This window comes from Rhinolophus ferrumequinum, chromosome 14 (genome assembly GCF_004115265.2).
Source record: "Rhinolophus ferrumequinum isolate MPI-CBG mRhiFer1 chromosome 14, mRhiFer1_v1.p, whole genome shotgun sequence".
Lineage (NCBI taxonomy): Eukaryota > Metazoa > Chordata > Mammalia > Chiroptera > Rhinolophidae > Rhinolophus > Rhinolophus ferrumequinum.
In genome coordinates, this window is record NC_046297.1 from 25977530 (window position 1) to 26230000 (window position 252471).

A 252471-nucleotide genomic window follows, 5' to 3' on the forward strand; every position below is an offset into this window, starting at 1 on the left:
TAATAAACTGAAAAAAGAAATATGTTCTAGGCATATATTTGTGCATCAAAACCTAGGTCTGGAATATACAAAGACAAAATGGAAAAAAAGTGTCACTTGTATTCACAATCATAATAAAAAATAGCACACATTTCTCAGATAATAACAGAAATAGTAGACAAAAACCTATCAGAATTGAGAGGATTTAAGTGACATATATATGAAGTCTGATAAAAAAATATAGTGAATGTTTAAATTAAAAAAATTTATTACAGTAAAAGACACATTGCCATTAATCCCCCTCAAAATACTCCTCCTCACTTTGAATATACTTACCCCATTGTTCTTGCCACTTTCTGAAGCAGTTCTGGAAGTCTTCTTTCATGAGTGTCTTTAGTTGCACTGTCATAGCTGACTCAATGTCTTGAATGGATTCAAAACGTTTACCTTTCATGGTCATTTTGACTTTGAGGAAGAGCCAGAAGTCGCATAGTGCCAGATCCGGTGAATAAGGTGGATGACAACACACAGTTATGTTTATTTGACAGAAATTACTGTGTTACACAGAGCATTGTCATGACAGAGGATGTTTTATGGCACACTTTAAAACACACCTTCTCTCAACTGTAGCTCATACCCAACTGACTGCACTGAACAAGTTGAAATTTATTACACACTTACTAACGTACAATGTGTCACTTCAAGTATTGAAGATCCCTGCCTTTCCATTGGGTGGCACTCAGCAGCAGCAGTCACCATATTTTGTGATCAGAATAGAAAGGCCTTGTGTCATACATGCTAGCTTCTGGTATGGCAATTTCTGTCAAACATATTACGGTGTGTCTTCATTCACCTATTTACCTGATCTGGCACCGTGCGACTTCTGGCTCTTCCCCAAAGAGGTAAAGATTTTGAATCAATTCAGGACACTGAGGTAGCCACGACAGCACAATAAAAGACACTCATGAAAGAGGACTTACAGAACTACTTTAGAAAGTGGCAAGAACGGTGGGATAAGTGTGTTGGAAGTGACGGGGAGTATTCTGAGGGGGATTAATGACAATGTGTCTTTAACTGTAATAATTTTTTTAATTTAAACATTCACTGCATTGTTTAATCACACTCATACGTACACACACACAAACACACATATAATATATAGTTTTAGTACATGTATACACAAACATTCTTTGTATCAAATAAAAGTGAATATGTATTTTTAAAAAAACATGTCACATTGAACAAAAAATTTGACAATGATTGCATCCTGCTTAAAGTTTTTTACAAATAAAAAATAATTACATACAGCCTAATTTTACTGACAATTAACAGGAATTTAGAAATCTACAATAAATATGGGCTCATAATCTGCAAATACCTAAGATTTATAAATAATTTTTATCATGAGGCAAGTCAAATGGAGATGACAAACTGTAGAATTAGAAACAAGGAAAACTCTATGTATTCAATTCTATAAAATATTGCCAAATTAGAAAGCAAGAGGGGAAATTTATAGCCTTAAATGAAATTTTAGACAAAAAAATTGAAAAATAAGTTAACTGATATTTTAAGAAATTTTATTTTAGAAATTAAACAGATAATTGCAAAGGAAGTGGAAAAATGATGACATACAGAAAGAGTATCGTTGACCAATTACTGCAAATTTAGTGGCTTAAAATGACAGACATTTATCCTTTCACAGTTCTGGAAGCTGGAAGTCAGAAATCAAAGTGTCTCAAAGCTGTGTTTCCTTCAGAGTTTCTAGAGGAGGATCCTTCATTGTTTTTTCCAGATTCTGTTGGCTTCAAGAATCCCTTGATTTTGGCAGCATTGCTCCAAACTTTGCCGCTGTCTTCATATGGTTTCCTCCTCTGTGCCTGTGTCTTCTTCTCTTCTGTCTCTTATGAGGACATTTGTCATTGGATTTAGGGCCTACTGGATAATACAGGATGATCTCATCTGAAAGTCCTCAAATTAATTACATGTGCAAAAACCCTTTTTTCAAATAGGGTCACATTCACAGCTTCTTGGAGTTAGAATGTGAACATATATTTTTAGGGGCCACCATTACACCTCAATACAAGCAATAAAGTAAAAAGATGGGTTCTAAAATACTAACTAAATTCACTAAATTAAGAGAGTAATTGAAGTTCAAATTTAAAGACTTGCAAAAATTAAACACTCACTCAGAATAAACATTTTTTTGTGAGCTGTAAAAAGAAGAAATCTTTTTTAACTTGATAAGGGTCATCTTCATGAATCCCCAGTCAGGGTCACAATTTAGGAAAATCCCCATTCAAATCAAGAATGCACATTCTCACCACTACTTTTCCACATGATCCTGGAGATCCTTGTTAATACAGTAAGATGAGAAATTTTAAGATGTAAACATATTGGACAAGAGCAGTACTGTAAGGCGTATAAGATGGCTACTGAGCTAGAAAGCCAAATAGAACTGAGTGACAAACTCTGAAAGGAAGACATTAGCAATGGAAACATTATTGGCTTTTCTGTACATAAGTGATAGCAAGTTAAAAAGTGTAATAGGGAGAAAAGATATGTTCAAAATAGTAACAGTAGGTATAAAGTGTCTACAATAATACCTAACCAAAATAACCAGTCTTTTTGGAAAATCTATTTCAAAAAAATGAAATCCATAAAAAAATCATAAATGAATGCAGAGCTATTTCATGTTCATGGGAAGACTCGGTGTTATAAAACTGTCAATTCTACACAAATTATAAAAAGTTTTGCAAAAATTATAAAGTTTGCTAATGTCAAGGGTAGGTAAGGATATGGTCATGGAGCTGACATGTGCTGCTGAGGGAAGTCTCAGCCAGTATAAGCACCTGATTGGCATTTTGAAAGTAACTGGTAAAATTTAAAATCTGCATATTCTACCACCTGAAAATTCTACTACCTGGTATTTACTCTCAAGAAATACTTGCAAATGAACAAAAGGAGGCATATTTAATGAGGTTCACACAACCTAAATGCCCATGGTTAAGGGAATGACTAAAATATAAATGTTGGTTTATTCACACAATGAAATTCTAGTTACCAATTTATAGTTGACCTATGTGATCTAAAATGTATATGTCACTTGAAACATTTAAGTTATAGAATATATGCAGTCTGATGCCATTCACCAAAAACACACAAAACATTATGATCATTCTTAATGGTCCATCTATATATATATAAATAAGTGGAGAAGATTCTGGAAGGGTACACAATAGATATAGTGGTTTTGTTTCAGAATGATGTCAAACTTTAGTATTTTCTGTAATAATTTTTAAAAGGAGGATTTATTTTTTGACTTGAGTACGTGAATTATAAAAGAAACAACAAATAATGGGGATGCACATACCAAAAAGCATGAGAAGGATTTTTAAGTAAAAATATTCAAATTTAAATTTTCTTGACAGGAGTAGCACATTTGCTATTATTATTTTTTTGCAGTTATTTTAAAATATACTTTTAAAATCAAACATTTATTACCACTACTCTGTTTTGGATACCATTTTTGGTATTTGTATCAGAGATAAAATAAGTAAAATGTTAGAAGTTTTTGGAACTTAATCTTTTGGTGGAAGAAAGCTGACAATAAAATAATAGTAAATTAATTAAAGAGTGTGTTAGAAGATAATGAGTACTGTAGACAAACAAGCAAACAAACAAAACAGGTTAAGGAGGATAGGTGTAAGGTGCAATTTTCAGTAGTGTCGAGGTCGGCCTCATTGAAATGATGACATACCAGCAAAGATTTGATAAGGCGAAGGAGTCAGCCATGTGAATATCTCAGGGGTTAGTGATGTAACTCATTTCCCAAGGTTAATGAAAAATTGTTGTATGTGTTTAAAATGTATTGTCTTTACACTGAAGCCTCTTAACAGATTTTTTCCTCTAATACCACATCAGAACAACGAGTCACCATGGAACTGTGGCAATGTCTTATCAATTACCTTATTGAATAGAATCAGTTTTATTTCTATATAAGGATAAAATAGAATAATGAAATCAAACACTATTTTGATTAGGGTTTCCAAATTCCCGACATTTTGAAACCTTTAGGAACTGAGAACAGGAAATCATATTTCTCAAGAATTCTTGAGAATTCTTGAAATAATCTTTTAAATTTAACTTTCATTGATTATCTGTAATAAGGGCTGTCATAGTAAATGTTAATAAACAGAAAAGCCGTAGAGAAGTTGGGGCAACGAGGACTCGTAGCCCCAGGCACAGTCTTTCGAAGATTTGGAGACACTCCTACATGTAAAAGGTTGATGCAAAACTTGAGTAAATAAAATTTCCTAAATGGAGGTTGACCGGAATTTCATGACTAGTGCATCTCTTGCCCTGAGGGCTAAACAGGGGTCACTACGGTATCATTTTGGCTAGGTTTCTGTTATATTTTCCCCAAAATATAAACAATGTAATTAATACAAACTTTGTTTAACCAAACCTTATAGTATATAATGAGTTTTTACATATATCACACAATGTATTAACATTCCCAATCTCATTTAAATATTTTATTTATTAAATTAAACCTTAATAGAAAGCAAAAGCAAATATTATTTGTTTGAAAATTTAAAAAATACTTCAAATAGTTTTTATTTGTCATTTTTAAAATGGAACTTTAAGAAACATATGGAGCATTAATTGCCCAATCAGACAATCGTGATCTTCGCTTTCTAACAAATATACTTGATGTGGAAAAATTCTTTCATTTTCTGTAGATGTTGGTTGAATTGTTTTGAGTGTGTTTAAGGGCATCTTCAAGCTGGAAGTGAGAGAATGCGTTGCTTCATATAAACTCATTTTCTTCCTTAGAGAAGCAAATATTTTGTCTGCATGTATAGGGCTAGGCTTTGATGTCAAAATTGATATTGCTTTAGTCAATTCACACTTCAGATCAGATTCTGCTTTAATGTCAGAACTCTCTGTAAAGACACCTTTATTTCTTATCTTAGAACTTCTTCTGCTGTAAATGTTCCTTTAAAAAGTCTTTCCATTAATGACTTCGCCAATCATGCAATTTCATTCTTACTTGATAAGGCAAAAAATTCATCCTCTTCCATCTCACATAGACAACTAACGTTGCTCAATTACTTTGTCAGAGTCACAAGATATCTATTTCTATGTCTAACGAATTCCAATTTTATTTCCTCTAAAAGCATTGAGAAAAAATTAAGAAAGACCTATTTTGTGCAGTGAATATTTATAGCTAAAAGTGCTACATATCAAAACATTATGATATGAGATTGAAAATTATTGTAATATTGGAATAAAATATTAGCAGTGCAAGTTGTTTTTAAATAGATTTACCCGTAGTAGCTGAGAGAGCCAAGAACACTCACATACATCACAGTCGTCAGCAGCAAACAAACTGTTCGAACATGGTTGGTAGTATCAGCCATCACATTGTGGAAATGATTCATCATGGAGAACAGAAAACAGTTTGTATTTACACAGAGAAATATTTATTTTCACAACCCAGGATTTGACTACAATGTCATATTAAGGTAAACTACCTTATATTTCCTTAGTTCACTTGAAGATGACTTTGTAGTCAAATCCTGGGTTGTGAAAATAAATATTACTCTGTGTAAATACAAACAGTTTTCTGTTCTCCATGATCAAATGTGCTTGATTTACAAGAGCTAAAATTAGCTGGTCATGTGCTACCTGATTCTGGTGTCCCACGTGGATGTCTGGTAGTGTGTAACACTGTAACACAATGTAACTTTAGATAACAATAAATAGGAAAAAGGTCTAAGAAATACATTGTAAGTAGTACGTTTATTTCCCATTTTTTATTTCTGGGAAATTACTGGGTATTACTGGGTTAAGGAGCTGATTTTCCCAATTTCCTGACCAACTTGTCTCGTGATTCAGGAACGAGAAAGTGAAAAAAATTCCCGAGAACAGACAGGAAGGAATTCCCACCCGGAAACCCTAATTTTGATCATTTCAGCTTATTTTATTTCTAGATAAGCAATATAAAAATCAGAGCATTGGCCATATATGAAAGAGGAAATCAGATGTCTTTTCAAAATGGGGCATCCCTGTCAACATTTTGGTTTTATGAGAAGTGGTGTGAAGCTTGCCATCAGCACCTCACACCATCATCAGTGGAGGCTGGAATCTACACACCTCACATTCAGTTTGACACTTCTTCAGAAAACAAGGTCTGTACCACTTAGTAAGACCCCAACTATTTTAACATCAAGGCTGTTTGACTTTCTCGGGAGCCAGCTGAATGCAACACATGTGCTGATCCCTGAGTCTCTGAGTTCAGGAGGGATGACTTAGGCAGAGGAAAGACAGCCTTGCAATAACTGGGAGGGAAGGTGCAAATGGGTAAGAGTGGCAGGTGAATGCAGGGAAGACATAGTTGAAGATGGGCCAGACAATGATGGGGCAATGGTTGGCTTGAAGGTCTAAAGTCATAGGCATTTTAAGAACATTGGAAAAGGAGTCATAAGCAAAAGAGAGAGAAGAAGCTTGACTGCAATATTTGATTTACACAGAATCAAGATATGAAGCAGGATTAGCTGTTAATCTAATCTGCTCTGGAGTTAAGGCTAGTGGAACAGAGTTTGAGGCTACACCTTTGATAGATATAAAGGAAACTAGGTTTGGTGTTTCATTCAAGAACTGAGGCAGGGAGGCAACATCTCTGATGGTGCATGCCCAGTAGTGGGGGCAGGCAATCCCTTATAGATCTGAAGGCCTGAGCACATGGAGGATGTCATATTCTCTAGATCTGCATCCCTATCCACTCGCCCATATTTAGTACCTATATCCAATTTCTGGAAGCAGACACTGGTGGTCTTCTGGGAGCAGGCAGTTAGAGGTTAGGAATGCAAGAAGTTCACTGGGAGTTAAGGCCTGTGAAAGAAAAAGGGTGAGGAAGTGGGAGAGGGCAGAGAGAGCAGCACTCGGCCAGCCTAGTGGGGAGATGTGGAGCAAGGAATGCCTGCAGGCAAAGCCCAAAGTCCCAAGGCAGGCAGCTTGAAAGGTGCCATGTGGTGCTCTGTTGTGTGCTTTTTAGCTACCTCAAGCCTGGAAGAGGCTGGCCTTGGCTTGAGAGCTGAGGTAGATCATGAAGGTGGTCATGGTGGAGTTGTCAGCTCTGTCATCTCTGGATTTTACTGAAATGAAGCTCTTTCCTGAAGGGGGAGCTGAGCCAGGCATGCTCGAGATGCATGGCTGCCGTGCTCGTGTCCTGTGTCTCCAATTCTCAATCTGCGGTTGGGAGGAAGTACCTTTGGGCTTCCAGGGGCCTCCCAGTCTGGTCAGAAACTTTGAAGAGTAAGGTTAGTGGGAGGACCCACAGCTTGGGGTGGCAAAGATCCATTCCAAATTCTTCTGAGCCTCACCTGTCACCTCTGCCAGCCTGAGTTTGAGGTGTGACCCAAACTCTCCATCCTGAGGTTTCTGTGCATCTGATAACCACACACTTCTCAGGACAGGGCTGCCGTATGTGTCCCTTCACAGTATAATTGGGCAAGGGAGTGCCAAGAGGTACCTAGGCAGACAGAATCCACACATACTTCTCTTGCCCTAATTTATAAACAAGCTTGTGCTTTTTCTTTCATTGGTGGGTCATTCGGCTGAATTCTCCCCATTGTATTAGTGAACAAACACCAATACAACCATAGGTACAAGCAGTGGGACGGGGGGATATGGGGGAGTCGGCTAGATAACTTGTAGATAACATGGATTTGGGCTGTCTGCTCTTCCAGTTTACTTGTGCCCTTAAGTCTTACTCAGGGTCAATTCCAGACATTCCAATTTCATCTTTGGAAGGGCTGCTGCTGGACAGTTCAGTTTGATGACTTGGTGAGTCAAGGACCCACCTCATCAGGGGCAGTGCAGGACACGTAGGGACTTGGGGTCTTACAGCCAGTGGGCCTTCTACCAGGGCCTAGTGGTAGCACACCAGGAACTGTTTTTTAACATGCATAAAGTTCTCTGCTGCAGACAGCATGTTCATATTCCAGAAACCCAGGGGCTGGCCTTGTGTTTCTTCTTCCCCTGAGTCTTTATACAAGCTGCACACTGCATCTTTTCTTCACCACGGACACCTCAAGATTGCAGGGGTCTGTAGCTCATATGGCTGAAGAAGCAAGGCCAGCTGGTAGCAGCATGGAGATGCTGTAGATCTGTGTCCTACTCCAGGCCCCACTCAGAGCTGGCCACATTTCATGCCACGTATATGTATTGAGGTATCATTAAATGAATATTGTTGTTTGTTCCATGTAAATAGTGTTTCTGATTGGGATAGAGAAGAATAAACTTGCTAAACAATAGTCACATACCATGTATCTGAAGCTAGGTTGATCTGCTCTAGCAAGACACTCCAGGATCCATCTGGTTTCTGTAGGCTCCATCTTAGTGAATCAAATGAAGACAGGATAGAAAACACCATACTGCATCCTTGAAATTTTCAAAAGTGACACTAATCTCTGCACCCCATGCTCTCCTCCAGGGCATAGCATTGTTTTTGATTTACTGTCTTAACTGAGGGAGTTGGTCAATTACAGAGATTTCCTTTGAGAGAATGTGGTATTCTGAAGGCATTAACTGCTGAAGGCAGTCCCCAACTGCTCTCCTTGCAAAGGAATGGTATTTTTACCTAAAGATCACTGGTACCTCCCTATCCATGCCTGGGGGTCCTGACCTCAAGGAGCGTGTTGGCTACTTGAGAATTCTAGTAGGTGGAATATGGATAGAATACAGGATTGAGAGACAAAGCTGTTCAGGCCTATTGCAGCAACTGTCTAGCTGTTTGATTTGGGGAAGTCATTAAATATCTCTCTGCTAGTTTCCTGAATTATAAACATAGGATAATAACCTGTAATATATCTCAGGAGTTCCTATGAGGTAAATGCAAAGGAGCATGTGAACATGCTTGTGTTTAAATAGCAACATACACACACACACAGCATTATTTCTGTGAGCTTGTCTTATACTCAGGTGCTTAATGTTGACAGTGTACATTTTTTCATCTTTCTAGATATTGTGCTAAATACATTTAATCAGGCCTTAGAAGTGGGGTCACTTTTCCATTTTTTGATGAGACAATAGGACTGTAGAGTAGAGGAATCTCCTGGTCCAGGTGACACAGGTAAGAGGTGAGAGCCAGTATGGGAGTAACTTCTTGGTCATGGGTTTTGGGAGGTGACATGAGCTAGATAATATTAGGCTTAAGATCACATCAATCTGAAAGCAGTAAAGACTTTTAAATTTTAAGGTAGAAAAAAATAGCATGAGTAACCAGGGAAGATGCCCTCAAACACCTAACTCTACCTAGTCCTCTCTGCTGAGTCCCAACTGACTGCTTCCCTGAGGGTCTGGTAAGTATTTCAAACAGAACATTGTCAAAATAGAATTGTGGCTACCCACCCCCTTCTGAATTGCTTCTCCCCCAGCCTTCACCATTTACCCACTTGTTCTGGAAAGAATCTAGGAGTTTTCTTTCCATCATCCCCCTAGCTAATCCATTAAGAAGACCCTATACTAACTCCAAAATAAGTCTCAATTTGATCACTGGTCCCTGTGCTCATCCTATCACCCCATTCTGTGATATCCCTCATGACATCTGTGATAGATTTCTGTGTTTCTCCCAGCCTACATGGGTGATGCCATGCCATCACCACCCCCACAGAGCATCCAGGGACTTTTAAAGTCTGACTAGGTCACATCCCTCCCCTGCTTACAGCTCCCCAAGACTCCCTGCTTCACCTTGATTGAAAGCCAAGCACCTTACCATGGCCTTCAGGTCCACCTTTCTGTCTGTCCTTGCACTGGAGGATGCATAAAGCACAAGAAAGAAAGAGGAAGTGGACTGGAGTCACATTACAGAGGTCCTGGAATAAGAACACATTCATGAGAATTGGAGTACGGTAGGCAAAGAAAAAAAGGGTTGACTTCAAAATCCATTTATTTTCCCCTCAAAATTGATTTTCTTTCTTCAGCATTTTTTTCTATCAAAACAAAGCACAGCATATCACAATCTCACTCCTTGCTTGCTTATAATTTCTATATAATACCAATTAAAAATCAAAACTGTCACAGAAACAAGGGTTTATAGTGGAAATATTGAGCAACCTTCAATTAGAGACAACAAAGGACATACCAGTTGCACAGCATCAATTATGTTTATAGTACATGTGTGTAGGTGTGTGGATAACTTAGTTGTGGAACTGTTGTTGTTTATTATCACAAAAACAGACTCAGCACAGAATCCTTTAGTTATTTTATCTATCTTCTAGCTGTTCCTAACGCTGATAATTTATATATATATAGCAACCAAGGTACATAATTGCCATGCCATCACCACTCCATTAAACTGTATGAAAGAAAAATGAGGTCTTTCATTCTCTCTGTGGTCCATATTTTATACATTGTAGTGCCACGGGTATGGGACATGTCACAAATGTAGGACTGAAAATGTATATGGATTAAGCACTAAGTGAGGTTTTGAATGACTAAGCAATCAGACCAATGGTCTCTTTGAATCCAGGATGCAAATTAACCAATTCTCGATTTCTGTCTTTCTATCATCCTCATATATGTAAAATATAGCACTGGCAGAAAAAGAAAGGAATTAATGACATCTAGGTTTTTATATTAAGGGCTTCTATTTCTGAGTCCTAGATGGGGAAAGTAAAATAGTTTGATTTAAGGAGTAGAACTACTGACCATGTTATCCACACTGCCTTGAGTCTGACTAGGTAATGGTGGTCCCTAGTGAAGATATGTTCAGGCAAGAGAACAAGGCAGAAGGATGTCATAAAGACCTTCCCACCCCCAACCCAGACATCTGACATTGGGTACTACTTTCTTAATTATTTTATATTTATGTACCATTTTACTATTATCTATCAATATTTTTATTTAACTAAACTCTTTGTTTAAAGTAAATACATGTAAGCCTCATAGTAAACAATAGGACCCATGTATCATAGTTTAATACACTACTTGTATTTCTAACACTATTAAAAAGAACACGTGACTGACCATCTATATAGAGCAGCTACTTTCACCCACCACCCTTCACTCCGTGTGCCTTTACTCTGCCTGACTTTTCTTCATTAAGCTTGTCAGTACTGATTCTTATGTTAGGTTTTTATGCATGTCTTTATTCTTTACTACTCACCAGAAGGAAGAGAGGGGCTTTATATTGTCCCTATGACTTCTCCCTGTGTCTACTAGAGTGACTGTTGCACAGTGGCACTTAGCTAATACTTAATGAAGTAGTGTAAAATAACTGTGTACCAGGCTGAGTACTAGCAGATTTAGAACACTTAGTCAAAGTCTTGGCTTTCATATTGACTAGCCAACTACCCCAACCCCTTTGAACTACACAGGTGTCTGGACAGGAAATGTGGGGAGTGTGGTGGATAATGCTCACTGCCTCTCCAGCATCTACCTTCACTCACTTCCTGGGGGCCCAGAGGGAAGTCTAATTGGTCCCAGGTGGCTCTTACTCTTTGCAAGGGACAGGTTCAGAAATGTTACACAGAGCTACACTTTCCTCTGAACACAGAAATTCTTTCAGAAAAGGGCATATGACTCATGTACATCAGTGAAATTCAAGGAGAGTTTTCTGGGAAATATTTCTTGCTCTTTAGAACCTCCAGTAAATCAAGCATTTTCCCCCTGAAAAAGTATAATGGAAAGGACACTGGGAAGGAATCAGGAAACCTGTCTTCATACTGTAGCCCTACTTAGCTTTGGCTGTATGAGCCTTAAGAGATCCTGTAGCCTGTCTGAGCCCAAATTTGTCAAATGTAAAATAACATAATTATCCTCACTGTCAAATTCACAGTTATTTTGAAAATTAAGGAAGGAAATTTATAGTAAAATGTTCTACAAAAAAATAAAATGAAAATAATATTCCTTTTTTGAAATTTAATAGCTAGAAATATGTAGCTCAGTGTCAATATACCATTACTCACATCCTAAGTGGGTTTATCTACCGTGGTTCATGTGCTTTAGAGCCAATCTTGGTATTGAACAGACTAGAGTGAATTAATAGAAAAATAAGTCTAGAAATGGTAAAGGACTATTTGATGCATGCTCATTCATTCTATCTGGGTCTTCTTTGCAGAGCTCCTATGACCTTCAACAGTTTCAAAATATGTAACTGGTAGTAATCATTGAAAGGCCCCTAAGGTTACTTTAAAAATATTTCATGCTCTTGCTTCAAGATCTCTGTTTTCTTCACTCTTCACTTTCTTTCACACATGGAAACTTTATTGACCCTTTAGGTGTAAAACATCAAAAATAGTCAACATTAGAAAAAGGGGATTTCTGGTTAAGATGGCAGAATAGGTAAATGCTGTGCTTACCTCCTCTCACAACCATATCAGAATCACAACTAAACTACAGAACAACTATCATTGAGAATTGACTGAAGTCTAGCTGAACCAAAGCTCTACAATGAAGGACATACAGAAGAAGCCATGTCAAGATTGGTAGGAGGGGAAGAGACTGGAATGGGTTGGTCCCACACCTGCAAGTGACCATTAAAAACTGGGAGGGATATCTTGGCTTCAGAGATTCCCCCTGGAGGAATGAAGGGTCCCAGGCCTCCCCAGCCCAGGGTTTCAGTGCCAGGGAGAGAAGTCTTCATAACTTTTGGTGTGAAAATCAGTAGAGATTGTGGCTGAGTAAGATGGAGCATGGCTGGAGTCCCTGAACATCCTCTTAAAGGACCCACACATGGATTTACTTACTAATGAACTCACTCTGAGCTCCATCACTAGGGCAGCAGCTCAAAAAGTGTCAGGGACATATGGGGAGGAACTGAGTTGTCTGCCTGCAGGGCGAGGGCTGAAGGGGCAGCTTTCTCCTGGACAGAGGAACTGATGGAAGCCATTGTTTCTTTGTTGAGCCCTCCCCACTCCCAGTGTGCAGATACCATATTTGAGTCTCCATCAACCTGGCTAACACCGTTAATTGGCCCTGATTCCCTGAGATACTGTCTCACCCAACTTTCAAGCATACCCTAGCATCTTCCAGTGGCTTTTCCATACAAATCACCTGCCTTGGCTCATGCTTCAGGCTTTCCTAAAAACTCTCAAAGGTTTAAAAAACCTAAATAAGCAGCATCTGGCTTCAGTGTGCCCAATGCGTCTGGCTGAGCAGTCCTAAACTGGGCACTAGAGATAGCTGGCCTTGCTTTGCAACTTGAGCTCTTGAGGCTACCCCAAGTCCAGTGTGGATGGTGGTCATCTGTGGATTTCTTTGTGGCTCCTGTCAGGTGGCTCCAGGCAGGCCACAGGCTATGGTTAAATTTGTCCTACAATGGTCCCCTCCTACTAGTTCCTGGGACTGGCATGCCCAGTAGCCAGCTTTGGACCAAGCTGGGGCATCACCAGGCTGCCTCCAAGGATGACACACCCAAAAGGCAGGTGGAGCAAAGCCCTGCTAAAGAAAATACTGCTTGGTAGGGTCAGCCTCTGCACCACACTTCTCCACTGTATTCACAACCTGTTCTCACAACCAATGAGCCTGAGGGTCAATCCCTCCTACTGATGTGAAAAAAGCAACCAAGGCTCAACTACAACAGGAGGACACATAAAACCCACACAAAGGACACACCTGGAGCACCCAGCTCTGGTGATCAGGGAGATTTTGCCACTTGGCACCACAAGACACCTACTACATAAGGCCACTCTACTAAGACCAGGAGGCATTGCAGCCCTACCTAATACATAGAAACAAACACAGAGAGGCAGCCAAAATGGGGATACAAAGAAACATGTCACAAATAAAAGAACAGAACAGTGCTCCAGAAAAAGAAATAAACAAAATGGAGACAAGTAATCTACCAAACACAGAGTTCAAAACACTGGTTATAAGGATGTTCAGTGAACCCAGGGAGAACTTCAGCAAAGAAATATGAAACATAACAATGGAGACAAAACATAAAAAAGAGCCAGTCAGAAATTAAGAATACAATAACTGAAATAAGGAATATATTAGAGGGAATCAATAGATGAAGCAGATGATTGAATCAGTAATGTAGAAGATAAGGTAGCAGAAAACATCCAATCAAAATAGCAAAAAGAAAAAGGAATCCAAAAAAATTAGGACAATTTAAGGGGCCTCTGGGACAACATTGAGCATTCCAACATTCACCATCATAGGGGTACAAGAAGGAGAAGAGAGAAAACAAGGAATTGAAAACATATTTGAAGAAATAATGATGGAAAACTTCCCTCACCTGGCAAAGGAAATGGATATTCAAGCTCAGGAAGCACAGAGATTCCCAAACAAGATGAATGGAAGGAGGCCCACACCAAGACACATTATACTTAAAATGCCAAAGGTTAAAGACAGAGAGAGTCTTAAAAGCAGCAAGAGAAAAGTTGCTAATTACCTACAAGGGAGCTCCCATAAGACTGTCAGCTTATTTCTCAACAGAAACTTTGCAGGCCAGAGGGAATTGGCACAAAATATTCAAAGTGATATAAAACAAGGATCTACAACCAAAATCACTTTACCCAGCAAAGCTATAATTTAAAATTGAAGGACAGATAAAGAGCTTCCCAGGCAATAAAAAGTTGTGGCGTTCATCACCAACAAACCACTATTACAAGGAATCTTAGAAGGACTGCTTTAAGATGAGAAAAAAATATAAAAATATGAATAATAAAATGGCAATAACTGCTTTAAATGTAACCATTTACATTTAAATGTTCCAATCAAAAGACATAGGGTGGCTGAATGGAGAAGAAAACAAGACCCATACATTTGCTGCCTACAAGAGACTCACTTCAGATTGAAAGACACACACAGACTGAAAGTAAAGGGATGGAAAAAGATATTTCATGAAAATAGAAATTAAAAAAAAAAAACAAAAAAACAAAAAACAAAAAACAAAACTAGGGTAGCAATATTTATACCAGACAAAATAGACTTTAAAACAAAGACTGTAAGAAGAGACAACGAAGGCCCTAGTAATCCCGCTTCTGGGTATTTATCTGAAGAAAACCAAAACGCTTCTGCTAGGGGATGTGTGCATTCATATGTTCATTGCAATATTATTTACAATAGCTAAGATATGGAGGCAACCCAGGTGTCCCTGAATGGATGAATGGATAAAAAAGAGGTGGTACATATATACAATGGAATATTACCCAGCCATAATAAAAGAATTAAATCTTGCCATCTGTGTAAAAACATGGGTGGACCTAGAGGGCATTGTGTTGAGTGTATTAAGTCAGACAGAGAAAGACAAATGTCATATGATTTCACTTATAAGTGGAATTTAAAGAACAACATAAAAAAACAAATGAAACAGAAACAGACTCATAGATACAGAGAACATTTTGATAGTTGCCAGATGGGAGGGGACTTGAAGATAGGTTGAAAAAAGGGAAGGGATGAAAAAGTACAAATTTGTTGTTACACTGTAGTCATGAGGATATAAGGAATATATTCATACGGAATATAGGCATAAGGAATGTTGTCAATAATGTTGTAATAACTATGTATGATGTCAGAAGGGTATTAGATTTATCAGGGTAATAAATAGAAGGGAGTTGGAGGCAGGGTGTGAAAAATGAAGGGATTAAGATATATAAATTTGTAGTTATACAAATTTAGTCATGGGGATGTAAGGTAAAGCATGGGGAATATAATCAATAGTATGGTAATAACTATGTATAGTTCCAGGTGGGTACTAGACTAGTCAGGGGGATCACTTCTTAAATTATATAAATGTCTAACCACTATGCTGTACACCTGAAGTTAATATAAAATAATATTGAATTCAACTGTAGTTGAAAAATATTAAAAAGGGAGAAAAGGTAAATGGGAGTAAGAGGTTCAAATTTTCAGGTATAAAATTAGTCTTGGGGAATGCAATATAGAGTATAGGGAATATAGTCAATAATATTGTGACAGTTGTGGTATCGTGTCAGATGGTTGCTGGACTTATCATGGTGATCACTTCTTTAGGTATAAATGTTGGATAACTATGGCTTACACCTAAAACTAATATAACATTTTATATTAGCTACATTTTTGTAAAAATCTTAAAAAATTTTTTAAAAGTTCTTGAAGTTATTAATATTTAAAAGATATTGATATATGCAACATCAAAGTGTTGTAACAAAAGGCAAATGCTTATATTGTTATAATAAGAGAAAAAATGCAGAAGCATCTATACAGTATGTAAAAGTGATGTATCTGACATACACATATAGCACACATACACGTGTGCATGCACATTCATACATAGAAAATACGATGGAAGAGCTATAGCAAAATCTTAACAGTGATTATTCTAGATGACAAGATCAGATGTGATTTTTCTTATCTTTTCAAAATTTTCACAAATGCCCATTTTATTGCTTTTATAATTCAGAAAAAATAGTTATGAAAGATAAAGTTATACGGTTGATGAAGGAAAATTCAACAATGAATAATGTTATATCTAATCTGCCTATGACTGACTGGGTTACCTAAATACTAAGGATTACTTTATTTTGTTGTATTTTGCATTTTTATTGGGGTATAATTTGACATATGACATTATATTAGGTTCAGGTGTACAACATAATCATTCAGTTATTTGTATATATTATGAAATGCTCACCACAATAAGCCCAGTTAACATCCATCACCACATTTAGTTATAAAACTTTTATTTCTTGTGATAAGAAATTTTAAGATCTATTCTCCTAACTTTCAAATGCACTTTACAGTATTAATAACTATAGTTGAAATGCTAGACATTACATCTCCAGGACTTATTTATTTTATAACTGGACTATTTTTTGACCACCTTCATCCATTTCACCTACACCCCTCCCCCTGCCTTTGGCAACCACCAGTCTGTTCTCTGTATCTATGAGTTGTTTTTTATTTGTTTGCTTTGTTTTTTGGATTCCACATATAAGTGAGATCATATGGTACTTGTCTCTCTCTCTCTCTTGACTTACTTCACTTAGCATAACGTCTTCAAGGTCCAGACATGTTGTCGCAAATTGTAAGATTTTGAGGATTACTTTTTGACATAGAATTCAACAGAATAATGCAAGGTATGATGATGACAGAACTTCTCAAGTCATTAAGAAGACTGAGTAGTGTTCACTGTTTGCCTTACCCTCAGGATATCCACATTTTGGATTTTGGAATTTGGAAAAATTCAAAGAACTTTACTTAGGGAGTTACTTAATGCACAATGGCAATGTCACATAATTTATGGTCTAAAATCACCCCAGTATCTTTTCTTCTTAGGTCAGAACTCTAGCAGGACACATTTTGAATTTTTCTATTGTACATCCCAAACCTCAGTTTGAAAGCTGTGCCTGGGAAACATCGAGACCCTAGTTTATATTTTTAAAAATTCTTGGACTACAAAACATACTAAATCTAATATCTAAATATAGCTAACCACATTACAAATTCATATATGTAATATGATTATATATATCTCGTAGTATGTCTAAATCTATTAACTAAGTCTAGTCAATATAGAATCTAAAAAAGCCTACAATATTGATCTTTCCAATACTAAAACTCTCTGTTACATATTTGGCAAGTAGAAGAAAATTCAAGAACTCAGCTCTAATCATTTCCTAAGGTTTTTGTTTATTGTTTTGTGTTTTACTTGTTAATTCCAGGATCAAGAACTCTATATACATTTGTCTTCCATAAAAAAAAAAATCTATCTACTTCTAAACCTTCAATTATTTCTCTATGATTCCCACATTACTAGTTCCGACATGACCTAAATTTTGAGCTCCAGGATCACTTTTTTAACAGCCTTCTACAGATCTTGATTTGGATTTCCCACCTGTACCTTAGTGCTTTTAATCCAGAATAAAACTTTGAATTTTCTGTCCCAAGAGCTTTCTTACCAAATTTCTATGCATTCTTGTTATCATCATCTAGGTCACTCACCATCAAAGTCTGGGAAATATATTTGATTTATACCTATCTTGTCACTGTATTACAAACAATGATTAAATATGGTAAATCTAAAGTCCTCAAGGCCTCTGGCTTCCACTGCCACCATCCTAGTCCTATTTCAGGCCTTCACCATTTCTTCTGTCCTAGGTATTGTAGTCCAGCAAGTGTCCTCTTCTTCTTTCATTGTACTTTATTTTTCAAGTTGTTCACCATGTTACTAATTTACCTACTGTACAACCCAATTTCATCATATTAAAAACCCTTCTTACTTGGATTTTTCCCACCCTCCTCACATCAAATTTAGTATACACTCCTCACCTTGGTACACAATGCCCTTCACATTAGTTTTTTATGTATTCATTTTTTCATGTATTCATTGATTCAACAAACTTCCCGAACATCTCCTCAATGCCAGCTCTGTTCTGCACATCAGTGAACAGAGTAAATAAAACACCCCTGCCTTTAGGATTTTGCATTCCAGCAGAGGAGCCAAAAAATAAATAGAATAAATAAGTGAATTATGAACTATGCTAGAATGTGATTGTTGTAAGGAGGATCCATAGTTCAGAATGAAGAGGCACCAAATTAGCATCTCAGTTCAGACAACCAGAGTGGGATTCACTGAAAAGGTGACATTTGAGCAACGATTTGAAGGAAATGAGGGAAGGAGAAATATGGAGATTATGGGGGAAGAATATTCTGGACTGAGAGGATGGTCAGTCATACTGCTCTGATGGAGAGTGTAGACACGTCACTGTGTCCAGATCAATGTGTGTGGACAGCTGGAAAGTCATAGAGAGCCAATAGGTCTCAGTCTCAAGGCCACTGTACAGATGAGTACTTTTACTCAGAGGCTTGGAGAGCCTCTAAAGAATTTGAGAAGTGATTTATCTGATGAACGCTTATAAAAGAACACTCTGGCCACAATATTGACAAAACACAGTTATGAGGCAATGCTGGAAGTGAGGAGTCCTGTTACGGCACAGTTACAATAATCCAGGCAAGAGGTCATGGAACTTGCACCAAAGTGGTGCGTAGGCATCATGGAAGTGGTGAGAAATGATCTTTCTTGGATGGATAATAGATTTCAAAGAAAGAGCCCAAAGATATGCTGATAGATTGGATGTGGAGAGGGAGAAAAAGAAAGAGGTCAAGAATAGCTTTTAGGATTTTGTATTGAGCAGCTGGGTCATCATTAACTGAGATGGGGAAGACTGAGGTTAGAGCAGGTATGGAAATGGAAGAGGATAATTTTATGTTTGGTTGTGTTACATTTGAGATATCTATTTTACATCCAAGAGGAAATGCAAGTAGGCCATTGAGTATAGGAGTCTGGAGTTCAGAGGACAGATCCAACTGGAGCTACAATTTTGAGAGTCATTAGCAGAGAGATTAGATTTATAATCATGAGACTTGAGGATGTACATACAGGAATGAGTATAAATAAAGAAATAAAGAGTCCAAGGAGTCTCATGTACTCCCACAGATAAAAGTGAGACTGATGAGGAAAAACCAACAAAAGAGGAGAAACCATAGTGCCCACTGAGTTAAGAGGAAAACTAAGCAAGTTTTCCAGAAAGCTCAAGTGAAGAGAAAAAAAAATTTCCAAGAGAAGAACATGATCTGCTGTGTTAAAGGCATCAATCTACTTTGGTATAAATTATTTTCTCGTTATATTACTTAGACATTAACTAATATTTATTTTATTCTTGAACTAGGTGGGACTAGTTCATGAACCATGCTCTAAAATTTCCTATTAGTGTTCAACTTTATTTATAAAAGAAATAATCACTCAGCATTTCAGTTACATGGAGTAATTCTTAAATTTTTGATTACTTGTATTCCCTAAACATTGTAGATTTGGTGAGAAAACAAGAGTAAATGTAAATAAATCAGGTTATTGGCTGAATGTTTGTTTCCCCACAATAAATTTGCATGTGGAAATCTTAACCTCTTGATGTGATGGTTTTCGAAAGTGGAACATTTGGAAGGTGATTATGTTATGAGGGTGGAGTCCTCATGAATGGGATTAGTGTTCTTATCAGAGACCTCAGAGAATTGCCTAACCCCTTCCACCACGTGAGGACACAGTGAGAAGACTGCTATCTATGAACCAGGAAATGGATCCTCACCAGACACAGAATCTGATGGTTCCCTGATTTTAGACTTCCCAGTCGCTGGAATTGTGAGAAAAAAATTTTTGTTGTTTAAACCACTCAGTTCATGATATTTTGTTAGAACAGACTAAGACAAAGCATAACAAAAATATCATCATATCATCCTAAATCCAACTATCTATAACTGCTCATTTAGCTTGTTTACAGGTTTTGATATGGTAAACATCATTTTGATATGGTAAACATCATTATATATATAAAAAACTACATCTTCGTGAATAATATAAAATAATTTCTACCAGGTGAGCTTCTAGAATTAATATTTCTGGATGTATATGATTTGAAAACCTCAATTTAACTGCTTAAATTAATATAATTTATAATTTTCAGATGTTAAGTTTATTCCATTATTTATCCTTTATAAGTATAGGTATGTGTACGTGCGTGTGTATATGTACTTGCACACTGATTATTTCAGATTTACTTGGTTTGAAAAAATCTTGTTGGTATTTTAATTAGAATTGCTTAAAACTTATATGATAATTTCTTTTTTTTATTAATTTATTTTTAATTTATTGGGGTGACAATTGTTAGTAAAATTACATAGATTTCAGGTGTGCAATTCTGTATCACATCATCCATAAATCACACTGTGTGTTCACCACCCAGAGTCAGCTCCCCTTCCGTCACCATACATTTGATCCCCCTCATCCTCATCCCCCACCCCCCAACCCCTTTACCTTCTGGTAACCACCAAATTACGTTCCCCAGATTAATTTTCAAGCCCGTGGCCATCCTATGGTCACTGATTGCCCTCCAATCCCCTCACCCTCCCCCCCACCCCCCACCCCTCCCGCCCATCTAGCAACCCTCAGTTTTTCCTCATTGTCTCCCAAACTGTTTCTGATTAGTTCATTCACTTATTCTTTTCTTTAGAATCCGCTGATAATTTCATTTAAAATATGAATATTGTTTCCATTTAGGAACATAGTACATTTAACTAAGTTTATTGTATATGCCTCAATTATTTTGTATCTTTATTTCTTTTTTATGCTAAAGTGATTATTATTTTAAAATAGTTTCAGACTTACAGAAAAGAGGCAAAGGACATTTTTTTCCAGACCTATTTTAGAGTAAGTTACTTACGTAATGCTTTTCACCTCAAATACTTTAATAATTCCTACAAGTAAGGACATAATCACAATATAATAAATTGCCACCAAAATCAGAAAATTAACTTGTTAGATTTCTACCTACCATGCAATGGGGCAGACCCATTCAAGCACTACCAATTGTCCCAATAATATCTTTTATATAGGAAAGAGATTAAATTTAGGATGAAATATTATATTTAGTGTTATGTCCTTTTAGACTCCTTCAATCTGGAATTATTCCTGTCTTTTTTTTTTTTTTAACTTCCATGACCTTGACACTTTTGAATATTATAAACTATTTTATAGAATATCTGTGAATTTAAATTTCAGCTTCTTCATGATTACATTCAGTTTATGAATCTTTGCCAAGAACCTCACAGAAGTGATGCTATATTATTTTCATTGCATTCTATGAGGTGGTGTATGATTTCTGTTTGTCCCATTACTGATGTCCACTTTGATCCATCTCTCAATTAAGGTACATTGCAGTTGAATTGTATTCCTCAAGAAGATATGTTGAAGTCTTAACTCCTGGTATTTGTGAGTGTGACCTTATTTGAAAATAAGGTCTTTACAGATGTAATCAAGTTAAGATGAGGTCATGCTAGATTAGTGTGGGCTCAAAATCCAATTAATGGTGTTCTTATAAGAGGAGAGAGATTTGAAGACAGAAACACAAAAGGAAGAAGGCTATATGATGACAAAAACAGAGATTGGAGTGATGTGTCTACAAGTCAAGGAACTCCAAGGATTTCTAGAAACCACCAGAATCTAGAAGTGGCAATGAAGGACTCACCTCTAGAGCATTCACAGGGAGCTTGGCCCTGCCATCACCTTGACCTTGGACTTCAGAGCTGTGAGAGAATACATTTGTGTCATCTTAAGCCACTCAGTTTGTGGCAATCGGATACTAGAGCTCTAAGAAACTAATATGAGATAGTATCTGCCAGATTTCTTTACAATAAGTTACTATTTTCTCCGTTATAATAAATAAATTTTTTGAGGGGATACTTTGAGATTAAGTAAGAGAGTCCCTTATAAAACTTTCGCCTAGTAGGTTTTAGCATCCGTTAATGCTTCTTGGCTCAGTTAATTATTATGATTGCCAAATGGTTATTTTTCTAATGGCATCATTCCTTCTATGTACATTTGCTGGCATTCTACGCTAAGGAAGAGTCTGTTTTCTCCATTTATTTCTTTATATTTTTATACCTGTGTAGATTCATTAGTCAAGGTGTTATAAGTTACTATCATTCTTATATTGATGCTCAAATTATTCCAGACATGGTCAGCAGAACTCCTTCCAGCTGGCTCTTGTGTCCTTTTGATATATTGCATGATTTTTGACACAATGAAATGTTTTAAGTTCACCTTCTATTTTTCTGTCCTTGGAATAAGTCATTTCTGTAAAGAGTCTTAGTTCCTTTTAGTGTGGAATGATACTTAGAAACTAAGATCTATGTGCTAGGTATGCCCATTGCTAAGAGGTGTCAGTGCACGTGGGTCCTCTCAGGAAACAGTATTAGGGACACACTGTCCCTAACATACATACATATATATATATATATATATATATATATATATATATATATATATATAACATACATATATATAAATGTAGACATGCATACCATTGAAATCTATATTTATTTATACGTCTATTTATATACACATCGGAAACCGTGTTCTACACCCTATATCTCCAATTCCAGTCCAACACCATAGAATTTATTTTAATTTTCTCCCTTTCCTCATTTATAACTCCCTTCTCTGATAGTACCATATATGGTTCCCAATATATTCAACATATTTTCTTGTTCATTTAACACCCCTGTATTTAACAAATCTCTTTCACTGCTTTCACCCCCAACCTCTTCTGCATGCCATGTGGATAACCTCCTCAAAAACCTAGGCAGACTGCTGCTTTTCCTTTGGGTAGATGCCCTCCACAGGTTTGGAGACCCTTGCTGGGCCACAGCAATACTGCTGAGGGAAACCTTATTCATTCCATGCCAGCCCTCCATGATCCCGGCACTATGTTGACACCACCTTCACCTTTCCTGGACTCCAGTAGACTTACCAGGTTGTGACCACACAACCTCTTTACTGGGACACCTTCTTCAACCCACTTAGGCTCTGACATCTAGTGTTGGGTTGGAAGGAAGGGAAGAAAAGAAGGGAGAGAAGGAAGGAAGGAGGGAGGGAGGAAGGAAGGAAGGAAGAAAGAAAGAGAGGGAGGAAGGAAGGAAGGAAGGAAGGAAGGAAGGAAGGAAGGAAGGAAGGAAGGAAGGAAGGAAGGGAGGAAGGAAGGCATTCATACTATGTCTCATCATTTTCAGTTGATTCTCTTGAGATTTTCCAAATAAATCATAAAAACATCTTCAAATAATAGTGGATTTTCTACTGACTCCCTAATATTTCATTAAATTTCACTTATAGGAAAATATTGAATAATGTGAAGTTAATACAGAGGGTGCCAAAAACACGCATATTTTAAGAAAGGAAAACTGTATTAAAATTGTAATACTCAATATATACCAATAACAAAAGATGAATACAAGTCATGTTTGACTTCTGCAATTACAAGAGGTACTCAAAGTGGTTATCATTGGTGTCTAGATTCTTCTGATTATGGCAAACTACTGCTTGAGCAACGTGGACCAAAGTGTCCAATCATATACATTTTTTTGACACCCCCAGTATATTTTTTCTTATTTAATAAATGTTTCTAGTGTTTTAACTTTGTGTGAATATTGGCAGTTGGTTTGAAATTGATTTTCTTATATCACATTAGGAATAAATATCCATTCTTGTTTAGCTTAGGTTTTGTCAACAATGAATTTTGAATTTTATCAAGTGCATTTTTGGCATATGTTAAGATGAGAGTTTGACGTTTTCCCCATGACTTAGTAATATAACCAAACACGTTAATAAATATCTTAATATTAAAACATTCTCACATTTTTAGAAAAAAACACTGATTGTTTTAAAATCTTATCTTTCTTTAACTATATGATTATATTAATTTGATTATTTTTCAGGAATTTTCTGTTATTTATCATGCTGTCTTCTTCATATTTTGGTATCAGTGTTATAGCACATTGAAAGATTTTCTTTCTAATCTATGCCTCAAAAGAGTTAAATAAATTAGAAATTATTTGATTTGCGGTAATCTGCTTGTAAAACATCAACAAATATGGCCATTTTGAAGGGAAGAGAGTATTATATCTCTATGACAACTTTAAACATTTATTCCACTGTATTCAGACATTCTACCTCTCCCTGATAACACTTTAGTAATGTAAGTCTGAAATTATTTAAAAATAATGAAAGAAATAACATTTTAATAATGTGCGCTTTCCTAGAAAATAATTTGTTTAATTGATATTTTCAAATTGACTTTCAAAGAAAGCTACAGTATTTAAATATCTTCGGTATTTGTGTCTGTTTTTTTTTTTAATGTGTGCTGTTGCGTATTTCTTTTTCTTTCTCTTTCTCTCTCATATCTCTTTTTCTGGCAATTATACCAGAGGTGTGTTTATTTCAGAGATCAGCACATTTCTTTATAAAGGGCAGGGAGTAAATATATTGGTTTTTGTGGGCCATAAGGCCTCTATCGCAGCAACTATTCAACTCTGCTCTTGTAGCACGAAAGTAGCCAGAGAAAGGACACAAATGAATGAGTGTGGCTGGGTGCCAATAGACTTTTATTATGGACAATGAAATTTGCATTTTATATGATTTTTGTGTGTCATGAGATATTATTCTTTATTTATCACCTAACTATTTAAAAATATAAAAAACATTTAAACTTGAGTGTCATACAAAAACAGGTGGCAGGCAGGATTTGGCCTGCAAGCCCTAGTTTTCCAACCCCTAGTCTATTTCACAGATTTGAGCAAAAAAACAAACCAAAAAAAACCCACTTAAATTTGTTAATCATATTTATGCTTAATTCTTTGTTCTCTAAATGACTTAACATTTTAAGAATTGAGTCATCTCTTCTATCTACTTTTATTAATATTATTTTTTTTCTGTCTTCTTGAGTTTAATGCTTGGTTTTTCTCTTATTATTTTTCATGAATGTTCAAGAATACAACAATCTGTATAAGAATGTATTAATAACAAACAACCATAACCGCATTACAATGCCTGATACTTAAGAGATTACAAATAGAGAAAAGCACTTCTCCGTTTGGCAGCCTCATGGAAAACTAACTTTCATACCCACTCAATGGAAACCATTTTAAAAACCAAAAAAGCTGGACTATGTTTTGAAATATAACACTGAGCTAGATAAACAGAAGGAATCAACAGGAGGCTGAAAACAATTTAAAATCAGGGACCTCGAAGGATTGATCAAAAAGTGTCAAAGCAACTTTATCCCTAAGAGAGTTATCTGCCAACAAATTGTGATGCAGAGCTTCTGTTGTCACTCCTAACAGGCACGAGAGAAGGACTCTATCCTGGCTCTCCAGAGCTAGGGACTATATACTCAGGAAGGGTGAACACAGATTAGAACAGCATGACTTGAACAAGGCCCTGTGGGAGAAAAATAAACTTCCATTTGTAAACCAGAGTTGGCTTTCACATCCACTTGTAGCCTAGTGGAAAAGCTGAAATTGAGAACTTAATATAAAGTTGTCATAGGTTGATAATGGTTTCAGGTGATTGGCAGAAAAACAAATAAAAACCTTCTTGGAAGCGATGCTATTTCAGGTAGGTCTGCAAAATTTCCACAAGACACATGGACTCACATTTTTAAATCTCCAAAAGAAATCACAGGAATAATAAAGCAAAGCTTGGACTGAATATGTGTCAGATAATATAATTATCAGATTTAGAATATAAAATAACTAGGTTTAATATATTTTAATATAGAAAAGAGAGGCTTGAAAATATGAGATATATATAATTAGATATTTTGGATATTAGCCCCTTATAGGAGGCGTTGTTTGCAAAAATTTTCTCCCATTTGGTTGATTGCCTCTTTATTTTGTCCATGGTTTCTTTGGCTGTGCAGAGCTTCTTAGTTTGATATAGTCCCATTCATTTATTTAAGCTTTCACTTCCCTTGCTTTTGAGGTTAAATTTATGAAATGCTCTTTGAACCTAAGGTTCGTAAGTTTAGTACCTATGTTTTCTTCCATGCAGTTTATTGTTTCAGGTCTTATGTTTAGGTCTTTGATCTATTTTGAGTTAATTTTTGGTACACAGTGACAGATAGCAGTCTACTTTCATTCTTTTGCATGTGGCTTTCCAATTCTCCCAGCTCCATTTATTGAAGAAGCTGTCTTTTCTTGATTGTATGCTTTTTGCTTCTTTGTCAAGAATTATCTGTCCATATTTATGTGGATTTATTTCTGGGTTCTCAGTTCTATTCCATTGGTCTGTGTTCCTGTTCTTCTGCCAAGGCCATACTGTTTTGTTTATTGTTGCTCTATAGTAAAGGCTGAAGTCAGGGAGTGTGATGCCTCCAGCATTGTTCTTTTTTTATTAGGATGGCTTTGGCTATTCAGGATCTTTTGTGGTTCCATACAAATCTGATGATTTATTTGTTCAATTTCTGTAAAAATCTTTTGGGATTTGATGGGGATTGCATTAAATCTGTATATTGCTTTGTGTAAATGGCCATTTTAACTATGTTGATTCTTCCAATCCATGAACAATTGATATCTTTCCATTTCTTTGTGTCTTCTTCAATTTCTTTTAAAAACCTCCTATAGTTTTTAATGTATAGGTGTTTCACATCCTCGGTTAAGTTTATTCCTAGGTATTTTATTTATGTTTGTTGTTGCAATTCCAAAAGGATTTTTTTTTTCTTTTTCTGTGATTTCATTGTTAGCATATAGGAATGCAATGGACTTTTCTATGTTGATTTTGCAGCTGGCACATTTACTGTATTCGTTTATTGTTTCTGATAGCTTTTTGGTGGAGTCTTTAGCGTTTTCTGTATACAACATAATGGCATCTGCAAAGAGTGACAATTTAATGTCTTCATTCCCAATTCGGATGCCTTTCTTTCTATTGCCTGATTGCTCTGGCTAAGACTTCCAATACTATGTTTAATAGCAGTGGTGACAGAGATAGCCCTGTTAGGTTGCTGAACGTAGAACAAAGGGCTTCAGCTTTTCACCACTAATTATGACATTAGCTGAGTGTTTGTCATATATGGCTTTTAGTATGTTAAGTTATTTTCCTTCTACACCCATTTTATTAATTGTTTCAACCATAAGCAGATTTTTCTCCATCTATTGATATAATCTTGTGATTTTTCCTTTTATTTTGCTTATGTGGTGTACCACATTGTCAATTTGCATATATTGAACCATCCTTGTGCCCCTGGGATGAACCCCACTTGGTCATGTTGGTCATGATGTATAATCTTTTTAATGCATTGTTGCATTTGACTTGCTCTAGAATTTTGTTTAAGATTTTTGCATCCGTATTCATCAGAGATATTGGTCTGTAATTTTCTTTTTTTGTGTGATCCTTACGAGGTTTTGTTATCAGGGTAATGTTGGCTTCATAAAATGAGTTAGGGAGTATTGTCTCTTCTTCAATTTTTTTTGGCAGAGTTTGAGTGGGACAGGTATTAGATCCTCTTTCAATGTTTGGCAGAATTCACTAGTGAAGCCATCTAGTCCCAGACTTTTGCTTTTGGGAAGGTTTTGGATGACTGATTCAATTTCGTTACTGGTGATTGGTCTATTTAGATTTTGCAATTCATCGTGATTCAGCCTAGAAAGGCTATATATTTCTAAGAACTTGTCCATTTCTTCTAAGTTATTGAATTTGGTGGTATATAGTCCTTCATAATATTCTTGGATGGTCCTGTGTATTTCGTTGTTATAGGTAGTAACTTTCCCTCTTTCATTTCTGATTTTGTTTATTTGTGTCTTTTCTCATTTTATCTCAGTGAGTCTAGCCAAGGGTTTGTCAATTTTATTAATCATTTCAAAGAACCAGTCTTTGTCGCATTAATTTTTTCTATTGTCTTCTTGTTCTCTATTTCATCTAGTTCTGTTCTGATTTTTATTATTTCCTTTTTTCTGCTGACTTTGGGTTTCATTTGTTATTTTTCAAGTTCTTTAAGGCGTAACATGAGGTTATTTATCTAGGATTTTTCTTCTTTTTTGAGATAGGCCTGTAATGATATAAATTTGCCTCTTAAAACTGTTCTCGCTACATCCCCAAAATTTTGATGGGGTGCATTTTTATTCTCATTTGTTTCTATGTATCTTTTGATCTCTCATCTTATTTCTTCTTTGGCTCAGTCATTCTTTAAAAGTGTGTTGTTTAATCTCCACATATTTGTGGTTTTCCCTGCTTTCTTTTGCAGTTGATATCCAATTTCAAAGCCTTGTGATCAGAGAATATACTTGGGATGATTTCAGTCTTTTTAAATTTGCTGAGGCTAGGTTTATGTTCCAATATATGGTCTATCCTTGAGAATGTTCCACATACACTAGAAAAGAACGTATAGTCTGACATTATAGGAGGAAGTGCTCTATAAATGTCAATTACGTCCATTTCATCTAATGTGTGACTTAGGGCTGATATTTCTTTATTTATTTTCTGTTTGGATGATCTATCCATAGCTGTGAATGGTGCATAATACTTAGGCCCCTAATATAACTGTGTTTTGGTCAATTTCCCCATTTAGTTCTGTTAGTAGTTGCTTGGTATATTTTGGTGCTCCCTGATTGGGGGCATACGTATTGATGACTCTTATGTCTTTTTGTTGAATAGTCCCCTTTATCATTATAAAATGCCCATCTTTGTCTGTTGTTACCTTTTTTATCCTGAACTCTGTTTCATCTGAATCAATATGACAACACCTGCTTTTCTCCTAATGCTATTTGATTGGAATGTCAATTTCCACCCTTTCACTTTGATTGTTCTTGTAGCTGAGATGTGTCTCTAGGAGGCCGCAGATGGTTGGGTTTAGTTTCTTTGATCCAATCTCTGCTACTCTGTAACTATTTATTGGTGAGTTAAGTCCATTTATATTTAGAGTGATTATTGATATATTAGGATTTCCTATCATTCTATTTTTGGTTTTCTGGTTGGACGGTGTATCCATTGTTTCTTTGCCTTTTTGTTGCTGTCTATTATGTCAGTGTGGTGGTATTCTATGATTTTTCTTTCTGTTTCTTCTTTTATTACATTAAATATTTCAGTTCTGAATTTTTTTTGAGTGGTTACCATTAAGTTTATGTAAAAAAAGTTTCATATTTAGAATATTCCATTTTCCTCACAATGCTTCCTTTCTCCATTCCCTTATGCTGGTTCAGACCTTACTCTCTCCCCTTTTATGTTTTTGTTGTCACAAATTATCCCTCTTTATGCTATGTGTTGATTTCTGCACCACAGTAGATGTTGTCTTTTTCCTCTTTTTTTGTTTTCTTAAGTGTTGTTTTTCTTCTTCTTTACCCTGTATGTTATGTTTAAGTGTATTGTGTCCTATTTGGGGTTGCCATTTCCTGCTTCTGTCTGTCTGTAATACTGCTCATGGTTTTCTATTCTTTGCTTTTTTGTTTCAGGTCAAATATCCTCCATCAGTATTTCTTGTAGTGCAGGTCCTGTGTTAGAAAATTCCTTCAGCTTCTGTATGTCTGGTAACATCTTTATTCCTTTTTCATATGTAAAGGATATCTTTGCTGGATATATTATTCTTGGCTTATAATCTCTCTTTCAATTGTTTGGCTATTTGATTCCATTCCCGCTTGGCTTGCAGAGTATCTGCTGAAAAATCTGATGATAATCTAATGGGCTTTCATTTGTAGATTACCATTTTCTTTCCCCTCGTTACCTTGAGGATTCTTTCTTTGTCGTTAATTTTCAACAGCTTCAATACAATGTGCCTTGGGCGCCTTTTGGGATTTAGGTAGTTAGGTGTTCTATTTGCCTCTTGGATTCGGGGATCCAGTTCTTTCCACAAGTTTGGAAAGTTCTCATGGACTATTTGTTTGAATATACTCTCTGTTCCCTTCTCTCTCTGTTTCCTTCTGCTATGCCCATTGTTTTTATGTTGCTCTTCTGATGGAGTCAGAAAGTTCTTATAGAGTTCTTTCATTTTTTTTAATTCTCAAGTCTCTCTTTCTTCCATTTGTGTCATTTCCAGATTTCTATCTTCGATGTCACTGATTCTTTCCTCCATATGGTCAGCTCTATCACCCAAGCTGGCTATTTCATTCTTCATTTCTTTTATTGAGTTCTTAATCTCCAGACATTCTATTTGATTCTTTTTAAAAATTTCAGTCTCTTTGGTAAAATGTTCATTTTGTTCTTTGATTGTGTTTCTGAGTTCATTAAACTGCCTGTCTGTGTTTTCTTGAATTTTGTTGAGTTTTTTCAGAGCTGCAATCTTGACTTGTCTGTCATTTATGTCACATATTTCCAAGTCTTAAGTTCATTTTATGGAGGCTTTTCATTTTCTTTCTGAGCTGTCTTGTTACCTTGGTTATTCATGGCAATTAATGAATTCTTATTTCTCTTCCTAGGCATCTACAGGAGGGCATCTGCAACAGGTTGATAGGAAGAGGTCTTTCTTTTGCTTTCCAGTAGGTATTGGTGGAATGTTTTATTTTCTCTCCCTCTGCAGCCTTTTATTCTCTCTCACACTATGGTGTTATATTTTCTCTGCACTGTTCTGGCTTCTCATACAATGGGTTCAGTTTCCTGGAAGGTGGCCTTCTACTCTGTTATGTCGCCTGGGTCTCAGAGCACTGCCTCCATGGGGAAATATAGAGACCTTCTGAAGTTCCAAAGCTCTTCCTGCACCAGATTCAGGACCTGTGTGTTTTAGCAGCTCTGTTTACCCCTACAGGGATCTGCCCACATAGGTGGGGGCAGGCTCTGGGTAGTTTGCCAGAGGTGGCTCTGATCAATGGCAGCATCCACTAGCACAGCCAGTCATCTACCTCCCCTTCTCCGGAACTAGTTGTGCCTTGGGTCCATAGCTGCGGGGACACAGTTCTCAGAACTACAAATATTCTGTTCTTTTGATCTGACACTGCTACCAATCTGCTTTTAGCTCTGGGTAGGTGGTTGTGGGTCGAGCTCTGGGAGGGTGGGGAAAAGGGTGGCTAGGCCCTGTGCCTATGTTTTGTCCTCTGCTTGGCAGAGAGGGTTGAAGACACCATTTTCATCCTTCTTCCCTCAGTCTTTGCTCTGAGGTCTCCTCAGTGAGCATTGGGTTCAGCTCTATTATATGCTAATCTCTCAGACAGGACTGTGGGTCATAAGGGGAGCACTAGCAGTCTGAACTTTTCCCTCTCTCACCACTGCTGTAGCTCTGGAAAGCAGGGAGCTCAGATCTCCAAGCTAGGTCTGCTCCTGTGCCCCTGTGGCCTGCGTCTCCACACTTTCCCCTTCCCTTCTCTCCCTCTAGCCCAATTTGCCCACCTTTACATGATTTCAACTGCAAGTCTGTTAGTCTTGCCTGTCTGCTGCACAGGGAGTCCTTTGTGGAATTATAGCTGTGCAATTTGTTGTAAGTTCCAGAAGAGATTTCAAGAGGCTCACCTCATGCCGCCATTTCTGTGATATACATATATATCTATACATATATATCTTGATTCACGTATATTTACATATACGTACATACACATATATGTGATTTCACATTTTTTCTATATTCTTGAGATTAATGCTTAGTGTTTCTTTTGGTACTTTTCATGAATGTTCAAGTATACTGTAGTGTTTATAACAATATAACAAAGAATCATGTCCTCATTATTGCACTTAACATACATACATGTATTTCAGAGTCCCAGAGGGAAAAAATAGTGTGAGGGTGAGGCAAAATTCCACACTATACTGGCTAGGAATTCTACTCAGTTATTGAAAGGTGCCAAATTCTTAATCCAGAAAACCCAACAATTCCAAAGCCAAGTAAAATACAAAGAATTCTACACACAGTAATAAAACTTCAGAACACCAAAAAGAATGACCAGTTAGAAAACAGAGAGTACTTACCCAAAAAAATGCACATTAAACTGATAGCTGAATTTCTAGCAGTAACAATGGAATCCTGAAGAGAGTCATATCTTGCATGCTGAGAAAAAACAAAACAAACAAACAAAAAAAAAAAACAAGCAAACAGAAAACAGCAAACCAATATTTCAATCTTGAGAAGAAATAAGACAATTATCAATTATCAATTTCAGGTAGAAACAATATCTGTAATGGGAAGTATGAGATGCAAAAAAGGAATATGTGTAAAGGTATTGGTAAATTTGTAGGTATAATTTCATATCATTTGGTGGCTCCATGCAGTTCTGCTTTCCAGAAATGAATAGGAGGATTTGAATGCTAGTCTCATATTTCCATCTTAAAAGGAAATTTTCTCACTCTTTTAAAAATATTTTAAATAAGTGTATTGCATGTTGTTGCACACAGGAAAAGAGAGAACATTAGAAAAATTAATGTAAAGTAATCATAATTTATCAATCATTATTTCACTATATGACTTTTAGTCTTATCTATTTGTACTTATTACTTAGATATATGCTGATTATATGATCCACTGTTTTTGTATCACTATTATAAAATAAGGCTTTTTCCATGTCATTGAATATTCTTCAGAAATATCACTTCATAATTCTACTTAATATTCCATCATTTGAATGTCCCATAATGTACCTGAGACCAGCTAGACGCTTACCAATTCCATTTCCTATTCTTGGGCACACAGATAATTTTTTTCCAGCCTTTCTGGTGTTAATTTTGGTCTAGTGACTGTTCTAGATAGTGAAATTTATGCAAAAATGAAGTGTAGCATTTTCATGCCCTACAATGCCTCAGAGGATCCTCTTATAAATGAAGGCAGGGTGAGTGGATGGCTCTGATGATGCCCTAGTGGTGGACCATGAATCAGGGTCTCAATTTACTCCTATTGGTGACTTGTCATTTTCTATTCTTTGCCTCTGAGTACAGAGGACATAAGAATAAGATTATAGAAGATAACACAATCATCATTTTGGGAAAACGGCTAATTTTTTTTTATATTGTTGTAAATTAATTTCCGAAGGGAAACCCCAATCTTAGGTAACTTCCATGTACAGCTTTCATTATCTCAGGGAGAAATCATTTATTCATGGTTTGTAATGATCAGATCTTTGCCTGGGCACGTATAGCAGGCATTTTAGAAAAGTACCCATTTACCTTTCTCTGTATGTGACTTGTCATTTTCTATTCTTTGCCATTTTACTGTTGAGTTTAGAACATACATATATACACATAAATGTGTGTGTGTGTGTGTGTGTGTGTATACACACACACACACACACACCGTATTTTTCCATGTACAATGCGCACTATTTTGCCCAAATTTGTGAGGGAAAAATAACGATGCATATTATACATGGGTAGTACTAATTCTGTATCTATATAAATGTTTTTAATTCTTTTATTTATGCTTATGAGTTAAAATATAACTCTAGAAATCAATAACGATATCCATATGCAAAATAATACACTGGAATATCATAATTGGTTTTGTTGAACTTATGACAAACTTGCAACAATGAAGAGTTCTTGGCCTTCTAGGTATGATGTGTAAATACCATAAATTTGTTACCGGTACATAAAATTTCTTATACCTTGTATCTGTTCTTGTGTTTTGTAATTATTTGTTACATAAAATTTCTTGTACCATAATATGTTAAATTCATTTATATGCTAAAATTCCTTTATAATAAAAAAGTACTTAAATGTAAACAAATAAAAATTTGAATTAAAAAATTAAAATGAAGGATTTTTTTCCCCCTGAATGTTTGGGCCAAAAACGTGGGTGCACATTATATATGGCAACATATGGTATGTATATACATGGTGTGATCAAAGATATGCTGAGCATTTAAATAAAAAAAAAAAAATTTATTACAGTAAAAGACACATTGCCATTGACCCCCCTCAAAATATTCCCTCTCACTTTGAACACAATTATCTCATTATTCTTGCCAGTTTCTGAAGAAGTTCTGGAAGTCCTCTTTCATGACTGTCTTTACTTCATCCTCCATCATGACAATGCTCCAGATCACACATTGCTTCTGGTATGGCACTTTCTGTCAAATAAAAACATTACAGTGTGTCCTCATCCACCTTATTCACCAGATCTGCACTGTGTGACTTCTGGCTTTTCCCCAAAGTCAAAATGACCGGTAAAGGTAAACATTTTGAATTGATTCAGGACATCAAGGCAGTTCTGACAGCGCAACTAGACACTCATGAAAGAGGACTTCCAGAACTGCTTCAGAAAGTGGTAAGAATGATGAGATAAGTGTGTTAGAAGCAAGGGGGCGTATTTTGAGGGGGATAGATGGCAATGTGTCTTTTACTGTAATACATTTTTTATTTAAATATTCACCCTATCTTTTGATCATAACTCATATGTATATTTAAACTATGAGTTGTTTATATATTACAAGTATGTTATAAGTAATTCTCACTTTATTAGTAGCTTTTACAATTTATGATATTATATTTTGATCCAAATACCTTTAACATTTTTAAATATTAGGAAATCAGACCTATTTTTTTGTTATTGCTTATAATTCCTTCCATTGATTTTATGCTTAGAACCCTAGACATCCTAGAGCAAACTTTTTTTTTTCTAGACAAGCTTTCAGTTCTAAATTAAATTTTTACCCTGTGTGGAATTGTTTTTGTTATGATTATAGGAAATACCATTTATTAGTAATATATTTTAATTGTAAAAAAACAAAAATATAATTGTGCCATTTATGTGTGCTTGTTGAGCAAGAGCTAATTGTTTTGTTTACACTGCTTAATTCAATGCTTGCATCAACCACTGAGACAATACCGTTGTTAGCATCGTATCATACAGACAAGGAACAGGAGCTGAGAAGCTTTAAGTATCTAGTCTACAATGATAGAGCTAGGAAGTGGGATAGCCATGATCTGAACCCAGGCCAATGGACTCCACACCCAAAGTTTGCAGTCTTGGTTCCTATGCTGTCTGGCACCATTCTCAATTGGGGGTGAGGGTGATACTTACAGAGTCAAGGTGAGGCTTTCTTTATTGTACACAAACTACTTGAATTGAGGTCTGTTCATGGGTAACCCCGTTCAGTTCCATTTATCTCTCTGACTCATATATCATTATCTCATTAAAATTTTAGTAATGGTAAAAGAAATCATATTAAATGCCATTTCGTGTTAAGCTTTTAGCGTTTCCTTAGTTAATTGCAACTTCATCTTTCTTTAAATTTTAGTTTTACATTATTGATATTTTCTTTTAGAATTTATCACTGGAAAAATTCTAATATTCATTCTATTTTATGTAATACTTATTTGCACACTTGTCTTGGATCCTATACTAGACTGCAATTTTTCTTCAGACATGGGATATTTATCTGTACCATCTAGTGATTTCTCGTGGTTAGGCAATAAATACTTGTCTGACTTAATTCTTTTAAATTGGATCATATGGATTGAATTTAACTTATTTAACACATATTATTATAGTGCTTATTATGTGATAGACTTTATTCTAATGCACACAACAACTTGGAAAGGCAGACCTATTATTGCTGAATTCTAGAGATGGGGGAAACTGAGGTGTGGAGAGGCCACACAGCTAATACTTGCAGAGTCAGTATTCAAATACAGGCTGGCTGGCTCTGGTCAGCATGTTCTGTATTCATTGTGCTTTTGGCCCCTCCAACAAGTAGTGTTGGTGGTGAGAGACGGGTGGTATTTGAAGTTCTTGCAGAGGCCTTAGGACTGCACTTGGAAGGATGGTAATATACCTCGCTGGAGGTATATTACTGAGAGAAGGGGTAAAAGCATTTTTGGCAGAAGAAACAGTGTACATAATGAGGGAAAAGCAGAAGCATGCCATTAGTGGAAATCAACCAGACTTCAATGGCAGATATCTGTTGGGAAATCAAATAACTTTTTGGGGGAAATATGTTACCAACAACCTATTGTCATTTTTAAAATAACTTTGATCACTAATTCTTTATTGATGCTAAGCAATTTGAATTTCTACTTTCCCCTAGCATTGCACTATTTTTTTTTCCTATACATAAAATGTTAAAACAAAATTATGCCAAGCAGCAAAGAATTTGCATGTTAAGTTTGGCTTATATTTTCCAGGCAGAGGTTATGTCAAGTTGGGGAAATTACGTTGTCCCAGTTTTTTTCCAACAAGACATCATAGTAGATTATCTAACTGCTACCACTCATCACCATGCAGCTTCTCCCTTCTTCTGTTTGTCCCAACCTCTCTCAAACTCTGCATAAGTCAGGTGGGATGCAAAACATACTGGGAAGCAGGTTGAGCATTCAGTGAGGAGGCAGGCAGAAACTGGAAGTACAAGCTCAGCTTCCACAAACTATTTTCTCTTTGATATGCTAAAACATTGTTGTCTTCCTTAATTGAAAAGAAAAAAAAAATAAAAGCTTTTTCACTTGAGCCTCAAAATTGTCCCCAAACCCCTTTACTTTTCAGAGTTTGACCTTACTAAAGAGGTGTCATAACTATTCTATTTTTAAAAAGTGTAAGTCAGAGAGTTGTCAAGGAGAGAGCAAATGAAATTTTGTATCAGGCAAAATTTCTGCAGATATTTCAGAAGGATTCATAATTCTGTGGCTGTATACAAATGATCCATTTTATTAATCTGAATTTCTAGGGTCATTAAAATTTTTCTCTGTTCTGGAGTAGTTTATTATTTAGAGAGAGAGGTGGGAAAAGTCAGTTTAAAACCAGGTAAGGGAAGAAAGCTGACAAAAACATAAATTAGAGGAAGAACTTAATTTAAAAAGTGTCAAAAAGGATAGATAGTCTTAGTTCAATAATAAAGACTGGTTCAAGAGCCTTTTCTAATCTTTAAATAAAGCATTCAAATACTCTATTACCTGCATACAACCAATCTTTGATTCCCAATCTAAGTCTATTTTTGCTTCTCGTAATTAGCATACAAATGTGAAAAAAAGAAAAAAGTGGTTACATGTGTGATGATTAGCACATGCCTTTGATTTTAGTGTCAGTGGTTTGTCAGGCTAGAGGTGATGAAATGAATTGCTGCTTTGTGAGCTCCTTCGAGGTAAATCTTGTCTGAAAATGACTCCTATCCATCTCCTTTTATTTACGTTCTAAGTTCATCATACAAACTGCAAGCATAAAAGCAAATATTTGTTTTAAAAGAAATAAAGTGCAATCGCATATAGCAACTTGTTAATATATGTGAGCAGACAGTGAGCTGTGTATGGTAACTCTGAGCAATACGTTTTCTCTACACAGGAGATTTGAGTCCAGAGATTTAGTCTATAGGTGGGGGCTCTGCTCTGTCAAGAATCATGTACTGGATAAAAGAAATGAGAAGGTAAAGTGTTAAGACAGATCTTATGTTGGCTGCTGACTCAATGCGCAGAAAGATCTGAGGCTGAAGGCATTTTCTTTCAGTTTTACTTTTGAGGGCGGTGTTTAAACACACTAGCCATTCACAGGTTCCGTAAAAAGAGCACCCCTTTTACTTTTGTGTGAGCAGAGTTAGGTAAGCCCATGAAAGGTAAAATTCAAAACTCCTTAATAATATTGATAGGAAGGAATGTATGCCAGATCCCTGCCTAGCAGAACTTCCTTCCAATCTTTGGAATCTTCTCTGAAGACAGGGTCCCTTGTTTCAACAAGCTCTAGCTTGTTTCCCGGTACCTGGGGCTGGCGGAAGCAGCAAGTTCCTTGGTGGACTTTGGGCCCTGCATGAGAGGCCTTGTAGAAATAGAGAGATTTGACTGCGTAGGTGGCTGTTGATGGATGGCCCCATTTACATCAAAGGCAGTTATTATGCATGAAACCACTCAAGCATCATTTGTTTCAGGGAGTTTAACCAGTCCATTTTTCAGTTCTTTTCTGATTCAGGGTCAGACGCAAATGAAGGATCTCAGGGGGGCCAATGTTACTTCCCATTTTATTTACAGCAAATTTGTTTAAAGAGTATCACACTTATAGTTTGAAAATGTCCTCCTCCAGTGCCTCTTTGAGGAACAAGGGAAGCCCTAATAGGGCTGGAGCCCCTATCCACATTGCATACAAATTAATTGAAATAGATCAGCTATGACCAAGACTCACCGGACACTCAGTTATAAACCTGTGAGCAGTCACAGTGAGGATAGCCACCATGGGCAAATGCACATGGAAAACCAGTCTATGGCCACTGTTCAAAATCCCAGGTCAGCTTTTAGTGTCATTTGAATTTGAACTTAAAGGAAATAATCTTTCTTCACTTTAAGGTAAGGCTTCAGATTCCATTCAATGACAAGAAATGATTGACTCTTACTCAAAATATTATTAACATTTGTGTGGTGCATTATAGTTTAAAAATAATATGTTATTTATAAGTAATATATTATTTAATCCATGCAATAACCATACAAGAAACGCATTATTCCCACTTATCAATGAACAAACTAAGTCTCCAACCAGTTTAATAAAATTTCAAAGACAAAATAGATAAAATAAAGGAAGCAAACATAGCAAAAAAATTTAAATAAAGAATTCAACAAGAATCACATTCTGGATGCAAGAAATGAGAAGGCAAAGTGTTGTGACAGATGTTACATTGGCTACTAACCCAATGTATGGAAACACTGAGCCAAAAGCACTCGTCTTTTACTTTTGTCTTTGAGCATGGTGTAAAAGAAGGATGTGTTAACACTAAGAAAATGGGAAAGAACATACCGTAGCTAACACTAAATATGTCCTACAAGTTATTTATCACAGTGGCACTATTATGTGTATTACATCGCCCTTGCTTTTCAGATGGTCATCACGGTCAGCTCTTGTCCATGCAGCTGGGTCAGGGAGTCTTTCTGTACTACACAGTCAGGATCTGCAGAATGTAGGAGCAGAAAAGTTTTCCCTTCTCCCCCTCTATGTTCTTTGGCTCGTCTAATAATTCAATTGATATGACAGATTAACAGGAAAAAAAACAAATTTAATTATGTATGTATGTATGTGACAGTTTACAATTGGTTCGAGTGATTTCGGAATGGTTGTGAATTGATTGAAGACGAGGAGAGATCGGGATGTCCTTCAACATCAAAAACCCAAGAGAATTTTGAAAAAGTAAGGGAAATGATTTTATCAAACAGGAGATTGACTATCAGGGAAATTTCTGATGCTCTGGACATCTCTTATGCCTCCGTTCAGAGCATTTTAACAACAGATTTGAACATGAGGCGAGTGAGTGCGAAATTTGTTCCATGAATTTTGACTGTGGAACAAAAGCAACAGTGTTTGTCAATTTCATTGGAGTTGTGTGATCCTGTTGCTTCAGATTCCAGCTTCCTAAGACATGTCATCATGTAGAAACTTGGGTCTATGGTTATGATCCTGAGATCATGGTTCGGAGTTCTCAATGGAAATCACCCAGTTCTCCTCATGTGAAAACAGCGTGTCAATCAAGATCTAACATAAAGGTGATGTTAATTGTGTTGTTTGACCTTGATGGAATTGTGCAAGCTGAGTTTGTACCCAGGGACACTACAGTGAACTATGAATATTATAAGGGCTTATTAGACTGTTTAAGAAATGATGCACATAGAAAACAGCCTGAGAAATGGGCAAATGGTTTCATCCTCCATCATGGCAATGCTCCCTGTCACACATCACTTCTGGTATAGCAATTTCTGTCAAATAGAAACATTAAGGTGTGTCCTCATTCACCTTACTCACTGGATCTGGCACTGTGTGACTTGTGGCTTTTCCCAAAAGTCAAAATGACCATGAAAGGTAAACATTTTGAATCAATTCAGGACATCAAGGCAGCCATGACAGCACAACTAAAGACACTCATGAAAGAGGACGTCCAGAACTGCTTCAGAAAGTGGCAAGAATAATGGGTTAAGTGTCTTTAAAGAGAGGAGGAATAGTTTGAGGGGAATTAATGGCAATGTGTCTTTTACTGTAATAATTCTTTTATTTAAACATTCTCTATAGTTTTTTATCATACCTTGTACACACATAGAATTCAAGGTCCAAAGGGAACACACATAATTCTTATGATTTATTAACTTCCAACCTCCTACAAATATTGTTGAAGCTATCAGAGTACAATATTTAATATGACAAGTTCTGTGTGCCAAACGATTCATAGGAAAGAGGCCAGAATAATTTCATTATACACAGATCCTATATCTGAGATTTTCTTCCTTTATTTGAAGGGAGGAGACAGAGTTGATTGACAACCTAATTTCTAAGTGTTTGTATCTTGATATTACAAAACCAAGGCTTTCTGTTTGTTTGTTATGGAAAAGGGTTTTGTAGATGAGCCCTGTCATTTAAAAACACTCAATTGTAAGTCTGAATAAAAAAAAAAAAAACAATTAAACTCAATAGACACACATTGGAGTTAAATGCCTTTCTCAGTATTCCCAGTGATCACTGAAGGGAATGTTGAGCCAAGACTTTTCCCTAAAGAACAGTATGTTGGTAGCTTATTCATTTTATGTTACTATCATGTTATAGTCCAGAGTGAGAAGATTCTGTTTGAGAGACACACACCTGAGGCTGTTTAAGGCATTAGGTGGATAATTTCTTCTAGGGTCATCACATCTACTTGAAGATATTTTATGAACTTCTTCCATTGATACACATACATTCACAAAATGTAACCAGTCCTATTTGTCTTAGCACTGTCATATGATGTAGTTAGTACCATCTGGCTTCCAAACACCGGCACATCTTACATCAGTGCATTTCTATTTGTAACACTGCTCTATTAAAGTATACAAATAGGTACTTCTTAAGCAATTGCAAAAATAAACATTTTTTTTCAGATTAATGCGTGGAGTGCTAAAAGTGGTACCAGTGAGCATAATTCTAAATTTTGCAAGTTAAATATTTTTTCTGAGAGAAGAGATAATATCTATTTTAGATATTTTCAGTAAATGATAGTCAGGTTTATGTATATTTTCAGCCATTGTGTGAATACTGTGTGAAAGAATGGAGAACATGCCTATTAATGAAACTGAAAAGTGAGAAATAAAAAGGAGATGCAATACAATAAAGATCATGTGCAAATAAAAAGATGAAAACGTAAGAATATATTTGGAACAAAAATGAGCAGTTGCAGATCTTTAAAAGTCGATGAATCTATCTGGACTATAATTAACATAAAGTATCCATAACTATACTATTAAAACAACACTTCAAAACAGAAAGACTTAAAATCACTTTAATATTCAACTTAATTTTCAATAGTCTTAAATTTTTTGATAAATGGTTAAGCTGAAGATAGTAGTAGATTAGTTTTGCTTTTCCATAGGAAACAACAAGAGTAATAAGCCATAACAATCATTCAGTATTTCAACAAACTAATTGAGCTTGTATGATGTACCAGGTGTTGCCCGGCACTGTGGGAATACACTACTGAGACAGCTCAGAGGCAGGGCATGTATAATCTGCCTACTGAGGAAAAAGTCATCAGCCAAAAAATTTGCAGTTTATTTAGCAAATCTTTTGTGACACCTACGGGTGCCCAGCACTGGGGACGGGGCAGTGGGCAAGGCTGATGGTATTTCTGTTCTTCTAAAGCTTATATTGTGGCAGGAAAGGAGACTCTAAATAGGCAGTGATTGATACTATGATGAAACCATCAGGGGTGAGTTAGGGGTGACACTCTTAAAGCTTCAGGGCAGAGATGCTGTCCAAACTGGTGCTGGTCAGATACCAATATTCAGCCACAATACAGTGTGTCCTCGAGGGAATATTCAGCACAAAGTCCTAGAATCAGAACAACATAGTAGAGAGTACAAATAGGGTGGTTATAAAGAAGTGTTAGGGAGAAAAAGTCCAGGATGCCATGAAATCCTGTATTAGGAAAACTTGAATTAGCCTGGTTGGTCAGGATTCGATAGGGGTAGTGGTGGTCGGGGGCAGGTGAGAAAACACTTCCTTGAGCTGGAGTCTGTGGATCGCAGGTAGATAACTAGATACAGAGGATACGGAAGAGTCTTCCACACCTCATGGTTTGTCCTGGGACACACTGAGGAATAAGACTAACTATCCCCGCCTTTTACACAAATTCTGTATTAGCAAATTAACATATTTAAGAAGCTTAGCAGATTAACCTTCTTTCCAATATCAAGTGGGTCAAGTAGTTATCAACTTTTTGTTGCTTTTCTATTCTTGATATTTTAAAGATAATTTAAGATTATTATTTATTTATAACAAATAATCATTCCATAATCTCAAGTTTTTATTCGTTAAGCATTTTTTACATCAGAGAAGATATCAAGTGTTGTGTTTCCTTTTGAGGGAATAATTAGTGTGTGCACAAAAAATGAGAGGTCTCCAAATTCTGTCAAAAGCCCAATCAACTGAGGAGTTCAGGATGCTTATCCTGGAGAAAAGAATTCTCAGGTGGGAGACTCTAATTAGCTCTTTGTCCATAATACAAAGGTGGTTATCTGGAAGAGGGAGTAGATTTGTGGTTGTTAGTGCTGAGCCAGGCAAAAGGTAGAGTGGGATCAGAGTTGCAGGGAAATAGATGGTCCCACTTAAGGAGGAACTTGAAACCACCAGCGCTGTTCTAGGTGTAACATCAGCAGTGACACACCTTAAGACGCTGCCTTAAAACCTGTGTTTCAATCCTGGTTCCATCTTTTACTAACTCCATGATCTTAGGCCTTTATACCCCATTCTGTAAAAAAGGAGATAAACACACCCATCTCTAACAAGGGTTAAAAGGCAAAATTTGTGGAAAGAATCTAATACAGAGTAGCTACCATGTAAATGCCAACATTTCACATTACTATAAGACTGAAAAAGAAGCTGGTGAATGGCTACAATAGCAGAGGGTGGGAGAGTGGATTTTAGAGAGGATAGATAATAACCTATTATTTCACCCTTGTGAACACCCCACCCTGAACACTGATTATTCCTTGAGAAAGACGTAATAACACTTAGGTGGCTGAGTGGCAGGCCTTCTGAGTCCTGTGACATCCTAATTAAATTTGACTATATATAGACAAAATTTACCACTTCCAATAAACTATTGTCTGCGTCTATGAGGTTTTGTTTCTCATTTGTTTGCCTTGTTCTGTTGTTGTTTTTAGTTTATATACCACATATCAGTGAAATCATATGGTTCTCTGCTTTTTCTGTCTGACTTATTCGCTTAGCATTATACTCTCAAGAGCCATCCATGTTGTCACAAATGTTCCTATATCATCTTTTCTCACTGCCAAATAGTATTCCATTGTGTATATATACAACTTCTTTATCCATTCATCTATCGAAGGACATTTTGGTTGTTTCCATGTCTTGGCCACCGTAAACAAAGCTGCACTGAACATTGGAGCACACGTGTCTTTATGGATAAATGTTTTCAGATTTTTGGGGTAGATACCCAGGAGAGGAATTGCTGGGTCATATGGTAATTCTATTCGTAATTTTTTGAGGAACCTCCACACTGCCTTCCATAGTGGCTGCACCAGTCTGCATTCCCAGCAACAGTGTATGAGGGTTCCTTTTTCTCCACAGCCTTTTCAACACTTGTTATTATTTGTCTTGTTGATGATAGTCATTCTGACTGGGGTGAGGTGATATCTCATTGTGGTTTTTGTTTGCATTTCTCTGATGATTAGTGATGTTGAGCATTTTTTCATATGTCTATTTGCCATTTGTATGTCCTCTTTGGAGAAATGTCTCTTCAGGTCCTCTGCCCATTTTTCAATTGGGTTGTTTGTTTTTTTGTTGTTGAGTTTCATGAGTTCCTTGTATATTTTGGATATCAGCCCCTTATCGGAGGCACTGTTTGCAAAAATCTTCTCCCATTCAGTTGGTTGCCTCTTTATTTTGTCGATGGTGTCTTTTGCTGTGCAGAAGCTTTTAAGTTTAATATAGTCCCATTCGTTTATTTTAGCTTTTACTTCCATTGCCTTTGGAGACAAATTCATAAAATACTCTTTGAACCCAAGGTCCATAAGTATAGTACCTATGTTTTCTTCTATGCAGTTTATTGTGTCAGGTCTTATGCATAAGTCTTTGATCCATTTTGAATTAATTTTGGTACATGGTGACAGATAGCAGTCAGTTTCATTCTTTTGCACGTGACTTTCCAATTCTGCCAGTTTCACCATTTATTGAAGAGGCTGTCTTTTCTACATTTTATGTTTTTTGCTTCTTTGTCAAAAAATATGTGTCCATATATGTGGTTTTATTTCTGGGTTCTCAATTCTATTCCATTGGTCTATGTGTCTGTTTTTCTGCCAATACCTTGCTGTTTTGATTATTGTTGCCCTGTAGTACAAGCTAAAGTCAGGGAGTGTGATACCTCCAGCATTGTTCTTTTTCTTAAGATTGCTTTGGCTATTTAGGGTCTTTTGTGGTTCCAAACAAATCTGATGATTTTTTGTTCTATTTCTTTAAAAGATGCCATTAGGATTTTGATGGGGATTCCATTAAATCTGTATATTGCTTTGGGTAATATGCCATTTTAACTATGTTGATTTTTCCAATCCATGAGCAAGGAATCTCTTTCCATTTCTTTGTGTCTTCTTCAACTTCTTTTAAAAATGTCTTATAGTTTTCAGCATATAGGTCTTTCACATCCTTGGTTAAGTTTATTCCTAGGTATTTTATTCTTTTTGTTGCAATTGCAAAAGGAATTGTGTTTTTTTTTTTATTTCTTTTTCTGAGATTTCATTGTTAGTATATACGAATGCAATGGACGTTTGTACGTTGATTTTGTAGCCTGCAACTTTACTGTATTCGTTGATTGTTTCTAATTGCTTTTTGGTGGAGTCTTTAGGGTTTTTTATATATAGCATTATGTAACCTGCAAAGAGTGACAATTTAACTTCTTCATTCCCAATTTGGATACCTTTTCTTTCTCTTGCCTGATTGCTCTGGGAAGGACTTACAACACTATGTTGAAAAGTAGAGGTGATAGAGGACAGCCCTGTTGTGTTCCTGAATGTAGAGCAAAGTGCTTCAGTTTTTCACCGTTAATTATGAGATTAGCTGAGGGTTTGTTATATATGGCCTTTATTATGTTAAGGTATTTTCCTTCTATACCTATTTTATTAAGTGTTTTAATCATAGATGGATGTTGTATCTTGTCAAATGCTTTTTCTGCATCAATTGATATAATCATATGATTTTTGTCCTTTATTTTGTTTATGTGATGTATCACATTGATGGATTTCCGTATGTTGAACCATCCTTGTGCCCCAAGGATGAACCCCACTTGGTCGTGATGAATAATCTTTTTAATGCATTGTTACAGTTGATATGCTAGAATTTTGCTTAGGATTTTTGCATCTGTATTCATCAGAGATATTGGTCTGTAGTTTTCTTTTTTTGTGTTGTCCTTACCAGGTTTTGGTATCAGGGTAATGTTGTCCTCATAAAATGAGTTGGGGAGTACTGTCTCTTCTTCAATTTTTTGGAAGAGTTTGAGCAGGATTGGTATTAAATCCTCTTTGAAGGTTTGGTAGAATTCAATAATGAAACCATCTGGTCCCGGACCTTTGCTTTCGGGAAGCTTTTGGATGACTGATTCAATTTTGTTACTGGTGATGGGTCTGCTTAGATTTTCCAATTCTCATGGTTCAGCCTAGGAAGCATATATGTTTCTAAGAACTTGTCCATTTCTTCTTGGTTATTGAATTTGGTGGCATATAGTCCTTCATAGTATTCTTGAATGATCCTTTGTATTTCTGTGACATCTGTGATAACTTCCCCTTTTTCATTTCTGATTTTGTTAATTAGTGCCTTCTCTCTTTTTATCTTAGTGAGTCTAGCCAAGAGTTTGTCAATGTTGTTAATCTGTTCAAAGAACCAGCTCTTCGTCACATTAATTTTTTCTATTGTCTTTTTGTTCTCTATTTCATTTAGTTCTGCTCTGATTTTTATTATTTCCTTTCTTCTGCTGACCTTGGGTTTCATTTGTTCTTCTTTTTCTAGTTCTTTAAATTATAACATGAGGTTATTTTTTTGGGATTATTCTTGTTTCTTGAGATAGGTCTGTAGTGATATAAATTTCCCTCTTAAAACTGCTTTCGCTGCATCCCAAAAATTTTGGTAGGATGTATTTTCATTCTCATTTTTTTATGTATCTTTTTATCTCTCCTCTGATATATTCTTTGACCCAGTCGTTCTTTAAAAGTATGTTTTTTAATCTCCATGTATTTGTTGTTTTTTTCTGCTTTCTTTTTGCAGTTGATATCCAATTTCAAAGCCTTGTGATCAGAGAACATGCTTGGTATGATTTCAATCTTCTAAAATTTGCTTAGGCTGATTTTATGTCCCAATCCATGGTCTATCCTTTAGAATGTTCCATGTACACTAGAAAAGAGTGTATAGTCTGATGTTTTAGGATGAAGTGCTATATAAATGTCAATTATGTCCATTTCATCTAATGTGTCACTTAGGCCTGCTATTTCATTATTTATTTTCTGTTTGGATGATCTATCCATAGCTGTCAATGATGTACTTAGGTCCCCTAGTATAACTGTGTTTTGGTCGATTTCCCCCTTTAGTTCTGTTAGTAGTTGGTTGGTATATTTCGGTGCTCCCTGATTGGGGACATAAATATTGATGACTGTTATGTCTTTCTGTTTAATAGTCCCCTTTACCATTATGACATGTCCATCTTTGTCTCTTGTTACCTTTTTCACCCTGAAGTCTGTTTCATCTGATATCATTATGGATACACCTGATTGTCTCTGGATACCATCTGCTTGGTGTGTCAATTTCCACCCTTTCACTTTGAGTCTATGCTTGTCCTTGTAGCTGAGATATGTCTCTTGGAGACAACATATGGTTGGGTTTACTTTTTTTGTTCCAATCGGCTACTCTTTGCCTTTTTATTGGTGAGTTCAGTCCATTTACATTTAGGGTGATTATTGATATGTGAGGATATCCTGTCATTCTATCATTAGTTTTCTGGTAAGACTGTGTCTCCATTGTTTCTTTGCCTTTCTATTGTTGTCTATTATTTCTGTGTGGTGGTATTCTATGATGTTTCCCTTTGTTTCTTCTTTTATTACTGTATATATTTCAGTTCTGGATTTTTTTTGAGTGGTTACCCTTAAGTTTATGTAAAAGACAATTTGATATTTAGAGTATTCAGTTTTCTTCAGCAGATTTACTTTCTCCATTCCCATATTCCAGTTCAAGCTTTTACTCTCCCCCTTTTTATGTTTTGGATGCCACAAATTGTCCCTGTTGATGGTCGTCGAGTAGCCTCCTTTAGTATTTCTTGTAGTTCAGGTCATGTATTAGAAAATTCCCTCAGCTTCTGTACGTCTGGAAAGGTCTGTATTCCTCTTCCATATCTAAAGGCTATCTTTGCTGGATATATTATTCTTGGCTCATAATTTCTCTCTTTCAATAGTTTGAATATTTGGTTCCACTCCCTCCTGGCTTGTAGAATATCTGCTGAGAAATCTGATGATAATCTAATGGGCTTTCCTTTGTAGGTTACCGTCTTCTTTTCCCTGGCTGCCTTGAGGATTCTTTCTTTGTTGTTGATTTTTGACAACTTCAATACAATGTGCCTTGGAGAAAGCTTGTTGTGATTGAGGTAATTAGGTGTTCTATTTGCTTCTTGGATTCGAGGATCCAGTTCTTTCCACAAGTTTGAGAAGTTCTCATCAACTATTTGTTTGAATATAATTTCTGTTCCCTTCTCTCTTTCTTCTCCTTCTGATATGCCCATTATTCTTATATTGCTCTTTCTGATGGAGTCAGAAAGTTCTTATAGAGTTCTTTCATTTCTTTTAAGTTCTTTTAAGTCTGAAAGTTCTCTTTATTCTTCCATCCTTGTCGTTTCCAGGTTTCTATCTTCGATGTCACTGATTTTTTCCTCCATCTGGTCAACTCTACTACCTTAACTGCCTATTTCATTCTTAATTTCTTCTATTGAGTTCTTAATCTCCAGAAATTCTATTTGGTTCTTTTTAAAATTTCAATCTCTTTGGTAAAATGTTCATGTTGTTCTTTGATTGTGTTTCTGAGTTCATTAAACTGTCTTTCTGTGTTTTCTTGCATCTCATTGAGTTTTTTCAGAAGTGCAATCTTGAATTCTCTGTCATTTAAGTCACATATTTCCATATCTTTAAGTTCATTTTCTGGAGACTTTTCACTTTCTTTCTGACCTGTCTTGTTGCCTTGGTTATTCATGGCAATTAATGACTTGTTATTTCTCTTCCTAGACATCTACAGGAGTGGGTTTTGCAACAGGTTGATAGGAAGAGGTCTTTCTTTCGTTTTACAGTACTTGTTGGTAGAATGTTTTATTTTCTCTCTGACTACAGCCTTTTTTTTTCTCTCGCACTGTAATGCTATGTTTTCTCTGCATTATTCCAGCTTCTTAGACAATGGGGGTATTCTCTGGGAGATAGGATTGTCCTCTGTTAACAGTTTGCGATGGTCACCGGACACAGTGTCAGTGTGGGGATGCGGAGAGCTTTTGAAGTTCGAAAGCTCTTCCTGCCCCAGATGCAGAGCCCCTGTGTTTCAGCAGTTCTGTTTACTCCTGCAAGGATCTGCCCAGATAGGGGGAACAGAGGCGCCGTGGGTTGTGAGAGCTGGCCCAGAGCAATGGCAGCGACCACCACCATAGCCAGACCTGCTACCACAGCTCCCTCCCCTTTGCCGGAACTAGTTGGGCTGCGAATCTGTGTTACAGACCACGGTTCTCAGAACTGCAAATATTCTGTTCTTTGGATGTGACACTGCTACTGTTCCGCTTCTAGCACTGGGCAGGTGGGGTCTGGGCGAGCTCTGGGAGGGTCGGGGGGGTGGCAGCTAGTCTCATTGCCTAAGGCTTCCATTCTCTGCTGAGCAGTGAGGGCTTAAACCACGGTTTACAGCCTTCTTCCCTCAGTCTTTGTTTTGAGGTCTCTGCTATGAGCGGTGGTTCAGCCATGTTATATGCTGTCCCCTCAGCCCTGTGGGCATATACAGAGCCCTAGCTATCGGAGTTCTTCCCTTTCCCGCAGCTGCGGTAGTTCCGGGATGCAGGGAGCTTGGAGCGCTGAGCTAGGTCTGTGTCCTCTGGCAGCGCGTCTCCATCGCCACACAATTCCATTCCCTCTTCCCCTGCTCGTGCAATTTGCCCTCCTTTAGGTGAATTCAGTAGTGGGCCTGTTCGTCTTGACTGTCTGCTGTGCAGGGAGTCCTTTGTGGAGTTATAGTTATTGAATTTGTTGTAAATTCCAGGGGAGATTTACAGAGGCTCACCTCACTCTGCCATTTTGATGACGTCTCCATAATCTCTTATTAAGAGCAGATTAATAGTCCAATAATACTTTGTCATTTTTAGCAGATGAAAGAAAATTAAGGTCTAATTTTATGTAAGAACACTATTGATATTAAAGCTTACTTTTAAAATCCTTATGACAACTTCATTTAATCTTATTCAGCTTGATGACACATTAAGATTTCCTTTTTTTTTTAAATTAAAATTTATTGGGGTGACAATTGTTAGCAAAGTCACATAGATTTCAGGTGTGCAATTCTGTAATACGTTATCTCTATCTCACATTGTGTGTTCACCACCCAGAGTCAGTTCTCTTTCCATCACCATAAATTTGACACCATTTACCCTCATCTACCACCCTCCTCGCCCCTTACCCTCTGGTAACCACTAAACTATTGTCTATGCCAATGAGTTATTGTTCCTTCATTCATTTGTCTTGTTCATTTGTTGTTTTCAGGTTTATGTACCACATATCAGTGAAATCATATGGTTCTCTGCTTTTTCTGTCTGACTGATTTCGCTTACTATTACAATCTCAAGATCCATCCATGTTGTCACAAATGGTACTATTTCATCTTTTCTTACCACTAAATAATATTCCATTGTGTATATATACCACAACTTCTTTATCCATTCATCTGTCGAAGACATTTTGGTTGTTTCCATGTCTTGACCACCGTAAATAAAGCTGCAACGAACTTTGGAGCACACATATCTTTATGGATAAATGTTTTCGGATTTTTTGGGTAGATACCTAGGATAGGGATTGCTGGGTCATATGGTAATTCTATTCTTAATTCATACATATTAGTTTCAGGTGTGCAAAACAATGTAATAGTTAGACAATTATCATTTATATCCCTCACAAAGTGATAAACCCCCTCCCCCATCTACTACCCCTCTGACATTGCATACAGCCATTACATTACCACTGTCTCTATTCCTAATGCTGTACTCCACTTCTTATTAAAAAAAACCCAAAACTATATATATATATATATATATATATATATATATATCATAGTTGATACTCATTATTGTTCAGCTTCAGCTTCAGGTATACAGTGCAGTGATTAGGCATTTACATCATACCTGAAGTGGTCTCCCTAATAAGACAAGTGTCCATAGGATACCTGTGGGGACAGAGCCCCAGAAAGCAGTTTTCAGGCTCTCGGCCTTATGTGGAGGGGTGTTGGCTTAGGTAGTAAATGGCCATCAGCTGTGGCTGGTTGGCCGTCAGCTGTAGCCATTGAGCCATTGGCCACTAATATAACTGTTGCGGCTATGGAGGGAAGTTGAGGAGAGAGGAGGAGAGAGGAGGAGACTGAAGGAGAGTGGAGGAGAGAGGAGGAGAGAGGAGGAGACTGAAGGAGAGTGGAGGAGAGTGGAGGAGAGTCGGTCGGTTGGCAGCAAAGCGGACAGCAGGTCGCACGTTGTGTAAACCCAGCGAGACCATAGTGGTATGACTTTCCTACCTATGGCTCCGTGGGTGTTTCTTTTTGGCCTAGCCATGTCCTGTGTTCTTGTGTGGGGAGCGGGACCAGAGACCCCGCCTGACACTCCTGCGTGACACATGGCGTAGTCGGCAGGATCCCCTGCATGACAAATGGCGCAGCGAGCAGGGTATGGTGTCGGCCGAAACTCTCCGGAATGTACTGGAGCAGTTTACACGTATAAAAGCTCAGTTTCGTAAGCAGCGTGTGGTACAGGCCAAAACCTACCAAAGCATGGTGGAGCGGTTTGTGCGTCTGAGAGCCCAGCTTCAGGAGTCCCGTGAGGAGCGACACCGGAAACGAGAGGTGTGGTCCACCTGGGAGACTCAAACCTCCAGCTGGCACACCACCTTCTTGGCCATGGAAGGCGTTGCCTTAATTTTGATGATCTGCTGCGGCCTTAGGATCCAATGGTTGTGGACATCTTATAAGGAGGCCTCCACCCACTCAGACACATGTCACGGTGAGCAAGATTCCGACCAGGTAGGAATGGAGTCTGACTCTGGGCAGGAGGACAGGTGGCCCCCACACAGTGTGTGGTGTCCGGTGGCCACGGTTCTCAGGAGTTGGACCCCCAAGGAGGGGTGGGAGGACGTGGATGGCTCTCCGGCCAGCGTGGAGAGGGCCCTGAATGCTCTGGCTGAGCGGTTGCCAGAGGAGGAGAAGGCTACAGCTGGCCGTGTGGGCTGGCTGTTCCTCACGGCCTTGAGTCTCAATACGGAAAATGCGCTTAATGAAATGGCCCAGGTGCCGGACCAGGTGTCCCGGTTGGAAGCGCTGGAAGCTCGGGTCCGCTTGTTGAAAGCGGGGCCCCACAGTGGAGACTCTGAGGCAGAGGCAGAGGAAGCCAGTGGAGACAATGTAGCTCCCAACCCCCAAGCCCGGCCAATCTTGAAGCAAAGAGTAAAACGTGAGCAACCTTTGGGGCCCGGGGGTGTTGCTGCAGGCAACCCAGCTGTGACTGAGTTCACAACCTGCAACCCTTACACTCCCACTGAGTTACAGGAGCTGGGGAGGCGGTACAGACAGAGCCCTGGAGAGCCAGTCTCGGCTTGGCTATTACGTTTATGGGATGAGGGAGCAGACAGCATTCTCTGCTCCCCGGGCGAGATGGAAAAGCTAGCCTTTGTGACACTGCATCCGTCCCTGCGACAAAGGTTACAGAACTGCCATAGGTTGGCCCACGACCAGGGCAACCATTCTCTAATAGAGTGGCTCACTGCTGCGGTACGCACAGTATGGGGACAGGCTGGCGAGCTGCCAGACACTGTGAGTCAATGACAGTCATATACGAAACTTACGCAAATCATCCGTGAAATGGGTATGAGACATGCTATTTTTAACATTAACATGCAGGGGCCGGATGACGAGCTTTTTACAGCCAGCATGAGAGATCTGGTTTTAGATACTGCACCTGCGAGTGCTTTTGGGTCCTTGGTTGCTATTTTTACACCTTATGTAGGGCGACGGATCCATGAAGTTACAACTGCCATGGCCACCCTAGGGGATGTTGAAAGCCGGAGGCGAAGGAGATTAAGACAGGAGGTTCGCACAGTTGAGACCTGGAAGCCCAAACCAAACATAAAGGGGCGAGGTCGTGGACCTCAGAGAGTAACACGCGCACAGATGTGGCAAGATCTTGTGGCAGCAGGGGTCGATCGGGAGAAAATAGATGGAAAACCCAATACATTCCTGCTGGAACTTTGGAAACAGTTGCGTCCGGAACAACAATTCCGGAGAAACATAAAGGAGACGTCTGGGCAAGCGCGACCCGTGTCCCTCCAGGACTTCATGCAGCCGCTTGAGGACAACTCCTTTCAGCTTGATTAGAGGTGGGGCCAAGGTACCCGGTCAGAGGGGACGAGCAGGGACCGGAGGCCCCATGTGGAACTATCCATACATTGGTCCCCTTCTAATGTACAGAGGGTTTTGGCCCTAGTTGACACTGGTACAGACTACAGTCTTGTTTATGGGAACCCAGAACTGTTCCCTGGACCAACAATCTGCATTGATGGCTATGGGAAAAAGACTGTGACTGTAAAAGCTGTTTCCTTACCACTGGGTATAGAAAGGCTTCCCCCTCGTACCTACAAGGTTTATGTCTCCCCCGTTCCGGAGTATATTCTAGGGGTGGACGTGCTACATGGCCTCAGCTTACAGACGACGGTAGGAGAGTTCTGTCTCCGGATCCGGGTGGTGAAAGCGGTGACACGCGTGCATGCTCACCACCCTCCTCAAGTGTTGCCACAGCCCCGGCGCGTGATTACAGTGCGACAGTACTGCCTGCCAGGAGGGCAGGAGGAGATTGGTCGTACAATATTGAAACTGGAGAAGGCACATATTGTGAGGCCAACGCACAGTCCCTTTAACTCCCCAGTATGGCCTGTCAAGAAGCTAGATGGGACCTGGCGAATGACTGTGGACTATAGGGAGTTAAATAAGGTGACACCACCCTTGCACGCTGCAGTGCCTTCGATACATGATTTAATGGATCGTCTGACTGTCCGCCTGGGGACATATCACTATGTAGTGGACTTGGCCAATGCTTTTTTCTCCATTGACATTGCACCCGAGTGTCAAGAGCAGTTTGCTTTTACTTGGGATGGGCGGCAGTGGACTTTTCAAGTCCTTCCGCAAGGATACTTGCACAGCCCCACTATCTGCCACGGGCTCGTGGCCCAGGATTTGGCACAGTGAAATCGCCCATCCTCTGTGGCCTTGTTTCATTATGTCGATGATATTCTGTTAACATCAGATTCTCTTTCTGATTTAGAGCAAGCAGCTCCCTCTCTTCTCTGCCACCTGAAGTCACGCGGCTGGGTGGTAAATGAGAAAAAGGTCCAAGGCCCTGGCTTATCCGTCAAGTTTTTGGGTGTTGTGTGGTCGGGTAAGACAAAGGTTATACCTGAGACAATCATTGATAAGATACAAGCCTTTCCCCGGCCGACCAAGGTCTCCCAATTACAGACATATTTGGGTCTGCTAGGATATTGGCGGGCATTTGTACCCCATTTAACACAAATGGCAAGGCCCTTGTACAATATGATAAAAAAGGGGGCCTCATGGGATTGGACAGAGGCTGTAGAGCAAGCCTTCGTTGCCACAAAACGGGCAGTGCAACAGACACAGGCTCTGCAAGTAGTGGACCCCGGCCGCCCATTTGAACTTGATGTTCACGTAACCCAAGAGGGGTACGGATGGGGCCTCTGACAACGGCAGGAGCGTCTCCGGTTGCCAGTGGAATTTTGGTCCCAATTATGGAAAGGAGCAGAGGTCCGCTACTCACTAATAGAGAAACAGCTGGCTGCTGTGTACGCAGCCCTAGTGGCCACAGAAGCCATCACAGGAACGGCACGGGTGTTGGTTCGAACAACCTATCCTGTCCAGGGGTGGGTCCGTACGTGGACCCAGGGACCCAAAACAGGGGTGGCACAGACCACCACCCTCGCCAAGTGGGGTGCCTACTTGGAGCAACGTAGCACCCTTAGTTCAAGCCCTTTGAGGACAGAGCTACAACAGGTCCTGGGGCCTGTGGAGCTTGTAGCCCAGGCTGAGTCAAGCGCTCTGCCTAGAGGGGAGGACTTGGAGCCCTCGCCCTATAAAGAAGGACAGTCCCCAGTACCTGAGGATGCCTGGTTTACTGATGGTTCTAGCCGAGGGGCTGCAGCTGTTTGGACGGCTATTGGTGTGCAGCCCAAAACAGACACCATTTGGTTTGATACTGGGGTGGGCCAGAGTAGCCAGTGGGCTGAGCTACGGGCTGTGTGGATGGTAATCAGCCACGAGCCCGGGCACCTAGTTATTTGTACTGACAGCTGGACAGTGTTCCGGGGCCTAACGCTGTGGCTCCCTACGTGGAAACACCAAAACTGGTTGGTAGGACACCGTCCACTGTGGGGTCAAGCCATGTGACAGGACCTTTGGGACCTAGGGCAGAGAAAAGAGGTGACCCTAATACATGTCACAGGTCACTCCCCCGTAGTGTCCCCAGGTAATGATGAAGCAGATGCCCTAGCACGGGTCCGATGGTTAGAACGGGCTCCTGCCACTGATGTGGCTCATTGGCTGCATAGGAAATTGCAGCACGCTGGAAGCCGAACCATGTGACAGGTGAGCAGACGCTGGGTCTGCCTTTAAAATGGCAGGAGATAGCAGATGCCTGTTATGACTGTGCCGTCTGTGCCCAGGACAACCCCCAAAGGCGGAGGCTCCCCTGGGAGACACAACAGATTACGCGAGGGAGGGTGCCCCTCACTCGCTGGCAAGTGGATTACATTGGACCCCTGCCTAAGGCCCGCAATGCAATATATGCATTTACAGCAGTGGACACTACTACGGGATTGATGTTTGCTTGGCCGTGTCCAGCTGCGGATCAGCGGCATACAGTGGTCGCTCTTACACGGCTGTGCGCCCTCTATGGGCGCCCCCAAGTCATTGAAAGTGACAGGGGTACCCATTTTACGGGACAAAAAGTACAGCGCTGGGCTGCCAGGATGGACGTGCAATGGTTGTTTCATGCTCCGTATAACCCACAAACAGCTGACATGATTGAACGCTATAACGGCCTTTTGAAGCAAGGTCTCCGGGTGTCAAAACATCCTCCCACAATGCGTGACTGGGCCTCGCGTTTATGGGATGTCCTGAGAGTCCTGAATGAGAGACCACGGAAGGGAGGGCCCACACCAGTAAAAGCTCTGCTACATCAAACGGCCGCTCCCATTCAATTACAAGTTACCACCAGTGAGACTCTGTTAAAGCCAGGCTACGACAGGAATAGAAACATTTTGCCAGCACCCACATGCTTGAAAGCAGAAAAACGGCAGCAATGGACTTGGCCCTGGCAGGTCAAAAGCCCCCACTGTCGATGGTTGGGCCTGATAGCCCCATGGGGGGCCGGTTTGACTCATGATTTACAAGTGACGCCAGGGGTGGTGGCTGAGTGGCCACCACAAGTGACTGTAGTATACGAAGGTCCCGATACTGGGATGATTTTGCGGGGAGACTATGTGCTCTCACTATGGCCTATTATGGGGTCCCCTGTTCTGTTACATGTTGAAACTATACAAGGGACCCCAAGCACTGCCATAAAGGTTTGGTACCACAAACCGGGAAAGGTGCCAGTGGCAGCAACCCTCCTTTCCCAGGACAAAAAGCTGGCGTGAATCCTCCCAGATGAAAGGGATTTGCCACTGTTGGTTCCTAAAACTACCGTTTCTTTTCGTCCGTAGGTGTCAATAGACTAATATGGCACAGGGACCCTCGTGGAAGACTCTTGTCGCGTAGATTATGAGGCGAGAACCTGTAGGGGTGGAGTGTGGGGACAGAGCCCCAGAAAGCAGTTTCCAGGCTCTCGGCCTCATGTGGAGGGGTGCTGGCTCAGGTAGTAAATGGCCATCAGCTGTGGCTGGTTGGCCGTCAGCTGTAGCCATTGAGCCATTCATTGGCCACTAATATAACTGCTGCGGCTATGGAGGGAAGTTGAGGAGAGAGGAGGAGAGAGGAGGAGACTGAAGGAGAGTGGAGGAGAGTGGAGGAGAGTCGGTCGGTTGGCAGCAAAGCGGACAGCAGGTCGCACGTTGTGTAAACCAAGCGAGACCATAGTGGTATGACTTCCCTACTTATGGCTCCGTGGGTGTTCCTTTTTGGCCTAGCCATGTCCTGCGTTCTTGTGTGGGGAGCGGGACCAGAGACCCCGCCTGACACTCCGCACGACACTACCCTACAAAATCTTTGCAGCATTCTTGATTTCCTTCCCCAAATTGAGTTTCATTTCCCCGTGGCAATCTTGTGGTTACTGATTGTGCTTTCTAATCCCCTCACTTTCCCTCTTATCTCCCCGCTCCAATCTAGCAACCCTCAGTTTTTCCTCTGTCTCTGAGACTGTTTCTGATTAGTTCATTCATTTATTCTTTTCTCTAGATTCCACATATAAGTGAGATCATATGGTATTTGTCTTTCTCTATCTGACTTATTTCACTTAACATAATGTTCTCTAGGTCCATCCATATTGTTACAAATGGTAGAATTCCTTTCTTCTTTATGGCTATGTAATACTCCATTGTATAAATGTACCCCAGTTTCTTAATCCAGTCGTCTACTGATGGGCATTTTGGTTGTTTCCATGCCTTGGCTATTGTGTATTGTGTATTGAGCTGCAATAAACATAAGGGTGCATAAATTTAGAGATTTAGAGTTTTGGATTTCTCCCATAGATACCTAGGAGTGGAATTGCTGGGTCATAAGTTGTTTCCACTTTCAATTTTTTGAGATACCTTCATACTGTTTTTCATAGTGGCTGCACCAATCTGCAATCCCACCAGCAGTGCACATGGGTTCCCTTTTCTCCACATCCTCGCCAGCACTTGTTTGTTGGTTTATTGATGATAGCCATTTTGACTGGGTTAGGTGGTATCTCATTGTGGTTTTTATTTGCATTTATCTAATGATTAATGAGATTGAGCATTTTTCCATATGTCTGTTTGCCATCTGTATGTCCTTTTTAGAAAAAAAAATGTCTCTTCATGTCCTCTGTTCGTTTTTTAATTGGGTTGTTTGTTTTTTTTGGAGTTGAGTTGAGTGAGTTTTTTTTATAAATTTTGGATAATAATCCTTTATGAGATATATCATTGGCAAATATCTTCTCCCATTCAGTGAGTTGCCAGGTAATGCTGGTCCAGAGGCCATACTTTTAGAAGCACAGACTTGGTGATTATCTGTCCTCTTATTTCTTCTTTGACCCGGTCTTTCTTTAAAAGCGTGTTGTTTGATCTCCACATATTTGTGTTTTTTCCCTTTCTTCTGCAATTGATATCCAATTTCAAAGCCTTATGGTCAGAGATATGCTAGGGATGATTTCAATCTTGTCAAACTTGCTGAGGCTAAGTTTATGTCTCAGTATATGGTCTATCCTTGAGAATGTTCCATGTACACTAGAAAAGAATGTATAGTCATATGTTCTAGGATGAAGTGCTCTATAAATGTCAATTATGTCCATTTCATCTAATGTGTCATTTAGGGCTGATATTTCTTTAGTTGTTTTTTTTTTTTTTTTTTTTTTTTTTTTTTTTTTTTTTTTTTCTGTTTGGATGATAGCTATGATACCCATAGCTATCAATGATGTATTTAGGTCCTCTAATATAATTGTGTTTTGGTCAATTTCTCCCTTTAGTTCTGTTAGTGGTTGCTTGGCATATTTCGGTGCTCCCTGATTAGGAGCATAAATATTAACCACTCTTATGTCTTCTTGTTGTATAGTCCCCTTTATCATTATGAAATGTCCATCTTTCTCTTGTTACCTTTTTTATCCTGAAGTCTGTTTCATCTGATATCAGCATGGCGACACCTGATTTTCTCTGTATACCCTTAGCTTGGAGTGTCAATTTCCATCCTTTCACTTTAAGTCTATGTTTGATTTTGTAGCTGAGCTGTGTCTCTTGGAGGCAGCATATAGTTGGGTTTAGTTTTTTGATGCATCGTATCTACATCATATCTTTTTATTGGTGAGTTCAGTTCATTTACATTTAGAATGATTATTGATATGTGAGGATTTCCTATCACTCTATCTTTGGTTTTCCAGTTAGACTGTGTCTCCATTGTTTCTTTGTTGTTTTGTTGTTGTCTATTATTTCAGTGTGGTGGTATTCTATGATTTTCCCTTCTGTTTCTTCTTTTATTGCATTATATATTTCAGTTCTTAATTTGTTTTTGAGTGGTTACCCTTAAGTTTATGGAAAAGAAAGTTTCATATTCAGAGCATTCCATTTTCTTCAGCATGCTTACTTTCTCCATTCCCATTTTCTGGTTCAGGCCTTTACTCTCCCCTATGTTACGTTTTGGTTGTCACAAATTATCCCTATTCATGCTGGTCTAATACCCTCCTTCAGTATTTCTTGTAGTACAGGTTGTGTGTTATAAAATTGCCTCAGCTTCTGTATGTCTGGAAAGGTCTTTATTCCTCCTTCATATCTAAAGGATATCTTCGCTGGATATATTATTGTTGGCTCATAATTTCTCTCTGTCACTAGTTTGAATATTTGATTCCACTCCCTCCTGGCTTGTAGAGTTTCTGCTGAAATCTGATGATAATCCAATGGGCTTTCCTTGTAGGTTGCCGTCTTCATTTCCCTGGCTGCCTTGAGGATTCTTTCTTTGTTGTTAATGTTTGACAGCTTCAATACAACGTGCCTTGGAGAAGGCCTGTTGCCGTTGAGGTAATTAGGTATTGTAGATAAAACATGTTTGCCCAGTCTTTTCTCTAGACTCTAATTCTCAAACTTGAGCATATGTCACACATAACCAGAATCACCTGAATGGCTTATTAAACACTGATTTTCAGGCCTCACTCCCAGAGTTTCTGATCCAGTAGGTCTGGGATGGGGCTCAAGAATTTTCATTTCTAACAAGTTCCCAGGTAATGCTGGTCCAGAGGCCAAACTTTTAGAAGCACAGACTTCATGATTATCTAGTAGCCAGATAATGTTTTTGTGAGGCAGTGTGTTGTAGTGGAATGAGTATGAATTTTGGAGTCAGACATACCTAGGTTCAAATGTGAGGAAAATACTGATGCCCACCCATGCTTAGTCAGTGGAAAACCGAGGCTAGGCCTTTTCCTGTCCTAATCAGCATGCCAACTACTGGCCAGCTGTCACAAATTTTTGTAATCTTCATAGCCTGTTAAATTAAAAGAACTTGCAATAAAGGAGAAATGATAATGATACTACAAATACTTTATATTTGTGTGGTGTTTATAGATTTAACAAAAAATATCATATATAGAGAGGCAGCATGACACAGGAAAATTATGGAATTTGGGTCCAACACCTGGGTTTTGCTATCTGCTATTTTCTACACAATGATATGAATGTAGGCAAGGCATTTCATCTCTTGAATACTATTATTTCTCACATATAAAATGGGGAAAAATAGACAATGCCAGCTTCATGCTGTGCCTAATACTAAATGTAACGTAAACTTTCTTTTAAAGCTCACACTTTTCTGTTTTTAAGTGTGGATATTAGGAAATTGACTAAAAATAAGCTTAACATGAAAGGATATTCATTTATACATGTTTTTTTTCTATTTTGGAAGAGTAACTAACAAAAAAAAAAGAATTAACTTCAAAGGAGGCATTTTGATTTGTCAATGAAAAATACAGAGAAGAAATGATCCTTAAAAAAAGTCAATGAAGACCAGTAGTAAAATGTGGCAGATATTTTGGAATTTGATATTTTCCAAAGACTCTACAGGCCTTGACAGCATTTTCTGGCATCAGAATGAAGCTCATCATTTCAGGTTATGCCCCTGAATCACCCAGGGGTTCTGTGTTTCCCTGTCCCTTTCTCTGTGTGTCCCCTCTCTGTGAGGCAGAGTCTCCCCTAGTCTCTCAAATTGAAAGCTTTGTGTGTATCTTGACATTGACAGCCACCTTTTTGAGGATTCAGAAATACATCTTCTTTGCCATACAATCCTAATCCTAGCCAGTCTGGTTTAGAGCCTGGCATCTGACTTCTCACTCTTAGAAGGAGAGGTAAATACAAACTGAGAAAACCAAGGAAAACACAAGGTAATTCTGTTGTTGAGGTATGGAAATCTCTCAGCAACAGAAAGTTAAACTAAGGAAATGTGTTGGATATATGGACTGACAAGTTCTATCTCTATTACATTTAAGGAATCTTATTCTAGCTTTTATTTCTAAGAGTGAGAACCAGACTGCAAAGGGGGAGACTACCAAGATCATAGCTTTCAGCTTGGACCAGATTCTAGCATTGTGGTAATGATGAATACAATGATAAGTATTTATTTTTCTTGTTAATGGAAACCAAATCCTGAAAAACTTGGAATTGAAAGAGACTTTAGAAGTCATCCTATCCAGCTTTCTTTCTTGTGGGAAATACACTCAGAGATATCATCACAGACAACCACTTGGGCTCTCCCCACACATTTGTAATGATAAGTTAGCATGTTTCATTTTTGAATATCTCATTGTTAGGACATACTTCCCTATGGTTGGCCAACATTTTCTTCTTTATTACCTATATTTATTGTCTTAATTGTCCCTTCTGATGTGAAACAGAATATAAAAGAAAAAGAAATACCTTACAATTCTGATAACCAAGTTTCCTAAAGATGTTTCCAAATGAGAATGGGCCAACTCATAATTAAAGCTACATTTGATTTTTTTTTGGGGGGGGGCAGGGGTGTATATTTTCTCTTTTACTCTAATCCCCATGAGGGTTCTCAAATTCCCTATTCTATCTTCACTTTGCATTTCTTAACTCCTGGAGCGTTGATGCTGTGTCCTCTGGGACTCATGATCCATCATCAGCAACATTCTCTATCACTTGAACGTGTTTAAGCTCCTGTCCTCACCCAGACCTGGTTTTCACCTGAAGATACTACATTCCCTGTAACTCTTCAGAAGTGATGGCCTTTTTTTCATCAATGTTCATCAAGATAATGGGCTTAGAGGTGGGGTATGTGACCTCACCCCCACTCTCCACCATTGCTGCTTCTAGACCATTCTCCTCTCTCCCTAAAGAGCCACAGGTCTGCATCCTCTCCTAGGGGCAGTCAGTTGGAAATCCCTTGGTCACTCCCCCTCATTTTCAAGATTTAATTTCTGGCCCAGAGCCACTCTTTTAAACACTACAGGTGATTTTTTTTTTTTCTGGGTGGTTTCAACATCCCCCACATCATCGATGTCATAGATGATTACTTTTAAAAATGTAGCATTTTAATTTGTATTCCTCCCAGCCACTCACTCTCAGAGTTATGTCCCTGGCCAGTAACTACAAATGCTTCCTTGTCTGACCTTCAAGAATCTCTTCTGAGCTTTCCTCTTCAAGCAAGTCCTTCTAACTTTCCAATTACAATATCCTTTGACTATAGTAGGGGCTAAAAACCTTCTAACACCAGTTACCAAACTTTCTATAATCAAACTTTCAAATCACTTCCATATATACCACCCCAGCTCTGCCTCTCTCTTGCTTCACCTTACTCTTTTAGAAAAAAATCTTTGGTTAAAACTTTGGTAATAAACTTGCTTAAATCCCTTTTTTGCCTATTTGCATCTGTCTGAATGTGCCTGGGTTATTTTCAACCAGGCTGACTGATCTCATTTTATATTCATGACGAGAAATCTCAGACCTGATTCCACATGGACATTATACTACATTTCCCTAATTTGTTCATGTTATAGTCTTTTATATTTGTCTCTTCAAACCCACACCTCCTCCTCCATCCTCACTCTTAGTTGATGACATTTCACTAAGAAGTTTGCAGCCCTCAGAAGAGAACTTCTGCAAGTTACCATCTACCCACCGACTAGTGACTGTAGCATACTCTTAGTTTTCCTGCCAGAACTGTCATTGGTTCTATCAAAGGCAAACACTCCACTTTCACACTAGATCCCATTCCTTTTCACCAGTGCTAGGGCATCACAGCACTCCAGCAATTCTCCTTCTCTTTCTCCTACATCTATTTTTCCCTTTCTCCCCATTAGCATAAAAACCTATCATCTCTCTCTCCTTTATAATATTTTCAGAAACCTTTTTGACTACTCTTCTTTCATCTTCTGCCATATTGCTCTGCTTTTCTTTTCAACAGCGCTCCTCAAAAGACTTGTTGGTCCTTCCTAGACCCAATTCCTCTCTTCTTCTTTCAGGATTTTGCCCTAGAGTTAACAGTGACTTTAATATTGATACACCCAATAGTCAAGTCTCAGTTTTCCCTTTACTTAAATTATCAGCAGTATTTATATAGTTAATCTCACCTTTCTTCATGCATTATTTTCATTATCACTGACTTCTAGATTTTTTTTTTTTTTTTAACTAGGTTTCCACTTCACAGCCATCTCCTGGTTTTCTTCCTGTCCCACTGACTCCTACTTCTCAGTTTCTTTTGCTCATTCTTTGTTAATCCCCTGATCAGTGAATTTTTGGGTGTTGTAGGCCGCACCCTGAGTCATCTCAAAATCAGTCTTTTGACTTTGAATGTAATCATTGCATTGACAATTCTCATATCTCCAACTTTCCATAATCTCTAGACATGTGCAAGGTCAAACTTCCTTCTCAACATCTTCATTTCAATGTCCAAAAGATACCTCAATCAAGACATGCCAAACATAAGCTGCTTATCTTCCCCCTCAACATGCTTCTCTCCATTTTCCTTCAGTTCATGGCAGCTGTATCCATCCTGTTGTCAAATAAAAAAATTTTGGAATCATCCTTGACTTCTTTCTCTTATGTTCCACATCAGCAAATCATTGATTCTAACTTCAGAATATATACAGAACGTGACCACTTCTCATTGCGTCTATCACTAATGCCTTGATCCAAGCTACAATCACCTCTTGCCTAGATAAGAACTTCTTACTTGGTCTTCCTGCTTCTACCCTTGTTTTCTTATGCACTCTCCACAATCCAGTAGTCAGAATACTTACTTAAAAATCAAATATGTTACTTTCCTACTCAAACCCCTCCATTTCTTTGGGAGTGAAGACCAATTCCTTGCAATCCAAGGTCTTAGATAATCCACCCTATCAGATATACTGTGTTCTCAGGGTCTCTACATTTGCTGTTTCCTGCCTACATATCAGATGCTGTAGGAAATCCACCCTTACCCCATGACCCACCTGAGGTCACCTACAACTTTGGAATACACAGACAAGAGATTTGTTCCTCAAGCACTTGAGTTTCTCTGGCCATGGGGTTGTGCTCAGCCTACACACAGCAGGGCAGAAGGGACCCTCCTTTAACGAGGGAAGGCAGTATCTCAGCTTTCTTACCCCCAGGTAGGGCTATTCTCAGGTGTGTTTCTCTTAATCTCTAGAGGTCTCCAGTGGGGTTGAACCTCAGTTGCTCACAGGGGTAAGCCAGTCATCAGCACACACTTTATTTTTCTATTGTAAGCTATTATATGATTAGAATTTTTAATGTTGAATCAACCTTTTATGACTGAAATTAATTAACCCAATTTTGACATGACAGATTGCCTTTTACAGTACATTATTAGATGAGTTTACTAATATTTTATTTAGGATTTTGTGTCTAAGTTCACAAATAAGATTATCCTGAAACTTTCTGTCTCCCACTGTTCTTTCCCCCCTGGTTTTAGTATCATTATTGTACTTAATCTCATAAAATGAATCGAAGAGCATCCCTTCTTTGTCTAGTCTCTGCATGAGTTTGCGTATGATTGTAATCATCTGTTAATGCTCTGGTAAAATTCATTTGTTAAACCTTCTGGAACTGTTTGTTTGTTTTTCAGGGGAGAATTTAACGTGTCATTTCAATTTAATTAAAGCTATGAGACCATATGAAATCCAGATAATCCTGAGTCAGGCTAATCATTTATATTTTTAGAGGAATTTGTTTATCCAGTCTTAAATTATATTGGCATAAAGTTGTTCATAGTATTTACTTTCCTAATGCTTCTAAGAGTATTTCCCCTTTCACATTTCTAATATTTTTATTTGTACTACTCTTCTTGATCTTTCTCACTTGAATTTTCCCTTTTATAATTAGGTGTTTTGGTTTTTTTTAAAGAAATTTGACTCTATTTAGCCCCTGAATTTTATTTCATTTTCATTTGCATTAATACCTATTTATTATTTTCTTATTTTTACAATTATGCTCTTTATTTTTCTAATTTCTTAAATTGGCTATTTAGCTCATTACTTTTTAGATTTTCTTCTTTCTTAGGTAAAGTATACATACATTTAAAGCCTAAGTAGATAACATTTTCCGTATCCCACACGCTTTGATATCTCACGTTTTTATCTTTCTGTGAGTGTTTTCTAATTGCCATGTGCTCAATGAGTTATATACACAGAAGTATTTTAAAATTTAAATTTCTAATGTTTGTTTTTCTTTCAAATTACTTTTTATTACTGATTTCTAACTTAATTACCTTATGCTTATGAATGTGGTCTATATGATATTAATTCTTTGAAATTTATTTTTTATTATATCATCGTTATCATAATTTTCTATGTATGTTTTTATTTATTTTTTCTTTTTATTAAATTTATTGGAATGACATTATTTAGTAGATTATATAGATTTAAAGTGTACAATTCTATAATACATCATCTATATATTGCATTATGTGTTCACCACCCAGACTCAGTTCTCCTTCTATCACTATATATTTGACCCCCTTTACGCTTTTCTACCACCTCTCTAACCTTTCTTACTCTCTGGTAACCACTAAACTGTTGTCCATGTATGTTTTTAAAGAATGGGTTCTATATATGTCCCTTGGCTCAAATTTGGGTATTGTTTAAATCATCTACAGCATTACTGATCTTTGTCGGCTTTATCAATCAGCTACTGAAGGAGTTAGTTTAAACTCCACACTGTGATAATAGATTTGTCGATTTTTATTAAAATTCTTTAAATTTTTGCTTTACATATTTTGAAGCTATGTTAATTGGATGCTTACAAGTCCAGATTGTTATATGTTCCTGATAAACTAAATTTTTGTTATTATACGACAAATGATAAAGATAAATCTGATGATTTCTCTTTGCTCTGCTTTTTCTTTTTCTTCTTTCTTGCCTTATTTTGAATAAATATTTTTTCTTCAATAAATACTTCATTCTTTTAGTGGTTATCCTAGAATCTTTCACATATATGTTCTACATAATAAGTTTAAAATTAATCAATACTTTCACCCTCCTCTCAGGCAATACAGCCATAGGCTTCTTTAAATCAAACCAACCCTTCTTGACCCCTATTTTTTCGAACCATGGTTTAATGGTTTTTCTCCCAATTAGATATTATTATTATTGCTTTATGGAGTCAGTGTTTGTTTAGTTTGCCCACATGTTAACCGTCTTCTTTATTAGTGCTTTTGCATGTCAGACTTTCATTTGGATGGTTTCTTTCTTCCTGTAGTACATTCTTTAAAGACTCCTTATGGGAGAGACTATTTGTAGTAAAGTCTTTCAATTTGTATTTGAAAATGATTTTCTATTCCTTCATTTTTGAAGATAGAATTGCTCATGCTACATAGTTAGCTTGGTGGTAATTTTCTCTTACTTTCTCTTAGCCTTTGGAAATACTGACTCCTGGCTTCCTTTTTTGTTGTGGAGAAGGTTTCTAGCAGTTTACTGCACTTCCTTTCAAGTAGTCTCCAATTGTTTTCCAAATCTTCTTGTTTATTTATTAAATCGTCTACATTTTCACAATCATGTATGAAGGTGTACAGTTTGTTTTATTTATTCTGACTGGAATTCAGAAATATGAGGAATTTTTCATCCAATTTCTCTTTGAATATTGCAGCACCCTGATTCTAATATTTCTTTTGAGATTGCTGTTTGATGTATGTTAGGCCTTCTCATTCTATCTTCAATGTCTGTTAATTGTTTCAATGTTTTATCTTTTTTGTTACAGTCTGAGTAATTTCTTCAGATTCATTCAATTATGTCTAATCTATTGCTTAGTCTATCCATTAAAGTTTTTATTTTGCTGTATTTTTTTTCATTGTTAGATGCTATAGTTAGTTCTTTACCAATTATGTCTTGTCATTTTTTATAGTTTCTTGTTCTTTAATCATAGATTAGGTGTGTTCATTTTTTACTTTAATTATTCTAAATATATTATGTTTTATAGCCATTGTTTTCAGAAATGTCAATCTTTTTGGGTCTGATACTGCCGTCTTTTTTTTTTTTTCTATTTATTATCTCTGACTCATTTGATTTATACTTTTAAGTTAATTTCTTAATTGTTTTATTATTGTCTTTGAAAAACTGTGCATTCAGTTGCTTTGGAGCCATATCGGTGGGGAGTCTCTGAGGATTGTTTAAAGGTCTGTTCCTTTGGGAAAGTTTTTGTTTGCTCCCACCAGGAGGCAACCCAAACCACTTTAACCTGAATTCTTCACTTGGCTTTTTCGGGGGGGGGGGGGGGGTGTCACACAGTAGGTGGTTTCTAGTACAAAAGCCTTCATGAAGGACTAATTCTTTTTATAAGTCATTATTATTGTTTGAAATTAGAATTGCTTACCATGCATACCTAGGTTAGTGGTTATTTTCTACTTTCACCCAAAGCCAGGTCCAAGGCAGGCAAATTTCTTTCAGTTCCCCTTGATATGTATTTTTTTTCTAGTTAATCTTTTTATCGTGAGTATTTCTTTCCATGAGTTCAGGCTTTCCAAGCAGGTGGTGGTGGGGGCAGTTTTTGTCTCCAAATCTGCTTCCCAAATTGCAGTTATAGGCTTTACCCCCACTCTCTACATGGCTAACTAAAGCCAAAGCTCCAGGGAACCAGGGATTGGCAGATATCTCCAATATGCCTGTCAGCATCCTCTTTTGCTCACATATATGTTATTTATTTATTTAACCATTTTAAGTATGTTTAAGAATATTCTGTATTTTTAATTTTTCCCCCACAGGAAGATGTATTTGTTTTTTCATACTATTTTCTAAAATTTTATTAAAATATAGCTAACATACAGTATTATATTAGTTTTAGATGTACACAATAGTTATTAAACATTTATATATCTAGAGAAATGATCACCATGATAAAGCCCAACAGCCATCTGACACTGTACCATGCTATCACAATATTATTGACTATATTCCCTATGCTGTATATTATATCCCCATGACTTATTTGCTTATATCTAGAGATTTGAACCTCTTATTCGTCTTCACCTTTTCCACCCCTTTTAAAATTTTTCAAATACAGTTGATATTCAATAGTATTTTATATTAATTTCAGGTGTAGAGTACAGTGATTAGATATTTGTATAATTTAAGAAGTGATCCCACTGACTAGGGTCATACCCACCTGGCACTATATTCAGTTATTACCATATTATTGATGGTATTTTCTATGCTTTATTTTACATCCCCATCACTATTTTGTAACTATCAATTTGTACTTTTTAATCCCTTCCCCTTTTTCACCCACCCCCAAATTCATCCGATCTGGCAACTGTGAAAATGTTCTCTATGAGTTTGTTTCTCTTTTGTTTGTTTATTGTGTTCTTTAGATTCCACATATAAGTGAAATCACATCACAGCTGCCTTTCTCTGTCTGACAAATTCCACTCAGCACAATGCCCTTAGGGTTCATCTATGCCACCACAAATGATGACAAGAATCCATTTCCTTCCCTGGGTGAGCAATACTTCACTGTATATATGTACCATCTCCTCTTTATCCATTCATCCATCAATGGACTCCCAGGATGCCTCCACATCTTGGCCATTGTAAACAGTGCTGCAAAGAACATAGGGATGCACATGCCCCCTGTACGTATCATGTTGGCTTTCTCCTGATAAATACCCTGAAGTGGCATTACTGGGTCCTTCTTTGTCTCTTGTCATTTAAAGTCTTTGATTTAAAGTCATTTTGTATGGTATAAGTATTGCTATTCCAACTTCTGTTTGTTTATCTGTTTTTTTCTATTTTTATGAAATATCTTTTGCCCATGCCTTTACTGTCAGTCTATGTGTGTCTTTTGATCTGAAGTGAGTCTCTTGTAGGCAACACGGGTCATCTTTTTTTTTCATCTTAAAGAAGTACCTCTAAGATTCCTTATACTTCTGGTTTGTTGTTGCATAACTCCTTTAGCTTTACCTTGCCTGGGAAGCACTATACCTGTCCTTCCATTCTAAATGATAGCTTTGCTGGGTGGAATAATCTTGGTTATAGGTCCTTGGTTTTTGTCGTTTTGAATATTTCCTGTCAATCCTTTCTGGCTTGCAAAGTTTCTGTTGAGAACTCAGCTGACTGTCTTGTGGGAGCTCCCTTGTAGGTAACTACTTTTCTCTTGCTTTGTCTTTAACCTTTGGCATTTTAAGATTCTTTCTTTGTCTTTAACCTTTGGCATTTTAATTATGATGTGTCTTGGTGTGGGCCTTTTTGGGTTCATCTTGTTTGGAACTCTCGGCACTTCCTAGGTTTGCATATTTATTTTCTTCACCAGTTTAGGGAAGTTTTCTGTCCTCATTTCTTGAAATAAGTTTTCAGTTCCATGCTTTCTCTCTTCTCTTCTGGTACCCCTGTGATGTGGATGTTGGTACATTTCATGTTCTCCCAGAGGCCCCTTAAACTATTCTCATTTTTTTGGATTCTTTTTCTTTTTGCTGTTCTGTTTGGGTGTACTCTGTTACCGTATCTTCTAAATTGCTAATTTGATCCTCTGCTTCATCTATTCTACTGTTGATTCCTTCAGTTCTTCATTTCAGTTATTGCATTCTTTATTTCTGACTAGTGCATTTTTATGTTTTCTATCTCCATTTTGATATTTCCTATCTCTTTGTTGAAGTTCTCCTTGAGATCACTGAGCATCCTATAACCAGTGTTTTGAATTCTGTGTCTTGTAGATTGCTTGTCTTCATTTTATTTAGTTCTTTTTCTGGAGCTTTGTTTTATTTGGGATATGTTTTCTTTTATTTGGGATATGTTTCTCGATCTCCCCATTTTGGCTGCCTTTCTGTGTTTTTTTCTATGTAGGGGTACTCTACCTCCCAGTATTAGTAGAGTAGCCTTATGTATGAATACCTTATGTAATAGGTATAGAATACCTATTGTAATACCTTATGTAATAGGTATGTTGTGGGGCTCAGTGCACAGTCTCTCTGGTCACCTGAGCTGGGTACTTCAGATGTGTCTCTTGTGTGGGTTGTGTGCTATAGTTGAGCTTTGGTTGCTGTTTGACATCAGTGGGAGGAATTGATCCTCAGACCAATTGGTTGTGAGGATTGGCCAGACTACAGTAGAGGAGCTGTTGTGTATGGGCTGACCCTACTTATGAAGCAGGATTCACTTTAGCAGAGGTCTGGTACCTGCCCAGTCTGTCCTTTGTGTGTGTCCTCCTTGGAGGTGGCCAGGTGATGCTCTTGCCTAGTCCAAAGCTGGCTTCTGGGCATGCCTGCCCCAGGGCCTCCTGGGAGGGGTCCTAACACAGGGCAAGTTCAGCTGCAGCCTGTACACTTCCCAGCAGCCACCTGGCATGAGCCACAAAGCAATTCATAGATGGCTGCTGCCTGCACTAGGCTTGGAGATGCCTTAAGAGGCCAAGCCATGAACCGAGACTGACTGTTTCTAGTGCTGGGCTTAGTGCTGCTCATTTAGAGGTACAGGACACACTGAAACCAGATTCTGTGTGTTTGGGTTTTTTGAACCTTGAGATATTTTAGGAAAGTCTGTAGCATGAGCCAAGACAGGCTTTTTATACAGAAAAGCCTCTGGAAGCAGCTTAGGCGGGCCCAAAAGTTGGGTAGGGTTGAGTCTCAGGGCATCAGGTCGATTAAAGGTTGGGAGTGTGGAGGGCTCAACAGAGGAGCTTCTGCCAGCTCCTCTGTCCGGGAGAAAGCTGTCCCTCCAGCCCTCGCCCTGAAGGCAGACAACTAAGTTCTTCCCTGTAAGTCCCTGACACCTTTCAAGCTGCTTCCTCAAGCACTGGAGCTCAGAGCAAGTGATACTGTCACTGAGTAAATCTGTGCATGGTCTCTTTAAATGGAGTGCCTGGGAGTGCAGCTGCCCTTTGCCTCGCTCAGCCACAATCTCTGCTGGTTTCCACAGCCTGAAATTATGGGGACTTCTCTCCCCAGAAGGGAAACCCTGGGCTGGGGAGCCCGATGTGGGCCTGTGACCCCTTGATCCTTATGGGGGGGGAACCTCCGCCTCTGAGATATCCCTCCCAATTTTTAATGGTCACATATGGGTGTGGAACCAGCACTTTCTATGTCTCTGCCCCTCAAGGTGGCTTCTTCTCTATGACCTTAGATGTAGGACTTCAGTTCAGCTAGACTTCAGGTGATTCTCAATGAAGGCTGTTCTGTAGTTTAGTTGTAATTTTGATGTGGTCAGCATTTACCTACTCTACCATCTTGACCAGATCTCTATTTTTAAAATACTATTGACTCTAAATATTTCCAGCAAATAGAATCTATATAATGCCTTTTCATCTTCTATGGAAAGAAGAAAAAGGAAAAGAAAAACTCTTTCCCAGAACACTATGATACTAAGGGCAGTCATTATGCTCATTCCTGGGCAGAAATCACTTAGTTAATCTAAATGTTAACATTTAGATTAAAATCCATAGTCTCTAGCTCAAGATAAGCAATCCAAAGTTTGTGGCTACCGCAAGAATTAGTAGATGTGGTAGTGTTAATTGGCTAGGAAGTTTTGTCTACATAGTATCTTCACAAAATAATTAATATTATAATATTTTATGTATTTATATAATGTGCAAAACCTGATAGGGTGTCATGTTTACTTCAATAATGGCATTGTTATAAATTTTATGTGGTTGTCCTGGTAATAGAAAAAATTAAGGGTTACAAGATAAAAATGGTCTCAAAAGCAAATAGAATCTTGAAGTTCAAGTAAAATCCTTTTGTTATTTAATATTTCCTAAGCACTGCTAATGGCAAGGTTTTAATAACCTACTCGTTTTGTTTCTACTCTTAAAGTTTTAATTTGCTAGTATGAACCTTGATGAATAAATACACTATTTTATATGTTTATCATATTTTAAAAAGCATATTCATAATTGCTTCAAATTCTCTATGGGGTGAGGTACAGTATATATAATCAAACCACAAACATAGACTAAATGATATTTAATAAATTTCTTCTGAAGTCTAAGAATATAATGAGATGAGAAATCCTTTCCTTGGTTTGAAAGCTCAACACTGTGGAGATTTTAATGTTGAGGAAAAGTATTATATTCTGGAAAGCTGAGGAAAGTACTATATTCTGCTGTTCTGGATATTATTTTATTTTAGGACAAAAAAATCCATGATTTCCATGATTTGGGGGACTTAAAGCAGGAGAGGACCTGTGCTGGTTTGTGACATCGTCAAGAAATAGTGCTCAGGATGAGCGGGGACATAATCTAATGAGTGTTTTCTGCTGGTCTCCCTTTTTATGCCCAGACATTTTTAGGCCACTCTTTGAGGTAGTGCTCAGCCCAAGCTACCTTATACCCTCATCTATCCTCAGATATTCTCTGACTTAAAATGTATCAAATACAACTGAAACATGAGGGATTTTATAGCTTTGAGCATAATTTGGGCAAGTAATTATTTGTTTTCTACTCTCAAAATAGATTATTTAATTTCCTGAAGATTTAGAAAGTATGGAGTTGGTTTTATTAACCGTGAGTGAACTGATCACTTGTATGGAGTTGTTGGTGCAGATTTTAAGAGGGAACCTGCAGGAGGGACCAAGAGAAGAAATGGATTCCTTGCCTGAGGCAAGTGTTTGCTTCCTGCCACAAAGTATAGGATCCTGGAATGTCAATCATAATTTATCTAAATGAATTGGGAAAATAGCTTTCTTTTAGAGTTTCTTGGAGGGCATCATGTTCAGGTGTGTGAGTGTGTGTGTGTGTGTGTGTGTGTGTGTGTGTGTGTGTTTATTTTTTCCTGGAATTATGCATCCCTAGAGAAGTGCTTCTCACATTTGTTTCTTGCAACATTGGTGGGCTCTGACCTTCTAAATTTTAGAGACTTCCAGCTTTTTCTTTCATCTTACTTATGTGATCTGGGCATGAGAGGCACTGTGCTACGGTGCTATGAAAAAATCTGTTCACACTTGTAAATAATTTGCTGAGGAAGAGGGTCTACCACTGTTATCAGCTTCACAAAATTGTTTGTGATACATCCCCCTTAAAAATATTAAATGATTTATTATAACAGTCTATCTTACAGAGAAGTCTGCTTAGTTTCTATAAATTGTAGCATATTTTATATAATTCTGCCAACTTTTTGGTTAAAAGTATAATAATTTACCACAGATAAATATCGACTTGTACTGTACTTGCATTGCAGTGATGAAGAAATTATTATTGCTTGGATCTTCAATGATAATGGATTAAATTTGGCAAAGCTTGATGATATGACACACCAAATGCACTGAGACAAAATTGCTTCAAAGTTGATAAACTGAGACAAATGAATTTAAACTTGAAGTGAACTTTAACAAAAGTCATCCATCTCATTTTCATTATAATTTACTCTTTGAAAGGACATAAGAGAAAACACTATACTCTAGCTAGTAGAAGACAGTGCACAATTGCTTTTGTTTACTTAATATAGTTTCCAGGTTCAGTAGTCAGTGTTATTTTAAGTTTTTACTTGTATTTATGAAAAAGAAATAGAAGTATCCCTCATTAAATTATTTTTTAAGTATTTGAATTTAGATTTTTGTCTAAAAATAATATTTAGGGTTTTGACTATATATTGCATGAAACCAAATCTGCCTATATAAGCAACTTTTCAATCTGGAAGAATAAGTAACATTTTTTATTAAAAGACCATCAAAATTAAAATGTTTTAAAGCTCTGTACATGGATTGGCAGAAGATAAAAAATAAACAATTTTCTATGTATTTCATGTAGACAAATAAATGTGTAAATTTAAACAACATTTTATTCCTTCATAAACAGTTTTCTATGAATTCAAAAATTTGGAAAAATAGAAAATAATACACCAATTATTAAAGTATGAAATTAATTGGACCATTTTTTACAGAGTTCAAAACATGACTGTAGGTCTAGACAAGTTTTAAAAATTGGATTATTTGTTAATAGGACATTTTTTGAAAATGTATTTATTATATATCAAAACTATTTGCAACTACAATGTAATACACTGTTGCCATAAGACAGAGAATTACTGTTTTTGGTTTTTGTATTTATAATTAAGGTGTTTAGTGAGATGGAGCAAGCAGGATCTACCCCTCACTTTCTTCCCTCCATTTATTATATGTTATTGGAAATTATCTGTTTTTTGACAGAACAAAAAAGATTGTGTCACTGAAATACTATTCAACTCTTTTTTCATTCTATTTGTGTTATACTCATTAATGGAATTTTGCTTGAGAAATGCTGATTTCCAAAAACTAAGTTTGTAGGTAAAGGACATATTTATTTCACATATATATATATTTTTACATATTTAACATATATATGATTATGTGTGTGTGTGTGTTTTACCTACATGTGTATTTTACATTTACCTTTTTTTAAATGTATTTTCTTCTACAGGAAATCTGTATAGCCCATGAACATCAATCATGACATTTTAAGAGTGAATGTATATAAGTGGGATACTGCTTAGTGATTATGGCAGTTGATACATTTCCATCTTATAATTTCAATTATTTTCAATGTGTCTACTAGCAGTTTAATTGTTCTTCTTTAGCTGCTATAAGAAAAGATGTCAAGTTATCTGGTTAAAGGTGAGAAGCATTATTTCTGTAGAGGCCTTCAATGTAGAGAGGATACACAGATGCATCATGATTTAAAAGGAATTCACTTAAGAGAGTAGTGTCAATGGGTTATAGAACTGCTGAACTCATCTGAAGCATTGTGGAATAAAATATATGAGAAATATAATATTCATAATTAAGATTTTTAATGAATTGCCTTGTTAATCCATTCACTGTATGCATGTTGCAACATTTTCTAGGCTTAATTAGTGTACTTGATGATTATGTTTATTTTCTGACGTACACACTGATTAAGCATTGTCCACACACTGGAGCTTGAAACAAGATCAGTCTATAAAGTAGTACCTAGTCATCTAACTGGGGACTCAAAATGCAAATAGATCAACTTATGTAAAATTAAATTAGTTCTAATAGAACCCATTTTGCCTGAGCAGCTGGTGTCACATTATAAACAGTGTTCTCTTGTTGTAAGAAATAAAGGGCTTCTGTTGACAGATCCTTATATCCTTTTAAGCTTAAAAAACTGAATGCATACAATGTTCGAGTTGAAATGCAACTCTTAGACACAAGAAATCATGAAGCGTTTTCAGTTAACTCATTCTATTATGCTTAAGAAATACAAGTCATTATGACATTATGGCATTTGAGGAAATGAGTGCCAAGTTTCAAAATGCTTTTCATCAAAACCTCCTGTTTTTAGTCACTTACAACTTTTGTGAATTTTCTTCTATTATGTCATATATGCAAAATATTCTTATATTAAAAAATTCATTGAATACTTCTGTCTTAATTTGCAAATACTTTAGGCACATTCATTTTACTCCCCACCATTTGACGGCTAGATTTATAAAGTTAAATTTAGCACTGAAGAAGTTGATAGACTAAAAATTTATTTTAAAGTTACTTTCAACACATTTAAGAAAGCATTTGTTCAACATTTGTATAAAAGCACAGATTTGTATAAAAGATAGTGCCTGTTCTCAGGGAGATGATGACTTAATTGGGAATATGTCAGGAAGGAATATAAATGATAAAATAGTAGACTGAGTGTCATTTGGAACTATTAATAGTGCACTGGTGGAAAATAGAGAACCTAAAAGGGAAATACTGTTACAAACTACATGATTTTTTTTTAATTAAAGTTTATTGGGGTGACAATTGTTAGTGAAGTTACACAGATTTCAGGTGTACAATTCTGTAATACCTAACCTATATATCGCATTGTATAGTCACCACCCAGAGTCAGTTCTCTTTCCATCACTAAATATCGGATCCTCTTTACCCTCATCTACCACCTCCTTCCCCCTTTACAAACTATATGAGTTTTGTAAGATCTGTTTCCTGCAAAAATCTTAGATGTCATGAATCCACGAGCTTTAAGGAACAAGAGGTTGAGGAAAAGATATTCAGTGGTAGTATTGAGTATCCATTGATAAGCCACTAGATACCAAACATCATGGAGATTTGAGAAATATTCGACAGTACTATTGATTCACAATTGGAAGGGCACATTGACAATCACCTCTCTTACGATAGTCAATGGTGGTAGTATACACTGGTATTACTGTAGTGGAAAGCAATCTGGAAAAAGTTACCAAACACTTTATATATACTCAGATACTTTGTTGCAATATTTTTATTTCTGAGAATTTTTTCTGAATAAAAGCCCTAAATAGGGAAAAATACTTTCCAACAAGGGTGTTCACACACTTGATTATAATTGAGGAACTCTGAAAAGCCCCTGTTATATAGCAGGGGAAGATGATCATACCATGGAACAAACATTTGATGAAATTAAGTTTTTCGTCTCCATACACTACAATGATTTTTACAAAGACTTTAGAAGATTTAGAAAATGCTGATATTGTGATGGTAAGTGAAATTAGAATACAAAATTATGTATGCACTATATTCAAACATGTAAAACAAGAAATAAATATTTTTCCTCCATGGGAAAAATTCTGAAGGAAAATAAAACAAATTATGTCCTTTTGTAATTGCAAAAATATTCTATCTTTTCTCTAGGTACACATTATATTTTTTAGGGAGGGAAACATTAAAAATACAGATCAACTATGAGAGGTGAAAATGTGGTTTTACTATGATTAACAAAGTAAGTTTTTAAGAGCCTTCACAGACTCACCCAGCAGAGTCTCCATCCCTGAACTTGTCGGAGTGAGCATTTCTGAAGAGAGGGACAGTATGAAAGAACATTAGATTTGGAATGAGAGATTTAATAGATAATCCCGTAAACTTGGCCCAAACCAACTACTGTCAATTTTTTTTAATCTGTAAAATAAAGGGCTTGTGCTAAGTGATTTTAAAGGACCCTTAAACATCTCCCATTTTGATTCCATGATCACACCATGAAATTGGCAGTGCAGACAGAGAAAGAGTTACTCTCTTCTAACATGCAAAATAGTAATACTCAGTCTCCAGATGGAGAGTCACTTATAGGAGGATCCAAGTCATTTCACAACACTCTCTAACGTGTCCAAACACCCTTCTAAAATGTGATTTCCAATTGCATGGAACCACACATTTTCTCACTGAACTCATACCAGTGGAGCTGATCAGTGGCCCAAAGGGCAGCCAGTATTTTCTCAGAAATGTCTGTAGCAGTGACACAAACTGTGCCATTATGCACTTCTCACATCCTATTAAGTGACAGGTCTTTCAGAAGCTTTGTATCCCAGGCTATAGTCATCTTATACCTTAGTCGGGTTATAAGATTATCTAGGCGTAGATATCTGAGATCAGAGTGAAATTAAAGGGAAGCAGCGCATGAAAATAAGCATAAAAATCATAGCTCACCTCTAAATATAAACTTGGTGATTTATTGTTATTTTTCACCCTCATCAGCAACCATTAACTAATGTTATACCTTTCTTCACCATTTTCCTGGAGAATATCATCAGTCATCGTAAGTAAAAAGGCATTCACTCATTTATGTGTGCATTAGAGGTTACCTTAAAGGTTTCCTAGAAGTAACCCTCCAGTTTACATCTAAATAGAGGAAAATGGGTCATCTGTTCAGGTGCAGAGCCCTGGTTAGGGTTTTGGATTTCCTCCAAATTTAACTGACAGCATTACAGAGCTGTACTCCACAAGGGAATATCATCAAAGCCATCACCACAAGTTTTGGTCTAAATCTTCTCTGATAGAAAGAGTAGTATTGATGGTTGCTCGAAGGATATTCTATATATTCTAAAATTTATTCCTAAATTGAGTTATAGCAGCAAAACTCTATCCAATTTGGACTCCATGACTATAACTTGATGTCATTAGCCTCTACTGAGGGACAGCATAAAATGTCATTGTGTGTCCCAGGAAGATGTTGCTGAGTACACTGTCCATAGTGTTATGCATGGTCTTCTTTATGAAGCAAAAGTCCAGCTGGTCTCAGTGTCAGAAGTAGCCGTACTTCTCCCGAGTATTGGCTCTGTTGTTATCTCGTAGGTACTATGAGCTGTGTGACAGGTGTCCCTTAAGCACCGATGCTAAGAAGCTTATAGTAATGTTGCTGGCACACCCACAGGAAGGGAGTAAGGTTTTCTGCTCTACATTCTTCAGCCATATTGCTGTCCAATTTTATATCCCTCAACTTGGCTTTTCCTTCCTTTCCTCCTCCTTTACATTTATTATACATTTTTACATTTTATGAATTCTTATAAGCTGCTTTAATTTCTTCCTGGAACAAACAATACATTAGTAAATAAGTAAATAAATCAATAGTCTCCTCTGTTTCACCCAGTGATCCAGAGGCTTGGGAAGAGGTCAGGCCTGCTGAATGTTGGGCAATGTCTCTTCCCTCATGCCTGTCCTTGGTCTGCCTCCAGATTTTAAGACCAGCGAAGGAAGGAACTAATACTTAGTACAGTAAGTAAAACACTGTAAAAAGTTGAATATGAGGAGACTCAGGAAGGTTGTTTGTGGTTGCTGTCTAAATTACCACTCAATTTTTGTAATGATGAAGGATGGGGACTCATTTTCATATGTACAGACACATTCACATTAGCCAAAATGCTCTCTGCTATTTCTCAATATTTGAATTTTGTCATAATCAGCAAATATTGTACTGAGGGATTAAAAAAAAAATAATGGGGAATATTGGGGAAGAACAGTGTGCTTCTCCAAGGCCCATCAGCTCCAACTCGTTGTCCTTCAGTCTAGTTGTGGAGGGCACAGCTCAGCTCCAAGTCCAATTGCCGTTTTCAATCTTTAGTTGCAGGGGGCACAGCTCACCATCCCATGCAGGAATTGAACCAGCAACCTTGTTGAGAGCTTGCTCTCTAACAGACTAAGCCATCTGGCTGCCCCCTGTAGTGAGGGATCTTTAGTGCACTATTCTGTTCAAAGGGAGCTTGCTGATGAGGGTGAAAAATAACAATAAATCACCAAATTTATATTTAGGGGTGAGCTATGATTGTTATGCATATTTTCATGCCCTGCTTCCCTTTAATTTCACTCTGATCTCAGATATCTATGCCTAGATGAATTAGATGCAGAGATGAAATGTGGGAATGAGACAGCAGTTGAGGGGATCCCAAAGAGAATGCTTCCAAGATAAGATCAGAGTCTGACAGCCAAAGGATGTTTCTGCTCTTTGCCACTGAGCCTGACAACCCCGTGTTACTCCTGATTCCCAGGTGAAGTGTGTTGACATGAATACCCCTCTTAAAATTTGTATGCAGCAAAGAGAATGTATAACACTGATCTTAAATATGAGCTACATAGTAATTACTCTATTTTTGTTAATTAATCATTTTTCCAGTCAATTATAAAGCCCTTAAGGAATTGGAACTTCTAGTGTACCATCTTCTAAGGACATCGTTATCCCTGAATGTTTCCCAAAGGGAGGCTGGGATTTTGTGTTTTGGTTTGTTTGTTGTATTTTATTTTACTTTACTTTATTTTATTTTATTTTATTCTATTTTTTTTTTACTTACCTCTGAGTTTGGAGGGAAAGTTGTAGCCTTGCTCCCCCTTGTTACTTCCAATTTATTGTGAAATTACGAAAATTTTAATTTATGTGAAGATCGTGTTCTCTTCACCACCCCTTTCATGTTGCTGTTCCTGCACAAAGACCATTCCAGCACCAGCTCACTATCTTCCTCTTCACCACACTTCTAAGAGTGGTATTAGGGCAACATGGTCACCCTTCTCATATACCGGCCTCTCATTTTTGTGACCTCTCCACTTCCAATGATCTTTCCTTTAATTCCCCTCAGAACTCATTCTGATATCGTGAGCTTGTTGTCACCAATATCTGCAATGTCTCAGAAGTCATTCCTGATTACTCCTTCCTGATTACTCTCCCCTCTTCTGTAAGTGTAGCTGCCACAGTTCATCATCACACATCATTGAAACCATCCCCAGTCCTGTTACCCCACCTCCACTCTGTTGTATTCACCTCTTAAAAATTAGTCCTCCTTAGAGCCAACTTCTCTTTAGAGCCAACTTCTCTTTAGAGCCAACTTCTCTTAACTCTGCACAGCCAGCCAAGCAGATAGACAGGGCTACAACAAACAGACTGGTTTATGTGTCACTCTTCTCAAGACATCATCCCTCCCTTACTTGTCTAAATAATATTGGCAGATAGAAACTCCCTCATCCTTCTCCTGTGAATATGCTACCATTCTGAATCTATACATTCCATTCCCTTATGCAATGGATTTCACACCCTTCCACTTTCTTAAGTGTTCACTCCTGTTACAATACCCTCCCTCCATTTCATTGTTAGTTTGTCCTACTCTGGTATAGAATTCCTATGAAACAAAATAATATGTCATTTTTGAACAAACTTTTCCTTGACCTCCCTCTTTAACTACACTTATATCAGTCTGCTCATGGTCATAGTAACACATCTTGAAAGAGCCATCTATTGCCCAAGTCTCCACTTCTGTTTTCTCATCAGTACACTTCATTTTATTCTTACCATTCCTAAAACTGCTCTTGCCCTGTCACCATTGACTTCAAATTGCAATTCAATGGTCCTTTCCCTGTCCTCTACTTATTTGACTAATTGCCAGTATTTGATATAGTTGACCACATGCTCCTTCTTAATAAGCTGTCTCCCCTTGACATCTGTGATATCACATGCTCAGTCTCTTCTACTAACTTCTCCTCTTGTGCTTGTCTATAAGTGTTATCTTGTTCCATAATGTAGTCCCTGGATTTCTACTCTTTCCTATAGCTATACTTTTCCTATGTATCCTTATCTAGTCCCTTGGACTTTAAATACTATCTGCATGGCTATGACGCCCAAATTTATGTCTTCTAAACTGGAACTTTCACTGAAATCCAGAATTATTCCCAATAGGCATCTTAATTTAGACATGGCCAAAAGACAACTCTTTATTTCCCTCCCCTTACAAAAACATCTTCTTTCCAGTTTCTCTTTATGACTAAATGTACTGCCTTCTATACGGTTGCTAAGGCCACAAAATAAGAAGTAATTCTTATCTCACTTCCAACAAATTCTATGGATTCTATCTCCAAAATATTTTCTGAATCTGACCATATTTTTCCATCTTCACTGCTCCCCTTCCAGAACATAAGCTACCTGATAACTGCCTGGATTATTTGCATAGTATTTACTTTCTCTTTTTGCTTGCTTTCTGTGTCTCTTCAATTTATTGTCCATACAACATCTAGAGTAATATTCTAAAAATATAGGTCGATTTTTGTCTCCTAGTTGGAGACAACCAGTAACTTTCCATCGTACATACAATTAATCTAAACCCCTAGCCACAGCTTAAGCCCTGAATCATTTGACATTATTTCCTATTCTCTTCTTTGTTATCTCTGCTCCACCACAGGACCTCCCTATTTTCTTTCAGACATACCAGAGTCATTGTCTTCTTATGGATTTTGCACTTGCCTCTTTTTTCGCTTTGAGTTCTCTACCTTTCGATCTCCCACCAGCAGCTGACATTTTGTAGTCACTTACATCTAAACTAAAACATCATGGTTTCAGTGATGCCTTCCATTATAAATCTTACCCCGACACACACACATTCTTTATCCCATTGCCCTGTTTTACTTCATTCGCAGCTGTTACCTTGTACTCATTTTCTTTTTTTGTTTATGTTTTTATAATGCTTCTATTATCCTACTATTCTTTTTAAAGTCCCTTTCAATAATCAATGTGTGAAAAGAAGAAGAAAAAATTAGGCTGCATCTAGCTTTATTTTGGTCTGAAAACCTAGAAATTTCTTTAACAATCCTTGAGAACACCTTGTTTTCTTGGTCTCACCAACATTTTACACTTTCCATTTATTTGCATCTACACTTCTCAATTATAGAATCAAAAACAAAGGCACAAAACCTGGTTTAGTTTTATGTATTGATTTACTGACTGAGCTGGGCCCCAATTTTTTCAGACTCAACATGATAGTTAAGAGGTTAATCTCTTTGGCCAATGTTTCCTTATACAATACCTAAAACTGCTCCAAAATTTTTAAAAATTTAAAAATAATTTTTCTTTGGAAGTTCAACAAGTATTGTCATTTAATTTGTTCATTTTGGATCAGTGGCTTTTGAAATTTTGAACTTTTAACATTATTGACTTGATTGGAGCAATCATCTTAATGAACATTTCCTTCTCCATTTATGAGGACATTGTGGAGACTTACTCTTTATAAACTCCACATAACTCAAATTTTCTTAATATGTTGTTTCTTAATGTTTAAGAAATAGGACATCCCCACCCCAAAATAGTGGACATAAATTCAATTGGAAATTGTCACAATTTTAAAGAATGTAAAATAACTAAAGGAATTCTGGTAGACTTCACTTATAAAAATGTATATGCTGTTATCAGAAATCAGAAGGATTAAATATACATAGCAAAATGTTAACAGTAAGTTTACTCATAATGGTAGTCAAATATGAGGAACAACATTTGGCTCTGACAGCTCGGCAGAGATTGAACTGATTCCCTCAGTAGTCACTTAAGTGTATCCTTGTCAAAGATGTTTTGTGAAACTCAGGTCTGGGTAAGTACTTGTCTTAGGTAACTGCAAAGTCTTCTTCCAATGTTAGTGGTTTATGAATCTGTCTTAACATTCGGGGATTACTTAACTTTTTTTCTGCAAAACTCTAAGTATTTTGAGTCATCTATATATCTACCTGGGAGATGGTTTAGATAAGAAGAGGGAGTAACCTCATTTCCTCTTGGTATATGACAGACGAATCCAATCTGTTCAGACTGTAATGTGCCCATCACCTATCAATTCCCCAATCTAGATGTGTGTGGAAAATGGAAAAATAGCATGAAATTTAAGCTGTTAGTTGTGACACTCCAAATGGGGCAACTGAAGGCCAAGAAGGCAGAAGAAGCCCTTCACAGAAGCACTGAAGCTTCAATTTGGCTCCATAGACTTGGGTGACTGGGGAAAAGCTACAACCTATATAATAGCCAGAGTACAGCAGTAAGAAAAGTTTTGGCCCCTTTTGAGAGGGGTGTTCTGTGAGACAGTCATATTTGATGCCTCTTTTAAATAATGTCTAGAGATTAAAGTTATTCTTAGATAAGAATGAGTGTGACACCTTCAGTAAATGGTGAGAAGCTAACTATACAGTCTATGTGTAAAAAGTATCAGGTAAGATAGCTGAATAGGTAGGCTGAGGTAAAATTGAGAAAGTCCAAGTATCACTAAGAAGTTTGGACTTACTTCTATATATAAAAGAGACTTTTAGGCAGGAGGTGTATTTATTAGGCTAACACAAGTTGCATAAGAAATCCACATAAAAAGTACAATGACACAACACATGAATAGTTTAATTTTTGATCATGTAAATAATTTTAAAAGTTCTTGGTTTGTAAGAGAGGTTAGGGGCTTTGGTCTATTCAGTCATTCAAGACTCAAACTGACCAGGGCTCTGCCATCCTCAAATAACAGCTTTTACGGTCATGTGTGCAGTTGGAAGAAGAGATGATTTTGGGGGGTTTATATGGGTGGACTGTAAGTGACAAACACATCATGCTGCTTCACGGCCTTGGCACACAGCCCCACCTAACTTCAAAGGAGGGTGGGAGACATGGTCTGGTTGTTTGTCCAGGAAGAAAGAAAAGTCATAAGGATGCTTTATAGAAAAATAATGATGGAGACAGGGAAAGGATGTCTTGAGAAGAGGCACATTTCCCTGGGACTGTCAGAGATACTGGGTACTAGGATATGTTAGGAGATCAGATAATGGATGATGAGAGCTTGGAACAAGACATTGGAAATACAATTGAAGGAGTTCATAAAAGGCTCTGGGGAGCTTTGGGAATGGTAGAGAACTTGTTAGAGCCTGGGGATCCTGAAAGTGGCTGTGGGTGGACATATTATATAGAGAAAATTGGAATCATGGACACTAATCAGCAAGATGACTAGTCAGTGACTCAATAGGACTAGACCTTCAAAATCTGGACTTCCTGCTAAGATTGAGAAAGTTTATATTTGGGGAATTAACCCAACATGAGAATTAAAAAGGGCCTTGAATCCTAGACCAGTGAAATGGCTGAGTAAGCTCCTTAACCAAATTGCATTTCCACGTTGTTGAGAGGCTTTAGGCTCTGTGCTGTAGACCAGAGATGAATACTGAATGATAGGAGACCCACCAAATCTGAGACAGCCCCCACATCACATAATAGTTGTTATCCTTGCCTCATTTCCTAGGATTAGGTCCAGAATAGCCTCTGTTCATGATGTTTGTTCAGCAAAGTGTAAGAAAAATATTGTGTGATCTCTGAAAACATGTTCAACATTTTAAAGGTCTTTGCAAATGATTTATTTAGATGTTTTTTCTCACCTCTTTAAAAGTCAGTGGCAGCAGCTGAGCATTCAGAGCACCATGTCAGCCTCACCTCCAATCCCAGGGTATTCAATGTTAGCCAACAGGCTGTCTGCTTTGCTTGGGCCATTCTAAATCCATCCTTCCTCCTTTGCTCTGTATTTGCTTTTTTTGTTGTTTTAAATGCTAACTGTTCAGTCATGAAGACACTTCTTTCAAATACATTTACAAAACTAATTGTAGAAAACACAGAGAATCCTTTGTTTGAGACATTGTGGTCTACAGTGTTAAATCACAGTGAGAAGGAAACCTGGAAGTCAAATTACCAGTCTAGAAAATATGAGTTTTTCCTAAGAGTAAATCATAATAAGTCTGATTTGCCTTTCTGTGATGAGGGAAATAAACTAGTTGTTATGGACTGAATGTTTGTGTCCTTCCCCAAATATATTGAAAGCTTAACCCCTCATGTGATGGTTTTTGGAAGTGAGGCCTTTGGGAGGTAATTAAATTTAGATGAGGTCATGAAGGTGAGCCCTTCCCCCTCCCCCAAGATGGGATTAGTGCCCTTATAAGAAAAGAAAGAGACCAGAGCTTTCTTTCTCTCCACTATGTGAGAACACAGTGAAAAAACAGCCATCTGCAAGCCAGGAAGAGAGTTCTCACCAGGAACTGAATCACCTTGATCTTGGACTTCCCAGCCTCTAGACTGTAAGAAATAAATATCTGCTGTTCAAGCCAGCCAGTCTCTGATATTTTATTATAGCAGCTTGAATTAAGATTAAGTACAAATCTATCTAAATAGGATAACTGTTCTGCACTCGTGTGTGTGTGTGTGTGTGTGTGTGTAAAAGGAGTATACAGAGAAATGAGAAATTAAGGACCTATGCAGCTAGAATGACTTTACATATCCCCAGCACATACAGTGCTGGACTTTCAGCTATGGGAGTGTGATCCAGAACCAGCAAGAATGTTGAGGGATGAAGCAGATGAGCACATTACCATGGTGACATTTTAGATCACCTAAGTCCCCTATCCAAAGCCACCATTCCACCACACATGTAAATCATGTAAAGGGATCTTAAAACAGATTTTACACAGGTGAGTGGTGTTTCACATCACTTGGTGATTGTGAACAAGAAAGAATATGAGTGAGCTGGCCACCAAATGTATGGACCACAGGCAATTCAGTTGCCTGGTGATGAAGCAAAATTATTTATCTAATATCAAGGCCATATTGCAAATATAAAGTTATAGACATAATAGATATAGAGATAAATATAGATACAAGCATAGATATAGGCATAGGTATAGGTAAAGATATATATATATATATATATATATATATATATATATATATATATATATACATATATATATATATATATATACAAGTACAGAAATAGATATATAGATATATACCACGTTTCTCAGCAAATATTTTACCCTTCATTATATTTTAAACTATATTTTAGTGTTCCTCTGGTTCCTGATGAAAAGAATGACCTGATAAAAGAAAGAGCTTTAAAATTTCTTACTGATTCCATCAATCAATTTTACATGAAAATTTTTCACTTTCCTGAATGATAACAGTTCTATAAAAGTTTAGAAGATGCAACATTAGAAAATGTTTTTACTGGTGTCAATGTCTTGTAAAAATGCCAAAGAAAAAAGGAAAAAAAATTCTCTGGAGAATTTCTTTATCAGACCCATGATGGTTTTCACTGATCTGATATGATGCGGAGAGGTATGAGTGAAATTAGCAGTATTGCATTGTGGTTAAGAGTGTGAGCCTGGAGGCAGACGATCTGAGTATGAATCTTAGCCCAACAACCTTACTGGCAGTACTTGGAAAATTTATTGATATTTTAGTGCCTCAACTTCCAAATTAATCCACAAAAAAGTACGTAGAACAATGTTTGCCATAAGATAAGCAGTAAGACAAGTGTTAGCTACAATTACTGTTGATAATATCATCATTATAGAAATCATTTGAGCTAACATGTTGCTGCATTGGGGGGGGTCTCTTCTTTCGTTCATTATCAAACTGTCATATGATTCTATAATTTTCCTAAAATCTGATTTCATTTTATTGGCTATAAATATTCTACTTTTGTAAATAGTTATAGGAAATACTCAGAATCCATATGAAAAGATAAAAAATGGGCAGTGTGAACTACATGAACAATATACTTATGAATTGTCCTTTCGTTTAATCCCAGGCAGCTGGTAGAATTTAGGTGCGCTGTTTACATCTGACCTTGACAGAGCATGTTCAAAAATGTTGGCATGAAAGGTAGAAGACCTAGAAGTCAAACCTATAGTTTGGCCTCTACAGTGTTACTAAGTTTGGGATCCAGCTGACCTTTACTACCAGAACCTGCAACACTTCAAAGAAAACTTTGCTACTTAGCTCTAACAGGCTGTTGCTGACTTCCTTAAGGATGCTCTGAGCCACCCAGGCAAGCCAAACTGGAGAGAATGAATTCCCATGTCAAAGGATTCTAATCACACCTTAGCAGATTTTAGGGAAGCAGGCAGCTAGGGAGGAAATGTGACCAGCACTATGACAAATTCCACAACAGGTACTTATAAAATTTTAGAGAGTAGAGGATTTCTTTTTGGTCTCCCTAGGGGTTATACCAATGTAGAGCAGTTTACTATGCCAGGTAGCAATTAGCGTTTAAGTTTAAAATGCCTTTAAACTGAGTTTTCAAAATTCCCAAATTAGCTAACATAATGTTTAGTGTGGTGAAAGACTGACTTTTTTCCCTCTAAGATCGGGAACAAAACAATGATGTCTGCTCTCACCACTTCTAATCCATACTGCAGGTTCTGGCCAGGATAATTAGACAAGAAAATAAAATAAAAGTCATCCAGATTGAAAGGAACTAGTAGAACTATTTCCATTTGCAGATGATATGACATTGTATATAGATTTTTATGTAGAAAATATGAAGGAATCCACTAAAAAACAGAGCTAATAAGTTCAGTACGGTTTCAGTTTACAAAACAAATGTACAGAAATCAATTGTATTTCTATACAGTAGCAATGAACAAACAAAACATGAAAGTAAGAAAACCATTTTACTTACAATGGCATCAAAGGAATAAAATACTTAGAAATAAATGTAACAAGAGAAGCATAAAACTTTGAACACTATGAAATATCACTGAAAGAAAGTAAGGGCCTACATAAATGAAAAGATGTCCATGGATTAGAAATTTCAATATTGTTAAGATGGCAATACTAACCAAAATGATCTACAGATTCAAAACATTTCCTATCAAAATCCCAGCTGGATTCTTTGCAGAAATTGACAAGTTAATCCTAAATTTTATATGGAAATTCAAGGGACTCAGAATAGCCAAAACAATCTTGAAAAAGAACAAAGAGGATTCATATTTTTAAAACTTCAAAACTTAGTGGATTTTGGAATTTACAATTCCTAAGCTATAGTTATCAAGATAATGTGGCACTGGCATAAAGATAGACATAGCAATTAATGAAGGACTGAGAGTCCAGAAATAAATGCCTACTTCTGTGGTAAATTGTTTTTTTGCAAGAATGCTAAGGCAATTCACAGGGAAAGAATATTTTTTTCAACTAAGATGCTTGAACAACTGGATATCCACGTGCAAAAGAATTCAGCTGGACCCCTACTTTACACCATGTACAGAAGTTAACTCAAAATGGGTTGACCTAAATGTAAGGGCTAGAACTATAAAACTCTTAGAAGAAAACACAGGTGTAATCTTTGCGGCTTTGAATTTTGCAATAGTTTCTTAGATATGACAGCAAAGCACAAGCAGTCAAAGAACTGATATAGATAAATTGGACTTTTTCATAATTAAAAACGTGTGTTTTAAAGGAGAAAATCAAGAAAGTAGAAAGATAACACATACAATGGGAGAAAATTTTTATAAATTATGTAGCTGATAAGGGACTTGTATCTAAGGACACATATGTAAATAATTCTTACAACTTAATAATAAAAAGACAAATTATCCAATTTAAAATGGTTAAAAGATGTGAACAGACAGTTCTCCAAAAAAAAGATATACAAATAACCAATAAGCACATGAAAAAATGCTCGGTATCATTAGTCATTAGGAAAATGCAAATCAATACCACAAGATACAACTTCACATGCCCTACAATGGCCATAATGAAAAAAAAAAAATAGACAATCACAAGCGTTGGTGAAAATGTGGAGAAAATAGGACACATACATTACTAATGGGAATGTAAAATGGTGCAGCTACTTTGGAAAACTACTCTGGAAGTTCCTCAAACAGTTAAACATAGGGTTACCAAACGACCCAGCAATTCCTCTCCTAGGTATACACCCAAAAGAAATAAAAACATATTTCCACACAAAACTTGTATATTAGTATTTATAGCAGCATAATTCATGGATGTCCATCAGCTGGTGAGTGAATAAATAAACTGTGGTATATCCAAATAATGAAATATCATTCAGTGATAAAGAGAAAGTTACTGATACATGCTACAACATGGATGAAATTTGAAAATATTATGTTAAGTGAAAGAAACCAGTAACAAAGGATAAGATGTTGTATGGTTATTATGACATGTCCAAAATAGGCAAATTCATAGACACTGAAAGTAGATTAGTGGTTGCGTGGGCCTGAAGGAAGGATTTGGCCAGGGAGGAGAGGAATGGGGGTGGGTGAATAGGTTGTGACTGCCAATAGTTATGGTATTTTTTGAAGGGGGTGATGAAAATGTTCTAAAATCACAGCAATGGTTGCACAACTTTATAGTATAGTAAAAATCATTGAATTGTGTACTTTAAAAGGGTAAATAATTTGGTATGTCATTTATATTTCAATAAAGCTATTATTTTTAAAATGTCCAACATTAGGTTTGTTTCGGTGTTAATATCTATTAAAGTCACTGAAATTGATCAGGTGACTGGTCTGTCAGTTAGAAATCCATATTGTTAATACACTATTCTTGTGGCAACAATATTTGCTTCTTATATGGATTCATTTGCATCTTGTATTGGTACAGTTGATGGCTCTGTAAAGGGATTCATTCACAGAGTGGAGTTTAAGTACTATAACTCCCAGTGTGGGTATTTTCAGACTGGACATTCCCGGCTACTAATTTCTCTCACATTAGAATATTACCTTTAAATAGCACAATGAAGTTTTGCACTATGCAATTATATTATTTACAATACCAAATGATGAATTGATAGCCCACATGTTAGGAAGGAAAGTGAATGTACACATCCCCTCATGGTGGAAAATGGAACTATTTTTAAAGTTAGGTTGTAAAGCATATAATATTGTACTTGATTTTAGCAAGTAGTAGACTACTTTGTTTTGATTAATATAGACTTGGAGGACACTAGCATAACAGGCTAGAGGGATCCTATCTCCATGCATGTGCTGCCAGTTCTTTGGAGGAAAGGCTGAAGCCAGTCAGAAACGGTGAGCAGGGGTGCGGAATGGGGTTGGGGGGTGAGGTGCCTCTCAGAAAACCAAACACTGTAAAAGAACAGTAGGAGGAAAGGGTCTTCAATAATTTATTTAGGTCCTGCTAGAAGAGAATACAAAGATACCTCACATTCCTCATTCTGTGCAGAGCCTAGCACAGTGTCTATGGGCTTTGTTGAATGCTGAAAGGGTGTGGGAAGGTTTTAATTCTTTTTTATAAACAACTATCCTCTTCTAAAGCAGTAAGTTCTCTCTCTCTCTGTCTCTCTCTCTCTCTCTCTCTCTCTCTCTCTCTCTCTCTCTTTTTTTCTCCCTCTCTCTCTCTCTCTCCCTCCACAGAGTCTAGTTTGCTCTTATAAAACTGCCATGGTGGTTTTTCTTAAAAATAATGCAAAATAAGTAGACTCAAACTTTTAAAAATGTTAATATGCGATTCAACCCTATAAACAAGCAAAAATTAATTTTTTTATGTGTTAGCATGAAAATATTGCAAAGGGTGTTTAAAAATTATTTTCCAGGAAAATATTTGCAGACAAGATTTTTCACTCAGTTTTTCATCCATATGTGTATCATAAGCTCCCACTTGTTTGGGCAATTTGGTAGTCATGTCTTTAAATGTAGAAGGTCTTATTGCAAATTGTGAAGAATTGTTTTTCCATTATTTAATTTATTTAATACTATTAGGAGTGCATATTGAGTATCCACTAAAATAGCCACATGAAAAAAATTCCCTGGTGACAACGGCACAATTGGCAGAGAGGTGTGAGCTAGTGTCCAGTCGTGACAGCTAGTAATGGAAACGGAGCGCTTGGTACTCTGAACTAGCAGACCCTTCTGTGTGCAACTTGCATGGGGTCTAGTGCAAGAATAAAGCTTTCCTCAGCTCCACCCAGAAGTGTGGTTGCTTTTGTCATTTTAATTGGTGTGTGTTTGTGAAGTGGGGCCTCTATTTACTTATAGCTTGGGGCTTGTGTTTACCAAGCCTGGTGGAGGCCAAGTGACAGGGCTCCTGCAAGCTCTCCTGCTGTATCTTGAGGCACTTTTCTTTTCAGTATCTGTGCCTGTCTAATTCGTGAGCTTCTGTGAAGCAAGCACAGGAGGGTACAAGGCCTACAGGGAGGAATTACACCTAATTACTCAAATAATTGCTAGGCTGTTGCCTTCTTAGTCACTGAAAATAATTTCCAGGTCCCTGGCTTTTATAGATAGTCTTCTAGAGGCAGGAGGACACAGCCCCCTTTTTAACTCAGCCCATTCACTCACAAAATCAGAACACTTGAGCCTGCAAAATTAATAAGCACCACTTCCATTACATATATTTTAGGTTGTTGTTGCCGTGGCGATAAAGTCAGGGACATTGAATCTCCTCTGTTGAGCCATTGTTATCATCCCTGGCCATCTGCTGCAGAGGAGTGATATTCCATCTCATTTGCATGATGACTGATATATGGGAGGTTTGGAAGGACATATGCCACAGCAATCATGTGATGAAAATTAAAGTGAAAGTTTTGGGCCCAGAGCCGAAAAAAAATCTGTGTATGCGCATGAGGCTGTTGATGTGCAAATGTGAATCATATTGAGAAGGTCTGAATAGGAGGTGTGACGTAAAGAGGGGACACAAATGCAGGTGCTTATCTCTAAGCAGTCAAAGGCACGGGTTGTCATATCATGGGAACTACCTTTGAAAGAAACAGCTTTAGTGTTTCCGTTCAGCACACAAGGGAGGAGAGAAATATAAGTTTTGGAAACAAACAAAAAAGTAAGTTTAAAAGTTTTGAACCACATATGGTTTTCACTGATGTTTAAGTCATTCTGAATTTTAGTAAGTTTTCATGTCTTATGTCATAACATTTAGTTTTGTTTCTAGAAAAATATATATTACTAGAGATTGAAGTTTAGAAGTGTGTCGATGGTTTTTCTGATGTGTGTCTTGAACTTTGGTTTTTGGTTCTTGCTGTGATGTATACTAGGTCATTATTTTAAATGCTATTTCTGTCTCTCTTTTTTTGTAAAAAAAAAAAAAAAAGGTTACTGTGTTCTGCGAAGGATTTCAGAATAAAATGCCATGGTGCAATTGCATTTACACTGCATCAGTAACGCCTTTGTTCATATACATTTTGAAATGTGCAAATTTGCAGCAGAGAGTACTTGATATGAGATGAAACTCAGTATACTTTTTCCTTTGTAAAAAGTAAAGTGGAAATAATTTCTGGAATTGCAAAAATTACCATTGAGACCCCAAATCTGACATCTCACTAGAATAGAAATCTTTTGGGGTGGAGCGGTTGTCAACACAACAATATCAGTTATTTGTATAAATGAGTAACCAATATCAAAAAGATGTTTCATATATTCTTTTTGAAAAGCTGAAATTCTTGTCATGGTTTCACATAGGAAAAGAGTTTGTGGGAAGTTGCAAATAAATTTAAATTGATAAGTATTGTATTTATAATCTTGTCTTTAAATATTTAGAGAATTGAATGAGATCAGTCTCCTTAAAAATGATACAGTTCATTTTTGGTAAATGCAGATGTCAGAAGACTCTTCAGAAAGTAAAAGGGTAATATTAGAAAAGGTTGTAAAATGAGAAAGACTAACATTGAACAAAATTTTGCAAAAGGATGAGTTCAATGAAATATTACTAAAGGATAGAGAAAATGTTCAAATATCTTGGAAAAAAAGTACTTTGTCTCATATTCCTTTCATTCTAACAAGGTTTTATTAAATATGTTTGCTTTGATACATATGGAAATAATAGAAGTAGTCTCCTAAATGGGTGTAGTGAGCTTTTTCAGTTTCAAAGAACAAAGCAGCTAATAGGCAAAGTATGTAAAATAACTTCTCCAGTATTGATATTTTTTTAAGAAAGTGGCTTATTGTCGGAAAAAGTTATTACAACTCTCATCTTATGCCATAACTAGCACTGTAAAATCCAGTAAGGTAAAAAGAAAAAATGATGAAGGATCCTTGAACAAAACTGTGTACACTATCTCTATGTTAGGAAAAAAAATAAATTTCAGGGAATAATCAGATTCATAGTCTAAAATAAAACTGAAATTAGACTTTACCTAACTTCTTTTTCCTTGCAAATAACATCTGCATATTATCCTACTTTTATGCGTGTAATCTAAGATTACCAGTGATCTCTTTTTCTCCTTCTTCTAAATATTCATTTACTCAGTGGTGATTATTATGTGGCCTTCTTGGCTTACTCCAATATTAGATTAATATAGATTTCTTGTGCTAAATTAGCGGAAATCACTGTTGCACATAAGAGTGATTCACTCTTTTTTAGTTGTATTTATGTTATAGGAGCAGCATCATTTTAGCTTAAAAGCTTTCATATTTTAAATGTAAATATACTGTCCTTTGGAGAGAATAAGGTAGTCGTATTTAAAACGTTTCAAAGTACATTGGAACTTTCATGAGATTCTCAGTTATGTTTAAAGGAGGCCCCCCACTTTTTTTTGAAGAGTGGCCATTACTATTCTGCTATAACATCAAACCAGTAGAGTTAAAGTTTCCTGGTTCTTCTTAAATTAGACATTTATAAGTGCAAATTAAGTAGAAAAGAATAAATATGTTTGGAGCTGTCCATGGTAGTAGACTCTTAACTGTTAACTGTTATATAGTGCGTATCTACATAATCTGTGTAATTGGCTTTATTACCATTTTTAAAGGTCAGGATTAATTTCTTATTAGAGAAATTAACTTTGTATATACAATAGTTATTTGCAGATATGTGACAATCTTACTCTTGTAATTAAATTGCAAAACTTTAAACTTCCATAATGTTAACGAATGTTCCTGGTTGCATCTTTAAAGTATTTATGAGGAAATGAACAAAAGTCATAAGCAATTAAGTATGTAATCATTTAGGCTGACAATATAAAAGCACAATGCAAATAGTTTCCATGGTAGTATAGGCCAACGTGAACAAACATCAGAAAATGTAACTTGCTTGAAACAGAAAATTTATTGTTCTTGAAATTAGTTCTTGTCCTTATGTGACATGCCACGTCTGCTATAGAAATCCAAAAGATCATAATTGTTTGATATGAAATGCAAAAAGAATAGTTAAATTGAAAGTTTAGCATCATGAAATTCAAAATCCCAAGCGGTATATAAACATTAAAAGAAACTTTGGACTGCTAATCCTGGGAAATGAGTTTTATGGATTGAATTCAACAAGGCTTCAGAAATGGTTCCATCTGCTGCCTAGCAGCTGGTGAAAGGATAAATTTAATTCATTAATTCATTTGGAAAAAAAGGATCCAAGTAGTAAAAACTTCCTTGCTCATAATGCATATAGGTGAAAACACAAACTGAAATGTGGTCCACTTGATCATGCTAGATAATGAGCTACATTTTGTCCTCCCTTTTTGGTAAAGGTTTTAGCGATTGAGTCAATAACGGTGTTGATTTTTATGACAATCACCAATCATTTCCAATCATTTCAATAGTTAAAAAAAAACTCAGCAAAATTTAAAGTGAATCAGTTTTTAACGTAGGTGAAAGCAGACACTAGAAATTTTGCACTTTCTCATTTTGTATATGTATATATGGATAGCAGTGTGTGTATTTATGCTTATAATATATACATATATACTCTGATATATGTATATATTCTGAATCACATCAATGAACTTATATTAAGTAGCATCCTCCCATTTGTTGAAATATTCAAAATTATTTAGTATTCAAATTAATATAAGTAAAGAATATTTTAGATTCAAAATTTATATTTACTCAAAAGTTGCAAGATTCAAAAATAACACTTGTTTTGTTTTCTCCTCTTTCTACACTCTAAACTAGGTGCTCCAGTCTCTGTTTTCATTCACACCTTGAGAATACTTCAAAAGATAGAAAGTTGTACGCAGTCTTTTCCCAACACCTCTGCTATGTTAACTATGACAAAGCATGGAAAAAAGATTTAGTTGGCTGGTTGCACAGGACTTTTTAGTATCTTTATATAAAAATAATGGAGATTTGATGCCCAGTTTCTTGTATTGTTTAAATTTAATCAACGTGATAAGGTATGAGAAAAGTTAATGTTAAATTCCCTTTAACTTTGGGTCATATTGGTGAATTCTTTATCTCCTAACATTTTAATGAGAGTGAACTTTCCCTTCGAAATGCATAGGTCACCTTTTTGGGCAAATGTTTCCTGTTGCCAGTTAATTGATCCATGATAGAGATAAGAACATCTCTGAAACCAAGCCTGTTTCAGGAGCCAGGATATATTCTTTTTGGATGGTGATTTCATGAATGGTTTTTGACTTTTCTTTCTCTGTGGCCCATAGCTCACTGTGGTGGGTTTATTGGATTTACTATAAAGGTTGTGTTTGCACCCTTTGGGTTGGGTTAAGAATCAGGGTTTATGCATTTACTTGTACTGTTGCATTGTTTATACAGCTTTGGTTTAGTTTTGATCTTTTTTTTTTTTTTTTTTTTTTCCTTTGAGCCTCTTCCACAGTGTCAGCTGCTGACTGATAGTAGGAAAAACGGCCTCGTGGTGTGAATGAAAGGGACCTAGCGGTTGGTAAACAGAGATAAGGAATAAATAGAGCACAGGCAAAAGGAGATAGTTCTGTGGGGGCCCAGATTGCTGCCAGTCTGTTCAAGGGAGATGTAGAGCCTGTCCTTTTCCCAGATTAAATTAGTGTGTGAAATCTCCAGTGACCTCCTCCCCTTCTCCCCATACTCTTTAGCCAAGCTGAACAGCCTCTGCTGTAAAGTATTCATTTTATCCAGGGACAAGCTGGACAATAGAACTCTCCCTGATACTTATGGACAGCTGTCGTCATTCATAGTGCTCTCAGCATTTCATTTTTCATAGGAGTTAAAAGGGTTTTACCTTGTAACTGAAAGAAGGCATAAATGCAACTTTGCCAGTTCTGAGGCTGCTTGGGCAGGGGGTAGGACTGAAGTGGGGGTGACTTCGGAGTAAGGAGAAACTGCTAAAGAAATCAATTCTTTTTTGTTTTGCTAATATGATCAAACTAAGACAGAAATTAAATTTCAAATCTGGGTTCCTTGTGAAGAAAAAATATCTTTGATTCTGAAAGTTTCACAAAATTAAGGTCACCAGTGCAAACTAGATAATTCATCTCTGCCTGCGCTACCCTTGTTTTGGCTAAATATGCATGCATTTTATTACCTGTGAATAACCACCCATAAATAGTAAGCCTATAAGATACCTCAGTAGTCCTTTTTTTAAATTTTCTTTTCTTTCTTCTTCTTTTCTTTTCTTTTCTTTTTTTTTTCAGTGATTTACTGCAAATATATTCAGCATTTGACTGATTAAATAGACCTTCGGCAACCTTGAGGGTCACTGTGTAGAGTATGTACATAGAAAATGCATCAGCCCATTGTACCCTGGCAGCTAATGAGATTGGTCGTTAAGTAAATGACACAAAGCCTACAAAAAAAGCTTAGCAGCTCACTAGAGTATCACAGAGTGTCCCTGCACACCACACAACGACACAAACACTGGACTAACCTAGCCCACCCCTGCTTTATTCTACATCACTGCTTCCCTGATGTCAGCGTGAGAGGCAGAACAAAGGCTAGGAGGCACCGGTAAGTCAGTCTGGCAATTAAGCCCTAGGGAGAAAGTAGAACAAATCTTAGCCTAACCATGAAGCTGAAAGTCCGTTTCTCGACACGTAGGTCAGAATGAAAGGATTTTGCTATCACTTCTGGAGATATTGCTTCAGTGATCAATGTTCTTATGTTGTTATTGTTGTTTTGTTTTGTCTTTTCATAAAAGTTTTTACATTTCAAAAGTAAAGTATACTCCAAAATGCAAGTGAACTTGAATTTCAGAGGTAGACTATTTATTGGAGAAATGATGCTTTCACAAATGACTACCGTTCACATTTGTGTTCAGGTTTGAAAAACTTTCAAATGCATGTGGCAACTTTGATTTTAGTTAGTCCTACTGCTTTTAAAAGAAAGTGGAAACCTGAGGCATGAACTTCATTCTTCAATATAAAATTGTCCCATCTGCTAATATATATTAAATATCATATATGGGATAATCATTTCCTTGATCAGTATCTTAAAAGTCAACCAATCCAACACAACAAAACAAGAAAATAAAGCCTCCTCTTTTCTTCGTGTATTTCATTTCTCTTGAATCTGCAAATAAAATCATTGCTGCGAATCTGTAATATTGAATAGGATTAGTGGTTATTTGCTTGCTGTACTTGGGGAAAAAAATCAAAGCTATCTGACACTGAGCATTGGCTTACTGTGTCGCTGGAAAAATGCATTTGCAGTATTGAAGTATAAGGTTGCAGGATCCTTTTAGAGAAATATGGCAACAGGAAGTTGCCAGATAGTCTTATTTTCCTTGCTGAAATGTCTGCCTGCCTTAAACTTGTGTACTCAGAGGATGCTTAGTTCAAGAGGGGATGATATTGTTACAAGACATTCAGGTAAATTAGATATTTTATTCTGAGAACTGTCACCTAAGTGGATCGTCAACGGTTTAATAAACTCTGACAATCTCATTGAAAACATTTAAAAAGTATTATTAACATAAGTGTGGTATTTTAAAATAGATGGATTCATAATATCAGTGACAGGATACAATTTTTAAAAACACTGTCATTTGATATTAGAATGGCATGTCATAATCATCTGTTCACAAATTAAAATTCTCCATATTATGTAGAAATCAGCTGCTAACTCACATTACTTGCACTGAAACATTTTTATTTATGTAAGATATAGAAATATGATACAGAATAAATCTTACTATTAGTATTCATGAGAAATTCATAATAGAAGTTCATAATATGATCTGGGTGATCAGAGGTCACATATTCTTTTTTTAAGTCATAGTGCCTTCCAAGTGCCTTCCCAACATTCATTTTACTTATATAATTTGTTTAAGTCTGTATGTGTATAGTATATAACATATATTATGTATTACAAACGTATTATTTTATAGTAACCAGAATTTGAAGGAAATAGATTTTGTGAAGAATGTGGTATAATTGTGTCTTGTTAATCGCAAGTAAAACATATAAAAGGAAGATGTACTTTGATTTAACTAAATTCAGACTTTTCTAATATATAATCTCATCATCATGCCTTTAATATGGTAGAAATCATGGGGAAAGAAAGCTCCCTGAAATGGCTACACTTGCTACCTAACAGTTTTAGTTTAAGGCAATTACACAACTAGTCACTCTTTCGGGCATTACAGATATATTAGATTATCTTTTGATACTGAACATCTTAAATTTGAATATCATGTATTGTAATTTATTTTTCTATAGTTACTAATGTTCATCCTGTTAATATAGAAGTAAATTGTTCAGAAAACACACAATCCTTTTGGATGGCTGTAAATATTTTATCCCTGTCCTCACCACTACAGCAAAGGGTGAGCAAACTTGACTGAAATCTGTTAGACTGATAAAACTGAGTGAAATTATTTTCACAGAAATGGAATTGTGAGTGTTGAAAACAAAATAGGGCTCTGTTGTAATTAAGATTAGAGGGCACAGATCATTACTTTTTGGTTTATGTGAACTTGTTTCCACTAATATTGGTCTTGAATTTGAGAGATTTAAAAAATTTAACTATGGAAATACGCTAAGAAAATGGTTTTATCAGATGTATAACTTTTTTTAAAGAAATTTGAGAAACTTAATTTTTGTTGACAGAGGGAAACTTTGTATTACTGAACTTTTATTCAGATTCACTTATTTGACAAATAAGTATTATTAAAACAACTTGCTTCAAAGGATATCACTAGGTGCTGTGGATACTATAGGGTCCTCATTCCCACCCGTAAAGATTATGATCTAAGAACTATAAAACATTTTCTGGATAATAAGGCAGTCATTATAAGTGTCATATGAGTGACATACAGTGACAAGAGACTCTATGACCCTCCTTTCTCAAGTTCACGTTTGAAACCTTCCATTTACTAAATTTGTGGTCCTGGATAAGTTATTTAACTATTCTGGGCCTCGGTATCCTGGTTTGTTAGATGGGGACCAGGATAGATAAGTATTACCTCATGACTTATGTGAAAATTAAATAAGATAATGTGCCTAAAGCCCCTGGTGTATCGTAGGTGTTCAAAGAGTTTTTTAACTTTCACTTGGAGTTTGAGACAGTAAGTGGCCAATACCATGTTGTATACTCCCTACCAGTACAGAACTCTTTCTCGTGTTTTTACTTTCAGAGACCTAAATTGTGTGAGATTTCTTGAAGAACGGTGAAAATTCCATTTTACATGGCTGAGTGATAATTTCAAGTCTAAGGTAACAAGTTAAAATACTAGATGTATATTAAGTATATATGATCAAATTGACCATAATTTGTCATGAATGCATAATTTCATGCCATTTCAACTTAAATTCTCTATAAGCAAAAATACTTAATTTCATTTAATTTCAAAATGGTTTATCTATAATTTAAATATTTAATTATAGCAAAAGTATCTACTAAGATTATTTCATTTACTCCTCATTCCTTTTTTAAAAATTAATATTTTAATTTTGTCCCTTTGGGATTTATTTCATGGTTTGGCTAAGATTATTTCTTTTATTTGATACTTTAGATTTGGTAAAAAAAAAAATCCCTCTTCAAGGAAAGTATTTTCTTTTATCACTATTTAAAGAAACTTGAACCTAGTTTGTTGCTGAATATTTCAAAATTTCATTCCAGTGAACTCTAAGAGATACCCAAGTTTCTTTACAAGTATTTGAATATTGTTTTGTCAAGTGTTGCATCAAATTTATAAGCTTTTGGGCAAGAATTTATTACTTTCTTAACTCTTCAGTTTTTGATCGCAGGAATTTTGTTCTGATATCATTTGACCTATACATTTAAGTTGCAACTTTGCAAGAATTTTGTTGCTAAGAGTTTCTGATCTCATATTTCTTATATCCACAGATAAATTGCACTGGCCCACAAAAATGCCAATGCCTTCAAAGTCTTATTAGTAACTTATACTGTTAAGTAGCTACAACAGTATACTAGATTTTTAGATTAGAACATTTTAATTTATTTGATTTATTTGAAGATGCCAGAGATATCTGCACAAAATACATGTTCTCTAAATATTCCTAAATATTATATTAGTTGGTTTGTTGGAGTAAAATACATATTAATTGATATATTATTGTACCGAAGTTACATTTAGTAATTCCATGAAAAACATTTACATTATGATTTAATAAAAAAAAAGGCATGCAAATTTTTGTGGTATATTTTCTCCACCTTTTCTAAAATTTAAAAGTACCATCGTTAGTTTAATTTAATTTTCTAAATGTTGAGTTTTTCCTCATGAAAGAAACATGGCTAAAGGTCAATGTGTAGACCTTGTCTCATCTTTTTTTTTTTCAGATGTTTCATATATGTATGTTAGGCACGAGACAAAATTTAGTTATCTTTATTTGTCACAGTAGGCAGAACCAGATAAAAATGAAATGGTTAATTATTTAGAGAGAATAAACAGTACTTTCATTCTTGGGGTATAGATTAAAGAGAATAAGAAAACAAAAACTGAAAAATTTTGTTGAAAACCTAATTTGTAAAAGAATACCATCAACTAGAAAGATGCACCCATTATTTGCTCTTTTGTTTCTATAGTATATTTGGTATGAATTAGAATGAAGGTATTTACCTTTGTAAAATTTTCTTCTTTTAAATATCAAACAATGGATGGAATTAGTCTTAACGTTTCTATCCTAAAGGGTGAAAATGGTGTGAGGATGAAATATGCTCAAGAAGAAAATGAAATCAAGAAAAGTTTGAGGCTGACAATATGACTACTGTAGGAAGGGGGCAAAAATTAGAGTATACAACCTATTATGTACAGAGCTTGATCTTTTTTGTGTGTGTGAAAGATACCAGTGTCTACCAAAAGGGTTAAAGAAAATGCATTCTGTTGCATCTGCTTACTAAATCCCTTACTTTAGTAGAAATTCAAATTTTGTAAAGATTATTCGTTTTATTGATGCATATAATTATAATCACAAGCCATCTGCTGATTTGGCAGGCATGGTTAAAATTCTCTAACTCTCATAACCTTTCAAGTACAGTGCCCTTGGGACTCTATTTCACTTTTATATTTTGGAAAACATGTAGGGACAAATAAGGGCGGTCATCTGCAGAATGTCAGACCTGAGGAAAAGAAAGAATGGAGATTGGGGTTGCTGTTGTGGTTATTTTTAATGGTAGAGGAAGTTATTTTTTCCTTTTCTTTCTTTTTTTGCTTCTGACTTCATGAGGGATAATCCTAGTTTCTGTGATGAATTTGGGATTTTTTTTTCCTATGGATTAAAGCTCTATCATTTTACTCCTAAAAGTCGGTTCTAAGTCTAAACAAAACAAACAAATAAAAAAACCTTCCAAAGATTCCTTACATTGTTTTTCACATTAAATGAATTTCATCTAGACTTTTTGAACTAATAGAATATTCTACTGGTTTTATTTTTCTGAAATACTCACACTCAATTGAATAAGCTTTCCGCCATAGATTTCAGAGTGCGGAGAAGTTTGTATGTTTTGATACAGGCTTTTGGCATAAAGGTCAAATTTCCAAGTGTTTTTTGTATGAATTTATGTACTTACCAGATTTTCCTTTGGTATGTATCTTCTTGTGGCCCTTCTTTGCTACCATAAACATTTGAAGTTTGGTTACATTCTATGTGTGATTCACTTAATTCCTTAGAAATGTTTCTTTCATAATCAACCTTATCAGCCAGAGGATTTCAAGGGTCAGGTTTGGCATTTGGTATGTAGGCCATATCACAGCAGACTGTAAGTAAGTTGAGGGGTATTTAAAGAGATCTTAGGATTTCAGGACTTCTTAGATTTGTCAAATAATAAAAACATACACATACTCCTTCCCCCATATCTCTCTCTCTCTGTCTCTCTCTCTTTGTCTCTTTCTGTCTCTTTGTCTCTCTCTCTCTCTCTCTCTCTCTCTCTCTCTCTCTCTCTCTCTCTCTCTCTCTCTCTCTCTCTCTCACACACACACACACACACACACACACACAAACGTACCTCTGAAATCTTTGTCCCAAGGACTAGTTCTTAGGGTTTTCGGCAAATAAGAAAAAGAACTTCTGGAACAAACATTATGCATATGAATTTTTTTCATAACAGTTATAATATATATAACAATAATAATAATTTTTAACATTTACCAAGTGCTTATACTGTGCCAGGCACTGTGTTGTTGTCATGTATTATGTAATTTAGTACTCATAGTATTTCCATTGGCACCCTTCTTTTGCAGAGGAAGCAGAGACATTAAGATGCTTTTCTTTAGGTCACCAGCAAGGTAGAGGCTTGAGCTCAAATCTAACTGTTTCCCAAACCCATGCTCTTAATCTCTCCCTGTGCTCTATGATCTATGGGAACAAAATATAAGGGAAAACATAGTGTCAGCAACATAGTGTCAAATGACACTGGGTCTCAAGTACACCTGGGTTCTAGTCATAGTTAAATATCATTAAGTAATTAAATGGTCCTGATGAAGTAACTTGACAAATCACTTTATTTTCTTTATAGATAACATGTGTCATGATAAGGTTTACAGTAGGTGACCCCTGGGGTCCCTTTCATTTCCTAAATTCTAAATCTCTATGAACTTTTTATGACTAAAACATCCCATGAATTTGAAAAATAATTCAGAGACAGCATAAGTCTTCATTATTCCTCTGGAAGACACACATATTTAGCATGCCAATTAACCTTGATATTAGAAGTAGTCATTCTGAGAACTATGGAGCTTTAGCTCCATCAGATCAAAAGTTAAATATTTGGCTGTACAGCCAAAAATCTTAGCTCTGTGAACATAAACATAGATACTTAGAAACATCTGGTAATTGAATTCTTCCTCTGAGTATATTGGTGTGAAGCAGAAAATATTATTTTTTTTTTAATTATAATAATATAGCTTTGACATAGGTCCAACCACTCTTCTAAGTACTTTGCATCCATGAATACTTTTAATTCTCACAACTACCATAACCAGAGAAACAGCCTATAGGATAAAGTCTGCTATCATCCCCTTTTTATAAATGAGAAGACTGCACAATGAAGAGGTACTGCAACCTGTGGGAGACTGTGGCTGGAGTGTTGGAGCCTCGACTGCACCTCAGCACCGTAATCTTGGGCAGTGTGTGCGAACCACTGCACATTCGGCCTCTGTGGGCTTATTAAAGTTTCACTTTGCTTAAAATCATGTTTGGAAATACAGCTTACAGGTTACAAAATATTTAGACACATTGTAGTATTTATTTTTGTATTTTAGATCTTAATTAATCAGTTACTATTATAGTACTCACATAGTTTTTTAATTATTATAGGAGATTAACCTGAAGGCATTTTTAAATTTTTAAAAATCTTGTAAATACCATGTTGAAAATATAGTACTAAGTAAAAAGAGTCAAGTTAATGAGATTTGACAAAAATCCTTTAGAAGAGGAACTGTATTTAAAATCATTTTATTCTTCTCAATACCTCACAGAGAAACTTTGAATTTATTGAGAAGTGTACCAAGTATTTGTTGAAAGAAAGAATATAGGAATGGAGAGATTTAATCACTGTAAAACTCTTCCTAAGTAGATACCACATCAAGTGAAAAAAAAGTAAAATATTTTATTCCAGCTGGATATGATTTAAAATGTTGCTTCTATTTTATATGTCCTAAGTTGCCAAGAAAGTGAAGCAAAAAGTGTGAATATCAGCGCTAGAAAATTGTGAAGAGGTTATGTAGGTTCTGTGCAATCAATTGATTAAGAAATATTTATGTTCCTAGAAGGTACCAGAAGTACAGAGAATGAGTGTAAGACATAATATCTGCCCTTAAGGATTTTATGAACCAGAGTAGAGGACAGTGGTATAGGTGAAGCTCCCAACCTTGTTCAGGTAATTGTTCATGTGATAGGGGAGGCTTATGTACTACTGTAGCCTGTGCAAAGAAAAATACACTGTGGCCATATGCAATTCTACTCTGCCACTTGGCCTTAATGCATATGGGGCTGGAGCATCTCACCAGGCATTAGTCAATTCTATTTTCCCTCTAAAAGGTAGAGTTATGGCCTAAAGAATAGAATGACCACCTTTGCTTAGAGGTAGCATCTGGGAAGATTTCATAGAAGAGGCATTTAAAGACTCTTGAATCCTTTCATTCAATAAGCTTATTGAGGATCTATTATATTTGAACAACTATGTCAAGCAGTGAGGATACAGACATAAGTACTATAAGATCTCACACCATAGCAGGTGACAAGCAAACCGATATTTACAATAGAGTAGGACTGTTTTATACAAAAGGCAAGCCCAAGACCCAGATTTGAAAACTGGTCAAGAGTCATAAATGACAGCCATCTGGCTCGGACTACAGGGTGGGTGGGTAACAAAGAGAAGAGATTCAGAAAGAAGAAGTTATTTAGAAGAAAAATATGATGTACATATTGAATGCAAAACAACCAGGTGGTGATGTTGAGTATACAGTTAATCAATGGATCTGAAATTCAAGAGTAAGATCTGGAATGGAAAGATGGACATTGGATGTAGTTTCCAAGGAGAATATATAAAGTGAGAAAAGAACCAAAATGAGGAACCCCCAGGAATACCAATATTTAATGGAAAGGTATAAAAAGGGGTGGGGATAAAAGGTAAGCTTTTTGAGTAATCTAAAGAAAATAAAAAAGTAAAATGAGAGCCAACAAAGAAGGAATTTAGAGAAGGATGATGAAAGACAGGAGAGTCAGAGAAAATAGATATAAACTATTTCTCTACAGAAGACTGAGCAATAGTGTTAATTGCTCAGAAGATAGACTAAAAATGCACCATTAGATATACCAAATAGGACGTCACTGGTGATCTTAGGCAGAGAAAATTCAGTGGAATTAGGATGGTAGCCAGATGGCCATGAGTTGTGTAGGGAAGGTAGGGTGAAAAAAAAGTCTATGAGAATTTTAAGATGATTGACTCTGAAGAACAGAGATAGTAATATATGGAGGAGAAATATGTATATATACTAAAGAGAAGGAACCACAAGAGAGACAACATCTGAAAAGTTTGAAGATATGGAAGAAAAACAAACTAAATGAAGTAAGAAGCAAATGTAATAGAGTCCAATGGAGAATCTATCTTAGAAAGGAGGTACTGTCTTCTGCTAAAACCAGAGCAAGGATGCAGACAGAAGGAAATATGTTTGTAAAGATGCGATGTTAAGACCATTCAGAGTTGATAGCTTCAAAATTTTCTCTCAAATTAGGCAGCAAAATTCTGTATCAACTCTGTGTGCAATGGTTTTAAACTGCAAGTGTCTCTAACATGCTAGTTTTAGAAAAAGTATTACAGTTACATTATAGTATTAAAAACAAAAGGTTGTGCCTCACTCCTAAATATTATTTGTAATTTATAATGTCATAGTCTAATGAGACTAATGAGAAACAGAAGAGCTAGGTATTTTCTTGGATTGAGCTGTTGTAAAAGATGCACACAATTTGGAAGGGTAAAGGGGAAGTGGAGAGCATCCTTCCTTCTGGAGCCATATGGAGGAAGGAGTAGGAAGATATTGGCTTCTCTCCATACAGGACACGTGTCAGAGTGTTGAGAGTAATGAGTTTAGATCATAGCAGGCAGCAGATACATTTCTGCTCTTAATATCTCTTCTTTTGTATTTTTCCTTGTGTTACACTGTGGCTAGGACTTTAACCGTTAGCCTTCTCTTTACCTTTACCACCTCTACCCCAGACAAGGCCCACTTTCTTTTACTCGGATGACTGCCATGGCCTAGAAACTGATTTCTCTGCTTTCACTCCACTGCTCAAAGCTGTCCAAGGGTATTCCATCACACTTAAATTAAAATGGCTTCACCTGTTTTTCTAAACAGCTTTAATAATGTATAATTCACATAATGTACAATTTAGTCACTTAAAGTATATAGTTTAATAAATAGTCTTTAGTATATTCAGAGTTATGCATCTATCCCCACAGTGTTAGAACATTTTCATTTCCCACAAGAAAAGCTCTTGTGCCCCTTAACCATCACCTTCCAATCCCCCTTCCGCCCCAGGCTCTAGGCAACCACTAATCTACTTTATGTTTCTGTAGATATGCCTATTGTGGAAAGTTCATATGAATGGAATCACACTATATGTGATCTTTTGTGTTTGGCTTCTTTCACTTAGTATAGTGTTTTCAAGTCTCATCCATGTTTTATCATGTGTCAATACTTGATTCCTTTATATTGCTGAATAATATTCCACTGATTAGATATACCATATTTTATTTATCCATTTATTAGTTGATTAGTTTGGTTTGTTTCCACTTTTTAGCTATTTTGAATAATGCTGTTATGGACATTTATTTGTGTACAGTTTGTTTTTTTGTGTGTGTAGACGTATGTTTTCATTTCTGTTGGGAGTTGAATTTCTGGGTTATATAGTAACCCCATGTTTAATCATCTGAGGAACGATCAGTTTGTTTTCCAATGCAGCTGTACCATTTAATATTCCCATCAACAATGTATGAAGGTCCAATTTCTTCACTTTCTCATCAACACTTGTTATTGTCTGTCTTTTTTATTATAGTCATCTTCATCGGTGTAAATTGGTATTTCACTGTGATTTTGATTGGCATTTTCCTAATGACTAATAATGTTGAGCATCTTTTAATGTGCTTATTTGCCATTTGTGTATATTTGGAGAAATGTTTATTCAAGTACTTTGCCCATATTTAATTGGGTAATTTGTCTTTCTATTATTGAGTAGCAATTGTTCTTTATATATTTTAGATACAGCAGCTCTATTTTCACCCTAGCCATATGGTTCTTGTACTCTTTCTCAAATGAAAGAAGATTATTCCTACCTCAAGCTAAAACACATCCCCATCTTCTAGTCTACATTATTTTTCCATAGTACTTATTACTGCTTTAATTTGCATTGTATTGTATTGTTTCCTTGGCTTTTGGTTTGGTTCCCACATTGGAATATAATTTCTCTATTGTACATCCTTGCTTCTCTGTCACCTATCTCAAGATCATGAGAGGCTGTTGTGATTAAACATATGGACCTTGGAGCTGGAGTCCAGTTTCCAGTGCTACTCCTCACTAGTTGTGTGACCCTGGGCAAGTACTTCACTGTGTTTTAATCTCCTCATTTGAAAGGTGGGAATAATTAATTATCCCTAGTTCATATAGTTTTTGTAAAGATTGAATTAATGTATAGTATACATAAAGCATTTATGATAGTGTCTAACACAAAGAAATAATGGAATTTAAAAAGTCAACAGATATTTTTGAATTAGTACTTAATAAATTTTCCTATTAACTACATGTTCTCTTGAAGGAAAAAGAATGGTTTAATCTCCAAGGATTTTATCAGTCTCATCAACACACATCCTCACCATGACCACACAGGGGTATTAATTGGGTACTACCTACCTGTGGACTTTGCATAAAGACTGATCTCTTTTTGGATCATGAAATGTCACAGAATTTCTACTGTGTGCAATGTCTTTTATGTACGATATCTCACGTAATCCTCACAGCTCTAAAAGGAGGTTCTTGTTATTATATCTTCTTAACAGATGAAGAACCTGAATATTAGGGTTGTTAAACACAATTCTGAGATCACAGAACTAGTAAATGTCAGAATTAGGATTCAAACTCATGTTGGTGTTAGTTCAGAGACAAAGCATGTCACCATGCTAAATCTGCTGCCTTGAGCCAGGGCTCAAGCTCTCCAGTCATCAACAAAGCATTCCCAAGTTATTTATTACTGTCTTCCCCCACATACCAGTTTTATGATGTTTTACAATATTTCAGTGTCTATATTATCTTAGCACTCATTACTGATTTTCTAAAAATTCAATCCAGTCTATATACAGACTAAATGAAGCACAAAAGTTCACATCCCTTGAGCTCCCACTGTATCATTGTGCACCTTTCTATGGTTTGCTCAAGGAAAAACATGTGGCTATCAAGTTACACACTGACATTTTACCCAGTACTACAGAGCAGGAAAAACATTGGCATCAGATATGATTTTGAATACTAGCTCTTATCAATAGTGTGACCTAAGTTTGCTCAATTTAAATGGGGAATAATGTCAACCTCGTTAGGTTGTTGTGAGACTTAAATAAAAATAATATATCCATAAAGTGCCTAGTCCAGTGACTGAGTCAGCATCCACACACAGCTTAATGGTAGATACTGCTGAAAGCCTCATCTGATTTTGTTTTTACCTTTGGCCTCTTTTGGATACTTAAAGCATTGTCTACTGCTTTCTAGCCCCCTCCCCACTGCTATCTAATCAGAGACCAATATGTCTCTTAGCACATTCATTTATATTTTCCTGGCAAATAATATCGTTTCTTTTATTATATTTTAATTTTATTTCCTAGTCTTTTAAGAACTTGCCAATTTAGTTTCTTTTGGCATTTGTAATATGCCAGTCACTCCTCTAATTTTCACATATGATTGAACTGGCAGTGACAGTCCTTAAATTTTAATACCCTCTCCCCTTTGCATTAAAGTCAATAGTTAGTTGTGTTAAGTACATAACAGTATCACATATGCTTTTTGTCCATTGTTTTAATTTGTAAAATTAATATCAATTTACATGTAAACTGTTCGTAAGATTATTTTCTACTTCATTAGTTTTCATATATAAAATCAATAATGCAATAATCTACTTTAAGCATTACATTTATTTGTTTTACAAGCTAATCTAAACTGTATGTTTTTATAGGCATAACTTTTTGCTACATGCTATGGATATTTTTTGTATTTCAATAGTCTCTAAATATTTGATCAATTGTTTTCCTAAAATTTATACCACAGAGGCCGTGGCCTCATCATAGTTCTCTATTTTCTTAAAAGTTAATCAACAGATACTTCAATAGTCAAAACTCTCATTGAGGACCTCGGCTATGGAAGGGAAATCAAGGGGAGATTGTCCTTGCCCTGAAGGAGCTTTCAATCTAGAGCAGAGGATGAATGTGTCAACATTGATTCATTATTGTGGGCCAGGTGCTATTATAGGAATAGGCATAGCTTCCTGTGGGAACCCAGACATGGGGAAAAGAATTTAATAGAATGAAAGGAAACCCATCCATATTACTCTGAAGCAAAGTCTTCATTTCATGATCACTTGTTATTCACTTTGAAAACACATTGTGTAAATTAGGTCTCTGAAAGCGTGGACTCTATAGTTCTTCAAAAGTGTTTTCTTCTTGCACATGCTCTTTTGGAAAAATTTAATGTAGCCCAAAATATGTAGCCTGGTACTCTGACAGAAAACTAGGGTCAGATTCCCTCAGTCATCTGCTTACAGCTAATGAAACAGTTATAGAGAGAACCCAACTCGCCGATGAAAGCCAATGAAAATAATAGACTGGAACTGGATAAGCATAGGACAAAGGGCCTAATGTGAACTGTACTGACCTCTGATTAATCACATGAGACAACTATAAAACCAGATGTTCAAATTACCAAAGGCATTTATTTAGTCTGATTCATTGTAACTCTTAAAAATCATCCAAGGAGAGAGATCATTTTAGGATCTTCACATTCACGTGCAGGCTCAGCCCATGCGATTTCTGATCCGAATTTGTATGGTTATGAATTCTTCTTTACTCAAACTACATACTCTGATGTTTGTACTTTTGGAAGAGAATTCTTACCAACCCATCAGATTATTCTCCCATGTTACCAAAAAAATCAATTCAGTACCATATCTCATCAAATATTTTTATTTTATTGCCTTTGATTTATACAACAGAAATATCTGTACTATTAGAGCTGCACACACCACACACCTCTCCACTTATTGAGGACTCCACTTGTTTATATAAACAGTTTATGCTCTTCTCTGGAAGAATAAGTGCTTAATGAAGATTTGAGTAAATAAATTATGAATTCATTAAATAATACAGTTCTATCCTAGAAGGGGTGGTTTCACTGATATAATCAAATTCCCTATTTGTGACATTATAATTTTCTCATATTTAGATGAGACTGATGCTTTAGAAATAGCTTTGTAATAAATATCAGTGGGATAGCAAAGCCAAATAAGTGGCAGTGAGAATCATTAGTGTCATTGATTCCTTTAAAATCTTTCTCATGCGCTTACTAATGTTTCTTACATTGAGCCATATTCTTCCAGCTTTACTGCAGTACTATTTACTAAGATCAGGTTTCAGGACAATGAATAGTTTTTTCTGGCCTTAGCAGATAAATGCTAAAGTACCTAACTTCTCAGAGTGTAACTTGCTATTTGGAGAATCACCCTCCATCTCTTTGCTAATACACACTCAGTAATGTTTCGTTCTATAATTTATCTTATTAACAACTAGTTGCATTCTCCTCTTTCTAATATATGTATTCCTATGAGCAACATTGCAAAATGCCCTTGTAAAAGTTTTGTCACTGAGATATTTACATGAACAGCAATGCAATTACATTTTAAAGCATAAGGCTAAAAGACTTTTTCATCCTTCAAGAAGTTTTTAGGATGATGTATTCTTCAAAACAGCAAAAGTCAAAAAGAACACACAATGCATATGAGAAATTTGTACCATTTAGAAAATAAGTTCCAATTTACAAGGGCTGGTAAAACATTGAACATCATAAGGAAATTTGTCTTCTTTCTTGACATTGAAATTTGGTTTTATGACATGATTTTTAATTAATTCATTTTCATATTTTATTTGCTTTGGCAAGTTTAAATATTGTACAGTCTTAGATTTGTAATTTGTGAGCTTATATTTGATAATGGCACCTGTAATGAAGAAGTACATAATTACTGTTTCTTTCTTGACATGAATGGCTTCATCTGAAGGGAAGATCAAGTTCAATAAGCCATAAAGTGGTTCTCAGAATGTACTTAAATGATGGTCAAAAACATTCACTTTTTATCTGTTCCTTTCTATCATAAAGTAATAAAAAAAAAAGCAAATAAATAGCTCTAGAGTAAAATGGGAGTGCTTCTGTTCCACTGGATGTAAAGTATTTAGCCTTTGGGGACTGGGTTTCTTCAATGCATTTAATATCTAAGGCAATGGTTCTCAAACTTTGGTCCCTGAACCATCAACACCTGCATCATTTGAAAACTTGTTCGAAATGTACATTCTCAGGTCTTGTTTCAGACTGCTGATCAGTAACCTATGCATTAATAAGCCCTCCAGGTGATTCTGATGCCAGTGAAATTTTGAGAACCACTGCTCTGACACTCTGCAATTCAAAGTGTGGTCCACGATCAGCAGGAACACCTGGACCATTTTTAGCAATGCTGGACCTCAGGGTGCCGAATCACAACCTACAGTTTAACAAGATGCCCAGGTGACCCTGATGCATATTAAAATCTGAAAGCCACTGACCCAAGGTTTAGAGCAGCAAAGTTACCAACAGGAGAGTAGTCTCTATTTAGAGGCATTTTGGGAGCTGTCCAAGTGGAACTCAAAGGGTACCTTACTATTTGTATATCCCTCTCAGTTCCCTCTGGGATTAAAAAAAAAGAAGAAGAAGAAAGAAAGAAAAATGAAGAGATGTGTAAACCTCTTTTCTTCATTATTCAAAACACATAAAGACACACTGTGTCTACATTATGAGATGGAGAGCAGAACCATTATTGGGGAGCAGAGTTATTATCTGGGTAATAAATCATATGTCTGTATGTATATGATATATATCCATAATAGCACATATATGTGTATATATATGTGTATATATATATATATATATATATAATGTGAATTATATATGTATAATTCACATGAAAAGTGAATTAGAAAATTGAGTTTTCAAAAAAATTTAGAAAACTATGCTTTCACCTAATGTCTAAATATTGTGTGATTATATATATATACATATATTTAGACATTAGGTGAAAGCATAGTTTTCAAGTCTAAATTTTTTTGAAAACTCAATTTTCTAATTCACTTTTCATGTACAAACAAATCTATGTTTTGTGCCTTTTATATTAGATTATGTTTTACCTTTGAATTTAATTATCTGTAGTGAATCTATTTAGAAAGTCTTTTTAACCAGTGAAGCTAAGTCACAGACCTTCAAGGCTCCATCTCATCCCAATAGGATAATTGTTACAATGCTAAGGAATCAGTAAGAACGCTTTCTGTGGAGGTCGATAAAGTTTGCTTCTTTCCAAACATTTGGCATTTAACATTTACTAGTGGTGAATCCAGTGGCCTGGGAGGAAAAGAATAGTTGACCAAGCAAAGTCTGATTTGTAAAAATATTTTTAGCATGAAAACACATGAGAATTAAAGGAGTTTTAAAAATCCTTTTGAAATTTTTGCACAACAAACACCCCATATGTAAATAGGACTGTCACTCAGTGTTTGTCCATCTAGAGCTCCAGATGAACCAGTGTAGTGTGCGATGACAGGAACAGCTGACTCATTAGCAGAGAGCAGTGAAAGGTAATTAACCCTGGGAAAAGTACAGCTGCCGTGCGAGCTGTTCCTTTCTGTAGGATCTGATTAGAAATTAGTGTTAAACCACTGATTCTTTTTTTTTTTTTTTAAAGAACTGTCATTGATAATTTTCACTTTCACTCTCAGGTATGTCCCTAGAAAAGGTTCTCAAATGTTCTTATATACAAAAGGGCTCAAATCTAAAAAGCATTTCCTGATAACAGTAGACACCTGTTTTACTTATTGACAGAGAGTTCTTTCAAATAAATATTATGTTTGACTATTGAAGATTGGTCCTACCCCAACCTATACTTGAATGGTCAGTATGTAAATTACTTGAAAGGATTGTTTTATATAATCAGTAAACTGTAGATAATTACCCTTAATTAAATTTTCTCTCTTTTTTTCTTTTCATTTTTCCTCTGATGATGCTTCTCAGCAGTAGCAATGGAAATTCTCCAGTTGAAATCCAATGGATATTAGGGAAGGTAAGTGAACATTATTTAAAATTTCCCCCTAAAAAGAAGTAATCCCTAAATTTTAAATTTTAAATGCCCTTCAAAACCTTGAGACATTAAGGAAATTGATTTTAGTGGACAAAGATGACTGGCTTTGTTAGTGTTTGTATCATCATGATAATTTGGCTATATTCATATATTTTATGAGGAGTGTATACAACTGTTTATCTTGATTTATCACGTCACATGTCTCATATGAAGATCATTAATACTTTAACATAGTCAGAATTCACATATGTAACTAAAGAATGTGGTAGACAGAATAATGTTCCCCCCAAAAAAAAATTGTCTATGTCCTAATTTCTGAAACCTGTGAATATGCTACCTTACATGGCAAATAGAGTGTGATTAAACTAAGAACCTTGAGATGGAGAGATTATCCTCGATTATGCAGATAGGCCCGACTAATCACATTGTCCTTAAGAGAAAGGCAGACGAATGAGTCAAGGAGATGCAACATGAGAAGGACTAAATTCAACCCACCATTGCTGGCTTTGAAAATGGAGGCAGGTAGCCATGAGCCAAGGAATGCAGAGGCCTCTAGAATCTGAGAACAGCCCTCAACTTACAGCCAATAAGAAAACAGGGACCCCAGTCCTTTAATAGCAAGGGACTGGAGACTGCCAACAGCCCAGATGAGCAAAAAAATAAATTCTTCCCTGCAGCCTCCAGAAAAGATTGTGGCCTGACTTGAGGTTAGTCTGGTAAAAATGTACCAGACTTTGGACCTCCAGGGCTGAAAAATAGCATATTTGTGTTGTTTAAAGCCTCTAAGTTTGTAGAAATTTTTTATACCAGCAATAGAAAACTAATAATACAGAAGATAAATCAGCCAGTCAATTGATGGCATATATCTTGCAGCTGGCAATATAAATTCTATAGAGAATTTCCTGTGTTTAAATGAAGAGGAGAAAAATTTCTTGAGAGGCCAAGACTAATTAATCATTTTTAGAAATTGTAATATTAATTTGTAGATCCTAATGATAATTGTCACCAACTCTGAGATTTCTGTCTTCTGTTTTGCAAAACATTTCCCCATACAAAAAAAAAAAGGAAAAATCTCCACATGATATTTGGGTAAACACAATGACTATATCATCCAAAGTGCAAATGAATATGTGCTGTATTGGAACATCTAGCTACATGTGGAACACTGGGTAAGGTAGTGAGCTCATTTCGTTCCCTTTCTTCATATGTAAAATTGGTAATACTTCCCTATAGGCAGGCCATTATGACTAAGGAAAAGAGTGCATGTAAGTACTTATAAGATGCCTAGCACTTGTTAACAGTTCAGTAAAGGTGAGCTATATTCAGTTAGAAAGTACTGTGTCATTTACTATTTTGACAAAAAATAATTGATTACTTTTGTATTTTCTCATGGTTGTGCCATTTTATTTCTAATACAAAAGTCATCAGTTTGGAGTATATAGCTACACCTTATTTAAAATAAAGTGTAGGTGTATAATAGTTAGTACATTTTGACCCATTATGAGTAAGAAAAGCGAGGTATAAAATCTGGGAACTGGATATAGTTTAAATGAATTGGAGATCTTCCTAAATTGTTTTCTTGCCAAAATTTGGAAAAAAATAAGACTATATTTCTATTTTACCTTTGGCTTTTATTCCCACAAAAGGACCAATTTAAATCATAAACTAATTTTTCATATAAATTCAAGTAGACAGTGGGTAAAATCTGTTATACTTCATTCATGCTCTTTTTTGAATTTTGGGAGCTGACTTTTTTCCACATAAGAGGAGACAAAATTGTAATTCTCCTTAACTGGCATAGCAGTCAAACAGACTAAATCTATAGAGCCCCAGCTGCTGTGTGTCTGGGATGTTTTATATTGAAATACAATTAAAAAATAATAACTATCTGAAGAGGATTGTTTTTGGCTTATTTCAATTCAATTCAATAACAATGTATAATAAACCTACCCTGGCCACATTGAAAGACACAGCCTTTCACTTCCATGAGCTTATACTGACACAGGGAAAACTAAGTGAGCATGAGTGAATATAATATCAGGTAAAGCATAATAATCAAGATGAAAGTGTCATCAAAACACTGCTGGGATACAGAATCCTATGAGATACTGTCACTTGAACCACAACATGAATGATAAATCACATTTCAGCAGATAAATTTTGCAGTTCTGATCCTGAAGGAAAAGTTCCTCTGAAATTTAAAAAAATTAAATTGAAAATTCTAAACATTTAATTTTAGATATTTAATTTTGACCATCTAGTCTCCTTTGACCCTTTTGTAACTATATAAAATATGGCTTTAATATATTGTTTAACCAAGCCAAGTACAATTTGGACTATTTGTGTCTTTCTACTTGGTCATTGGGGACATTTATTTATTTTAGTCAAAGTTCTCTGAATCTCTCCAGGTATAAATTCTTCAGTAATCATCATTTTCTGGGAAATTTTCCAATGTGGTCAAAGCTTCAACTCCCATTGCTCTTTCTGCCTCCTTCTGTTATCAGACATTTGATATCGTATTGGAATCCTCAATTTGGTGGTTTATACTTATGAGGACAAGAGTTGTGATTTACATATCTTTTAATTCCCACTGTCTAGCATAGAGCAATCCATGCTAGGTAAATTTGTATTGAACCAATAATAAGTATATTTTTAGAAGAAATAGGCTTATATTTTAAAAATCCGTATTAAATTAAACACCTAAGTGAGATTATAATCCAAGGATAATTCTGCAAAAATCCAGTTCCCATTGTCCTCAACAATTGAGAATCATGTCATTTTCTTTGTAAATTTCAGTTGGTTCTCCCATATTTCCTAGTGAGATAATGAAGACAAATGACTTTATTCTTTTATCTTAACTCAAATTTACAGAACATGGTGAAGATTTTAATGGAAAACAAAGTTACTGCTGGGAAAAACAGCAGATTTGTTGAAAAAAATTTTAAAAGCCTCTTAAAAATGGATAAGGAAAACAGAAAATGTCTACGGATATGTAGCATACTGTATAACAACCTATATAATAAAATAGTTTAAAAGGATAAAATTCCTTCTACATAAAAAGCCTCATTTTTGAATCATCAAGTGCTCCTTGAACTTTATTTAAAATGTTTTGACATTATATGCTTGTTTAGTATAGATTTACTCAAAATAGAACATTTAGTTGTAACACAAGCCTTGAAGTTAAGTGGTTAGTTTAATAAAACAGAGTTTCCATAGTTACCACAAGAACAGATGAGAACAGAGATTTTACTTCTTTGGAAGTCAAGAAGTGTCTTTAGGAAAATAATTAAACAAACAGACCCAAGCAGGTTTATTATATAGGTCTCCACACCCGATTGGTTTTTTAAAAGAGGAAACTCTTGGTATTATAGGAAATTAAAGATTTTCCCACTAAAATCTCTAGCAGCACATTAAGAAAACTGAGTATCCCATTTCTCTGGGCATTTCAAGCTAGATTCTGAGTCAGAGAGAAAACTAGTTTAATAAAGTATCTCTGTGAGGTGCATTTTGTTCATAGTGTTTTGTTAGTAAACCACGACATACGCAAGTGGTGAAAAGTGCCATGCAAAAAACAGCAATACCTTGCTCTTTGTGACAGACCATGCAGTCTTAGGTCTAACTTATCAAGCTTGATCAACATTTTGTTGAAAGCCCTGATGGAAGGGAAATGAAAAACCATGCTAGTGAAGATGTTTCTTTGTGCCGGCTTTATTGTTTTCTCAGTTCAGTGTTGAGATATGCTCTCTTTGAGTGTTAATGGAGGTCACTTTCAGTATTGTCCTTTGCTGTGTCTAACCTAAGGAGTTCTTCACAGTTAGCTGTTGAGAAACAAAATGATGTGGTTTCTAGTATCTCACCTTCAGCTCCTGAGCCTTTAAAACAACATTGATTAACAGGACTTTTACAAAGTTTCTATGTAGTTACAAGGACAGTTTCAATCTTCTGTCATTTTTTTGCATTAGCTATGATTATGCTTTTACCACAAAAATGCATTTGTTTTAAAGGTAACAATACAGACTAGGAGAATAGCTTATGTTTCATCTATATTTATCAGCACTCACTGTACATTTGTGTCTTCATTACCAGGAAATATTAAGGGACATTGTGCCATCTATTCCTGTTTACAGTTTATTATGCAGAGATAGGAAACACTTAGCATGTAAAATGAATGTAGAAATTATTCCTGGATAGAAACACGGACATTTCCCACTCGTTGGCTCTTTCTCTTCCATCACCGGATCAGAGTGTAATTGTCAGTAATCAGGCCTGCTTGCTGCTGATAAAACCACTCTGAATGCTAGCAGCCTTCTTTGTGTGATGACTCAATTATTCCAGAAGTGCCTCATCAAATCTGCCCCATCAGCTGGGCTAATAAATAAGGAGAAGAAACTGGCCCCCCAAAGCAAATTATAAATCCATTTGCATTAACCATTTCGCTGGTCCATGATCTAGGCAGAAATAAGCATGGCAGATTGTGTTAAGCTTATTTGAATATGTTTATAATGTTTACAGCATGCAACTTTTTTTTTCCCCACAAGGTGTTGGAATTATCAGTCATGAATGGCATCTAAATGCAGTTATGTTAATTGCAGCAAAGCTTTAAGTGTCTTTGAGGGCTATTTTGTTTCTTAAATCAGATGAAAGTTAAATCCTCTTGTGGTGAGAAATACACGTTTTGTGCAAGTTATTGGCATTACTTCAGAGTTTAAGGAAAAGAGGACTGTGTTTTATTTTTACAGGTGCTGGAAGGACAAATACAAATAGTATAATGCCTCCTAGTACAGCTACTTTATATATAGTACAGTGGAAACCAGAAATTATTTGCATGCTCTGTATGACTTCAGCAATTTGCAAAGCAGAAATTGCATTTTCTGGGAGATCAGAGTTGCCATAGCACTCCTTGTACATAAAATTCCTTGAAAGATTTTATAGAGCAGAGATTTCAAAAGCTAGGCAAACCAAAAAAAAAAAAAAATCAATTAAGTCCATCAGGGGACGTTTTGTATATTGACAAATCTTATTTTTGTTTTTCTTTTAAAATGACAAACTATACTGACAACAAGAAGTTTTGTTTATCTTTGAACTTCAGTGACCACTAGGGGAAGCAAAAAATGTTCAAAATGGATCATGAAAAGCATTTTGGTTGCTAATATCAAAGAATTAATCTCGTTGAATATGTAATGATTTAAAATCCAAAACATCTTCCGTAAAGGTAAGTGTACCACTGACTTACTTTACAATGGGAGATTTTTTTTCCCTGCGGTTTTGATGAAGCTCTTTTTTTCTAATCCTACTGTGATCAGGAGCCTAATTACGGGCTAATGCTAAAAGTGAAGCTTGTGGCCAATATACAGTATTTAAAACAACTTAAATGAAACTCACTGCTTATCTGCTCCAGCCAATGACGTAATATCTGCTACTACTGGTATCAACCTGTAGAGCTAAGCAGAGAAAAGTCATCTTTGAAAGCATAAATATAAAGTGGCAATAGGCTTATACAATTTGTATGCATAAATTTCTAAATATATAATCTCTTGCTCTGATGGGAAAACAAATTCTATAACTCACTGATTAGAAACTCCAAAATAAGGGACTTAAATTTTCATTAGAAATTTAACAGAGCAACATGGCAAATGGAAAACCAAATAATTTGATTACCCAGGCAAAGATATCATTAAGGTTTATACAAAATTTGACTCTAACTTAAATTATCATACTCATTAATATAAAAATAAATCTGGAAACTTAGAACTGTAAAGGTCTTGCCTTACCATTCACAAACACACAAAGGCACAGAGTACCCCTCTCTTTTCATCATTCCAACTAATGAACAATTGGTGAAGATACTAAAGTTAGAAGAGTGATCAGGAGATTAAAACTGTTACAAGTTGTGAAGACAGGGACTCAAATGATAGCAACGCTAAGGCATATGTGCTGGCACTCTTCTGCTTTTATTTTACTCCTTGAGAAACTAAATCTGAGAGAGCTCTTTGGAGCTTGTATTAACTTTCCAAACTTCTGAGAGTTCTCTGCTGTGCATTTCCAATGTGTCTGAGGTAGAACAGTCTGGTTCCATAGTACGCAAATTCCAAAAAGGAACTGGTGGACATGGTGAGTTGATACAAGTTATATTACAGGGCTACAAGTGCTACATACGCTTCATATTAAATTTATTTGCCCTATCATCAAAATTTTCACTTCGAGTTTAGTTGGAGGATATTCTTAATATTACATTTTTTTTTTGAACCATAAGTAAGTCTATGACTCTCTACTTTAAGGATACAGTTGATAAATACATCATCTCACTTTAGGTCATTCACCACCCCCACAATAAAATATAATCTAATATACCTTTTTTAATAACACAGCAGATTCATTACATTGTATGATAGATATTGTATATATTTTGTCCACTTCAGTGTATATATTTTCAGAAGTAGATACTCACCCACAAAACAGTTGTGAAGATCTGAGTCCCTAATTATTGACATATAGTAAAGCAGACAAATGAAGTGCTTTGTGATGACTCCATTTAACAAGTAAAGCCATGTCTTAATTAGACAGCACACTTACGGGTTTTGTAGCTAATTAAGTTACTAATACCTTCTTTGTCATGTAGTTTTATCTTTTAAGGTTGCAGTTTTATAAAAAAAGAAAATGAGCTTCAATACAAAAGTGTTCATCCTGGTAGATGGGGGATAGAACTAACTCAAGTTGCCAGATGTGGCAGCTTGGTCAAGATTCCAAATCTTAGGTTAACTGTCTTCAAAATGTGTATATTTTATGAATATTTTAGTAAGTCATTAAGTTTTATAAAATAGTTTAAGATCTGCAAAGTACATTAAAGTATGGCGATTAATAAAAATGGGTTTTTAAACAGATCTCCTTGATATAACAGTAGGGCAGATGCTTGGGATGGAGGGAACCGATTTCAGTGGAAGACTCCTTTTGGTGTCAGCCAAGAATGTTTCCCAAAAGCGGGTGGGTGGAGTTAGTAATGATAGACTGATCGACACGTGGAATGGGGAGCCTCTGAAGGGCTCGTATTTTCCATTTGTATTTTGGTGTACCTGGACTTCTCGAGCCCTTTTGTGTCAAATCATATTTCTAAAGTTGTATTTTGTCTGAGCCCTCTGTGCACTGCTCCAAGGCGATCTCAGCTGTGCTGCCTTAACTCTCTTCCCCAGGGAGGGGAGAGACAGCAGATGGGGTTAGGGCAGAGGGCTGATGTGTCTGACAGCAAACGGCCTGGTTGTTGAGTGGAAGCTGCGAGCATCAGGAAGCTACTTTTCCCCTGAGAACCAACTAACCACTGAAGAAAGTTGAAAATGAGCCCTTTGAGAAACGCTATTAAAAGTAGTAAAAAATTGCAATTGTGCAGATGATGTGCTGCTGTGTGCTTATTCGGATGCTAATGAGTTTGACATTAGGGAACTCAGAGGGTTTACAGCTACTCCCTTATGTGATTCAGTTCTTTATTGGCAATCTTTGAGAAAATAAATGGAAAATGTATTGCTAATAAATACATAACACGATAGGGTATTAGACAAAAAGCCATTACTTTCAGGATCTAGAAAGAGCTTTGCTCACCAGTGTGACTGTTTTCCAGGATCTTTTGTTTTAGGTTAGAGTATGGTAAACAAAGGGCAATAGGCAGGTGGAAAGCTTCAGAACTCTTTCTGAACTGAGGGTGGAGTAGAATAAGCCGAACACACTTGTAGAGAAAGCCTTTTTTTTAGTTGCATTCAAACGCAAACTAAGAATTCCCAAGCTCCTGTGCGACTTTTCAATTCTTACTTAATGTGCAGTAATCTGCTCTATATCACTTGAGAGAGTTTTATCCCTATTTCCCCCCAGGAACTACAGTTGCTGACTTGAGTTGAAGAAGCATCTGCTTAATGTCTGGTCAAAGCTTACAAGTAACACAGAAATCTATGCTTAAAAAGCCAGGTACTTCAATCTACTGCAAAGGGTAAAATACAGAACGAGAGAAATCCGCAAGGAAGGTTGGTGGCTTATGTTTTAAAATACCAGAATTGCCAGATATAAACTTTCTAAATGTACATTGACATACATAGTGTTTGTACAAATAGCCCCTCTCTAGTATGCTGAATGTAATACACTGAATTTCGTCCTCTCAAAAATCTCAAATGGGCTGAAGACAGATTCTGTTCCCATCCCTGGGACCAAATAGAGGTGACGCAGCTCTGTGTATTATGTCTGAATGAAAAATAAACCAAAGGCAAATTGTTTCCATAAGAGACAGGTTAAAACATTGGCAAAAAAAAAAAAAAAAAAAAAAAAAAATTAGTAACATTTTATGACAGCCTCATTAAAGAGAGCCCTATATATATACTAACAGATGAATTTTGAATCTGTTTTTTGTGACTTCATGAGTGTAGTAAATTCCAAATCTTATCTGAACTTTCTCTTTTGGTGGTTAAAAGTAAAATAATAGTGATAATAGAAAGTCTTTCTTATCCAATTTCCATAGTAAATTGAAGACATAATATATATAGTTTGGTAATAAAGACAAAAATGAATTTGGCTAACCTTTAAAAATGTAAAAATCTTTTTACCATTGATATGTAGTATAAAATTTGTCACTCTGTTTATAGTATAGTCCAACTAAATTATAGGTAAAAGTGTCAACACATCCTTTATTGTTCACTTCACTGTTCATTACTGATCTATTTAATTTGTCCTAACTGATATGCTTTTCTTCTTTTTTTTTCAATCTTAATAGAATGAATTTCAAGATTTCTCACTGAAGTGGACAAAGATATTTAGTCACTTTGACGAAACAGGGCAAACCAAGTTGGCATACAAGTTACCTGGACAAAGAGAGGTAAGGCAACATTTTTATTAAAAAGTGTTACATATTGAGGCTCACCTGTATAACAGTGCTTTATCGTTGTGGATTTGCTTTGAAAAAAATTATTGTTAGTGCTGAATTAGAGTTGTGATTTTTGTCAGAAACATGGTCATTTTAATATATAAAAATATGAAATAGGTAAAGTCCTCTGAGCTACAAACCTTTGTATATTGACTGGTATGTGTTATTTGTTCACACATTTGCCCTTGTTATTTGTTCAGTGTTAAAGTAGTTTTAAAAATTCAATTTGAATTCATTTGTATTAGAAATTAATTTACTAAGGATGAAGAGTAAATAAGTGATAAATTTCAAAAGCATGTTTTAAAAAGCACTATAGATAACTTCTAAAGTTAATTCCTACAAATACTGAAAAGTAAAGGAATTGGGTTGCTTTTGGAGAAAAAAAATCTATTTAAAATAATTTACCCATATATGAAGGAGCTTGTTTGCTAACATTTATATATTTTACAACACATGCATCTCAAAGTATCAGCAAGAAAAAAAAAATTAAGGCCCTTAGGGTATTACTTACTCTGAGTTATCTTTCAACAGGGCATACTAAAAAACTACAAAGAAAAAAATGCCTCCTAAAACATCAAGCCGGCAATTGTCCCCTTATATCACAAAGCTGTGACTCAGAGGCCGTGGTACGAGGACTAATAGAAATCCTTGGCACACATTGGCTACCTAAGGGAATAATAGGACTATTTGCTGGAGTCGTTTGGCAAAAGGACACAAACATATGGCTTTGGTTTATATTCAGCATTGCCAGTTGTGCAAAGTTACAGCATGAAGTCTACAACAGCAGTGACAACTCAGAAATGAGAAGTGAGAATTAAAATAAATGAGCCGCCTTATAAAGATAACCGGCTGGTCTCAGGTCTAAGATTTCTTTTATTGCAGTGCATTTCCAAGTGACTCTGGAAAAAAACACCTGATCTGTGGGGAATGCACATGCACTTGACCCTCAGGAGGAGCTATTCCCAGAGAACTGTATTTAATCTGATAGTGGATTGAATCTGCCTCTTTCCTTAGTTATGGTGTTTGTTGGGGGTGGGAGGGATTAGGGGAGACGAGGAGAGAGATCATAAATTTGAAGGTACACATCATGCAATTCTTCAGCTTTCTATACAAAGTAAAAGACAATACAATAAGAGAAAGGAAGGAACAGAAAGTTGAAATCAGGGACAGTGTGCCCTAAATAAAAGATTCAGAAAATTTTTATTTTATTTAGGATAAATGATTCAAAAATTGTTCAGAAAATTATACATACGAGTATGTCATCACTGATGATTTAAAAATCCCTGTTTTTATTACTTTAGGTTTTTAAATGTTTATTTAATGGAATTCTTTTCCTGAGTAATTAATAAGTATATGAAAATAAAACCAGAAAAGTAAAATCAGAGAAAAACCATACTTGAACATTCTATCTTAGTATTCCTCTCAATAAGTCCCTTATTCTTTTGATGTCACAACTCATTTCCCCCATCTTTTCCCTGTGTAATAGGGAAACTTCTTTTGCTGCCATTTTGGACTGATATAAAGCTATGTTTAAACAAAAAGATACCAGGATTATCAAAGAAAAGACACTCAATGTAGGGTCTTTTGTTCTTCAATCTGGCTAAATTTTATTCCAAGGGCCTGGCATCATCTCGTTGTTTCATTTTCTGGGTTTAGTCTTTCCCAACTTTCTGAGTTTTTCTTTGTCATTTTTTTTTTTAATTGATCTTTGTAAAGTAAGCATCCACTGAGGATTAAGGACTCATCATAGAGGGAATGCTGAGACCTCTTCTCAGCAGCCATAGAACTTCCTCTCACCATTGCAATGGGTTCACCAGGATGGAAATGCCATTGCACAAGGCTAGTGTGACACAACATACAAAATTGTATTGCCAGTTCAAAAATCTTAGGAGATGAACACAATAAAATTTTATTAAAACTGGAAATTGTTGCAAGTTGAATGTATATGAAGGATTTCTCAAATTTAAAGTAGCTACCAATATGAGACTATATACACATAGACAATATTAAGATTAATTGTATATGTATTTTGAGAAAATGTCCTCAGAACATTATAAATCACCATAGCTTTTCCTAGGTATTAATCTTAAGCAACTCAAGTCTTCTTATAAAAAATAGTAAGGACGTCTGTGTCTAAAATTTTGTTGAAGGAGAAATAAAATTTAAACATTACCAAGAGATTTGTTTAATCCAGTTCTTAAGAAGTGATTAAATATTTACTTGATTTTTTTTTTTTTTAACCATTGGGTTAAAATAAGATTGGGAGTGAAAGATAAAATCAAAGGGAACTAAATCTCACATACCAGTAATTTATTTGTATGAATAAAACCTAAATTGAGTTTATGAATTCTGTGTCCTTCTCTTTGAATCTCTTGCTTCCACAAACTGGCAATTCCAGGACTGTCTTTTCAGCCCAAAGGAAAGCACAAAATCTGTGCATGGGGTTCATGTGGACAGGAGATCTGTTGATTTCCCCTTATTTAAGCATTAGTAAGAAAAGATGGTTAAGTACAAGTAACTAGGAAATTGTACACCTGTTACTAAGCATATAAAAATATTAAATGGAAGGCTTCCAAATTCAAATTAGTAGTTAAATTTTACATTTTATTTTATGGTTATTTTCTTCTTCACTGCCTATGTATTTATTTCCAGTGTTTGTTCTTGCATGTCCTTTCTCCAAGTTTTGCTTCCTTACCTTCTTTAGTTTAAATCTTTTTTATTTTTTATTTTTATTGGGGAATATTGGGGAACAGTGTGTTTCTCCAGGGCCCATCAGCTCCAAGTTGTTTTCATTCAATCTAGTTGTGGATGGCACAGCTCAGCTCCAAGTCCAGTTGCCTTTTTCAAACTTTAGATGCAGGGGGCACAGCCCACCATCCCATAAGGGAATTGAACCAGCAACCTTGTTGAGAGCTTGCACTCTAACTAACTGAGCCATCTGGCTGCCCCTCTGGAAGCTCAGCGGCAGATTGTTGCCTGCAATCTAGTTGTGGAGGGTGCAGCTCACTGGCCCATGTGGGAATCAAACTGGCAACCCTGTTGTTCAGAACTTGAGCTCTGACCAACTGAGGCATCCGGCCACTCCTTGCCTTCTTTAGTTTATAATTTTCTTTCCCTCTTGTCATTTTTCCTTGTATTGACTCTTCTCCCCAGGCCAGTAGGGAATAAAGTATGTTTAAAATTTTCCTCATAGCTTTATTGTGAATTACATGCCAAGAAAGGGCCATATTTTTATCCTTTCTATATAATATTATATATAATATATCCATATTTATAGGTTAAATAAACTTTTATTAAAGTAGTTTCAGATCAGGAAAAATAAGAGTACCAAAACCTACCTTTAATATTCTTATCTCTATTAAGAAGTAGATTGTCAAAGCCAAAAGGAAGCATTATAGGAATCTTAGAAAATGTCTTTTTCCCATTCATAAAAAATGGAATGAGGTAAATAAAGGCCCAAAGAAACCTGGATAAGGACATCTTTTTAAAAATCATATCTCTGTTTTGATAAAAGAAATGACTCATTAAATTTTACAAAATTAATTGCAGACTTGGCCAATAGTATTTGGGAATTAAGTAATAAAGATGATCAAATCTCCTTTTCCAATGGAAAAAGAAAACAGTGTTCCCAGTGATAAGTATAGTTTTTAACATTGCAGCCCCTGTTATTTAGGTCAATGTCCTGAATGATACCATAATTTTGTGCCTCTTTTAGGAATATTTTAGGAATATTTTAGGAATATTTGAAAGGATGGTGATCCCCACAAAAATTAAGTCTACCTATTGACAATTTATTAAAGTCCATGAGAATAATTCAAGTAGAAAACACTTAAAAATTTCTACTCCAATATTCAAGGTTTTAGAGAACAAAGACTTATTTTCAAATTGAGAACTATGAGGAGAGTAAGCCATCTCATAAATATTAAAACCTTCCACACCCAAAAAGAAAAGTACATGTGCTTTATGTTTCTGATGTTCTTATTCACTGACAAACTATAAGACATGACTAGACACTAAAGTTCATATCTTTTATTATTCTTCAGGTGTGAGGAAGAGAAAGAAGGTAAAATACATAGGTTGTATATTATGGCCTTGGTCCATTTCGCTCCTACTGCTTGGCCCAGAAGTTAAATCTGAAAACTTAGTTTTATAAATGAGTATCGGGTTTTACAATATTTATATAGTACATATATGCTACACCAACAAGAGGACAGTAGCTCCACAAAACACGATTGTGAGGCCAGCATTCCCAGCACAATCAAGCACAGGTCCATGAATATTTGTGCATCCTTTCCAATGATCTGAATGGGGAGGCGACTGCATGGGTTGATGACAGAATGGTCAGGTACTTGGGTAGCAGAATTGCAAAATAGAATTAGTCTTCAAGCTGTTATAAATAAAGTTACATTTACATAGGTTTTAGGAACTTTTATTTGTGTCTACTGGTACTATTTTCAGAGTGTGCTGCATGTTTGGTAAAGAAACTCATGGAGTTCAACATTCACTTACCTTTGGGGGGAATATTTCAGAGTGGTTGGCGAGAGCTAATAAATAGCACCTGTGTGGCAGGCTAACCTTAGACTTGAGTTGAGTTGATGTTCACCCACGGGAGTAGCTTCCTCCGAAACAGTTGATGATTTTCATCATTTTAACCCTCATGCTACTGATCTTTCTTAATCAAGTTATTCATTTAGCACATGGAGAGGAGTTTGCATGAGTTGAGCCATTTTGCATGCAACAGAGATATTCACAGAGAAGGGGGATTTTACAACGCAGTGCTCACCATCCTCAGTAAACCAAGCCATTTTACCCAAATAAGACCTACCCTGAAAATAAGCCCCAGTTAAGATCATCAGCCAGACGGACCCATTCAGTACGTTATGATGATGTTCCAGAAGAAGATGACATGACTGTGTTTTAATAAATGTAGATTGTTGTACATGAAAAAAATAAGACATCCCCTGAAAATATGTCTTAATGCGTCTTTTGGTGCAAAAATTAATATAAGACCCAGTCTTATTTTCGGGGAAACATGGTAGTCCTACGCAGTGTCACATCTGTCATAAATTCATGTTGTTTTAAAAGGAGGACAAAATACAGGAAAAACATCACATCTTTTTTGTTGTTTTCTCTTATTATGTAATTTTAAAATATTCATAACAATGAACCATTTTATTTAGACTAAAGCAACTGCTGTTTCTCAAAAGCAGTGAACACTTTTCTGTTTGCTAATTAAAAAAAAAACAGTTCAGTGATTGGTGTAGTGTTTGTTATGAAATGATGACAAAAGATTACTGGTGGTTTTAATAGTTTTAGCTTACAAGGGCTGTCGTTAATTTGTCTGTAGTGTTGCAGGTGAAAAAATGCACAATGGATAAATAGTCTATATTGGCTTAACTGAACATAATATATAGTGTGTTCTGGAGTTGTTTGTCTCAATAGACTATGGTAATCAAAAGTAATGAACCTATTATGTGCAGGACCTTGGAGAGCGTCAAATGGCAGTAAAAGTGTGGCACATAAAAGGTTTATTAAAGGAAATTAAAGTCCATCATTGCCACACCTGCTCCCCTATTATAAGTCTATGGCAGGTCAGTGCCTTCAATCACAACTCAGCCTCGGAGAGCAGAGATGCGTCTCCCATCACCATTGCTGCCACACGGCATCCATGCTAGTCTAGTTCAGGATTTAAGGATGGGAGACACAGAGAGTGCCTTCATCCTGTCTGATTTTCATCAAGCAAAACAACTTTTTTCTATTTAAGAATTTCTTCTGATAACGTGTAAAAGTGAATTAAACTAAGAGATTACTGGGAATTCTAGTGAAATGGATGAGTGTACTCTGGTCAGAATGTATCTCCATGTGGACAAAAACAACAGACTTAAAGTTTTTGCATCCTTTTGATAATTTATTTGATTACATTTAAAATAGTTAGTAATAGTATTTTAAGAAAGTTTGCTACTGACACACACAATACTCAAATTTCACCTTCCTTATAGATTTGGATGATTATAACCAATATTTATTCTGGAATTCTGGAAGTAAATATGTATTGTTGTTGATGATCAGCATTTCCAATGGTGTTTTGAAATGGGGACATGTTAGGGGTTTGACTTAACATTGCTTTTTTACACAGGGAATTATTTTTTCTGACTTAGCACGAGGTATGTATCAGAAAGGGTCTAGTAATGTAAAGGAATCAGGTTTTAGTAAATTAGTCTGAAACCTTTTGGTTTGGCATTTGAGGTTTTGTCTCAACCACTGTTTGTCACAACCACTGTTAAGCAGACAGTCCTTTACTCTATCTTTGTAATGCCCAAAGTGTTTGAATCACTTGCAAACTTATGGATAAGTTTATGCCGTGTTGTCACTGTTTCCTCTGGTTCTGGCATCTATAGACGTATTTCCAAAATTCATGGACTGTGAGGGCAGTCACAGTTGTATCCCTGCAGAGTCAGAATACCATCAGAGAGCATGAAAGGCTACTCTGTTTTTCAAAATGACCTTCAGAACTCCTAATGACATGTTTTCATGTTTTGGTCAATGTCAAAGGAATGACCTCACGACTTGTGTTCATGTTACAGATGGATGCAGAGGCTGCAGATAAAATGCTGTGTACCCGGTCTAAAGGAACCAAGGGTGAGTTAGCAAGCAGATTCCATGACACCGTGCCCACCACACCATGAAATATGGGAATTCCAGTGCTCAGTCCCTAATGTGCAGTCCGAATGATTACAACATTCTTTTTTTAAATCAAGCTAAAACATTGGATCATGGTTTTGAGGGGCAAAATATTATGAACCAGGAGTTAAAGGACTCGGAAAAGTCTAAATGATATATGATGCTAATTTTTACAAAATGCAATCATGATAGACTTGAACATCATGTGAAACAACATAAGAGTCAGTGAGTGAAGAATGCTTCATGGAGACCTTCAAATTATTGAAGTGACTTTAATGGCCAAGGGAAAAGACCAAATTATTAGTTTATTGCTAAAGCAGGTTTTGATTTTTATGTTATCCGGTTTAGTGGCTCCCACTCTTAGTTGAAGTAAAATGCTAATGTTTGTTTTTTGACTGTCCCTGCTGGGAATTTCCAGCAGCGCAAAGAAACGTTTGAAAGGTTTAACTTGCCGGTTATCTCTCTCTTTTGGTAACCAACAGATGGTAATATAATATTGAAATATAAACAGGCCCTTGATGATCTAAACATCTGGAAAACAGGATTGACTGGCAATAATAATACCCCTTAAGGAAAATAACTTTTATTATAAATAGCTATATTTTTGTGACCCTTAATTCTAAACAAGAAACTAGGTTCACCATGCCCTCTGAAAACACTCTGGGTAGCTGTTCCCCACCCCAGTCTTCTCAAAGTCAGCCTTGCTGAGAAGAACTGAGTTGGGTAGCAATAGTGCAATAATTTGGAAACAGTTTGAAATTTACATTTCAAAGTGGCTAATCACATGAAATCGTTTCGTTAGCCATGTTTATATATGTAGTAAAGGTAAATAATTTATTTTTGAGTAAAGTCCAGAATCCCAAAGTGTTTAATAAATTCCAGGATGATTTTTTTTTTCAGTTAAAATATAACCATGGTTAGCACTAGCCATAATAATCAAAGTGCAGAATAATGCTGTAGTAGATATGGGGCTTTACCTAAACAGAAATTTCACACTGTATTTTTTTCTACTTTTAGTTGAAGTAGTCTAATATTTGGTAGTCTAATATTTGGAACAGTATTTCCAAACATTAAGTTTGTATGCAGCAAACTTCTCAATAAAATACAAGTTTAAGAAAGACAGTTTGTATAATTATTTAGGATAAGCTCACATCTTCCATAAATATCAGCATTCTAAGGACTGTATTTGGATTATTTAAATTTCTTGTTTAGACTCCTAAAAGCACACCACTCTAGCATACTTTTAAAATGTGGCTCTTTTAATTTGCAATTCTTTTTTAGACTTCAAATTCTTTTGGCACATACATATATACTCTTAAATAGAGCCAAAATGTTCTCTGAGAAATTAAACAACTGTTTCTCATGTAGCATGAGTAATCTTTAAAACCACCTGTTATCTATCTCAATATGCTGCTTATCCTTGTGTAGGCAGGTATTTATAAACATGAACTTCTTTAGTTACCATGATTTCAGTCAGAAAAATCAAAGCTCTTTTTTCTGTAAATTTCTTATTTTTAAAATAATGTTGATATTAACAAGGCTGAAGCTTATCCTCCTCTTTCTCTATGTATGAAATTTACGGAACAATATCTTGGGACATATTCATTAGTAAAACTTTTGCCAGTTTTATTTATATATTTGTTTAAAGTCAATAAAAATGTAAACAGGATTCTTTTGAAAAAAAATTTCTATAAACAATAAAATTGGTTAAATTGATTTAAAAATAATTCAAGTCCTTTGTACTTCTGTAAATTTTTAATGAATCTCTAAAGACAGATACTTGGAAAGTCCAATCCATGACGTCTGTTCCCAAGGTCACCTAAGGCACTAAACCTAGACTCATCTGTTCTGGACCATATATATTTGTCCTCTTCTCTCCAAAGAAGCAAAACCAGAAAAGATCAACCCACCCAAAGGGAAATTAAGTGGGGTCAGTACTAACCATTACTGGTCATTATCTCTAGGTGGCTTAAAAGTCCCAGTCATACAGTTTTCAAAATTAAAAACTGATTTTTTTTTCAACAGTGCCAATGGATTCTCTAATCCAGGAGCTCAGGTAAGATTTGTCCTACATTACTTTTTCTAATATTGACTTACTTTAATTATTAAAATATTTTGTACTTTTCAAGCCTCAGAATTCCTGTTTTAGTAGGTATGAGAAATACACCAATGGTCTTATTTCACATAGCCTCTATCTATACACCAAAGAAACAGAGAAAGGGAAAAAACTATTGATAATTGATCCCAAACAATTGTGATAAAAACAGTAGCATTTTGCTGTAATGTGAGTAAATTTCCACTTTTCTCCATGGAGTGTTGTGCTGCCTCTATGTAAACACGTCACATGTGGTTTGGTTTTGCACTGATGGTAAGTAAAAAACTGATTTGTTATCTGTGGACTTGACAGATAACCCAAGTCCTAAATTCTCCATCAAAAAAAAAAAATAGATAATTCTATCAAGTAACCACATGATTTTTTAAATGTAGACATTTGAAGATAATGTGTTTGATAGGTTTTTATGTGTATTCAAGCATTTCCACCTTAGATACACCTCAGGTAATATTCTGGAAAGTCTACCTTAATAAGCTTTGCAGAATAAACTCCAATTAGGTTTTCTTTCACAATACCTTTGTGAGGTATAGTTTTTCTTTAAGTACATGTTTAAAAAGAAACACATTTTCTGTACCGGTGATATTTTTTAGTGAAATTGTGTCAGGAACAAGATAAATCCCTTGTCTCCTCTGAATTTGCTATTGCAAAACACAGAAAGTCCCAAACCCACTATCTATCCACCTTTGTGAAAATGACAGTGGTCTATATGTGTTCCTCAGGGAACTATTTGAAAACTGGAGTATGTGTAACAATGTCTGATACACATTGAAATTCACAATGTGTGCATTAACAATTTACATCGTTATTTTCCCAAGCAACTGTGCTGTGATTTCCTGAAGCAAGGGCTATCTTAGTTACTTAGTGTTCCATATGATTCATTCTGTCATATTTGGTCCACATATTTAGTGGAACACGTATCTATCAGAATTGAGTACAAGCTTTCATGCTGATGCTCTTCTCTGTGGAGATTTGTCAGTAGAGAATCCATGGTACTGCCTACATTATCAATTTTTTCATTGGGAATTTTACATTTTAAACTACTTTTATAGGAGCAAACATATAATACACACACATTCAATTAAATAACTGAATTGTCTGGTTCACTTAAATTTTGGATTTTTAAATCTGCTCTTATTTAAAATTCCTATTAGTTTGGAACTTTATGTCCCCTGTGGAATGACCAAGAGAAGTTTAAAATGACCAATGGCTCAAAGTGAGTGAGATGTTTGCCATCTCAGGAATTGGTTTCCTAGTGGTCTAGAGCAGACACGGTGCCCAGCGACTCATGCAGGGTCCTCTCACCTTTTGAAGTAACTGTTTCCAGTCAGTCTTTTTAGGGAATCAAACTATTTGGAGGGTGTGGGAAGAGGCCTTTTGAGTTATGTGTCTTGAAAAATAACTCGAAAAGGAGAATGCTTTAAAGGAGAAGGAATAACTGTGTATTTTGCCCTAAGGAGAAATATATAATTCATAGAGCAAAAGGAAGGAATTAGCAGAGAGAAGCGGCTTTTTGGAGAGAAGAAATGTTTAATTTAACCTTTCTAGAGAAATAGAAATTTCTATTTAAGCACTTTATTAGCATTAATAATTATAATAAAACTAATATCTACTGAGGTCTTATTGTGAGCCAGACACTCTTGAGCATTATTCATCACTCTGTCTCATTTAATCCTCACAATAACCTTAAAAGGTAGAAACTGTGAGATTTCCAGTTTTCAGGTGAAGAAATTGAAAATAGTTTATGGAACTAGCCCAAGATTTCACAACTAGTAAGTAACAGACTTCTGACTTAGAGACCAGTTTCTTAACCACCAGGCTATGCTTTCTCTCATACACAATTAATACTGTCTAAGATATAAATAAAAAAAGAAATGGTTCAGAATTCATACCTTCAGTAGCTAGATTTTAAAATTCTATACTTTAACCCTTATGGTATGCTTTTCAAAGCTTAGTTTTCTGAAATTCAAACAAAGAATAGATTTTAATTAAAATAATAATGTTTCTTATTCTTCTAATTATCTAAAAATTGTTTTTATTAGATATTTAATTTTACCTAATTTGTCATTAGACCGACTCAGAAAGCTGTTGATAATTGCTGAGAAAATTCATAAACAAAACTGATTCATCAATTTTTCTTTAATAAGAACTAGTTTATAAAAATTACTATTATTAATTTTATAATTGCTTATTTTCAACAGAATGACCATGCTCAGACTGAATAGTTCCCATTTCTTAAAGTTTTAAGTTGACCCAGATATAGACCGTAATTATCATTCTATGTATATCTTGGAAAGAAGTTTGATATATGTAAAGTTACATTTTTAGTGTCTTTTCAAATTTGTAGGACTTTATGCATTTGCAACAATTGCTCCTCCAATTTATTCCCTAGATTTGTTGTGATGTATAATCTAGAGTATGTTGTGTGCCTGAATTTTGACTATCTTAGGAAATGTGGCATATTTTCCCCAGTATAAAAGTTATGGCTATTTTGTAGAGAACATTGGCAACTTTATTTAGTTTTTCTTTTTAGAATATATTGGACATGTTATTGCTTCTTGAGCTACCACTTACAAAAATACTAATACAAATGAAGCTAATTTAAATATACTATATATTGTTCATGACACTAATAAAAATTGATACTGACATTCTCATCTTCTTATTATACTCTATGTCAGCTACTATCATCACCATTAAAAAAGCAATTTATAACCACAGGCCCACCTTTAATCACATTTCTTATAGCATTTCCAATCTTTCCTCCAACACAATTCAGGTTACAGGTGGTGCTGAGAAGGCTCTCTTTCATCTTTCTGAATCATGACCGTTGTATTATCTTTACTTTTTTCTTTTATTACTATTATCCTTACTCTGATCCTCCTGCTATTGTATCTACTAATATTGGTAATTGTCTCATGCATTGGCAAAGTGTTTTTTATACCAGTCCAGCCCCTTTCCTCTAATTAGGAAAATATAGCTTCTGAAATGGCTTTCTTTTGTGACAATTTAGAGACACAAATGAAATCAAGGTTCTTAAGTATATTAGAGACAAATCCCATGGTCTTATTGCTGCCTACCAATTTGTTGGCTTACGTTTTATAATAAAAATTTTGATTTAGTTGACTTGTTTTTTTACTTTATTTTATAAAATTTGTTCCTTCACTTATTATCTGGCATGTTCTTGTAAGTTTTAAAATGTTAAATATTTTGGGAGCTCTGTAATCCATAAGCTATAGATTTAATAGCAACATTTAATGGATGTGAAAAAAAAATATGACGTAGCTTTAGATGACTTTCTCTGTTTTCTTCTTATTTCAGTCTTTATGTCAGTCAAACATTTTAATTAATACTTACTGATTTGCTTTCTAGTTTATTTCTTTTTTTGAATAGAAATTTTCCTTAGTAGCCATGATTTTATTGGAACTACTTGCTGTACAAATTTCTGCAGATGACAAGTAAAAGAATGAAAGGAAAGTGACTTCTATTATTAAATGTTCCATAAATCCATCATCAAGGTTAAAGGAAATAAGTACTTCTAATCATGAGGTTTTATAAAAGAAAGGAAAAACCCTTTTCTTTCCTTTCATTACTATGATTTCCAGATGCAGGGCTCAGTACATGTTAGGGTATTTTGATAACATACCGACTATATATGTTAGCAATACGTCTACCTAAACATTATGGTCAAACCTATAAATTACAATCCAAGAAACTGACACCGTAAAGAAAACCCACTTTCCTATAAACCACTTTGAGGGGAAAGTGAGACTGATAACCAAAGAGGTGATGATAAGGATTTAATTTCGAAGAGGAGATGTATCCATTTAGTGGACGCCTGAAGTATCACTGTCCAGTTGCTCATTCTCCTCCATCTTTCTCATCCACACCTTGTGTAATGGGTGAGGCTGGTACTCACCATGCTACTTAGAGGCATGAGACAACTTAATTATTTTCAATGATGCTAATGCTTCCTATCCATCAACATAGTATACACTTCATTTATTTGTATCTTCAATTTCTTTAATGTCTTACAGTTTTCTGATGGGTCTTTCATTTCCTTAGTTAAATTTATTCCTAGGTAATCTATTCTTTTTTTATGCGATTGTAAATGGGATTGTTTTCTTAATTTTTCTTCCTGATAATTCATTATTGGTGTATAAAAATGCAACCAACTTATGAATATTAATTTTGCATCCTATCTTACTGAATTCATTTTGTAGTTATAATAGTTTTCGGTGGATTCTTTAGGTTTCCTTCCATTTAGTATCATTTCTTCTGCAAATAATGACTGTTTTAATTCTTCCTTTTGGATTGGATGCCTTTTATTTATTTTTCTTGTCTGATTGCTGTGGTTAGGACTTCCATTACTATGTTGAACAAAGTAGTGAAAGCAGATTACTTGTCTTGTTCCTGATCTTAAAGAAAAAGCTTTCATTTTTTTTCACTGTTTAGTATGGATTATCTATCCACTGATGTCAATGGGGTGTTAAAGTCCCTTATAATTACTGCAGTACTGTCTATCCCTCCCTTTATATCTGTCAATATTAGCTTTATATCTTTAGATTCTCCTATGTTGAGTGCACAGTTGTTTACAAGAGTTATATTCTTTTGTTGGATTGATCCCTTTCTCATTTTGAAATGCCCTTCTTTGTCTCTTGTTACAGCTATTGTTTTAAATTTTGTCTTATGTAAGTATTGCTACCCCAGATTTATTTTTTATTTTCATTTGCATGAACTATCTTTTTTCTTTATTGCTTTACTTTCAGTCTGTGTGCATCTTTCAATCTGAAGTAAGTCTCTTGTAGGCAGCATATGTACAGGTCTTGAGTTTTTTTAATCCATTCAGCCACCCTATGTCTTTTGATTGGAGCATTTGGTCTATTTACATTTAAAGTAATTATTGATAGGCATATAGTTATTGCCATTTTATTAATTGGTTTTTTTTTTTTGCTTGTTTTTATAGTTCTTTTCTCCCCCGCTTTTTTCTGTCTCCTCCCCCCCTCCAGTTCAAGTCGTTGTTTCTCAGCCTATTTGTGTAGGACACAGTTCCCTGGCCCATGCTGGTATTATGAGTCTTGTGCTCCTCCTGGTTGAGGCAGTCGGATGCCAGTTGGTGGTTCGCCACTCACAGCAGCTCACAACAACTCTCACCAACTGCCAGCCACTCACGCTGGCTGCCGGTCACTCACGCTGGCCACCGGCCACTCATGGAGGCACATAGCAGCCCACACCAGCACACAGCAGCTTACTCCAACCTCCCGGGGCTCATAGCATCCCCGCTCCAGGGAGAGGTGTTGTTCACAATCTTAACTGTAGAGGGCGCAGCTCACTGGCCCATGTGAGAATCAAACCCGCAGCCTTCGGCGTTAGGAGCACGGTGGTGCTCCAACCGACTGAGCAACTCGGCGGGCTCCTACAGTTCTTTTCTGTTCCTTTCTTATTGTCTTGCTCTCGTTCATGTTGATAACTTCCTATAGAGTCATTTTTTTATTCCTTTCTCTTTATTTCTTGTATATCTCTTAGATTTTTTGTTTGTGGTTACCATGCTTCATATATATCAAGCTGTGTTTACAGCGGTCTATTTTAAGTTGATGATCACTCAAGATTGAGCATATTCTAAAATCACTAAAATTTTCACTCACCCCCTCCACATTTATGTTTTTTAAATTATGTTTTATTTGTGTGTGTGTGTGTTTGCATATCCCTTTATTGTTGTAATTACACATGATCATCCTACTTTAGACTTTTAACTTTTGTACTAGCTTTATAGTTGGTTGATCCATTACTTTTACTAAGCATTTGCCTTTGTCAGTGGGAATTTTCTTTTTCTTTTCTATATTTTCTTATTTATATATTTTTTTCTTTTCTACTTAAATAAGTCCCTTTAACATTTCTTGAAATACTGGTTTAGTTGTGATGAACTCCTTTAGCTTTTTCTTGTCTGGGAAAATGTTTATCTTTTCTTCAATTCTGAATGAAAACCTTACTAGGTAGAGTAATCTTGGTTGTAGTTGTTTGATTTTCATCACTTTTAATGTATCATGCCACTCCCTTCTGGGTTGCAAAGGTTCTGTTGAAAAAAATCACCTGACAGTCTTATGGGAGCTACCTTATACGTAACTACCTGCTTTTCTGTTGCTGCTTTTAAGGTCCTCTCTTTGTCTTTAACATTTGGCATTTTAATTATAATGTGTCTTGGTGCGGGCCTATTTGGGTTCATCAACTCTCTGTGCTTCCTCGATTTGTACGTCTACTTCCTTCACCAGGTTAGGGAAGTTTTCAGTCATTATTTCTTCAAATAGGTTTTCATTCTTTTGCTCTTCTCTTCTTCTGGTACCCCTATGATGAGAATGTTGATATGCTTGATGTTGTCCCAGAGGTCCCTTAAACTATTCTCATTTTTTAATTCAATTTTTTTTTTCTTTTTGATGTTCTAATTGGGTGTTTTCAGCTACCTTGTTTTCCAGATCGCTGATTTGATCCTCTGCTTCATTTAATCTGTTGTTGATTCTCTCTAATTTATTCTTCATTTTAGTTATTGTATTTTTCACTTCTGACTGGTTCTTTTTATGTGTTCTATCTGTTTGTTAGGCTTCTTACTGAGTTCATCTATTCTCCTCTAAGTTCACTGAGCATACTTATAACTTGTGTTTTTGAATTCTGTATCTGGTAGATTACTTGTCTCCATTTTGTTTAGTTCTTTTTTTTTTTTGGAGTTTTGATCTGTTCTTTCATTTGGGACATGTTTCTTTGTCTCCTTATTTTGGCCACATCTCTGTGTTTGTTTCTATGTATTACGTAAATCTGCTATATCTTCCAGTCTTGGCAGAGTGGCCTTAAGTAGTTGGTGTCCTGTGAGGCCCAGTGGCACAGTCTCCCTTTTCTCCTGAGCCAGATGCTCCAGGAGTGTTCCTTCTGTGGGTTGTGTGTGCCCTTTTGTTGCAGTTGAGCCTTGATTGCTGTTGGCATGTCAATGGGTGAGATTGACCCTCATGCTGCTTGGCTGTGGGGATTGAACATGTCCATAGCATACAAGCTGCTGGGGTGCGGGAGGGGGGCGGCTGACCCCAGGGAGCAGAAGTCACTTTAGTGATGCCCTTTGGGTATGTCACTTGTGGAGTTGGTTGGATGGTTCTCTGGTATGGTCTGGAGCCAGCCATCAAGTGTTTTGGTTCTGGAGCCTCTTGGGAAGAGCTTCAGTTCAGACCAAGATCAGCTGCCATTTGCCAACTTGGGGCCACCTGGTGGGAGCTACACAGTGGTCTGTGGTTTATTGCTGCCTGTGCTGGCCTTGGGGGTGCTTGAGAGATGCTATGCTGTGAACCAAGATCAGCTGCCACTAGTGTTGTGCTTGGGGCCCTTTGCTGGACACCACAGTGTGAGCTGACACCAATTGCCACATGTGCCAGGTTTGTGGTCACTTAGTTGAAGCCAGGTGCCAAGCCAATACTGACTACAACTTATGCCAGATTTGGGCCACCTGGTGGAGTTACAGTGCAAATTGAAATTGGTCAACACTTGTGCCAGGCTTGGGACCTCTTAGCAAAATGTGCAGAGCACACTGACACCAGCTGGTGTTTGTTTGGGGTTTGTGGAACTTTAGGAGACTTTAGGAAAGTCTACAGTGCAAGCCAAGCAGGCCACTGGTGTGGAAAAACTGTTGGAAGAAGCTTAGGCTCAGTGGGTGAGTTGGGTGGGCTAGGTCTCAGGGAATCACCAGGGCAAGGTGAAAGATGTTAGCCAGGTTAGTGAAGAAATCAGATTTGGCACCCACCTGCATCTCCTGTCTCTGTGTGTCATGAAAGGGCTCAACAAGGGAGCAATGGCACCTGCCAGTGTTCCATCCCTGAAGAGGGCTTTCATGACCCCTACCTCTCTAGCCTTACACCTGAAGCTAGTCAGTTCAGTTCTTCTGCATATGTCCCTGGTACTTTTTGAGCTGCTGCCCCTACACTGGAGCTCAGAGCAAGTAAGTTTGTGAATGAGCTAATCCATGTGTAGGCCCCTCAAGAGGAACACCTGGGACTCCAGCAGCCCTCCACATCAGTAGCATCGAATAGTCACTGGTTTTCACAGCCAGATGTTATAGGGAGTCCTCTTCCCAAACTATGGAGCCCAATGTGGGGCTAGAACCCCTCACTCTTCAAGGGGAAACTCTGCAGCAGGGATATCCCTCCCGATTCTTAATTGCCACAGCATGGGTATGGGCCTACCCATTCCATGTCTCTGTCTTTCCTACTAGTCTAGTTGTGGATTCTTTATATCCTTAGTTATAGAACTTCTGTTCAGCTAGTCTCCAAGTGGTTCTCAATGATGGCTGTTTAATAATTTAGTTGTAATTTTGCTGTGGTCATGGAAGGAAACAAGTACACTGTTTATCTACTCTGCTATCTTGACTGGAAGTCCTCTTCTTTTGTTAGACTACTTTTACAATAGCTTTAGGTTCACAGCAAAACTGAGCAGAAGTTACAGAGATTTCCTATAACTCCCCTCCCTCAAACATACACAGCCACGCCCATTAACAGCATTCCCCACCAGAGTGGGACATTTGTACAACTGATGAACCTACATTGACATAACTGCATTACATTTTATCATCCACTTTTTTTGGAAAATTTTAATTTAAATTTTGTCAATTAATTAATAAATCAAGTAGAAATATCTCAGACCTACAAACTAACCCCACTGCATTTTCTTTATTCACTGCACTGCCAATTATAAAGAGGTCACTGTCCTTTCCTTCTAGATTACTTTCCATGAATTGATTTTAAATCTATGTTACAGTTTCTGAAGATAATACAAATATCTATTTATTCTATTTGTTTTCCTCTTCAAAATGCTACTTCCCAGGTGATGAGTTATCATGGGTCTTGTATTTCAGAGACCAATTTTACAGTGAGGAAAGGGGGTGCCACTTAAAATCTACCTGAGGCCAATGGCACCATTTAGAAATGGGCCAACAATGGGGTCCAGTAGTAGTCCAGTAGTTCATAGTATATTGAACTTAGAGAGAAAAATGGCCATGTGTTTCCAAGTTTGCATGTACACACACACACACACACACACACACACACACACACACACGAGGTCTGACAATTAAGTTCGTGAACTTGTTGCACTGATGTTGCTAACCTTTTTTGAATTTATACCAACTGGGCAAACAGTCACCAAGTTTACTATTTGGAAGTGCTGAAATGGCTGTGTGAAAAACTTAGGCAACCTGAACTTTTCACCGATAATTCATAGTTCTTGTATCACCATGATGCACCAGCTCACATGGCACCATCTGTGAGGGAGTTTTTAGCAAGTAAACAAATGACTCTATTGGAACACCCTCCCTACTCACCTCCCAATGACTTTTTTCTTTACCTGAAGATAAAAAAATATTGAAAGAAAGACATTTTAATGACATTCAGGACATCAAGGGTAATACGACAACAGCTCTGATGGCCATTCCAGAAAAAGAGTTCCAAAATTGTTTTGAAGGGTGGACTAGATGTTGGAGTTGGTGCATTGCTTCCCAAGGGGAGTACTTTGAAGGTGACAGTAGTGATATTCAGCACTGAGGTATGTAGCACTCTTTCAAGGATGAGTTCGTGAACTTAATTGTCTGAACTCGTACATATACATACATATATGTATGTATATATATAATAAATATATATATATGTGTATATATATATATATAATTAAATATTTATAGCATATATGGTTATGATTACATGGGACAATTTAATTTATATGCTCTGTATTAAATTGTAATGTCTCCATTTCTAAAAAATATTTAGAGTGAAGTTTGTCAGACAAAAATAAGAACAAAATATGCTTTATTTACTTTGCCTTTTGTTATATGTTCAAGTTTTATCCCAAGGATATTGGTGGTCAATGTGGACCAATGGGTTATAGGAATCTAAGGTATTAAAATCTCTAGAAATCAGACATTTTCTAAAAATGAAAAATGCCACCACTGTAGGTTCACATGAAGAGTTACTTCATTGTGGCTTGCGGGTTTGCAGAACTCACCCGCACAGAAATTTTTTCATCATTTAGCTTTTCTACTTATAATGTAAATCTTTTTACCCAGCAGAATTTGCCACTCTTGATTAAGGAATGAGTATTTCCTTCAATATTTGTTCATTCAACACTTCTGCACCAGCGTAGTACTCAATATTGCAGTGGAGACAAAATTAATGGTGTCAGCGTAATAAATCCAGGGAATTAGGTAATGACATCACTGTGGGTGATATAATAAGCAAAGTGCTGCAGGCATTTGGGAGAGATGACTTCCCTCTAGGGGATCAAATATAACCTTGGAGCCTGCCTATGCAGAGTATCAGCATGGTCGGTATCCCCTGGCGTCTGATTAGAACTATGCAGACTCTCAGGCCTACCCCAGACCTACTGAACCTGCATTTTAACAAAATCTCTAAGCTATTAATAGGTATATAAAAGTTTAAGAGACACTAGCTTCTTTACTGCTTACTTGGAAAAACTCTTCTCTTCATTGCTAATTTTCAGTGATGTCAATTGGAAGAAAAGTCTAGTGTCTGGGTTTCTTTGGAATTTTCTTGGTCTGTGAATTCTTGGATGAATGTTAATGAGTGTTTGCATTTCTATTTGATGAAGAGTAGCAGAATTCTGAATAAACAATTTTGACAGTAGTGTAGCAAAAAGCACAAGCTTTGGTCTTCTACAGTCTTTGATTTGACCTCTTGGAAGTGTTTGAAGTCAACTAAATCTTCCTTAAATATTTACCATAGCTCATTAGAAAGATAATTTATGTAAGGACACTTTTAAAAGATCATTTTATATGCATTCATAGATGACTCTCTAGAGTGTATTCTCAGAATATTTAATTATTATGTCTCAAACAAAATCCAAAATCTGTCAATTTCCATTTGTCACATAGTCATGTGACAAAGTCTTACCACTTTGATAAATTGGTAACAAATATGCTGAGGCTCCTTTCAACCTGCTCAGCACTTCACAGTTTATTTGTTGTTTTGGTTGGTATCTTCTCACCCTAATGTGCTCTTAAGCATTTTTAACACAACACAAAATTATTTAATACTATTTCTTGTTTCTCTTCAATGCTCCTTGAAAGAATGCATTAACTTTAATCCTTAGGCAGAGCATTTCATTTCTTACTGTTATCTTTTAAGTAAACTATATCCATTTCAAGTCCCATTTCAATTATATTATATGTTTGCAAATTTAATGTTTCTGAATCTTGCAATATTTTTCCTGCTTAAAGTGTGAACTGAAATAAATGTGTTCCACAATGGTGACAAATCAACTCCCTACAACTGAAGCATGGTGTGCTTTAGTTTTCAATGTTTCCTCACAATGGGTGACCTCTCATAACTCTAATGCAAACCCTCACTTAGAATTTGACTGGTTTATGTGTTGGACAGAACAATGGGATAATAGCAGCCCTGGGTTCTGGGTGCTCTATCAGTGATTAGCTGTGTGCCTTTGGAGAAATATTCAAATGTCAAGTCTTGCAGATTCTTGACTAATACCACGTTTTTCTATATAGTACTTTCAGTTCTGGCTTCTAAATTCACCTCCCTGTCCCCTACTCGCCTCCCCCATCCCAAATCATAGTTAAATTTAACCTCTTACTTTATTCAAACATAACTTCTGAGTTCATCTTTGCCTTTGAACCTCTCCTTTGCTACCTCTTCACTTTTTTTTTTTTTTTGCATGATCTCTCTCCTTGTTTATTTTCTCCTCCTTGAAGGATAAATGACTTTTTTCTAAGCACCCCCACCCCAAATTTTGTTCTTCTAATCTCATCATCGTACTGTTTTCTCCAGGAAATCCCGTGCCTAAAGATATTTCTTATTTTTCTTTTTATAAAATACTCGTTCCATCTCAACTCTATTAAGGCTATTCCTAGCAAAATTATTTCCTTCATCTTTTCCCATATGGGATTTGTACTCATCCTTTCAGGCTAATGACTGTCATCTCCTCCATGAATTGTCCCCATAACCTCCCAGGCTGACTGATACTTTTTCTCATTGAGTACCCAAAGCACTTGTTTTCTTGTCTGTCTTAAAGCATTTGTTACTTTGAATCATTGGTATTTTATTATTCATTCGTCCATCTGTCCACCCACTCAAAAGAAAGCAGATCTTCTGCCTTTAAGTTTATAGTTTGGTTAGGGAGGCAATAAAAAAAAGAGCACACTATTAAAAAAAAACACAAACTTTAATTAATCATATATAATTCTTCCTTTTTGATACACTGTCAACATTTTAAGGGCAGGAAATCTATTTTATTCACTGTTGTATCCCTAGTACATGATGTTACTGGAGAAATGTTTTATTTCATATTGTCAACCAGTGTTCATTTTGAGGATAAACAATATAATTAGTAATTCATTGTAAAGGAATTCTGTTTCATATATTGATTCTCTATAACTATCTTTAAAGGGACTGAATTTTTTGCTTCGAAATTCTTAGATTCTTTTGTTAGTTCTGTCCCTTTAAAGTCAAGACTGTTAAGCCAGCAAAGTTTCCATTGGTCCCTTAGTTACAAATCAGGGTCCTCTAACTATAATCATTTCTAATTCATTTTTCTACTGCCAATAAGTGTCTTCCTCTACAAATATAGTTTATGGAAGTATCAAATATAAAAGTGAGGTGCTCTTAATTTTCTTAACTTGTTTCTTAATCTCATTTGGTCATTTTCAGTCAGGAAGAGAAAACAAAACTAGAAAAGAAATGCACAATGTCCATTTCTAAGTTGCTTGCATGAAGTGATCAGCCAGGTCATTCTGTGCACAGGTGTGGCCTGATGCTACAAGGTGAGATAGTACAGCCACTGCTGGACATGTGAACACTTAGAAGAAAGAGAAGACTGGTGCCACCAAGTACAGAGCAGTATGGATTAGGAAGAACAGTTTGGGGTTTTCCTTAAAGATTCTCAGTGTTTCTCAGCCTGACGCATGGGAGCTCACACCGTCTGTGGGGAGGCACACATGGGGATGATTCTCCAAAGGGGGGTAGGGAATGTGTCTCTAGGGACTCATTCAAAATCAGGGCCAGGGGAGTGAAACTTGTGTAGGGAAATGATTGCAATATGCCCCTGGCAACTGCTTCTGTCTGTATCACCCTGTGTGGGAATCATAGAGTAGACCCTGTTCTTCCATGTTGCCCCTGTGAAAAATAGAGAGAATTTAAATTCCTAGACACCTCAGTGTTTATGGTAATTGCTTCAGATCCTCTAAGGATCCTTGTAGGTGAAAGCCAACACAAAGCCTGTGGTCTGTACTGTAGGACCACAGCACTGGGTTCCTGAAAGGCAGGTCTGGCAGGCTCACTCTCTGTGGTCATTTTCAAAGAAATGTCTCTTCCCAACATGACATGCTCCTTAATTTCCTCCTAGCTCACTGACTGTTCCTTCTTAGTTCTTATTTCTAGTTCCCCCTCAGCTCTCCAATCTCCCAACAGTGGACCCTGATGCCGGGATGCGTCCTCAATCTCTTTTGCTGGTAATTCCTTGGTGATCTCCTTCAGGCTTTCAGTACATTTGCATGTAAATGAATCCTGTCTTCCCTGAACTCCAAAGTCATATCTCCAATTGTGTAGTAAACATCTCCAAATGGATCCCTAATGTATACCTCAAAACTAAATATATCCAAAATTGAAATCACAATCCTCTATAAGTTGGACAAACCTACACTTTTCCACTTGTCAGTAAATTGGGAAGGACAAAAGCCTTGGAGCCATCCTTGATCCTCTCTTCATACCTATATGCAATTTCTGAACATCCTTATGGCTCACATTTCAAGATAAACCCAAATCTGATCATTTCTCACTATCTGTGTTGCTATTACTATGCTCCCAAACCATCACTGCTCACCTGAATTACCGCAGTAACCTCCTGACTGGTTTCCCTGCCTCTGTCCTTTGCCCTTTATAATTCATTCTACAAGGCAGCCAAAATGACTACCTTAAACACTTTTACTTTTTCAGTAAAAGTCAGATCAAGTCTCCCCTCTTCTCAACCTTTCAGTAGTTTCCACTTTTCTCAAAGGAAAATGCAAAATCCTTACTCTAGCCTGGTCTCTTTAATACCTCCATTGCACCCTGCACACCGAACCCCTTCCTAAATCAGACCTGCTTATGCCTCAGGCCTTTACATGCTCTTCCCTTTGCCTGGAATGCAATTCCCTGCACAATTGCCTGTCTTCCTCCCTCACTTGCCTCAAGTCTTTATTCAAATGACTAAGGCCTTCCCTGACCTTAGCCTTTAAAATGCCAAGTCCTCATTTCTCAGTTTTCTCTTTTCTTAGTGGAAAAAAACAATCATGCTTTTATATGCAATACTACTTATTACCTTGTTTCTAACCTTTCACGACAGTGTACGTTTTCTGAAAGCAGGAATTGTCATCTCTTATTTCATCGATAATATCCACAACATCTAGAATGGTACCTGATGCATATAGGTGCTAATGAAAAAATTTCCATAAATGTGTTCTGGGTATGATAAGAAGGCACTGGAATCAAACAGTCACTCACAATTTTTGAATGCAAACAGCCTAAAGGTTCATAAAAGCACAGTGTAATAAGTCCTATAAAAAGTGTATGTAAGGGAGCACAATGGAATGGGTAGTCATTTCTGGCTGGGGGGTTAACCTGAGCTGGAAGAATGAGAATGTATCCAAGCAGGAAACTCCCATGGGCAGAAAGCAGGCACTCTGTAAAGATGAGTTAAATTAGATTGAAAGGCAAACTCTTTCAGCGGCCTGATTCTTGGCCTGTTGTGGATTTCGGTGGCTGGGACAGGTCAGAGGAGGAAGGTTAAATAAGACCAGAGATTGTCTCTTAGTGTATATGAATGCCGATTCCCTCCATTACTTCAAATCCACTTCTGCTTACCCATCCTTAACAAGATTGCCCTATATTTTTTTGAAAGTGATAAAAAGTCATGTATCAAAATAAAGCATATACTCTAAGATCCAAATGTCTTCAATTTTTATAATTTTATGTTTTAATGAATTAAGCTTTGATGTTCAGTTTATTTCTATATCTAAAACAAATGTAGTACAATTTCTGGACAACACTGTAGACCAAGCCTGCAAACAGGTTTTTAACCTCATGATCCCTAATACCCATGGAAATATCTTTGTAAATAATGATTTACAGGATAGCTCCCAGAAGTACATCCAACCAACATGTGGGTCAAATTGTAAAGTGAGTCTACTAAGCCCTTCCATGCCCTGAATCATTGCCTGTGTCTCAGAAATTGTGCAAACACTTTCAATATCCTGTTTTATAGGATGTGGACAGGTGCTACTGTCTACTTTGTCTAGATGAGTTAACTCTGGCTCAGAAATGGGTCTCCAGTTGCTTTGGCAGTCTCAGGAAAGCACAGTTGTATAATTTCCTGAATGACAATATGAATTTTTTAAAAAAGGTTGTATGATGTAATATTAAACTAGGCTAAATAGTCACTCACTTCTATCCCCAATGGTGAATGGAAATATAGCAGCATCCCATGAATGCCCCGGGAAGGTGACCAGCCTGCTTCATTAGGAGACAGCAGAACCATGTTTGGACCAAGCCTGTCTGACTTAGTTGGGGCTGGGATAGATGGGCAGGAGGGGTAATTTCTCAGAAGCTCTGGTAGTGAATAGGAAGGAAAGAACAGGTGTGCACAGAAGGGGTTGAGTTACAGGAAGAGATATGCGGCACTTGTAGGCTTCATTTTTTTAAAAATTAAATTTATTGGGGTGACAATTGTTAGTAAAATTACATAGATTTCAGGTGTGCAATTCTGTATCACATCATCTATAAATTACATTATGTGTTCACCATCCAGAGTCAGTTCTCCTTCCATCACCACATATTTGATCCCCCTTACCCTCATCTCCCACCCCCCAACCCCCTTACCCTCTGGTAACCACTAAATTACGTTCCCCAGATTAATTTTCAAACCCAGTGGCCATCTTGTGGTTACTGATTGTTTTCTAATCCCCTCACCTTCCCCCTTACCCCCACCCCGCCCGCCCATCTAGCAACCCTCAGTTTTTCCTCTTTGTCTCCAAAACTGTTTCTGATTAGTTCATTCACTTATTCTTTTCTTTAGATTCCGCATATAAGTGAGATCATATGGTACTTATCTTTCTCTGTCTGATTTATTTCACTTAACATAATGTTCTCTAGGTCCATCCATGTTGTTGCAAATGGTAAGATTTCTTTCTTCTTTATGGCTGCGTAATACTCCATTGTATAAATGTACCACATTTTCTTAATCCAGTCATCTACCGATGGGCATTTCAGTTGTTTCCATGTTTTAGCTATTGTGTATAGTGCTGCAATAAACATAGGAGTGCATAAAGATTTTTGAATTGGAGTTTTGGATTTCTCCGGATAGATACCTAGGAGTGGAATTACTGGATCATAGGGTAGTTCCATTTTCAGATTTTTGAGATACCTCCATACTGTTTTCCATAGTGGCTGCACCAATCTGCAATCCCACCAACAGTGCACAAGCGTTCCCTTTTCTCCACATCCACGCCAGCACTTGTTGTTTCTTGATTTATTGATGATAGCCATTTTGACTGGAGTGAGATGGTATCTCATTGTGGTTTTTATTTACATTTCTCTGATGGTTAGTGAGGTTGAGCATTTCTTCATATGTCTGTTTGCCATCTGTATATCCTTTTTAGAAAAATGTCTCTTCAAGTCCTCTGCCCATTTCTTAATTGGGTCGTTTGTTTTTTTGGAATTGAGTTGAGTGAGTTTTTCATAGATTTGTGATATTAATCCCTTATCAGATATATCATTGGCAAATATCTTTTCCCATTCAGTAGGATCCCTTCTTGTTTTATTGATGGTTTCCTTTGCTGTGAAAAAACTTTTTAGTTTGATATAATCCCACATGTTTATTTTTTCTCTCACTTCTCTCGAGCGAGGGTATATATCAGTAAAAATCTTACTCCGGGTAATGTCTGAGCAGTTTCTTCCTATATTTTCTTCTAGGTATTTTATGGTTTCAGATCTTACATTTAAATCTTTAAGCCATTTTGAATTTATTTTTGTAGATGGTGTAAGGAGGTGGTCCAGCTTCATTTTTTTGCATGTGTCTGTCCAGGTTTCCCAGCACCATTTATTGAATAGACTGTCATTACTCCATCGTACATTCTTGCTTCCATTGTTGTAGATTAAATGGCCATATAGGCGTGGATTTATTTCTGGACTCTCTATTCTGTTCCATTGATCTATGTGTCTGTTTTTATGCCAGTACCATGCTGTTTTGTTTACTGTAGCCTTGTAGTATAAGTTGAAGTCAGGTATTGTTATACCTCCCACTTTGTTCTTATTTTTCAAGATTGCTGAGGCTATTCGGGGTCTTTTATGGTCCCATATAAATTTTAGGATTATATGTTCTATTTCTGTGAAAAACTACGTTGGCAGTTTGATAGGAATTGCATTGAATATGTATATTGCCTTAGGCATTATGGACATTTTAACTATATTAATTCTTCCTATCCATGAACATGATATGTGTTTCCATCTATTTATATCTTCCTTCATTCCTTTCTTCAGTTTCTTATAATTTTCTGAGTACAGATCTTTTACTTCTTTGGTTAACTTTATTCCCAGGTATTTTATAGTCTTTGGAGTGATTGTAAATGGGATTGTTTTTTTAATTTCTCCTTCTGATGTTTTATTATTGGTATATACAAATGCCACTGATTTCTGAATATTAATTTTGTATCCTGCTACTTTACTAAATTCATCTATCAGCTCCAACAGCTTCTTGGTGGAGCCTTTAGGGTTCTCTATATATAGAATCATATCATCTGCATACAATGATAACTTTACTTCCTCCTTACCAATCTGGATGCCTTTTATTTCTTTTTCTTGTCTGATTGCTGTGGCAAGAACTTCCAGCACTATGTTGAATAGAAGCGGAGATAGTGGGCAACCGTGCCTTGTTCCTGATCTTAGGGAAAATGGTTTGAGCTTTTCCCCATTGAGAATGATGTTAGCTGTGGGTTTGTCATATATGGCCTTTATTATGTTGAGATATGATCCCTCTATTCCCACTTTCTTAAGGGTTTTTATCATAAATGGCTGTTGGATTTTATCAAATGCTTTTTCTGCATCTATTGATATGATCATGTGATTTTTATTTTTCATTTTGTTTATGTGGTGTATCACATTCATTGATTTGCGGATGTTGAACCACCCTTGCATACCAGGGATGAATCCCACTTGATCACGGTGAATGATCTTTTTAATGTATTGCTGAATTCTGTTCGCTAATATTTTGTTGAGGATTTTTGCATCCATGTTCATTAGAGATATCGGCCTGTAGTTTTCTTTTTTTGTGGTGTCCCTGTCTGATTTTGGGATCAGGGTGATAGTGGCTTCACAAAAAGTGTTTGGGAGTCTTCCTTCCTTCTGGATTTTTTGGAAGAGCTTGAGGAGAATAGGTGATAGTTCTTTTTGGAACGTTTTGTAAAATTCACCTGTAAAGCCATCTGGTCCAGGGCTTTTGTTTGTTGGGAAACTGTTGATTACTGATTCAATTTCCCTGGTGGTACTCAGTCTATTCAGGTTTTCTGTTTCTTCTTGAGTTAGCCTTGGAAGGTTGTACGCCTCTAGAAAATTGTCCATTTCTTCCAAATTGTCAAATTTGTTAGCATATAGTTGCTCATAGTAACTTCTTAAAACTTTTTGTATTTCTGCAGTGTCCGTTGTCACTTCTCCTCTTTCATTTCTGATTTTATTAATTTGGGTCCTCTCTCTCTTTTTTTTAATGAGTCTGTCTAAAAGTTTGTCGATTTTGTTTATCTTCTCTAAGAACCAACTCTTGGATTCATTGATCTTTTGTATTGTTTTTCTGGTTTCTATTTCATTTATTTCTGCTCTGATCTTTATTATCTCCTTCCTTGTGCTCCCTTTGGGCTTATTTTGCTGTTCTTTTTCCAAATCCCTTAAATGTGAAGATAAACTGTTGATTAGTGATGTTTCTTGTTTCTTTAGGTAGGCCTGCAAAGCTATGAATTTCCCTCTTGGGACTGCTTTCGCGGCATCCCATAGATTTTGGGTCGTCGTGTTTTCATTTTCGTTTGTCTCGAGATATCTTTTGATTTCTTCCTTGATCTTCTGCTTGACCCATTCATTATTTAGTAATAAGTTATTCAGCCTCCATGAATTGGTGTGTCTTCCAGTTTTTTTCCTGTAGTTCATTTCTAATTTCATAGCATTGTGATCAGAGAAGACAATTGGTATGATTTCAGTTTTCTTAAATTTATCAAGACTTGTTTCGTGGCCTAACATATGGTCTATCTTGGAAAATGTTCCATGTGCGCTTGAGAAAAACGTGTATTTTGCAGCATTGGGGTGAAATGTTCTGAAAATATCCATTAAATCCAAGTGGTCCAATGCATCATTTAAGGCTGTTGTTTCCATATTGATTTTCTGTCTGGAAGATCTGTCCCTTGTTGTCAGGGGTGTGTTGAAGTCCCCTACTATAATAGTGTTACTGTTGATCTCTGTCTTTATGTCAGTCAGTACCTGTTTTATATATTTAGGTGCTCCTATGTTGGGTGCATAGATGTTTACTAGGGTTATGTCCTCTTGTCGGATCGATCCCTTTATTATTACATAGTGCCCATCTTTATCTTTTAGTATGTTCTTCATTTTAAAGTCTATTTTGTCAGATATAAGTATTGCAACTCCAGCTTTTTTCTTGTTTCCATTTGCATGAAATATCTTACTCCAACCCTTCACTTTCAGCCTGTGTGTGTCTTTTGTTCTGAGGTGAGTCTCTTGTATACAGCATATACAAGGGTCTTGCTTTCTTATCCAGTCAGCCACCCTATATCTCTTGATTGGAGCATTATTCCGTTTACATTTAAAGTGATTATTGATAGGTACATAGTTATTGCCATTTTTAAATTTGTAGTTAGGTTGTTTTTATCTTTCTTCTATTTACAGAAGTCCTTTTAGTATTTCTTGCAATGCTGGCTTGGTGGTAATAAATTCCTTTAGCTTATTTTTTTCTGGAAAGCTCTTTATCTCTCCATCAACTTTAAATGATAGCCTTGCTGGATAAAGCAATCTAGGTTGTAGGCCTTTGTTTTCCATCACTTTGAGTATCTCCTGCCACTCCCTCCTGGCCTTCAATGTTTCTGTAGAAAAATCATTTGATAGTCTTATGGGAGTTCCCTGGTATGTAACCCTCTGTCTTTCTCTTGCTGCTTTTAGGATTCTCTCTTTGTCTTTAAGCTTTGCCATTTTAAGTATAATGTGTCTTGGTGTGGACCTGTTTGGGTTTATCCTGTTTGGAACTCTCTGCACTTCCTGGGCTTGTATGTTGGTTTCCTTCATCAGGTTGGGGAAGTTTTCGGACACTATTACTTCAAATATGTTCTCCATCCCTTGCTTCCTCTCTTCACCTTCTGGTATTCCTATGATGTGCATGTTGTTGCGCTTGATGTTATCCCAGAGGTCTCTTAGGCCATCCTCATTGTTTTTTATTCTTTTTTCTTTCTGTTTTTCCATTTGAGTGATCTCTGCTACCTTGTCTTCTAAGTCGCTGATTCGATCCTCTGCTTCATCTAACCTGCTGGTAATTCCTTCAAGTGAGTTCTTAATTTCGGTAATTGTGTTCTTTACTTCTAACTGGTTGTTCGTTATGATTTCTACATCCTTCTTTATGTCTTCTCTAAGCTCCTTAAACATTCTTATCACCAGTGTTCTGAACTCTGTCTCTGAAAGGTTGGTTACCTCTGCTTCATTTGGTTCCAGTTGTGGAGTTTTCTTCTGTTCTTTTATTTGGGATGTGTATCTTTGTTTCCCCATTCTGACTGACTCTCTGTGTTTGCTTTGATGTATTAGGTAGATTCCCTAGAGTTCTTAGTTCTTGCTAGGTTATCTTATGTAGTATGTGTCCTTTATATTTGACTTGAACTACGTCGTTCTTCTCCTCTGCGTGTGCTCCAAAGGTGACTCTTGTGTTGTGTATATTGTCCTGTTCAAGAATATCTTTAATTGCTTTTTGCTTGTGAGTAGGTGGGGTTAACTCCTAGGCTGACTCATTGTGAGACTTGGCTCTGCCCACCGCAGGGTGTTCTGCTGCGTGAGGGTTGACCAGTTACATGTGGTTTGGCCTCTGTGGGCTCTAGTGCCTGCAGAGAATTCTGTCTAGGTGTATGACTTGTAGGTCAAACCCAGTAGTACTCTGGTTTGGTCTGGAGTTGGCCTCTGGATATGTTGAATCTTGTGCCTCTTAAGCTGGGCCCTGGTAGGGCAGTTTCAGAACAAAGCAAATCACCAAGCACAATAACAACAACAACAAAGAAAAAAATCAAATACATTCACATGTAAAATCACCTGATAACCCCCACTCGACACAGGCAAAGATATCAAAGATATAAAGACAAAGCAAAACAAAACAAAACAAAGCAAAACAAAAAGCAGTGCCAGTCTTGGCTTAAGCCCACCAAGTAATGTCCAGGTTGTCCTCTGCTGTATCAAAGAGCCCCCTGCTTATTGCGCAGGCAGAGCCGGTCACCTGGTGCCCAGAATGACTTTGGGGCTGTAGATTTAAATGCGTGGGCCTGAGGGGTCTGGATGATAGTTTTTACAAAGTCCGTGCAGTTTCTGCCCTTGCCTGCACGTATGCCCACTGAGAGTAGCACCTCCAGCCCCCTGTCCAGTACTCCTGAGTCTTACGGCACTTCTTCAGTGTGTGTGTATGGAGGGGGGGGGGGTGCGGGCGGGAGATTTCTGAGCTGCTGAAAGCCCAGAGCTGCGTCTGCCTTACTGCTGATCCCTGGGAGTGTCTCTGTAGTTGCACTTGCCCCGCCCTAGGCAGGCCAGAAAGGGTGGGGGCTGGGGATGGAGAGGTCTTCTCTCTCCCAGCCCAGCTACGCCACACTCTTCCCGCAGGCCAGAAAAGATGGTGACTGGGGTGGAGGAGTCTCTTCTCTCCTATCCCAGCCCAAATCGCCTCTTCCCTGGGTTAGGGCTGCCTGTCAGGCTTCCCAGAGCCTGAGCATTAAGGCTCCTCTGTAATCTGACACTACTCCGCAGTTCAGGGGCCAGTTTAAGTCTCTGGAAGGGGCGGGGGTAGGATTGGAAGAGCGGAGGGGAGGGGCCCAGGTATGGAGTCTGTGTTCTTTGTCTGCCCTAGGGCCCACTAGCTGCCCTCCCGGCGGGAGAAATCAGCCGTGGGACGCAGGGAAAGAGCCCACCTCCTGGTCTCTGTGCTCTCCGTTCCGCCCTGGGATCCCGTGCGTGCCCGGAACTGCGGGTGCCACCGCGGTTTTCGCTGCCGCAGCTGCCGCCGCTGCCGGCAGAGACCCTGCGGGCCCAGGCATTTTCACTCCGCTCGTTTCCTTCCTTCCTTCCCCTGCTTGCCCCAAAACTTTTTAAATTCCCTTTTAATTCGGTGTACAAGGAGGCATCCAAAATTCCTTGAGGATCAAAATCATGCAGATGTCTCCTGATCAGACATAGCCCTAACTCCTTAATAAGTATAGCCGGAGCTGCACAGTACAAACCCCCAAAGAGAATAAACTCGTTTATTTGGTGTGCAAGCCACACAGATCCCGGAGGCTTCATTTTTAGTTGAGTACTTCTAAATCAGCCACAGCCTTTAAAAGCAAGTTATTTCTGATTAAATAGGATTCTCAGATGCTAAAAATTTTCACAGATTTGTGTGTGTGCATATATATACTTATGCATACACATATAGAGAGATATCATGCATACATTTATATACACATAATTATAATAGTATATCAAAGTAGGTGACTTCTAAGTCAATACTCACTTCATTTTTTTAACACTTGATCCTCCTTTTAAATATTACTCCAAGCATGGCAGCTAGTTCTGTGAAATGATTCATAGTATGTTTTGGGAAGTTGAGAAGGATAAATGGAAGCATTGCAAATATCAGACAATTCTTTTTCATAACACAGCCCTTGTGTATATCTGTAGGTTTCTAGTTTTCCAGTCTAGGGTACTAAGAAAGCAACCTAGATTTATGGACAAAATATCTGCATTCAGGTAAATGTGAAGAAATAAAATTGGCGTTTTTGGATAGTAGTCATAAAACAGCCACATACTCTTAAAAAGTCTTTTGTCAGTAATTTTAAAAGCCAACAAATTACCATAGTACTCATATTACTTGATGAAGTTGTGTTTGTATATATGCCTGTTTTGTTTTGTTTCCCCTCAGTGGGTATATCTTTACTTCATACTGTTGTGTCTGTGTCTCCTTTTTAAGTTGCTCTCAGTGTCTTTATTTCTGTTAATCTTTGACTATCTAATTGTGCTCTCCCCCCTACACACACACTCTTAATTTCCATTCTTTTCCCCAGCCTCCCTGTCTGCCTTCGTTCTGATCGCCTCCATCTCACACACTTTCTCCCTCTCTCTCACCTTTCCTTCTTTCGTGGTATCTTCTGCAAATTTCTATTCTAAATGTTCATACTAGGCCCACCTTACTCGAAATTGAGAAACACATTCTTTTGAACATTGAGAAATATCTGTAGTAGAAACTACAACAGAAATTGCCAGTAAAAGAAACCAGTGAATAATGAAAAGGTCAACATTAATAAAATTTGTTATATATGACAAAAATAATATGACTCTCCTTCTTACTAAAAAAATATGAAATAAATAATATCCGATAAAACTATTTATTTATAAATTTTACCTAGAAGTAATGAATTAGTTATATTTCAAAGAGAAATCACTATATTATTTTCTAATATGTAGGATATGGTTATAATTATCTATTACATGTAAAACATTTAATTCTTACATCAAATTTTTGAACTTATATTAAGCTCCATTTTCTGTCATTCTCAATAACCATTCAGAGCCTGCTCCTTAGAAAGAGTTATGTATGCGCACCTTGGGAAAAAGAGAAAAATGTTCATGTGAGAGAACAGAAGGACACCTATGCTTTATTCATTACAGTACTAATCAGATCTTTATGTTTCCTTATCTTCATGTCAAGCCCTACTAAATTAACTCAGTTTTACTTATGTGGCCCCAACCTGAGTGTTTTGTGAGTTATTGACCCACAGTAACAAAGAAGCTCCAACCCTATCATTAGTTAATGATTTTTACTTTGTGAAGAAATGAGATAATTTTCGTTAATAAGGGTGTATGCATCACAAACATAAATAGGAACTTGGTATTTGATGGTTTGGACATGGTGCTAAATAGAGATAATTTCTTTGTAAATTGTTCATGATAAACATTTTTTTCCCCTCTGAGTTGTCTGGCTAATTCACATGATCTTGAGTTTATTCACATGATCACAAATTAAATATTAATCACCTTTGTTACTTTTGTTTGAAACTAATTTAGAGCAGATGTTTTTCTATGTGTACTTTGCAATCACTGGTGCCTACTCCATTCTGATGTTCCCATTCAAAAATGAGAAGTGAAATAGGATTTTTGAAATGGAATTTTGCCAGTGCCTGGATAGTGGTTCTGCATTCTACTCACCAATCTCCATTAAGTCTTAAAGTTCTCATTCTGATTTTTTATTAAATTTATTGAGGCGACATTGGTTAATAGCATACAAGTTTCAAGTTCTATAATACATCTTCCCCATTATCTAGTCTCCCTTCATCACCATATATTTGACCTCTTTCACCCTCTTCATTCTCCATACTGTTGTCTGTGTCTGTAAGTTTGTTTGCTTGTTCATTTGTTTCTGTTTTTTATTCCTCATATGAGTGAAATCATACGGTTCTTGTCCTTTTCCATCTGACTTATTTAGCTTAGGATGATAATCTCAAGATCCATCCACGTTGTTGCAAATGGCAGTATTTCATCTTTTTTTATGACTGAGTAGTAGTATTCCACTATGTGTGTGTGTGTGTGTGTGTGTGTGTGTGTGTGTGTGTGTGTGTATGTGTGTATTACAGCTTCTTAATCCAAGCACCCATTGAAGAACACTTAGGTTGTTTCAATGGCCTGGCCACCGTGACTAATGCTGCAGTGTCGTTCTCATTATTAAATAACTGCAATTCATTTTGATCTCTAAGTTTTACGATGAAGTAAACTGTTTCTTCTTTCTTTAAAAGTGTGCCTGGAAGGGTTCTATTTCTCCTCAAACTGCAGAAAGTGCTTGTACAGTGCCTAGATAATCACAACAAATACTCCATGACCTCTAGGAAGCTCGAAGAACTGTGCTACATACATATGTAAACTATAAATTAATATAGATAAAGTATAAATAAGTTGCAAATTCAGGGAGAAGACTTACAAAAATGAGAGCTGAAGTAGAATTTTTGATGTCGTTACTCACCAAGCAACATAAAATAGGATATTGGTAAAATGGCAAGACAAATAAAACTTTTGTGCACCATTCATGGGGGTGATTTGAAAATAATATGAAGATACTGGTACTTGTATTTAATATTTCTTTTTATTTCAAATTTGAGATTTAGAGCTTAAACTCCTTACCCCTAGTGAGAAGCTGAGCCAGCGTTGTGGTTCCTCCACCAAAAGTTGGAGGTACCCAGGAAGACTGTGCAGTCTTAAGACCGAGCCTAGGGGTTGTAGGAGGGAGGAGGAAGGAGCAAGGGTACCTCTCAACCTATTATTACTGAAGCAGCATTTAAGTGTTTTGCTTTTTTAAATCTCACCATCTTTGCTAGTATGTGCTGCTAACAAAATTTCTGCCGGTGGCACAATTTCTATATAAAATTACATAAAATACTATGCTAGTGAAATTAAATGAGGGCAAACTTTATTTTCCTTCAAAATGAGGTATTTGTGAATACACAAACAATGAATGTATATTGTTTTATAATATACTCACATAATATGCAAAAATGCATTGTTTTTATCTCTATTATGAAATTTCACAACTCTCTCTCCCTCTCTCTCTCTATATATATATATATGTATATATATGTATATATATATATATATATATATATATATATATGTGTGTATATATATATGTATAATTTTTGGTTAGGAATACAGGCTTCAAGTTAAAAGAAGAATTCAGATTAGTGACTAATTAAAGTAAAAAGAGTCACTTTGAACTCGATTTTACAAATGCATTTAACTTGAATTGTCAAGATTCTATTATTATTCAACTATATTTAATTTTTCAGCAGATACAATCTATAATAAAATATCATAGATCAACTAAGATGATGCAATAATCTTAAAGTTTTTAAGTAAGGCATATTTTAAAAGTCTTCTAAAATATAATCATTTTTTTCACAAAGCACTTATGAAATGTGTGAATTTTGTTTTTGTATTATTTCATGATCAAAATAAGATCATTTATGTTTAATTTTTCTTAGTACTTTTAATTTTATACTATTTGACAAAATTAATATAAGATCACATATATTTTATTGGTTTTTTATACTTAAGAGAAAGTAAATTAAAATAACAGTCTGGCTTTAATGAAGCCAAATTTACAAGCAAACAACAACAGATATCCCTTCTTTAACTTCTTTCTAAATTCTTTCAGTATCCTGATTTTCAAATCCATAATGATCATCTCTTTGCTGTCTTTAATTTTATAATTTTATCTTAATATAGTCAACTTCTCTTTTTGGGGAGGAATCCCTATGATCCATCATATTATATTTCTGAAAAGGCCAATGAACTATTTATATATTGCATGACTGAGATGTGGCTATACATTAACTGAATTGTTTGATCAACCTATAGGCCATTAAAAGGAGATCAATGGTACCCTTATTATTTAACTGAGATACATTGTCTTTGGGTATAAAGCAGAGATAATTTAAAGTTTATATTAGAATGTACTCCTGATGCTGGTGTATTATTTTGTATTTTAATTAATTATTAAATAGTTGTTTCTTTAAAATTTTTGGTTCATGAGAGGATTGAATTATCTTTAAAACTATATGATTGTTCTGTATTCCTGGAGAGCAGAGTTTGGGATTGATTAGTTCCTAATATCCTGGTTATTTGGTCAGTCTTTTTATGGACCAACTGGGATTTCTTGACTTACTTGATACTGTTAACTTACTTCCTCTCTATCTTTTGGCTGTCTGGAAAAAGCACATCGTCAGTTGTGACGGGAACTAGCAACAAAAGCTTGCACAGATCAGTAAACTCTTGTTTCAAGGAGGGTGGAACAGGCACATCATCTGTACATTCAATGGATAGCTTTTTTTGAGACATCTCCTAGAGAAAGGCAATTCTCTAGGTTCATGTTTGCACCAAAGACATGTTTATATGCTCACATCTGGGTCGAGTTCAACTTCAGTGAACATGTACTAAACATGTGTAAAGACACAGGCCTTCTATTACACACAGGAGATATCAAATGGACAAGAAACAGTCTCTGCTTTCTTGCAGATGTTTCCAGGTTACTAGGAGAAAGAATTACCATTCAGAGGGTTATGCCCAACACTATGTGGCATAGAAGCCACATAGTGGCATAGAAGCAATGTGTCTTGACATTGTTGCTGGAAGGACATCCCAAAGGAGGATATGTTCACCTGGCACAGGAGGGCAGCAGGAGGTTTGTGGGAAGTGTTCTTAGTTCCATTTAACTATTACCTCATGATTTAGAGCAAATTTTTATTATTATTACTACTATTATTATTATCATCATTATTAATATGTGGCTCTTTTATGAAAAAACTGGTGTGGATATTATGCAATTAATTAATCATTCATAAAACTTAATCCCAATTAAATGAGGAGAAAACATCTATTAGCTCTGGCCTCATGGGAAAAGAATTCTCCCCTCTAATAAATCTGATGTTATCAAATAACCTTGCCAATGGAATCAGTGTTCCATAACAGCAAGCCAACCATCGATAAATAGCGACAACTTCGATGAATTTATGACAAGAGTAATAGGAGAAGCTTAAATTATAGGTTTATTGTTTGTCATGCTATAGCTTGACATAGCTCTGTAAATATGAGCATGGTCACAAGTTTCTAAAACATAGCTGAGAGAGCTGACTCATGAACTTCAGGGACTGTGCTTGAAGAATGAACAATATCTCTATAATCCTCACTGCATAAACATAAATTTGTCATTTATGATGGCCTTTACCTCTCTTAGAAATCATGAGGCTTCTTTCAAATGAACATATGACTTTAACTTTTACCCAGGCTGCTGTCTCCTGATTTCCTTAAAGTGGAGTCAAATAGTTGTTGTAGGTTGCCAATTGTTAGGGTATCCACAGCACAGAGTGCTGGGTCAGAGGGTTTTAGGAAGTGAAGTGACCACCTCCTAAATTAAAAAAAATTAAAAATGCAGAGAGAATATAGCATTGCATCTAATGTGACATCATGTATGGGGGGCAAATGACTATACATGGCCTAAATTCTTACCAGAAATGATTTAGGCATTTAGGATAATTTGTTCATTTTGTGAAATATGCAGTGAGGAAATATTGAAAGCTCAACTTTCTAAAGCATAATATTAAGATTACATTTTCTTTTTGTAATGAGGTTTTTAGATTTCAGTAGGTGGTATTTTAGATCATTAAAAGGAAGCTTATCTGTTAAAACACATGGAGAAGAGTATCCATCCTGTCTACTTTATTTCTGACCTAGCTCTCTTATATATTCCTTGTGTCTCTCATTTCAAATTTAATTGCATATTCTCTCTTATTAGTTATTGTTGTCTTGTGTTTACTTTCTTTCCATAAGTTAGATTATGAGTTCTTAGCAAAGAGAGGTCATGTCTGACACTTTTATATGTTTTGTTATACTGAGATAATAAACTCCTTGGAAAAGTCACTGAAATATGTCAATCTATTTCAGATTTTAAAATTGAAAATACAATGATAAAGATTCACCCCAGATAGAGATCCCAATAGAGCAATATGAAAATCATATGTCAAAATAATACACTGTTTTGTCAAATAACATATGTCTCCACCATTGGTCTTTTAAGTCAAATGCATCAATATCTCTTGGTTTCCTAAATGAATAATAATGAATTCTGTCTCCTTCTTTTTGCTTCAAATGGAGCAAAGAGCAAAAACCAAAAACTGCAGCCATGACCATGTACCTTCTAGACCATCAGAACAGACTATAAGAGGGACTGTGTCTAAGTCCTGTAGGTCAAGAGCGAGCTCCAAAGCTCCCAGCTCTTCTAGCCGACCCACCACTACCTGCCCTTGCCCCAGGTTAGGTTCCCTGAAAAACAGACTGAGATAGGAATTTTGACACAATGCTTTTGGAGGCATGCTCTTGACAAGAATACCTGTTAGCAGAAAAGGAAGCAGGACTGGGCAGTGTGAGAAGTTGAATTACAACACGATTGCAGCACAAGTCTCAGCCATTCTTACTGGGAGCTCTGGGGCTGAAATTGTTCTTCACAGTTTTTTCTGTCTTAAGGCAAGGTTGAATATGGGCTTTCCCCATGAGGCTGTGATTTGGAGGTAGAGCGTTCTCTGACTGAGGGCAATTCCCAGAAATGGATTCAGCTAAGATCCATTAGCTTCCAACACTCTCATCAGGTGGGGGAAATTAATACCTTAGTCCTGCAGTGGGGAGAGGTTAGTGGCATGCCACAGTATCCACTATCCACTACAGTGTACTTTTTCACAGTTCAAATTCACTTACTTTGCATATTAAGTTCACTCTTCTATTTACTCTTCTATTCAATCCCTTTACCCTTGCCAAGTACCTCTGCTAATCTAGATGGCTTACTTGGCAGCCTGACTCAGACCTTCATCCTTAAGGGATTTGAGACCCTGGTCACCATGACTTTCAGAGTCTCTGGCTGCAGGACATACTGATTTGCTGTCAAGTGTGTGCCAGAAAGAAGTAGGAGACACCTCAGTAGATCACTTCAGTGCCAAATGTATTCTTCCCTGTCACCAAAATGGAATGGCAACCTTCCTAGTCCCAATGATCAGGGTCAATTACTCCTGCCAGGATGTTGACTCTGTTCCTTGCCTTTTGATCTCTAAACACAAGAAGTCCAAGTGACTGAGAGGCAGTAAGAGTTTAAAGTTTATTCGAACACATACTGTGTACCCCAGTGGAAGTATTGTCCTTTTGGGGCCTATGATCATTAGACCCACAGAGCCAAGATTTGGAACAATGGATGTACAAATCCTTCCGGTGAGTGACTGAGAAGCTGGTAAACCAAGCCACTCCTAATTTCATCTTAGTTCTTGGACCCATCTATTCAAATTATCCAGGATGTAGCATTATATAATGATTATTTAGAGTGCATATATATAGTACACATGAATTGCAAATACTTTTCCCCACTCTGTGGCTTACTTTTTTCACTCTTATTGGTCTTTTAAAAACTGCTTTGAAGAGTATTATATATATACATATATATATATATATATATGTATATATATACACACATATATATACATATATGTATGTATATATATATATATATATATATGCACATATATATCATAAAGAAAAGAGCTCAATGAATCTTTGCAACCTTCAGGTTGTTCACATGCTTATGTAAACAGATCAAGAACAGAATATTGATAGGAAGCTCCACTTACTGGTTGTTATCTTTAGGTGAATAAAAACTTAATTTTAATGTGGTCTAATTTATCAGGATTTTTTTTCATTTAAATTGTGCATTTTGTAAACTGGTTAAGAAATCTTTGTTAAAGTTGTGAAAATATTGCCTCACATTTTTTCCTAGAAGCTTTATTGTTTTACAGTGCATGTTTTAAATCCAAAATCCTTCTGAAATTCTTTGTCGTAAGGTAGAAGGCAAGACTTTTTTTTTCCAGCTAGATATCCAATTAAGCTAGTGTCATTCATTGAAGAAATAATCCTTTCCCCAATGACACCTTCGTCATAAATTTACCATATACAAGAGCTGACAATTAAGTTCATGAACTCATCCTAGAAAAAATGCTATATACCTCATTGCTGAATATCACTACTGTCACCTTTGAAGTACTCCCCTTGGGAAGCTATGCACCGACACCAATTCCTAGTCCACCCTTCAAAGCAATTTTGGAACTCTTTCTGGAATGGCCATCAGAGCTGTCATCGTATTACCTTTGATGTCCTGAATGCCATCAAAATATCTTCCTTTCAATATTTCCTTTATCTTTGGGTAAAGAAAGAAGTCATTGGGGGCCAGATCAGGTGAGTAGAGAGGGTGTTCCAGTACAGTTATTTGTTTACTGGCTAAAAACTCCCTCACAGGCAATACTATGTGAGCTGGAGCACTGTAGTGACGCAAGAGCCATGAATTGTTGGTGAAAAGTTCAGGTCGTCTAAGTTTTTCACACAGCCTTTTCAGCACTTCCAAATAGTAAATTTGGTTAACTGTTGTTCAGTTAACTGTTGTTCAAATTTATAATGAATAATCCCTCTGATATCAAAAATGTTTAGCAACATTGTTGCAACAAGTTCTCAAACTTAATTGCCAGGTCTCATATGTGTGGGCTTATTTCTGGACCCAATAGATAGAATGTCTATTCTGTTCCATTGGTCTATTTGTTTATGCTTGCACCAATAACACCACATCTTAAGTACTACAGATTAATGATAAACTTTGACATCCAAGTCTGTAACTCTTCTAACTTTGTCGTCATTCTTCTTCAAGATGGTCTTTGCTGTTCTTGGTTCTTTTTATTTTCATACAAATTCAGAATTAACTTGTTAATTTCTAAAAAGAGAGAAAATTGTTCTAGAGGTTTTATTTGGGATTGCATTGAATGTAATAGATAAATTTGGGAGAATTGAAATCTTGCAATACTGAGTCTTTTATTCCATGAACATTTTATATTTCTCCATTTATTTAAATCTTTAATTTTCTCAAAATGTTATTTGTTTTATATGAGTTTTACACATCCTTTGTTATATTTATTCCTAAGTATTTCTTACTTCTATGTATTATAAGTGGTTTTATATTTTTTGTTATTTTCATAAAATTTTTATTGCTGGTTTATAGAAGTTCAAATAAGTTTTTTAATAGTGCCCTCACTAAATTTGCTTCCTTATTTTAATGTTTTATCTGTAGATTATTTTTGGTTTTCCCCAATCGTGTCTCTGAAAAAATAATAGTTTATTTTTTTTCTTATTTAATCGTCAGACCTTTGTTTTTTTCTTCTTCTTCTTCATTCAAATTCATAGTTCCTGGTCCCTTTCAATGAGTCCGTAGTATTCTGCCTAATTAGAAGAAACCAGTAGGAATACCCACTATGAATTTTCCATGGAAATACTAGAACATGCAAATAGTTTCCTTGGATTCAGGGATTAATAACTTTCATTTATTTTTCTGTTATATTCTTTGGGGGTGCGGGTATGCTCAGAATATATCTATTGCTGAAGATACATTTTTAAAAAATTGTTACATATCTTCTAGTAACTTGCACTGAGAATTTATTACTGTGGAAAATAAGCTGGAAAACTCTTTTGGAGCCCAGTTCTTATTGGACAGATTTTGGGGTTTCACAGTTTCCTAATTTGTTATATTCTTTGAGACCTGAAGGGTTAATGAATTTGACTTCTAAACATAAGTCCAGCATTAAGTATATTATTAATGTTATCTAATTGTTGTTTTCCTCGGTCATTTTTTAATAATATTTTAGCCACACGTTTTCATCAAATGGAGTATGATTTCAAATTAGAATTTGAGTTTCTAAATGGAAGCATTTCTCAAATATGTAACTAAAAATTTCCCTTGGGTAAAAATAGAGATCCTTTAAAGATATTTTAATAAAACAAAAACCACAGATATGAAATATAGTGTTGAAAGGTATTTGGTGCATTGATAAAGTTCCCTGGAGGACTCTGGATGTTTAAAGCAACAGTTTGATTGAATAGAACAATAAATGCAGTGGTGAGTGTATTTTCTCTCTTTCTTTCTCATCTACTAGAAAAATATAGATAATAGAGCTCATTTATTTCCTTAACATTTCAGAGCTCCACAGATGGGAAAGCACAACCCAGTGGAAATTATTTCTGGCAACCTTGAGAAGATATGTTAGCAATTTGTGGCATTTCTTTCAGTGACATGTAAAGCATGGCTTTCCCTCATTGCAGTGTCACAGTGAAGTGTCACAATAAAGCCAAAATAGTGTGCCCTCAGGGAAAACTAGAGAAAGGGACCATTTTCCATGCACACACAAAGGGTAATATTTATTATAAGTTCTTTCATTTTAGCTTCAAATGCTGCCTGGGCCATAGCTACTTTGCAATGGAGAAAAATGCACAGAGTGTGAGATTTAAAGAAAATGTTATGTATAAATCTAACATAATTTATGTAAATATAAATAATATGTAAAAAAAGAAAATGCATTCATGGACATACAAATATGCATAAGTCTGCGCAGTGTGCCAGGGAGAGATTTTGTGATGTTGCATAGTAGCAATATCAGCCTGATATTGATGGAGTCTAAAGAGCACTGAGCTGGGAGTCAGAATAACTCTAACTTGACCTATTTTTGTCCTTACCAGCACAGAAGTTATCTACTTTATCTACAACTTGTGATATAAAAAGAAATATCCGTGTCTGATGGATAAGGAATTTGGTGTTCCAAAAAACTCAATTATTTGTCACAGATTACACAGCTAATATATTATTTAAGGAAATTCATACACAGTTAATATCAAGCACAATAATTTATTTTAAGCTAAATTTGTAGGTTGGTGCAAAGGTAATTGTGGTTTAAAAGTTTAAAAATAATTGCAAAATCTGCAATTACTTTTGCACCAACCTAATCCTTAAGATAAAACCTTATATGCTTCCTCCTTGCACAATTATTATTTGGACCCAAGTACTGAACTTGATTTTTATTACCATTAAATGTCATCTCATTAGTTTCTTTCTACTGCTCCAGATATGGACATTTTGAGTGCCTTAATTACATTTTGCAACATGTTTTTCATTGCTGCAGCTCAATAGCATCTCCAGATCTAATGAATGTCATATATATATCTGCACGTGATAAAGCCCTGTAATAGGCAGCTTCCTTCCAGTTAGAGAAGTGACTGGTTTATCCAGGTACTACTTCACCCAGTTATCAAATGCAGATGGAAATTACCCAAATTAATTGTTCTAATCTGGCAACATGAAAGGGAGAGCATGAGCCTTGGAGCCCAGCAGATTGGGATTCAAATATCAGCACCACCAACTACCAGATATGGGATTTCGGGAATGTAATTTGTCTTTATAAGTAAATTTGGATAATAATGTTAGCATCACAAAGTTTGTAAGTATCTTACAGGTAGATATGCAGCCTCATTTATCACCCCAACCATTAAAGAAAGAAATGACTTTTTTCTGACTGACCAGTTCTTTTTAGAGACCCAGGTATCATTAATCAGTGTTTACTGACACTGAAAAGTCTTCATCTTTGTAAACTTTCTCAGCCTCTTTCCACTTTCTTTCCCTGTTTTAATATCTGAATAATATTTGCCAGAAGCCTCTCTCATTTTATGTAAATCCTTTTGGTTTGAGATAATGGTTTACTGGTCTTACTTGTATATTTTCTGAGTATCTTTGATGGAAACTCACTTGATTTAGGAGACTTTAACTGTAATAGTTTAGGGAACTTCTTGAACTCATTTCACATGACTAAGAAATTTATTCCCTTTTGATATGTTTCTTCTGTCCCTCCTCCTTCAAAGGTCAATCTCCTTGACAAAGGAGGCAAGTGTGAAGCAGTTCTGCTTCTCTGTGCTCACTTTCATTACTTTATAACTGCATGTTATAGACTACTGTTCCTTGACAAACTGGCAGGTTCAGGCCATGTAAGTCTTCATTTGCTGCAGTCTTCCTGTAAAGACATGTGTTTGCTGTCATTGTCATCTGGTTATATCCTCTTTTGCTCCATCTTTGTACATGGTCACTTTTAATTTGAGCTCATCAAAGAAATTTTGCAAAAGCATATTTGCTTATTTAGTAACTACACTGCTCCCTCAGAATAATTTTGAATTCTCCTATTTTTAATCTTATTTGAGAAATTTCTAACCCTCTTGAATTATCTCTCTTTCTGGAATAATTTTTTTCTCTTAGAAGGAATAGCACTTTTTTCTCTGAAGTTTTCATCTGTGACTATAATAAAATAATTTTCATGAATGGGCCACCATCTTTGCATTGATGTTTCTAAGAGAACAATTTAAGGCCTTTGTCTATTTAGCAATATTACTGAGTATTTCATCATTTTTAGTGATGGAGTAAGTAATATCTTACTGCTCTGAGTCTAGGATTCTCTCCTCTGAATCTTTTCATCGAAAGCTCTTGCAAATTTGTTCCTAGAGCATTTAATACATATCTCTCCTAGACTTACACGGTTGGCTAAACCCTCTGGTTTGCTGGATCTTGCCAAGAGAATGTTTGCGTTAACTTCAATACATAGAATGATCTACATTAATTCTGAGAGAGCTGTGTGTAAAAAAAATATCTATTTTGAAAGGGCCACCCTCAGGAACATATCCAAATAAAACCATATGAGAACAGGAGTAAGAATAAACTATTGTCCATTTTTGTGAATTCCAATTTTATTTATCTTCCTTTTATGTGTTTGTTCTTTGTACCAAATTGGTAAGAATCAAAAAGCAAAATGCCATGTAGCATCTTTTCACCTTGTGTGTGTGTGTGTGTGTGTGTGTGTGACTGGACATGGGTTGATTGAATGTTCATAACTTGTCCCCTCCCTTTATGCTTCTTTCTTTCAAGTCAAAACTCAGGAAGTGGCATCTAAAATTTGATATGCAACTGTGGCAGAGATAAATAGTTTGGGTAGCAAACAACTATTGAAGAACCTTGTGATTTATTCATACTGGACTCTTTTTGTTGTTGTTTTGTTTTGTTTTGCTTTGTTTTATCTGGTGGTATATTTTTCACATTAGTTGTTTCTTAGGATTAGCAAACTAGTCAAATCTTGTTTCATCCCTCCCAAGGTATTTAGTATAGTGCGAAGCAAAGCACAGATTAACATATGCTTACTCAGGATTAAGGATGATTTTTTTAAAAAAAAAACTATTTTGATAGGCAGTAAAATAGAATCCACAATTTATTCAATGGATGCGTTGTTAGTGCCAACAATGAACCCTAAACCTTTAGGCCCAAGTTTCCACAGACTTTAGATTATGCTTCAGTAAAGTCAAAGGGCAAATAACAGTAAACTATATTTTACCAAGTTCTTGATTTATAATACCACATTCTCAATCACGACAGTGCTGCATATGATTGTTCCACGGTGAAGAAGAGGAGAGTTGAAGAACAGGCTTCGGGTGTCCCGATTAACAAGAGAAAATCCCTGCTAATGAAGCCCCGACACTACAGCCCAAACATGGACTGCAAAGAGCATGACACCAGGATTGAAGCAGAGGAGGATGATGGTCTTCTGGAAACCAACAACCAACCTACCACAGGTAGTAAGGATGAGTGCCCCGAATTTTTCAAATGCCCTGGCACCAAAGACTCAGACTTAATTTATGTAGAACATACAGTCTGTGTGGTTCAAATCATATTCCAATTTGGAAACAAAACTAAACACTTAATTTCACTCAGCATCCATTTATTGAGGGCCAATTTTATTTTATCAGTAACTGTGGAATATCTAAAGATAAGCACCAGAGGGTCCTTGACCTTTCTAAAGAAAATAAAAGGTATTAAGCCTTAAATTTGCAGAGTATCTTGACTCCCTAATAGGATGGATAACTAATGCCTGAAAGAACCGTTCAAAATAAAAGACACATTTAAGCTTCAACATATGACATATTAATAAAACATTTGTATTTGTATTTTTGTTTTATAAACACGTAGTATAATTTACCCCCCCCCAATATAATTGATGATAACACCATGGACCAATGCCAGTGAACTGTGACCTTAATATGTTCAACATTTTTAAAATAAATATTTATAGCAATGGATGGCAGAAGGGACCTAAAGTTGGCAATTTAGAGTCTCCTTCATTCAGAAAATGCTAACTATAGAAAATTTATCATTCTGGCCATTATTTCCCAAATAAATCATTTTAATTTACCTGTAGGCACACATTATGTTTCATTAATTAAATTCTTCACTCATTCATCAAATGCTGTTTGCATGCTAAGTGATATATAGTTACTATTTCAAAAATTTAGGATGTGTTTCTACCCAGTTCACAGTTAGTTCTATTAGTCCCTGGTAGTTAGTGCTCCAGGCGTCAGAATATCACCAACTACTTTGCGCATGAGGCTGAAATTGAAGAACAAGCAAAAAATTATTTCCTAGCTAACCATGCTCCATAATCTAATTATCTCCAAGCTCTGACTACCTTTAGACAATAGACTGGGCTAAGTTTCTACAATATTAAATCACAAAGTCACATTTCCAGAAATTGCAGGTCACAGATGCTCCTATCTCTGGTCAAAAGAGAAAAACTCTAAGTTGTCTTCAGTCCTTTGAGCAAGTTATCCCTCACTCTCCAGAGGGAAAGAGAGTTAAGTTAGTGTCCAAGCCCAGTATAAGGGCTTTTCATCTCTTGGGGTACTCTGGGTACCCCAATGTCTTTACCTGGCCAGGTGTGTGCCCAATTGTGTCTTCAGCAGGCTGTTCAGATGATGAAGAGAAAATATAGTGCTCATGAAAGCTAAGATCATGAGCTTGTATCCATTTGATGGCAAAACTACAGACCATACTGTCAACTGTCTGTCTTTCAAAGAGCTGCAGGTGGTCATTAAGAATGATGAACAAAACTGAGCAGATATACCTGAACTGGGGCAAAGATAAGACAAGTTTGCAAAGTACTACCAGGAGGTAGGACAAAGGCACACTTTCCCAGTGCAGACAAGAAAAAGAACAGTCACCTTACAGTGACATTAACCCAGTGTGGAGTCCCCAGTTTATAACCACATGCTCATGATTAAGGGAAATGTGTCAGTTATAGGAGCGTGAGGGGCTGAGATGATACTTTTAACACATATTATCTCTCAATAAATAACAAATAAGAGACAAGCCATTCAAATTTTAGAACTTTGAAAGACAATTTATTTCTTTAAGGCTTTTCTTCCCAGTAAGATTTACATATTAAAGAGGCCTGGAGAACTAATTTATCTATAAAAGTAACTCAGATAATTATAGAAACAGAACAAATATCTAATTATAATGAAATCCAGTTATACTGAAGGAGTCAAAGTCGAAATGTGTTGTGATTTTCAGAGGATTTTCTTTTATTTAAGTTGTTTTAATGCAGAACAGCCGATATACATGCAAGAATCCATTAGTATAGGCCTTCTAGAATTACCAGACACCTCAGAGTAGAGACTTTGGTTTAAAGCAAATAAACAAATGTGAACTTTTACATATTAGGCAAAAATGGTGTTTATTTTTTCACTCTTCAAGGAAAGTGTTAGCTCCAGACCATTGAATCTCCCTTACACTTTGAAATTGCACTCAGGACTGAGAAAAGGCTGTCCTTGGTAACTGTCCAACTCTCTGACTGCCCCCAGAAATAGACACTAGGAATTTCTTGACCTATATTGTTGTGGTATTAAGAAAGTAGAGGTGGGTTTATTTGCTAGTTTTTGTTTTGTTGTTGTATTTGTTTTCATATATTTTTATTTATAATTTAGTGATCATTGTTTTTCATTGCGAGTTAGCTGTCAATTGTATTCTAATATCTTTCCATAATTTCACTATTGAAAATATTCAAACTTTTGAAAATAATAGTCTGTTTGTATTCTGAACAGTTTCTCCTAACAGTTGCTGTACTTTGTAAACATCACCCATGACACATAACATTTGTAGGTTGTGGGATCTGGGGGTTAGCTTGTTACAGAGGGACAAGCATAGAGCTGGGAGGCCCTGGCCCTGGTTCTGAATTTCACCTCCCTGTTGGCCAGCTTTGTGATCTTGAGCAAGCCTTTAGCTCTTTAGAACCATAGTTTCCTTTCTGTAAAATGGAGTAGAAAGTATCTTTTTTAGAGTTATTATGCAGGTTAAACAAAATAAAAAATTGAACAGCATGTCAGGAACGCATTAGTTTATTGTCCTAGGATGACTTTGGATAATCTAGTCATTGGATCATTGGATTATCCTCATATTGAAGATGAGGATCCAGGACTCAGAAGACATGGGTCTGTTCAAGTCACACAGGCAGGTGGTGCTGGGCCAGCCACATGACCCCAGTTTCTGAACCTCAAAGCCATAGAGGTTTCCCCTCCATATAGCTCATTGTGCATTGACACTCCAGTTTCCCCAGACAGTTGGTGAGCTTTGCCATAGCATGTGTGGCATGGGTGGTGACCTGGGCTGAGCCTTCCTTGCACTATGGACTGTGCCCTTTCACGGGGTTCAATTTCACTTATTCTAAATGACAAACAGGCCCCATCTCACTTATGTGGAGGGTCCTACATTTCCTCTGCCATTACTATCTTCTAAAATAGTAAGGGAGAAGAGAGTCATTGTTTACTGAAAACCTGTTGGGTGTTATTTGCTTTCCATGTGCTCCCATCTGACCAGTGTGCCTCACTGTGTGAGTGAGGACAGTAGCATCAGAAAGGTTACGGGACCTGTCAGAGTTTGCACAGAGATGAACACCAGGCCCAGAATTAAACCAAGGTCCCTCTAAGTCTAAAGGCAGGGATCTTTTAGTTATTTCGATGGCAAAAGCGGAAGATAAATCAGTAGGCCACTGGGGAAAATAAAAACACAATAACATAAAAAAAGTAGGCAGCTAATTACAAAGCTAGAAGAAACAAGTGCCTTGTCACAGATCTGTCAGTTTCAAAAGCTCACTCAACTTTTTTTTTTTTTTTTTCCTTAAAATTACAGTGAAAGCCAGGGAGAGGTGAGTACATAGAAAGTTGGTTTGTAGGCTAGCAGAGCATCCCTGGAAACCATCGTGTGAGATAGACACCTCTATCGGCAGGACTCCTTTTTTTCCTGAAGAACAATTAATAAATATTTTCTTTTAGTATATAACAAACAATTGAACCAAACAATTATGTAAAATGGAAATGACCCAAAATGCTAGCAGTTGGCAGCAGCACAGTGAAATGCATTGTCGTGCACATGTGCATTTTTGTCACTCCCGCCTCTCTGGTGATCTGCACTTAATAAGAATATTTTAAACTATGTAGCTAAGCAACAGAGGTAATTGTTGCTTTCTAGAGCTTTTGTTAGCACTCTAACACAGCCCAAATATGCATAATTAGGTATAATGTCTATAAATCATTATTGTACACATGTGGGTAGTTAAGTGGAGTGAGAGAATAGTTCAATGAATTGAGCATATTCACTGAAAATGCTTTTTATTTGTTTTCTGTAGTTCATAATACTTTAAAATTATCATAACCCTTTACACTTTCTCTTAATCGCCAACCGTGATATTGAGAAAAACTTCATTTGCATTTTAGACTATGTTTAATATATTATTTAAACCTGGAGTTTCTCTGATATGAATTCAGAAGAGGGTAGACCATCCTATCAAATATTATGTGCTTGTTTATCCAGGCTCTTTTCTAGGAAGTAAAATGTTAAATTTTTCATTTTGTGTTGAATAGATCCCAACAAAAGACTGCACCCTATAATCAGTATTATTTAAAGGGGCTAGTGTTGTACTAAATTCTTCCCTTCATCCAAAAATGCTTTTAGTTACTATGGCAATATTTACTTGATCCTGGCAGTCCAGTGTTGATTTAGGGAGATAATTACCAGAAAGGAAGATGATGGAGATGTGTTTTTGAGTGTCCTCATCAGAGACAATGTTTATAAAAAATTAAACGAGACGAAAAAAGACACATTGTCTTCCACACAGACACCCTCTCTCTCAATCCTCACACAGGATGGCTGTGCTTTTCTTCCCTCCAAAGATGTTTATTAACACAGAATGCACTTCACTTGGTATCTTTAGCAGTTTTTAAGGGGGCTTATTATTTTGTGTTTCCCTTCCCCTACCCTGCCTTTTAAGACACAGAAATGGCCGTGCTCCCTAGACTACACCTCCTGCTGGGCCAGGATTTGGTCACCAGAGAATCTGTACCCTTAATTAGTGTGTTTGCACTGGGACAGGCTTAGTAGGCTGACATATATATACGTACAATCTTGTCACCCAAACTGGGCCAGTGCAGAGAGTGAAAGAGGGTGACACTAACAACTGTACTTAGACCACAGAGATCCAATGCACCATCCTAGACAGATTGGCTGTTGGGCACTTGTCACAGGGCTCCTTAACTGTCAAGATGCCAGTTGGCCCTGTACCGAGAACTAGGTAACATTCAACATCCTCCAACCATCCCCATCTCTTGTCTCATTTCCTTTTTACACACATGTACACAAGTACCAGACCAGAAAATGTGTTACTTTTTAAGATATTATTTGATCATACTAATTTTCCCATTTGCTTCCATTTTCCTCAGCGTGGAATTTTCATATGACAATTATGAAAGTGGTCAGGAAGTCTTGAAAGGTTCAGAATTTTTTTAGTTATCATCTCTATGTAGATGTATTTTAGCTAACATTCCATAAAATCTGAAAGTATGAAGACAAAAAACATAAAACATAAACCAAATAAGCTTTGAAAATATATTGTCATGCTAACAGAGAAATCTTATGAATATTTCCTTTATAATGTATAGTATTATGTATATTTGATTTCATTCTAGGTGGCTAAGATTTGCAAATATAAGAGGTACTGTAACAATAATTTCACTGTTAGCAGTCTGTTATTGTTATGTATCTACTTCAGTACCCTAGAAGCACTTAGACCTTAATATACTGAAAATTCTAATAGCTCATTTTTTTTAAAGGTAATTCTCAGAATATTAAGGTGTAAGTTTTTTATTGTCTTAAGAGGATATATACTTTTCTCCCAATATTTTAAAAAATTGACAGATCCTACATACTCACATATTTCATATATATATAATATATATATATAATATAATTATATATTATATATATATAATTTCCTTGAATTTTTTTTGAAAATATTTCTTAAAATAATTTTAAATTATTAAATAAATTTCTTCTTGTTTTTCAAATATTGGTTTTATTTTTCCATAGAAGAAATCATGATAAAACTTATGGATGAGAATATTCATTCAACTGCACAAGAAAACTCCAATGGGAAGGAAGACAGATATGGCTGTTACCAAGAGCTCATAGCCAAATCTTTAAGGAACTTGGGGAAATTTGAAAAAAATGCATCTGTTCAGACCATAAATGAAAACTTAAATGACAGTGGCATCCAATCTCTAAAAGTGGAGAGTGAAGAAGTAAATCAGTGCTTTATGATTCATTCCAATGATGGAAAAGACAAAATGGATGACTCCCAGCTAAGGTTCTGCTCCTCTGATGATAACGAAAGTAACGCTGGAAGCTCAGAGAATGGTTGGGACAGTGGCTCCAACTTCTCAGAAGAAACCAAATCACGTAGAGGCCCAAAATATATTTTAGTGAATAATAGAAAAGACCTATTGGAAGTTCCTGAAATAAAAACTGAAGGTGACAAATTTATCTCTTGTGAAAACAGGTGTGATTCTGAAACAGGAAGGAGAGACCTACAGAGTGCTTGTATGGAACCACTGGATGGCAAAGCCCAGCCTTCATTCCTTGGGATTGAGGAAGATGATAACCAGTGCCTGGCAGCTATGACAGAAGAGTCTGTTGACCTGGAGAAAGCAAAGGGGAACTTAAATTTGCTGGAGCAGGCAATTGCTCTGCAGGCTGAGCGAGGTTGTGTTTTTCACAAGACCTACAAAGAGCTGGACAGATTTCTACTGGAGCACCTAACAGGGGAAAGGAGGCAAACCAAAGTTATTGACATGGGTGGAAGACAAATCTTTAGCAGTAAACGTAAGACATGTCTTTCCATTTATTTTAGAAATAAAATTGCTTTAAGTTTTGGGGGAAAATTAGTAAGATTTAATTACCTTTTCCAGGTAGTATTTTGACAACTTAAAATTTAAAAACTAATTTATATTGTAAAATAAACAATTTCTTTTTTTTCCTACTCTCTAGATTGTTCTCAGATTAAACTTACTAGTCAGCTTTATTACACACGATAAAAGGATCATTGCCTCTATTTCTTTTAATTTGACTGCTTCTTAAAAATACATAATATTTTTTTAAAAAGCACTTTATTGGACATGTTAGAAGTACATTAGTATTACTGGATTTGAAATCATTGTATTAGTCAAATCAATTTCAGAAATTTAGTTTTTCTTTCCCACCCTCTTTCTGGAACCATCTGACTGCCTTTGAGCTTCAAAATAATGTCAAACTACCAGCAAGTCAGGCAGGATGATCTGATCCTTCTTAGAATAAAACTGGATGTTAATGCTTTTATAAGCCTATGCTTTTTACAAGCTCTCTAACCCAGGGCCTACTTGAATGAGAGAGAAAATGTGCTTGGAGGAGACTACAATTATTCCTCAGACTTTAGGGAAATTGTGGTCCTTCTTTCATAAAGATAATCCCCTCCTTTGCCCTCCCAGCCTTGTACCAGCTGGGTTTGGTGATGTTTCCTGCAGTTAAGTGAATTTCCCAAATGGTGATATTTAAGTGCCTAGAAGGCTGTTGAAGATGGGTGTTTCCGAGATCCCATCAGGCTCACTCTTCCAGAACTTGATTATTTTTAAAGCAAGTTTCTAAGATGACTCTTGGACACCCTAAAGTCTGAGAACCACAGAATTAGGGCAGGAGTATTTTAGAGAAGATCAAGGTTGTGGCCCCAAAATGCTTATGAGAATAATGTGTTAGTATGGTTTAGATGTTCCAATAGCTGATATTTATGCAGAAATAAATGATATAATTTGTCCTTTTAAGACCAGTTTAGTATTCACCTCCAATCTTGTCAGATATTCTCTTGCAGTTTATAAAATAATGACATATGGTGAGGAGCAAGATAATGCTATGCACATATATTGCCAGTGTTGGGATGGAGACAGAATATTAACACTGTATTTAGCTCTGTGCACTCCACTAATATGCAACTGTTGAACTTGTCTGTGTGTGTGTGTGTGTGTGTGTGTGTGTTAATGAACTATGAAATCAGAAAAGGAGATGACATTTACTTCAAATTCCCCCAACCCATAATTTCCAATATACTTGATTTCATTCATTCTAAGATAGTTTCCCATTTCAACGTCTCTTAAATAAGAAGGGTGTGGCATGATTTAATTTTCAATAGTTTTTTCTTCTTACTAGCACACAAAATGATGTTTCATCTTACAATTCATAACTTCCAGCCAATAAAATCCAGTATTTGGAGAAACTTTAGCTACTTGTGCTTTAGCTTAAAATATTTGACAATCCTATGGTCATTTTTGTAGAAGTTTTAGATTTTTTGGTTTCAAAAATTAACAAAGAAATAGAATCTGGGCTTGTAGACACTTCATCTTGGAGACTTACTAAATTACCAGTGTGGCTGCATGAGTCAATAGTATGTCTTATTGGGAAGGGTACATTCCTGCCGTGGGGTGTTAAAAGCCTATGCAACATGGAGACCACACTGGTATAAAACAGACAAAAAAAAAAAGATGTGAAGCTCACAATACAGGGAAACTCTGCAGGCTTAGCCCAGAGGATGCCTGCAGAGTCCAAATTAAGTATTCACTTCCTGTTCCTTGTTCCAGATGTTGGAGCCAGCTGACTAAGAGGCACTATTTTCTCTGGCATGCATTCCATTTTTCTTGTCCTAAATGAGAGCCATGCTCTCCATAATACCATCCTAATTTTTCATACACCTTGGGCATGTGACTCTGCTGTTAAGAAGAGAACACTAGGATTTTAAAATATCATTTTACCCAAGTCTTCAGATGAGTCAGCAATTCTAAAATGAAAAAAAAAAAAAAGTTTGGCTCTCCTGTCGCTACTACTAAGCATTTAGTGAGACTTTAGGTTACAACATAAGTAGTCATCATACAATTGATTGTACAGCCAAGGACACTTTTAGAGTGAAGGGGAGTGATATGAACAGTCACATAAGTATATCAAGTGTGAATAGGACAGTCCCAGGCAAACCAGGATATAAGGTCACCTTCATTATGTAGCATTCCACAAAGAAAATCAAAGAAGAAAAGCCAGGTCTGATAGTCACAGGAGCTCTTTCTTCTTATCTTGCAAACAGGTTCTGCCATATAGAGCATTTCATCAGCATCTTTTTTTCACTCACAGAGAAGAGGCTTGCTGACAAAGGTGCATGATGGACTGTCAGTGGACCACACCTGGTCAGGTGCCAGCCCTGCCTTATCTCCCACACCCTCTCTGGCTTCCTGTAGATAAATAATGTGGCAAGGAGGAGAAATGCTTGATGCCAAACCTTTCAATGTGGTTTAGAAATGTGGTCTCACCTGGATGAGATCCAAGAGAGGAAGGGCACCAAAATACACATTACTTCTCCTTTTTTCTAATTCACTTTCATATTTCACTATCATCAAACTTCAAAGATTTTGACTAGTGGTCTACAGATATTACATGCCCAGATCAACTTGAAATTTTGCAACACTTTTGGATTAAATAAAATATATATCCAAAAAATCATAGACCATGTCAAAACTCTTAACATGTCCCTTTGTCACAGAAAACAGAGTACATTCTCGAAATCATGGTATTTAAATCCTGTCTCTCATTAAACAAAAATGCCTGATGCTCAAGGAACTCTTTCCACTGTTCCTTTCTGTCAACTTAGAGCTTTCTTCTCTCTCTGCACCCGACCCCCTCATGCATGATAAATTGAAGGATCCTTGGCTCCTCCCATTTGCTGAAACCATGCTGCCAAATAATTGCATTACATACAACCTGCTGTGCCCATCTGCCCAGGACCATTTATAATCCAACAACTGGATTGACGTGCTATCACAGAGGCATGCCTGCTCAACACAGTATTTGACCCTGGAGACAGCTGCTGCCTCCTGTGACATTGCCCTATTCTTGGTGCCTCGCTGGGAGCAGGAGCATACATGCCATCGACCCTGCTAGGGAGTCCATCATCCGCAGTTTGCTGGCAGCAGGATCATACAGATTATTTATTCTCACTCTCAGCATCAAGTGTATTCACTCTTCTTTATACCTCATGTTCTGAGAAGCCTCCAGCTGCTTCCATTCCACATTGGTCCTTTCCCTGAGGTTTTCATACCTGTTCAGCTTCTGGTTCCTCTAAATACCCAGAATGCTGAGTGACAGGCTTGCCCCAATGACTGGTATCATCCCATGCAAGAGTGAGGGGGCAGTTTGTCATACATAAATGCATTTCTGTTTTAAGTTCATCTACCATCTCGATCACCATTATGAAAATATCTAAAGAAGGCCTCTTCTGTGTTAGCTTTAATCTCCATGGTATTCATGTTAGTCCTGGTTTATTTTATATATTTATAGAACCCTTTAACCCTCAGCAATGTGTGTGCCAGAAAATTAAAACCCTAAGCTTGCTAAGCTTCAGCCCTCCCCTTCTAAGCTGCTGTCTGATGGCAGCCTCACAAAATGTGTTAGGAGGTGTCCCTATTCCCTGCCTGGCTGCACCTGTGATCCCCACCCCCACCCCATGTTCTTGGCAGCACTCTGTTCTCCAGGCCACTCAAGGCAGCCTCCACTCTTTGTATTACCATTCTCTCTAAGTCTCCCACAAGAATGATTCTTTGCCAAACCTTATTCCTATTGCCTCCGTTCTTTAGTTTCTGCATTCAGAGTAAAATCAACAGTTTCTTCTCTGTAGTCACTGCAAAATAATCCAAAATGACAAACCACTGGGGTTTTGAAATTTTGGGCCTCTGCAGCACAGACAATTAGTTGGGCATGGCACCAGATGGCATTCTTCACTCCCTGTACTAACTCATCGGAGCAGATTCCACACCTGTCTAGGAGCAGCCAGCCGCTGGGACCCGAAGCTTAGGGCCACATGCTTCCAGGGACCCACAGTGACAAGGCCAGAGAGGTATTTCTCAGATATGGTGGCTTCATTGTTTTGTAATTTTTTTTAAAATTAAAGTTTATTGGGGTGATCACTTTTTAGTAAAGTTATATAGATTTCAGGTGTACAATTCTGTAATACATTATCTATATCTCATATTGTGTGTTCACCACCCAGAATCAGATCTCTTTCCATCACCATATGTTAGACCCCATTTCCCCTCTTCTAGAGCCCCCCGCCCCCTTTAATCTCTGGTAATCCCTAAACTGTTGTCTATGAGTTTTTGTTTCTTCATTTGTTTGTCTTGTTCTGTTGTTGTTTTCAGTTTTATATATCACATATCATTGAAGTCATATGGTTGTTTACTTTTTCTGTCTGATTGATTTTGCTTAACATTATAATCTCAAAATCCATCCATGTTGTCACAAATGGTACTGTTTCATCTTATCACCAAACAGTATTTCATTGTGTATATATACCAAAAATTCCTTATTCATTCCCTTATCAAAGGACATTTTGGTTATTTCCAAGTCTTGTCCACCTTAAGTAAAGCTGCAATGAACACAGGAGCATATATATCTTTACAGATAAATGTTTTCAGATTTTATGGGTAGATAGCCAGGAGAGGGATTTCTGGGTCATATGGTAATTCTATTCGTAATTTTTTGAGGAACCTCCACACTGCCTTACATAGCAGCTGCACCAATCTGCATTCCCACCAACAGTGTGTGAGGGTTCCTTTTTCTCCACAGCCTCTCCAACACCTGTTATTATTTGTCTTGTTGATGACAGCGATTCTAACTGGGATGAGGTGATATCTCATTGTAGTTTTTATTTGCATTTCTCTGATGATTAGTGACGTTGAACATTTTTTCATATGTCTATTTGCCATTTGTATGTCCTCTTTGGAGAAATGTCTCTTCAGGTCCTCTGCCCATTTTCCAATGGGGTTGTTTGTTTTTTTGTTGTTGAGTTGTATGAGTTCTTGTATATTTTGGATACTAGCCCCTTATCGGAGGCACTGTTTGCAAAAATCTTTTCCCATTGGGTTGGTTGCCTCTTTATTTTGTCGATGGTTTCTTTTACTGTGCAGAAGCTTTAAAGTTTGATATAGTCCCATTCAGTAATTTTAGCTTTTACTTCCCTTACTTTTGTAGTCAAATTCATAAAATGCTCTTTGAACTCAAGGTCCATAAGTTTAGTACCTATGTTTTCTTCTATGCAGTTTACTGTTTCAGGTCTTATGCTTAGGTCTTTGATCCATTTTGAATTAATTTATGTATATGGTGACAGATAGCGCTCCAGTTTCATCCTTTTGCATGTGAAAAAGCAGAGGTGATAGGGGACAGCCCTGTCGTGTTCCTGAACGTAGAGGAAAGGGCTTCAGTTTTTCACTGTTAATTATATTAGCTGAGGATTTGTCATATATGGCCTTTATTATGTTAATAAACGTATGTTAAGGTATTTTTCCTTCTATACCTATTTTTAAGTGTTTTCATCATAAATGAATGTTGTGTTACCCAAAGCAATATACAGATTTAATGCAATCCCCATCAAAGTCCCAATGGCATTTTTTAAAGAAATAGAACAAAAAATCATCAGATTTGTATGGAACCACAAAAGACTCCAAGTAGCCAAAGCAATCCTAAGAAAAAAGACAATGCTAGAGGTATCATACTCACTGACTTTACCTTGTTCTACAAGACAACAATAATCAAAACAGCATGGTATTGGCAGAAAAACAGACACACAGACCAATGGAATATAATTGAGAACCCAGAAATAAACCCACATAACTATGGACATATAATTTTTGACAAAGAAGAAAAAACATACAATGTAATTTTGAACTTGGCTTTTTCCAGACTCCTTCAAACGGAGATAGCTTTGGTTTAAATAAATTCTTTCTCGCTTTTTCCTTTTTTTTCAGGAGCCTGTGCATCCTATGGTGTGGAATTGATTTTTCATAATGAGGCTCTAACTACAGGATGTGACATGACAACTTAAAACCATCTCTGTTTTAACACTCCCTTGCCCTGTGTCAGCCTTTGTTTAGGAAACTAAGAAAATTGAAAACATGTTTTATGTTTCCACAGGTCTTAGTTGAGGGTCTTATTCAAGGCAATGTGAGAAGAGTGTTCATGATGATAAACTGAATAAAATGAGAATGTCACGCTGCAAGGCCACTCTATTGAAAGAGAAGGGAAAGAAGTATAAGCAAATGAATCTCTCAATTTAATTTCTCTGTAGATTCACCGAGGCCTGAAAAGAGGGAGACCAAATGCCCTATCCCAGGGTGTGATGGCACAGGACATGTGACAGGGCTCTACCCCCATCACCGCAGCCTTTCGGGATGCCCCCACAAGGTGCGGGTTCCCCTGGAAAGTGAGTACTGTTTATCCCTTAAAGAAGTAGGTGCTTTGTTATATATGCCATGACATCACAAAGTTATCTTCTTTCTCGTCTAATTTGGAATTAGAATGGAAATATAAAGTTTTCTATGTGTAAAGATGATTTTCATCTAGCCTGGTATTTAAAATATAGTGTACTAATAGAAAATTTGGGGTATAGTCAGACCAATAGATCAAGAGATGACTGACAATGAGAAAATAATTTGTTACTCACAGTACCCGAGAGGAGGTGGCAGGCCACACCAGGCAGGGCTACCTGGGAAGCACCTGGGTTAGTCAGGGGCAGAGGGAGGGGGGAATTATGGGCAAGAGCCTTTATTGTGGTTTCCATGGGAAAGAGCAGAGTAAGCAGGTTTAGGATTGAAAAGTTTGAATTCTTTCAGTGGGCTCTGGGATTTAGGGGCATTCTATAATTGTCTGGTTTCTGGCTCTTGGAGATTAGAGCAGGTGGAGAGTGTCCTGAAATATAAGAGCCCCATGAAGGAGGCAGTTGGTTGAGGGCTCAGAATTTGTTTGTTGTATCTGTAAAGTATTTACTATCTCTAGGAATTAGGTATCCCTAGGAGGGACAATCTCTCCAGGGTTAGCAAGACCTCAGATGTCCAAGTATCAGGATACAGAAAATAAAAGACATGGTTAATACACTGTGGGACTGCAGAGCCCTTTCTCACTTGGAGGCATAGTTTCCTGAAGCCACAAACAGTGTTAACCTCCGTACATCATTTAAATATGGAAAGTGAATCACATCACCAATGTCCACCCTAACCACTCGGCACTTAGGGGTATGTGATGTCTGTGATGTTGCCTCAGGACATCCTACAGCAGCTGAGGGCCCTGATCAAGAGCAAACTTGAGTTAGTCTCCCCACCCACAGCCCTGCAATGAGCTAAGAAACTGAAGGGAAAGGAAAGGGCTGCCCCTTAAGTTCTGAAGTATCTGTGTCACATCTACTTTTTTTTATTAGTTTCAGGTATATAAAGCAATGTGATAGTTAGACATTTACACCCCCTACAAAGCGATAACCACCCCCAATCTACTACCACTTTAACATCATATATGGCTGTTACAATACGATTGACTATCTTCCCTATGCTGTACTCCACATCCCATGGAGATTATATATATATCCATGTATATATATATATATATATATGTATTTATACGTGTATATATATATATATATATATATACACACACGTATATATATATATATATAATCATATATATATATATATATATATATATATATATATATATATATATATAATCACCTCTTAGATCATACAAACCACAGTGATGGGAAGGCCTCAACATTACCCTTCTCAAAAGCATTTTTTTAAAGCACTGAATCTAATCATCTCAGCACTCTCCCACTAGATTAGCAGTTTCCCAAACTCTTTACCTGATTGTTCACCCAACCATCCTCTCACCAACAATTGAATGGCAGTGAGGGTGGAGAGTAGGGGGCGATGGACAAGTTTCAAAATAATATCTTAGAAAATAAATAAAACTATATTCAGAACTTCACAATGTGCAGAAAAGGAAAAGAACTACTATTTGACAAATAATGGTTTCCATTCATCCCAGGGAAAAACACATAAATGTGAAAGGAAGGTTATGAGCTTTTCAGTTTAAGTTAAATATAAGCAGAATAGTCTCGATTAAGTCTAGTGTTAACCATAACGTGAAGTTTAGATAAACTAAAACTTGAACAAGCTTGCTGAATTTAATTTTTGAAGTCTGCATGTGCTCACTTATTTCAACCCAAATGTCTATGGGGAGGGAGCATGGTGGATAATGTAACTAAATTTATTTAAGTTGAGAAATCAATTTGTTAGTGTGTTATATATTTATGGTATATTATTTTTTCCTTTTATGTGATATTTTGTTCTTAGTTCTTGCCATGCATGAAAATGTGCTCAAGTGTCCCACCCCAGGATGCACAGGAAGAGGACATGTGAACAGCAACCGCAATACCCACAGGAGGTAATTGTGATGAGTTTCTAATCTTTCTCATTACAAAAACAAGTGGGAGAAACTTTCCACCAATAAAATAAGGAACTAACAATGTGTTATCAAAATTACTGGATCAGTACCAAATACCTTACCACTTGAAATACATAAGTATTTGTCAGAGAGAAGAAAAAAATTACCTCATTATTTACTTTCCTAGAAATTTTCATTTCGCAGCCAATTATGCTAACAAAAAAAAGTTACATTTGAAGACTATGGTTATGTATTCAAATAATCATACAAGTAGAGTGTGTTCTCTTTTGCTTTGGACCATCATCATGGCTGTTTTGACATTGAAAAGAGTAGCTTATGGGATATCTTTAATCCCATCCAATAAGCATTTAAAAGGTATCAAAAGGGCTTCAATATACTGTGGTTTTAACTATAAACCTGGTTGAAAGTAAATATTTCATTTCTTTGAGAGTCATCTCATTGAGACCACAACTAAAAACACAAGTGTGCATTTATATACAAATATATTGTGTATATATAAATTGTTTTGGTAAAATGTTTATTGTTTTATGTGTATTTTATATCATGTATAGATCATATGGTCTTGAGATACTATTTGTTTTATAAGCATATTGCTGGAAACCTTCATATTCTATTCTTTCAATTTAAACTATGATATCAAACTAAGTCCTTACCATTTTGCTAAATATTCTTAGATAAATCATGGAACTATCATGCTAACATTTATAGTTGGCTACATTGCAATTGGAATAAGCACATTTCATCGAAAATATTATGAAGTTTTAGAATAATTTAGTTATTTCTCCCTTAAATAATATTTTGATTTAAAAAATGAGTTTGTTATTTATCATCTCTGAGATGGGGTTGAGGGTCAGATGTTGACACTATAGTTTGCAAAACTGTTTGGGATCTTTAGGTATGAGAATGGTATTAAGAGAACTACTAACATGGATTAACATTTAGTGTGTACCAAGAATGTTGTGAGGTACATGCCAAAGCAAATTACATCATCTTTTTAACTTAAATCCTCCCACTTTTTTTAAAACAGTCTTTCTGGTTGTCCAATTGCTGCAGCTGAAAAATTGGCAGTATCCCAAGACAAAAGTCAGCTTGATTCTCCCCAAACCAGGCAGTGTCCTGAACAGGTTCACAGGTATGACTCTCCCATGATGTCCTTGATACTCTATTCATGTCATGCCCCTACACAATGGCTCTGTCACTCCTCAGGCACCAGTTCACTATAGCCTGATCTTCATTCTCAGCTACCAATATCCACTCGAGAGGCTGGTCTGGTTGATCATACTGTCACTTAATGGAACTTCTAGACTCTCCCAAAGTTTCACTTGAAATTAATCTGTATGCAAAGGCAACATAATGTAGATTAATCTGAAAGAAATAAAGTATATGATAACATATATTAATCAAAATTCTGCATCAATAAACAAAACCCATCCCACTAGCCAGGTAATCTTTTCCTTATGATTGACTTATCCGTTCTGCCACAGAAAATGCCATCAAAAATCACCCATACCCACTCAAACTGTGTGATGTTATATATTCATCCTTCTGTTCCACATATATATATATATATAGTTTCTTTAAAACAAAAATTTATTCCAAGAGTTGATAACTACTGGTAAAATATTTCCTATTGGTCCTGGATGCTTCACAATATATAGTAGTTTGCATAGCCTTACTTATAGCAAAATAATAAATTATGTATGATGCCACTTAATGTGAAGTTGTACATTTATTAATATAAAAATCATATATGTGAAAAAGGTGATTTCAGGATTAAAACAGATGACTAGATCTTCATTGTTGTTACTGCATACTGAAATGCAAAATAATAGGAATATTTTTGTGATATGATTTTCCTTAATATTTGCATCTATAGATTTAATTAAGAGTCAAAATTGGCATTCAAATCATATGAGTGAAGACTATGTCAAGTGAAGAATATGAATCACTGAATAACTAGCAATTTTAAATCTTATAACAATATTCTTCGTTAGTATTCTCTAGTTTCTCCCTAAGTAGGTTATTTATCAAATACAGAAATAACATTAAGTTTCATTTTGTTCATTTCTTAAAAAATAAATATCATTTTAGACTAGAACATATATGCAGCATTAGGAGTATTGACCAAGTTACACATACAATTACAAGATAAACTAATCACTCAAATATTTTTGTTTCAGCTGAAAAAAAATTTACCAAATCCCAAAAAAAATAATCAGAAGTTTGACATTCTGATGAGTCAGGCTTGTTTTGGTAGAAAACAAAAGACTATATATATATATATTTTTTTGTTTGTTTTTTTGATATTGCTTAATTCTCAAAGATGTATTTTTTTATGCTGGTTTGCTATTAGACCACAGCACAACATTTGTGTTTTCCTTGGCTGTAATTGATACTGTATAAATATGATGTCTTTGTTTATGTTTTTTTAAGTTTTTTATATTAAATTTATTGGGGTGAAATTGATTAGTAAAATTATATAGGTTTCAGGTGTATGTTTCTATAATACATCATCTATATATCACGTTGTATGCTCACCACAGTCAGTTCTCCTTCCATCACCATATATTTGACGCCCTTTCCCTCTTCTGCCACACTCCTCTTACACTCTGGTAACCACTAAACTGTTGTATGTGTCTCTGAGATTTTGTTTCTTTGTTTGTCTTGTTCTTTTGTTGCTTTCAATTTTATATCCCACATGTGAGTGAAGTCATATGGTTCTTGAGGTTTTCTGCCTGACTTTTTATGTTTAGTATAATAACGTCAAGATCCAGCCATGTTGTTGCAAATGGTAGTATTTAATCTTTTCTTACTTATGCCGTTGTTTAATCCAAATATAATAATTTTAAAAGAATATTCAATTGACATTTAGCTTAGATTAGGCTAATTTTTCTGAAAAATATGATTATTACAATACAATAGTTTTGATTTATACTGAAATGATGGCAATTTAATATATAAAATATTGAAATACTATTTAAAATATTATTAGAATTAACAAAAACATTCAAACTGAAGTTAGCAAGGAAGGGGAGAAGCCTAAAGAGAAACTCATAGTTCAGGAATCAAGTTTCTGGTGCCTATACTGCCCCTTTCAGGTGTTAGGTTCCTGCCAGTTCTGATGAACAGAGCAGACAGAGCTCAGCATCTCTTCTTCTGAACAGAATATAATGACTTTTCCTCACTAGTTACAATCATGACTTTTCACTGTTAATTTGATTAACAGTCCTGATAAGCAGAACGTGCACACCTTGTCAGTGCCCTAATACTAGTTATATGGCGCTTTTCTCTAAAGAAAAGCTAACATATATCAAATACTTGTTCCTCATGGTATTTACATAAGGTGAATAGAAGACTGCACATCTCTTTTTCACCGAAGCCTCGCCTTAGCCACCAAGAGCCCAAAGTCCTTCCTCCCTATCTCTTACTCTTGGTGCAGACCTCTCTGATCTGTCATGCTATAATCACAGCTCTTTTCCAAAGTGCAGTGTCTCTATGAGTACCTACAGGCATGACACACCTGCTCTGCTTTAAATTCTGATGCTAATACACTGACCCATAGTTTCATTGCATTTCTTTTGAACTCTTCAGGACAAGCTTGGTGAAGCAAATTGAATTCAATTTCCGATCACAAGCCATCATCTCTCCCAGAGCCACGGTGTCAAAAGAACAAGAGAAATTTGGAAAAGTACCATTTGATTATGCCAGCTTCGATGCCCAGGTTTTTGGTAAACGCCCCTTCATACAAACAAGTCAAGGACAGAAAACGCCACCGTTTCCTGAATGTAAGCTTTGAATTCTAATACTTATTCAGAAAACATACATAATGTATATGTATGTGTTGAGAGGAAGTACATATACTCAAATATGCTACTTAATGCTGGGAGGAGAGAAAATACATTGTACAATGAAATAAAATAAACAATGATTAATTGATCAGCATTTCACATGAAATTACACTGAATATGGTGAATAGTTAATACATTAATTATTCTACAAGTATGGTGCCATTATTGAATCTAAATACAATAGTTCTAAAAAAATATTTAATTCACATTTGGCTGGGGTTGGGATTAATATATTGAAAACTATAATAACTATTATAATAAAGTAATTTTAATTCATATTGAAACTATGGAAATTTAATAGATAAAATATTGAAAAACTACTTAAAACATTACTTAAATCAGCAAACGCATTCAGACTGAACGTAGGGGGGAAAGTGAAAAGTCGAAGAAGAAATTCACCATTTAAGAATCAATTTTTGTCCTAGAAAAAATATGTGTGGCTGTAGAGATGTTTATCCAAAAATTTAAGAATTGGTATAAAAACATTTAAAATGTGTTAATACACTAATGCTCACACATTCACCTAGAAGATGTGTTCATAACTCAAACATGCTATAATCTATGAAACTTGGTATTTTTACTAACACATTTCTTCAAGTTGTTTAGAGTCGTTGAATACTGTAATGAAAAGGAGAGAAAGTGAATGTTGGAAATAAACCCAGGATTGATTTCTGCATTATGATAACTTAATCATTAAGGGAAGAAGAAAAATAATTCTCCACTTTGTGTCCTCCATAGACCATGAATTTTACACATTTTACAATTCCACGGAATCCCTTTGATCTCACACCTAGTTACCTAGACTGAGTGCTCTTAGGACACAGAGTATGTGCTTCCTTCTGTGATGCTGATCACCTTTTTCAAAGAACTAGAATGCCATGTGAAACCCAGCAGTGGATAAACAGACTTGAAACGAGTTTGCCCATCAATGAGAAATACATTATACTCCAAAAGATATTTTACCTATTCTTACCAAAAATAGGTCCCAGACAACATTAATAATCACTGAGACTCTATTAGAGTCGGGAAAAAAAATTACACACACACACACAGTATATTTCATATCTATTTATACATTTTATGTATAGTTTTATACAGTTTTATTATATATATACACAAAATATAACATATACATATATGTTTAATTCTAGTGAAGTTAGTTAATAAGGGTAATCTATTAGACTCATAATATGAATATTGGTTTAAAAATGCAAAACAGTGAAATTTGCATATTTTTATAATTATAGGCATAAATTTGGTAATGTTTTAAATTTTATTTGAAGAAAAATAATGATCAAATATTAAAAATAAACAATATTTACAGCAAAATAAATAACTAAATGCTTTATATGATCCCACAATACATGTTGGGTGTTTCTCCCGTAACCTTGAGTGATGTGTACTAACACCCAGAGTGAAGAGAAATATGTTTAATTCTATCTCTCAGCATTGCCTTGGTATCCATGACAGAAACATAAAACAGAAGCTCAGCCTTGATAAGAAAATTGCCTTTCTGTTCACTTTGAGAACATTTTCTACGTCCTTTACTCAACATGCTCTATCTGAATGTGCAAAGGCTCTGCAATCTATTTAGTTCCATCTAATTAGATGAAGAACAACTTCTACTGGTTTAAGTACAAAACAAACCTGCATATCAAATAATAAAAATGCAATTCCGTGTCTAAATATAACTTGTTAATTGTGAAAATAAATATTGAAAGGATACATTTTTTGTCTACTAGAATTACTGGTTTTCACACATACATAGTTTGTAGATGTACAAGCCTTAAGACTCTGTAGTCTCTGATGTGTTTTCTTTTTGTTAGTGTAGCTTTTAATATACAATTTTTGCCACAAATGCTGCCCCATAACATTAGTTATGGAGTTTTGTCATAAGAAGCATAAATACAAAAAATATTAAGAGAATAGGCATTCTTTCCCAGCAATCACATCATTTGATCTGTGAACTTCTGTGAAAAACAATCTGAATAAACTTCATTTAATGTACCAATGGATAATGGATAATGTTCTAATTTATTCTTCACATATTTTAATGCAAGAAGTTATATCTTTAAAACAAATCAATTTAATGACTAAAACCATGTACATGCAATTGCTAATCAAATCTCTTTTCAACAGCAAAGCATTTTTCAAATCCAGGGAAATTTCCTAATCGACTGCCTAGTGCAGGCGCCCACACACAGAGCCATTGCCGTGCCAGCTCTTACAGCTACGGTCAGTGTAGTGAAGACACCCACATAGCGGCAGCTGCTGCCATCCTGAACCTTTCCACCCACTGCAGGGAAGCTGCAGACATCCTCTCCAACAAACCACAGAGCCTGCATGCCAAGGTAGGCCAGTCCAAGAGCCTGGAGGGTGGGACAGAGACTGAACCGTAAGAATAAACTGCCTTTCATGTTCCTAACCACATTCACTACCACACTGCTCCCCACTGAAGCACAGCCCCTGCTTGTCGTAGGAAGAGGCTCAGACGAGCACTAATTGACAGAGTTGAGCTAGGAGGGTTCAAGGAGGAGTGACAGAGTGGCTGTTCTTGAAGGTAGTGAACCAAAGTTGGGTGAGAAGTGAGTTATGGAGATTCTTTGGCTCCCCAAAGAATTTTTAGGTTTCAAACATATTTTTGTGTTGAGGAGTTTGGCACACAATAAAAGAGGATTGCCATTAAAATCAGTCTGAACAATGGAAGCTTTTCGCTGTCTGCAATTCAAAGATAGTGGGAAATGTTGGATTAAACAGGGACTTGTAAAATATTTGCAAAATTGACTCATGAAACTTTATTGCACATGTTCCTAGCCTAAGTTGCCCTGGTAATCTCAAAGGACACAAGGTAAATCAACAAGAGATAGTTCAGGCGGACTTGAGAACTGAGGGCATTCAAATCCAAAATCAAATTCTGTGAAATTTATGAAGATGCCACATTTCTGAAGCCCCTGAAGTTAATCACATTTCTCTAATAACCTTGCCTCTCCAACTAACAACAAGAAATCAATATCTATGTTTATGATACCTTGATGAAAACAATAAACAGAAATCCTCCAAGTCTTGCCTTTTGAGAAGAAGGATTGATCACTACAGTCACATTAATCCTTCGAGGGAGGGTAGGAACTGCTCCTGCCATAAGCAGGAGTCAGTAACTCGTACCTACACAAAGGGCTCAGTTAAAATAAATCATTTCTCCACCTAGATGGCCGAAGCCAACTGAAATAAAGTGTGCAGGCTTATTTGGAAAAGGGATTTTACCCATGCTTTAAGTGAAAGACGCCCTGGGTTAAATTCTAACCCAAAGACTTAGGCGATTAAAGGATATAGCTCTCTTTTTCCCTTTAAGCACAGCCCCATCTCTGGCGTGGTCAGCTGCTCACCTGTGCCATGCCAGGCCTTCAGGAGAGCGGGAATACAGTGCCATGGAGCATTTGACAGAAGAATCAGAATTAGCTTCTGGACAAATACGAGCCAAGTAAGCCCCAGGAAGAGTTGGTGGCCAAAAAACACTCAAAAACAATTTTTAAACAAATGAGGTTCTTAAACAAAGAAAAACATATCCTCTAAAAAAACATAAAGAAAATACCAAGCTATCCAAATACAAAGGAATCTAAGTCAAAAATTATTTACATAAATAAATGACCTAGGGTACTTTAAAATGCAACTTTAGTCATTTTTAAATTTATTTGTAGAAACCTGAATAAATTTTTCCTTTTTAAAGGGATATTCTAATATGCAGGTCTTGGGAGAAATACTAAAATATCTTCCTTCTTAGGACTTCATTATTTGTTTGTGTAGATTGTTCTATGAAAATAAAAATATCAATATTATAATGATTAGTGCTACTTAAATCATTTGAGTAAATGGTTCTAGGCTGAATGCTTTCCATCTGCACATGTAGATTTTTTGTTCCTCAGAATTCTGCCTTTAACCTTTACATGCTCCCTGTTCTATTAATTGCTGAAGCCAAACAATGAATCAAACAAAGATGACTAAAATTTGAGGGCATTTTCCCTTATCAATAGATGTTCTTCTCTTGTAAAATACATTTCTCTTCAGAAAAGTAACTGTTAAATTGGCACATTTCAAAAATTCAAATAACCAATTTCCCGTGTATGTTTTTATGTTCCTATTGGGAGCACTCTGTGTGCCAGGGTTGTCCTATGGAGCAGATAACACCTGCGTAGTGTTACAGGAATCCCACTGCAGGTCTCAGCCTCCAAACTTCCAACCAAGTCTGAACTGCGGAAGCCAAACCATTGATGTGATGATGAGGATGGAAGACATAGAACATGCACAGATTGACTTTTAGAAGAAGTTTGTTGTTCTGGAAGTTTTAAAAACCATTTTCCCATGAAAATTGTCTCGTTTGACATAGTGGTTATTAAAATAACATAAATATGGTACCCTACAATGTCATTTTGTGCAGAATCCTTCTTCCAGGCATGCATTTGCACACAACTGTAACAATTTGCAGAATTCTGTCCTAGTTGGATCCTATTTCTGAATATAGAAGAGAAACTCATAAATTCCAAAACCACAAAAAAATAATTATTGTAGTAAAAAAAAAAAAAAAAAAAGAGAGAGAGTAAAGCCAAATTAATTAATCCTGAAAAATGGCCTCTGATCAAACAGTACCCAATGTGGGCCATTTCTGTTGTCAGCGTTGCACTTTGCTCTGTGTTTTCTACTTAACATTAGATTAAGTATAAACAGTCTTCCCCTCCACATTGGATATTAGCCTGATTCTCTTTCTACTATGATTTTTTTTCCTCCATGGCAAGTTGTTAGTATGTTTATTTCTGATGCAAAAAATCCATAGATCTCTTGATTTCCCTATTTAAACAAAGGATGTAGAGATGTACAGCTTTTCCCTACTCTTGATTTCTATAGCCGAGCATTTTTGATTTATTAGAGAGACATTCTGGCAGATGAACTCTTAGTTATACCAACCGAAAGGTCTTTAAGTTCTGGACTGCTCAAGACCAGGTTAGATTCCATCACAGACCCTGCCTTCAGGCTTATAGACAAAGCAGGACAAAAGAAATGGTCATTTTAGGTAGAAAGCTAAAGGTTTTCAGAGATAACACTCCTCATGTTCAGAGGAGGCGTGGGTGGCTTTGCCGGGAATTTGATCAGAATGTGAGCAAAGGCTGATTTCCTATTTTATTTCTATCTCCATCCAGTCCTTTCTTTTACATAATCAGCTTCTGTGAAGTAGCTTAAAGAGCCCAATAGAAGAGCAAATTACAGATCATGATGTCACACAGACATAACCTTTTTTTTTAATTAAGCCTCAGGACACTAACTTCGAAATTGCCTTCATACCCACTTGGGGCTAATACAGATTTTTTTTTCTCAACTGATTTCAAGTTTAGTAAGAGATCTGTATTCATGATTTTCAAAATTCCTACTCTTATGGAAGATAAAGGAAGCAGAGGCTGTTTTCAGAGGGGCAAGAGAGCTCTGAGTTCCTACACACTAAAAACAATGGACAGATGACGTGGATATTCTACAGTGTTCTCCTTCCAAAGCTTCTCAGCTTCCTCGAACAGCTGTCTACCTAACACTAAAATGCTTCCTTCATCAGCCCCTTCCCAACACTGTGCTAAGGATATCAGTGCTAACATGGCCCATTATTGCCCAGGCTCAACTCCATTATATTCTGAACATTAATTTTTAAAGGAATTATTTGTTAAAATACAATCCTACATTACATAACACATCTAAACTGCCAAAGATCACTTATATGTATATTAAGTATCTCTTTGAGGAGATACTTAAAAAAAATTAGGTGAAAAAATTAGTAATATCAATACTTAGTATATATCATAATAGTTAAAGTTAATTTTGTCTGAAGTATGAGCCCTCTTGATTCTAGTACTTTCGTTGCTTCTAAGATTTCTATAATGTCCTTTATTTTAATTTGGAATTAATATGAGTTTGTAAAACATGGATGGACCACAGCTTCCCCCTTTAGTCTGGTGACTGCTGGTACTGATAAGATCCCAGCATTCAATCAAAATGGGCAGTAGGCAAGGAGTGAGCATCCTGGGTTTGTTGAGTTTGCTGAGCGATTTCTTCCAGCCCCGTGAGAGCCTGTGCCAGCATGCATCAGAGACATTCCCCATTTTCCATCCTTCCTCCTACCCTCATCAACAGAGGTAGAAACACACTTCACAGTCTATCTTTATCCTAATCACTGCTGCTTGCCAAGCATTCTGTTGTTTGTTTTGGTGTTTTCCCCACCTGTTTAGACAAAGTGGCATATGCACAGTGTGCCTTAAAAGAAAACAAAAAATTGACAGTTGCTTGAAATGTTTAAAGTTCAAAGTCTGTTTTGTGCTTGAACAAGGCCTAGAAACAACATGATATCATATCGCCATTATTGCTGCCTAATATCAGAAATAGCCTGGTGGCTCTCAGGATGGTTAGAGTCCAAAAGCAGCCTTTTCGGTAACTTTAACATCAAGACAGATTATACTATATACTGTGAGTGAAATGTTATGAGGGACTCAGGACAAGGATTTCAAGGAACTGACTAATACATGCGTAGGGAAAATAGATATTTAGTAACTGATGCTTTACCTCTGTGTATATCAGTTTAGGGACATGTTTCTTTTAGTATTCAAAAACCCAATCAAATTATTATTATTAGTTGTCATTTATTGCATGCTTACTATGTACCAGGTACTGTAAATAAGCACTGTGCCCACATTAATCCTTTTTAGTCCTTCTGGAAACTCTGTGAAGCAGATATTATCTCATTTTGAGGATAAAGAAACAGTAATACAGAGATATGAAATAATATTCTCCTAGTGGCACACTATAATTTTTGCAGCTGAAATTTGAATTCATGCCTGTTCTTATCTTCTTAAATATTTTGTCCTTATGTGGTATACAGACTGCTGACCCACCCAAGAGTTTTCACTGACTATGATTCCAAGTCCCAGACAAAGATTTTTGGGAAATTTTATTTTAATTTTATACCTTATAACAGACACATTTCTCCTCTGAATTCCCTTCTATTTACATTGAGTACATTTCACAAGTTTATACTCTTAATTTAATAGCTTTAATACTCAATTACTGCTTAGTAACAATTAGATATTTTCATTTTATTTGTTTATTGTTAATATCTTGCCTGCTTTGAAAAGATAGCTTTCAATCCTGAAAAGATACTCTCCAAACAAATACCCTGAAGTAAGAATGAACAAACAAGTGGAGAGATGAAAGCCAGGGTTAATTACAGCAGAAACCTAGTCTGAGGTACACTTCATTTTGCACTTCCCTTTTGCCAAGTCAAAAAGAAAAAGATGGTGGGTGATCTATCCTGTTTTATTATACCCTTTTTCCCTGAAAATAAGACCTAGCTGGACAATCAGCTCTAATGTGTCTTTTGGAGCAAAAATTGATATCAGACCTGGTCTTACTTTCCTATAATATAAGACCGGGTCTTTAATATAATATAATATAATATAATATAATATAATATAATATAATATAATATAATATAATATAATATAATATAATATAATATAATATAATATAATATAATATAATATAATATAATACCTGGTCTTATATTAATTTTTGCTCCGAAAGACGCATTAGAGCTGATTGTCCGGCGAGGTCTTATTTTCAGGGAAACATGGTAGAAAACTTGCCAAAAAAAGGAAAACAGTGCTCTCCTATTCTACCAATATTTTGAAAATTAATAATTTTCATAATCAGAACATTTAAGATTATAATGATCAGTGCTACCTACTTAAATCACTTGAGTAAATGGTTCTAAGCTGAATGCTTTCCATCTGCACGTGTAGATTTTTTTTTTGTTGCTCAGAATTCTGTCTTTAACCTTTACATGGTCCATGTTCTAAAATTGCTGAAGCCAAACAATGAATCAAACAAAGATGACTAAAATTTGAGGTCATTTTCCCTTATTGATAGATGTTCTTCTCTTTTAAAATTATAAATTTGCTTTCATTAACTTCACCATCTTTGAGTGTATGATAACATTTTTAATAGTTGAAACAATGTAATATCATCATTTGCCTGGAAAATATCAGAGGAAAATAGCCACAAACCTATTCTCTAAATACTATAACTACAATAATTTATGTATTTTCCTCTTTGTTCTTCTTCTGGAAACAAATTTCTACCTATTTTTCCTACTTGTACACATAGTAGGGATGCCAGGTTGTTTTCTGTTTACAGTGCTATGTCTTTTCCATGTTACTATAAAGTCCTTATAATTATTTTAGTGGTCACATAATGTGCCATTAAATAGATGTAGCATAATTTCAATAATTGTTTCTCTGTTGATGGACAACTGAGACACTTCTTATTTATAGTACAAATAAGGATTATAATGAGTAATTATGTCAACTTTCAGTTTAATACTAATTTATAACATATTTATTAAATACTTTTCACTACAAATCTCTTATATGTATAAAATAAGCTCCTTGAAGGCAGGAACAACATAGTTTTTCCATTTTCTTTTCCTCAAAATATAGTAGCTCAAAAATATTAAGTGTTTTCTCAACAACTTAATGCGTAAATAAATCATAGGTATCATCTGAAGCTTGAAAGTGGATGAAATAAATGGTCTTTGATATGCTCATAAGTTGGAAAGTACGTGAATAGTAGTAGACGTATGCCTACCCTCGAAAAAACTGAAAAACTTAATTTAAATGAATAAAGTAAGGATCCCAAGTAGCACTCTGAGAAATTAGAATATTAAAAGTCTGGGGGGCAGGCCTCCGTGTCAGCTGTAGAACTACTGCCACCTCCTCCCGTGGCCTCCTGCATACCCTCTCCTGGTTGTCCTGCCATTTGGAGTTTTAAGCACAGAGACAAGTATTGATACTGCACTGAATAAAACTCCATGCAGTAAACATGTGATCCACCCATCTATGAGCAGAAAGGGACGCTTCTCTGGTACTGTGTGTAATTGTTGAATGCATCTGTGTGCTCACTTAAAGCCCATCTGTACTCTGCTACCCAAATGTGTGGCCCGGCTCTCTCCCGTCAGGTGCTCTGAGCAGCCGGCTTGAGCTCAGGCTGTAGAAAAGTGCCTCTTTTAAACATTAGGAATGATTTTCTTTCTTTTTCAACCAGCACATGATTACTCATGATGTATAATTACAACAACTACACTTTTTTTTTTTAATTTACTATTTGGAACTTTTTCTGTAAAAACTAAAATATATATTAGTGTTGCCTTGGAATAATTGATATCTTTTTCAGCGAGATCAAATTTGCACTATTTATGGGTTTTGTACTATAAAACTCTGCAGCCCAGTCACATGGCTTCTTTTTGCTAAGCCATCTGTCACAGAGGTCTGGAATTTTATGTGCATGTTGGTTGTGCAGTCTTAACCCAAGTTTTTTTTTTTTTTTTTATGAAAAATGTCTGCAACTACAGTATTTAGCAATTTACTTTACATTGGTTATTAAACTTGATTGCTATAGCTCTATTTCATTGCTTTAGTTATATGTCACAATGAAGCCAATAATTGTTTTGATATGCTGATGGCGGAATACATTATTATATCATGGAGAGAGCACATGGCATTGATATGGTTAATATCTTGGATTTTTGTAACTAAGGTTTATTAATGCTGGTATAAAAATGTATTTGATTTTATATAGATGGCATAAGATGTTGTGGTTACTAAGTTATTATCCTGGATAAACTGTACTGTTAAATTCAGGGCTTAAAACTATCACAGGAGATTAAACTATTTACTAAAAAGGACAGAAAGATATGGCCAAAGCATCTTAGTACAAACATATTAGAAGTGTATTTGCCTCCTAATACAAATATAAATATAATTTATAATAATAAAGCATATCTATCTTGTAGGCTGAGAGATTGAAAAATAGGAACTTTACAGGTAAAACAAGCAAACAGAAGAGGTGCTTTTATTTCCTAAATCAGGGGCAAACAGTGAGTAAGCACTAAGCCCAGCTATTGTGGGCCACACAATGGCAACTCTTGGGGCAGGGATGGGGGATGGTGGGGAGGTGTGGGCACAGTGTAAATGGGGAGTTAAAATAAATCCCCTGGGAAGTAACTGGCTCCACATGCATTAGGGATCTTGCTAACACATCCAAAGAAGACTCCTGCTTTGCCAGCCAAAAGGAAAAAGAGTAGAGAAGGTGTCCAGAAGTTAAATGTAAATTGATGTATGATGGTGAAAATGCCAGAAAGGTATTCATTTGACCCACTTGGGAAAATGACAAGCATGTTCTTCCCAAATTCTAAGAATTGTTGCCTGGCAATGTTCACAATCTATGATGCCATAGAAGCCATCCTATAGCATGTACCTTGCAAAATATCCAGAGCACATGGGCAGTTTGTTGGGACATAAACTTAAACAACGACAACAAAAAGTTTAGCCAAAAGTATCCGAAAAAGAAATGTGAGGAGAATTAGTTTTAAGTCTCATACTAAGTATCTAGAAAATAATCACCTTTGTTCTAAAGTTTTCACTGTAAAACTTGAACTCTGAGCAGTCATGCAGGCAGATATTACCTAAAGGCCCCCAGAGTGAATTATGGTTTGCATGCCTGCCTCCCTCAACCTGCCCCCCAAAATTCAACAAAGGTTTTCTGGTTCAAATAACCCAGAGTAAAATGCTACCATCATATTGATCTAATATTCCAATAAAATTTCTCTTCCAGCTAGTTATTTTTGCATGTTTCTCATGTTAGAGTAATATTGTGATTAGGGGGAAGGGGAAGTAGTGTTGTGCCTTTTTATAAGCTCAAGCATTAAATGGTTTAAATGATGAATCCTGCAAACTAGCAAAGAAGATTTAAAGCTAAACTTAAAAATATGTATAATAGGTTTAGCCAATACATTTAGTATTTGGAACATCTTATTTATGTTAGGCTTACTTTGTTTAAACCTAGAAACACGAAGCTCACTAATGGGGCTGCTCTTAAGAGTCTGCCTAAGAATTGAATGTTAGCCACAGCAAATCAGAAAGCTATATTTAAAATCAGATATACTTACATAAAAGCTTGCATTTAAAATTATCCCTTAAAAGCCCCACATGGCTAGTCTATGACTGTAAACTGTTTAAATGTTTTTCTGTTTCCTATTGTATACCAGGGAGCCGAGATAGAAGTGGATGAAAATGGCACATTGGACTTAAGCATGAAAAAAAATCGAACCTTGGACAAAGCTGCATCCCTAACTTCCTCTAACACTTCTATTCCAACTCCTTCCTCTTCCCCATTCAAAACAAGCAGCATTTTGGTCAATGCAGCATTCTATCAGGCTCTCTGTGATCAAGAGGGCTGGGATACTCCTATCAACTATAGCAAAACTCATGGGAAGACAGAGGAGGAGAAAGAGGTATTGTTTCAATATGTCAATAAGTTTAAGACAGAACGTGATTGGAGAGTATTATTAGCTTTTTCCTCCTAAATTATTTTTCACATTCCTGTTTAGATTATACAACATTCTGTACCTTGTTTTCGGTTTTGGTAAAGTGATCATTTTCTATATCGGAAGGATATTTATGAATGAATCCAACTTTTTCCTGTCATTTGCCCAAACTGACATGTTATTATAGTGAATTTTATCCCCATTATGGTTGCAGTTGTGTGCACTGCACGAGAAATTATATTATATATCCTTCCGGATACAGTCGCCTGTAAGGGGCAATGTATCACTCAACACTGAAATGCCAGCTTACGAATTCTTTCTGTACTAGAAGATAGAAAAATGAAATCAATTCAGAGACAAATAAGAATCATGTCAAATTCATTTCCTTGGTTTTGTGAAGGCACTGTGTTAGCATAACTGTGTACAGTTGGCCTTCCTTATCCACGAGTTCCGCATCTGCAGATTCAACCACCTGGGGATAGAAAATCTGAAAACAATTTATATTGTTGTTGACGTGTGCTATGTAGTTAAACTTACAATAGTTGTGTCTGTATTGAACATGTAGACTTTTTTTTTCTTGTCACTATTCTCTAAGCAATACAGTATAAAAAACTACATATTATTTATATTATATTAGGTATTATAAGTAATCTAGAGATGATTTAAAATATGCAGGAGGATGTGTGTAGATTATGTGCAAATACTATGCCATTTTATATAAGGGAGTTATGCATCCATGAATTTTGGTATCTGTGGAGGGTTCTGGAACCAATCCCCTGCAGATACTGAGGGACGACTGTATAGAATCATAATCTGAGATATTGGATCATGAATTTTGGATGTCTGAGTTATATCAATCCCATAGTCAAGGACATGCATTTGTGAGTTTGATTATCTTGGAGGTGGTTTCACCCTGAAAGCCAGATGTTGTGACTGTGCAGAAATTGATGTAGCCTTCATCTCCAAAGTTTGAGCTAACTGGTTTGGCCTGATTAGCATGACTTAGTGTCATTCAAAAGAATTCATGGCTAGAACCCTCTGTGGTTTAGACTCTATGTCATTGCAAATATGACCCTAATTATTATAGTAAGTGGTTCTGTTTTGCTATTTGTTAGGCAGGTTATTGATACTTGCCAATTTACATGTTTAAAGAACTGAAATAGCCATTCTCTTTGGAAGTATGCACCACTTTTTTCAGCTTTATGAGTTCAGAAACTTTTGAGAGAAGTCTAATTTGATTTTAGCATATGCTTTAACATCTCAGAGCATAAGTTGACATAACCAGTATTGATTGCACTATTGGGTTGCTTCCAATTTTCCCTCCCTCCCTCCTTTCCTTCTTTCCTTCCCTGAGCACACTTTCACTGGCAGTAAAACAGGTCCTGAGGATGCAGTACCAAATAGGACATGCTTCCACAACATGTGTGCTCAGAGTCTGGTAGGAGGACTGACGCACAACCAAATACACTGATAACTGGAGTAGCAAGAACAGGCACAGAATGTAGCAAGGAAAGAATGGCCAACTCAATGTGGCACTATTGGAGACGGGTTCCTGGAGAAGCACCCTTGCCCCAGGACTCAAGGCAGGCTCTGGGTAATAACCACACATACCATCACAGAAAAGAGAGAGGGAAATTTATACAACAGCAGCTTCTTATTAGATCCTGTCATACTGGCCTTAGGCATTTTATTCTGCTTGGCTTTTTAAAATTCACCTAAAGTATTGAGGGATGGTCTTACTTAATCTATCATAATACTATTTTAGAAGAACAGTTTTTAAAAATATGTTTGACTTTAATAAATAGAAAACTGACACTTGCAAAGTATAACAAGCTGGTTTAACATAAGTGATAACCACATAATGACAAATATATATTCTTTTCCTCCACTCCACCCCTCCACCATTTCAGACTTGTGCAAAAGAATAGAAGTTACACCTAGCTTCCATCTATATTTATAATTTAGAAATCTGTTGATATTCACATTAACTGATTAAGCACAATCATGATGAGATCAAAATTGTTGATTCAATCCTATTCCATACAAGTCAGCTTTAGAAAAGGTGAGGTTCTAACCTCCAATTCACAAGACTGCTTAGTCTTTAGCCAGTTGATTGCCAATAGACTTGTGGCATATCCCACCCTACACCACTAACAGGGAATCTAATCCTAGTTACAGGATCTGTTGATGAGGTTTTGTAAAAAGTCATATGTCATATGAAGGACAGTGCTTTACAAGGTAAGCACACTGCATCCTTATTCTTGGATGTATCCTACTAGAATAAAACCCACCATGATTGAGAGTATCTCAAGGTCATGTGCAGGGTGGAACTCAGATTTTCTGTCCTCATCCTTTTAACTGCTATAAATGGACCATGCTTTAGTGTTCATCAGAAATCTCCTTTCTATTCATACACTGTCAGACATACGGATCCAGTTCTGACATTATGAAGCAAATTTCATAATGAAGCAAATTTGCAACAAGTGAGCTCTCATTTCCATTTAGGATCTTGTGTTATTGACATTGGTTATAATTTTGTGCCCTCAGCAGCAATGTCAATATTGTACCTTGTATATTCTGAGAGACTTCTCCCATTTGGGGGTCTAGTTAGTACCTCACAAACCTCCTTGGCTACACTTTTTATCACTCAACCAGAAAATAAGATCTCATAACAAACTTTTATCTTTACTTCCAATCTCAATTTTTTGCATAATTCCAAAAAATCATCTGGATTCACCTTGGCAGCATTATGGATTCAACTGGAGTCTGTTTTTATTGAATGCTTATATATCTGTGATTGTGTTTTATTTCCAAGCAAATCATGGGGGGCGGGGGAATGGATTTGTTTAGATTAGATTTCGCTCTTTTCAGAATGGCTCACTTACCTCAGGTCTGATAGTACAGACTTTTACTGCTCCAATTTAAAACCTCAGTATTCTGAAATCTGGAATTTAGAAACTGGAAATACAATGTCATTAAAAATAAAAAAGAGAAGCCACGTCATCAAAATGGCGGCGTGAGCTGAGACTCTGTAAAGGCTCCCCTGGAATTTACAACTAATCGAACAACAATAACTCCACATTGGACTCCCTGCCCAGAAGACAGGCAAGACGAAGAGGCCCACTACTGAATTCACCGAAAGGTGGGCGAATCGCGCGAGCCAGGGAGGAGGGAAGGGAGAAGTGCAGAGACGGAGCTGCGCAGGCGGGCGCAGGACTCAGACCTAGCTTTGTGCTCCAATCTCCCTGCATCCTGGAACTACCGCAGCTGCGGGAGAGGGAAGAATTCAGACTGCTAGGGCTTATGGCCCACAGGGCTGAGGGGGCAGCATATAACACTGCTGAACCCAACGCTCACGGCAGAGACCTCAGAGAAAAGACTGAGGGAAGAAGGCTGAAAATGGTGGTTTAAGCCCTCACTGCCAAGCAGAGAACGGAAGCCTTAGGCACTGAGACTAGCCGCTCCCTCCCCACCCTCCCAGAGCTCACCCTGCCCCCACCTGCCCGGTGCTAGAAGCGGAACAGTAGCAGTGTCAGATCAAAAGAACACAATATTTGCTGTTCTGAGAACTGTGGGCCGCAGACACAGATTCACAGCCTAACTAGTTCTGGCAGAGCCGAGGGAGCTGTGGAAGGAGGACAGGCTGTGGTGGTGGTCACCGCCATTGCTCTGGGCCACCTCTCACAACTCACCCCACCCCTGGCCCCACATATCTGGGCAGATTCCTGCAGGAGTAAACAGAACTGTTGAAACACATGGGCTCTGAATCTGATACAGGAAGAGCTTTGGAACTTCAAAAGTTCTCCACATACCCACACGGACACTGCTCCCTGTAACCCAAGTGAACTATTAACAGAGGAGAAGCCCGTCTCCCAGTGATGCCCCCATTGTTTGAGAAGCTGGAATAGTGAAGAGAAAACATAGCACTACTGTGTGAGAGAAAAAAAAGACTGCAGTCAGAGAGAAAATAAAACATTCTACCAACAAGTACTAGAAAACAAAAGAAAGACCTCTTCCTATGAACCTGTTGCAGAAGCCACTCCTGTACATGTCTAGGAAGAGAAATAATAAATCAGTAATTGCCATGACTAACCAAGGCAACAAGACAGCTCAGAAAGAAAGTGAAAAGTCTCCAGAAAAAGAACTTAAAAATATGGAAATATGTGACTTAAATGACAGAGAATCCAAGATTGCAGTGCTGAAAAAACTCAATGAGATGCAAGAAAACACAGAAAGGCAGTTTAATGAATTCAGAAACACAATCAAAGAACAACGTGAGCATTTTACGAAATACATTGAAATTTTAAAAAAGAACCAAATAGAATTTCTGGAGATTAAGAACTCAATAGAAGAAATTAAGAATGAAATAACTAGCGTAGGTAGTAGAGTTGACCAGATGGAGAAAAGAATCAGTGACATTGAAGATAAAAACCTGGAAATTACACAGATGGAAGAAGAAAGAGACTTGAGACTTAAAAGAAATGAAAGAACTCTACAAGAACTGTCTGACTCCATCAGAAAGAGTAATATAAGAATAATGGGCATACCAGAAGGAGAAGAAAGAGAGAAGGGAACAGAGAATATATTCAAACAAATTGTTGATGAGAACTTCCCAAACTTGTGGACAGAACTGGATCCTTGAATGCAAGAAGCAAATAGAACACCTAACTACCTCAATCCCAACAGGCCTTCTCCAAGGCACATTGTATTGAAGCTGTCTAAAATCAATGACAAAGAAAGAATCCTCAAGGCAGCCAGGGAAAAGAAGACGGTAACCTACAAAGGAAAGCCCATAAGATTATCATCAGATTTTTCAGCAGAAACTCTACAAGCCAGGAGGGAGTGGAGCCAAATATTCAAACTATTGAAAGGGAGAAATATTGAGCCAAGAATAATGTATCCAGCAAAGATATCCTTTAGATATAAAGGAGGAATGAAGACATTTCCAGACATACAGAAGCTGAGGGAATTTTCTAATACATAACCTGCACTACAAGAAATACTAAAGGAGGCTATTCGACCATCATCAACAGGGACAATTTGTGGCAACCAAAACATAAAAAGGGAGAGAGTAAAGGCCTGAACCGGAATATGGGAATGGAGAAAGTAAGCGTGCTAAAGAAAATGGAATACTCTAAATATCAAACTTTCTTTTACTTAAACTTAAGGGTAACCACTCAAGAAAAATCCAGAACTGAAATATATACTGTAATAAAAGAAGAAACAGAGGGAAACATCATAGAATACCACAATACAGAAATAATAGACAACAACAAAAAGGCAAAGAAACAATGGAGACACAGCCTTACCAGAAAACTAAAGATAGAATGACAGGAAATCCTCACATATCAATAATCACCTTAAATGTAAATGGACTGAACTCACCAATAAAAAGGCACAGAGTAGCAGATTGGATCAAAAAACTAAACCCAACCACATGCTGTCTCCAAGAGACACATCTCAGCTACAAGGACAAGCATAGACTCAAAGTGAAAGGGTGGAAATTGAAACTCCAAGCAAATGGTACCCAGAGAAAATCAGGTGTAGCCATAATGATATCAGATGAAACAGACTTCAGGGTGAAAAAGATAACAAGAGACAAAGATGGACATTTCATAATGATAAAGGGAACTATGCAACGAGAAGACATAACAGTCATCAATATTTATGTCCCCAATCAGGGAGCACCGAAATATACCAAGCAACTACTAACAGAACTAAAGGGAGAAATTGACCAAAACACAATTATACTAGGGGACCTAAATACATCACTGACAGCTATGGATAGGTCATCCAAACAGAAAATAAATAACGAAATAGCAGCCCTAAATGACACATTAGATTAAATGGACATAATTGACATACATAGAGCACTTCATCCAAAAACATCAGATTATACATTCTTTTCTAGTGTACATGGAACATTCTCAAGGATAGACCATATATCGGGACATAAAATCAGCCTCAGCAAATTTAAGAAGATTGAAATCATACCAAGCATATTCTCTGATCACAAGGCTTTGAAATTGGATATCAACTGCAAAAAGAAAGCAGGAAAAAACACAAATATGTGGAGATTAAACAACATACTTGTAAAGAATGACTGGGTCAAAGAAGAAATTAGAGGAGAGATCAAAAGATACATAGAAACACATGACAATGAAAATACATCCTACCAAAAATTTTTGGATGCAGCGAAAGCAGTTTTATGAGGGAAATTTATATCATTACATGCCTATCTCAAGACGTAAGAAAAATCCCAAATAAATAACCTCATGTTACACCTTAAAAAACTAGGAAAAGAACAAGTGAAACCCAAGGTCAGCAGAAGGAAGGAAATAACAAAAATCAGAGCAGAACTAAATGAAATAGAGAACAAAAAGACAATAGAAAAAATTAATGTGACAAACAGCTGGTTCTTTGAAAAGATTAACAAAATTGACAAACCCTTGGCTAGACTCACTAAGATAAAAAGAGAGAAGACACTAATTAACAAAATCAGAAATGAAAAAGGGGAAGTTATCACGGACACCACAGAAATACAAAGGATCATCCAAGACTACTATGAAGGACTATATGCCACCAAATTCAATAACCTAGAAGAAATGGAGAAATTCTTAGAAACATATAGCCTTCCAAGGCTGAACCATGAAGAACTGGAAAATCTAAACAGACCGATCACCAGTAATGAAATTGAATCAGTCATCCAAAACCTTCCCAAAAGCAAAAGTCCGGGACCAGATGGCTTCACTAGTGAATTGTACCAAACCTTCAAAGAGGATCTAATACCAATCCTGCTCAAACTCTCTCAAAAAATTGAAGAAGAGACAGTACTCCCTAACTCATTTTATGAGGACAACATTACCCTGATACCAAAACCTGGTAAGGACAACACAAAAAAAGAAAACTACAGACCAATATCTCTGATGAATACAGATGCAAAAATCCTAAACAAAATTCTAGCAAATCGAATACAACAATGCATTAAAAAGATCTTTCATCACGACCAAGTGGAGTTCATCCCCGGGGCACAAGGTTGGTTGAACATCCACGAATCTATCAGGGTAATACATCACATAAACGAAATAAGGGGCAAAAATTTTATGATTATATCAAGTGATGCAGAAAAAAACATTTGACAAGATACAACATCCATTTATGATTAAAACACTTAATAAAATAGGTATAGAAGGAAAATACCTTAACATAATAAAGGCCATATATGACAAGCCCTAAGCTAATCTCATAATTAATGGTGAAAAACTGAAGCCCTTTGCTCTGTGTTCAGGAACACGACAGGGCTGTCCCCTTATCACCTCTGGTTTTCAACATAGTGTTGGAAGTCCTTGCCAGAGCAATCAGGCAAGAGAAAAAAATAAAAGGCATCCACATTGGGAATGAAGAAGTTAAATTGTCACTCTTTACAGATGACATGATGCTATATACAGAAAACCCTAAAGACTCCACCAAAAAGCTATTAGAAACAATCAACGAATACAGTAAAGTTGCTGGCTACAAAATCAACAACAAAAGTCCATTGCATTCCTATATACTAACAATGAAATCTCAGAAAAAGAAATACAAAAAACAATTCCTTTTGCAATTGCAGAAAAAAAGAATAAAATACTTAGGAATAAACTTAACCAAGGATGTGAAGGACCTTTATGCTGAAAACTATAAGACATTTTTGAAAGAAATTGAAGAAGACACAAAGAAATGGAAAGACATTCCGTGCTCATGGATTGGAAGAATCAACATAGTTAAAATAGCCATATTACCCAAAGCAATATACAGATTTAATGCAATCCCCATCAAAATTCCAATGGCATTTTTTTAAAGAAATAGAACAAAAAATCATCAGATTTGTTTGGAACCACAAAAGACCCCGGATAGCAAAAGCAATTTTAAGAAAAAAGAACAATACTGGAGGTATCACACTCCCTGACTTTAGCTTGTACTACATGGCTACAATAATCAAAACAGCATGGTATTGGCAGAAAAACAGACACATAGACCAATGGAATAGAATTGAGAACCCAGAAATAAAACCACATAAATATGGACACATAATTTTTGACAAAGTAGCTAAAAACATACAATGGAAGGAAGACAGCCTCTTCAATAAATGGTGCTGGTAGAATTGGGAAGCCACGTGTAAAAGAATGAAACTGGACTGCTATCTGTCACCATGTACCAAAATTAATTCAAAATGGATCAAAGACTTCAGCATAAGACCTGACACAATAAACTGCATGGAAGAAAACATAGGTACTGAACTTATGGACCTTGGGTGCAAAGAGCATTTTATGAATTTGACTCCAAAGCCAATGGAAGTAAAAGTTAAAATAAACGAATGGGACTATGTGAAAGTTAAAAGCTTCTGCACAGCAACAGAAACCATCGACAAAATAAAGAGGCAACCAACTGAATGGGAGATTTTTGCAAACAGTGCCTCCGATAAGGGGCTAATATCTAAAATATACAAGGAACTCATGAAACTCAACAACAAAAAAACAAGCAACCCAATTGAAAAATGGGCAGAGGTCCTGAAGAGACATTTCTCCAAAGAGGACATACAAATGGCAAATAGACATATGAAAAAATGCTCAACATCACTAATCATCAGAGAAATGCAAATAAAAACCACAATGAGACACCACCTCACCCCAGTCAGAATGGCTATCATCAACAAGACAAATAGTAAGAAGTGTTGGAGAGGCTGTGGCGAAAAAGGAACCCTCGTACACTGTTGGTGAGAATGCAGACTGGTGCAGCCGTTATGGAAGTCAGTGTGGAGGTTCCTCAAAAAATTACGAATAGAATTACCATATGACCCAGCAATCCCTCTCCTGGATATCTACCCGAAAAATCTGAAAACATCTACACATAAAGACACGTGTGCTCCAATGTTCATTGCAGTTTTGTTTATGGTGTCAAGACATGGAAAAAACCAAAATGTCCTTTGATAGATGAATGGATAAAGAAGTTGTAGTATATATACACAATGGAATACTATTCGGGAGTAAGAAAAGATGATATAGGAACATTTGTGACAACATGGATGGCTCTTGAGAGTATAATGCTAAGAGAAATAAGTCAGACAGAAAAAGCAGAGAACCATATGATTTCACTGATATGTGGTATATAAACCAAAAACAACAAAAGAACAAGACAAACAAATGAGAAACAAAAACTCATAGACACAGACAATAGTTTAGTGGTTACCAGAGGGTAAGGGGGGTTGGGGGGGAGATGAAGGTAAGGGGGATCAAATATATGGTGATGGAATGAGAACGGACTCTGGGTGGTGAACACACAATAGGATTTATAGGTGATGTAATACAGAATTGTATACCTGAAATCTATGTAATTTTACTAACAATTGTCACCCCAATAAATTAAAAAAAATAAAATAAGAAAAGAAAATAATAAAGAGGAATTTGGAGATGCTTAGTGAGTTCTTGGAGTCAAAGTGCTTGCCCTAGGTTTCAGTTGACAAAATATTTTTTAAGCTTAATGCTTGTTGTCACAGTTACCTGAACATGGGTGACTCATTGCTTGGGAAAGCTATAGCCAATGGGGGTACACACTAGAGTGCTTCTGGATCACTGTAACTCCTAAGTGCAGTTTCTCACCTTTTGTTCTTTGTTTCTTGTTCTGTGCCAAGGTAATCTGTTAATAGAGAATATTTTTCACATCCTGTTCTGTATCTTAAAAATTAAAAATGTGGTACTTGACAGGAATTATTTTGAAAAAGTAGATTGTATTCAATGTCCTTGTTGCAAAGGTAGCAGAAGGATACCACATTCAGGAAGAAAAAGATAAAGGATTTTTATATTCAGTGTCTCATTATTTTAACAATACTGAGAAGCAGGATTATTATCAAAGTTCTTAGAGGAGAAAATTGAGGCTCAAGGAAATAAAATTGTTGGTCCTTGGTTATGTGGTAATTAAAATAATGAGCCTGGGCTTCCCTAAAGCAAGAAAAAGGGAAAAGGGAGAAAAAAGAGAGAAAAAAAGTAGAAAAACAAAGCAAAACAAAAAACAAAACAAAACAAAAGAAAAACACCAGAAAATGGAAACGACTAGGGAATATTGAGACATGTTAGAAAGGAAATAAATAAAGAGAATAATGAAGACATAGTATATGGCAGGGTGTGGTGGAGGCAGAAGTGGTCTACGATGCTTACGAGGACAGCTTGACATAGATCCACAGGATGTGACCACACAACCAGTTACAGGGACTTGTCCATGCTTGTCATTTCCAATGAGATTTACTGGATGGCTGCACGTGGCCCAGATGATATATTGAACACTGGCTTGTGGTCTGTTCCTGCTCCCACATCCTCATCCTTCTATTGCCTCCTCTACTACCTCATCACATCCCACTCCACATGACACTCACACACACATATACACACACAACCAGAAATTGAGCGATTATTTCTAATTCGTTGTTATCTAGCTCATATGCACAACAGTTGCTTAATTTTGGTGGTAATTTTCAGAAAATATTGTCTGTCTCTCTCAGTGAAATAGCCTGTCCAGATGCCCCCTTAAAAAAAAAAAAAATCCTGAATCTGGAAAAAACTCAAAATATCTCGAAAGGAAAGTACTGAAAAATAGGGCTGTCAGTTTCATTCAACTGTCAGTTCTCCAAAGATTTCAGGGCTTAAAATGTTAAAAGTGCCAGATGCTATTATTTGTTATTCATGTTACCATTATGTTCTGGTCTTTACTGAAACCAACATAAACTTCCATCTGTACATTAAAGGAATTTCATTGTACCCATATACTCTCGAAACACACACATATATACCACATTCTCTTTTACATATCCATAGGATAAAATCATTAGTTTCAAAATAATACTTCAAATTTTGAAGAAAATTTTATAAATGATATTGGCTTATTTTTTTACTAGGTGCTATTTAGGAATTTATCCATTATAAAATGCATCCATTACAGAATGAAGAATTCTCTTAGTCATGGTCACCTGTATAAGACTACCTATGCTCTTTGCATAGGTTTTTTTAGGGGTAGTATGCTGATCAAATAAAAAGGGAAAAGACAATTATTTTATAATGCAATTGCATATATGAGTCCATAGTTTTTAAAAGAAGTTACAAAATACTTAAAAGGTCAAAACTAATATAATTATCTTATTAAAACATTACCACATATTACTATACCAAATTAAATGCCATATGTTCTGAAAGCATTATATTTATATGCACTCTAGTGAAATAATAACTTAAACTTTCATAATTCTTTCTTTGAAAATCTCCTATCTCCTTGCTTTCCATAATGTATAAATTCAGCAGTCAGATAGTAGCTGATAACCTTTATATGTTCATCTGTAAATCATGACTCCTTAGAGATACTTTGTTCTTAACTTTATAATAAACAAAATAGTAAAATGGCTCTTTGTGCCATTTTTGTGAAAAATTCAGCATCTAAACACAAAAACAAAGGCTGTTCCACACTGAGACTTAATATTGGATTTAGCCAAGACTTTTATAAATTATAATGGAAAAATAGTACCTAGGCTGAATCCATATAACACCAAATAAGATGGATGGTGGTATCATTAGGTTTAAAGTCTTATAATTAGGAATTGCTGCACTTTAGGCATGTACGCTGTGAAAGTTGCAAAGTATCATTCATCTGTTTTGCTACAGATGCCATGGAAGCAGCTACTAAAACACCACTTCTCTTTATATCTTAGTAGGCAACTATTACCAAGCACCCATTTCTCTTTATTGTTAAATGGTATATTATTATCTGCTACTATTTTCAAACATTTATCAATAAAATAAAATGGAATACTGAACGCTATAAATTATATGAAGAAAGAAATTTTGCAAAACCGGATGTATTCATTTGATCTAAAGATAATGTTACTTGAGATAATTTACCAATGTATTTACCACTGTATGGTCTTATGTAAAATAATTGATGGAATTGTTATCTAAGTAATTAATGAAAGAAATTGCATTTGCCTTTATGACTGAAATCATGGTTTAGAATTTTTCTTCAGTTGGGAAAATTTAGGGATTTTGTTTTTCTATTGTTTTTGAATGTAGTCTTGGGATTATTATCAGTATGTTTGCCATTGCATTTTTTCCCATTTTTATATTTATTTGATTTAAATAAGATTTACCTTGAGAAGTTCAAAATACTTTTATCACCTTAAATATATTAGTACTTTTGAGAATTAGAATACAGTTTTCCATACTGGTTAATCTTATTTTAATATTAAATCCAAAGACTATTATATTTACCAGGTATAAAGTTAATGATAAAGTAAATTAATTATGTGATTAGGACAACCATCATTAGTTTTCTGTAAGACAAATGATTTGAAAGGATTAATGTGTCTTCCTTATGAAATCAAGATCACTATTAGTCCTAAAACAAGACCACAGAAATTAGTGATGATCCAATATGAAATTCCATCCAATAAATAAAAGCTTTACAAGATACCGATTTAGTAAAAGAGGTAACTTAAGAAAAGCAGTAAGTGATATAAAAATAAAAACAATTATCCAGAAAAAAAATCAAACTAAATGTCTAAATACTGTGGACTCAGTTATTAAATACTTAAACAAAAATTTAAATCTTAATTATTTGTATATTAGAAAGGACACTCAATGTAAATGTACTTCTTCCTTTTCTGTTTAAAAAATTTGTGTGATTTATTTATTTTTGCAATATTTCTTTAGTTTTGCCAATGTGTACATAAAGAACTAGTCCTATATTCTCTAGAACACACTTTTTAAAATAAAGTTTATTGGGGTGACAATTGTTAGTAAAATTACATAGATTTCAGGTGTAAAATTCTGAATTATATTATCTATAAATCACATTGTGTGTTCACCACCCAGAGTCAGTTCTCCTTCCATCACCATATATTTGATCCCCTTTACACTAATTTACCACCACTCTAACCCCTTACCCTCTGATAACCACTAAACTATTGTCTGTGTCTATGAGTTTTTGTTTCTCATTTGTTTGTCTTGTTCTTTTGTTATTTTTGGTTTATATACCACATATCAGTAAAATCATATGGTTCTCTGCTTTTTCTGTCTGACTTATTTCGCTTAGCATTATAATCTCAAAATCCATCCATGTTGTCACAAATGTTCCTATATCATCTTTTCTTACCACCTAATAGTATTCCATTGTGTATATATACCCACATCTTTATCCATTCATCTATAAAAGGACATTTTGGTTGTTTCCATGTCTTGGCCATTGTAAACAAAGTTGCAATGAACATTGGAGCACACCTGTCTTTATGGATAAATGTTTTCAGATTTTTTGGGTAGATACCCAGGAGAGGGATTGCTGGGTCATATGGTAATTCTATTTATAATTTTTTGAGGAGCCACGACACTGCCTTCCACAGCAGCTACACCAATCTGCATTCCCACCAACAGTGTATGAGGGTTCCTTTTTCCCCACAGCCTCTCCAACACTTGTTACTATATGTTTTGTTGATGATAGCCATTCTGACTGGGGTGAGGTGATATCTCATTGTGGTTTTTGTTTGCATTTTCTGATGATTAGCGATGCTGAGCATTTTTTCATATGTCTATTTGCCATTTGTATGTCCTCTTTGGAGAAATGTCTCTTCAGGTCCTCAGACCATTTTTCAACTGGGTTGTTTGTTTTTTTGTTATTAAGTTGTATGAGTTCCTTGTATATTTTGGATATTAGCCCCTTATCGGAGGCACTATTTGCAAAAATCTTCTCCCATTCAGTTGGTTGCCTCTTCATTTTGTCGATGGTTTCTTTTTCTGTGCAGAAGCTTTTAACTTTCATATAGTCCCATTCATTTATTTTAGCTTTTACTTCCCTTGCCTTTAAAGTCAAATTCATGAAATGTTCTTTGAACCCAAGGTCCATAAGTTTAGTACCTATGTTTTCTTCTATGCAGTTTATTGTTTCAGATCTTATGCTTAAGTCTTTGATCCATTTTGAATTAATTTTGGTACATGGTGACAGATAGCAGTCCAGTTTCATTCTTTTGCACGTGGCTTTCCAATTCTGCTAGCACCATTTATGGAAGAGGCTGTCTTTTCTCCATTGTATGATTTTTGCTTCTTTGTCAAAAATTATGTGTCCATATTTATGTGGTTTTATTTCTGAGTTCTCAATTCTATTCCATTGGTCTATGTGTCTGTTTTTCTGCCAATACCATGCTGTTTTGAATATTGTAGCCCTGTAGTACAAGCTAAACTCAGGCAGTGTGATACCTCCAGCATTGTTCTTTTTCTTAAGATTGCTTTGGCTATTCAGGGGTTTTTTTGTGGTTCCAAACAAATCTGATGATTTTTTGTTCTATTTCTTTAAAAGATGTCATTTGGATTTTGATGGGGATTCCATTAAATCTGTATATTGCGTTGGGTAATATGCCATTTTAACTATGTTGATTCTTCCAATCCATGAGCACGGAATGTCTTTCCATTTCTTTGTGTCTTCTTCAATTTCTTTCAAAAATGTCTTATAGTTTTCAGCATATAGGCCCTTCACATCCTTGGTTAAGTTTATTCCTAGTATTTTATTCTTTTTGCTGCAATTGCAAAAGGATTTTTTTTTTATTTCTTTTTCTGAGATTTCATTGTTAGTATATAGGAATGCAATGGACTTTTGTACATTGATTTTGTTGCCGGCAACTTGAATGTATTCGTTGATTGTTTCTAATAGCTTTCTGGTGGAGTCTTTAGGGTTTTTTATACATAGCATCATGTCATCTGCAAAGAATGACAATTTAGCTTCTTCATTCCCAATTTGGATAACTTTTATTTCTTTCTCTTGCCTGATTGCTCTGGCAAGGACTTGCAACACTATGTTGAAAAGTAGAACATAGAGCAAAGGGCTTCAGTTTTTCACCATTAATTATGAGATTAGCTGAGGGTTTGTCATATATGGCCTTTATTATGTTAAGGTATTTTCCTTCTATACCTATTTTATTAAGTGTTTTAATCATAAATGGATGTTGTATCTTGTCAAATGCTATTTCTGCATCAATTGATATAATCATATGTTTTTTGTCCTTTATTTTGTTTATGTGATGTAGCACATTGATGGATTTCTGTATGTTGAACCATCCTTGTGCCCCAAGGATGAACCCCACTTGGTCGTGATGAATAATCTTTTTAATGCATTGTTGCATTCGATTTGCTTATTGGTCTGTAGTTTTCTTTTTTTGTGTTATCATTAACAGGTTTTGGTATCAAGGTAATGTTGGCTTCATAAAATGATTTGGGGAGTACTGTCTCTTCTTCAGTTTTTGGGGGAGTTTGAGTAGGATTGGTATTAGATCCTCTTTGAAGGTTGGTAGAATTCACTAAGGAAACCATCTGGTCCCGGACCTTTGCTTTTGGGAAGCTTTTGGATGACTGATTCAATTTTGTTACTGGTGATTGGTCTGTTTAGATTTTCCAATTCTCATGGTTCAGCCTAGGAAGGCTATATGTTTCTAAGAACTTGTCCATTTCTTCTAGATTATTGAATTTAGTGGGATATAGTCCTTCATAGTATTCTTGGATGATCCTTTGTATTTCTGTGGCATCCGTGATAACTTCCCCTTTTTCATTTCTGATTTTGTTAATTAGTGTCTTCTCTCTTTTTATCTTAGTGAGTCTAGCCAAGGGTTTGTCAATTTTGTTAATCTTTTCAAAGAACTAGCTCTTTGTCACGTTAATTTTTTCTATTGTCTTTTTGTTCTCTATTTCATTTACTTCTGCTCTGATTTTTATTATTTCCTTTCTTCTTCTGACCTTGAGTTTCATTTGTTCTTCTTTTTCTAGTTCTTTAAGGTATAACATAAAGTTATTTATTTGAGATTTTTCTTGTTTCTTCAGGTAGGCCTGTAACGATATAAATTTCCCTCATAAAACTGCTTTCGCTGCATCCCAAAAATTTTGGTAGGATGTATTTTCATTTCATTTGAAAACATTTATTATACAATAAACCTAAACTATATTAAAATATTAACTTCTGTAGCTCAAGAAATGCCCCGTAGTTATATTTACCAAAATGTGAAATTTTAAAGTTTTCCTCATGAATTATAATTTCTCATTCTTTCCTGAGGATGTCTGTAACAAGGAATTTCAGCCAAATATTTAAGCCAAAACTCAAATTTGACCCTGATTACTTCAAATGCAGATGTCTTTCCATTGTTCCCTAATGGTTTTTGTGCTTCTGGTTTTTGCTTTTTTTTTTTTCCAGAAAGACCCAGTGAGCTCTCTAGAAAATTTAGAGGAAAAAAAGTTTCCTGGAGAGGTCTCCATACCAAGCCCCAAATCCAAGCTCCATGTAAGAGATCTCAAAAAGGAACTAATCACGTAAGTGATCCATAATGGTATACTCTGTGAGATTCTGCAAATAAGAAACTCAAATTCATAATTTTAAGTAATAATATCTTGACTTATATGGGTAACTTTAGGAATGTTTTAGGGCCATTTGAACCAGTCAGTAGTTAAATATTCTATATGTACCTAATCCTATGCTCAGAAGTATAAGGATTATGGGGAAGGGGAAATGTATATATGACATGATCTCATGCTAAGAGAATTAAAAGTCTAATTGATTACAAAACAAAACAATATAAAACAATTAGAAATGTTTATGTTTTGATCAGAAGTTCTTAATCTGACCTCCACTGAAGCCAGATTATCCAAGTCAGGGTTCTGGGGCGTCTATGAACCTTTTCAAACTTAATGCACATTGTTATTTGGATAAGAGAGGTCATGGTTTTCATCACATTCTCAAAGGGTTCTGTGACTCAAAAGAGATTAAAGACCAGGACACCCAAAAGCAATAAACACTAGTTAAAACTATATCCAAGTTTTGAAATGGGAGGTCAGGACACGCAGAGCAGGGACCAGGCTTCTTGGAGCAGAAAATCCTGAGGTATAACATGAAGTACTGAGCTCTGAGGATCAGACAGACTTGAGAGAGAGAGTTCAGGCACAGAATCCAGTAGGACGGATGAGGGCCCTGAGAAGAGTGTCCTGGTGGCAGGTTTTGCATAAACAAGCTCCAGAGTGTTTGAGCAGAAAAGTAAACTAATTATGTAGCATTTTAGGAGGAGCAGTGTGAAGAATTATACTGAGGCTGTCTGGAGTCAGGAAAATCCATCTCAAATGTTGATATAGAGATTCAAATGATATGTAGAGAAAGGAAGTACAACAAGAAAAGAACAGAGTGGTCAACAAAGAATTGGAGGACACACATTCGTCTGGTACCTAAAAGAAGATGACGCAAAGAATACAGAAATGAGGCCACCTGGAGGAAGAAAACTAAGGAAAAGATTGTGATGGGAGCTAAAACCTGAGAAAATCCCAAAACTGAGCCTTTGATGGTATCAGATGCCTCCAGACGTTCAAAGAGGTTAAATCAGAAAAGGCTGGACAAATCTTTGAAAAATAGTCCTATAAAATAATGAAGGCCAGCCAGCAGGTGGAATGTAGAGGCTGGGAAGGAAATTCAGAGCAGTGTGTATGCAGGTACAGTGCAGGTGGTGACACCAATTACTGTAGTGATAACAACTAAGATTGCGGACTTCACCCAGCTCACACATCCTTATTTTTTTAACCCTGAAGATCTCTCGTGGGTTGTTAGAATTTAGAGGGTAAATCACACAACTTCCTTGCGCATATGAGTTCATCTGGGCCATTACCAGGACAGAAGGCAGTCCTGAGCTCCTTCTCTACCTCAGCATCCGGTTAACATGCAGGGTAGGTAAAGATAGATACTAGGGAGGACATTAAGTAGGGAAGGAGGAGGAGGAAGAGGAAAGCATTTCAGGCAAAGACAAGACAGGAACCTTGGCTATTTGCCTTTATATCCTCAGCAGGTAGTATAGTCTTGGCTAGGTTGTGTTTAACGTGAGTAAGTAAGTGAGTAAAAAGCAGAAAATATTTTCCCTGTGTAAATGATGAAATATTAAAGTATATACCCACGTATATTTAAAGCTGCCAATTAATGGAGGTTTCTGGCAAAGAGTAACGCTTCCACCTAGGCACCAGCGTCTGCATTCACTCTTTTGTATCCTTCTGCATAAAAATATGTTTAAATTTTTCCAATAAAAATTATTTTTAAATTCTCTCCTGGCCCAGCTTCCAACTGATCCCCTGTCTCTCCTTCCTTTTACAGCAAAATTCCTCAAGAAAATTGTCACTACTGTGTGACTGAATTTCTCTTCTGAATCTTTTCCACACAGGCTTTCACTCATTGCTCCCTCAAACTGTTCTTACGTTCTCCAGGGAACCCCTTTTGGATGTTCATTCTTCATACTCTTGTTCCTACTCAATGAGGCAGGATTTGACAGAGCTTATCACTCCCCACTCCTCAATCTATTTTCTACATTTGGCTCGTACGACACCACACCTAAAGACTTTTTTCCCACCTCACCTGTTATCCCTTCATAGACTCCTGTACAGCCTCCAAAGATAGTCTTTGGAGTCATTCCCAAAGATGGGAATGACTGAGAGCTCAGTCCTGGAACCTCTCCTCTCCTCTACTCTCCTTTATCTACACTCACTCCTCCCAACTCTCAGTGTTAGAACTATCTCTACACTGAGAACTCCCAGGCTGGCATCACCAGCTGGACCCATGGAACTCATTTCCAAAAGCTCACAAGGGCAATCATCTCTCCCCTTCCCCCAGAAGCCTCCCTTTTCAAGCTTCCCTCTCCCCAGCCACCCTCTTCTCTATGCTTTTCCCTTAAGGCCTTAGGGACTTACATTTGCTCTTCCCTCTACCCAGAATGCTTTTCCCACAGATCTCTGTCGGATGCTGTCTTCTCCTCCCTCAGTTCTTCTCTCAACTGTCATTTAGCTGAGAAATCATCATGGCTACTATAGTCCCTTCCCCCACCTAGGAAGGCAGGGGTGTTCTTTCGTCCATTTTGTTCTCTTCCATGTACACACCGTTGGTACATATTTACTGTGCTGCCTCTTATTTCCCCAACTACATGGACAGTAACTTAGGATCAGGAACACATTTCAATCACTGTTGCCAAATTCAGGGCTTTGCAATAATAGAGGTTCAATAAAATTATTCCTAGTCCAACGTCAGTTTTCTGTCTTGACATGTGAGTGATTTTTAAATAATCATAGACTTTGCATTCTTTAAGGATTGCATAGGCAAACCTTACTGGCTCAAATAACATGCTCCCTTATGAGTTTATTATTCACCTGAAACCTGGCACCTGAAGAAACATGATGAATGGTAACAAACATATTAGAACTTCAATTTCACTAAATACTGTTTCTTCTCAAAAGGTGACTTGGGTCAGCCATATATTTATTCCCTCATGGAGTTGCTATTCAAAATTTTAAGTCTTTTTATGGATTTCATTTCTTTCTGCATGTTATTTTGAATATCTTCCGAATGGCAAATTTTTATATTTTGGGCATAGATTTTTGGAAATTATCAGAGTCATTCCAAACTAAACATAGTGTAAAATGTTGATAATTAACCTGCATTACCATTTTGGATAGAAAAATGAAGTGTGATTATTTTGTAATGGGTACGCCTTAAGGGCTCTAAGGTAAACACAAAAGAGGAAGAGTTCTATAAAGATTTTGAGCAATTTTTGGAATATATTCATGAATTCCTAGAAAATTAACTCTCTAGAGACCTCCCGGTTCTCACCTCATTTTACAGTCAGGTGAGTGCTTCAGTGGATACCACATATATGTGTCTGTTTTGGTACACTGGTTTTGTGAAAGTCTCACTACTTTACAGTTTCACCCTGTCCTCATGATATTTTGTTTTATGTTTCTAACAGATAAATATACCTTAATTGCTTACCAAAAATTGTGTGGTTGGAATAGGATTTTCTGATGCTGTTGATTAGCATAAATTTGCTTAGACTTTGAATTGCCACTTAGTGAGGGAGGTAGCTAGTTTCCTTTCTCTGTGATACTTTCTCTTTGATACTTTCATTTGCAAACCTTCCCAGAATATATCATCCAACTGGCATTGGCACATGTTATTGTGTAAGATTTTTCATTGAAGATTTGTAATTAAAGCCAGCTTTCAGTATTTGAAACAGAAGCTTTTCCCACTACAACACTGCCCCCAATCTTTTCTTTATTGCTTGACCTCTTTATACCACCAAACTTAAATACACACACACACACACACACACACACACACACACATATGCAGATAATGAAGTGCACGCCTTATTATTATATTTTCTAAGTAATTTATAGCTGACTCGTTTAAAAATTATTAACTCTTCTTTGCCTCTGCTGGCAGTATTAATAGGAGTAGCAATTTAAAAATACAAATAAAATAAAGTAAATGCAATGTTATTTTTGAACACTAGGTGGCGATGTATTTCCAAAATGGGAATTGCAAAACAGGTCGTTGCAACACATCTCACGCTATGATATTTCAGTTGTGCAAAGTTCAAAAAAGACTGTTTCTCCATTTAGTGGGAGAATGGCACTTGCCAGATAATTCAAATGTTAGTCATTGTTCATTTTTTCTTTGCTTGTTTACATATATTTATAGCTTCCACACTTTCCTTTCTGATATCCCATCTAAGAAAGTGATGGGATAAGAGCTAGATGACTCCTCTTGTATCAAGCCCTAAAAATCAAACATCTCTCTGAGATATGGAAGTGTTCTAACTTTTATAATTTCTTTAGATTACCTGAAAAAACTTGGAAGGAGGCTCACAGGGAAAAATAAAATACTTAGAAGATAACATTTCAGAAAATCTTGGATGTTGTCAATCTCTCCCTAAATATCCCTTCAAAGGGTTAAATGCTGTATTCTACACATATGGATAAGCCTTAACTTTAGGCAGGATGTCAGAGAAAATCAGAAGCATGAATAATGTAGATTCTTCCTCTGACTATTAACACCACCACAAATAGCGCTGAGTAGGCTGGGGTCAATCTGCTAACTCCAAATTAGTCACTTTTGAACAGCATCAGAGGAAAATAAAGGTTTGAGAAACCAAGGAACCTATTAACTATGAACATAAAACTCCTCAGGATATCGATCCTGTTATATTATTTTTAAAACACACAAGAGATGCACAGAATATAACCAGCTTCTGAAATAAAATGAGGTGCGTAGGCACAGACTCTGATCTTCAGCAGATTCTCCAGAGAGCCTATTGCTTAGGTTAATTATTAATTAGCAATTGTCCTGTTGGGGTCAAGTTTTGAATGAAACTGATCACAAGCTTTTTAACTAAACCTCTCTATTTCTGAACCGTCAGCCACTTTCCCATCTAAAATGTCAGTTTACATTTCAGTCATATGTAATATTTTCAAAGTTTTGCTTCTTTTTCAGGCATTTTCTAAAATATTTATGAAGTTACTGTGTTGCCTGTCTCTTAAAGATGCACAAAAATTCTTTTCTGAAATGTTATACAATTGGTGATGATATTCTAAAGAGCCACTATCATTATAAAGCATGGGCTTATAATATTTATTTTTATAACACATTTTCAAAGAAATAAAACACTCACAACATCACTAGGACACATAGTTTAGCATCACTTTCCTACATTATTTGAATCAGAGAATTGGATGTGATGCTGAGAGCTAATAACTTAAGATCATGCCAGTTTTCTTTTAGCTAGTCTACTGGTTCTTATATAACAGAAATCCTTAGTTCAGTTGCTTCTGCATGTCCTTTATTGTGTTAACTGATCTTGAAAAGAGAAGTTACTTAGTGAATGAGTCAGAGCCAATGAATTCATGAAATGCCCGACTCTAATTATATATATTTTTATTGACCCAGCTGTCCAACGCCAGGATGTGATGGAAGTGGCCATGTCACAGGAAACTATGCATCCCATCGCAGGTACCTAATAATGTGATGTGCAGTAAGGTTTTCATCATCTTGTTCTAATTTAAATACTTATTATTGCCCATTCTAAAAAGATATTATTTGGATTGGGAATTGGGTTTTTGGTTTCTTTTGTTTTTCAAAAATAAAGCTAAGTTAAATCTTTAATCTTATCACTTATGTGATATAGAAACCATGATTTTTGATCAAAAATGGTTTTCTGATCCTGTTGTCCAGGTTACAAACCAAAAAATTAGAGTTTATGTCAGGGCTTTGGTTGTTCTAGCTTTTGGACTCAAGTGAAACAAAGGTAAGACAACAGAGTGACTAGGGTTGACCATTTACCCTGTGGATGTGGCCCTTGGCAAATAATAAGTCAACATGTGAGAGAGGTTAAACAATGATAAGAGGCTGTGTTTAATCTTTCCACTTACCTTCCTCATCACTATGATTTGCTTTCCTTTTGGGGGCTCATTTAAACCTTTAAGCCACTATCCCTTGGTGATGCAATGAGAATGAACTCCACATACGTAATGATTGTATCCCTTAATTTTAGAATTGGAGAGTCTCATTGGGTTAAAGGCTTTCCCTTAATAAATAGCAAATATGAGTCTATGAGAAATAATTGAGGTGTTCGCCAGCTCAGACTGGTTCAAGTAGCAAAGCCAGATTCAAGCGTTTATTTTTTTTTTCCCAACCCCCAGTCAATGGTAAATTTACCAGATGTTCACAGACTCAGGATGCCTTTGAGTTGGATTTGTATATGTCAGTATGTGTGTTTTGTTTTTTTGTTTTTCTCATCCCTCTTTAGTGTTTCTGGATGTCCTTTAGCAGATAAGACTCTTAAATCCCTCATGGCTGCTAACTCTCAGGAGCTTAAGTAAGTGTTGGAAGCATGACCTCCTTGCCCTTTGTCCACTATGTTGGCACTCTCCTCATTCAGGACCAATGCGGTCACTAACAAGTAGTAAATTGTGTCTCACTGAATTATAACCAACACACTCTTTCACCAAAAAGTTCAAATGGCTAAAACCAAATCTCTGTAAGTTAATTAATTCACTTACTTTGGGAGTTTGTTTTTACAGTAATTTTTAATACAATAAAGTAATAGTTAAACAAAATACTTTTTTATATTAATTTCAGAGTGTACTTAGTAAATAAGACCTGTAAAGGTGTGGCAAACCATTTTCGTCATTTGATTTTTAAGAAAACTGCATAATATTTTCCATTATGGGCATTTTGAATCATATGACTGCCTTTCACTTTTGGGTGCTAGGTATATTTTGGCTCATTTCTATCTACTTTACAGAATCTCAAAGTCACATATATATTAACTTTTGCTGATTGATTTTATTTATCGTACTCTTACCTTCTTTTATTCCAAATTTTTTACTTGTTTGTTTTCCTATCTTGTTATTTTACATATAGAATAAAAAGTTTTAATTTACCTTATACCCTTTAAAAATATAACAGAGCACAGATTTTAAAAAGATGAATAACATTAAACAAAATTAATGAAATTTACTTGCAAATAATAATATTTTAGGAAAAATGAGTGTTACTAAGTCTAGTGATAAAACAATATTTATATAAATAATAGAATCAACTTTGGTATCTAAATCAGGTAAAATTTCAGATATTATACTTTCTTAATAGTTTGTTAGTAGTTCCATTTTATAATTTGTTTAAATTTTTTTACCTAAATATTACCCCAAAAAAAGCATGAAAAAATATATAGAAATTCAGAACTTTAGTACTGGAAAGAGTAAAAGGAACTATGAAATACACTCATACAACTTTTCTCATTTTCAAGTGTAAAGTAAAATTGATTGTGTCAGTGCAGATTCTAAAAATTGTTTTATTGGCTGCTACTTTTCCAGATTGAAATATAAGAATGCCAAGTAAAGACTAATACTGAACAGATTGAAAAGAGAGAAGTGCCAGTCATACTTAATCTTACTTACTCAGTACTTACTTATTTAATCTTACTCAGTTGCTCTAAATTTCTACATTGCCATATCTTAATAATAATTATCAGTCCTCTTAAGTATTTTCTAAAAACATTATTTCTAGGAAAAAATGTTGATAATAAATTGAAAACATATAGGTTGATAGGTCCTATAGTAATCTCCAGTATTTATATGAGCATGTTTTATACAGCCATCTAACAAGTAACAGCTTTGGATCGTTTCCATACACAGAAGAAAAAGAGACATTTCATCGACCTTTTCTTCAGACACACAGGAGAATTCCAAAACAAGGTTACTTGACACAGATTTTTCCATAATTGCAATATGTAAATCACTATTTGACTAAAAATGTTAATAGACAAAGACTAGTTTTCAAGCCTTTTCTACAATATAGAATACATATTGTATCTGGAAATGGTTGATTTAAAGACTCAATGCAGGTTTCTCTGGTTAGCTTAAAGACATGTATGCTGATTTTATATTTCATTTGGAAAAAAGCATTTACTTCTATTTACTGCCTCAGGATTAAATATACAAACATTTCCATGAAAGTTCAATGGGTTAGAGTTTAAGAAAAGACATAGTGATCACATTTTTCTTGAGATTTAGTTTTTTTCAAACTCTAGTTTGGGTAAAAATCTGAACCAGGGTGAGCATACAACTGAAATAATAGCAAAGGTAATTTCTACTAGAACATGGATGAATTTTGATAGTATAATGCTAAACGAAATAAGTAAGACAGAAAAAGCAGAGAACCATATGACTTCACTGATATATGGTATATAAACCAAAAACAACAAAAGAACAAGACAAACAAATGAGAAACAAAAACTCATAGACACAGACAATAGTTTAGTGGTTACCAGAGAGTAAGGGGGGTGGGGGGTGGGAGATGAGGGTAAGGGGGATCAAATATATGGTGATGGAAAGAGAACTGACTTTGGGTGGTGAACACACAATGAAATTTATAGATGATGTAATACAGACTTGTACGCCTGAAATCTAAGTAATTTTACTAGCAATTGTCACCCCAATAAATTAAAAAAAAAAGAAAAGAAAAAGAAGAACCTTCAATTTATGATAGCCTCTAAGTTTCTCATTAGTATTTAAGATATTTTAAAAGGCAACAAAAGAGTGAGAAGCTGTATAAATTGTAGTCAAGTGTATTTTGAAACCTATTCCTAATCAGCATTTGAAGTAAAATTGGATTTTTCCTTCCTCTTTTCCCCTCCTCATTTCAAATTTAATGGTTGATTGTCAATAATAGTTATCAGTAGATTTTTCAAAACACCATTTAAGTTGGGCCTTGAGGCAGAACAGACCAGGTACAAATGACTTAGCTTCTTAGGCAACCATATAAATGTGCCAAGTCTCTGGAATTCACATACACCCCTGTTGTTCATCTGAATTTAATGGATTATCACGGTAGTGGAGCATATCAAAGAAACTAAATTACACACAAAACAATTTGGAAAACTTTTTTTCTTAAGCAAAAGATAGGAACTTTGCATGATGTAAATAGAATCCCAGCAGTGAGCTCTAGGCCAAAATTCTGGTTCATCCCAAAATAAGGTTTAAAAAAAAGAAAATAAGAATAGAATGCAGGATAACAACTAATACATTATCTATCAAGCATCATGCTGTAGTTAAATATCTTAATATTTTTTTTCTAAAAATGGATTCTCAGCCAAAAACTTAACACTGAAGCAAAAAGTTCCACAAAAAGCAGCTCATTCTGTTTAGTTCTACTTGAATGTATCTTGATGCCCCTTCCTCCACCACAACCATGTGGCCTGTGCTCTGTTCCTGTGTTTTCCAGGTGTCCAACCCCAGGGTGTGATGGTTCAGGGCACGTGACTGGAAACTATGCTTCCCACAGAAGGTAGGATTGATCCCATTTCTGAGAAATAAAATCAGAGTGTCAGCAGCAGTGGCCATGGATATCACATGGTTTTGTTTTGTTCTTTGTTGGGTACATATTTTAGTTTGTCCGGCTGCCCTCGTGCCAGGAAAAGTGGTGTCAAAATGACTCCTATGAAGGAAGAAAAAGAAGACCCTGAACTCAAGTAAGTGTGGCAATTGAGGTAGTGGTATCAGGGTCAGAAGTAGCTTGTTGGTCAAATGGGTGGGACCTTGGTTGGGATGCAACTGAGCATTGATTATGTTTCAGGGAAAGTGTACCCTATCAAACACAAGGACCCTTGAAGCAGTGGTCAGTGTTTGGATGTTTGAGAAAATTTTCCGATTCCTAGCTATGTTTCCAACAGTGCTTACATAATGTAAAAGAAAAAAGGGGGAGATCATATTTTTTCCAATTTTTTAAATTTAAAGTAGCATCTCAGAAGTACTACCACATAGAACAACAAATTGGCCGCAAAATTAATACTGAAATTTAATTTTACTTAAGGTGAAATTTTATCTAAATTAAATTCCCTCCTCTGAGATATATGCTATGAAGTCCTGGATGATATATACAGATATAGATGCAGAAATTTAAATTGCCTATTCTACAGCATTTCTAAGTACAATATTTAGACATCTGGAAACCAAAATTCCAGTTCTATGAGCAATGTGCTACGTAATAGGGCAAGACAGTTAACATTTTATACTCTTGGTCTTTGTTTGGAGGCAGTCTGACACAGTGCTTATCTTGTTGGCTATGGCTAAAAAGTGTCGGCATGAACTTGACTCCACTTCTTGTGAAATGGATGTCAAGTTACCTAAACTTAATAAGCCTTATTTTCCCCACCTATAAAATGGGATAATAACACTGTCTGCTCAATAGATTTGCAATGACGATTACAGGAGATAATGAATGAAAATTGCTTAGCTCAGAGTCAGGGGACCATTATTAAAACTCTATAATTTCACCATTTCCCTTCTGGATAGTATGAAATCACCACTGCCTTCTTATTCACTCAGTTACTGTACTTCATGTGAGTTATTCAGTCTCTCCCAGCTAGTAATGTCTCTGCTGTGTCTTTCTAGATGTCCTGTGACAGGGTGTGACGGCCAAGGTCACATATCAGGTAAATACACATCCCATCGCACAGCTTCTGGCTGTCCCCTGGCTGCCAAGAGACAGAAGGAGAATCCTCTCAATGGGGCCCCCCTCTCCTGGAAACTGAACAAACAAGAACTACCACACTGTCCCTTGCCAGGCTGCAATGGGCTGGGCCATGTAAATAATGTTTTTGTCACCCACAGAAGGTAACATTTGTTCTCTTTTTGTTGTGTTGTTATGATTATTTTTCACCTGGGTTGCTTTATGTATGTATGGGAGGGAACCACCTCAAGGTTATAAATTATAACACTTTATATGTTATAACAATAAGTCTTGCCAGGTAAATAATAGAACTGTTTGAAGAATAAAAGCTATCTTCTCTATTTCTGAAAATTCATTACTCAGTTTTCAAGTGTTCTAGATACTATGCATTTGTTTTCTGTATTCTAAAATATTGTTTATGCTGCTATTTTTTTAATGGTTTAGCCTTTTTACGGTTCACTTCAGTTTCAAGTGGTGATATCAACTCTATTATGTTGTGTAATTGTAAACTTTCACTTTACATATTTATGTCATTCCTTCCTTCTTGGGAATTAGCTCGATTTCAGGCCAAATTTTAGTTGTTTTGCTGCTGAGAAGATGTGACTCATCCCCAGCAGCCAGAAGAAAATGACGTAAGAAAACGACTACTAAGTGTAGGACACGATGAGACAGATTTAGATAACCCTTTATAGTTTCACAATGACTTAATTCCTTTATCACTGAGTGTCACCTATTTCAACAGAGCCCTTGGTGGGTACAGTAATCTTAGTCCAGCTTTTTGGTTCACATTCTACTTAAAGGAAAGGAGCTAGAAGATTGACTGCATACTTCTCCAATCAATGAGGGCTCTTCTAGCCTTGCGGTCCACTGCACATGACGTGGAGTTAAAATCCAATGAAGCTTTAGTGAGCCCTGATGTTTTGCTAATAAGCAGAATCAAATTGAGCAAAGCTGGGACATTTTGACATTTTGTTCACTTTTAAAGATACATATCAATGGTTTGAGAAAATGAAACCTTTCAGGAATTGCTGATTTAAGTGCATATGCAGCAACAACTGCTTATGGATAAAACCTGAACTTTGGTTTGTTTTTTGATTATTTTTCAAATACCTACTAACCTCCACAATAGTATACATTGTTTTACTCTGAGTTTGAATTATCATTTCATATTCAGAAATGACAGTCACAAATCAAGTGTGCCTAATGTCACATTTACTACACAGCAGCTTTGCTTTCTTATCACGCCTGAACAATATCCATGTTAACACTGATAATGAAATGTTACTGCAGTACTGTGGTGAGCACACCTGTCAGTTAGCGACTACACAGTTACTTTTAAAAATCCTAGAGACATTTTAAATGATGACACCAAGGTGAGGAGCAACTGTGATTCTCATAAACTGTAGGTGGAAGAGTAATTGGTAAAGCCATTTGAGGCTTAAACATTTGACACTTTAAGGAGTCAAGTTTCAAAAGAACAGATGAATAGGCTCTGCTGCCTAGCCACTGAGCTGTTGGGCTTATGCCCCAGGAAAATCTCCTGCACAGTGGAGTCCAGAGACACGTCTGACAATGTCTGGGGTAGCCTTGCTCTGTTAACTCCAAATTGGAAACAACCCACGTGCCCCCTAACAGTCAAGAGCATAAATGAGCAGTATCTGCATTTAGAAGCTGCCTCGCAGTGGTGAAAATGAAGGCACAGCACTGGTGAATTTTAGAACACAGTACTGAAGGGGAAATAGTGCTGAAGAATATGTGCAGTATAATTCTGTTTACAAAGAGTTCAAAACATGTAACAAAATTACATTTAAAAAAATTAGGTAATTATTAACCTATAATTCAAGTTAATGGTTTTCTTTGGGGGATAGGAGACAGCAATTGTTGAGGGGCCCAGGGAACTTCAAAGATAGAATAAGGCATGCTCTATGTATGAAGGAAATGGTGTGCATTTTAAGAGTATTCTTTAAACTGCCAATCTATATTATATGTATCTATGTACATATTACGTATTTCATAATACAAAAAACAAAATTCTGAGTTCAAAAAGTACAGGCTGTAAGATTAATGCCAAGATATTATTTTCTAGAACAAAAGCAATTAAGAATTTAAACAATTGAATAACTCAGATTTCACTCTTCTTCACTAGAGATTTCTTTTACTACTTAAAAGATTTAAGATGCTGAATTTGGGGGATTCTCTTTAAGGTGGAATGCTTTTCTAAACCACAGATGGGGCCAAAAATATGTATGCACATTTTAAGAAAGGAAAAACTGCATTAAAATTGTAATGTTCAATATATACCGATAACAAAAGATGAATACAACTCATGTGTACACATTTTTTTCACCTCCAGTATATATAGAATTCAATAAAATATAATAACAAAATGCCTAGCTTATTGCCTGGGCACACTATAAGTGTTCCATGCAGACTCTATTTCCTTTTTCTTTCATAAAATTATATTAATATACATATATACAATAATGTGCTAAAGTAAGCATGACATACTGGAATACCACATTCTAACCTACCATACACTTTCATGTGTTATATATTCTGTTCAGGACTCTTTCCAATACTGTCAATAGCTGACTAACATCTATTCAGGGCTCTTTTTGTCCCAGCAGAGAGCACTGTTCTAAGTAACTTACATGGTTTAGTCCCTAAAACCTTTACAAAACCCTGCGAGCTACAGAGGTATTGTAATTATCCTCTGTGGATAGAAAAGGACACGAGCTCAGGGCTGTTCAGGAATTGCCCCTGCAGAAAGTACTGGGACACCAGAACCCCTTTTGTGAGCACTGTATCATCTGCCTCCCTGAGTTTGAGTCCTTTCATGTACCAGACACATAATTTCCTCAACCATACTCTAAGGTAAGTTTTGTCATTTTTCCCACTTTATGATTCAGCAGAATGGGAATAATGACAAAACTTACCTTATAAAATGGTTAATAACAATTTGACTAGTGTTACATCAGCATTATGTTTACATGCTAACTACTTTAAAACCTTACTTTAAAGCTTTACATTATGAACTTCCACTTTGAAAAAATAGCAATCTTAAAAGACAGATGATATTATATTAGAATACAGACACGCACACAATCATTATGGATGTTTGCAGCTTTAAAAGCAGTTCTCTGATTAACAGAACTCAGTACTATGTCATAGCTTAACAATTTTGTTGAGGTTTTATTAACATAAATAGTGATGTCCATTACATAAATTGTATCACCTGCCATTTTACTTTAACAAAGCAGATATAGTGTTAAATGGCCTTGATATGCCTTAATAGAATTGCAAATTTGGTCAAAATTACATAAGGCACATTTTTCTGGCCTTTGCAATGTGGAGCCCAAAACGTGACAGGGACACCCCAGCCAACCTCTACCTCTTCTCCACCAGTGAGGTGGAGCCTCATAGAGGACATCCTCCACAAGAAAAAGACTTTTTAAATATTTTTCCACCCCAATTTTTTTTTTTAAATTTCAGATTTACTTTATATCCTTGATGATATAACTACATTGGAAGATACAAAATATCAAGTGGCCTTTATGAAACCAAGCCTCACTTTCATGGCTTACTTATACTCTTTGGTTCTAAGTCACATAGTTTTGGACACTTTGTTCACTTTCCACACCACTGTGTTACAACTGGACATTTACTACTGTGTTGTCTGAAGAAAGCAGATATTTTAAGGGAGACAGTCAGAGAAGTCCATGAGCTATTAATTTCTATTATGTTACAAACGGACTTACTATGGGTCACTTTTAAAATTCAACTTACCAACTAAATAGTAACCCTGTTTATGACCATTTTCTGAGTACACAATATGTGACATAAAACAAGACAGATTTGTGCAAACTTCCCCAAAAAGAAAAAAGATAATGAAACTTAAATAGGCCACACTTGACAATGAGAAGCTCGAAAATTGAAAAATCAGGTTCAAATTCAGTTTGAGCTTTTTCATTTTTCTTTCTTGTGTAAAATATTTTATAATTTATCAAATTTTGGCAAACCACATAAACTTATTTTATATATTATATTACAAACCTATTATTTTCATATTTTACATAATCTTTATATAGAATAATTTAGAATTATTTAAAAATGCATCCATTCAGCATTTATTAAGGGCTTTGCTTCAGAAATATTTTCTTTCACTTGGCCAAGTATCCTAATCTTTGGATTGAAAGTAATGGTTTCACACTTGAATTGTAATAAAATTTCAGCAGAAAAAAAATGTAAATGGCTGATTGAGATAATTTTTAATTTTATTTAAAAATTGTATCTCCAAAAGTACAACAAAATTATAAAAGAATGGGTGCTTAAAACAAACAAACAAAAAATCATCTGCTTGTGTACTATGGAAAACAAATTTTGTTCAATGTCATTTTCATCTTGGTGCAATTTAAATAAAACAGATGACATTAAAGGAAAAAAATGTTGCTGAAGAGTGAAATTAAGGAGCAGTATAAACACCACCATGGGACAATACACTGCCTCAGCAATTATTGTATCTGAATATTTTTATAGTGGTTCCTTTTATTCTCGTTAAGAGTAATGTTTTTTTATGAAAAACAATGTTTTAAAAGTTAAAGAATAAATTAGAACCTTTCCCATACCCAAATTGAATTTGTTATGGAGAGGGAGGGTTATTATTTTGGCCTTGTAATAATTTGAGTCATTCTGTAATAATCAGACTATGGTATATATAAAGACAGAAAAAACTAGACTCTGCTTTATTATTCATGAAATTTTTACTAATTTGGAACAATTATTATTTGTAATATACATATAAAATTTCATGTTTATAGAAAATAAAGTAACCACTACTAAAGAAAGATGCTTATGAATGCAGAATAGTAACATTCTAACAAAATTAATTAAATAATATCAACAGTAGCTGTTTATATTGTGATTTAAGAAAAAACACAAAACATATTACATTGTTTCAGGGCCTTTTGCTTTTGTTTTAATAGATATTTTTTACTTGTTACTTTCTACAAAAAGACTGCAAATTATAATGTAATCAGTAGGCAGACAAACAAAGAGTAAGTAGAGAATAAAAAATTAATTTTTATAAGAAATAATGTTTCACAGATTGGTATAATTTCTATTTTTTACAGCTTATCTGGATGTCCTTTAAATGCACAAGCCATCAAAAAGGGCAAGGTCTCAGAAGAACTAATGACCATCAAGCTCAAAGCAACTGGAGGTAAGAGCTCCTGGCCAGGGATCACCATCCCCACCGAGGTCCAGACCTCAGTTCCCCAAAGGGTTCTGCATTCCAAACTATACCTTATGTGGGGAGTGTAATTTTATAGAAGAAGGAAGCTTTCCTCACATTTGAACTAAAACAATAATTTTATCTAAAGAGAACAGCTTGATTTTTTCCTTACTTTTTAATAAGGATCCCCAACAGAGAAAATCAAGCGGACTTTTGTCCCTCAATCCTCAAAATGACAGCTTGCATGAGCATGCTCGTATATGTGTGCGTGCGTACATGTGTGTTCCTCGTGTTAGCTCTCTACCAGATATAAGAAACAATTTCTGTCATTTATATTTGAATCCTTAAATTTTGTTCTATACTCTAAATGATTTTCACGGTGAATCCAGATGATTTCAATTTAGCATCTATATTTATATTTCCCTACATTTTTATCTAGTGTTAATCCCTGATCAAATTTAATATACAGTTTCTGTGCTCTATATTTGTATTCCCCAATTTTCCTTTGATTCTTCTGTGCTTTTCTGTTTTTTTTTTTATGTTTTTAGCCTTTTTCCTTTTTTTGGTGGAAATTATTTTACTTGTGGCTTATTTTTATTTTTTCTAATTTTTTTCAATTACATTTGACACTCAATATTATTTTATATTAGTTTCAGGTGTACAGCATAGTGGTTAAATATTTATAAATTATATAATTTATGCTTTGCTTAAGATTTCTCATCAGCATTATCTCAGGCATGTGTTGTTTTCCATTGAAGATCATACTAAGTCATCTGAGACACAATAGCAAAGCAAATATTTTGCTTTGGAGGGTTTATTTGATGGTGTCTTTCACACATGACTACCCATGGAACTGAGCTATTAGTTGGAGACTTTTAACTTTATTTCTCTGAAAACATTGCTCAATCTTTTTAATTTGCATTTGATTTTTAAAAGAAGATATTCAATATCCAAGGAGGAGAGCACTCTCAAGCTTCCTTCTGTTTCCCTCTGAGGCCATCAGAGGCATTTCTTAAAGTGGGTGCTCCTTCCATGGGCGCTCACTCCTGAGAGCTGAGGTAGGTCAGCATGCTTGTGAAGGAGGAAAGACAGGCTGGATGTTAAGAACAAGTCTGCACTCTCATTCTCTCCAGTGTTCAGATGCTCAGTAAAATTGCTTTCTCCAGATGCTTTGATTTTTCCTTGGAAATACTCCCCACTCAAAGCCTCTTAGTACATTCTCAGGAAAATTGGCATAATTAATATTTATTTGTACATCGCCTTATGTTAAACGATATTTAAAGGGTGGGGAGTGCAAAGCTACATTTAAGGGGGGGGGGAAAGAAAGAAAGCTACTTAAAATTTAATTTAAAAAAAATGAGACAGAAGGAAATCAAAGATAAGAAAGATAGGACAAGACTGAGGATAATAGAATGAATGTGTGAAGTCGGCCATTTCATGGTGGGTAAAAAAGGATCTCAAATTTGACTTTCAGCTTTTTAGAAGTCAAAGCAAAAGGAGAATATAATCACTATGAGAATCACACTGTCCGTTAGTAAATTCAGAGCAAAATATTTTCTGGAACTGAGTGCTTGAAGAAATACTTCCTATGAGTCTTCATTATGCTAGCACCAACAACACCTTACAAACTGCTCCTAATAAAGATAACAAAACAGTAAGCCAGTGGCTTTATAGCAAATTACAATGAAGCTTTTATAGAGGGTCGGAGTGATATGGGCTAGTTACACTCCTCTGCTGGTCTGTCTGAACCCACTGATAGACTGTTACAGTAATCTGGGTCAGCTGGACTGAGCACACATCCTGCAAAGGGCCCTTTATAAATCCAGCATCTTCAGCTGAGCTTTCCAAGGATGTGGAGCAACAGTGAGATGGGTGGAAAACATTAACAAGTGTCTGATGTGCAGTTATTCTTGGTGGGCCAGGAAAACAGAAAATTACATGTTTTTACAATCTTAGGAGCTAGGGGCTGCTGCTAATATGAAATTTGAGAATCTCTAATGATTTTTGCATGAAGAAAAATCTATTTGAATTCAGGTCAGTGATCAGTTGAGGGTCAAGGAGGAATTAAAGTGATTCTAAGTCTGCTCTAATATTGTTGCACCTCTGTGGCCCCCTACCTTAAAGCATGGCCACAATAATATACCCTGAATGATTTATATAAAGCAGGTGTAAGCCAACCCTCCCTCATCATAAAAAAATTCAAATTGCAATAAAATATAAAGTATACATGGCTTTAAACTTCTTAGTGTACTATGTTAAGTTAAACTACGTATAAATCATTCATGCAATTGGTCAAATTAGATAACATAGGATATTATTACCTACAAACCAGTTAAAACATGGAAAGTTTATATCAAAAAATTTTTATTAAGAATTGATCTCTGTTCTTCATCCTTGCCATAATTAAATTGCCACACTAATTTTTAAGACCATTAATAGCTCTTGATAATAAAATTAGATCATATGTACAAGAACAAATACTTGACATTCTAGTCTTTGTGGATACAACTAAAAGTTATGATGGTTGACATACATATATGTTTTTAATTTAGGATCCTCCTAGTTATTCCTATGTGGTAAAATAGTGTCATGCGGGGCCACCTGTGGGGTCTCTGGTCCTGCTCTCCACATAAGAATTCAGGACATGATGAGGCCAAAAAGGAACACCCACGGAGCCATAGGTAGGGGAGTCATACTACTATATTCTCGCTGGTGGCTGGGTTGGAGAAACAGGAAGCAGGAGCCACACTGTTCGCAACCCTCACTGCACTGCTTGCAGGCTCAGCCACCATCTTCTTGCTAGCCCCCATTTTCTGCTAGTTTAGCCACGATACTTATATTAGTGGCCAATGGCTCACTGGTTACAGCTGACGGCCAACTAGCCACAGCTGATGGCCATCCATTCACAGTTGATGGCCATTTACTACCCAAGTGAGCACCTTTCCACGTGAGAGCAAGAGCCTGGAAACTGCTCTCTGGGGCTCTGTCCCCACAAATAGTATATTCTAAATGTTTTGATACATCATTCCTTTCTGGATAGTATCTCTTCACCCCTTTAGTAACAAAATATAGTCAAATTTATGTTAACTCATTTCCCCTAAATAAAAACAGAAGTAAAAATTTAGTCTGTAAACCAAATATAAAAATAAAGGTTCCCTCAAAAAATATATAATCTGTTTGAAATAGAATTGTTTCATTTGTATGATATGAAAAAAATAACTTGTTAAAGATCCTTATAAGATGAGTACACCTGCTATATACAGATATATACATCACATATATTTATATGGAATATGAAGAAAATTTTATTATAAATTATATAATCCCTGATTATGTACTTAGATTAGTATCAAGTAAAAGTTAGAATTATTGAATGAAAAAAAGCAGATGCCCTTCCTCTTAAACAGGTGTACTCTATAAAGATAAAGGGCCATGGAATAGTTCAGTAAAATATTTATTGGAAAGTTTATATGGTTTCCTTCATCAGCAATACTTAGCTAGTCTAATATTCTATGTAAGTATATCTGTAAAGCAACATCAGCACACACATTTTACTAACACTTTCAAAACAGATTAAATACCTGTGTGTCAAGGTAGCATTACAATTGTTAAAAGAACATATTCTAGAACCAGAAAACTTATGTTTTGAATTGCAGTTTGTCATGCAGAGTGTCAAGTGAGGTCTCTAGTACCGCTCCCCACATAAGAATGAAGGATATGGTGAGGCCAAAAAGGAACACCAATGGAGCCATAGACAGGGGAGTCATAGGATGATAATTTCACTGGCGGCCGGGTTGGAAACACAGGGTGCAGGAGCCACACGATCCGCAACCTGCCGTCCATTTGTCTCTGCCAAACAAACCTCACTTACTAACTGCAATCCACACTCCACCCTTGCCAGCCACCATTTCCTTCCTAGACCCCATTTGCTGCTAGCGTAGCCACAGCAGTTATATTAGTGGCCAATGGCTCACTGGTTACAGCTGCCGGCCAACTAGCCACAGCTGATGGCCATCCATTCACAGTTGATGGCCATTTACTACCCAATTGAGCACCTTTCCACATGAGAGCAAGAGCCTGGAAACTGCACTCCTGGCTCTGTCCCCACACAGTTCTATCAGCATTTTAATTAACCCCTTCATGCCTTCGTTTTCCCACCCATTAAATGAGATAATTAAGTATACCTACTTCATAGTCTCCTTATAAGATTCAAATGAATTAATATTTGCAAGTACAGTGTGAAACTCAAAATCAGTATCATCCTCCCAGTTCCACTCAATAGTGAAGGCTCTTAAAGAGTATAGGTATTGAAAGGAGTAGGTCAGGTTAAATAGGTAATATATTCATGGGGAAAAAGTACAAAGAGATTGGGTAAATTTACTCTTGTGGCCAAAAGATCTCCCCAAATCTCAGAAATCATAATGAAAACATAGTTTACTCATTTATTAATTTCATAAGAATTTGTGGAGTGCCTATTATGTATTAGATTCTATCATAATGTTTCCTTTTTGAGGTCCTTTCCCATAGGCTTCTAGGCTCCTTTTCTTGTTAGGCATCATCCAATTGGCCCCATCTTGATTAAGAGGCACTAATATTGGACCTTGGGGATCCATAATCCTAACTAGATCTCAGTACCAAGAATCCAGACTCTCACTTAAACAGTCTTCTCACAAGCATCCATAACAGCCAAAATTGAACTCTTTATTTTCGTGCTGCACATTGTTGCTCTCTGAGTCTTCCTCATCCCAGAAACACCACTAGTTCCCAGCTCAAGCAAAAACAGGTAGTCATCCTTGATTTCCTCCATTCTCTCATCCCCTTCTTCCAATCCATCACAAATGTTACAAATTCTACTTTCAAGTTTTATCTTGAGTCCACTACTATTACTCCTACTTCCACTGTCATTAGGCAAGGGGTCATCCAACCCAGGCAGGACCGCAGCAATAATCTCCTAACCAGTCTTCTTGCTTCTACTCTGTTTTTCTTCAATCCATTCTCTGCTCAAAAATCTGGGTTATGCTATCAAAAAATCAGCCAGAACACATCACTCTCTACTTAAAATCCTTCATTGGCTCCATAGCACTTAGAATAAATGCAAGCTCCTTGTGAGTTTATCCCATGACCCACTTCCCTCACTCACTGTGCCTTCATTCACAAGGACCTTCTTGGGAAAGTCCCAGAAGTATCTCCTTCCTGCGCCAGGCCTTTGTGCTTTCTGCCACTTCTGCCTGGAATGCGCATCTCACCCACTAGCTTTACATATGCCTGGCTCTTTCATTTGAGTAAAGCCTCAGATTAAATGAGGTTTCTCCAGTGAGGGTACTCATAGTACCCTGCTTGTTTCCTTTGAAGCTCTTCATATATTACAAGCATTTCCTTGCTTATCGTTTGCCTCACCAGATATTATGGAAGAAAATACCATTCCTTGAAGTGGAATTTGATTCCAAAGAGGCAAAAAGAAAAAATAAAATCACCAAAAAAAATATGTCAAAGAAATATAGCAAAAGAAGTTTTCTTTTGCTCAAATCAGAAAGTTAAGTGCTAATAGCACTGAAAAATACCAGGTTAATTGAGAATCTATGCTCCCTGAAGTTGTTGAAAACAAGTATTTCAATCCCTATTGTCTGAGAGAAGATTCATCTACCAACATACTGGCCAGCAAAATGTGGTTCTGAGAATGCAATTTGATTCTTTAGATATACAGGCCCATGCAGAGTAAGTCCTATGTTCCAGATATTTTCATTAATGCGGTCCTGGGAAATTGTTTATTGTTTTCTTAGTAGCCATGTCACACTTTTGACTCATAGTCAAGTTGATCTAGGTACTGAAATATCTAAATCTCAGTTGTGGTTTTGCTTTTCTTTTTTATCAAATCTCAGAACTCAGCATTAGTTTAATCTTATGACATACTCTCTTCATTGGTCCCTGCATGGCCCACTTTTATCCAGGTATTTAGTTACTGATAATAAAGCAAGAAGTACCTACAAAACAGCTACCTATTTTATCATGCTATATATAAATTTTCAGGGCTTACTTTTTTTTCTTAACATTGTGTAAGAGTCATCCATGTTGTTTTTAGTGGGCATGTGGCTTGTTTCCAGGTTGTACTTTGTGAACAATATGCCACGTGCATCTTGCACATGCCACCTATTGTACATGTGCAGCTGTTTGTCTCAGGTGTGTACCTAGAATTCTACAACTAGAATGGCTAGATCTTAGAGGATGTGAATTTCGCCTTCAGTAGATAATGAAGTGTGTGTTCCAAAGTAGTAACGCCAGGAAAGTATAAGAGCTTAGATCTCTTTCAAACAAATTGTCAATCTCCCCATCCTGCTTTCATAAAATTGATCTTTTTAAATATAAATACAAAAGTTTACATTTATCTCACTTAATTGGCATCTCTTTGGTTTAGATTCATCATTGTGGACTGTTGAGATTACCTTAACTTTCTAGCATCCTTAATATTTACTACCTTTCCCACCTTTTAAAAATCTTTAAAATGTATTCATATTCCTTCTACAAAATAGTGATGAGAAAATAGCTCCTGTTAATTGAGAGCCTACTCTATGTTCAGCACTTTATATTTCATTTCATTGATTTGCACAACATAGATTTTATGCTCTTTTACAAACAGGGAAACTGAAGCACAAAGAAGGAAGTTTCCCAGGTTCAAGAACAAGGGTCAAAGCCAGTGTCAAACTCTAAAGCCCATTTTTCTTCTCCTAGATTGCATTTGCTCCTTATCCAAGTCCATGTAGAGAACCCAAATTGTGTATTCCTGGACTCTGACCCACCTGCCAGCACCCCAGTTTTGCCTCTATAATGGTTCATAAAGTCCCCCTCAGTTAACAAATGTATAATTAAAACAAAATTCATGTCTTAACTGTCATTGCAGCACTGTATATAAGAGAATGCATGAATTTAGGAATTCAGTCCCAGCTCTGCCTCATACTCTGTATCATATTCAAGACAGGTTATATCATTTCTGTCAGTGATTAGCATGGCCTCACTGAGCCTAAGGCTCAGTGTCTTCATATGTGAAAAATGTATACTGGAATATGTCCCATAGGGTGTAGTGAAGTTTAAATGAGAAAACATTAACAAACGTTGTCTTGCAGCACACCTAGAACATAATGGAGCAACATTAAATGGTGGTACTTTTATATTCCCTTTTTTCTTACAAAAGATTGAAATCATGCAACTCCTTTTACCCACCATTTTAGAATCTTGGATATGGATTTGGGTTAAATATTCAATATTTTAAATTAAAGTCTAATTTTCACTTCACAAACCACAAATTAAATGTAAAATGACTCAGATTTGCCATAGTCTCATATTTTCAGTTTGAACTAAGATAGTCTGACTCTTTTAGGTATAGAGAGTGATGAAGAAATTAGGCATTTGGATGAAGAAATAAAGGAACTGAATGAATCCAACCTTAAAATTGAAGCAGATATGATGAAACTTCAGACACAGGTAAAACAAAGTTCTTTTCGTGGTAAATATAATCTTTAGTGGAGGCAAAACATTGAACTGTTAACCTTGTGATAAGAAGAAAAGTACTCTGATGTCTTACAATAAATATACTGAGCATGTCCGGATTACATAATTATTGTAAAAATGTGAATATTGATTTGGTAGCTGAAGACAAAGCTGCATGTTTTTGCTTTGGGTGCATGCATCAAAGGCTTTATAAGCAAATAAAGCAGATCATCCGATAGATCATCTTGTAGAGTGTGTGGTGCTTTAGAAAAGTTGTCATGAGGAGATATAAGATTACTTAGTTTTATTCAAAATTCAAGTAAAACAGAGCAACTTTTTTATTAAATTTATTGACATTATTTTTATTACTGACATTAGTTAGTAAAATTATATGGGTTTCAAGTGTACAATTCTGTAATACATTTTCTGTATATTGCATTGTGTATTCAACACCCAGAGTCAGTTCTCCTTCCATCACCATATATTTGAACCCCTTTACCCTCTTCTCTCCACTTTCCCCCCTTACCCTCTGGTAACCACTGAACTATTGTCTGTGTCTATGAGTTTTTGTTTGTTTTTCTATTCATTTGTTGCTTTCAGTTTTATATCACACATATAAGTGAAATCATATGGTTCTCGACTTTTTCTCTCTTACTTATTTTACTTAGCATGATAATCTTAAGATCTATCCATGTTGTCACAAAAGGCAGCATTTCATCTTTTCTTATGGCCAAGAAATATTCCATTGTATATATGTACCTCAAGTAAAACAGAACAACTTTTTAAATTTAATTTTTTTCAATAACACATCTGAATATGTCAGTTTTTGTTAGAAACAGATCTTTTCTGAACAGAGATTTTCCTGAACAGATTCTTTACCAAAAATCCAAGCAGTTTCTCAATTCTTCATTCTCCTTCCCCATTTCTGATTAAATTTACCCAAGTGGAAATTAAAAGTTCACTCTAGGATTTTTTAAAAATACTAATAATAACTCTATTGCAACAAATCAGAAAGAAAAGAACAATGAGACAAATATAGGCTGAAGTATCTTACTCCCTTCTCTCCTTTCCTGAAATGTAGGATTTTTAGACCACTGTGGTTACTGGCTCTCAGTAGTCCTCATTCACAGCATTTTATGACTGAAGGTTTTAGTCCATCTGAAACACAGGTTTGGTTTCCTTATACAGCATGACCAATGTCATAAACTTCCATTGATAGTGATCAGGTCTACAAAAAGAGCTTAATGCCTTGGTTTACAAATTGTAGGAACTCCTCTTTACAGCTATTAGCAAAGAAAGCAAAGGCCTCTGCCCACATGGAACTTTAAATCTAGAAGGGAGAGGCAGACAATAACAAAAATAAATCATATCAATAAGTGATAAATTGTGTTGTATGAGTGAAGGGGGCAGACAGATGCAGCTAGATTTCAATGTAAAAGAGGATAGCCAGGCTAAGCCTCGGGAAGAAGGAAACATTTTGGCAAAAACTTTGGGAACTGAGGGAGTTTGCCAAACAGGTATGGGAAGAGTGTTTCAAAGAATAAAAATAGCAAGTGCAAGAAACCTACATCTCGAGAAGGCCCAGAGTTTTGAGAAATAGAGTAAGTGTGGCTTCAGGTGAGTGATGTGGGGAGAATCAAAGGAGATGAGTCCCAGAGATAGTACATGGAGTGTCCTAGACTATTTTAAAGACCTTGGTTTTTATTCTGAATGAAGGCAGCACCATTGAGGGGTTTTGAGCCAAGGGTTAATGTGATCGTATTTGACCTGCATCTGACTTACATTTTAAGAGACTTGTAGTGATAGCTGTGTTGAACGTAGGCCAGGAATAGATTGCAGAGGGTCAAAGTCACAGGCAAGGCCACCCATGAGAAGGCAGTCAGTCTGGTGGCTTGGCTTAGGGGACAGCAGCGCAGGTGGAGACAGTAATCCCATCCTGTATATTTTGAAGGAGGAGCCCAGTGAATTTGAAGTGTGAGAGGAAGAGAGCCCTCAGGGTTACCTCGAAACCTGAGCAACATTCAGGTTGCCACCACCTGGGAAGAAACCTGTGTATGAAGCAGGTTTGGGGGAAATAGCAAAGGTTTGCTCTTAAACATAGTGAGCTTAAGATATTTATGTGGAGATGGGGTGGGATCTATAATTCATGGGAGAAGTTTTGGCTAAAGATATAAATTTGGGAATGTGATTGCAAAATTTAAGAGCAGTCTTCTGGGGTTGCACTTCTATAAAGAGAAGTTACAGGGTATGCATTTAAATTCAGCTGATGCATTTTCCTTCAGAGAAAAACCTTTTGTACTCCCTCCAAACTCTACTTCTCATCTTCTCAAGTTATTTCCATTTCAGATCACATCTATGGAGAGCAACTTAAAGACAATAGAGGAAGAGAATAAACTTATAGAACAGAATAATGAAAGCCTGCTCAAGGAGCTGGCAGGTTTAAGCCAAGCTCTCATTTCAAGCCTTGCCGACATCCAGCTCCCACAAATGGTAAGTCTGAGGCCAGAATGTCAGAATGTGGTTGCTCCATTCCAAGTGTTTGCTGTGTCCGTGTGCAGTCACCAACAGGGCTGCCAGACAGAGCCACCTAGCTTTGAGAAAGCCTGTCAGCAGTCACAGAGGCATCATGCTTCTTCATGTATGACTTGCAATAACCTCCGTCACTGGGAACATGATAGATACATACACTGAGGTTACATTAAGGTCAAGGGTTTTTGATATTGGAGGAGTCATTTAAAGATGAGAGTTTATTTGAAACTTGTTTCAAAATGTAATATGAATATCAGAGGCCAAAACTTTCTGGCTAAAAATTTGTTTTCAAATAGAAATCTTACAAAATCTGAGACCCAGCCATTTGTGTCATTCACCCAACTCAAGAAGTATAGAAAAAAAATTTAATTTAGTGCTTTCTTTATACTAAGTATGAAGAACATACTTAAGATTACCTCATATAGAATAAAAAGCACCAAAGTGAGTAAGGGATCCCTTTTCCAAAATCTAAACATATATTTGAAGTATAACAACTATTTAAAACTAATAGGAAATTAGTTTGCTTTACATTTTCATAAATATAATAAACATTTGAGAGAGAGGCGGCATTGTTGAATGCCTTTAATTTACTCAGTAAGTGTATTTTTAGAATAAGTTTTCTAAAGCTTCAAATTTTATATTTAGAGTGGTTTAAAGAAGCAGCAATTAATAAAGAAATATGATTGGTTTCCTAAAAACAATAAATCCCTCAATTTTCCCAACTTTCCAGCATGGAGCTGTCATCTTAACCAATTCCAAATATGTCTCTTGATGATAAAAAAAAAAATCAATAATTTAAAAAATTCAATAATGTAATAAAGAACACAAACACAAATAAATTATTACTTTGTAGCCAATATTAAAATAATTATTGGACAGTATTATAATATTATTTGTTAACATTTGTCTAACTTATACTTCAAATTTGTGTTCCTTAACATTTTTTCCTTAACCAATACCATAAAAATAATCATTACCACACAAGATAACTAGTACTTTGTATAGCCACCGTATAAGGCTTTCTAGTGGTGACTTTTAGGGCTAACCACACTAAATGTTCACAAAAGCACCAAGGACTGAGCATTGGCTTCTCATTCTATAGCTGAGAAAATAGAGGCTCCGAGAGTTTACATAATTTGATCAAGGTTACAAAACTAGCACAAGTCATGTGGGCCTGGCTTTCAGTATGGCCTTTATTCACTCTGCCACCTAGTCCAGTGATGTGACTCTCCAAGAAACATGTACGCCACAAAGACAGAAGCTAAAAGGGACAGAAAACCACAGTTAGACAACACTAATAATTTTGATCAGTACTTTGCTGAGCACAACAAAATATTCTTCAAATTTAGAAAGTGTACCTTCTAAATAACAATAACAATAATATACTTTATAGTATTTAGACCTTTTAAAAGTTCTTTCTTCCAAGCAGCTTGTGAAGTAAGCCAAATGTCAATTTTTTTCAAAAAGATGGAAAAATGGAGGCACCAAAGAATGGTTGGGGAGCATTCCTTTGTGTCATTCATTTCCTTTTACACAGCATGAAATTTCTACATATCTAGTGTCTATTCTCTTTGAAGCACCACATTAGGCAAAGAAAATACCAAAACACATGCAAAAAAATAAAATAAAATAAGGGATGAGCAGACTGTGACTTTGTGAATTTCACATTCTACCTAGAAAGAGAAATAGAGAAATAAAAAGTATATTAAAATGATACTGCAAGGGAAAATAGGACAAAGAAGTGTCTGAGGATGAAAGGAAATTTTCCACCAGACAACTAGTTAGCAAGCAGCTCACTCAAATCTTAAATTCCTTAATTCAACCCAGTGCTGTGAAAGGAAGCATCTGGTACAAGCAAGCCTTCTTCCCCAGCCTCACTGACATTCACCATCTGCAAACAGGAATTCTGTTTTATGCGGAGCTTATGCAGTTGAAGCTGAGATTGCCTCTTAAGCCAAGCGGTGCACTCTGAGGGGTTCAACTCAGCAGCCAGACATCTACTTTAGTGGCTCCACCTGACCACAAAATATGTACAATCACATTAATCCCATTAATTGAGTAAAGAATGAACAGATGCATCCCAATGCACACTCGGTCTCTCTCAATCTCCCCAAACTTCAGCAGCCATACGTATCCTTACCTTCATTTCCATACTCCAGAGTCATAGACATGCTTCCATGTTATTTAGTCCTCTTTTTGCCTCAGTTTGAATCCCTGTATTTGGTTTAATGTGTTTTGTCTTCATTTAGGAGCCTATCAGTGAGCAGAATTTTGAAGCTTACGTAAATACACTCACAGACATGTACAGCAATCTGGAACGGGACTATTCCCCAGAATGCAAAGCTCTGCTAGAAAGTATCAAACAGGCAGTGAAGGGCATCCACGTGTAGGACTGCAGCACTGCCAAGCAACAGAAATCACCAACAGCAGTAATACCGATGGATCTGCTAGGGGCTCTGGCTCCTGCACTACTAAGGCACATAGGTTGCCATACCGCATTTACAATTGCAACATTGCACTAATTTATTCCCCCAGCTGACATAAAAAGAAAAGAAAAGCTATGATAGACTCTGGATTAAAAGCAATGCTGTCAAATATTAGATCTTATTTATTTTCATATGTTTTTCTTTTATTTCTTCATTGAACTCTTTTGAATTTTTTTGTTTGTAAAGTATATGTAAATTAATGTAACATTTTTATATTTTATTTATTTCTAATCAAAGAATTTTTTATCTTTTAACTGCATTTTGAAGTCTGTCATATTTTTACAAGTATGTTTGTTTATTTTCCAATAGAATTTAAATAGAAATGCTATTCTCAAATCACATATCTTTCTGGGTTTAAATGAGAAAACAAAAAAGTATGAAGGAAATCTTTGTCTAAGGACTGCACTATGCTCCAGTTTGATTTTATTGCACACTTCTTTTTCCCCCCTTTCACTGGCTTTTGTATTTCTAAGTGGGCTTGTGGTAAGGTAAGATTCATGGAAGAAGATAAATGGCGCCCACTAGTGGCCGATGCGCTCTCACAGAAGCACAGTATACTGGAAAAGCCTGTTTAGAATTGGGTAGCAATAATTAAATATAGCAATCAGTAAAGTATTCAACTTGGCTGTACCGTTTCGGCTAATGTGAATTATTTATTTGAAATTGTTTAAAGAAACATAAGCTTTTTTAGTGATGCAGATTTGTCTGTTTGTTTTTCAACTCATATCAGATAGTTGGCAACTCTTATTCCGAGACAAGAAACAAGACTTGATGTGACCAGCCAGGTTTTCCTACCATATGTTGGTACAATATACAAGTGACAATATTGATGTAGATTTGTGCTTAACAAATACATATACATCCAAATGGAAAATTTTGTAGATACCATATCCCCTGAAATAGCATGTATCTTACTGGGTTGACTGGAAAGGAATGGAAAATAAAGTAACACGTGAAAAAATGTTACTCTGATCTGAACACTGGTGATATGGTCTCACCCTCTTTAGGCAACAAGATAACTTTCAATTTGATCAAAATCTTTCTGTAGAATTACAAGTGCTACAAAGTATACACACTCACCCACACATGCATACACCCACATATACACACTCAAGTACACTCACACACATAAAATTGAGCCTGCAATCTTGAATTTCTGGATGGATCAGAGTTTAGTAGTTGCTATAGTAAAGGCAATGTCTATTTCAGGGATTGTAAAGTAGTTAAGCATTGTTTCAAAAGTTTTTTTATATTTATTTTTTTTAAGAAAAAGGTATAGACAACCAGCTAAACTGCCTTTTTGGTGTGCACACACACCTCGTGTGCAACGTGCCTCCGTGTAAATGGACACTTGAACTTAGTGTGAGCTTAATTTTCTGTTCTATAACAAAAGTGTTTATTTTTTATTAGCGTCGTAGATATGTAGATTGAATGTGATGGCACTTACAGGCTTGATATATTATTCCCATTATTACTGTTACCTGCACAATGAAAAGTAATATCAACAGTAATTCCACTTCCATGCAACTGTGGCCATTGTTATGTAGTAAGTGGGGCTTATCTTTGATTTGGGGTTCATTTGAACCCTTAAATCTTAGTTTAGTGAAAATGAGATGTCTGTTCTTAGGTAGGAAAGGTGTTTATTTAAAAATCAATTTAAAAAGAAAAGGAGCTACCATATGTGCTGTCTATTATAAATGGGACACCAAACAAAATTTTCTATTAAAGTTATGTACTTGCAAACATTTTGCTATACAGTACTTGAGAGATGCGTACAAATTAGTTCACTTATTACAAAGACAAAAGTTTAATTTGCTAAATATTTTAACAAGTTTGTTATATATTTTATTTAATTTAAAAGAAATCTCTTACCAACCTATGTATTTATTACTATAATTTACAATGACTTCGGGTTAATTTATTTGTGTTTGCATAGTTTGAGCAGGATGTTTGTGAAGTATGTTTGTATTTATTTACCTCCTTTGTACTTGATGTGTTTTATAATGTGCACTGAATTTTTTTCCTTTCAACTATGTTAATGATTGATACTGTAAATTGGGTCTTTTGTAAACAACAAAAGGGCAATGATGTCTGCATTTTTTTTTAATTTCAAGTAGTTTGTATAATGTTTCTTCAAACAATTAATATTTCTTACATCAAAGCAACAAAATTGTGTTCAGTGCTGTACATTTGGTGTATGGTAGGAAATAAAAATTGATAATGAGTTTTGCTGTGATCTTTCTCAAGCTACTATATAGACAACATTATTATAATCTCATGAAAAGCGCTGTCCCAGGGGGGTTCTGCTGGGGTAGAGTACATCTGAGCCCTCATCTAGTTCTGAAGGATTTTGGTTCTGTCAACCAGTCTGCCTGGTTTATTTTTCACCCCAAGTATACAGGATTTTTTGCCAATTGGCAAGTTGTGACAGCTCTTGGTTCAGTTCACATCTACAGAATAGTGAGTGCCTTTGATGTAAGAAGCAGTAGCACTAACAGGAAATACACCTGAATGTAGTGAGCTATAAAATATAGGGCCCGCTCCCTGATTCCAAATTGCTGTGGGTATATCTATATCTTCATACAAGTCAATTGAACTCAGAGTAAAGAAAAATAATGATTAATTATTGACAACACCTATGTTACTTGTGTGTTTTCACCACATTTTTTTTTAATTAAAGTCTATTGGGGTAACAATTGTTAGTAAAGTTATACCGATTTCAGGTGTACAACTTTGTAATACATCATCTATATATCACATTGTGTGTTCACCACCCAGAGTAGTTCTCTTTCCATCACCATATGTTTGATCCCCTTTACCCTCATCTACCACCCTATTCCCCTCCTACCTTCTGGTAACCACTAAACTGTTGTTTGTGTCTATGAGTTTTTGTTTCTTCATTTGTTTGTCTTGTTCCTTTTTTGCATTCAGTTTCATATACCACTTATCTGTGAAATTATATGGTTATTGACTTTTTCTGTCTGACTTATTTTGCTTACCATTATAATATCAAGGTCCATCTATGTTGTCGCAAATGGCACTATTTCATCTTTTCTTATAGCAGATAGTACTCCATTGTGTATATATACCACAACTTCTTTATCCATTAATCTATCAAAGGACACTTCAGTTGTTTCCATGTCTTGGCCACCGTAAATAAAGCTGCAATGAACATAGGAGCACATATATCTTTACAGATAAATGTTTTCAGATTTTATGGTTAGATACCAAGGAAAGGGATTGCTGAGTCGTATGGTAATTCTATTCTTAATTTTTTGAGGAACCTCCACACTGCCTTCCATAGTGGCTGCACCAGTCTGCATTCCCACCAACATTATAAGAGGGTTCCTTTTCCTCCACAGTGTCTCCAACATTTGTTATTATTTGTCTTGTTGATGATAGCCATTCTGACTGGGGTGAGGTGATATCTCATTGAGGCTTTTATTAACATTTCTTTGATCATTAGTGATGTTGAGCATTTTTTCATGTCTACTGGCCATTTGTATGTCCTCTTTGAAGAAATGTCGCTTCAGGTCCTCTGCCCATATTTTAATTGGATTCTTTGTTTTTTTGTCGTTGAGTTGTATCAGTTCTTTATATATTTTGCATATTAGGCCCTTATCAGAGGCATTGTTTGCAAAAATCTTCTCCCATTTGGTTGGTTGCCTCTTTATTTGGTCAAAGGTTGCTTTTGCTGTGCAGAAGCTTCTTAGTTTGATATAGTCCCATTCATTTATTTTAGCTTTTACTTCCCTTGCCTTTGAAGTCAAATTCATAAAATCCTCTTTGAACCCAAGGTCCATAAATTTAGTACCTATGTTTTCTTCTATGCAGTCTATTGTTTCAGGTCTTATGTTGAGGTCTTTGATCCATTTTGAGTTAATTTTGGTACACAGAGACAGATAGCAGTCTAGTTTCATTCTTTTGCACATGACTTTCCAATTCTCCCAGCACCATTTATTGAAGAGGCTGTCTTTTCTCCATTTTATGTTTTTGGCTTCTTTGTCAAAAATTATCTGTCGATATATATTTATGTGGGTCTACTTCTGGGTTCTCATTTCAATTCCATTGATCTGTGTGTGTCTGTTTTTCTGCCAATACCATACTGTTTTACTTTTTGTTACCTTGGAGTACAAGCTAAAGACAGAGAGTGTGATACCTCCAACATTGTTCTTTTTTTCTAAGGATTCCTTTGGCTATTTGGGGTTTTTTGTGGTTCCATACAAATCTGATGATTTTTTGTTCTATTTCTTTAAAAAATGCCATGGGATTTTGATGGGGATTGATTAAATCTGTATATTGCTTTGGGAAATATGGTCATTTTAACTATGTTGATTTTTCCAATCCATGAACACAGAATGTCTCTCTATTTCTTTGTGTCTTCTTCGATTTATTTTGAAAATGTGTTATAGTTTTCAGTGTACAGGTCTTTCACATCCTTGGTAAAGGTCATTCCTAGGTATTTTTTTTTTTTCTTTTTGTTGCAACTGCAAAAGGAATTGTTGGGTTTTTTCTATTTATTTATTTTTCTGAGGTTTTATTGTTAGTATATAGGAATGCAGTGGACTTTTGTACGTTAATTTTATAGTCGGCAACTTTACTGTATGCGTTCATTGTTTCTAACAGTTTTTTGGTGGAGTCTTTAGGGTTTTCTATACAAAGCATCATGTCATCTGCAAAAAGTGACAATTCAACTTCTTCCTTCCCAATTTGGATGCCTTTTATTAGTTTCTCTTGCCTGGTTGCTCTGGCTAGGACTTCCAATACTATGTTGAAAAGTAGAGGGGATAGGAGACAGTCCTGTTGCGTTCCTGAATGTAGAGCAAACGGCTTCAGTTTTTCACTGTTAATTATGATATTAGCTGAGAATTTGTTATATATTGCCTTTGTTATGCTAAGGTATTTTCCTTCTATATGCATTTTGTTAAGTATTTTAATCATAAATGGATGTTGTATCTTGTCAAACACTTTTTATGCATCTATTGATATAATCATACGATTTTTGTCCTTTATTTTGTTTATTTGGTATATCACATTTATGGATTTGCGTATTTTGAACCATCCTTGTGCCCCTGGGATAAACCCCACTTGGTCATGATGTATATTTTTTTTAAAGCATTTTGCATCTGTATTCATCAGAGATATTAGTCTGTAATTTTCTTTTTTTGTGTTATCCTTACCAGGTTTTGGTATCAGGGTAATGTTGGCCTCATAAAATGAGTTAAGGAATATTGTCTCTTCTTCAATTTTTTGGAAGAGCTTGAGGAGAACAGATATTAAATCCTCTTTGAATGTTTTGTAGAATTCGCTAGTGAAGCCATCTGGTCCCAGACTTTTGCTTTTGGGAAGATTTCGGATGACTGATTCAATTTTCTTACTGTTGATCAGCCCTATTTAGATTTTCCAGTTCTTTCTGATTCAGCCTAGGAAGGCTATATGTTTCTAAGAACATGTCCATTTTTTTGTAGGTTATTGAATTTGGTGGCATATAGTCCTTCAGAGTGTTCTTGGATGATCTTTTGTATTTCTGTGGCATCCATGATATCTACCCTCTTTCCTTTCTGATTTTGTTTATTTGTGTCTTTCTATTTTGACCTTAGAGTGTCTAGCCAAGGGTTTGTCAATTTTATTAATCTTTTCAAAGAACCAGCTCTTCGTTGCATTAACTTTTTCTATTGCCTTTTTGTTCTCTATTGCATTTAGTTCTGCTCTGATTTTTATTATTTCCTTCTTCTGCTGACTTTGGGTTTCGTTCTTCTTCTTTTTCTAGTTCTTTAAGGTGTAACATGAGGTTGTTTCTCTGGAATTTTTCTTTCTTTTTTTATTTATTTATTTTTTATTATTGGGGAATACTGGGGAACCGTGTATTTTCTGTTTTCAGGAATCTTCAGCTCCATGTCAAGTCGTTGTTTTCAATCTAGTTGTGGAGGGCGCAGCACACTGGTCCATGAGGGAATCGAACCGGTGCCCTTGGTGTTATGAGCGCTGCACTCCAACCACTGAACTAACCTGTAATTTTCACTGTTAATTATGATATTAGCTGAGGATTTGTCATATATTGCCTTTATTATGCTAAGGTATTTTTCTTCTATATGCATTTTATTAAGTGTTTTAATCATAAATGAATGTTGTATCTTGTCAAACACTTTTTATGCATCTATTGATATAATCATATTATTTTTGTCCTTTAATGATATAAATTTCCTTCTTAAATCTGTTTTTGCTGCATCTCAAAAATTTGGTAGGATGTATTTTCATTCTCATTTGTTTCTATGTATCTTATTTCTTCTTTGACCAAGTAGTTCTTTAAAAGCATGTTGTTTGATCTCCACATATACTTGGTCTTTCCCACTTTCTTTTTGCAGTTGATATTCAATTTGATAGCCTTGTGATCAGAGAATATGTTTGGGATGATTCCAATCCTCTTATGTCCCAATGTATTGTCTAGCCTTGAGAATGTTCCATGTACACTAGAAAAGAATGTATAGTCTGATGTTCTAGGATGATGTGCTCTATAAATGTCAATTATGTTCATTTAATCTAATGTGTCATTTAGGGCAGATATTTCTTTATTTTTTTTTCTGTTTGGATGATCTATCCATAGTTGTGAATGATGTATTTAGGTCCACTACTATAATTGTGTTTTGGTCAATTTCTCACTTTAGTTCTCTTCCTAGTTGCTTGGTATATTTCAGTGCCCCCTGATTAGGGGCATAAATATTGATGACTTTTATGTCTTCTTGTTGGATAATTCCCTTTATCATTATGAAATGTCCATCTTTGTTTTGTTACCATTTTTATCCTGAAGTCTGCTTCATCTGATATCAGTATGACTACATCTGCTTTTCTCTGAATACCATTTGCTTGGAGTGTCAGTTTCCACCCTTTTTCTTTCAGTCTATATTTGTCCTTGTAGCTGAGATATGTCTCTTGGAGGCAGCATAGGGTTGGGTTTAGTTTTTTGATCCAATCTGCTACTCTGTGCCATTTTATGGTGAGTTCAGTCCATTTACATTTAGGGTGATTATTGATATATGAGGATTTCCTATCATTCTATCTCTGGTTTTGTGGTAAGTCAGTGTGTCCATTGTTTCTTTGTCTTTTTGTTGCTGTCTGATATTTCCGTGTGGTGGTAATCTATGATTTTCCCCTCTGTTAATTCTTCTTTTATGTTATATATTTCAGTTCTGGATTTGTTTTTTGAATGGTTACCATTAAGTTTATGTAAAAGAAAGTTTCATATTTAGGTTATTCCATTTTCTTCAGCATGCTTCCCTTCTCCATTTCCTTGTGCTGGTTCAGTTCTTTACTCTCTCCCCTTTTATGCTTTTGTTGTCACAACATTTATGCTGTGAGTTGATTTCTGTGCTGCAGTAGCAAGTTGTCTTTTTCCTCTCTTTTTTTTAAGTGTTTTTTTTTTGTTTGTTTTTGTTTTTTTTTTCCCCTCCCTCAACCCTGTATGTTATGTTTAAATATATAGTGTCCTATTTGGTCTATGGGTTGCCATTTCCTGCTTCTGTCTGTCTGTTCATAATACTACTCATGGTTTTGTAGTCCTTTGCTTTTCTGCTTCAGGTCGAATAGGCTCCTTCAGTATTTCTTGTAGAGCAGGTTGTGTGTTAGACAATCCCCTCTGCTTGTGTATGTCTGTATTTATCCCTCCTTCATATCTAAAGGATATCTTTGCTGGATATATTATACTTGACTCATAATTTCTCTCTTTCAATGATTTGAATATTTGATTCCACTCCCTTCTGGTTTGTAGAGTTTCTGCTGAAAAATCTGATGATAATCTAATGGACTTTTCTTTGTAGGTTACTTTCTTCTTTTCCCTGGCTTCCTTGAGGATTCTTTCTTTGTCATGAATTTTTAACAGCTTCAATACAATACCGTTCGGAGAAGGCCTATTGGGGTTGAGATAATAAGGTATCCTATTTGCTTCTTGAATTCAAGGACCCAGTTCTTTCCACAACTTTAGGAAGTTTTCGTTGACTATGTTTAAATATACTCTCTGTTCCCTTCTCCCTTTCTTCTCCTTCTGGCATGCCCATTGTTCTTATTTTGTTCTTTCTGATGAAGTCAGAAAGTTCTTGTAGAATTCTTTCATCTTCTTTCTCAAGTCTCTCTCTTCTTCCATCTGTGTCATTTCCAAATTTCTGTTTTCAATGTCACTGATTCTTTCCTCCATCTTGTCATCTCCATTACCTAAGCTGGCTATTTCATTCTTCATTGCTTTTATTGAGTTCTTAATTTCCAGAAATTCTATTTGGTTATTTTTTTAAATTTCTATCTCTTTGGTAAAATGTTCATTTTGTTCTTTGATTGTGTTTCTGGGTTCACTAAACTGCCTGTCTGTGTTTTCTTGAATCTCATTAAGATTTTTCAGAACTGCCATCTTGAATTCTCTGTCATTTAAGTCACATATTTCCATGTCTTTACATTCATTTTCTGGAGACTTTTCATTTTCTTTCTGCTCTACTTTGTTACCTTGGTTATTTATGGCAATTAATGGATTATTTCTCTTCCTAGGCATCTGCAGGAGTGAGTTCTGCAACAAGTTGGTAAGAAGAGGTCTTTCCTTTGCTTTCCAATTGGTGTTGGTAGAATGTTTTATTTTGTCTCTGATTGCAGCCTTTATTCTCTCTCATGTTGTAGTGTTATATTTTCTCTGCACTGTTCTAGCTTCTCACAATATGGGTGGGTTTCCCTGGAAGGTGGGCTTCTCCTCTGTGAGCAGGTCACCTGAGTCTCAGGGCACTGCCTCCGTGGGGGATGTGGAGAGCTTCTGAACTTCCAAAGCTCTTCCTACACCAGTTTCAGGGTCTGTGTGTTTCAGTTGCTCTGTTTACCTCTACAGGGATGTGCCCAGATAGGTGGGGGTAGGGGTGGGCTTGTGAGAGGTGGCTCTGAGCAATGGTGGGGACCACCAGCACAGCCAATCCTCCACCCAAGACTCCCACCCCTTTGCCAGAACTAGTTGGGCCAAGAGTTTGTGGCTGCCGGCCACAGTTCTCAGAACTGCAAATATTCTGTTCTTTTGATCTGATGGTGCTACCGTTCTACTTCTACCATTGGGAAGGTAGGGGTGGGGCGAGCTCTGGGGGGGTAGGGAAAGGTCACCTAGTCTTCATTCCTATGCCTTCCGTCTTCTGCTTGGCAGTGAGGGCTTAAACTGCCGTTCACTTTCTTCCATCAGTCTTTGCTCCAAGATCTCTGCTGTGAGTGTTGGGTTCAGCTGTGTTATATGATGATCTCTCAGGCAGGACTGTGATCCATGAGGGGAATGCCAGCAGTCTGAATTCTTCCCTCTCCCATGACTGCTACAGATCCAGAATGCTGGGAACTCAGAGTTCAGAGCTCAGTCTGCTTTCTGGGGCGCCTGGGGCTCCAGAAGTGTCTCCACACTTCCCTCTTCTCTCCAGCTCCGCTTGCCCAATTTTCCACCTTTAGATTATTCCAATTGCTCATCTCTTAGTCTTACCTCTCTGCTGCACAGAGAGTCCTTTGTGGAATTATAGCTATTCAATTTGTTGTAAATTCCAGGGGAGATTTCAAGACGCTCACCTCATGCCGCCATTTCCATCATGTAATGTGTTTTTCCCACCTGATATCAATCAGCTTAATTTAATTTTCACGTTTCTGAAATAAGTCAGGTGGAAAGGACAAAAATAGTATGATCTTACTCATACGTGGGATATAAAAACCAAAAGAAACAAATAAACAAACACAACAAACATAGAAACAAACAAACAAACAAAAAACACAAGCTCATAGATACAGACAACAAAATGACGGTTCCCAGAGGGGAAAGGAGTTGAAGAAAGGATGATGAGGGTAAAAGATAATGGGGGTTATGTATATGATGACAGAAGGAAACTAGGCTTTGGGTGGTGAGCACACAATATAGAGTATACAGATGTGGTACTGTAAAGTTGTACACCTGAGATTTATATAGTGTTATTACCCAATATTATTCCAGTACTTTTAACAAAAAAAAAATGTCCATTTTCTGCTCCGACTTATACATCTCTAGGACATGAATATAAATGCTTGAGTATAAATGGTTGTCATTTATACTCAATGTGGTAAAACCCATGTAATGAAGAAAAGTTGGCTGAAGGGAAGTCTGGGTCTCCAGAGAAAAGGCAAGGAACTTAGGCAGTCCTTAATGTAACAGGGATTGGTATATGGCAGTCAATGTACAATATAGCTTGCTTTTAGTCACTAAATGTATTTGTACAAGGTGTGTGTATGATACATCCTGTGCAAATGCAAATCTGTTCAGCCAACTTCTTAGCTTACCCTTTGCAGGGTATGTGTGTCTTGCCCTGATTGGGATTTTACATCAGTGAGTAGTATCTGCATTATTGTCACTCAAGATGTCAGAAGAACAGTACCACTTCTATTGGAGATAAGAATAAAATGATGAGTAAGAACTACACATTCATATACTACACTACATTCATACAACAGAAGTTTAATTGGAATATATTTATGCCAGCCCCACTTCCTGACTTCCACGTAAGTTCAGCCTAGAGGGGATGATGAAATGAGTGATAGATATTATGACTGAGGTACAAACAGGCTGCTGTGGAAAGTGTGGAGAGTTACCTAACTGATTTTCTGGGAAAAGTACTGGCTACAGATGAGCTGGCTGAATTTGAGGAAAAGATTTGCAGGTGGTGGGAATATCGTGTGCAAAGTTATGGTGATGAGACAAATCCAAGCAACTTAAGGTAATTAAAATATCAAAACATTGATGAGAAGTAAGAAAATAAAAGGCAAAAGTCCCAGGTAAGTGGGAGAGTGGGTAATTATAAACAGTTATGCTAAAGAGTTCTAATTTCTGGAAGCAGACTTTAGAATGCCAAAGAAAAATTTAAAACCAGAGAATGACAGGATCAGATTTCCATTAAGACAATTTGTTCTAGTAATTCAAACAATTAATATTTCTTACATAAACATAATTGTGTTCAATGCTGTATCTTTGTTGTATGGTAGAAAATAAAAATTGACAATGAATCTTGCTGTAATTGTTTTCAGGCTGCTATATAGAAACTGTTGTCACCATCCCATGAAAGGTGTTTGGTACCTTTAGACACACAATTAAATACTTCTACTTGAATCAATGTCCTGAATGAAAAGAAGGGGTGAACAAATCTTTGATTTGCCTCATTAGAAAAAGTTTTAAAAATTAACTTGTTATGGTACATAAATATTTTATTAATATTCATAAAACTAATGTTCTCTGTATCTCTTTCTACACATTATGTCCATTTTTTTGTGGTCTGGGAATAGTACTTGGCTATTTCCTCTCATTATTCAGCGGATAATTATAAAGTTAGCAGATTTAATCGGCGAATAACTGCCTACACTGTCTGACACAATCAATGATGCCT

At 36.2% G+C, this 252471-nt stretch overlaps 1 protein-coding gene across 12 annotated transcripts; it reads left to right on the forward strand.

Moving 5' to 3' along the window:
• The first annotated feature begins 90941 nt into the window (after positions 1-90941).
• LOC117034109 (suppression of tumorigenicity 18 protein) lies at positions 90942-243269 on the forward strand. 12 transcript variants are annotated; one of them, XM_033126809.1, is made up of 26 exons: positions 90942-91141; positions 98591-98669; positions 112256-112304; positions 117412-117534; positions 120180-120328; positions 121069-121170; positions 127803-127857; positions 129925-129955; positions 166160-166356; positions 171977-172768; positions 179073-179207; positions 181129-181219; positions 182268-182372; positions 184832-185025; positions 187228-187439; positions 196217-196462; positions 212735-212850; positions 218282-218344; positions 219141-219209; positions 222119-222181; positions 222285-222365; positions 223288-223509; positions 228475-228563; positions 235948-236051; positions 238404-238547; positions 240836-243269. In XM_033126809.1, the coding sequence occupies exons 7-26, from the start codon at positions 127803-127805 to the stop codon at positions 240974-240976; spliced, it is 3150 nt and encodes a 1049-aa protein (XP_032982700.1). In that variant the 5' UTR covers positions 90942-91141; positions 98591-98669; positions 112256-112304; positions 117412-117534; positions 120180-120328; positions 121069-121170; the 3' UTR covers positions 240977-243269. The 12 variants fall into 12 exon arrangements, with proteins under 12 accessions (XP_032982700.1, XP_032982703.1, XP_032982699.1 ...); XM_033126812.1 differs by having other exon boundaries at positions 112259-112304; XM_033126808.1 differs by lacking the exon at positions 117412-117534.
• Positions 243270-252471: the final 9202 nt, after the last annotated feature.

What these genes read in the sequence shown, in the direction of transcription:
- LOC117034109 (XM_033126806.1), top strand. Translation starts at nt 95,792, where the DNA reads ATGACACAAAGCCTACAAAAAAAGCTTAGCAGCTCACTAGAGTATCAC. An exon ending in CAACAACCAACCTACCACAG is followed by an intron (nt 166,357 to 171,976) that starts GTAGTAAGGATG and finishes ATTTTTCCATAG; the next exon opens with AAGAAATCATGATAAAACTT. An exon ending in ACAAATCTTTAGCAGTAAAC is followed by an intron (nt 172,769 to 179,072) that starts GTAAGACATGTC and finishes ATTTCTCTGTAG; the next exon opens with ATTCACCGAGGCCTGAAAAG.